The sequence below is a fragment of the Phyllopteryx taeniolatus genome, chromosome 14 (genome assembly GCF_024500385.1).
Source record: "Phyllopteryx taeniolatus isolate TA_2022b chromosome 14, UOR_Ptae_1.2, whole genome shotgun sequence".
In the NCBI taxonomy this organism is placed as follows: Eukaryota; Metazoa; Chordata; class Actinopteri; order Syngnathiformes; family Syngnathidae; genus Phyllopteryx; species Phyllopteryx taeniolatus.
This window is the reverse complement of record NC_084515.1, coordinates 19,290,064-19,558,785: the sequence shown is the minus strand read 5'-3', so window position 1 is coordinate 19,558,785 and position 268,722 is coordinate 19,290,064. Positions and strand designations below refer to the sequence as shown.

At 42.1% G+C, this 268,722-nt stretch overlaps 3 protein-coding genes, 3 long non-coding RNA genes and 1 pseudogene across 15 annotated transcripts; 4 read left to right on the top strand and 3 right to left on the bottom strand.

Moving 5' to 3' along the window:
• Positions 1-31,817: 31,817 nt before the first annotated feature.
• LOC133488967 (tripartite motif-containing protein 5-like) lies at positions 31,818-34,892 on the bottom strand (annotated as a pseudogene).
• A 33,553-nt stretch (positions 34,893-68,445) lies between these two features.
• LOC133489489 (uncharacterized) lies at positions 68,446-94,146 on the bottom strand. 2 transcript variants are annotated; one of them, XR_009791923.1, is made up of 3 exons: positions 94,040-94,146; positions 86,038-86,149; positions 68,446-70,019 (listed from the first exon to the last, which is right to left on the bottom strand). It is a non-coding gene; the product is annotated as an uncharacterized LOC133489489 (long non-coding RNA). The 2 variants fall into 2 exon arrangements; XR_009791924.1 differs by lacking the exon at positions 94,040-94,146 and adding an exon at positions 86,533-86,899.
• LOC133489490 (uncharacterized) lies at positions 86,057-88,252 on the top strand. Its single transcript, XR_009791925.1, has 3 exons — positions 86,057-86,165; positions 87,402-87,484; positions 87,606-88,252. It is a non-coding gene; the product is annotated as an uncharacterized LOC133489490 (long non-coding RNA).
• On the top strand, positions 93,426-155,972 carry cdh2 (cadherin 2, type 1, N-cadherin (neuronal)). Of its 2 annotated transcripts, XM_061798621.1 has the most exons (16): positions 93,434-93,775; positions 95,485-95,593; positions 133,176-133,387; positions 137,710-137,877; positions 138,913-139,068; positions 139,775-139,919; positions 140,010-140,182; positions 142,381-142,518; positions 142,869-143,054; positions 143,733-143,986; positions 144,343-144,485; positions 145,274-145,507; positions 147,363-147,596; positions 147,800-147,939; positions 150,445-150,609; positions 154,485-155,972. In XM_061798621.1, exons 1-16 carry the CDS (start codon positions 93,713-93,715, stop codon positions 154,689-154,691), a joined length of 2,727 nt encoding a protein of 908 aa, XP_061654605.1. In that variant the 5' UTR covers positions 93,434-93,712; the 3' UTR covers positions 154,692-155,972. The 2 variants fall into 2 exon arrangements, with proteins under 2 accessions (XP_061654606.1, XP_061654605.1); XM_061798622.1 differs by lacking the exons at positions 150,445-150,609; positions 154,485-155,972 and adding an exon at positions 149,825-150,009 and having other exon boundaries at positions 93,426-93,775.
• Positions 155,973-158,254: 2,282 nt separating this feature from the next.
• LOC133489289 (uncharacterized) lies at positions 158,255-236,337 on the bottom strand. Of its 3 annotated transcripts, none has more exons than XR_009791858.1 (6): positions 236,206-236,337; positions 235,831-235,897; positions 235,501-235,568; positions 214,256-214,394; positions 214,106-214,174; positions 158,255-159,189 (listed from the first exon to the last, which is right to left on the bottom strand). It is a non-coding gene; the product is annotated as an uncharacterized LOC133489289 (long non-coding RNA). The 3 variants fall into 3 exon arrangements; XR_009791859.1 differs by lacking the exon at positions 158,255-159,189 and adding an exon at positions 174,537-174,668; XR_009791857.1 differs by lacking the exon at positions 158,255-159,189 and adding an exon at positions 212,602-213,945.
• aqp4 (aquaporin 4) lies at positions 233,254-241,667 on the top strand. 5 transcript variants are annotated; one of them, XM_061798219.1, is made up of 6 exons: positions 236,339-236,477; positions 237,815-237,994; positions 238,061-238,481; positions 238,557-238,721; positions 240,018-240,098; positions 240,798-241,667. In XM_061798219.1, the coding sequence occupies exons 3-6, from the start codon at positions 238,068-238,070 to the stop codon at positions 241,029-241,031; spliced, it is 894 nt and encodes a 297-aa protein (XP_061654203.1). In that variant the 5' UTR covers positions 236,339-236,477; positions 237,815-237,994; positions 238,061-238,067; the 3' UTR covers positions 241,032-241,667. The 5 variants fall into 5 exon arrangements, with proteins under 5 accessions (XP_061654205.1, XP_061654202.1, XP_061654203.1 ...); XM_061798221.1 differs by lacking the exons at positions 236,339-236,477; positions 237,815-237,994 and adding an exon at positions 233,254-233,899; XM_061798218.1 differs by lacking the exon at positions 236,339-236,477 and adding an exon at positions 233,254-233,899 and having other exon boundaries at positions 237,815-238,481.
• Positions 241,668-249,501: 7,834 nt separating this feature from the next.
• Positions 249,502-268,463, top strand: kctd1 (potassium channel tetramerization domain containing 1). 2 transcript variants are annotated; one of them, XM_061797921.1, is made up of 5 exons: positions 249,502-249,863; positions 259,598-259,776; positions 261,423-261,567; positions 262,931-263,236; positions 267,141-268,463. In XM_061797921.1, exons 2-5 carry the CDS (start codon positions 259,613-259,615, stop codon positions 267,303-267,305), a joined length of 780 nt encoding a protein of 259 aa, XP_061653905.1. In that variant the 5' UTR covers positions 249,502-249,863; positions 259,598-259,612; the 3' UTR covers positions 267,306-268,463. The 2 variants fall into 2 exon arrangements, with proteins under 2 accessions (XP_061653905.1, XP_061653904.1); XM_061797920.1 differs by lacking the exon at positions 249,502-249,863 and adding an exon at positions 257,863-258,411.
• Positions 268,464-268,722: the final 259 nt, after the last annotated feature.

Below are 268,722 nucleotides of genomic sequence, written 5' to 3'. Positions count from 1 at the left end.
CACGAAGGAAATTACTTCAAAAAGAGCACTGTATGGATTATAAGACAAACTTCAAATCAAAAAGCGCAGCTGACGAAAAGATTAGAGGCAATAACCGACGTGTCAGAAGGGCAGCGAGAAGACTAAACGCCTTGTCAGAATAGGAAGAGCAGATCCAGTATTTTTCTCTCAATAAAAGGTGTCTTCGCAAGGGCGTGAAGAAAACGTGGCTTGGAGCCAGCGCGCGACCCCTGCCGCGAGGATCTATAGACCGCCTCCCGTGCCTTCTCTGGCGGCGCTTTGAGGCCGAGACACGACAAGCTGTCGTCTCTGGCGGGGATCGTGGCCGGAGGAGCGCGCCGAGCATTTGTAGAGTTTCATTGGCTGCTTGTTAACGTTAGATTTCGAGGGTTTTTTTTTTAAAATGACAAAACAGGCAAAACAGAGAGAAGAGCGCAAAGCCGTCCGCGCTGAAGTACGTTTGTCCAGTTCAGATAAAACTGCTGCTCTGGCAAAAGTTAGGCCACAGTAGATCCTTCATTTGCTTGTGCCATTCAGACAGAACTCACCATGGCAAGACATGACCACAAACAGCCAATTAGAGGCGTCTGGTGAGACTCTGCTGTGATCGGTGAATCCTAACAGCGAAAATGATTTTCAGTTTTTTTTCCGTTCATTTCCAGTAACATATAAAGTAACAGATTTGACTCTGTGTTGGCGGTCACTAAAATACTTCCTTTCATGGGCTAAGACCGAGCTTCGGATCGCCGGGGGGAATACGATTTATTGATTTTCTGCCAGTCTTGGCTCGGCGCTGTCCTATCAGGAGGTTGAGCGCCTCACAATGCGGCCAACGGAACACAAATAGAGCACACGTGACAATGTGTGCTGCAGAAAACAGAGGCTTTGACCCTCTGTATGACATGCAGCTGGCATCGCAAATATGCGGGCTTGCGCCAAGCCCGGTCCCGGCGAGCACACTTGGATCGTTTTCCCCAAATATTGGCAGCCCAGTAATAGATGCCAGTGAAAATTGGATTCAACTGAATGAGTGTATTGAATGATCAATAGGAAACAAAAAGACTCGCACCGGCACGCTACTGGTATGGCTCTAGCTTGCGTCGCCGGAGATGCACGATCCAGCTAATATCAATTCAAATGAAAACCACTCCTCGATCATTTTGACGGTGCTGAGTGAAGTGTTTTCTCTTTAAATCTTTCTTTCTGATTCATGCCGACTTATTTATTATTATTATTATTATTATTATGTATAACGACAGTGATGCTAATGTTTGTGTGAATGAAAGTTATAGTAGCTCGTCGATGGAAATATTTTGTATTTTTATTGTATTTCTTTCTGTGTTTTGGAAAACTATATTTTACTTGATTGTTCAAGTACTGTATTGTACAATTACGTCAGCTTTGATAGCTGAAGATCCCTCGCTCTGCAGTTAGCATTTATCCAGTTTTCATTTGAATGATAAATGTCTACGCTTCAAAATCTTTGCCTTTCGTCGGGCGTTCAGGGAGGGCAGAATAATACGATTTTTGCCCAGATGATGCCGCTGGGCCCTTAGGGCATTTAAGAATGAGCACAAAACACGTGAATAGGTGAGTTTTGCAGCAAATAGGTGCTCCAGAGACGTAAACCACACACGAATACATTTAAAACAATTGCTGTGTGTGTTGTTTCCCGTTTGACTCCCGTTTGTAGAGGAACGAGCATTGTCCAAAAATAGACAACCAATGTCACTATATTGAGGAAAAGATGTGTCAAAACACAAGACCGAGTCTATTGACGTCACTTTTTCAGGCTCCTGGTTCGCCAAAATGCGCTCGAGACATGATGATTATGTTTGTTTGTTTTTTGTCTTTTCCTGCTCTTCACGCCTCCAAATTCTTCTCTTGTGCTCTTTTCCCACTGACTGACACACTGCGTCGCAGTCACCGAACCCCCTCTCCATCCGTCTTGAGCGGCGGATAGAGGCGTGATGGACGATGGGGAAATCGATGCGAGAACATTCCACAGTCTTTCCTCTCCTCTGACCTTTAGTCCTCGCCTCAGCGAGGTCAAATCAAAGCGATGTCATTTGCAATTCGCACACCGGGGAATGAATCACTGCATGTTTTATCGTTGTTCTTTCCGCCATAGTTCATGTGTCTCCACAATTTGAGCGTACTAAATCAACTGCGGCGTGTTGGAAGTAGCGTCGGTGTTCCTGTAGAGTCATACACAGGAAAAATGACCTGTTTTATTTGAACATGTATTTGTACTTTTCTCAATTCCCCAAATGACACATGGCACACAGACAACAGCACTTCAATCCTACACGGTTAGCCGGCGGGAACGGCGAGCGAGCTAACGCTAGCGTCAACGCCAACTGTGCTTCAACCGAAGTGGAACAGCGACAACTGTTGTATAAGATCACACCTATGTCCCCTTCTTGACCAAATTGTATTGAAAAACATAGCTTCCTCGTGTCACATTCATTTCATTCGACTAAATGCGATTCATAAACAAAGGCTCTAATTAATTTTTAATTGAGTCCCACGGCTAGTTGAAAAATCTTTAAGCAAGTCGATGGTGGCAGAAAGTGGTTGAATATGTGCATAGTGATGAACTGCTATTGACATCCTACAGACACAGGTCTGCAAAGGTCAAAGCCGCTTTTGGAATTTGACCTTTGGAGGGTTCTGAGACGATGAATCCCTTTTAGATGGAATGAATGTATTAGCCGGTGCCGGTGATTAATTACGAACAGCAAATGGCTGCCATGGGTGACAGCTTGTGTGATAACATTTCTTATCAGTGACCTCCATCGCCGGACGCCGCCATAACTCATACAGTCCTGATTTAAAGCGTCTCTCATCAAGATTTTCAGCAGAGCCACCCTTAATTCATGATTGATTCCCTGATTAAAAAAAAAAAAAAAGAAATTAATACATGCAGTAATTTCACCTTCACATTATATCACATTACTTTCATATCATTAATTGGTGCCAGTCAGATACTGTAGATCACAATCTCGTCTAGCAGTAATTGTAAACCTAAAATGCGGTAGGTCACGCAACGCCGGTGTAGAGATATTCTACGCATGTGTGGAAACTCCGTTCTATTGATCCGAATCTATGATCACGTTCTCTCGGTTTGTAAACAACATTATTCATTTACAATAACACAGCCATTAGCAAGTCCAGACAGGAGTAGTGGGTGTGTGTGTGTGTGTGGGGGGGGGGGGGGGGGGGGGAACACTCATGGACCAATAAAAGTCAAAAGAAAATGCTGCCTGTTTGTACATGTCAGACCTCTTTGCAGCTAATTTATGTCATCAATGAGATTTTTAGTAGGATTGCTTCGTCCAAAGGTAACAAGTATGTTAATTGTATGAGGGGCTTGACTCACTAAGACAGTTACTGCTGACTATTCCCAGTGGTGGATGGTACTTCAATTGAAAATACATTTTCATTCATGACCAAGCTCAGAACAGCGTTTATTGCATTCATACCCATTTTCCCCATTGAAATGACTCGAAGCGCCATTTATTATAAAAGCATAATGAACGAGAATGTAAAGAAATGAATTGGTTTTGTGTAATTAGCATACGTTGGCTTCTGTAGTTTTCATGTCTTGGTTCTGTGCCTCAGTCACTGTAGTGGTCCACTCGCCTGACATCGGTGCGGGCAGCGTGGGTTCAGTTCCCGCTCAGTGACGGTGTGAATGTGAGTGCGAATGGTTGTCCGCGTCTATGCGTGCCCTGCGACTGACTGGCGACCAGTTCAGGGTGTAGTACGCCTTTTGCCCGAAGTCAGCTGGGATAGGCTCCGGCGCCCCCGCGACCCTAGCCAGGATAAGCGCTGTTGAAAATGGATGGTTGGATGTGTGCCTCGGGAGTGGCATCAGGAACTGGAGCGTCTGCTTGTTAGTTGTGGCCTCCAGCAGCTCCAATTATGAAGAGGTTGATACGACATGCACCTTTTGAGCGGCGTGCCTACGGCGAGGCTAAGCTAGGAGGGTCAAAGTCGTCGGCGCGTTCCATGTGCCTGGACGGCAAGAAAACCAAAAGACCAAGTCTTATAACGAAATTGGACAATATTTGGGAGGAACTGCTGTCAATTATGTCCATTCATTTTTAGTTTAGACAGCCCAAAGATATATAAAAGCGTATAACATCATTATTGGGGGGGGGGGGGGGGTGGAGTCTGTGCTGCAAGAACCATTTTTTAGTCATCAGGCAATTCCAGCTAATAACCTGAAACCTAAACAGCGAGGTTGTTGGAAAGTGTTGGTAAAGGCTTGAAGAGATCATCTGCTTTTAGCCTCTGAAAAACATACCAGAGTGCTCTCAATTGGTTGTTTTCACCTGAATCGCAGTCTTCGGGTTCATCGGCAGCAAACTGAATAGAAAACTGCACTTGAAATTGTTGCTCATCTAAAATACACAAGGAGACATTCATTATTCATGCGAATCATTATTTTATAACGTGCCATTATCAAACTAAGTGACGAGGGCCTAATGGTATCTACATACACATACGCACGGAAAGTTAAAAGAGGCTTTGGGCTGGAAAAAATACTGTATCTTGATCAATATATGTTTACTTCCCAGCTGCCATTGGCAGCAAGTGGCCGTAACAATAGAAAACAGGGCAGATGAAGGTTGCGTGTAATTACATCTACTCCTAGGCTTAATTAGATCACCTTCAAGTGAGTGTTGCGCATGAGCGAGAACATACATACAGTATGATGTTGAAAACAAAACAAAATTGAATGGAACATGCTTTCATAGCTGTATTTGTTTGCATCGTATGGGATGACAAGTTGTTATTGTTTTGACAGGCATATTGCAGACTGTTTACACTCACTGTCATGTCTGTCTTCTCAACAGCTGAGCACGGAGTCATTAGGGCTGCCAAAATACCGCAGAGCGGTGGATTGTTGGTAATAATGGCGCCTGAGCGCGCGCATCAAAATCATCATCATCAACGCAGCGTTTGTCTTTCTCCTGCATAACGCATGATTGTGTTGCGTTTGCTCAGAGAGCAGCTGACAAGCTCAAGTGTGCTGGTGTATTATTATTATTATTATTATTATTATTTAGCTGCTCACAAGAAATCCAGCGGGAACATCTAAATGGCCAACAAAATCCATTTTGGGACGCTGGTAGACCACTGATTTGTTTCCCATGGGAAATACTGGAAATAAGAACAATCCATTTTTGGGTCAAATTGTCACAATTCAGCTAATTTACATGCAAACCGCCTCCACGCCACCTTTCTCCGCCTGTGACTTGGGAGCCAGGCTGGGCAAAGATCCAGAGCCACTTTCAAGCAACGCTGGACGAGGGTGAGACGCCCCTGCTATGTCAAAGCCAAAAGGTAAGCAGAGCTGCATTATTTGTTGGGCGCACACGAGTGTGAGCTCACAACATTACCTTGTGATAAGTGGCACATACTTGATTGATCGACATGGTTGTGGGGGGGGGGAGGTATTTGTATTAGGTGATGTGTCTATGCGCCACATACACGCAGTGTAGTTATTGAAGTCCTGCCTCCACAACTAGAGGTAGAAGCCACGTCACCGCTCGCCATGTTAATGTAAGTCGGACTCGCCAGTATGCGGCGGGTTATAGAGTCGCTTACTTGCGTGAGACGGGGCTGCCTCAAACCGGCTAATTTCAGCAAGACAAGAAATGGGGTGTAAATTGTGCTATAATTCTTCATCCTTGGGAATGTGTGAGAGAAAACACTGTTTTAAATTGTGAACAAGTGCATATTTTCCTTGAGATACTGCACATGCACAAGGGCAATTGGTCACCTTGCAAGCCTTGTCGACTTGCTTTTGACAATTCCTCGCAGTTTTGCTTTGCGATAATGCGTAGCAGCTATGTGACGCATGCACAAGCGGGCACGTACTGCATGCACTTGAGATTCCATTTTATTGACTCTTTTTCAGATAGTGTCATCACAGAAAAACGGCTCGGCTGCTCATTGGAATCATTCTAAGGTGACATTATTGCCTGCATTCCGCGTTATTCTGCGCCCGACCATGGCCCAACCACACCCGCCTGGTCTTCCGCAGCTTCCATTTTTCATTGTCATTTTAAACTGTCAACCTTTACTCCTGCGCCTGTGTTTCTCTTGCGCCGTCCTTGGTCCCAAGTACCCGTGGCTTTAAACTGGGAGCACCGTTATTACCACGCATGGCTGTTTGCTGGAAAGTGTGTGTGTGTGTGTGTGTGTGTGTGTGTGTGTTGGGGGTCAAAATAAAAAAAAATGCTAATGATGTTGGCTTGCACTCGGAGCTAATTACAATTCTATAAATATGGTGAAGGCGGGTGGCGTGATGGATGTTGTGTGTCAGGAATCCGTTGAGCAAGGACGTCCGGGTGATCAATAGAGGAATATTGAATGCATAACAGCACATATGCACAACAGCTGAATGAACCAGGAGTTTTTATCTGTTAATTACATGTGAGAATGGACACGGACACACTCGCAGCTTAGCATTCCTCTCACAGTGCTAAACCACCCTGGCCCGGCTAGATAATGGACGGTTATTTCGCATAACAAATCGGCAAGCGGCAGGTGCATTCCTCTATTTTCGCCCACTCACACTTTATCTCCCGCAGCCCTCCCCGAGCTTTCATTTAACCGCAGGTAATTCTCAGTGCGACAAATTGGACGCTGTATCTGTGGAATGTAATGCACTCTTTGTTCCCAAAGCATCCGAATTTATTCTGCTCAACATTGGATCCCCGAGACCGTGGATGGCTTTTCAATATATTGAGGAGGTTAATTGGGCTAATAGTTATTGTTGGCAAAAAGCTACGAACATATCCCACGCAGTCCAGATATAAATAGAGCGGAACATCTAAATCTTAACTCCCAAACACTGTACAGTTTGAAAACCGACCAACATTTTCTGGAAAAATAATCCACTCACTGCAACGGAGAAACTGCAACCCCTGGTGTTCTTATCAGGATACACAGGCACAACATATACTGCACTGTATCTTTTTTTTTGAACCGCAAACAACATGGCGCGATTGTCAAGGAAGAAGTAGCTCGCCTTTTCCACTTTATTGCTATAATAATACAAAGAGAGGAAACGGGCAAGAAAAAAGGAGGGAGTGGATATTTGAGAGGCTGCTGGCAATGGTTGCCCTAGTCATTGACCGCAATTCGGTGACAGATACTCTCCACGCTTCGCTTTTTAGACACACATACACATTTATGAAATTACAAATGCAGTTAATTATTTTAGTAAAACACAATATACATTGTACGTGCGGTATTGGTACAGTTTGGCAGCTGCCGGCTCGGTCTAGTTTAGTACCTGGAAAGATAATTTTTGTTGTGAAAGCTCATGTGATACGACATGGCCGTTCACCTGCGACTTCACAGCCGACACTCAGTTCTTCTAACCGTCACCATCAAACTAGCCACCAGAGAGGTCATCACGCATCTCATTCTCAGAAAGGGGGATGCTGTGTTGCTGTGTAAAAGCGTACACAGTCGCTGCAATACGCCACCTTCGCTGGGTTCTGTGTTAAAAGCCCCGATGTGGTTATTTTGCAGGAGAATCACCTGCCAAACTCATGCATAATCGTAATGCTCACTCAGCACGTCCGCCGCATGTCATCTCAGTTCGAAGAAATAAATGTTTTTTTTTTAAGGGCAAGTGTTTTCCATTTCCATTATGAGCTATGTGGAAAACAAATGTCATGAAATAGGAAGTGCACAGGGATAACCTGTTCGACCTTGCGCTTTGCTCCTGAAAGACCGAAGTGACACTTTATGACAAGCGTACAAATTCATTCTGCTCGAAAGGTTTGTAGAGAATAAACTAGCACGGTCAATAGTACTTGTTTTCCCGTCGCTGCCATACTCTCACAATGAGCGATTATCTGCACCGCAGTAATTCCTCTATTCAGAAAACTCTGCCATTGCAGTTTACAATTTGAAGAAAAAAAAAAAAAAAAAGCTGTATTAATTCTGAGTCAGTGGTATTTTATTTTGGGGAAGGCTTTGATTTAGTATAATCTCACATGGTGTAAATTGTTGCTGGATGAACGGGTCATGTTGGGAATCAACGGTTATGATTTACTTCAAGACCTTAACAGTTTTGAAGTGCATTAACTGCACGGGATCGGACTGCAGCTCCAATTAGGGCATTTAGAAGTGTACTTATTATTATTATTATTATTATTATTATATAGTAATAAGTGCTGCATCTAAAACGCCCCGAGGATCTCAGTTGAGACACCAGATGCATGAAGCGCTACAGTAACTTCTAAATCCCTGAATGAAAGTTTTCATTTAAAAAAATATAACATTTTGAGTAGAGGTTTTACCAATAATAAAAACACACTCAACTCGCTGCTGTAAAAGTGAATCTTATGAGTGTAAATGGGGGGGGGGGACACCACTCAGCCTCGCAAAGTCTGTTAAAAAGTCTTAACTCACAGGAAAAGTGGAAACTGTGCACATCCACTCTAATGACCACTCAATAAAAATCAAAGTCCCTTTTTCCAACGTAATGCCTAAAGCAGAGAATTTGGGCTGTCTATTTCCGTGTACAGAACATTCCAAGTGACACATATCAAATATGACGGTACAATCACAGCACACATGAAAAGACCCAAGGAAAAAAGGAGGTGTTTATTTCTTTTCAAAGAATGCTGCACAAAGTGAATAAATGTCTATGTAGTGACTACCAACCAGTTTTCTGTGGGAAATTGTCCAATTTCCCTTGAACCGGTCCCAAAAATATTTACTCCAAATAATGTATCTTTGTTCGTGTACAGTACCATATATATATTTTTTAAATTTAAACTATTTTGTGAACCTTAGTGCAACAAAGGTTGGGAAACACTATACAGTGGAACCCCGCATAGTTACGGTTCAGCAGCAGCGGATTCACTTATCCGTGGACTGTTTTTTGTTTTAGAGGGAGGGCCATTATTTCAACAAATGAGGCATTACATCATTTATTATGATTACTGAAAGTGTCCAGGTATGTCCATTTTTGACATAACCTTGATATATTTGCATGCTTCGCATTGCTGCACAGGAAAAACCTTATATATAATAAATGCAGAGATGTCAAAAGTACTGCTATTCAGTACTTAAGTAAAACTACTGATACTTATGCAAAAAAAAAACTCTGGTAAAAGTACTGAAGCCTCTCCCTTACTGAAGTACAAAAGTACACACTTATTAATGTACTTAAGTAAATTGACATTTTTTCAACCCAATAAGAAAATACACATACACTGTTGCGAGATATTTGTATCTCTCCAGATAATTGCCGTGTTTGCTCTGGAAGCAACCCTAGACAAAACAAAAACAAAAATAAAAATAAAAACAGGTAGGCTATAATGAAAAGACGAGTATTTACTTGTACTATTGAAATAAAGTTCTATACAGCACAACATAAATAGTTAAAAATGTATTTATTTGCCCACTGTCAAACGGGAGGGGGCGGGGATTGACGGAAACTGGTCGAAAGGGAGCAAATTATGGGCATTTTTAATTTAACGGTTTTGTTTTGGCAGTGGGCAAATGAATGTGTCTGGAATATTATATGTTTATTCTCAAACGTGACATAATTTACTGCCAGCGGTCCAGACTTCAACAAGCTAGCTTTCTAAAACACTAACGTGCTTCATTCATTACATTGCAGGCACTTTTGAAAAAAAGAGCCCAAAAATATTCTTAGCTGAAAGGTTCGGATTTCCCTTGTTCTGATTGTACGACGTGTGTGCAACAGTACGCAGCACAATGCGCAGGCATTCTTGTTATTTTCGAGGACATCTTATACCTACACCGTCCACAAGCATGCGCCGACACTTTGCCCCCACTAGCTTATGTATACGGAATGCACTCATACTTTGCCCCCACTATCCTAGCGTCGCCGTCGGCACGTGGCAAAAATAAAGGAGTGTCGTATCTACGTTGTCTATGAAGCTACTGGCTTCATGGCTTCCTTCCGGTTTCCGGTTTTTCGACGTTGTACTTTTTACGTCGCGTCGTCGCTAACTTTTATGTTTTAAAAGTAACGAGCTCACTTTTAAGATGCCAGGAGTAGAAAGTACAGATATTTGTGTTGAAAAGTAAGGCGTAAAAGTAAAATGTCGCCAGAAAGGTAAATACTCAAGTAAAGAACAGATACCTGAAAAATCTACCTAAGTACAATAACTTTGTTACTTCCCACCTCTGAAAAAACTATACAGCTTTGTGTGCATTTATTTGGAGTAGCCCCATCCATCCATCCATCCATTTTCTGAGCCGCTTCTCCTCACTTGGGTCGCGGGCGTGCTGGAGGCTATCCCAGCTGTCATCGGGCAGGAGGCGGGGTACACCCTGAACCGGTTGCCAGCCAATCGCAGGGCACATAGAAACAAACAACCATTCGCACTCACAGTCATGCCTACGGGCAATTTAGAGTCTCCAATTAATGCATGATTTTGGGATGTGGGAGGAAACCGGAGTGCCCGGAGAAAACCCACGCAGGCTCGGGGAGAACATGCAAACTCCACAGAGCCGGGGCCGGGGATTGAACCCAGGGCCTCAGAACTGTGCGGCTGACGCTCTAACCAGTCGTCCACCGTGCCGCCTGGAGTAGCCCCCCCCCAAAAAAAAAATCATTTGTTTGACATTTTCAAGTTCCTCTGCAAACACAAACACGAGCGTGACCTGCGAGGCCATTAGTTTTGGCCTCTTGAAGTGCACTCTGAAGCTCTTGGCAACTCTTCTCCCATGGGCACTGCTTCTATTTATTTTTAACTCCAGTGGCTGCACCTTGTCCTTTCTTTCGCTTTCGTCTTTGGGCAAATCTGACAGATAAGCCGAGGGGGGAGGAGGCAAACATTCCACACAACAAGTTCTTCTGGCGCTCACAGTTATTTACAATGAAAGGATTTCAGTAAGCCCACTCAGGTGGAAAAGATTCTAAAAAGCGGGTATACCGTATGAACGGCGCTATTAAACGCTAAGCAAGGCCTGGCTGTTAGCAGTGTTGACAATATGTGGGAGACGTGTTGAAGATGGAGCCGTGTGTAAATGTAAATGCAAAGTGCAGTTGGACGGGCTTGACGAGCTTGCAGGCTCCTTAAAAGAACTCTTATGCAACTACTGATTGCTTCTTGCACAGCAGGAGGGTGAAGCCCGCTCAGTGCAGGCTGTCGCACGCTCCGAGCAAACAAGTCTGCATGACCACTTCTGAAGGTCAGGGCTTTTTTTTTTTTTTAAAAGCGGTTCCTCTTGAGCTTGAGCAAGTGTCTGTCACACGGAAAAGTCCAAGGCGATCATTTAAAGCGAGAGCGCACTCTGAGGCACTCACACAAAAAAAGTAACAAGTGATGCTTGACACCAAAGTTTGAGTAGAAGCTGGAAAGTTATTCCTTTGGGTTTTGGAAATACTGTCATATGCATGCCACAACATTAGATGGCGATGTCACTTTGTAAAGTGAGCGCAGCTTGTCCTTTCCAATCAGTGTATGTGTGTGTGTGTTTTTTTTGAATACTTTACCCTTTCCGGGAGTAGTCCATTCATCCATTTCGTATACCGCTTATCCTGTCCCAGGTGACTTCAGACTATTGTTCGACAGTCAATTAGGGAACTCAGCGGGGCAAACAGCCACCGTAAACACGCACATTTGCACTGTCGCAAAGTGGGAACTGAGGCCTCGCTGCCCGCACAGAAGTCGAACATAAAACATATCCACTAAATCAACAAAGCGGAGCTGTTAGTTATGAGTTTTTTGTTCCCCCCCCCCTCTCGGCTTGTATCAATGCTTGAATCTGCATAATTCCCACTTTAACGGGTAATGTGACCACCCAATTTTGATTTGCATGCATCAATCAGAATCCATCTTTGACAGTCATCGAGTTGCGTACAAATTTGGGTTACACTGTCACCGTCTGTTACCTTAAATAAATGGTTATAGTTTATATGTCAGAGTGCTAGTATACATTTAAACCTCAACAAAATATAAAAGTACCATTTTTGTTTTTGGTGCTTTTTGCCTGCTTTTTGCACATGGGTGCCTTGAACTGGTCAAAATAAAGGATGGGCAGAGAAGCTGTCACTACAGTAACTTGTACAAATGGCGTTCACCTCTGATACTGAAAAGGTCCCGGCAACAAAATGCCACAACGTGGAGCGAAATTTCACTCTCTTAATAATTGTATTTATTTAAGATAAACTGCACATTTCAGAGTGGCCTTTTATAGCGCTGAGACTTTAACCAGCACTTAATCGTGATAAATCACACCTGCCAAATGGGATGTACAATAGTGCTTACTAATACATATATATATATATATATATATATATTTTTTTTTTCATTTCAACCAAGTATGATAAAAACAAACCCCTGCATGCAGGTAATCTTGCACAAAATGTAAAATGTAAGCAAAACCAGAAGTGTTGACGACTGCATGAAGCATAGGGCACCTTTGACTCTGATGAACCATAAAACATGTTGACTGAACGTAATCCGTCATGCACTCTGTGACGTGAGGAGTCGTGATGCTAATAAAGGCATTCAATAAATACGATTACTGCCTGGTGGTGGTGGGTACATACAAATAAAAGTCAAAACAATAGCAGAAAATAATATGGCATAATATCATATTTACTGCTACCTCAGAAGGGAACCAGTGATGGCCAATGACTTTTTTTTTTTTAAACCGTTACTTTTTACTTATTTTAGTTTCATTGAGCTATATTTTTCCAGTATAACTTCTCCATATTTTTTTTTCTTACAAAGCACTTAACATCGACTTTGGCGGTTCCATCGTATCAAAGCGATTTCTATGATTAATTCTCTGATTTCTTTCTATTCTTAACTATGTTTTCTTGTAAGTCTCATGCATTTCCTGTCTTGCTCAATAATGACTGATTCAAGTGTCTTGGGGTCAGAGTTCAAAGTTCCTGTTTGATTGAATCGGAGGATGACAAAGTCAGACTGTCTGGAATTCGAGAAAACAATGAGAGTCAGATAGAGCACAGCCCACATTTGGTGAAGCTCAGAGAAAATGTCTTTCTCAGGGCATTGACTCGATCGCAACTGGACTGTTCCGGTTGTCTTTTAAATGTAGCCTATATTGTGGATCTATATAATCCATACATATGTATGTAATATTCAAAGACCACCAGAAAAGTCCAGTTGCGATCGATTCAATGCCCTGAGAATGAATTGACCCGGATGAAGGAGAATATTCACAGGCATGTCTTCGAACGAGCACTGTGTTGGCCGCCGTTCCTGTTGGTAAGAATATTCCATCTTCAAGCTTATCTGGCTCTCCTAGATATTATTTAAGTCATTTTAACTCTTTAACTATGACTTTTGGCATATAAAAGTGTCCTGTGAGAGATTTGCGGTACATTCATATTTCACCAGTAGGCTTATGTGTGTGTGTTTGTGAGGTCATAGTGACACGGAGACATCTCCTTGAGGGCATGAGGGGCGTTTGTGCCGAAATGGAGAAAATTCTGCAGATACAGAGGCGTAAAAAGGTGCCTGCGTGAACTTGTTTATTTCTGTGGCAGAATTGCACTGGCCTAAGGTGGAAGACATTTTTGACCACTTGCAATATAGATTTCCAAGAGTTTAAGAGATGTATCAGGTCAGGGAAGCGGCAAACGAGTGTTACTGCCTTAACAACGCCCTGTTCCATCCTCAGAGTTGGGTTGGAGTTTACCCACTTTCCTTGCCACGTGCCCGCTCCGCCCCAAAAGGACGGCCCAGTGAAGCTGATAATGGGTACAGCAGGCGCCCTGCAGGCATAAGAAAATCCACAGGCCATTAGGAAAGGTGCCAAAGACAGCTTAGCGCACTCCATTATGAGTACGTGTGGGCCAAATTAAAATCTAATTCTGGGGTGACGTCAAGATAAAAAAAAAAAAAAAAAAAAAAAAAAAAAAAAATCTTCAATTTATGCCGCTCTTCCATTCCATTAGAGATGCTCATCAGACACTGGATGAAATTTGTGCCCCACAGGATTTTTTGGTTTCATTTAAAGTAATTAGCTGCGAAGAAAAGGCTCATGAAGGCAAGCGTGCATGTGCACAAGTGGACTCAAATTGAGAAATGACTGTAGAAAAAAGGAGCACGGGAGGAGCTGCAGAAAGACTTGTTGTTTAGTTATGGAGATTGAAAGTAATGACTCATTTGAATTCACGGCCAAATCTCCAGAGAGAAAATGCTAATGTTCTTAAGATGACCAAGTCCATTTAAAACCCCAACAGTGCTTACTGATTTTGAAAGACTTGCTCACGCTAAAATGAACACTAAATGCTTAATCTCCTGGCACTTTTTTTTTTTTTTTACAGTCTGGCTCAACATAGTATTACCAACGTGGGGGTGCAGAAACTTGGATTTGACCGTCCCTTTTTTTTTTTTTAGGCCCTAATTAAGCCAGACAGAAGACAGCATTTGATTATATTGAAACATTATAGTCCAAGGTAAGTGATTGGACCTTGGACCTTGACCAAAAAGGGAGCGACACTGTTATTTTGTAAGTGGTCCCAAATGCCTTGTTTCAAACCCAGCGGTACGGTTCAGTTTGGTACACAATGGAATTTAGTCCATTTTAAACAGTCCCACAAGATTTGACCTCAACCGACCCACTTGTTCAAAATGATCTAGGTGCTGTACTAGAAACAGAAGAGAAGAATGACAGATTTTCTTTCCGTGTGTCAAACAGGTAAATAATCTTACTTTTCGAACCAAGCACACTCTGTTCTTGGCTTTTCAGAGATGTGTTGTAAATTAAGCGAGTATTTTTCAAGGCGAGGTGGCAACTTGAGTCATCAGTACAGGTGAAAGGCAAATCATTGCAGCCAGTCATCAAGTTAGAATTCATGTTACTGATGAGATGCGGTCATTTGTCAGGTCTGAGAGTAGTTACCCTTATGAAACGGAGTGGAGCAGCGAACAGGACATGGGGATTCAATTAGGAAGGAGTAACGTTGTATAATCGCAAAGCTGACGTTAATGGGAAAGTGTGCAGTTTAAAAAAACATTTTAAAAATCACCTTTTTCATAGTAGTCCGCTGCAATGACCATTGTGCAAAGGGCGCCGAGACTTCAAGGAGTGTATGCAGTTTAAAGTGACTTGTAGCGCGATCATCTGGGACAATGTCGATTGTGCAAATGTTGCAGATACTCCCCAGTCAGCGTGCAAGTGGGGCAGATGCTACTCTGGCATGAGTGGCCAGTATTGGTCAACAACAGATATGCAAATAGTGCCGCGTGGCGAGACTACTGCAGTGAGTGCACGAGTAATATATAATAATAATATAATAATATATAATGTGGAGGGTCCGAGAGGATTTTGCACGCTCTTGTCTTAGTTCTGGCAGCGTGCAAGTCCTCAAGGGTGGGTAGGGGGGGGTACCGACAAACCTTTCAGCAGTTTCGATTGTCCGTTGCAGTCGGAGTTTGTCCTTTTTTTGTAGCAAATCAAACAAAAGATTTGAAAGATTTGTAGCAGATTTGATGTCTTTGCATGTTTATGGGAGTCAAGTCCTTCTTTAATGCTTTTGTCCAACCTGCCGCCCGTTGGCTTGCAAAGCTTATTATAAAACAGACTCGCCCAGTGAACGACTGAGCTCTTTTATCCAGACGCTCGCCAGACAGGGCGACCGTCGTGAGCGAGGCCGAGGCCGAAGCCGAAGCCGATTCTGCTCTTTGTAGCGAAGCCGCCGGCCCTGCGCTGCCGATCGGATTTATTGTGCTTTAGTCTGTATGAGGTGTCGTTTTGATCATGCCCGGTGTGATTCAGTCCAAACGGCCAAGCAAGGGTGCTTATCAGAGAGCACGAAGCTGCTCGCCAAAAGGAGGTGATCAAAAATGAAAGCTAGGCACAAGGTTAAAAACAAACAAAGCAAAAAAAAAAAACTTCAATCGCTAACAGTGTGATGCCGTACATGAGGGCACGTCAGCAGGGCACCGCAGTTGGGTCTTGCGTGCAAAGCAGACGGTTGTCATGACAATTTAGTTGGACTTCACATGAAAGTAATGTACTCTAATGAGTAGGAAATATTCTTTTTAATCAGAGAATATTATGAAATTACCGCAATTCCTCAGATCTATTCGGCAACATGCTTCAATTATTCACCATGTGCACATTAGGAAATGATCAATAGTTGTACTCAGTTGCCTTTTTTTGGGTCACATTTCATGATAATTGTAATTAAAGCTGAAAGCAGCGATGGATGGGCCTGGGCACCTCGATTTCATGCTGAATCCTCATAACGATCATCAAAATTTGATGTCATGCTTCGGCCAGATGAGACGGCGTTGGCCAAAAAAATCTTTGTAATTTAGCATCGCCCATCTGTCAAGGATACTCGCTTCTGATTGGGGCTCTTCATTTTCCGAGTAGGAGTTCGTCAAAATATGAGCACTGGAATTTGCACAGAATGGCTCCTTCGAACCAAAATGGCCGACTTGTTGTTCAAACGCAAGCATGGCGTCTTCGAGACTTTTGAACGTTCTCGATCGCACGCAGTTGTCGTCTGTGTAGAACATTGGACAGAACATTTTGGTGACGAAGACCGAGCTTCTGCTGCCCTCTTTCCTCGCCGCCGCCACCGGTACAAATGTTTTAGCAAGGCTAACCGCTATGCTATTCTAAAACCATCTTATGTGAATATTTATAGATAACATCGGATTAGGGATAAGTCGACTGCAAGTGTTAAACGGCAACGGGGACTAATAAAGTCGACTATTCGACCCATCGGTTTAACCCCCGAGTGATAAGTCATCTTTTTGTCGCTCCATTGTGACACTTTAGTTTAAGATCTTAACAAAGTTTGTTATCTGTGAACAACAACCTTTGCCAAAGTAATATAGTGTGTTTGAAGCACATCTTTAGTGGGAACAAAACCAAAACAAAGTGACACAACGCAGCAGACTCCCGCAGGTACATTTACAGACCTTTGAAATGAAAGGAAACCAAAGCACAATACTTTTAACAATTGTTTATTGTTGCAGCTGAACAACATGGCGTCTTACTGTACGTTCCTGCTTTCAAAAGACGCCAAAATGAAAGCAGCACGACGAGTCACATACACATGATTCAAAAAGGCAACCAGCAACACAACCACTATATTTCCAGAAGTCTTTTTTTTCTTCCCTTTCTTTTATGTCTCCTGAGGTCAAACAAAATAACTTTGAAATTAGTAGGCAAAAAAAAAACATTAAATAAAAGCAGCATCCCGTGAAGTCTGAATGACTTTCTCCCAACGTGAAGTGATTCATCGATTCCCCGCTAACATGCACATGCACCGATCACTAACAAAAAAAGGAAGCTAGTTCACAAATGGAGTCAACGTTGCCGACTTGCTGATTTGGATACTATATTTAAAGACTTTTCCAACCCTTCCAGCGACAATCTTTCAAAAAAGGGACTAGCGAGTTTAGTGTATTTCCCGCTAAGAAAGAGACAACATGAGCGGAATCATTTCCGCATTGTTCTCCATCTGGCAAGAAATAAACACGGTTGGACAGCAATCACCGAGTGAGTCGTGCCGACTACGGCAAAAGACACGGTGCCTAATTGTACGCTGCAAAAGGAGCGATTTATCGACACGTTGGGAACTTTTTACTCGAGGTACCGGTATGCATGTCCAAGATGCAAATATTTTGCATATATAATAGATGTATAATCCGAGATGTAGACGCTTTCTCCCGAGCCTTCTCTGAGTCATTTAGATGTTAAGCGGCAAACTTGATGAGACACATTTCTGAGCGTGGTTGCCTCCTTTGTTGGAAGTGGGCGTGTGCAGCGCTTTCTAGACGTGACCAGTCGAGATCGGGAGTATCTGGTAATTGGTTGATTGTCCACAGCCGTGTGCCACACAGCCATTAGCCAGTCTGTGGCATCCACAATTCTGGCTGAATTCAATTGGAGGGGAAACCCTCACAGGTGTCAAACACAAGGCCTCGGGGCCAGATCCGGCCCGCTGCGTGACTCCTTGCGTAGCCCACTAAAGTGAAAAGTCTGTCTACTTGATGTTTCTTTCAAGACACACAGGCCTGATACAGACGGAATGACAACGTCGTTGCGTCTGTCGCTTTCCTTTCTAATCAAACAACCACTGAGGAGACGCCTGGCACAAAACGGACAGGCAAACTCCTCAGGTCAAGACTCAGCTGTCTACTACAGCACTCTTTTGAGGTCAAAAATGTGCATATTCTGGACACGGAAGACATGGTTTGAAAGAGTCGTGAGAGATGGCTGAACAGACAACATCGCCTAGCTCCCACTTACAATGATAATTCTGCCCCCGACAAACAGTACGGCCTCCTTGAGCGTCTCCACAACCACTTTACAGCTGAATGGAATATTAATGATGGAGTTTCCACACAGCCAGTCTTGTGGACTGACAATGGCCTCTCGGCCAGGCAGCCCGACCGCTCTCCTTTTTTTGCATTCCCAAAAAATGATATCATATGTGGTTTGGGGTGTGCTTGCTTGGAGCATAAATGTCTAACTACGAATCGTTAACCACTTCCAAAGACAACAAAACTCACATTCAAAGTAAAAAAAAAAAAAAGTACCATATCACCTATTACATTTTGGAAGTAGCTTCCCTAAAGTTGCCGATGGTGACAGGACAACCCCCCGGCACTCTTTTCTTTTTTTTTCTTCACCTGCCAGCGAGGGGAAGCTAGTGGGGCAGAAAACAGAAGAGCTTTACGCTATCTGCCCCGTTTCCACTCCCCGCTGTGCAGGCACATGGAGCGAGTGCACCGAGCGATAAGGACATCCATCATGTGCGTTCTCAGCTTTGGGAGCGCTTGCTGGGGTTGGCGCACCGTTCAAATTACCACCCCCACCGCCCAAACGAGACGGTCTGTGGCTGTAGCGCTGGTCTCCCGTGTTGCAGGATGGCCAGCCACGGAGGCAAGGCGCTCCAATAACACAGCCTGTCAGCTCGGCCCACCATGATTAAACTCTTAACAGGCCGGCGACGCGAGGGCTCGAGGTAGCAGAGGGGCTTAGCAAAGTGGAAGTTATCCACCGCTGCCTTTTGCCGTGAATTCTCATTGCAGGAGCGCGCACTGTCTGTGTGCAAAAGGCAACGCCGACACAGGCGCTAAGAGTTGGAGCATTGGCTCCTACTGTGCTGCTGATTGATCTCCGATTTATTTTCCATGTAGCGGCTTTAAGAACAAGATATTCCGGAAATTTGTCTCCGGTTGACGTCTTGTAGTTCTCCCCGCGGAATCTCACATGGGCCTGACCCAGATACCGCATCTCATATATAAATACATCATATCACTACACTTTTAACCCCCGCGTTATAAAAGCTATGTAAGAGTTTGCAAAGGGAGTGAGACATTTGCATCATGCCTGAAGAGTAATGTGCAGACACTTGTTTAGCAAATTTTCATTTGATTATTATGGTAATCGTTGCAACGTTCTGCAAAAGTTCTCAGGAGAGTAATTGATACATTTACATAAGCAGCGTTGCTGGAAAGAACTGAATCTCCATGGTCAAACAATTAGCATTCTCGTGTTGTTTTGGTGATACGTACACACAGTATAGTGCACGAACTGCTCCCGACATGAGTACAAAATGTTTTCTTTTATTTTGAAACTCGAAAAACTTAAATCGAGGTACCGCTGTATTTGTATCCAAGTCATTAAATGAATATTTCAGCAGCTGTCCTGCGAGTGTGAAAGGACCAAGTCGGCATGATTTATTCTGTTTGCGCTGGCCGCAACGCAGGGTCAAAAGATGAGCGCTCTATTTTCTCCCTGCTCTTATATGTTGTTGTAAAAGTGCTAAGTCAAACGCCGACGGGTTTTACTGCGCAATTATCATCCAACATCTATTACTGCAGAGGCTAAAAAGCAGTTGGCCTGACAAACATGATGCTTATTTACAAGCAAGGCCCTCTGCAGTCTTTGCAGTGGACATATAGTCTCGCAAAAAAAAAAAACCTCATTCATTACAAAGCGCTGAGGCTGCTTATAGAGAAGTTAACCAGTGCAAAATAAAACTATTCATCCATTTAGCATGCGGTCAATCCATTTATCATGAGGGATACATTCCAGACCCAACCGCAATAGGCGAAAAGCCACGATATAGAGAGACCATATACATTTTTTTTGGTTATAGTTTTACCCTGCACACGCTCTTTAAACATATTTAAGCTTATTTACAAAACCTAAACTTCCCCTAATCACACTTTTCAAACATGTTAATGTGTCACAATCCAAAAGAAAGTAAAAACAGCAAGCTTAAAATAGAAACTATTGCATCTATTCTAGTGTCTGTGTGCATGCATGTGCCTTAAAGAGGCGGGGCCTGGTAGGGTGGCAAATGTCGTCAGTGAGTCTGTGTGTGAGTGTCTGGGTGAGAGCTGTGGCCCACAGCAGCTTGTGCGTGAGTGCACGCTTTGTGGTTTTGTGTTTTACTGTTCCCACGGCCTGCGATTGGCTGGCGACCAGTTCAGGGTGCCTCTTGCCCGAGGATAGCTGGGATAGGCTCCAGCACGCCCCGCGACCCGAGCGAGGATAAGCGGAACTGAAGATGAATTCATGAACGTTCCCACGGTTTTGAATACACGGCTGTTAATTTTTCCTCATTAAATTAGCTGCAGGGACAGGCTTGTACGCATTTGCTTGCCCCCAAAAATTAAATAATCAAAAAAAAAATCATTAAATAGTTTTAGAGTACAAAATGAAACACAGCACCTTTTTTCCATCCTCCTCATAATGATAAAGCTTCACTGGACTAAATCATGTCCACCCAAGGCCACGCCCACTAACACATCTGTCATGATAGTGTTGTTTGCAATCTGTGCGTGCGTGTGCGCGCGCGCGTGTGTTGTGGTATTTATTAGTATGTACAAAAAGGAAGGCAGCATTAAATCTGTTAGAATAAACACGATGGATCAGCTCTGCTTTTCTGATTGTTTTAATTCCATCACATCTTCTAAATTAATTTTGTATAATTAAATGAAAGATGCTGTAAGGACAAATTGCTTGCGTTTTTTGTTTTGTTTGTTTGTTTTTTTTTTTTTTTGCTGCTCCCCCTCTATATAATTGAATTGTAAGTCACTCGTGTGAATGCAAATCGGTAAAGTGCTGTTTTGTTGACAACCTGCGCAAAATGAAGTCTGTGCGACAAAATCGAATGCTACACGCGCCGGACGAAGACCGGCACATCGGAGGATAGAATATAGAAGAGAATGCAGGAGGAAGTAGGTTACCACAAATTGTGTTGAGCACTTCAAACCAAAGTCTTTATCTATTGATGTCTGTTTCTAAGTGCATCTGTCCTTTGGATGCGCACACGAGCTAAACAACCCACGCACACTCAACCGCAGCCCTCCAGCACCTGCTTCTATCTCTTCTTTATTTGACTTAATGCTGATAAATGAGGCCGCGCGCAACCGCGGCGTTCGTCATTCCGATTGACCCGAGTGGATTTAGCGGCGCTCTGCAGCATTTTGTGTGTGTGAGACGTTGGCGGTGTTCACGATGATCATTCAGCACGGAACTTTACAGGAACTTGACAGCGACAGAGTCAGTCAAGCTATTTACGTATTGCGAATAAACCTCCACGGGGATGTTGTCTTATTTGATTAGAACGTAAAATGCATAGAGGCTTTCCAAGGGGAGACATATGAAAAAGTTACTTTTTACTTTACTGTATACTAATACTTCTGTCTCTGAAGTGTCTCTGAACTGTGAAAGTGTGTGAAATGAAATGTTTAGTTTTCTATTTCTGAAAATGTGTCCGTGGGCCAGCCCTGCTACACGTCTGCCTTACTGTTACGTGGCAGTATTAGTTATAAAATAAATAATTTTAGCTGGGCTGGGTGAAGATCCAGAGCCACTTTCAAGTGACTACTCTGTCTGACATACTGTCATACGCCTCGGCACTACCATGCAGAAACACCACAGCATCCATGGGTGTGACGCACCTGCCATCTTGACAAAGCCTAAAGGTAAGCAGAGCTGCATTGAGTTGTGTTGGATGCTGCACACACTGGTAGTTGATTACTAAGTGAAGTTGTTGACTCTGTATTTGTCTTTTCTGATGCTTCCGAGCACCACGTACGGTAGTTCACGCACTAAGTGAAGAAATAAGGAAGAACGTAAGCAGGTAAGTCCATTTGATTTGTATAGCATTTTTCACAGAAAAGTACTCCATATATACTTATATCACACATGAGAAAACAAAAATCAACAATGTAGTGTATGAAGTGAAGTGCTGCCTCTGTGAGTGAAAATGCTTTTATTGTCTTAACAGGAACTCCTACTCCCTTTGAACATATAAATTGACTCCCTCGATCTTTATTTTTTTTTAAACATTGATTTTCTTTCACTTTCCATTATTTCTTCTTTCATGTTTGTATGCTCAGTAAAGCAGTCAATCAGTCTGTGCAACTAAACTCCAAAGTGAGGAGATAAGGGGGAAAAAAACAGGAAAAGTTTGATATTAGCGTATACAAATTAATTTGACAAACTGGATGATATAGTATATACATAATACACATCCCCGAAATTCCTATGAAAACACCACTTGGTGTTAGTTTGATTATTGATTACTGCCTGTTGCACCATGCTGCCTCTCACAGGTCAGTCCTGGTACAACAACAGACATCGGATTTGGCAGAGGAGATTGGTGAAAATCGGTGGTGAAAACCTGGTTATGTGTGCGTGTGTGTGTGTGTGTGCTCTTCGATTAAAATAAAGGACATAGATCTTAAAGGAAACTGAACTGTGCACTCGTGATTCGTTATTCGTTTGTTTGGAGGCGACTGGTGGTTGCAGAGCAAAGAGAGGCTGTTTGTGGTTATGTTGTTAAAAAATGAAAATAAGACTTAATTCCACCTTTGGACAATAAAAGCTAATGCCGCATTCTCGCCGATATTCCAATTATAGCAATTACTGAGGCCCGCGCCTCCGATTGCTGTCTGAACAATTTCGTCCACTTTGCGTCCATAAAAAAAAACACTGGCCAGTTCTTCTTACGAAACTTTCTTAAAGTTATTGTAATTCAAGTTTACTAAAGTTTAAAGATATTTCAATAATTGGGCTCCAGGGAAAGCGTCTGAAAACTAAAACACTTCTCACTCTTTCAATAGAGACATGAATCTCCTCTTGATTCTAATACCAGGATTAACATTTTTCATATTTTCCCCCCTCTCTTATCAGCATGAGACACTAGCGGCTAATTACGCGCTTCTGCCTCCAAAACGTACTTCAATCAATATCAGTTATTTGCAGACGGATAAACAAATGGACCCTTGAGATAACAGAGGGAGGGTCACGACAGGTGCACGTAGTTCACTGGACTTAATGAAGCGCGGCGGTGCGCCTCTGTAGTCTGCGTGGACATGACCGCAAACCGCGGCATCACCGGGAACAATACGTGACTCAGAAATGTCAAAGAGTCATTCATTAGGCCGTTTGGATCTGCAGTGCTTCTGATAGTCTCTCCTCCAGTTTAGCACCCAAAAAAAAAAAAAAAGAAGTACTTTTTAATGAGCAGCAAGGTCACTGATTCGCAAGTCTGTGGACTGCTATGAGTCACCTTCTGAAGCCTGGCACACGTATACTAAGAGACCCGACACACCAGTGAGCTTACCGCTGTAGTTGTGCGGTGCACTGGCGATTCCCAACACAGCACACCACACTCAGAACCGCCCCAAAAACTGTTGTAGTACCAAGACTGACCTGTGAGATGCACCGTTGTGCCACAGGGTCTCCAGACTGGCCAGAAAATACAAAGAGGAAGAACATATATTATTTGATTATCTACAAGGGAAAGAGGGTACAATGATGTCAGTTTATCGCATTTTAATCGTGCAACGGAAAATGAAGTATGATATTTATTTTACCTCTTAAAGCCACATTTCTAACACAGAGACACTATAGTTCATAATGTATTTTTTTTTTTTTTTTTTTTACAAACATTTTATGCTTGCAATCTTTTTTTTCATTTCATTTGTTTACAATGTGTTTAAAAAGTGTTTTAAATAATTTTAAATGCCTTTGAACCAAGTCAAAGTATAGAAGCTATACTATATTTACTATTTAAAAAAAACCAAACATTTTTATATATATATATATTATATATCTGGGTGTATCCCTCCTGATACACGGGTTCACTGTAGTAGAAGCAGAAATAAAAGATGTGTCAGCTAATCTTGTCACCACATTGTGGTTGCAAACTCTTCTCATTGCCTTTTTTTATTTATTTTTTTTACAAATTTTTATTATTGTGGTGAATGACTTGCGAAAGTTGTTAAACAAACACTCAACACAACTAGTTGCTCCTCTAGTTTTCTCCGCCAACAGCACTTTCTAATTCCTAATAGCTATATGATGTTGACAGACCATTTGAGACTGTAAAAATTGCGCATTATTTAACATTTATGATTCTCTGGCCGACCGTTTTCCAAGCAGATCATGAAGGAAAAATAACTCTTAATTAACACACCCCACCCCACTGGATGTGATGCAGTTGTTAGATGCAAGAAGCTCACTCATGATAATACATTTAAAATAAATAAATGGCGAGATTTAAGGAGTTTATAGACTTTGAAAGGATCCGCAGACACCCTGCTCCCAAGTTTTGGGGACTTTTGAGGTCCAACTTTCCGTGACAATTTGGTTGCGCTTCCACTGTATGCAATTTGGGAGACGGTAGTTTCCAGGACCTCAAAACAGGCACCCAGCAATAAGCGGGGCCTCATCAGCAACTGCAGAACCAGCCTGGCCCTGCACCCACGACCCCCCTGGGCGTCAAAATGATGTGAGTCAGCCCCTCCACTCTCAGAAACACATGCGGCGAGCTACGGCACCGCTAATAACATAAACACCGATAACGACTTTGCGCACACAAACAGGCTGGCAGCATGTTTTGTGACAAAAGCAACGGCGTCCAATTACGTGCAGATGTGAACTTCACAGAGTGCCGGTTCACCACATCTGTTAGTTGGTGGGAGATCTCATTAAATGGAGCCCCCCCGATATCCAGCGCGTGTTGGCACATTGCACAACAAACACCTCTGTCAAAGTTTACTTGACAGACGTGAGGACTTCCAGCACTTTGTGCATTTATATGTCATTGCTCTGTTAATAATCATAACAGGATATGGAAGTGAATTGTATTTTTGATAATTTTGTTTTATTTCTGATCGACTTCATTAAAAAAGGCCCATTATTTATTGACATATACATTTCCATTCAGAGCGTTATTGCTTCGTCAGCAACCAGCAAACTAATCATTTGCACACCTGAAGCAGAAAAATAAATAGATAAAAACAAAATGACTTTTGTCTGTCATCAAAGCGCGTATTATGTCCTCGTATGATTAGCTGCATACAAATTCGGTTAAAACAAACACCGCAAAATCCCATTTTTCTGTGAAAGACGTAAGGGTATATAAGATTAAAACTATGCAAATCAGACCCAGCTTGTAATGCAAAAGTATAAGAAGTCACACGGCGTCCATCTTACACAATCAGGTGCATTTTGATTCACCAGTTGTAAAAATGTCTTTAAATAACAAAGCTTTCCCAAAGTCATCTGAGACTGTTACTAATCTAAAAGCCAATCATGATGGAACAATCACACAAATGTTGAGCATTTTATATTATGGGCGTTTGTAGGATAAATGTTTTGGGGCTTATAAGTTTCGTTTTTCGAGTTGGCTCAGATGATTCTCTCGTCGGGTTAGGGTTAGGACTTGGTTAGGGTTGGGTTAGTGGTGAGTGGAGAGTCATGGAAAGAGTTATGGTCAGGTTAGGGTCATAGTTAGGGTAGGGTTGTGGTGAGCCTAGAGTTATGGTCCGTGTTAAAAGTCGGGGGTTAGGGCACAGTTGTGGTCAGGGTTATGGTTTGGGTATGCCAGCATATCAACTGTGCGCCAGGTGTTCTATGGCCAGCTCCGGCCGGCCAGCAGAAAACCTGGAAGACGGCAGTGGAGCTATAAAGACCGTCTGAGAGGTGCAACATCAACCCCAATGACCAGGAATCAGCAGTAGTGAACTGGCCTCATTAGCATTCGGTATATGCCACAATGGAAGAAAGTGGCACCCAAAGAACAAACGGAGGGATCCACGTCAGCGTAGACAGCACCCAGGACCAACACAGCCACCTGAACCCAATCGCCTCCATTGCTGCAAGATACTCGGCTCTCGGATCAGGTTTCGTAGTCACGTACGGTGGCTAAAACTACCACCGAGTTCTACGCAGCAAAACAGAAGCTTGGTTATCTTCGACTACGATGGACCAGCGAAGAAGAAGGTTAGGTCGACTAAGGTTATGGTCTGGGTTAGGGTAGGTTTACAGAAAGAGCTGTGGTCAAGGGGTTAGTCAGGGTTAGGGCTTAGAGTAGGGTTATGGTCAGTCTAATGAGCTGGTGTTAGGGTACAGTTCTTATGGGTTGGGGTAAGTGTTTAGGGTTCGGACTGTAGCGTCTCTATTCAAGCTTTAAGTGATACACAAAAAAACTAAATTCACCAAAAAAAAAAAAGGATTTTCCCCATCGGAACAGTCTTCAAAATGGAGCACATAACCAAAGAATAGAAAAGCAAAAAGAAGACATTTGCAAATGTCAAGGGCACAGTTGGAGTAGGAACCTTACAGTATGTCATTAACCATCATCATCATCATCATCGAGTGAAGCTCTCCTGCTGAGAATATAATTGGCTCCTCGTACAGCTTGTATTCGAACAAAGTAAACCAAAAACAACAACAAATTGTGGGTGTCCATACATGCTTGTGTTTTGAGTGAGAAATGACACAAACCTCCAGGTTGTCCTCATTAGTAGAAAAGTCTTGTGAGGATGTGTTCCTGCTGGCGGCACAACTCTACGTTTAACAATCACTCTCCCTATCCGAGTTGCTCTACTTTGCTCGTGTACTTTGTGACAAATTTGCATATGGCGTGTTTGCAAGGGCCGCCCTCTACTACTGTACTGTATATGGATGGCCAAGGGAGGCACGCAGGCAGCAAAACGCTGACCTTTAAAGCTGCTTTGTTGGCCAATCCGTTCTTGCACACACTGCAGAAGCGGGCGCCCGCGTCCCCTCTAGAATTAGGTTGATTGAGCATGGCCGCAATTGGATCAACCGTATCTTGCGTGCTCGGAGCCCAGACGGGCCGCGTGACACCCAGATACCGGAATGTTCAGTTGGCAGGTTCCAAGCTGGAGCTTTACAGCCTGGTGAATGTCATATTGCTGTATGTTTTATTTGAGGTATAGTACAAACTTGAGGTTCGAGGGTAACGGACATCCAATTTGTGTTGATTAAATAATCTTTTTGGTGAAGTAATAACAGGAACAGAAATCATTCTCTGTAGTGGAAAAATGTTGCCAGCATAAAACTATTTTGACATTTATCAACTGTTATAGCGTAAATATTTATGTATATACTTTATGGCGGCACGGTGGACGACTGGTTAGCACATCTGCCTCACAGTTCTGAGGACCGGGGTACAAATCCCGGTCCCGCCTGTGTGGAGTTTGCATGTTTCCTCCAGGTACTCCGGTTTCCTCCCACATCCCCACAAACATGCACGGTAGGTTGATTGAGGACTCAAAATTGCTCGTGGGTGGGAAATTGTTTCCATGTGCCTTGCGATTGGCTGGCGGCCGGTTCAGGGTGTACCCCGCCTCTCGCTCGAAGATTGCTGGGATAGGCTCCGGCATGTCCGCGACCCTTGTGAGCATAAAGTAGTACAGAAAATGGATGGATGGATATATATATATTTTTTTTTTCCAATGCAATTTCATGGTTCAGTTATCCACGGATTTTCGCTATTCGTTGTCCGGTCCGGTCCACTGTATATAGTTTTTGTGGCTTACATACATATACATATTGTATATACCTTGATAAACAAAACCAGATATACTGCGTATACATATACTACACAGTCCCACATCTGGAAATGTTTGCAGTTGGATTTTATTCAAAGGTATCAAAATGATGTGCCACTGGTCTAGTACACGCAATTCCCATAAAATACATTTACGTTGGTGGTTGACACTTGACTAAATGTGGAAAAGTTAAAAGGGTATGAAACCTTTGCGAGCTACTGTTATATGTTTTGATAGACAAAACCAAATTTGGTAAAAGTATGGCCGTATCACACTTTGAATCCCGTGCATGCTTCAGGGTTGCACACACCACAGTTTGAGAGTCTCCAGACTCGGACCCTGGCACCAAACATGGTATGTTGTCGACAAATATCGCGGAAACAAAAGGGATATTAAAATCCAGCGGGCCATAACAAACATGTCGCCTACACATTAGCAGAATTTTGGTATCCGTCATTTGGATTCCTTCCATCCGAGAGGCGGAGGTTGAGATGGATCGTGATGGCTTATCAAAAGCTTTCAGCCTTAACTGCTCTCAAGAGTCACATTGCATGAAAGAGCCACATTTACAATCTCGTGGCACACGAACAAATGTTAGTGCTCGTCATAAAAAAACAACACACTCACCTTCCTTAAAAGCCAGCAAAGCTGTCGTGTCAACGGATCACAGCGGGCCTTTTGCTAGATCAGACGAGCTGTTGAAAAGTAAAAGTGAAGATTTCGTGCTTTCTTCTCAGGAGTGTGCCGCTCTGCTGCGGGGAGGCGCTGGCACAGCTCGGGGCCAACGCAGAGTAGGGCGGCTGCAGATGGAGACGTGCCACGGGAAGACCGATCCCCAGCTCGGTCGGCCACGAGAGCTCCTGAGATTTTAATTAAGCCCCTCCACAAAACACCACGCAAGCGAGCAACAAATTAATAATTCATACGCAACAGCAGATTTTTCTTTGGTTGAGCGGAGGTCTCCGTGGCTTTGGAGTCAAACACGCCCTCCTTGGCACTATTAAGAGGAATATGGTGGCATCCGGAAATGTGGAGGGGGAAACAAGGTTTTCTTCAAAGGCCTTAAGGCAATATCAGCTTTTATCATTCTGCATAATATTATGAATAGATACAGCTGTAGTAATACACCATTATTATGATGTGCTTGATCATTTGAATGAGCCCAAGTTTCCCCCCAAAATCCCTGCGACAGCATGGATAGCCATTCAAGAGTCTTTCGAGACCAGTCATTCAAACATGTAGAATGATTATTGTTCATTCATTTCTATTGTCTAATTATGCCATTGTATCCATCACAATGATAAAGTATAACCTTATAAGGTATTTTGCTGTATTTAATTATAAGATTTGGATTTTCAAAATGTTTCATTTCTCTTATTTTTTTTACCAGGATAAATAATTGAAATGTCGTTTTTATTTATTCGTATTACTCTTATGAGACTATTTTCCAAGCTGCCCCCAGCTTTAAATGGATTATTATTTCATAATTTTTTTGGGATAATTATAGCTTTTTTTCTAAAATGTTCTAGCCTGTCAATTCAATTAGTATAATTAACAATATAACTGCGATTATTATTATCACTATAAATGATCTAATAATATCACATCATAAATATAATTAAATTACTTAATTATAATTGTAAATAATAATATTATATTATTATTCTTATCATTATTATTATAAAATAAAACAAGTGTATTTCACGCCTGTAATATATAAAATTGAGAGGCTTTCAAGTAGTATTGAGCTTTTTTCCCCCTTTCCGATTGAACAGTCAGAAAAAAAAAAGCATCGCTAAGTAAACTTGTAACTGGCTCAATTACCGGTAACAGTTCTCTTAATTGTGTTCACATACCAACAAAGATCCAATCGATATATCGGTTATATGTCTCGTTGTATAACTAAAGCTCAGAATGTCTCTTGCATGATTTATTCCAAAGAGCAATCATGGGGAAAGATGCCGTAATGGACTGAGGACAAATAGATAAATAATAGGACAGGAAAATCAATAAAGAAGAAGAGGGCATGAAATTAGAACACAGACGATTATGGTGACGCACGATGGGAATGACAAAAAAGACGAGCTTCGACCTGGAGGTGCATCGCTGCTTTTGCCCTGCATTTGTGTTCGGTAAGGCCCACAAAGAGACGAAAGACTGAGTCAGGATGACTCATGCAGTTACATGTCTCTGCCTATTGGGGGCCACCATTATCCAAGATGAAAAGAAGCGCGAGACATTAAGACCTCCGATGGGATTCGAGATAGCGCGACAATGAGTCACTCCCGTTGGCATGCTAGAGACAAGGGATCCAATGTTAGTCAGTGCTTTGCTTCATCAGAAAACCTGACAAACTGTCTGGGTTGATCCAAATGTGATGACTTCACACTCCCTTTTTTGTCTATATTCAAATTGCTTTGAGAACAACCGAATGGTAATTTCCTTTTTTTTTTTTTTCATTTCACTGGTCTTATCTCACAAAGTATCTCTCTGTTTAATTACTTGACTTGGAAATTATCAAGTGGAACATCTTACAATGCCAAGAGGTGTAAAATCTAAGCCTCATTTTCATTTTCCTATCAGATGGAATGCTGCGTATTTGACTCGACTGGAGAGCGCTGCTGCTTATCAATTCTAATTAAGTTTTCATTTCAGCTCGTTAGCGTTGGCGAAAGGAGCTGCGCGTGTGTGAAAATGGAGGGGGACTTCCAATTAAACATTTAATAGACATAATGTGAAGCTCAGGACTGATGAGAAGATTTTTCACATGCGTGGGCCTGCAAAGGTGCTAGGGGTTAGAGGTCGGGGCTTAGGGCTAAATCAGATGCAAGGTTAGGGCTCGATTTAGCTGTTAAGAGTTTAAGTGTTAAAGAGTTGAGCAGGGGTTCACATTTTGGAAGATTTTGTTATAGTCCAATGAAACTTTTATGGTCATAATTCCAAAACGCTCATCGCCAGAAAGAACACTGTGAAGTCAGTGTGCGCACAAGACTATCTGGTTTCTGCTTATACAAATAAATACATAAATAACCAATCAGAGGCACTTTAAATGATGGCAGGTGTGTGCAGACTCCCATTTAACATGAGTTTGAAAGTGTGTGATTCATTCTGAACACAGCCACATCCCAGTTAAAGGCGGCGCGCACACTTGCGCAACCACATTATTACACACTATTTTTTGACTTCCCCGCTTGAAAAGAAACATTTTAATTCAATCGAATTGTATAGGTTACATGTCACATTAATGGTGGAAAATGTTTTGAAATATTGATATAGGACTTGTTCGGAAATGCTCAAAATGTCCTTTTTTTAAGACACTCCAGTTGGTCTTTTCGCCCAGGCATTTGACACAGCTGGATTCATTAATATGCGACATGTAAATGAGCTTTGCTCTGATTGGATCGCTCACCTTCCGCAATTTAAATATGGAAACAGCTTGGCCCTGATTGGTTCATGCGATGGCGTCTGCTAGCATAAGCTCTCATAGCGGCGTCGCGTCCTTCGCAAGTTTATAGAAATAATTAAATACTCAAATATATATTGAAATAACTGGTGAAATAGTGGAAAACGTAAATACCTAAATATATATTGAAATCATTCATAGCAGATAACACTTAATGATTCAATTATTCAAATATATACACATTTAAATAAGTAGTGAAATAAAAAGTTATCTAAACAAATTTTGAAACAACTTAAAATATTGAAATAATTCCATACTGAAATAAGTGTAGAAATAATGACTCAAATACGTATTGAAATAACCGGTGAAATAATTCAAAACCTAAATATTGCAATAATTCATAAAATATTAAAGTAATTTGATATGGAAATATTGAAGTAAGCCAATAAATATTGGAATAAATACATTTCTATAAGTAAATAAATACTGAAATAAAAAAATACTTCATGACACATTGAACTATTTATTGAATTACAGATTTATTGAATTGTGGCACTCTTGGTCCTCCATAAATCCCAAACATTGCGATGGTGAGTTTGCGATGCCTCGTGCTGACCGCTGCACTCAGAAGAAAACATTTAAGTGTGCAGATCCTTAAAAAAACAAAATGACATTTTGCTCAAGAGAATTATTGTTATTTTTTTATACACCGTCTAAAACATCCATCCATTTGAGCCGATCCTCACGAGGGTCGCGTGCGTGCCGGCGAAGCGGGGTACACCCTGAACTGGTCGCCAGCCAATCGCAGGGCACACATAAACAACGCAACCATTCACACCTGCGGGCAATTTACATTCTTCCATAAACTGTCTAAAACAATAATATCCAAGTTGAAATTTGGTTTGATTTAGTTTCTGAATTAATTCCTAATCTCCAAATTTGGATTGATGTGCAAAACAATTGTGGGAGCAAAAATATCTCCACCATCACCGACTTGGAGTGGTTACATGAGGCCTAAGTGAAATTATTTTCAGAGGCCTTTCATCCTCCGTGTCAAAGAAAGGATATATTTCTATATCTCCAGACAAACCTTGCCGACCACCAATCTCCCAATGTTTGGGTCCAGAATGACGGCACTGTAGGAGAACTTCTCCTTCATTTGTTCCCGCACGGTGACCTTGAGGTCGTCCACGTTTGGCTTCATCCAGCAGAGTTTATTGGGGCAGCTCGGGAAATGCGAGCATCTCTTGGATTTTGCTCATCGTAATTTTGAAAGTTGTTCATGAAGGAAAGCTGGCCAGATGTCAACCGCTCCTCTCCGGTTCCGATCATATCTGATTGAGCGGCCATATGGCTGTTGAGAGCCTCAATGGCCTCCTTAATGGTCTGACTCTTTCTTCTGCTCTTCCTCCGTCACACCAGACAGTCTGGCCTCTTTCTCAACCTGCAGGAAGCGCTGAAGCTTGCTTTCGACCTGCTCCCTCTGGACCTTGATGTACCCTGCTTGCTTAACGTAGTCGTCGCTATCGGTCTTCTTACATTCCAGTGCTTCCTTCACATCCTTCAGGCTTTCCTTAAGTTTCGCTCTCTGATCTGGTGCAATTTTAAAGGGAGAACTGAACTTATGGCCGGTGTGGATTTTTGTGTTTATGGTGGTCCAAACAATAGAGTTGAGTTTCACTTTCTCCTTGTGCAGACTGCAGATATCCTCTGGCTCCTCCCAGGTTTGTTGAACGGCCTCACACACATTCCTCAGTGCCAAGTGTTTGTGGAACTTTGTCGAGTGAAACCAAGTCCTACAGTATGGACACAATAAACATTTTGTCACATTCCGCCACTGCTGCATGCACATGGAACAGACGCTGCGACGACACGGCAGGATGATCGGATCTTCAAAGATCGCCATACACGTGGGACATTTGAGATTGTCCTCAATTGCGTCAGCCATTGCTATCGTGAAGACACCGCCTCGGTTTTGCTCTGTATGTCCCAAATTCACAAAAGTGGCTCCGGAACTGAGTGATGACACAACGGGGACAAACAGTTGTGTGAGATCTCATCTCGTGGGAAGGACGAAAGCACGGACTGCGCTTTGAAATGTTATAAAAATCCAAAACATACATATGAATGAATGACTGACTACTTGAAATCACATGGCATGAAATCATACCATTATATTACCTTAAAATCCAGATGACTCAGGAAAAATAAATCAATGGATAAACAAATGACATCCCATCACCACTTCAAACACTACATTGCATTTAAACCCTCCTTCAAATGAAATTTTTCATACATCTCATTGGAAAGATGAACGCAAACTGACTCGAGACGGGGGCAACCAACCACATTGTATCATTAAAAAAAACAAAAAACAACGACGCGTTTCACAATAAAGCCATTGTAATTGAAAAGGAAACCAAAACAAGTATTGTATCCAAATAAATTCATACAATTACAAAATCATTTTCTCCGCCCATTTGGGTCCATCAGACTATTTAAAGCAACTCAAAATCTGATTTTTCCCCAGTTTTGTTCAATCGCAAGTCGAGGCTGTGTTCTTGTTTTTACAACCACCTCAGCCAACAACATCTAACCAGACGATAGAAACAGAAGCGATTACTGAAAGCGTTCGGGATGACGAAAAGGCCGAAGGACTTCGGCTGGGAAGCGTGGGGCTCCGGGACCGAACCGGACCGAGGGCACGTGACGATAAGAGGACCGATTGGCGGCAGAAGATAAAGTGAAGGACCGGTGGACTTAGCAGAAGAACGTGGATTCTGCAGACAGAAATGATTGAGTGGCGCGCCGCCTACGATGGGGCCGGATATATCACCTGTCCTTCCTCTCCATGGGGGAAACCATTACCGTGATTGATTCCTTGGTGGTATTGCTGCTGTTGTTCTTCGGAATCCAAGGAGAGATGTCGATTATACTGCAAGGTGATAAACAAAATGTCCGCTTGCTGTTAAGAGGTATTATCGGTGGAGGACAGCTGCCGCTTGGCAAAGACGCTTTCCAGCGCACCGGCCAAACTTTTGTGTTGAGGGCCCCGAAATGCGGTAATCATTGTTGACGCACGAGGAGGTCAAATGTCCGTCGCCCTCAGTTCGGCAGTTGGCAAAGCACCTTTTGACAGCGACGAGCCATTCGATTGGTCCGCTGCGGTTTGGCATCATTTGAGCGGCCGCTCACGAAAAGGAAAGGCTCGATGCTCGGCGGCCCACAATTCCTGGGATGCGTTCGAGGGGTCAGGACACTTGGAAATCCATGTAAAAATATACGGAGGATTATGTTTATTTGTCAGGTGAGCGCGAGGATGATCCTCGATAATGGCTCGTCTGAAGACCTCGAGGCAGCTGTCAGAATGGGAGACGTATCCTATCAGTAACATACACGCTTAGCAACAGCTGCACACTCTAATGGCATCTCAATCGTCCATAAATGAAAATATGGAATACGCGTCAAAAGGAACTTGACTGATTATGGTGAAATTTTATGATGAATGAATGTTTCTTTTTGTTGAACCATCCCTCGAATGTTCTGAACGCTTGCTGCCATGCGTAGAAGGAATATCTTAGTCGAGACGAGCAGGATTATGCATGCGTGACAATTAAACCAGTGATAGAAATTTCACAAAATTGATTGCGAGGAGAATAAATGATCAATTCAATGATCTTAGTGATCAATATATATATATATATATATATATATATATATATAGCTATGTTGAACAGGAAAATGAGTGCATGCTTTTTAAACTAGAGATTGACATGCAACCAAATTACACCGGCAATCGGAATTATCGGACCACTTAACGATCATCGAGTGTCATTTTGTTTAATCTCGTTGTTGAGTGAATCACTCATTGAATTTTCCGAACTCTTGTTTCCACAAGTGTAGATGTGATCATGGCTTAAACCTGCGATTGGTTACTGACAAAATTTGACTGCTTGTTATTTTGTAATTCTGACTGCTGTTTGCGTGGCAACGTCGTAATGAGCACGATAATGCTGCCCGGATGTTGTCATGTTGTCAAAAAACAAAAACAAAACCAAAAAAAAAACAGCGCAACTGCTGGTCGCAACGCCATTTGGCTTCAATGACAATCAATCCATTCCAGACTAACGATCAACTAACTACTCAGAATTTCGTCTTACTATTAAGTATCTTGTTTTGAATGAGCGTTCGTTCCCAGCCCAGGGACTCTTCCTTGTCGAGTTCTCCCCAGCGTAGGTGCGCCACTGTTTTCCCCTTCTTTCATCACAGTGTGTGGATTCCAGCGGCCCGCCTCCTGCTTTATTTTTCTTGTATAAAAACACAAGCTTGGTGTTCATCTGCTCCATCAGCATCTGGCACCTATTACGGAGATGGGTTTGGGATTATTAGGATTACCAGTGGATTGAGAAGGACAGGATTCATAGGAAGGTTAATAACAGCAAACACGCCCTTTACCCACGCAGCAGCTGCGAGGCAAAAAGCTGCAGGCGTTCCCCTACTTTGCAAACATCTTGGCCTTAGCCCACTTTTGGAATGGAGTTCATGGGAAAAATACATCTAGAATTCTTCTACAGTCTTGGCTCAGCGCCTCGTCAATAAGAAAAACGTACAGCTCACCTTAAAAAGGCAAACTAGGTAATTGTAACTGTATCTGTCACAAAGAGCGTAGGTCTTTGTGCTTTGAGCATGTTTGTATTTGTTATTCCAAAAGACAGACATATTTTGAAGGAACACTAATCCAGAGCGACAGAGGAATGAACACAATCCCTAATCTGACTGATCCCTGGCAAAATCATTCAATTAGACTCCGTCTGGCACCGTGCACAGCGGGACAGGCGGCGAAGGTAAGAATTTCCTTCATGGAAACAAAAAGAGAGAGCGAGGCAAACCAAATGATTGGATGCCACACGCAGGCAGATCTTTCGACATTCACGAAGGTTCTTTGCGGTTACATGGCAGCGTGCGCTACAACCATTGCTTCATTGGCAATTCAAGCACTCGGCCTCATTGGGATCACGGATAAACTGAAGCCTACCCCAGATGGCTTTGGGCGCGTGGCGGTGTCCACCCTACAGAAGACATCCAACATACCATGTTGACCTGATGACAAATGTGCACAATCGCTTTCCATGACTACCCCGTTCAAAATTATGAAGATGAAGCTCTTCAAAAGTCAATGTTTCAATTTTATGTGGTCAAAAGTGTAACTATGAGTCTTACCTTTTCAAAATCTCAGATGAACTAATAAATTGTACCACAAGGTGGCGCCTTGAGGTCGTATTTGGAAAAATATGTCATGTTTGAGACTACAACAGAGTGGCACATGACCAGAGAAAGCCAATCACAATCGTCGCCTTTAGAAGGAGGAAGTGACACGAATAAAAAAATCTGAGCATTTGCAGCTATTTTTCAAATGGAACTAAAATTGTAATCATGGAATTTTCCAAAAGCAATTGTAATTAAATTACACATTTTCTCCCGGTAATGTCATGAACTGCAAAGACATACATTTTGTAATTGAATTACGTAATCCAGTGACAGTACATTTTCATTAGTTATACTCCCCAACACTGCATATACAAAAACAACCATTCACACCTATGAGCAATTTAGTCTTTAACTAACCTAACTTGACTTTTGGTGAATGATTTTGAAATTGCCAAGGCTTGCATAGGTTATAGGTTATATAAGTGGATAAAATGCAAAGTAGCCTGCCTCACTGACATTGTAATGGATTTAAATACTTGTCACAAACACTAGTTTGTGTGGTGGGATTGGCAAAAAAAAAAAAGTGGAGGACCAAAATAGAGGGAAGCAAAGGACGAGTGCAGGAGTCTCAAAAATGGTTTTCATTTCAAAAAGCAAAAAAAAAAAACAAAAAAAAAAAAAGCAAAAGCAAAACAGTAAATCAAAGGCCAGAAAAGCACTTAGGGAATAAACTTGCCACAAAAGGAAACTTAAGAGAGCCATATTAACACAGCTAACGACAACATCAATGAACAGACACAGACTGAAAGAAACCGGGGAAATAAATACGAGACAACGAGGCACACTTGGACAAGACACGAGTGGAGGGAGCTGATTGGTGGACACAAGGAACACGGCTAACGAGAACAGGTACAAAAAAAACTAACAAGCGTGAGATTCAGGAAAACAAGACAAACCATGAAACAACATTCTGAGGATTTGGACAACGAGGCACACCTGGACAAGACACAAGCGGAGGGAGCTGATTGGTAGACATAAGGAACACGGCTAACCAGAACAGGTGGATAAAAACAATGTAACGAGCATGAACACATGAAAACAAGACAAACCATGAAACAAAAGTAAATGGAATCTGAAGAAAATCCCAGAGCAAAAAGCAAATAGTGCCGTATCAAGCACGACTCCCAACACTGGTGACCTTCCGTGCAAAGTAGGTTAATTATTTCCCGGTCAGCCTCATGCCAGACTTTCATGCCAGCTTCGACAGCATCTGGCAGCGGGCATCTGGTGCCATACATCAAAACCACCTCCTCCGCTGAGCACAAGCCCACACGCTCAACCGTCAACCTGACCAAACTGATGTCTCAAACCTAACATTTGCTTTATGGCAATTTGCTCTGCGACACGTTTGAGCCTTTTCACCGGGAGTCCACTCCTGCTGTACTTGTTATTTGTGGCTTGAAAACGCAAGAAAAAGGCTTCAAATGCTCTTTAATGATGGCTCATCTACATTCCGCGCGCGACGTCACCACACCCCCAACCGCCTCCTCCGTGCCCGCCTCCCTGCAGTCGCCTTTGAAGCCACTTGCCGAAATGTCACAAAGCGTGAAGTGTTCCAAGCGCTCCCGAAGCTCTAATGAACTGGATGAAAAACACAACCATGTCGCTGTCACGCCGACATCACAGTCGGTCTGGGAAGAAAAACAGTCTTTCTCGCTTTAGGAATTTTGCCTGTCAGACTTCATCACTTTAACCTCGATTCCACCTCATTTCGTTGAGCTTTCGCTAAGACCTCCACCCGCCTTAGTTGCTGTTGCTGGGTCCGTCCAGCTTTTGGGAGACAACATCAATTATCTCGAACCTCAGGAGTTTGGGGCACGAACCAGTCGTAGCTCACCAACGACTATACCTGTATAAGTACAGTTCGAGGGGGGGGCAGGGGGAGAAAATAAACATTTATCTTTATTTATTTTTCTGATTTTGCTCTTTATAGGCATGTTTTACTCAAATGATTGTTTTCCCCTATTCTATAAAATAATAACTAAGTAATATAAGTAAGAGATAATCTATCATTATATAATATGAATTTAAAAAAATAATAACTTAAAAAAAATCAAAGACCGATAGTCATTTAGAGCATTTATTTGCAGAATATGAAAAAAAAATAAATAAAATAATTCTAATTAATTTAATAGATTAAATGTATTGCTTCAGTTAAAGTTATATTGTTGGGCAATACCCAAATTTGCACATTCCCATACTATATTATTCTCTAGTTGATGTTTATGGTTTGATTCCAAAAAGTTACTGACCAGTTAATTGTACTTAGGTTTTTTCACTGAATAGTTACTCTTAAATAAGTTTGTTTTTTTTTTTTTTTACTTTTACATGAGTCATATTACTCTAAAGTAGTAATACTCTTACTTGAGTACAATTTGTGGCTACTCTACCCACCTCGGTTGAAATGACCAAAACGATCGATTTTTTTTTTTTTTTTTATATACCGCTCATCCTCATTAGGGTGAGCTTGAGCCTATCCCAGCTGACTTTGGGCGAGAGGCGGGGTGCTCCCTGGAGTGGTTGCCAGCACACTCACATTCAATTAAAAGTCATCAATAAACCTAACATACATGGTTTTGGAATGTGGCAGGCCTGAGGTGAGATTTGAAAGCTGAACTTCTTGACTGTGAAGTTGTTGTGCTAACCACTACACCACAATGCTGCCAAACATAATCGAATTAAATGTTGTCTTTGGTCAAAGTAATTGATAAGTGATAACATAATTACTATATTACTTTCAAATGATTGAAAGTAGCACTATATCATACATTAAATTTGGAAAGTAACAACACTGATGGCCACAGTGAAAATTATGTGTTTGAATGTGTGCATGCGATAAAATATTTGTGTGTGTGTGTGTGTGTCTGGGAATGTATGGCGGACATGGCACGAACTCGGTGGGAGCATTCTGCGGCCGAAGTGCACGTCTGCCCGCGTCGAGATAAATTTAAACAAGATGTGGCGGCTTGGTGTTTCTTTGAAGGCGTTCCACATCATACCTCCACTCGGGCCGAGGGTAGGAGCACGGCCATAAAAGGACACTCTGTTTACCTTAACCTGCCAGCGTCTGCTCGCCAGATGTTCCCAAATCGCTCTTTCATCTCCTGGCTGAGGAAAAAAAAAACAACAACATATTTATAGACCGGCGGCACGGTGGACGACTGGTTACAGCGTCTGCCTCACAGTTCTGAGGACCGGGGTTCAATCCCCGGCCCCGCCTGTGTGGAGTTTGCATGTTCTCCCCGTACCGGCGTGGGTTTTCTCCAGGCACTCCGGTTTCTTCCCACATCCCAAAAACATGCATGCTAAGTCAATTGACACCTCGAAATTGCCCGTAGGTGTGAATGTGAGTGCGGATGGTTGTTTGTTGATATGTGCCCTGCGATTGGCTGGCAACCAGCTCAGGGTGTACCCAGCCTCCTGCCCGATGATAGCTGGGATAGGCTCCGGCACGCCCGCGACCCTTGTGAGGAGAAGCGGCTCAGAAATTGGATGGATGGATATTTATTGACCTTGCTGCAAATGTGTTGCTGTTTTGCACCGACGAGCACCGACAAAAGTCAACTTTCTTTTCCCGAAGGCTGAATTTGAACACGCTTTAATTTGCCTTGCTGATCTTTGCCAGGATTTGAATTCACATAAGGTCCACCACCGCTCTTGTCCTTCAGGCTCCTTTTTCGCGATGGAGAACGCGATACCGCCAGGCTGAGGCCCATAAACATGGCCTCCATGAAGTCACGGGCTTTAGCGAGCAAGCGCACATACACATGTCGGCATGTCTCCCAGAGTCGCTGTTATTCTTACCTGAGGGTTTCAATTGGCTGTGATTGATGGCAACCGCTAATAAGTTATTCAAAGTCATTTTCTTTTTGGTTAGCGCGGAAATACGAGGAATGTACAACACAACATTAGGTTCACCTGCACGATGTAATGACAAAGCTAATTGTCAGCATTTTTTTAATTAAATTGTAATATTTCTACACAATATTAAACATTGCCTGTACATTTAGTACGTTTTATGATGTTCTGTAACAAATTATTTCTCCTGCGGGAAAATGACGACAAAATATATTGTGTTGGCTAATGGAGGCTCACGTACGCATGTAAGCATATCAGTCAACTGATTCCATTTTTACGATTTTTATTGAGTCAAATGTCCAGTTGTAATTTACAATGGTTTCTAGCATTTCGATACAGGACGGAAAAAAGTACATTTCTGTATTCATGGTTTTTGAGGGAACTCGGTTTGCTTGGAATTACGCCTCGATATAAAATCTTCAATCCCTGCTTTTGAAGCGGAGGCATATGTGCTTTGAGGTAGTGCACCCTCAATATTTTCCATCCACTGAAAATGCAGGCACAACACTGCAGGAATAGTTTATAGGAACATATTCCCTCAAGCATGTTAAGTCTTAGGCAGTGCCCTAAAAGCTTATATTTGAACATGCGCTACAGTAAGGTGTCTTTTTAATGTAATGCAGCATGCAAAGCAAGTGCTTGAATGGTGAGCTTGTTTGAGTGTGCAGTTGTTTTATATACACATTGGGTACGGAAAGTTTTCAGACCCCCTTCAATTTTTGAAATGATTTTAACAAATGGCTGCAATATAAAAAAAGAGAAACATTTTAATTCCGTATATATATATATATATATATATATATAAAAATGTTAAAGCCACGCAAACAGGATTAGACAAATGCCTTTAAATGCCAGCTAACACCAGTTCCCATCACAGTTTTACTCTGTCTGACATTCCCGTACTGGATTGAAATGGATTTTGCACGCATGAGGGATCCACAGAAAAGGACGCATGTGATCATAAACTGGAATCAGCTGCTGCAGTGTGGGCTGTGTTTAAATTATAGCAGATGTTATTATTGGTGTACTGTGGGACGTCTGCTGCTTTGGAAAGTAAAGCTGCTCCAGTATGAGTCAGCGAGAACTTTTAATGTGGATCACTTTTTATTTTAGTGAACCGGAAGACTCCGTACGAGTGAAATGCAGACAAATAGGGTGCTTATTGTCAACACGTAATAATCACTAAATGGTGCATAAGGAGATATTTTAGGCACTTTTCCCCCCCCACAATTTAAAACAGTGCCAGGTGTCCCAATAACAAGAGTCTGGGTTCTGTTACTATGACGACCGGGATGGTGCCTGAGTTTTGCGATGAGAGAGATTTGCACTTGCAAAAGCAGAACCCAGAATTTTGGATTGAAAAAAAAAAAAAGACAATAAAAGCATTTTCACTTGTGGAGGCAGCACTTCATTCACTATACTGTGTGTATGTGGTGCACATCACCAACACAAATACCCCCATACCGTTGACAACTTCACCAAAGGAATTAAACGTACCGCTTGTCAGACCCGAACATTGTTAGCTTACACTCATTTGTACATCTGACAAAACTCAATGCAGCTCTGCTTACCTTTGACATGATAGCAGGGCAATCACTCCTGCGGGGAATATATTGCAGGAGTATTGTTTCAGACAGTGGCTTGAAAAGTGGCTCTCAAATTCGCCGTGCCTATCAGTTCATGTCATGTTCGGAGAAAATGTGTTGGTGGTTATTATGCCAATGAAACACATACTGTAGGTGGGATTGCAAAACTATTCAATGAATTTCAATACGTAAAGGTTCATAAATATGCTCCTTTTAACCCAAATGAATTTGCTTGGATGCATAATAAGTCTCAAGTTACTCTCTCTTTGTGACTCTTCTGCCAAAGCACATACGGCGATGGCTGTTGCCGTGGTAACCCCAGGTATCACCAAATCAAGCATCTCTAAAAACCATTTCAATGTGATCTTTGCTTATGCATTACTGACACAAGAGTGACCTTGGCGATGCGCGCTGTGTGATGCATAACTGACTTCGAGTGAGAGGTGGAGTAAACCCTAAACTGGTTTTTTTTTTAAAATATGAACCTATTAAAGCAATTTTCGTCTCTGTATAATCCCAAATAAATCCAAATGATGACCGTGAAGCTGTTTGGTGGGAACACAAACGGCACGTGACACACGGGCCAGCCAGGTTTGTTCCAAACATCCACCTGTTGACATTACACAAAGTGCTTTGAGGTGCACCAAGTCCATCGTGACTGTTGCTGTTTTTCCCTGGCGAGGGCACTTGAGATTGTCGACATATTCCAGCGTAAACCGTACACCAAAATAGAAATAAACGCCGTCCGCTTTGAAACACTTAGCGTTCGCTCAGATGCTCGGCAAAAAAAATGAACCAGGTACATTCAAGAGACAGCATGGACCCCTGCTTCTGATGTTGATCTGCTTTTTTTGTGTTTTTTATTTTTTGTTTTTCCTCTGTGACACGAAGAAAAAAGAAAATCAAGTGTTTCAAGTGCCACCTGAACCCTCTTCTTGCACCTTCGTCTGTGCCATAATAAGTGACAACGCTTTCAAAAGGCTGCCTGATTAGAGCGTGCGCAGTCGTCGCCGGGCCCCTGCGGCTGCATCGTCAGCCGCGTCTCGTTTTACACGACGTGTGCGCGCTTGTGTGTGAACAGATATGCAAGTTCCTTAGAAAGAAAATTGGAACGCACACACAAACATACACACACACAAAAAAAAAAAAACATCAACAGCTTCCCAGGAGGAAGAAAAGAGGCGCAGAAAGCAAAGGCTGACTCCTGGAAGCAGCCTTTACTTTTCATTATTGCTATATATGATGCTATACATTATTTCCAACTGATAGGGTGAACAATTCCAAAACTTAAATTGATGATGATTCAGTTACTAGTTTGTCAGAAAATGCTAACCTTATTTTCCAAAGTGAGAGCAGACGTTTACAAATGTCTTATTTGGATTAAACACAACGATAATCAGTCTGCTTTCGTGGGGGACTGCAGAAATCTGAGAATATTTACCACTGACAGGCCGAAGTTCAACCAGACCTCTAAGCCATTCATCGATTATCCAAAACGTAATTAAACATTAATCCGATAATCGATGAGTTGTGGCACTTCCAGTTAGCTTGTTTTTACACTTGTACGGCAGTTACTAATGTCGAAATCCTAGAGCGCTTCTCGTCACGAGGGTCGTGAGTGAGCTGGAGCCTATCCCAGCTGACTTTGGACCAGAGCAAATGTTACTTTAGAAAGTTGCCTGTACCTCCATGGAACGGACTGCGTATTATTTCCTTTGGTATTTGTGTGCGTGCGTTTGCGTTTGTGCATTTTGCTGGCCTGTTTTCCTGTTGATACTGTTCATTCATGGTCACGCTCTGCTATCGTATCGAGTGCAGACAGCGGAACTCGCAATCTCGTCGTCCACTGACCAAAAAAAAAAAAAAAAAAAAAAAAAGCAAATGAACATGTTGTTGGAATAATTACATAGTGGAGGTGAGGGAGATAAAATGAAGGATCTTTTGTGTGTGTGTGTTTTTTTAAGGGGCTTATTTTGATGCGGGGGTATAGAAACGGGCTGAACGGTGTCACTTCCACTGTTCCAGTTGTGTTGAACACACTTGTCAGCAGCAGCAGGAGAGACACGTGCAGCACCTGCACGTTGCTCAATTGGAACAAAAGCACCATTTTAAAACAGGCACTGACTGTACTAGATTCATTTTCTAGAGCGCTTGTCCTCAGCTGCAGGCTGAAATAATGAAAAAAATATAGATTGACTAGCAATTATTATTAATAAATCATTTATTCATATTTATCTTAAATACAAATATAAAAAGAGGGCCACACCTAGTGGTTAGCACGTCTGCCTCACAGTTCCATGGTTTGGGGTTTGAATCTCTGGTCCCATCTCTGGTTCTATGGTTATCATTACAAAAAATAAAATAAAATAAAATAATAAATAAAACATTCATTATGATGACAAAATTCAACTTTGGGGTTTCCACTGTAGAGTAAGCTAAAATCAAACATCCATGCATCCATTTTCCACACTGCTTATCCTCACAAGACGTAAAATGTAAACATAAAAATGGCTGCACAGTCGACTACTGAGTAGGCGATCATGAAACAAGTGAGTTTCGGGTTTGGATTTGCAAGCGGTGAAAGAGACTGGGGTGAGGAGGTCCGGTGGCAAAAAAAAAAGCCCCAGAGCGGCTGAAAGCTCTGCACCAAATAATGCTGAGACGGGCAGGCGGGACAGTCCGATGGATGGAGGAGGAGAAGGTGGAGGCGGACCCTCAGGTGCGCACTGCAGAGGCGAAGCGGACGACGTCGCACAAGTATGGAGGGCTAAGTTGTGAATGGCCTCAAAGGTGTGGAGGAGGAGCTGGAATTGAATTCTACCTCACCCAAAAAAAGTTAGCTGGGATCGGCTCGCGCTCACCTGTGACCCAAACGAGCTATAAAAAAGTGGATGGATGAACATCAAAACAATTGTAAATTTGTTGTGAAAAAAAAATGCTATTTCCTCATCCATTATTGTTGTTGTTTCATTTACAAAAGAGACAACAGAACTGAAGTAGAACCATGCCGTATCTACTGTATGAAGAACAATGGAGCGTGAAGCCACCCCATCCATCCATCCATTTTCTGAGCCGCTTCTCCTCACTAGGGTCGCGGGCATGCTGGAGCCTATCCCAGCTGTCATCGGGCAGGAGGCGGGGTACACCCTGAACTGGTTGCCAGCCAATCGCAGGGCACATAGAAACAAACAACCATACGCGCTCACAGTCATGCCTACGGGCAATTTAGAGTCTCCAATTAATGCATGTTTTTGGGATGTGGGAGGAAACCGGAGTGCCCGGAGAAAACCCACGCAGGCACGGGGAGAACATGCAAACTCCACACAGGCGGGGCCGGGGATTGAACCCGGGTCCTCAGAACTGTGAGGCTGACGCTCTAACCAGTCGGCCACCCCATTCTGCCAATATTCTGCACTGGGGAAAATTGAAGGTAAAGGACTCTTCTCTGACATCTGTGCAAGACCTTGTCGTCCTTTCATAATAATCCAGAAAAACGCCAAGCAAGCCGCGCAGCATGCAAAGACTCTGCAATTCCTGGCGCACGCAGCTAGCGTCTCTCATTAGCTACGCAACCGCGCCGTTGATGTTGCACCAGCCAAGGTTACCGATGGGGCGCTGCCAGCCTGTTTTCTGCGGGGGGTCGACGGGCATTTTGAAACTGAAGGGACCTTCACTACAGCGGTTACGCCCATTGTAGAGACAATCGTAATTCTTGCATGTTTGCTCGGTGTGTAGCCATGGTTACCACTGTCTCAGGCCAGCGGGAATATTTACTTTGACAGCTCATTGTGTCTGCAACGCCGCGTGCATACACCTGTACTCGCTGCTCACACACATACAAGAAATATATCACTCTGCAGTCATGTACTTTATAAAAACAACAAAATAGAGACAACATTTTTGCCTCATGATTTCATGCTTCAATGCCCATTAACATTGCGCTCCTCACCTTGGTCACCGATGGGTAGTATAATACAGACATACACAATGCACGTAGAAGCGTTTCGCAACTAAATGACTCAGCAAGATACAGTAGTATTAGTAATTTTTCATCAAGAATATACTGTATGCCTCTTGTTATTTTTATTTGGTCTGTCTACATGTGTTGCTGCGTCGTCCGTGTTCAAATATCCATTGCACAAACTACATCGACACTATTTCCGTTAGCCCGTCTATGGCATTTTGCATTGTGTCTTACCACACTTTCGTCGGTCACGTGGCTTGGTAGAAGATAAATTGTGTAATTTCCCTTGTTTCCCGTTTAACATCTTGAAGAAAGCACTTGGCTTCGTTTTTGAAGAACTGGCGACTTTTCGATGCTTGTTGCGAAGTTCACTGCCGCCATTTAGTGCTCGAAACAAAACATTTTTCACAACTCGTCCCAAAAAAAAAAAAAAAAAAAAAAAAAAAAAAAACCCTCCTAGGTCTTGTCACACGTAAAGTGAGGTAGCACTGTACTTCCTGTGTTCTGCCAACTACATTTCCTACTCGCGTATCACTGTACAGTACTTCCTGCTACATGCAACTTCTCGTTTCCACGCCACCGTATGTCCTAATTACATACCACTATACTTTCCTCTTATATTCCTACGATACTTCCCGCTTACATACCATCATATTTCCATTCATGTTGTTCTATCACATCTTTTTTTTTTTTTCCCAACAGAGACGCTTGTGTTTTTCTCTGAGCTGATGGAGTGAATGCGTTCCCATCATCCATGCAGTAACAATTATTACAAACCCACTATACGTGCTGCTTTTTCTTTGAATTCAACTACAAAGGCTGCAGTGAAGTCTATTTAAAAAAAAAAAAAAAAAAAAATACTTCACAAACTACTTTCATTGCTGTCACTAAACTGTTTGTGGAAACAAAGTGTGGCCTTTTAGTGCGTGCATGTGTGTGTTTGGGGCTGGGGGGGGGAGAGGGGGGTGTTAGCTGGTTTAAGAAAAAGAAAGAAAAGAAGAAGCAATCGTGCTTTTTTTTCGTCTGTGTTGCATTGACTGAGTCCATAGGAGGTTCTCCATTAGCTAGCCGCAGTGACCTCATGCAACAAGCATGCAAGTGCTGATTCCTCCCAGACCGGAGCTGCTTTATCACATATGATAAAGCCTCTCTTTTCTGGTAAGAGGGAATGTTTAAAAGGTGAGCAAAGCCATTGAAAAGGGCCGGCCGGAGACGGGGCCTGCCGCTCCCGCATGCATTCCGCTTCAATTGTCGGGAAAATTGGCAAAGCGGAGGGCACGAAAGAGGCTGATCGAGTTGAGCGCGCGTCAAAGTCTAAATCCAAGAAGAAAAGGAAAGGTCCCACTTGACAAAACAAGACGAGGATGAGGAGGAGAAACACAGGGGCTATTTTTAGCGCAGCTTTCACAGCTGCGAGCGTTTTGTGCAGCAACCAAACACAGGCGGGGATCGACGCGGGATCGCTCGCGACCATATATGGGCTTAAGCGAGAGGCGAGGTTGTACTTCAGTAGATTCCGTGTTTAACAGGCGTCGAGGAAGGGGAGTTGCTGTTGTGTCTGTGCAGAAGTGAAACAGGCTGCGACACATTTGACACACTGCTCGCGTCGTCGTCGTCGTCTTGAGAATTTGCACAATATGTCGGTCGCTTTTTGCGTGTCAAAGGGGTTCGCGCGTGTCATTTACACACGGCCTCGTGTTTCTAAGGACTGACTCCTATGAAAAAACACAAAACTGCTAGGTGGGCCGAGTACAAAAGCAAGAGAGGATTTGGTATCCCGCCACTCCAAAAGCTTAAGTGATTAATAAACCTCCCACAGTGTGTTTTCATATATCACGCAGCCAGAGAGAACCGTGGGAACGTGTGGTCAACTAATGAGTTCCTACTGTGAACAGGAATATAACTCCACAATGGACCGCGCCAAAGGCAAACAATGCAAAACGTCTTTTTGACTGGTTGGATTCCAAACGATGCGGTAAATGATACTGCACCGCTGCGGCCCTGTAGGTGGCGGTAATGTGTACTGCAGAAAATATGAAAAGTGTCGCCACATATCGTGTCATCATCTGGCGCGGTGTCGTATTGATATGCTAACATATTGATATTGTAATTTCACAGGATGCGTCGGCTGCATGCGCCACATGCAAGGATCTACTACACTAATTGACAAGTGTGAGCGCTGCCTCCACAAGTGACTATATGAGCGACGCTTGTTATGCTTTATAATAATAGTTATTATAATAATCCATCAACTTATAGGCCGAAAACCTTTTCCCAGAAACTAAAAGCGACCCTTTCCCGAGCGTCTTATTTGCATGCGATAGAACCGCCCCCTGAAAATCGTGAAAAGTGCACTATAATTCCTTGGGGTATTTTGCAGACATGTTATTACGACACCACAAGACTGCTTTTACTTGTGAAGAACAATAAATGCATGTCTCCTTGAAGATGACTTCAATTAGTTTTCACCTATACATAAGAAATGTTAAGAATGGAGGATGCTGTCGCTTGTTTCCAGCTTCCGATGAGCTGAAATGGGATTTGAGACGAAAAATAGGCTTAAAAGAGAGACTTGTTCCAAACACCATGGTAAGTGTGTTTTCTTAAAACATTCGAAACTGTGGAAAGTTTACAAGATAAACAATAAACAACAACTTTATATTGACAAGCAGCCAATGTTCCACCCTGGCTGATAAACATCCGTTATAAAACGACGACGAAAAGGACTAAAGCAAAAGCCCCCCCCCCTCAATAGCAATTAGCTCTCCAGAGGCTTGCAAGCTCTTCTCCAAAGAATCCATTTTAATGCAAGCCGACTCGGCCTTGACTCAGCTCGCGCGGCTTCATGAAAGCTTGGCATGGAAGAGCCCCGTGGCGAGCTTTTGAAAGCTCCACACGGAGATGTCTGCATTTGCGCAAAACATTTGGACAATCACCAAGGCGCCATCGACGACGTAAACATGAAATGATTTTCTCCGTCCATCCTTTGGGTTGGCTTTACTGCACACGACACGCTTCCAGTGACATACTGACGGGACTTCAGGCTTTTGCTTTCTTTACGCTCGGCTCCTCGATATTTGTGTTGCATCAATTAATTCTTGACCAAATTATGTGTCAAATGAATTACTAATTTGAAAAAAACAACAACAACAAATCGGGAGTCGGCCCAGTGTACGGTGTGCATTATTGTTCACATCCACGTTGTCACTGCTTGCGCAGTTATTGACATGCAATTTGTGCATTTGCACATTTGTGTTGTTTCGTGTGTTCTGTCAGTGTAAACAAAGATACTGTATGTGTCACTTTAATTGCACATGGAAATTGACAACAACAAAACAAGAACAACTGATATTGGCATTCAATTGAATTTGGGCACTTGGACTTTGGGCAGTATAAATCCAACCTTTCATACGTATGCAGGGCGCGCAGACAGTGAACGCGTCATGCCAGTTCTCGCGAGCGGTGAATCGGGCATTAAGATGGCAGCGCAAAGCCGCTCGTATGGCTCCGACATTGCTTTTGGCCAGACGACAACAACGAAGAAACGCCGCCGTCGGGTCGACCGGGCACCTCTCTTCAGAATCACAGCCAACGAGAATTTTCTCGGGCAATAAAGTTTGCAGACGTCGCTGCCAAGGAGTGTAGGTTAATAGCAGCCGTGAATAAAAATGAGAGTTCCATCTCGTGACGGCGGTGGCTTGTCATTTGGTTGATGAACTACAAATACAATCTTTTGTCCCTCAGGTGGACGGCGGATCGCTTATGTGGGAACATTTGGAAGGCGTTATTCAACTCAGCGGAGGAAATGTGAAACTTATTTCCAACACAAAGTGAGAGGTTGTAAATTGCCAGGATGGATTAAATGAGACAAATTTCAACGGCATAGTCTTCTCTTTATGTGCGCACAATAAGAAAAGATATGTTCTCCTCTTGATTATGGGGATGTTGGCCATTATCGCAGAGTACAAACTGCACAAATAGCACTCGTAATGCGTGCATTTTTTGGGGTAATTATAGTTATTATCCAGGCAGGCTGAATATGAAAACATATATCGTGGAAACAGGAGAAGGGTAAAAGGGAGATATTAAAGCCCGTTTGCTTGCCTGGAGGCTACGCATAATTTCCATCTCTCTCAAAATATTCCACTAATTGTGTTTCACAACGAATATTCCGCCCAGCAGCACACAAAAGAGGATGTAATATATTCCCCAATACCTATTCTCACCCATTACACATATATAAAGATGACCATGTGGGTGAAACTCTTAAGACGAATGAAAATATGACTTTAAAAAATGGTTCTAACACACAGTAGATGTTGCCCTTTTTTTTTTTTAATCGATTTTACATCTGCTTATATTGGGCTCATAATATTTGACTATTGCGGTTCTTCTATGTACTTTTGTCTGTGTTATCTGATGCTGTCAACAAACGCACTCTTTTGATCAATCTATATCAATCCGCGCGAAGGAATTGGGATTGCTTAAGTAGAGGCCAAAGCGTTTCGCCTCGAAGGGAGGCAGGACCTTTATCGGAAGTTCGTGTTCATCGGAGGCGGGCTTAATTGGAGAGACGTCTGCTCGTTTGAATCCTGTTTGATGAGAACATTTGCTCAGATCTGTGGATGAACACGGCCTGTTTGCCGACTGCCAAGTACAGTGAAGTTCAAAGACTGTTTGTTTGTTCATGTCAAAGAGTCCAAAAAAAAAAGAAATAAATCTAATCCTCGCTATTTACATCGGTTGACTTCCTATGTCCACTTTAAAACACATTCACAGCCTGTTTAGTACACAAAAAGGGCCACACAAGAAACAAAGTATTAAACTATGAGAAGATAAATATTTAGAAAGAAAATGCAGACTTTGACAGTAAAAGAAAGAAAAAGAATACAGACTCGTATAACAAATATGTTGTTGTTGATTTTTGCAGAGCAAAAATATTATTGAAAAATATTTTTTTTCAGCAAAAACGTCCAATTTTAATGAAGTGTTTTTTTTTGGGGAGATTTATTTTGAGGAAACGTAATTATTAGGTAAAAAAGATGTTCAGGAAATTATAATGCCTATTTTTTCAGGGGAAAAAAATATTCTTTTGTTTTTGGAAAATAAGGTATATTTCCAAGGTGAAGATTTCACATCATTTTAAGGAAACATACTACTTAAGGATATACAATATATTGTTAACAAGACATTTTTGTCCATGTCGCACACCTCTACCACTAATATATATACATTTTTTGGAACAAATTGCCCTCCAAACATGTGTACAAAGAAAAGCTTCCCACTTTTTCACCCTTCTGCAGTAAGTAAAAAAAAAAACTTTTTGAACTTGCGTTTTACTTTCCTGATATTGCTAATTGGAGCGCATTACATCCAAAACAACACCAACACACTTGTTGACTGCGATCAATCACCAAAGCGTGTAACCGTCACCAATATTATTTCCCTTTTTATTGCCAGCTTACAAGTGTGAAAACATGGCCTACCCCCGCCGGAGTGAAACAAATGCGATTTGCTGCTTTGACTCGACCGGACAGACAGGCCGCCGTGATTAATGTGCCACTTCTCTTCACACGCACACACACACACACACACACAGTCTGTGTAATCTGTGTTAAACGAGACATACAACATACAAATTATAACCTAACCCTCGGTTAATCTAGAATTAAAGAGGCTACTCTCTCTATTTCTGCATGTTAGGCTATATTTTGCTCGTCTATATAAAGAATGGTAAAATATCGCTTGAGTTGACCGGAAACACTCATTTGCATCATGCTGCGATTAACACATGAAAATTATGCAATTAAAGATGCATATTAATGAAGCCGTCGATCATCATTTAAAGTGACTCGGGCACACTTGAGGCAAGTCGGGGACTTGAATGAGTTCTTACAATTAAGACAATTAATGCAGTGAAATTGGGATTATGAAGTTGACAGCCTTTTTTAATGTGTCACTCAGGTTTTTAACTTAACATCAAGTCCAATTAGAAATGTTTATCAACGGCGTTAGCTTCCGCTAAGCGGCACTTAGTTGATTGCTCAGTGAAGTTGTTGACACGATGGAGGAGTTTTCATGGGACCACTTCGGTGTTTGATTTGCGGTGTATGCAGCTTTTCTTGCCATAAATCAGCTTGCGTTCAGTGAAAAGTAAAAAAAAAAAAAAATAAATTCTCAGGTGTGAATGTACGCATAAACTATAGTTTGGTTACATGTGCGCAACCATTAGCGGGCAACAGCCGCCGGGATAGGCTCCATCCAGCTCATCCAGGAGACTAATGAGGACAAGCGCTAGAGAAAACAGACAAATGAAAGCCTTCAAAGTTATACGTAAGAATTGCCATTGAATTAAAAAGTAATAAGCTATCATGAATATGCTACACGGTCTAAACTAAAAGATTCAAGGGTTCGCCACTGAGCAAGAATGAATCATTCAAATCGATTCCTCAGACCTCCATGCACATAACAAACAGAGCACTTAAGGCGCATTCTCTGGTGATTCATGGACACTTGCATCATGTATGGCTGACTTCTGCCTATCCGCACCTCGCCGTTTGATACTGAATCAATCTGAATTCATGATGAGGCCCTGTCGGCGCCATTAGAAATACCGGCTTGACCATTGCATTTTTAATTAACCCTGAGTACTAACATAGCAGGGAGCTGTCCCGCGTGTCACCGCGCATAACTCTCGGCCGGAGAGCGGAAATGACTTCACGTACTTCGGCGAGAATTTGAGATCGCGCCAAACGCGCCGCGCACGTTTCGGCTACTTTGTGCGACATGTTCTTTGTCTCTTTATGCAACTCTACGGCGGTTTTCATAAACGTCAGGCTGTTATTATTATTGACTGTATTTTCCCCAAATAGTCTCAGTAGTTCAATTCAAAATGTGAAACTCACATGACACAGATTCAAAATGCATGGCAAAATATACATTCATGCATAATTTATCAAATAAAAACACGTTTGGAATATTTCTCATTCATATTCATCCAAATGATTTCGGATATCAATCATTCAATATTTTGCTCTGTGTGGAGTCAATCTATATCATATATTGTATAAGTTACACATTTTAAAGTGAAAACTTGTAATTGGCAGCTTGGATTTGAAATACATCCTTTGTGACGCCAGTCCTGGAACCTTTCTGACACACACTTGCGTATTTGTCTCAAGTAGACGGAGGTTTTTATTTGTCTTCTGAGAGACAGTGTGTGTGTGCTTCGTTGCTGCTGTTCACAAGTTCATTGTTTAATGTCCATGTGCAAAAATATACTCGATGAACTGAGATAATCACAGTTACGACCCATGTTGATGTTTTTCAAACGTCTCAAGTGGGTGGAGGAATACATTTCTCTCAAGCGGATGATGCACTTACGAACAACAGCATCCATTTGGGGGAGGCAGTTATTTGTCTTTTAAGAAAGTATTTACATGCTTTGTTGTTGGTGTCTTGATTAGCAGCAGAGTTCAAATCGGGTTCAGCAGTTAACGTTTTAACGTCCGTGTGTGAACCGCGATACAGTTACTTACTGCCTTTCTAGCAGTCTATTTGAGGGAGGCGTTTATTTGTCCCAAGTAGACTCGGTGACTAATTGGGGCACGGTGATGTCTGCCGTAAGGACGAGCACTATTTGAGGGAAAAAAATGTATATGTTGGAACAAAAACAAGCGAAAATTAAAACATGACCTGAGTCTAAGACTGGAAGTTCCCATGGCGATGACGGCCGTGAGCATATAAGAAAAATCCTTTTGTGTGTTATGTTGACAGGATAAAAAGTGAAGATTGCTTTGTTGAAGTATTTTTTTTTTTTAGCAGAATGTTACCAGAGGCGAGACTTGTTTGTTGAATAATTCAGTTGTCGATGAATAATTTAGCCGTGGAGGATCAACAAAACTGCCAAATGTTTCACAACATATGCAACGCTTGCTGCTAACATTGGCGCTACGTATACAACATCGAGTGTTTATCCTGTACTCCCGCACAGGTATATTAAATCAACACCCCTGTAACCTCAGAAAATGAGAGGCCATGCAGTCCTTTGGCCACCTCAAAAGATATTCAAAGTAAAACCATATGATCAAGTCCAGCTAAGTCAAGTCCAGTCTTTTCCCAAGTACCAAATAAGCATTTGGGTCTAATTAAGTGGACTGGGAACTTTGAATCGTTCAAGCAGACGGGTGCAGTAACACGCAATAACCTGTTAAAAAGAGATAACAACTCTGTGGAAACATGGAAATTGATAAGACTTAAGAGGTGTGCTTAGCTGGGTAATTAGATGTTAGCTGCTTGCCATGCCATGAAAAGGTTTCCACAAGTCGTTGCGGGTCAGATGAAACCAGTCAATGCTCGTTGAAGGCCGCTTGGTCTCTGCAATGTAGAGGTCATTGCATTCCTCACGGCACTGCACTGAAGAGTGGCCATTAACGGGCAGGTAGGTGAATGACCAGTTGGTATACGGCACAGGCATTCAGCAGCCATGCCAGACAACAACAAAAACAGCAACGACCCTTTTGTGACCACCCTAAGGGGGACACACCCACGAGAGCCAAAAATAGGGAGACGGCACACCTAGAAATGTTGGAATTTATGAATCGTTTCCGATTAAACGTGAAACATCTTCAACAAACAAGAACAAGAAGAGTCCGCTTTCCTTGATTGAACCTTTGCGGAGTACCTTTACGATTCCCTGCCTGACCGCTTTCCAAACAAATCGGGGCGGTAAATCCACTCCTAAAATAGCTCATACCACAGGATAATCGCTCAGGATCATTTTTAAGAGACATCCGATAGTCGGGCCTTTGGTAACTTGATCACAAGGGAGGGAAATTGCTCATATTTGGCCCGATTGTTGGTATGCGTGTACCCCACGTAAAAGGTGCATGCATGGTCATGCACAGATTTGGCTGAATATACTTTGGAAAGAGCGTCTGGGGAACTCATGAAGGCATACAGAGTTTGCTCGCTCCTAATTGCGCAGTCCTGCTGGGTCGAAGAATGTTCATCATTAGAGCCATTACTCATAATCGGCAGCGTTTAGGGCTGGAGCTCACGCCAACGAGCGCAGACCTGATGGCTACAGTCCGGGGACTGCCCGTCTAACGATCATCACTCGTGACAGGCGGCAGCTCTTTGGAGCCTTTCGCGGGGCAAGCTGACGGTCTCGTTTCTTTCGGGGCTTTCATTATGGCGCATTGTTTCACTGAACAATGTGATTTATGAGCATGAATGATCGCTACACGCTCGCCACAGGTTGAAGCGCGCGTATGATGGATAGCAACATGTCCGGGTCATAATTCTAGTGCGGGCGGTGATTTTAAAGTGTTACACCCACAGCCTTTATTTTTGGTGAGGCGTTAATCAAATACAATTTTGGGGCGCTTCGGAAGCAGTCCGCACGCTTTGCTCAAGGCAGATAAGCAGTGGCGAAAGAGCAACGAGGTCATCTGCAGTGCAGCCTGCAATTAACTCCATGGAATTAATTGGCGACTTCTGACGTTTCGGAGGAATAAGGCACAATAAGGGATTCAGTGGAATATGCTGTGATTGGCTTTCACGCTAGCTTAGGCTGAAATTTGCGGATAATGGCCAACATTGTGAGTTAGTATTCCATTAGAGTATAGCCGTTGCCACATAAAAAGGAACAACCCACCAGAGAATTTTCGGTGCAGAGGTAATGTGTCTTTCTATTTGATGGCCATTCAGGTGAGAACGTGAACACTATTGTGAGAATAAAGTCGGTTTACGGGAAAGAAACTCTAGGAATTACTGTATGTATGGTATTAGAATAAAGCTACTACTTTATGAGAATAAAGTGTCATTTTACCAGAAAACATCAGGATTTTAAAATTGGGATTATGCACATAAAGTCAAATTTGATTTGAAGAGAATGTATAATTTTGCAAGAATGAAGTTGGAATATGAAGTCATAGAATTACAAAAATAACATTACATTGAAGTTGTAATTTTTTACAAGACTAATGTTGTACTCTATATGCCATAAAATGCCATACTTACAAGAACATAGTCATAATGTTATCAGCAATGTAGCAAATTAATGAGAATAAAGTTGGATTTATGAGATTATAAATGAAAACGGGTTTTACGAGTATTGATTATCATTAGCTTAAATCATTTGCCTCCCAGCCAGTCAGCTCAGGTGTGCCCCAGGGCTTTGTTCTGGGGCTCCTCCTCTTCATCACATATCCCATTCCTATCTGCAATAGCTTCTGCAAATACAACATTCACTTTGACTGCTATGCGGAGGACAACCAGCTCTACCATCTCCAGCAAAACCAAACTCCCTCCCACCCTGGCTTCAAAGACTGGCTCACTGAACTCCAATCCTAGTCTAGTGCTAACGTTTTCACATTTAACAGTGACAAAATGGAATGCCTGCTCATTGGGTCCAAATCTACAGCTGCCAGAAACACAGAAACAGTTTCTCCAATAACCTTCAATAAATGGACTGTTTTCCCCTCTGCCGAGGTTAAGTATCTGAGTGTCATCCTCAACAGAACCCAATCATTTCAAACTCACATACTGTAAGCTTCATCACACGGTCCCCATATGCTTCCATCTCCGCAATATAGTTCACCTTCGTCTGTCTCTCACTTCCCGTTCCGTTGCCATACTTGTTCACAGCCTGGTCACTTCCTGGATTGATTATACTATTGCAATTCCCTCGCAAATCCCCCCCATAAACTCCATAAATCATCAAGAATCCCGTTCTTCACGCCAATCTGACAACAGCTCCACTGGTTACATTTAGCAATCGTAAAAACAAAAGTGGTCAGAATTTAACAAAACATGTCAGAATTTTATAAGAAAGTCATACATTTGCAAATAAAGTAATTTCACGAGAAAAAAACGCTCCATTTCAGGGGGAGTCCTAATTTTGTAAGAATAAAGTTGTAATATGAAGTCATAGAATTACGAGAATAAAGTCATCGTTTTATGAGAAAAGAAACTTCACGAACGAGTTGAATAATAAAGAATAAAGTCTTGTTGTTTCCAGAAAAGGTGGCACGTTGTTGAGAATAAAGTCAGAATTATGCAAATATAGCCACCTGTCAAGAAAAACTCAAATGAGTCATGATTTGACAAGAAATTGTAATTTCATATGATTAAAGCCACTTTTCCAGAAATTAGATTGCAATTGCAGAAGTCCGAATTTTGACCAGAGTAAAAATAAATGAAAATAAACTAATAGCATTACTGTATAGAGTTGATCAATGAGTCATCATTTTAAGATCATAAAGTCAATTCTACCAGAAAAAGTAGGAACTTTACCAGAATTCAATCGAAATTACGACAGTCATAAAAAAGTCTTGATTTAGTGAGAATTAGATTGTAAATTAAAGGAAAAGGTGTCATTTGAGAATAAATTCATAGAATTATAAGAATGAAGCCAAAATTCCTAGAATGAAGTCGTAATAACAGAAAAATCTGGATTTTTATGAGACATTTTGTGACTAAAGTTCTAATTTGAGAATAACATTACAGAATTGTGAAAATAAAATCGGGATTAGGAGAATAATGTCAGATGTCTTTGTTGAATTAGATAAGATTGAAATTGTGTGTTTAGTTATAACGTGTGAAAGCCTTCTTAGAAATATGCAATTGGAATTATAGCTGGCAGAATTTTACCAGAAAAAAACTCATAGGAGAAAAAGGTTGCAATTTGTGGATGATGGCCGACATACAACATCAGTACCCTAATGGAATACTCAGTGGACTGTATTCCATTCGAGTGCAGTATTACCTTGCTACACGAAAAGAAACAACACACCAGATAATCTTCTGTCCAGAGGTAAAGTGTCACTCAATTTAAGGCCATTTAAGCAAAACATTGATAGAAGTAAGATGAAAGGATTTTTTTTTTATTTTAGCAAAGCCCATCTCTGGGTCAACCTTATTTGGATTGTTTATCCAGGCTGCTCCTTCATTGTCGTTGAATTTCAAATACATTTTGTTATCGGCGGTCCAAGGAGAACTATTCATGCTATTCATGTGTGCTCCTCAATGAATGTTTGCACAAGGTGAATGGGCAGCACTGATTGGTCCTTGGAGAGCCAATCTTGTACACAAGAGTTCCGAACTGTCTGTCAGAATCAGGGCTGAAAAGGAGAATAAGGCCGAGTCGTCCATTTGCACAATAATGATTTGCTTTTGATTGGTTTAGTCGAACGTTTGAGCCATATTACAGATGACACGGAAGAAACTAATCACCAGCAATCCGCCAACCTCAAAATTGTCACCATGACGATCAGGGGCGTAGCCTGAGCTTTGCTACCACGCAGGTTTTGCGGGCTGCTTTTCGTCATCTCGCCAGCAAGCGGGCTCGATCACGGCGGACAGCGAGCACGTTCTGCCTGGCGCTCGAACGGATGAATTGCATTTGCTGTCATTTAAATGGGGAAGGATGATTTGGCACTACTGTGTTTGAAACATGAGAGTATCTTTGCATCCCTGAGTCAAAAATGCCGAATAGGAAAGTAATTATTGCTATTTTTACATGTTACAAAGCGACACCATACACCTCGTTTGTATTTACACTTCCAATGCATTTTTTCCCCATCTAAATCAAATAATCTATTTAGATAGCATTGTGACTGTGAGGCTAGTGGTTAGCACGTCTGCCTCACAGGTCTGACGTTCCAGATTGGAATCTCGGCTTCGGCATGTTTTCTCATGGCTTGCACGGGTTTTCTTTGACTACTCTGGCTTCTTCCTGTATTCCAAAAGGTTGCGTGAAGACACTAAATTGTCCATAGATGTGAATCTGAGCATGAGTGCTTGTTTCTTTACAGTATTTGTGCCCTGTGATTGGCTGGCAACCAGTCCTGGATGAAGAAGCCAATTCTATTCAAGTGTTTTGAGATAATAGTTTTGGGCATATTTATATTTCGAGCAGGGGGGTCTTGGTCCTTAACCCCTGTGAGTAGCGAAGTATACGAAATTCAAAAGTTAGTTTTCCATAATAACTCCCCTTTAAATAACTTTATAAGTGCCCCACAATTTTAGTGTCCGAAATGTGAAGTAGTGGAGGCCCCAGCTGTTTTGTCATCACCGCCCCGCTGCTTATTGGGCAGGTGGTAGGTAACAAATGGGACAAACAGAAACACATATTGAGACGTCATTTCGATCCCCAAATGAAATAGTCGTGTTGACTCACATTATTGTCAGGAAACATCATTCACAGCAGCCTCGCCTATTCAAAAAAAAAAAAAAAAACGGGATTTGTGTCGGCTTATCAACAGAATTTCAGAGAAACGCGGATATATCTGTGTGAATTGAAAGAGGCACAAAAGCCTTGCACTCAGTATTTCTGAGACTGACAAAGACTTCTGCTTCCAAATCTATACAAAAATGCGTGGGCAGCGACTTCTGCTTCAAAGATTTTTACAATAGCTGGTATGACAAAGATCGACTTACATAAACATGAATTCAACATGTTCTAAAGATAATTATGACTCATGTATTTACAGTCAAACTTTCTCATGGAGGGTGAAAAAAATGCTTTTTACACGTAATATAACATTCATCTAATTTGAAATATAAGTACAGGTAAACTACAGTATAGTCATGACTTGGACTCATTGCTCTCAGCCGCCGTTGTGTCTGCCCGTCTTGGTTTTTGTGAGATCACGTGTGATCACGTGAGATTTCGAGCTCGGCGGTGGAACGGAATCTTTGTGCGTGTGTGGTATTCTGTATTTATCAGAGCACACCGCACACAATGTGACCAAAACTGTTAAATGCCTGATTTTATTGGTTTTTTTTTTTACATCTTTGATTGAAAGTGTTTTTGCTCCAAGGCCAAGGCGCACTGTTAAACGTGAGCTCCTTGCAGGTTGAGTGGAAGTGGATTTGAATACGACCGGCTCCAGACGCTGCTAACACAACACATTTGTCGAGGCCCAAGAAAAACACGCCTGACCACCTGTCAACCTAAAAGCCCTTTAAAATAAATCACGCTGACCTGTACCGTCTGCAGGGGACGAGCTAAGTAGTAAGAAATGGAGGTTGAGTAAAACAAAGAACCATTTTAGTGAGAGGGAGAAAACGTGAAGGATTCTCTGTTGAAAGAAAGATGCCAGCAACACAACAATGTAGCAGTTTTCATCTTTTTCCAATAGTGAGATGCTTTTACCATCCCAAGGTCAGTCCATTCATGGTGCCTTGTTTGCGTTGGCTATGCGGTATAAGTAGAATTTCCAAGGCTTAAGGAAAACAGCTGTAGTTGTTGTTCATTCTGCAAAATTTGAATTAGGGCAAGCAAGGCACGAAACAACAACATTGGAATACAAAATGGTAAAAAGAACAGTTATCAGGCTGCCATGAAACCTTACTGCTAATGATCAATATCTGGTTGATGCTTTCAAAACTGACATGAAAAGGCCGGAAAGGCGCAAGTACATGTGTTAAGTAAAAGGCTTCGTTGCAAACCGTCACATTTGGAGTTCATCCGAGTATGTGGACAATACGTAGCAGAATGCTAATTGCAGCTTGAAATTCAATTAGTGGGCAAGGCTGCAGACACAATATTTCATTTATCTCAACAGGAGAGGTGAAAGCAGATGCTAGCAAACAATAAAACGCGTCAAGATAGTCAGAAACATCAGAGTACCAAACTTGAATAAATTAGATATAATAGAGTGAAGAGGATTATTTCAAGAATCCATCCTTGAGAAAAATATTTCAACCCTCAGCGTGTTCCACACCTATTGTGAATTGGCAATAAAGGCTACCATAGCATACCGGACCGGACCGGAACATAACACAATGTGACAGATCAGACCAGACCAGACAATACCGTATCATACCGTGTCATACCATACGGAACCGGACCGTACCGGAACGCAACACAACGCAATGCAACAGACCAGACCAGACCGTACCATATGATACCATACCATTACAATTTCTTCCTAAAATAAATATAAATCATGTTTGTAAAATTAGGACTTTTTTTCTTTAAAAAAAAATCTGATTTTTGTAAGTTTTTTTATTTTTCTAAAATAATCGAATTTCTTTTCTTAGGATTGCAGATTTTTGTCTTTAACAATGTGCTACGTCATTTTAAAGGATTCCAACATTTCAAAAAAAAAAAAAACAACAACTTTATTTTGGTCAGATATTTTTTCTGCAATTTTTTTCCCAAAAACATTTGCACCTTTTTTCTTGTAGGATTACGACTTCATTAATTCTCCCAAATTTCTCCTTTAAAAAAAAAAAAAAAAAAAAAAAAAAAAACTTTCAATAAGATTCCCTATCCATTTTTTGCACTGAAAACGACATACATTTTGTCCTTTTATGGAGTTCAATTTTGTTGAGCTGTTGCTGTCGAGCAGCAGTAGTAGCAGTATTAACAAAAAGATGAATTATGCCTCTTTCCAACTGATGGGATCATGATCAGAAGTGGACAATTTTACATAAGTAAACAACATCCATCTCCTTGCGTGAAGTGGACTCTTTAATCACAGCTTCATGGTAATACGATGGCCTAAATGGCTGAAAGAAAAGAAAAAAAAAATCATCGGCGGTATTTATCCGCGAGCAGCAATGTTTGCCTTACATTGAACCAATGGCACTTTGGCAAGTTAGCAGCTTTTACCGCAGTTAATTAAATCGTGTTAAGACTGGCTATCACTCATCGGTCGTTGTTGCTTTCCAAGGCCACGTATGGTCTGTCTGCACGCTGTTATACGATGCTACTTATTGAGTTTCAGGAGCGATTCCTCAGACCGATTTAAAAGCTTCAACGTGGACGCCACTTTATACTCCTGAAAGCAACGTGGCTACTTTCCAAAAAGCTTTGGAATAAATGTAATTAACAATGACGCTCCATCCAGGCTTGACTTGTCATTATTATTGGAGCTATCCTGTCTCTCCTCCTCCTCCTCCTCCTCCTCCTCCCTGGGAATGTTTTATTCTATGTCAAAATACAATGATGACAATCAAAGGGTGTGTTTAAAGTGCTTCTTTGGCTTGGCCTTGAAAGAATTTCAAGCAAAACATGCGGATTAGGAAACTATTTGTGGGTCCTGACGCAGTGGTGCCTGCATACAGTATATTCGCTCATAAAAGCAGTAAGCAGCTACGTAGTACTGGACTATGCGCAAAACACACACGCATGCACGCACACGTCACACACCTCTGATAAATGCTATCTTGCTCATCGAGCTAAGAGTGAGGCGTGACGAGTTCTTAAGGACATGGTTATTGAATTTGAGGTCTAGGCCGCGAGCTAACCAATTGGGCCTCCGCAAGAACGTGGGTAAAATATACGAGAGTCAAATCTGAAGTCGGGAGGGAAGAGATTAGAAGCCGCAAACTGGATTTGAATTGCCGTCGGCTGGAAACTGGGGAAACGTCCATGATAATAAAGCGGGAAATCTGAGCTACTGCGCACACAGCTGCGATTTCGTATTTGACAATCAGCAAAACATACACAATATTATGACAGAGCCTCAGCGTACAGTATGTAAAAATGTCAAAACCAGCTAGCACATTTTGCTGTAACCCAGCAATGTAGCTAGTTTACTTACATCCCACTTTAGAGGTTCCACTGTATTTATTTTCTTTTACATGTCTTTTGATGTTTTTCGCTACTTATCATCAGCGGCTGGCAAAATGAACCGTGTATCATTTTCCCTAATATACTATTTCAATGTTTACAGCCCTCCTTTCTGTTCCGCTCCATTGCAGCGGACACCTTTCGTGGAAAAGAATAGGTCTTGCACTTCGGCGAGAGCAACGTCGAAGCCGACCAAAATAAAATGGCTGACACGGATGAACTTGCTGCAACATAAAACCAGTGGAGCGTGATCAGCGCACGACAACGGCGGCAGGGAGAACAAGGACAGACCTTCACAGCTCGTTTGTGGAGGACGGACACTAAACAAATAAACAATGATGTCGGGGGGCCACCAAAGTAGACTCAGCCCTAAATTGGTTGGTTGGAACGATGACACTGTAAATACTGTAGGTAGGTAGGTAGGTAGGTAGAATAGATAGATAGATAGAGAGAGAGAGAGAGAGAGAGAGAGAGAGAGAGAGAGAGAGAGAGAGAGAGAGAGAGAGAGAGAGAGATAGATAGATAGATAGATAGATGGATGGATGGATGGATGGATGGATGGATGGATGGATGGATGGATGGATGGAGATAGAGAGAGAGAGAGAGAGAGAGAGATAGATAGATAGATAGATAGATAGATAGATAGATAGATAGATAGATAGATAGATAGATAGATAGATAGATAGATAGATAGATAGATAGATAGATGGATGGATGGATGGATGGATGGATGGATGGATAGATAGATAGATAAGATAGAAAAATAGATAGAGAGAGAGAGAGAGAGAGAGAGAGAGAGAGAGAGAGAGATAGATAGATAGATAGATAGATAGATAGATAGATAGATAGATAGATGGATGGATGGATGGATGGATGGATGGATGGATGGATGGATGGATGGATGGATAGATAGATAGATAAGATAGAAAAATAGATAGATAGAGAGAGAGAGAGAGAGAGAGAGAGAGAGAGATAGATAGATAGATAGATAGATAGATAGATAGAGAGAGAGAGAGAGAGAGAGAGATAGATAGAGAGAGAGAGAGAGAGAGAGAGAGAGAGAGAGAGATAGATAGAGAGAGAGAGAGAGAGAGAGAGAGAGAGAGAGAGAGAGATAGATAGATAGATAGATAGATAGATAGATAGATAGATAGATAGATAGATAGATAGATAGATAGATAGATAGATAGATAGATAGATAGATAGATAGATAGATAGATAGATAGATAGATAGATAGATAGATAGATAGATAGATAGTTTTGATGGCAGCTGTTCATCCACTTTATCCAGAGTCCACACACAATATATATTGATCACACTGAAGATGTCCATCGGTGTACGTTGCAATAAGAGAGGACTCACTCAAGGGGGGAAAGCGCAACTCTAATTAAGAAAGCGGCCAAATCCATTAAAGCGGCGGCTAGTTTAAGCCTGTCCCGTTTCTGTAGTGCTCACACTCCAATAGTCCATTACTGTGATGTACAGGTCGCAGAGGAGCAAAAACTCAATACGCCGGCTCAGACGGCATTATGAGCAATATCAAGTTGGGTCCGGCGTGGACTCGACAGTGGAAGACTTTTTCTACACATCACATTCTATTTCTTCTATACATCACTTGTAATTTCTTAACGCGATGGAGAGGAGATAAAAATAGCTTAAGACTGTCACACTGCATCTAGTCTGACACGCAGGCGGACGGCGAGATGCTGACAGAATAAATGAAGAGAAAATCCCAAACTGCGCTCGGCTCCATTTATCCATTTATAAACGCCCATAAATAATAATAAAAAAAGATATTTGAATTCATCAGCGAGGTTTTGGCTGATCGCATCAGTCACATACTTCAAAACAATAAAGTTTACCTTTGGGACTGCGAGTGCACATCTTCAATATAAAACCTTCCGACCTCTCTTTATCATTTCTACATCCATCCATCTTCCAGTCAACCATCCATCAAACCTAAAATTCATCCAACCGACCAATCTATTATCCATCCATTCAATCAAACATCTATCCAACCAACCTACTATACAGTACACAGTACACATTATCAATCAGCCATCAAGCCAACCAACCATCCAGTGAACAATGGATCATCCAATTAACCATTCAAACAACTACCCAGTCAACGATCCAACTAATCAACCATCAGACCAACCATCCTTCCAATCAACCATCCACCAAACCAACCAACCGTCCGACCAACCGACCGACCGACCGACCGACCATCGAATCAACTATCCAATGAACTAACCAACCAGCATAAAACCAATCAAGTTAAGTATATTTGTATCGCCCTTAATCACTAAAGAGTCTCAAAGGTCTTCACAGGTCCACAGTTGACAAAAATCGACGACATCACCTGATCTAAACCCCCAGTTGGGCAAGGAAAAACTCCAAGCCCCATTTGGGGAGAAAATTAGAAAGCTTGAGAAGGCACCACAGATGGAGGGATCCCCTTTCTGGATCATCAGGCCGCAATGGATCAACCGTCCATTCAATTAAACAACATCTTCTGCTTTCATCTGTCTTATGTTTTTATTCTGCTTCAGGAGTTGAGTTTGATATAAACGGGAGATTTTTGACATTTTCTATGCAAAAAAAAACAACAACAGTGCTGGGAACTGTTTTATCATGTGAAGATATATTGGCAAACTGATTACAGATCTGGAAGGCACCCGTCAAGGGCTTTAATATGAGGTTCAAGTCAATATGGGTCGCTGCAAAATTAATTTAGCCCCTATTAGCGAACTTTAAAGTCAATGGTCATCAAAAACTAATCAGCTGGGCAGCTATCAAGTCATTACATGTCCACCAAGTTTTGAAATAAACAGATAAAAATCGAGCTCTAATCCTATGAACACATTTTTTTTTTCCAATAAAAGATGGAAATTATTTTTTTTTTCTAAACAAATAAATTTTCCCAAGCACTTTGTTGCCGATATGATTTGACAAAGGAGAACAATAAGCGCCCAGCGCTCTCGAAGACCACATACTTTCTCAAGACCACTTAATGCTCAGCAAATGTGTTTGAATTTGAATGGACATCACAAACAAACGGCCTTTGTTGACACGCTTTGGAGATTTGAAGCAAAACACAAAGCCGAACAAACGGAGCGGAAAATGTGTCTGTCCTTGGCGACGGGAACAATGGGAAGAAACAGGACAGGAAGTAGGATCTCACAAAAATGCAAACACGTGGTGGAAGCGATTGATGGTTTAGCATCTTCGTCAAGTGTGCTTCGTATTAATGATCTGCATGACTAATCCTTCATTGAAGTGCTTTTTTTAACGACTTGCGATCGCACATTTTGTGCTTAGCACATCTGTGTCACAGTCGGAAGATTTCAAGGGAAGTGGTTTTTTTTTTTTTTTTTTATAGGATTCTCCACTGAAACATCTCCCTGTACTTGCGTGACTTTTAGCCCCCATTTTGAAAACACGAATGTTAGGTTCATTGAAGACACTCAATTGCCCATAGGTGTGAATGTGAGTGTGAATAGTTCTTTGTCTATATGTGCCATGTGATTGGCTGGGGAACAGTCCAAGGTGTACCCTCTCTTACGCCCAACGTACTGATTTTTGGGCCAATTTTCAGCCCAATTCCAACCTTCTGATCAAAGTCAGCAAAGGTCCGATTAGGGTACGTCTCTAAAAGATTTTTCTGAGCGATTATCCTGTGGTGTGGGGTGTGTTAAGAATGATATTTCCTCAGGGGGCGACGATCCTGAATGTTACACCTGTCAAAACAACCATTCATACTCACACTCACACCTATGGACAATTTCTAGTTTTCAATTAAAGCACGGGGAGAACATGCAAACTCCACACAGCAATGTTGCAACGGAGATTCGAATCCTTTCGAGTTGCTTGATTGTGAGGGAGACGTGTTAACCACTATCACACCGTGCTGCTTGGAAATCCTCATATGTAACCAATTTTTTTTTTTTGCAGTGGGGGGGGGGGAAAAAAAGGAAGTTTGGAGGGACATCGCGCAAGACACAGTTTGGAATTCCTGATCTAACCCGAGGATGGGAAACGTACCAAAACACAAAATAAAACCCCGGAAGAGCTGTTAAAAAAAGGCCAGCAATCGTGCAAACCTCAAATGCTCATAATAACAAGAATAAAAACATTTGTCAGATCGTTGAAGAAAATCTTTCCAGAATGTAGTACGGCCCGCCGAGGGCTCAATGCCGCCACTTTAGTGTTAATTCATGACACATTCATGCATAAAAATAAATCGGCTCTGATAGATCCTTCCTCCCTCGCTGTCTGCTAAATGTTAAACACCTGCAAAGTCCAAGCGATCACTTTTTAATGAGACTCCTTTTATTCAAAAAGCCAGACGGGGACTTTTGCATCCTAGTAATGTATGTTTTATTCTTTGAAACGATTGAATGAATCTACTTTCTGTGCTTTTCCATAATAGTTCCCTCCAGATGACAGCCCGGCTCGCCACGTTTTAGCTCTTAAAAATGTATATTTGACAATGTCCTTCATCAGAGATGCCGGCTGACAGTTTGACACCGAGAGAGGCTTTGTTTTCCTATCAAAGTCTTCTTTCCCACCTCGTTTCTGTTCGTATCGGAATGGCTTTGATGATAATCACGTTTAACTCAATTTCGGCGCCAGTACTTTTTGCTGCAACTGCTGCTTTGGAATGAAAACGTGTCGCCATTAAAACTGCAATAAGGTCTCCAAGGGTGGCCAACTTGCATTGTATTTTTAATGACATCTTTTGTGAAAGCTGTATTTAATCATAAGATTTATCCTTAGAAAGCCCAAAGCACAATGCAGCAAAACAATTAAAACAAAGGATCACACTGCGGTTAATTAGCTTTGTCATTTGGTCGCCCAGAGGATTCCGTTCGCTGTGACAACACTTGAATGATGTCCTTAAACAGAAACGTCTTAGCATTGCAACAAAATTAAAACATACTTTAGTATGGCTATCACGAAACGTTAACACAGCCGTCTCGACATTTTCACTCCTTCGTGTCACTCAGCACAAAACGTTGGGAAGCCCTCCCTACCCACGATATAATGCCCGAGATCCTCAGTTAGCCATTTTGTAGTGCTGCTTGTATGTGTTGCGACTAGTGAATATACGTTATCCTCTATTTAGTGGCCCGCAATGCATCTTGGAATGCTGTGAAAAACTAACGCAATATGTCCAATGATGCATTGCATAGATAGATAGATAGATTTGTTTTACAAAGAACAAAGAGGGAAAAAACAAAAACGGCAGACAGACAAATGAGGCGAGCAACATCAGCTGTCATTAAATAATAGAAGTAGAGCAACACGGATCGACGTAAAGTGCTTTGTGTTAATTTTGTAAAACAACATAGTGTTATTGATTTACATATTTGTTCAATATTTATTACGGAAAGAGGTTGACCAGTTGACGATGATCGGTGTATTGTAATTATTTGACAGCAATGACAGAGTTTTTGTTTGTTGTTTACTTGTGTTCCTTTGTTACTTTGAATTTTTTACATACCCCTTGTGTTGCCCCTGATATGCATTATTTCAAAAATACACAGCGAGGCCTAATTCCTTGGTAAAAGTTTGATGAATAAATGTTATTGTAGTTTGAGCAAAATGTATATTAACAACAACACTTCGCCTATAAGAATAGAGCTATTCAATATCTTGGCCACAGAAGTGCTCGAAGGCGGTCGGAGGATGAGGCAGGCGTCTTTTCAGTCGAGGTCCGTCGGGACATCGGCGGGTGAAAGCGAGGCTATCGAGCTTCGGCGTTATTGAAGTCGTTTCAACTGAAATTCCGGTGAAATCTCGTCGGCACTGGACAAGTAAATTGTGTTGAGTGTTGACTCAAGACTGTTTCACTCCTGAGATGATGTTGGAGCTGTTTTATTTAACAAAGCCTCTGGCTGAACCAATCAGAGGAGCAGGGCAATACAGCTCTCATATCAACTATTGACATTTGGACTGCGCGTGATTCGATATACTTATGATATTTCCTCATATTTTGGTGTTTGTTTATTCAACTGCAGATTGGGGGAAGGCCTTTATTTGTACACTTTGTTTTAGAGTTACAATAATGATACAAGCATATTACAGTCAATGTCAAACTTTAAAACAAAATAAGAATGGTTTGCCCCTCGCACACAACTTTATTGACATGTCAGTCTACTGAAACGCCGATCTCCACGGAATTCTTTGTAATACTGTGCGAGGACATTTGCAGACATCTGTTTTTATTTTGGGGAACAATCTATTAACATTTTTGACTATTCTCTGACATGTTACGGACCCCTAATCAATTTTTTGAAAAAAAATAATAGTTTACGAAAATAATCGCCGACATGTACAGTATGTCAATAACCAGTTAATTGAAAAAAAATGATTTTACGTTAAACTTGAATGCAAAATAATTTTGGATCTGATTATTTGATTACTCGAAGGAATAATTCTCAGGGCATTGAATCAGTCTTAAGTGGACTGGTTGTCTTAGAAGATCTTTCGCCTCTCATCCGAGCAGGCTTCATCAGTTAATGCAACAAAGCTTAGTTAGGACACACAAGCCAGGCAGGCTAGTCGTGATCGATTCGATGTCCTGAGAATGAAACGATGAATGAGATGGATGAATGGGAATATTCACAGGCTTGATGGAAAAATCGATTCTAAATATATCCGATAGCTGCAGTCCTAATGTCTGCATCAAAGCACATTTTGCTTTTTCTTTGGCTTTTGTGGCCAAAGAACGACATGAAATGAGTGCACTTGCTTTGAAAGCAATCGTGTGTGTCCTATTGTAAAAGTGAAGGCAGAACATCTTTTGAGGTTGCGCTGTGGTCATTTCACTTTTCCATTTGAATAAACTTGAATGTTTGTGTGTGTGTGTGTGGGGCGGGGGGGCTGATAGTGTTTAGTTTCTAATTGACCTGTTAAATTGTGAGCCCATCTAATGGGCCCTCTAATGTTTCTCTTTGGGGAAACGGTTCGAATATCTCTCTCGAGTTCCAAGTCAATAATGCTTCAATCTCTCACCTCGCTGACTGTCACTTGCGTTAGTTATAATGCCTGCAGTGCTCAATCTCAAATGAGGACGTAAGATGCAATGAGAAAAAAAAAAAAAAAAAAAGCAAACATGCTTCATCAATGGATGCAATGTAAAAACAGTTTGTGGCATCATTAGCGGTATCCCATTTTGCGCATCCACGTGGGGTTGCTAAACAAAACACAAGCAAACTGGACTCCCACCGGACGAGATCATCAACTGATCAGCAGGACGTTAATAGCATCCCAACCGCGTTCCCCCTAACAAGGATATATTGTTTATGACAACATAGAAGAAACCTTAGTTGTCGCATGACTCTTCATAACGTAGACGGCGAATGTTCAGATGACGTGGTCGATGCCAGAGATGTTGACCAATCAATGATGTTGACAAGTAATTTGTCATTTTCTGTCACTCGCTGCTCTGATGTCACAGCGTGGATGGAAGATTTATCTTTAAATGAAATTCCGCTAAATGGAGAGAGGGGAAGAAGCCATTACACACAAAGTTAATGTATAACACTACACTGACGCTTAATAATCTAATAAACAATAAACCCACTAATTGCAGTTAACCTCCCGATCAGAAGCTACCAATCAAAGTTGGTAATTACGGAAATATGTTTTCCACTTGATGTTAACCAACGTATTCGGTATCGGCAAACATTTATTGACTCAAATGCAGATGGTGGGTGGCCAATTTTATCGATATATTACAGTTTATGTTGTGTAAAACTGGAGTTAAGGGAATAAAGGATCCCGAAACAAACCAGATCTTATTATCCAGTTATTATTATTATTATTTTTTTTTTTTTCACAACATGATCACCCCATTTAATTCATAAGGGAGGACATTCCTGTGTTGAAGTTTTGGTTATTTGCAAAGATATACTGAGACATTGAGACATGGTGAAAAGAATATTTCTGTTGTGAACAGCTGCGAGGTGGTTTGGAGATTTGTCAATGTTATTTTGAGAATGTAACGTCAGCTTCATGAAATGTGCCAAACCAATGAAGAAAAACATGATTCCGCTGGCCGCCATTTGCATTTATTTTGTCTTTTTTAATGACAAACACACCTCTAATTTAGCATATTTAGACTTCATCTAATAGCCCATGCTTTCGCTGCAATTTCAATTTCCAGCGAGTGTTTTTTGAATGCGTTTATTCGTGTTGTTTGGGTTGTGTAAACGTCACCCATCAGTGCATTTCGATGAGATCAACCTGGCATTGACGTGGACTATCCGAGCGATCTGTGCGTTTATGTTGCACTCGCGTCGGCAGATGTTCCATACACATCAAATTTGTATCCACATTTGGAAGATGCTTGATTCCAATCCAAAGGATCCCAATTCCATGCATGTTTCCATGACAATATCCCAATTGTGTCACTTGAACGATGCAGTGGAAATCAGCCTAATTGAGGCGCGAGATATATTAGCGTAAGGGGCCACAAATCAACAAAATGCAGAATGTGTGGAATAAATAGTGGTGTTAGCCAATGGGGGGAAAAAAAACTAAGTCTGCAGAGCTTTAGGACAAATGATCAACATCAATACTCGTGTCAAGACAAACAAATTGTTTTGGATTCGAGCAAAAACTTCAAGAGCCAAAAGCGAGATGTTTTCCACTTTGTGGACAAGATTAATGATCATCACAAATCCCTTGAAGGACACCGCGAGGAGAATTCTGGTTGGCATGTCCGTATGCACATATAGGAAATCTCATCAGCCGTTATAAGATATCACATTTTGCCCCTGCTTTGCATGCGGCGGGATGCTTCAATGTCCTTTGGAATCGCAGCGCGGTTAATATAAATTGAATTAACAGCATAATATCGTGGAGGAGGCGGGGATTTGTATTTATTTTATTTTTTTTTAGCGTTCCATTTGGAGCGTCTTTAAGCCTTAAGTTAATACTCAAGATTGAGCGCCTCTGTCACGTCCGATGTGTCTGAGAAGCAGAAGATATGAATCGATGTTAATGCAAAATGTACAACTAAGATTTTGCCAGCTGTCAGGCACACTTTTTGGCGTCCTCTTTTGGAAAATGCCAGTCAAGGTTGAGTAAGGACAAAGATGTTTTTGGCAGAAGATTTGTAAACGAAACATGGAAAATTGTTTTGACGGAATGAATATAACTCTTAAGTCAAGGTAGCACTGCACTAATCCACTTACATAGCCCACCTGTTACCAGTATTCAGTAAAGATTTTTTTTAATTAAGAATCAATTCAATTCAGCAGCAGATATACGGCTTCATTAGAAGTTGAAAGATGTTACTTCTTCTGTTTTGATTTGGCCATGCTCTTCCTCCTACAACAACCACAATGTAACAAACGACTTTTTGCCCATCAAGGCCAATGCCACTGTTGGAATATTCATCACAAATTCTTGTCACTGTCGCTACTATTATTTTTTATTTTTTTTATCTTGCTGACTTTAGGGCAGCAATCGTGGCGGCGCAATACAAAGCTCAATGCTAGCTGGCTGAGTGAAGGCAAATGTGTTGAAGAGACAAACTGGATGACAATCAGGGGATGTGTTGATAGAGGAAGGACGTTTAAAAAGTGGATTTGTGCATACTCAACCACACAGACTGATTGGCGGATGGATGGACGGATAGATGTGCTAGGTAGCTGTCATTATCTTTAGTATGGCAAAAGTGACACAGCTTGATGTAGCCACCGCCCTCGTACACAAGCATCTGTGTACGCTAATGCTAATGCAAAACGACACTTTCCCCGCGCAATCCTAAACTCTCACCACAATACGAGTTGTCATCACATTTGAGAGCTGGTGACATTCATAAGCGATGGAGTGTCACGATGGATTTCGGTGTGGCTTCACGACATCGGCGCCCTGATGCTCTCGCATGCTCAAACGAGGATTTCCTGGGGTAAATGAGTTGTACCCGAACATCTCTCATGCGTATAGTGGAGCCTCAGATCGTAAAAGAGAACATTTTAGGGAACGATACGCCACCAGAGTCACACAAAACGTGAGCTCAGTGAGCGTCTAAAGCAGGTGTCACAATGAACATTTTTCAAACTGAGAGCTATTTCTCGGCTACTGATGAATGCAAAGGGCCACTTGTTTCAGACACACTTCTTGAAAACAACAAAGGTTCTTTTAATAACAAATGATATTCCTCTATTTCAGGACACGGATTGTTATTGATTTCTCATAATTATCAATGAGGATTTAACAAGGTAGGAAACAAATATCAACAGTTTCATTTCTATAAATCTCCGCAGGAATTTACATTTTAAAAGGATCACTTCAATAACAGCACAGTGTCTCATCAATGGTGAGCTATTTTTTTTAGCTTTTTTTTCAGGGTCGAAAGGATTAACTCCACTAGTTGTTTGTCTTTTAATCTAATGTCATCACAGAAGAGTGCCAGTCGAGGAGAAGAAGAAGAAGAATCATGATAACTGCAGGACCACAAATGGAAATAGAACAGAAATCTCTGTGAGGGCTGCTCAGTAAAATATGGATAAAGAGTTAACTATGTTTCTTGTTTTACTAATAATGGCATTCATCCCAAATTCGTGAAATGCTTTTTTTTCGCTAGCTGTATTGCGTTTTTGTATATTATGTTGTAAAATTGCGACGTGATAGTGGTGGTATAAAGCGGTGGATTAGGTCAGTGAAGGTCCAGGTCTGAAATGCACCGCTCGCCACCGAGTTAGAAAGATTTTGACAATATGACCCAAGAACTGATGATTTATATTTCCTTTCTTTCCTATTGGGATGAATTTTAGCAGTCAAGGAGATCCACCTCCTATAGTGCGCGTGTGTGTGTGTGTGTGTGTGTGTGTTTTTGTTCTTCATCCATGGAGATTGGCACCATTGATACACACCGACTCGCATAACTAAAAAGCACTTTGGCGGCGAAAGCATTGATGACCTATGGAGCTGCAACAGCGAGCAGCAATCAAGGTGACGTCTGTCTAATTTGTCCCACAGGCAGCAGTGAAGTAAAGGCGTAATGATGCGTTTATGAGAAGCCATTTCTAACCCTTGGAGAAACAAAGTAAATTAGGCACCAGGGCATTAGTACTCTGCCTCTTGACCTGACTACCATTATTCTAACATTTGCATTAACATCTAGCAGGAGAAATTTAATTGAAGGTGGACGTAACCTTTTCATATGCGAGACCAATCAGTAGCAACGTCAAGGCGGGGCGCGGCGCTCACTTAACCTACTCCGGCTGCATCACGTCTAATATATGTGAATTTCGCATGAGAAAAGCAAAGCGGTAAAGCGAGCGGGGCAACCTAATTAAAAGTTGACCACGTCCAAAGGTCAGCAATCAGTCTTACTGTACGCCGAGCGGCACAAAATTAACCTTGTCGTGTTAGATTAGGTTAAATAAACTTGTGGCACACAACTATAATAAGAAAAGCGATGATGAAATCGATTTTCTTTCATATAGGACCGCGGTTATTCATTCTATTTTTAGATGACTTGCCTACTTGTTTATTAGTTCTTTTTAATGTGGAGAACAGACGCCAGCCCTGCCAACAGAAATACTCTGTCAGCAACTTGATTGCATTTACATGGTAGAGCGAAGCGCAGGCTGGAGCGCATTAGCGAGCTGAGCGGTGAGCGGCGGAGAAAGAGCAGGCCCTTCAGCCAGTGCCAAGTGGGAAGAAACGCTAAAATCAACAACTCGCTAATGTATGCTCCATGTATAATAGCATGCCGAGGAAAGACAAGCTCGACATGTTTGTTTGTCCGTCACAATCCAAACACATGATAAGCACAATACATTGTTTTCTAAATGATTATCCGTGCAGCATTTATGCTAATTAACCATTTGTGTTTTTGTTTTTCCGTATATTCTGTTTTGTGAACGCTTCGATCACTGGTAACAATCTCAAACAGGTTCGATAATTAGTTTCTCAGATGAGCCTAATTAAAGGAAAATCACTTAAGGAGGTTGTTGCACAAACAAGTCACAGTTTTTGGGGAGTTTTTTTTTTTTTTATAATCTTTCTGTTGGTGAAAAGCTTCAAAAAGTCCAATGCCTTGAGAAAGGAAAACAACAACTGTTCCTTCCTCAAATGAAATCATTCTCATGCAAGATAACACACCGACTCACACCGGGAGATACCAGTGATTTTTTTGCTGCTGTGAAAAAAATTCCCGTTGTAGCCCCCCTCCTCCCCTGACCTCAACCTTTTTGAGAACCTTTGGAACATCCTTAAAAATAATTTAATGGGGGTGGACAGCTATAAAGCAACCTGCCATGCAGATCCAAAACCAAATCCAACCAACAGAACTGTAATAAAACAGCCTGAACCTTTGGAAACCTTTCGCCCGAAGACAGCTGGGATAGGCTTCAGCTCCTCACGACCCTTGAACACAATGAGTGCTTTTGAAAATAGCTTTCAGCTACATTTTTAGTTTTTATAGCGAGAGGTGTGGACAAATGATGAATGCAATCATCCCAGACCAGCTATACACTATATAACATTTCATATTTGCATTATTAATGTACTATTACTTACTTTCCTGTGGTCACTGTGTGTAGTTATTTACGGGCAATTTTGGCACATGCGGGTCATATCACAGTATGTGTTCGGGCTGTCACCATTTTTACCTCAGTCATAAAAAAATAATAATTTCCTGCAAGGATGTACGTAATTACACGGTATGTGAGCTCTGTGGTGAGTAAATGATCATAAATAGTGCTTTGTCTCACATATTTTCCATAACCTATTAAGCACATCTAATTTCACTTCTGCTTTTTGAAGAGTTATTGTTTTCCACTTTTCCGCTTTCAACCGTCTTCCCCGCCCCCAAGAATGTGTCACTCGGCCAGCTACAGTCTTCACGTTGCCACTGAGGTTAGGAATAGGGGCTGGAAACACTTTTTTCTCCTCTTTAATCCAAACTAGGGCTACCAAGTATCTGTGGAGACATTGCAGGGTGACTTGAAGGTCATTTCATGAAAAACAGACAAAAGCCACCAAGCAAATCAAAATAACTTCAAAACAAGCTGTAAACAAATCCATTAATTCCATGTTATATGGCCGTGGCCACCATATGAGAAAACACAGCAATTATTATTTGTTCAAGAAAAATTGCCTATGCATTCTTAAGAAAACCATAAATCAAGAAATTCCTTTGGCCCTGTTTTCCATTGCACGCAAGAACATTGTTTCTGTCTTGATGTGAAAAGAAAGCAAGTTTATTTATCATTGGACCGGTACCAGATAGATCATGCTGGAGATTTTTTCTTTCTTGAAAACAGCCCACTGGTACAACGGAAAACTAAGAAAACCACGCTGCATTGAAGGCGACGCGCTAACAAACGACAACGATAGCGGAGAACGAGGCTCTCCTGTATTTGCTTCTCAGTGTGCGGCTGTCGGCAATGGAAATTGCATTCTTGTAAAAATAAAAATACAAAATAACAAAAAATAGGGGGCAGAGGGGTTTCTGTATTTTTGTTGTTAAAATATTACGTTCCAAGCAACTACTGTGGTTATACACTTTTCAAGGTTGTTTAAAAACAAAATACCGTTGCAAATTATTTTCTTTGATCTCTCAAATTTTAGCCCAAAAACGGGCTAGAAACGTCTATGCTATGAAAAACTGGAGAAGAAGAAAAAACATGGGGCATTGAATGCATTACATATAAATTGACACGCTGCCCGACAACAACAATGAAGAACAAAAATGTTCTTCTGTAGTTACTTGGCGTATGTCTGTTGACCACCGTGGTTTTATTGATGAGGAGGAGTGTTTTTTTTCTTTTGGCATGCGAGCACGGGAGAACGCGCAAACTAGACAGGAAGGCTGGAGCCGAGAGTCAAACCCCGAACCGCACAACCTGTTTTAGAAGATCTGGAATGAAAAACGTATACATTTTTTTTTTTTTTTTTTTTAAAGTTTCTTCTCGTGTCCTCCCTCTTGATGGAGAATGACATGGTTAAGTGTACCTTTGTTTTTCCCGCAAGAAAACGGACCGCTGCAGCCAAGTGGAGACTGTGGAATCTAATACGGTACAGCTACCATCACCACGTGTGTTTATTTTTCGTATCACTAAAATGCATAGATTTTTACTTTTAAAAATACTTGAGTGCACTAATTTTTGCACTAAAATTCTCATGGGAACAGACTCCTAACAGACACGCACCGTTGAATCGCTCGTTAATATAAGAACGGATCCTGCACATGGCACACAGAGCATGCCAAGTGCCATATTGTGAATTGTGTATAGGGGCCCACATTAAATAATTAGCATCGCGGTAGATAAAGCTTATTAATTAATATGGACATGAAAGCTACCCTTCAGTGAGTAAATCCTTTTGCCTTATTGCCTGCTCTGCTGTAAAAAGTTTATTGCTATCCACCCTTGTACCGTGATTGGCCTTAATGTGCACCAGATATGCATTATGTCCACTGAAATGCCCCAAAATATGAAATTCCATTCATGATTATGAAACACTGGTGTTCCGTGCACAACTAAAAAAAAAAAGTCAAAAAAGAAAAAGCGTGTGTGGCTGATTCATGTCAAGTAGCTACAGTCGCAGCAGCTGCGAGCGGTCGGTTTTGCTCACGGCTGTGTGTGTGTACAGTATGTAAGTTGGAGCCGCGTGTTTGTGTGTCCAGCCAGGTGGTACGAGGCGGCCGCGACTGTGAGCTGAATAGCAAATGTAGCATAGCGCACACCTGAGGAGCCGTCGCCGTCATCATCAGCCGTTTCTAATGTGCGGCAGAAGGGGGACGCGAGGCGACAGGAGGAAATGAGGACACCGTCGGTACCAAAGCCCTTATCTGATTTTTCATCCACCGTTTTTGTTATCCTCTTCATAGATGGAAACTAAAAGGGGACATCTTGAGGAGAATTTACTTTTTAATGACTTGTACACAAATAGTTGATTGCATGCCCACCAATCAAGTGTGAAATTAAACAACCAAGTATATCGTCTTCCTCCTCTCTGCCTATTTATGGAAATGTGTCTGTGAGCAAAACCGTTGCTAGATACAGGCCCACTTTCAAGCAACCACCGTACTATCACTCTATCACTCTATCTCTCTATCTATCTATATAAACAATCCTACAGTGGAAGGCAGGATCCTATCCTTAGGGCGGATGACCGTTCAATCACAAGACTGACACAGCATTCACACTCACACGCAATTTAGTCTTCGATTAAGCCAACATGCATGTTCGTGAGGAAACCACAGAGGGAAGCCACATTGTAACCACCGTGGGAAGCATTGCTAACCACTCAGCCAAGGCCAGATTTGGGAAACATGATACTCAAACCACAATTTTCCTACCGGGGGAGAGCAACTGTGCCCCATAAGCCATGGCCCTCCTAAACATTTGACTATTTAGCCATCCATTTCCGTAACGCTTATCCTATTTCAGCACAAGGGACCCCGAGTTAAGGTTATTAAGATGGAATATGCAATACATTGTGCGCATCTACAGTTGATTTGTGTTGTTGTAGTTCAAACAAATATACATTTGAAATGACGCATTGTGTGGCCTTTTCAAATATACCAAGCATAACAAGCAAAGGGTAGAAATGCATGGTCATACTGCAGATGAATGCAATATAGCCTAGTAAATATCGATGTCATGTGTATGTACTGTAATGTACTGTATATGGACGCTGTCCGAGAGGAATTGTGTATCTCCACTTGAAGTTGATTCTGATATTTCAAAATAGCTTTTAACATATTGCTGAATTAACTTGCATCGGAATCGGATGGTATCGTATCGGAATTGGAAGAAAACGTATTATATCTGATTTGGAGTGAATTGTATCATTTCATAGCAAAACGTATCATAGTGCATCACAATTGTAATGAATTGGTAATATCTGAATTGTAGTGAATCGTATTACATCATATTAGCGTGACTCGTATCAAACCATAATTGCATTGCATTGTAGTGGCTTGGAACTGAATTAACTCATATCACGTAATAATTGGAGAGAATCATATCACATCTTACTTGGAGCGAATCGTATCATAACGGGATTGGAGTAATTCACATCATATTGTATTTGGAGCGAAAAGCATTAAAATTGCTGTGAATTGTATCATATCTGAATTGTAAACAATCATGCGAGTGAATCATATTGCACCATAATTGGAGTCAATCAGATTTTGCATCATAATAAGAGTAAATGGTATCATTTCATAATTGGAGGGAATCATTTTATCCGTAATTGGAATGAAATATATCTCATAATTTGAGTGAATCTCATCACATCGCATTTTAATTGGAGTAGATCGTATCATATCATCATTGAAACGAATTGTAGCATATTGGAATTGGAGTGAATGGTATCGTAATTGGAATTAAACATATCATACCTGGAGTGAAACGTATCAAATTCGGATTGAAGTGAATCATATTCGAGTGAATCGTATCGCATTGCATCTTAAGTGGACCAAATCACATCTCATCATAATTGGAGTGAATTGTATCATAAATTAAATTAGTAGGAGTAGGAGTATATTGTATTGTAATTGGAATGAATCAGATTATAAACAGAATGAATCATGTCGGAATTGGGACGGATGGTATCGTGATTGGAATGAATCGTATCGTGTTTGAAGTGAATGGTATCGGGAGTGGCTTTCTACATATTGTGAACGTATCGTATCATTGGCAGTGTATCAAGATACGTCTAGCACCGGATACATCTAGCATGAGATGCATTTAGCTTTTTGTGATAATGAGATGCACAAAAAAAAAAAAAAAAAAAAAAAAACAATGACCAGACAATCCCTCAGTCCTCTTTGACAGTCACAGTTGTTTAGTCACATATGGACAAGTGGGCACCTGGCTCGACTTCCTCTGCCACTTCATCCTTCACACCCTTCACTCTCAGCAGGTTTTCTTCCGGAGACTTCCTCCAGAGAACTCAAGGTGACGCGTGGCTGACTGGCCGTGTCCCCCGCCCCTCTTGACGATCCGCCATTTGGCCGCCCCGTCACCCCGACATCATTCCACCCCCTTCCGCTGCAACAGCGGGCGACCCAAACGCACCGCGAGCCCTTTGTTGTTTTTTGCGCAACACTAACTATGAGGGGCAGGTTGACTCACTTCCAGCTCACTGACACAATCATTCACTGCTTATATTGGGAATTGTGTGTGTGTGTGTGTGTGTGTGTGCGCACCGCAGGGCCAAAGCCTGTTAGACAGCCTGGCTGATTTTTTTTTTCCTCGATTTTGCAGGGTCAGCAGAGAACGCGGCCAAGCCACCGTGGTGACCGAGTGAATCAATGGAAGCCAATTAGACGCCAACAAAAAAGGTGCTAGAGGAATTGAGCCTCTCACAATGAAAGAAAGAAGCTAAAAAACAACAACAGAAAAGATGATCTGAAAAATGAGCTTTTATGGACTGACACAAGAGAGGGAGAGAGAAATTCTAACCTTATTAAATGGCCCTCTTTTTGGTTTTAAATCACGCAAGCTGAAACAAATGTCGAATGATGCTGCACATGACAAGTTAGATAAAGTAGCTGTGACAAAACAGTGCTGGGAATAAGGCAGCATTTACACTGCAGGTCGAAATGCCCAATTCTGACTCTTTCCATGTAGGCAGCAGGGTGACGTGGTGGCTAACGTGTTTGCCTCACAGTCGAGAGGTCCAAATCTCAACTCGGGCCCTCCTGTGTGGAGTTCCATTCCCGCAGCAACATTTTGTCACTTGAACCACGCAGTGTCCAGCCTTATAAAAAGCGGGAAATTGCTCAAGATTTGCCTGCTTTCACTGAATTTTTTGACATTACAGTTATATGGTAGGATGGTGAAGAGTGCGAGCGCGTGCGCGTGCGTGTGCGTGTATGCAAGATGCTTCATGATCACCTCCCGAGTAAGCCAAATGAGCAACCTGCCACTAACATCTGCTGTATTGGCACAAAATGCTATTTGCACGTCATATAGATTATATACTATGCGCTGCAGCGGTCATCAAGTGCATAAATGAAATGAAAAAATAAATAGAACAATGAATATATAATAATACATTACACATATATAAATTACTACAATAAATTAATATAGTGGTGTAGTTGCCTTTCTATTGCAATAAATAAAGCGAGAGGAAAATTAGACACATTTTATATATATACCTTTACCGTTATGTGTTAATATTTGCATTTAAAGGCTGTTATGTGATTGTTTTAAATACACAATGTAAAATTCACCTAGCATGATGTTGAGTTTGAAAGTGCTGCTTATTGTGAAGTGCGTTGAGTTCACTGCCACCAATGGATGCTCAAGTGGATGTCAATGGAAGTCAAAGCAAAAAAAAAAAAAAAAAGTCATTCCATTTTTTTGTATTATTCATTCCATTGACCTTTTTTGTATTTTAATCATTTTCTCATGAGAAAAACTAAAGTTGGTATATTTATTTAAAAATTGTGTACAAACTTGCAGAGGAAGTTTACTGTGTTTGTGTACTTGGGAGGTGAGTCTCGTCACATTGAGACACCGCTGCTTTTGCAGCACACGTGTTATCGATATCAATCTACTCATATCCTGACGTCTCATGAGATGTGCATACCTTTTTCCCCTTAGAAGTGTGGTCAAATTCAAAATTGTACTACTTCAGTAGTTTGTGAATTCAGAGGGTAGACTGTATATTGGATGCCAGGAATCTACTTGAATGTAATACTTATTATAAAAATTGCTTTTTAATTTAGTCTGTCTTGTTCTGTATCAGAAATTACATACTCAAAGGAGGACAATGAAAGAGGAATGTGAATCACATGATAAGCTGCTGACTGCTAATGAACTGTGACGGCAGCATTATGCACCATATAATAATCCTGTTCCTGCTAACTCAAAAAAAGCAAAAAGAAAAATGATGCGAACACCAACAAGCACAGCAATTACAATATATTAGGACCATCTTGTCATCACGTTAAAACATAATATATATGTCGAATCACCACTTCTGTCTACTGCAATATGAGATTATGTGCATCGAGCCCTTTTTTTTTTTAACGCAATAAACTGTACTATTCAACCTATACCGCTGAATGCCACAATGATAAAACCAAACGTAGTTGATAGTGATGTTCCATACCACCAATTTCTTTTCCTATTCGATACTGAGTAAAATTCATCGGCAATACTTTACCGATCCGATATGGATAATTTGTGCTGAAATAGCTCCAGACATGACTCCTCCTTACGCGCTGTCATAATGCTGTCGTACAGAGTCAGACTGAGACTGACTAACCAGCATGCGCTTACGCATTATGTGCACTTACCCAAGCTGTAGGAAAAGTACTTCTCCCGACCTCAAATCATTTAGACAGGATCACAATCGACTTAATTTTCCACTATGTTCCTGGTATAGATTGATAGACTGTGCAAAACAGTTGGAATGATTGAAGTATCAAAAATAGAGATATTTTTGATTTGAGAATCCAATCTAGAACATAAAGATCTCATATCGGCGGTATCGATATTTCAGAGTCGATCTGTGCATCACTAGTATTTAAAGCTGCAAGTAGCGATGAACGGACCCTCCCTTTATCATGGCAAATCCTCCAAATAATCATCAAATTTGGGGACATTTTGGAGATTTGGCTCCGTCCATGTTCTCTGGCCCTGGGGAAAAAGTTGTGCAATTCAGCATTCAGCAGTGCTAGCTCTGGAATTTGCTCAAAATGGCTGAATCAAATAAAAAATGGTTGACTTCCTGTTTAATATTGGGCATGGGTCCTTGAGACATTTTCATACATCCTGTTATGGTCGACACGTTCATTGGTGAAACTAGGCAGTACTATTGATACTGATACGGGATGTATTCTAGGATTTTAGAATACGTTGTATATAGATTACGCCAGGATACACACACACACACACACACGCTGTCTATGGGTGGGAACAAACATTTGCTTTTGTGAAACTTTCCAGGGGGGCACTACTGGGTGAGTTTTGGGCCCTTGTGTACACAGTACACAGATTTCCATCAAATTGTGCGTTTTTGGGCATGTTGAGGACCCCAAAAGGAAGATTAATTTGTCGGAAGAGTAATAATTCACGTAGCAATTACAAGAGGGTCTTTGCATTAATTAAAATAACTTAATAATGTTATCTTGGTTTTATTAACTATGGATGTCACGATTTTAATCCTGTTAATGAGCACACTGCGCATCTTCACAATCTGGCAAACTTGGAGAGCAAACAAGCATAAGACGGGAGTCATTATTCACACATTGTTAACAAGCTCCTGCGCCGCTTGCATAGCAACTGCTCTTGCGATTGTAAATTATCGCTACCATTAAGATTATTCACGAAAATCCACAGTCTTTGATTTGAAAAACAGCATCAAGGCTGCGACCCACCCGCCTTTTGATTTTTAACACACAGGTCATGCTGAAGGTGGGAGTCAGAGGGAAGGACTGATAGTGGATTATCAGCAACAAAAGTCGCCAGGAAATTCATCAAGGACCCGACGCCCCGACCGGCTGTTAGTTGTGCACTCTTAAATCAGAAAAGGCAACACGCGCAGTCAAGCAGACACCTTGCCCTTCTTGCTGATCGATAACAAGATCCAACACATTTTGAGCTACAAATACCACAGGTGTACACAGATCTGCAGAAACCTTTGCTGTACAAATGGATAACGCGGGTGGTTCGACCTGCATTGAGATACACTACTATCATTTCAAACTTATCCAAGATTTTTGTTTTTTTGTATGGTCCTGCAAGCCAACAATCGAGTCATGCCTAGATCAGACTACAGGATTTTAGTCTCCATATTGGCTCATTTAGCTATTGGGAGCGATTTCCCAGATCGGGTCCAACACATTTTGTTGGGAACGACAAATCTTCCTGTAGTGTGACATAATGCACAACCAACGATTTGGCCCTACGATAGTCCTACGACGCCAACATGAAAAGTCTGGCATGTTTTTTTTGTTTTTTGGTTTTTATATCTTCCGTGTCGTGTGACATATCAATGACAACTCTCCAAAAGCACACCTTCACGTCGACCAATAGGATTGCGCATTGTGACCGGCGCATCGCCTCCCGTGCTTGCCGTTGTCAACATAATTGGTCGCCGTTGTTAACATTTATTCACGCGCACAAACCGATGTTTACCGGAGTTTTCGCGCATGATTTGACAGAAGGTTGGCATGTTTACGTACGAACGTTAGCGCTAACACTAGCTTGCTAGGCTACATAACATTTTGTTGCCTGCTTGTTCTTTTTTTTGCAACATTGCCGCAGTGATCAATTGTTTGACAACTTGTTGTCGCCATGGTAATGGTTGTATCCGGTGACTGTGAAAGGTGACACGTTTTCTGGGCACGCCTCCCCCGACAGTGTCAGATTTGACAAGATAAAGCCCAGTGATCGTAAAAGATACGGTAGAATTGGAATACTGTGACCCAGATACGGCAAGATTTTATGGCAGTAGTCTGACAATCGTGAAAGACCAAACTTGTCTGGTAGTCTGATCCAGGCATTAAAAGTACGAGTAAAAAATACGAGTGAGCTTCAGATGCGCCACCTGCTGCATTTTCAGTGGTTTATTGAACAGGATGGTCATACACACAAATCCAAAATAAAAACACTTGCAAGGAGCAAGAAGAGGCTAACACTGAACTAATCACGTGGTAAACGGCCAACGTGACTGACTACGGACTCCTGCGGCTCTATTTTCCTGACTAGTGTAAATCCATCGCTGCGCTTTGCGTAACTGCGAGGAGGCGGGCTAGACGCGGTTTTGGTAATTTCGTGGACCGGCGTATTTAAAATGGGACGCCTGCGCTGGTTTGGGCATCATCACAGCCGACTTCAGTCTGCCCAATCGACGCTAGTGGCAGTGCTGGCTTGAATGGCGCCCCCCCCCCCCCCCCCCCCCAAACCTCCAGAGGTCTCCCCCTGGTCCATCATTAACGGGGTGCAGAAAAAAGCAAAACACAATGACAAGTAAATGACAATACAAAACGAAGCCCACGACTTTGATGTGCCATTTCTAATCAATACACATTTTTCTTTCAAACACAAACCAATGACGCGTTCCCCTCTTATTGGCCTCCTCTGCAATTCAACACGATTTTGCCTTAATCAGGCAATCAATCATTATTAGATATGGGGGAGGCGTGTAACAGAGTGCAGCAGGCAGATGTATGCCGTGCCATTCCTGCTTGCAATGGATACAAAATCAAACAGTTAAATTGGTGCAGACAGCCCAAGAAGAGCACTTTGAACGTTGCAGCTAGATCTTACAAAGCAGCCTTAATTTTTTGTCAGGGGAGTGGCGCCGAGCTGATTTGATGGCACGTCTCTTCATTGGAACACAACACTTTTCATGTCCTGCACTAAAATGTTGCACATAAATCGCTCATATTTTCCTGTATGTTGTGAACGCTACTTGGCTCCATTGTGCCAACACCAGATGAGATCGAATGGGCTTATTTGGCACGAGAACAGAATAATCAGAGTATTACTTTGGTCCTCAGAGACGCCTTATTGAATGCATAACAATGACTCTTGATTGGAATTGGTAATGGCTCTGAAGAATAGGCTGCTCCTTTCCTCGCACTAATTTGTTCCAAAGCAACCTTTGACGTGTGTGGGATTGCCAATGGCAAGGTAATTAGTCTTGAGTGGGGTCAAAATATGTGTGTTTATACAAAAAGAAAACATTACCACCAAGGAGTAGGGTCACGCAGGAAGAGGGGGAAAAAATGACACGAGAAGTTTAGTTGTAATATTGCGAGAATAAAGTCGCATATGATTGAGGTCGGAAATCGTACTTTGTCAAGATTGAAGTCATAATATTATGAGAATAATGTTGTTTATTTTTGAGGAAAGTTGTATATTTTCGAGATCCAAGTCATAGAAAAAAAAAAAGAGTAAAACCTCATATTTTCACGAGTGAATTTCAAAATCGACACACAGGTAATGCATCCATCTGATCCAAGCAGCCGCTGGCTTTCTCTCGATACCTGGCATAAAATTACCAACGAACAGTCATTTAAATCAATGTCAACACTCAGTTCAACAGAGTAAGTAGAGTAAGTTACGGTTTTAATACTGCAGTGGTGTTGGTTAGTGATAAACCATGTTTGTATACATCAAATTTGGAACAGCAATCTGGCGTATGCCGTTGTAGCTGGTCATATTTTCTGTTCAAGTTTAACATGACGATTACGTGGATGCGACTGTCAGTTAGTGACGGGCACGGCGGTCAGTTAGTGATGGGCACGGCAGTTATGAATCATTCGAATCGGTACATTAAAACGATTCATTAAAAAGATTCAATCTAAAGATTCGTTCACCAAATCGTTCAGTTCTTTTTCACAAAATCGTTCAAGTGCTCCCTCATTCATTTAATGATCCATCCGTGAGGTTCACGTTCACTCAACAAATTCACCGAAGGACTATGCGTTGTTGTTGTCATGTATTGTAAACTAGGAAAGGTGGAGAGATTATTAAAAAAATAATAATAAAGTTTCGGCGAAATGATCACCTACCTCTCTCTCCGTCAGGTACCGACCATCCTTCCGCGTCCCCAGACGTCCAGCTTGGCTCTCGCCAGCATGTGTGACTTTTCAGCAACGAAGCCCCCTGCCAGCCGGCTTCCTGCTACAATAACAGTAAGGTGAGTTTACTGTTATTGTCATCTAATTAGTGGAAAGCGGCTTTGGGTGTCTTGAGAAGCGCTATAGAAGTTTAATGTGTTGTTATTATTAATATTATGAAATAAAAAGCTTTAATAATCGAATTACAGACACAGAGGGAATGATATGTATGTGTACGTAAAAACATGTATTATTAATTTACATTTATTTTAAATATGTGTGCTAGTTTTCATGTGCTTGACTGACTCAACATTAGCCGTTAGCTTGAAGAAGGCTGCTAGTGAAAGCTATCCCCGCGAGGACGTCAGGATTTGTGGTTAAAATCACTCATGAGTACGTTCACTGCATAGTACATCATTGCCTGCGCAAACGAATCACTCATCGTACTAGTACACTGCTCCTTAGCGGATCACAAACGAAGAAGTTCCACGAACGAATCACTCGTGTCTAACGGATCGCGAACGATAAATGAGTCTTCAGTTCCTCAGTACACCAGTTCACTGAACGAATCACTCAGTTCACTTAAGTCCCTCCCCTGAACGAATCGCTCTTCAGTTCCTCAGTACACCGGTTTACTGAACGAATCACTCTTCAGTTCCTTAGTACACCAGTATACCAGTTCACTGAACGAATCACTCAGTTCACTGAAGTCCCTCCCCCGCTTGCGCGTCGCTGCCTGACGCTGGCTGCTCATTGGTCATTCGTCGAAGTGAGAGACAACGCTGGCGAATCGCAAATCTCATGTCAGTACGTTCAATGAAGTCCCGCCCCCGACTTCACACTGGCTGCTCATTGGTCATTCGCCGAAGATTTATAAGTGAGTGACAGAACGCTTCAACAGTTCCCTTTCCGCTCCCAGTCGAAGCTAAAAGAACAAATTAATTCCTAAACTCATTCGGTTCCGTTCGTTCACTAAAAAGATTCGTTCATCTGAACGAAACGTTCCCGAATGTAACAACACTACTGTCAATAGGATAATAATAATTCCCCCCCCCCATAAATTTCATGTGCCCCCCTCTTAAGACTGAGGTCTGGTGATGGCTCAGAGTCCTGTCATGCTATTGGGAATTTGGAAAAAAACACGAGAAATAGAAACCTACCATAATAACCGCAACAACAGCGCTAAACATCTTGTAACAGAAGCCACAAAAAGCCAAAGAGTTCATCCTTTGATGCTGGCTGAAATGAGGTCTACCGAGGAGTGCTGACATCATGCATTGTGACAGTTCGAGGTCATGATTGCTTTGGCATTTCAGGCACTTTCCCCAGAAATTTCACGACTTTTAAGGCGTTCAACATTGGCGGTTCTGCTGTACCCCACCATGACAGAAGGCTACAGGTACCACACGCCCCTTTTTCATGAACTCAGCAAAAAAGGAAAAAAAAAGGGAGAGGAATGTGTACTGTACATACTTTGTTGGAGAAGTTCATCTATATTTGGCTTCTGCTTTTTTTCGCAGCATGCGCAAGAGAAGTGTGACCTGTGGGATATTCCTGTATCGACACAAAGTCAGCATGAAGAAGTGAATGTGAGAGCGTTGCTGACCATGTTGTGTTTTCTTCCGGTGTCATCGAGGCCACCGTGCTGCAGTACAAGGCGGGGGTGGGGGGGGGCTCGAGGGCTCAAGCGCAGGGCCCTCCGGGACCCTCGGACACCCTCGCTTGTGAGAGTCAAGCGCAGTGTCAGCACGGCGGCCGACATGAATCACACGGCTGCCTCCGACAGCGTTATCTTGTCTCGGTGCGGGCGCGAGAATATATAACCCATCAACTGCGCAACAACCTTTTGCGCCTCCACTGACTAGACATTTTACATCAAATTGTTTTGATGAAACATGGAACATGGCCGCGTACGACTCGAACTGGGTCGACACCAAATTGGATCGACGGACGCCTGCTCCCCTCGCGGTCGAGACAGGCGCTTGATGAAAGATAGCCTCCTCTGGCATTAATCAAAGAGATGAAGCCATTTGATCCCACTCTCAATTAGATTAGATTATATAAATTGAAGAATTTGTTCAAAATGTGATATCAATTCTCAACAGGTCATTCGTTTTGATCTCTTCCTCGCTGCTTGTCGGATTGAATATGAATGTCTATGACAGGAAACACCACTTTGTAATGTTCTGTAATTGCTTTAAATATAGACACTATGGCATCCGTGTCTTCTCGTAAAAGAATAAGGGTGATAGTCGCGTAGAAACTCGGTTGTCTCTTCACATATAGACGGCAAGATTGTTTTTTACTTTATTCAAATTTGTTTTTTGGTTTTGCCTGTTGATTTGCGTGGTTAGGCAGCATGGCGCCCTAGTGGTCGGCACATGTGCCTCACTGTTCTCAGATTCTGGGTTGAAAACTTGGTTCCAGCTTTACTGCGTGTGTGGGTACTCTGGCTTCCTCTCACGCTCCAAAAACATGCCTGTTAGGTTCATTGAAGACTAAGTCAGGGGTGGCCAAAGTATGGCCCGCGGACCACATATGGCCTGCTCCATTCTTTCGCGTGTATTTTCAAGTCACCCGTATTACGTCTGCATGAATACACGTGAACATCCATCCATCCATTTTCTATCACGCTTATGCCCATTAGGGCCACAGGTGAGCTGGAGCCAAGTTGGGGGTACACCATTGAGTGATCATCAGTGGATCGCAAGGCACCGATAGACCAATGACCGCTTATACTCACATTCACACTTTCACTTATCAGATGTATTTTATGGCAGTCATGTTGCTTGGTACTACGACAGACATCCGGTTTGGGAGGTGACTCGATTGTCGATAGATATGGTTATGCGTGTGGTGTGCTGTGTTGGTCATATTGAGTACACCACCCACTATAAGAGCAGCAATTCCAATTTTTTCCTCATCATGTGTGGAGTCCCTCACATTTTAAAGTTGCTAAAAATCAGCATGTGTCTATCCACTTCAACAGAGTTTCCATTTGCCTCTCATACCGGCTTCATTTGCATCGGAGAGTGCCTCTTAATTATTTCAAAACATGAACCATCAGGCGTAATAATCAATGACACGAGTGCAAGGAAGCACAAATCAGTTGTTACCAGTAATGAGCACTCTTCTTCCTGTTCGTGGAAAAAAAGCGTGGGCTGCCGTAGCACTGGCTGTTTGCTTACGATTACAATTCACCCTTGGGGGCGGATGGTTTGATTTGTAAGGAGGAGGAGGAGGAGAAGGAAAAGATCAGCATTGCACCTATCTCCTTCCTACATGAAACGCCAATAAGGGTGGAGAACAACACGTCACCCTTGGAGGAAGAGGAGAACCAAAAGTCAGCTCTTGTTGTTCCTTGGAAGGTGGTAAAAAAACAACAAACAAACAAAAAATACACATGATATCTTTTTTTTGGTCACAAAAAATCCATTCCGTCCCTTGGTAGTTAATTAGGTATCAGCAGCACAACTGAGGTAATTTAACCTTCATCAGCTGTGAGCCCATAATGTGAGGAGAATTATTCATTGCATATTATACTGTAGCAGCATATGAAAAAAGTACGCTTAAGTGAACGCAAAAACTGAAGAAGAAAAAAAATCCACAGTGGCCAAGACGTTTGTGAAAATGCTTATCGGGCAACATGAGAGAGACAGACATGATCACAAAAGCATTGACAGTTAATAATCCTTAAGATCAAATGTAGCTGTGAAGAACAATTAGCGGGGGAGTCGTGATCAAAATGGCCAACCTGATGATCAATAGAGCCTACTCTTCTTCATGCAGCCGCAGGAACAAATTGGACGATTACAATCACAGTTGCTCCCACTGATTTCAAGCTCATTAGCAAAGAATGCTAATACACAACCTACAAAATAACTGCAAGTTCCAGTAGCTTTTTCTCATTTTCATAAACTTTGGCATGTAAAACCACCATAACAAAATTGATGGTTTATTAACTGTATAGGCATTGTTTAAAATAGTATTTTAAGCAGGTTCCAAACCTTTTTTTTTTTAGATTTTTAAAATGTAAGTGATTCCACACATGATGAGGTGAAAATAAAATCACCGTGTGTTTTTAACCATATTGGGCCTTGTTCACTAACAGTGCATACGCACACATTGGTGCCTAAATGACGCACAAATCTGTGATTCATCAATATGTTCGCACATGAACGCTTAGCGAACAAATTTACAACCTCCTCGAACCATTCGTACGCACAAATAATGAAGGATAAGCTTAAAAAAAAAACATACCAAAGATGGATAACGTCTTGAAAACAGTCAATTATCAAAAGTTTTAATGATAATCCAACAAGGAATTTGCTCATGAGTTGACATAATGTCCTATATAACCATGGAAAGGACATTTCTCATCGCTTTTACCCTTATTCCGTTCAAGTGCTTGTATGTGCTGTATGTATGTATGTATACATAAATGTATGTACTGTATGTGCATATGCGCTGCTGGCTGTGCATGCAGTACGATCAAACTGCTCGCATTTCCTAGTACCTAGTTCATTCAAAGTTTTACATCAGCCAATCATTCAGTCTAGAAATCTCGAACATTTCCGGAAATGAACAGTTTGACAAATGACCGTCAATAAGATCACCAGAAAGTATGAATTATTCTTTCAAATCCCTACAATAGCAGCGCTTGAATGAATCCGCATTCTGTTACCGCTCATGGTAATAGAGCGACTGAAGTGCATCAACGATTGTGTCAACCTTGACCACATGTGAGGGCTTTACAGGACCATTAAAAAGCTGTAATATTTGTCTATACTGTTAAACTATTGAAGGAGCAGCGGCAGTTGCAGTAGACCCTCTCGCACATTCATTAACAGCAGTTTCCCTCGCCTGTCCTTTCTCCTCCGAGGGTAAAACATGCACGCATATGCCCAATGCAGGTTGTTTGTGGAACAGAAAAAGAGAAGAAAAAGCAAGAAATGGGCTCCTGTCGTCATTCTCTTCAAAGAAACTCTTTGAAGTGAACAACAGGCACATTCGTGACGAGATCGTCCGTGACCGATACGCCAATACACCGATGAGTTTCATGACAGCATCTCTCTTGAACTGTTTCACGGAATAATATTTTATTCTTACATTCAAGCACAATGGAAGCTATAGTAGCAGTGAGGTACCGAGAAATAATGGACACAGACATGTTTGAGGACGTACGTGATGAGTGATGATTTTGTCATGACGTGAATACATATATGGACTCGTGATTGGCTTCAATGGAGATGATGGTAACTGCAGTAAATGCATATAGTAGTAGTCGTGTGGTTTTGCATGGTTAGGACATGCAACATCGAACGATGCCACGGTAGGCAGTCTGCTATTAGACGTAGCTCTATTTTTGTTTAAATGGTGTTTGAACTCTTCAATTTCTCATGAAAATCTTTAAGAAACACATGATAATGAGGCCTTTGTGGACTTTGATTAATGAGGGTTAATACATTCAAATTTGGTGCGATTATTCGCGTGGGTGTTCCTCACTTTAACCTTATAAATTGTCATACTAAGTTTAGTAAGCGTAACAGATAACAGATATCATGCTCTACCTTTTGAGTGACAAGCATTAACTCGTTAACTAATTAGCGGTTAGCTTGAGACGCTAACATTTTAGTCTACGTCTTTACTCAGTGATGCTACTTTCAAGGCAATCTGGGAATGGGAGCAATACAGGAAGTACAAACCAGTAACAATGCTGAACATAGCTAAAAAGAAGCAACACTTTTTACTCACTCAACCACAGGACTGCTGATGATATTTCCAAATACCATGACATTGAAACACTTTTTTTTTGCTCCCAAGACTAACTAATAAGGACCTTTTTCAGTCACTTCCGATAACAGGAACGGAATGCTAAGAGACAAAAAGTCCCTTTTTTTTTTTAAACAAAGCTTGTCTTGAGAAAATCAAAAAAACAAAACAGCCACACGTCAAGATGAAAGAAGACAAAATGTCCTCCATTGTAATCTATTGTGCACTGGCTCACATTCCTCTTTTTTGTTGGACTCGTTTCACTGGTAACGCTGTGACGCATTGCTATGATGTCACACTATTTACGTAGCTGACCTATTGGTGTCCTGCCTGCACACCCCATCTATCTATCTATCTATCTATCTATCTATCTATCTAGCTATCTATCTATCTATCTATCTATCTATCTATCTATCTATCTATCTATCTATCTATCTATCTATCTATCTATCTATCTATCTATCTATCTATCTAAAAGACAAAAGGCCCCTCGCTTAATCTCATTTCATTCTTATCGAATGAGAACATAGATTCTTTAACTTTATCACAAAAATAAATATTATAATGCAAGTTAGGCCACCATCCACTCGACTGATTGACCTTTGTGGCTCAAATTGACCTGTTTGAAAAACTAGAAACACATATTTTGATACAAATTAGTATTGCATTCAGTTTGTTTGTCTTATCTGTCCTATTCTTTAAAAGTCAGAATTTGAAAAAAAAAATATATGTAGTTTTAATTGTGAAGCCAGATTAAATTAAAGATTTGAACCCTGAACTTCAGTATGACGCAGGCATCTAAACCACTAGTCGACCACCGTACTGAAAAGTAGCAATGTGGTTAAAATTATACATACAGCCCACTGTTTTGCAAAACAGTCCACTTTATGAAAACGAGGATAGAGATCTACATTTTTCAAAATGATGCCTTTTCGCAATACATTTCAATCAATTTTTTTAAATATTTTTTTTATATTGCTAACCTGTTTTTTAGTTTTGTTTCTAAACGAATTGTTTTTTTTAAATTATTAATTTTTGTTTGTATGGAATTTGACAAAAAAAAAAATCATGATATATATATTTAAATTGTTCTGCTTGAAAATAAAAAAAATTGTTTGATAATAAATTGTGTTTATTTTCAAACACAAATTAAAAATAAATGTAATCTTTCTTTCTAAAGGACCAAATTTGTGTTTTTGGAACTTGCGATTTTGTTCGTTTATCATTTTGGTTTGTTTTTAAACGCACCCCACTTATTTATTAAACAATTGGTTAGGATCATTTCAATGGAGCAATCTAATTGGCCGGTTGGGCGGGGCTTTGACGTCATCACTGAATTCCTCTTTGTTCACCTCTTTGATGCCTTCACCTTCTTTGACTTTTTAAACTTGTGACATCTGTACTAAGATTTTTTATTGCATTCCCCGCCCGTCCAGCATTTTAGTTGCGCGTTAGCTGTTGGAACTCACTCTTCGGCTAGCTTAGCGACGTGTGACCAGCAGGGAGAGACAGTGAGAGCTTTTAGTGGAGTGGACCAAGGCTCCTCTTTTGTTTTGCGTTGGAGTGGAAGGAAGGGAGGAAGGGAGAGGAGAGGAGCGGAGGGGAGAGGAGAGGAGGAGAGTCGCAGCAGCAGCAGCAGCAGCTTCAGTACCAGCCAGTGCTTCTCCCGGATTCACTCCTCGGAGGAGGCTGCTACAGCCGAAGACTCGACACAGCCTTGGGGGAACGAAAAAAGAAAAAAAAGGAGGAGGAATCGTGTTGGGTTTTTTTTTTTTAATTTGCTTCCCCATTTTGATTTTTGACCAGCGAAGTGGGATTGTGGTTGTTATTTGGGAGAGGATTTAACGCAACCAAAATGTACCCCCGACGGGAGGGCAGCGACGGGCTGCTTCTGCTGGCGCTCTTGGGACTACTGCAGGTAATTTCCGAGCAGCGAGCGGGACACTTTAGTCGTGTGTGTGCTCGTGGCTGTTTTAAACGGGATGTCGCTCGTTCATCTCACGCGAACTTAACTCTTTGTCTCTTTTTCTTTCTTTTTGTTTTCCCTTTTTTTTTTCCTCCAAAGAAACAATGCAATTTAACGAACACGAGAACGACTGTTAAAGTGGCGCGTGCCCGTTGGTGCTAGCTTAACGGTTCGTTCTACCATTTGTTTAAACTACGACATTTCCCAGATACTTACCGCGTTTAAACGTCTCCCGTAACATGATTTGCATTAAAAAAAATTGTTTAGGGTTTAATTCGCCTGCGTAAGTTTGAGGCGTTATTGACGTGTCACCTACTTTGAGAGCTCTCAAGTTTAATATGTGCGTCTATGCCTCAGGGACGATGGGAGAGTTGATTGCATCATTAAAACCTTCTCATCAGCGTTTTTGTTGAACAAGTAGCCTACAACACTAAATTTTTCTTTTTTTTAACGCAGAAACACAACAGCAACAGGGTTGAGGCTTATGAGGCTTAAGGGCAAAATGAGTGCACGCGCAGCAGGGGGGCAGTGTTAAGCACAAAGCAATAATATGACAGTGTTTCAAGATGGAACAGTTGTAAACTATTGGTGTTTTTTAAAATTGCATGATTATTATTACTGCTGCTCATCCTATAGTAGGGAAGGGCAAACTTTGGCTCGTGGACCATATGTGGCCCAATGAAAGCATTTCACATGGGCCGCAGTGCAATTCTAAATGCATTTAACCCACAAATAGGCTCATAAAATATAATACATGTGGCCACTGATAAGAGAGAGGTTGCCCACCCTTGTCCTATAGTATCCCAGCTCCGCTCCTCCCCCCACTTCCACAAGCATGTTCAATTTAAATTCCTCTGATTAAGCAGCGGCACAAATACCCACAATGCCTTTTTCAGGCAGGGGTCCTCGCTCTCGTTTTACATTCTTCCCAGAGTTCATGGTATGAGAAACGGGGTCAAATCTGACAGACGAGAAGCAGAATCAAGGCTGAGACAATGTTTAGGGAGTAGTAGACTCCTCTTGAGAATTGCTCCACACCCATTTATGATTCATTTCTTGCCAGCTCTGGGAAACAGTTGAGCCATTACTCCTTAAAATCCGAGAAGATACGTCCATGATATCTTCTGTTTTATCTCAAGGAGTCATTTCAAGTGTGGGGGGCATCCACATTCCAGTAAAATCCACAGTTTGTCACCGTTAAATCTTTAGGTTTTTTTTTTTTTTTTTTTTTTTTCTTTTCTTGGGTGTTCCGCCAGTTTGTATGGTAACAATAGCGGATTGTTGGCAATGACGTTCTGTGGCCGTGTTCCTATTCTTGAAAGGTACACAGTTAGTGTTGATCAGAAAGGCCGACACAGAGGCTTGGCAGTAACACCAGCTTGTACCGAGGCCCCTCCACTGGGACAAATGGAGCTTGTTCTTGCCCAGCCATGCTTTTTGGCTAATGCTTAACCCTTTTGGCCTCATTATCCTAATTGCAGTGCCTGGTATAAAAACAACAGATGCTTTTGTACAACCGAGAGAGGTGGTGTTGGGTGGGGGGTGGGTGGGGGGGTTTTCAGAACGTAAGCAAGAGGTTTTGGGAGGGCATGGGGTGCATTTTTGGGGATTGATTTATGACTCATTGTCGCACGCCCTCACCTTCTTCCTTTCCACTACAGATTGCAGCAGAATGCGGGGTCATCCCACCATGCAGGCCTGGCTTCTCTGAAGATGTATACAAGGTTGCCTTGCCAGATATCAGCGAGAAGGGACAGCCCCTCTTCACTGGTGAGTGTTGATTCCCCCCCACCTCCCCCGTGTATGTTCTGCTATGCTCTCCTGTTGTGTTTCATGGTATGCCTGCGCAGAACAAGCCCAACATTTTTTTAAAATTACCTCCCGTGTAGCTACAAGCCTTGTCGTTTGTTTCATAAAACGCCTCACATGTGGTTCACATTTATATCGCCCCATTTGCTTACACGCTCCCCTTTTTTCGTTGTGAGCAGATGCCTGTGTACAGAGTGCAGCTTGTAAGTCAAAAGTGAAAGCATACATTGTGGCTAACACCCTCTGCAATTTGCATCTTTCGCTAGGGGGGCCCTGGAGGGCAGATAATGAAAATCCATTGCCCACATTTCGATACCTATGCAACTTTAATCAAGCAATTAATGTTGCTAAACGGTGTCTGGCACTTGGACCTCAGTACAAAGAAATGAGTCATCATGTTAACAGGATGAAGTTGTAGTGTCATGAGAAAAAATATTTGCTGAAAGGTTGCAAGAATAAAGATTATAATTAAGAATTAAGTCGGAATGATTCAGGAATATAGACTTAAACGAAATGCACAATGACAAACAAGTTATTTTCCCTGCGTAGTCTTAACTTTACAGGACATTTGATGAGAACAACGTTGTATTATTATAACTTAATAGGTCGTAATGTTAAAAGAAGATGATGGCCTGAATCTTACAAAACGGAATAGCCTGAAACAAGTTGTATTTTTCAAGAGTAAATTCATCAGTTTATAACAACAAAGCCATCATTATACAAGAAAAAAAAAGTCAGAAAATTACCAGATTCAAGATTTGTTGTGATGGAAAAAAAAGGGGTTAATTTACATGAGTGGAGTCATGTGGTTACAAGGATAAAGCCATCTTTTTACCATAATAAAACCAGATTTGTATAGGAATAGTTGTAAAATTTGTAATGTTATGAGAGTAAATTCGTAATATTACTTGTGTAAAGCCACAATCTTACAGGAATACTCTGTTATGAAAGAGAATGTCGGAATGTTGTGGGATTTATGTTGTAAAAAAGCAGGAATAAAGCTGGAATCTAAAAAAAAAAAAAAGTCATTGATATTAGGGTGGCAAAAGTGATGTCGCTATTTTATGAGCCTAAAGGTGTTTTTTTAAGATGTTCTCGTCAAGTTACACTTTATTATAGGTTTAATCAATGCTGAAATACTCTGTTATCATCATCGATATGAGCAGCTTGTTTTTATGGGAATGTTGACATTCAGTCGTTAAAATGACAACTTCTGTGAATATTATGTTAAAAATATGACTATGTTCATGGAATATTATGGCTTTTATCCCATTTGGAAAGAAGAAATGCGTTATTCGCCCAGCAGTGTGACTTTCTAAAAAGTGTATTTTTCTCCTCGGTTCTTTTTTTGTGCGGCCTCAATACTCTTTTGTAGTACAGCAAAAGACTGGTGGTTTAAATTAGATCAGTTTCTGTAGACTTTCGCATCAGGATCTTCGAAAATGTTTCCATCTTTGTCTTCAGTTGCCTATTGAACTGCAAAAAAAGGCATGACCAGGACTGCTATAACAACGATGCAGCTACTGTGAAGCCATACATTGGCAGTAATAAAAGTGGACTATAACACCAGTGTGCCATTAGCGAGGTTACAGCCTTGAGGTCATTTGGGCCCGAAAACATTCTCGCTTGTGTTGGATTTCACAGTATGTGCCTAAAAGTTGCACGCCGCTGTTGGTGTGATTCAGAGGGTGGAGGAAGGGAGGCAGAAATGACGAGACTGGAGGAAAAGTGCTTGGAAGGGTGGCTGCTGCTTTCACTGAGCTTTACCTCGTGCACAAGTTTCCATTTGATCCTGCAGGTGATGGATTTCCATCTGCCGGCTTGCGGATGAGCCGTGACCGGGGGTAATCAGGTTCCCTTTATTTCATAACCCCGCCCCCCCCCCCCTCTTTTTTTTGTTTTTTGTTTTTTTTTTTTTGCCGCTCCCCATCCCCTCCCCCAGTGGCTTGTTGTACTGGAGATTTCCTTGACAGAGAGGGGCACTCCTGTGTCATTGTAATGCAGCCTAGCGGCTCAGCAGCGTGAGATGATGTTAATGAAAGTGCATTCTCCGGTGGAAGGCTCCTGCCGTGTGTTGGGAGTGACAAAAAGCCCCCGCGGTGTGCAGTTTGCCCAAGTTTTTCAATTTTGCCCTGGCCATGCTGTTTTGGGATATTGTTTTTGACCACAATGTAGCGGGCTAACGCTTGTCACGTGCCCTTGCATTTCATTAGCTTGGTCAGTTGTCACCTGGGAGGGCTTCATTAATGAATAGAAAGCATTTAGAGGCATTTGTATTTGCTTTACTGGGACTATTTGCCTCTCCAGTCAGGACACATTAAGACACATAGGCTTTACTGTTCATTTTTTTCCCACCAGTTCTCTTTGACTACTTTACTAATTTGAAATGGGATCATCTGTGTTAAGTTTCAGTAACATAACTCTTTTGCTCATATTGCATTGCCTAACACATGCAAACTACAAAGCAAAGGTAAGCCGTTAAACATCTTTGTCTCGTCTAATTGCAGCCTGTCCTTTTGTGGCTGATTCAGGGAATACACACCCCGAGGTGTGTAAAAAGGTGGAAATGGTGCTACTTCACTTGTAAACGGTGCACATTGTATGCACTAAATTGAAGACTTCCTGTGGATTTGATGTTGGCAAAGGGTGGCCGGCCAGCCAGCACAGTTGATTGTAAGATTTAATCGCATTCCTTGGGGCGCCCTCTAGACTTTAACCATCAGCCGGCCAAGTGAGGCTATATTGATTTTCAATAAAAATGCATTTTTTGAAAGTTAGTTGGCAGCGCGGCGCAAAGAAAAGCCAGGAAGGACAATTATTCTTTTTTTGAGAACTCCTATCCAGTCTGGTAAAAGGAGGTACTGTCATGCTCATTGTTAGCCGATGCAAAACCATGACAAGCTCTCTACCTATGACCTTTCTTTTTAAAGGATAGAATGTTTGCTCTGGCCTGATAAGTGAATAGAATGGAACCAAAACAAAGTTATTTATTAAAAGCCTTCGACAGACAAAGATAGCTTATCTTGTAGTTGCCTGATTAAGCAACATGTTTAACAAAACGGCATTCAATTTCAGGTAGGTCGTGGCAGCGGGTGGTTTGGCCCTCAGTGGAATTCTGGTGTCTGGTGAGAGCTGATGTGCACTGTGCTTTTTTTAACCAGATGGGGCCTTAAAACCAGAGAAAGTGTGTCAGCTGGAGCATTATTCAGCAGAGGTTTCCCTCCCTAAAAACTGGGTTAATGAAAAGGCCAAAAGGCTTAATTGCGCTGAAAGCACTTTGTTGCATCCGTTTCATACATTCTGCTTTCTTTCCTTACGCAAGCTTTTGTGTTGTAAAAGCAGTATGTTTATTGCCTGTTTTTGCATCACTGCAAAGGGGGTTTTACACTTGACCAGTTTGTTAAAACAATTGGAACCATTAGTGTCAGAACGAAAGGCGTGGTAGTACATGTGCTCGCGCCAAATACATTTCAAGAATTTTCTGTTCATCTGTCATCAGATAAAATTGCGTGTCAGTGTTGTTTACACAAGGCAAACCATTTCAATAAACTAAAATATCACCCCAGAAAATCCTCCATTTTGTACCAACTGTGCCAGATTTTGAGTTGTTTCGGTACGCTGCGCCCTGCTAATTTTGATGGCCGCGTGTACAGCTGTGGCCACTTAGATGTGTTTAAGGGGGCCCCTGTGTTTGGTGAGACATGACCCCGCTCGACCCTGTCCTGTAAACTGGGCCAAGTACTCATCGAGCTACTCAAGCCCTTTTCCTGCTCGCACACATTGCACGTGACATGAGTCGAGCAATTGCGGTCAGGTCCGGATGAACGGACGAGCGAGCAAACAAGGTCAGACACATGGACGGGTATGGCTTGACACTACTTGTCAGACCAATGCGACAAATATTTGTATCTCCACAACTGGTCTCCATGCTTTTAGGTGTGACACTTTTGAGAACTCATTTGAGGATGTATTACAGCAGCAGATTATCCAGAAATCTGACTTGCTTTTTGCAAAACAGGAAAATGGGTTTAGCACAATATACCAATCCGTCCATCCATCCTTTTTCTATACTACTTATCCTGATCAGCGTTGTTGTGAGCTGTAGACTATCCTAGCTGACTGGGCAAGAGGCGGGGTACACCGTAAACACCAGCAAATCACAGGGCACAGACTATATAGACAAACAGCCATTCACACTGACGTTCACACCTACAGAATTTAGAGTCTTCAGTGAACCCCTGCATAGTTTTTGGAATGTGGGAGGAAGCTGGGGTCCCCGTAGAAAATGCAACTCCACACAGGAGGGTCTGAACAGAGATTCAAGTCCAGAACCTCTCGGGTCTAAGGCAGATGTGCTAACGACTTGCTTGGTTCACCTTGCTCCACACAGTATACCAATGACAGGGAAGAAAGATAAACAGATGTCTGAAAGTACAGACCTGCGAGACTAAACTTCAAACCGCAGTGATTCAACCAGCTTTCTCAAGTCTCTTGCACATTTTGTCTCATAACACGTCTATCTATATCTGTAAGGGAATTGGGAATGTTGAACAAGGAACTACTACTGGGGAACCTGCGGTGAAAATGCTATGCGAGATATCAGTTGGAACAACTGGATTTTTTTATGGTTTTCACAGCCCATCATTGTTGAGGAATTATTTTAAGTATACGGATGAGTCAAAGGGATTGTTTACCCAAAGCGGTTTTCAACTGAAAACATAAAAACAGTGTCTTTTTCACTGCTAAGCACAATTTCGGGAGCTTAAAGACGCAACCATTTGGAAACAAATGCCAAAATGGAGTTGTAAAAGTAACACAAATTATAATGGAAGTGATTCTGAATAGGTTCTATATTTCCTGAGCAAAGCTAAATTGATTAAACAAACAAGAACAACAAAAACAAAGCTATATTAGATAGACTAAAAGTAATTTAGAATAATTTGGAGAGCATTTATTGTATTGCTCTAAAAACCTAAAATTAAAAGTCCGTACTCTATGGTGCAATATAGTGCAAACAAATACAAGTAACATTTCTGATAGTCGATGCAGCAACGTACTGATTCTTTTCCGGTTTTTGGATGTGTAAGCGTGCTGTCTAACTGTTTTATTATTTTTCTCTCTCGACACTTATTCATTTACCAGTTTAATTGCAGTTCCAGCCAGACTTATGTTAAAAGTGTACTGTACCACCTAAGCACTTATTCTGGTGTTTCGCTAATCTACATTTCATGTTAATTTAACCGTTAACATGGTTTGTCTTTTCCTGTTCTATCTTCTTGCTTGGTGTGTATATGATTAGCTACTCCTCATCCTCCGTTAGTGATAACAGTCCTTGTCAGAAATGTAGCTTGTTCGCTGCTATGGAGGCGATGTTTAGAGTGGCTCCGCATCGTGTTTAGCCATGGTAGCTAGCCAGCCTCAGCTCGTATCTTGTGCGAAGCTAGTTAGCTTAGGGCCTAGGATTCCCCCACGTGTTTCAGAGCAGACGAACGCAGGGAGGTGTGCGACTATTCGGCCTAGAGCTGGCAGCTTTTTCAGCTCCATCGTCAGACACGCATGAAGCCATTTTCACGATGATGTCATCAGCAAGCGTTTGGTTGGTATCTGTATCATAGGCCAAATTTCTACCGTATATTGTATATACTGCACGTACTGCGTACCTCTAGTTGTCTGAAGTGTTTTTTTTTTTTTTTTCAAAAATGTTGCTGTTTTTACAAGGTGATTTTCATGTAAACTGTGAACACTTAAATTAACATCCCTATTGTAATCTTTGCGTATGAGATTTGAGGGGGCGTTATCGATACATGAATTTTCATTATTTATAGATGGGAAATACAAAGTGCAACATGAACTGGGATGCTTCTTCCTTTTTAATAGTCTGGGGCCTGCTGTGTTTTACATATTCTCTGTCATTGTAGGACATGAAGAGCAACCAACCCCATGGCCATTCCTCCTCCCCCTCAAACGACATCTCGCATTAATTTATTTATTTATTTTTTTTAACTACATGCACTTTGTTCATAACATCACTACATCGCCTTCATGCCCCCTTTTTTCCCCCCTGGAAGTAAATCAATACATGCAGGTCTTTGTTTGCCGTGATCAATATGTATGTAATGAAGGCAAGTGCTCCAATTCCCAGCTAAAGCATCACTGGTGGTTTGGGGTTGAATAGGTTTGATATTGTTTTTACCCTGCATAAATTTATTTTCATCTTCCGTCAAAGAATATTTTCTCCTCTTCTTCCTGGGAGCACCATGGCCTAGATAACCAACACCAATTATGACAGTAGATTGAATCCTGGCAGAATATATCTGTGGAAACTAACCTTTGATGCAGTTTGCCTACAATGTAACAAGGAAGCAGAGTTAGATGCGTTAGTCGAGTATCGGGGCCACCTCACATTTTTATTTATTTTTAAATTTTACAAGTTCCATTGCAGTCCTCAGGCAAAAACGTTAAAGTGAAATAATAAAAATAATGTTAGCATATTAAAGCCGGCGCAACCATCTGTGGCTAATTGGTGGGTGCATTTCTGAGCCTGCTGGGTGGCATGGCGGGATAAGGCCTAATTTATTTATGTCTGACCTTTTTAGGCTGTAAGTTCTTAGCTAACTCGAGGCTGTCTGAAAATAATCCCTCGCTATGTGCAGGCACACTGTGCCTTAAGACCATTATGAGTACTATGTAGAGGGCTAGCATGGCGCCAATAACTTCTCATCACCTCTGTTCATATCGCAGTTATCAGCTAAAGGCCCTGCCCTCCAGTATTGGCACTTAGCAGTGTCTGACATTGGGCAGTCATCTCAGTCATGTGAGGGGTTGTCCTTCGCACATAATTAGCTTGTTCAACTCAAAGGCACAAACAGTGACACATCTGTAGCCAAGGGTTAGTAAAGGCTATTTGACCCATACAACCTCAATCAAAGAAAATCTTTAGTTTGACTCAAATAAATATGTTGTCGATACAAAGCCGTACTGGTTGAACTTTAGCCTCTTTCACACAGAGATCCTGCAAAATTGGGGTACCAGACTCTTAACGATAGCTCTGGCCTTTGCCCAACATATTTAGATGTCTGGTGTATAAAATACTTGAATGACAATTGCTTTTGACACAACAGGACAGGAGACATGAGTGTCTAGTATCAAACTTCCCAACCTCATTCCTGCTTTCCGTGATTCCTTTTCACCCAGGTGCCGGCCCACCTCTGATATTTAACACCAGAAATGCTGGCTTTTACGGGCCGTGGAGAAGGGGCTTTGGATTGTAATGTAGCTTGTGTGTGACAATGTTTTCCAAATTTCAATTCCAGTGGATCACAGGCAGACTTGAACGCCTTTCACTGAACTGGTCCTTCACGCAATCTTGTGGAAGTCAGGGGACGGTTATTGCCTATTTGGTTAGAGATCACACCTGGGTCCAGCCAATCTGAAAGTGTTTGTTCACTGTAGCCACAGCACTTTGGCGGACAAGTCGAGTCGTGCACGAAAGGATGGGAGGAGGGGTTTTTTTTTTGGGGGGGGGAAATTGTTTTTGTGACTGGTTAGCACATCTGCCTCACAGTTCTGGGGTCAGGGGTTCAAATCCCAGCCCCGCCTGTGTGGAGTTTTCATGTTCTCCCCGTGCCTGGGTGGGTTTTCTCCGGGTACTCCGGTTTCCTCCCACATCCCAAAAACATGCGTGGTAGGTTGATTGAAGACTCTAAATTGCCCGTAGGTGTGATTGTGAGTGCAAATGGTTGTTTGTTTCTATGTACCCTGCGATTGGCTGGCAACCGGTTCAAGGTTTAGCCCGCCTCCCACCCGAAGATAGCTGGGATAGGCTCTAGGAGCCTGTGACCCTAGTGAGGATAAGTGGTAAAGAAGATTGATGGATGGATGGCTGGATGGATGCGTTTTTGATTAAATGGGGAGAACATAGTGAAAGCACATTAAAATGGCCACATTATGCAACAAGGTCATGTATAAATAACTATTGACCTCACTTTCTTACACATATGCCTCCATATACCGAGGCTTGTTATTCTTCACCAGTGAAATCCGTTTTTATGCACGAAAATGCCAACTTGAACCCAGAAGAGAATGCATCAGTGTTGAGATAATACTTTATCCTTCTTGTGACTGATTTGTAGATTTCAAAGCCATTATTCTTCTGCAGGAAAGCTTTTTTTTGGCCGCTAAAGCAAACAACTCCATATCTCTTTCACGGATCCTGTCTACAACACAACCTCGTTTCTGCAAGTCACCCCAGCTGCTTATTCTGCAATACTGACATTCGATTTAGACCACACCACACAATCTCCCCGTTTTTTTTTCTCATTCCGTTAAACGGAATCAGAGCGTACAGGGCCTTAAAGGTCCTTACGTTTTCCATCAGCGGGCATGTGAAGGAGCCACTCCCCAAGCCATTATGTTCGCTGTCTCATTAAATCTTTGGTGCAGTAGGCAATGTATTCAGGCTCACTTGTGTTGTTTTTATACAAGAGTGCATTATATGGCTGCAGATCTCTCTACTCATAAGGCTGCCTTTACACTTGTCAGCTTTGGTTTAGTAAAAAAAAACCCGAAAAACAATTGTTCTGGTTCGATTGAATGCTATCATCTGATCCTTGGACCGTGGTGCTATTGCAAGTGAACTCTGGTGTGGTTCAGACTATAATCAGTAACTTTTTCCCCCCAACTGCAAACCTTGCGGCTTAAACAATGATGCATCTTATTTGCGGATTTTCACGATCTCAGGAATGTCAGGTTCTCCTCTATTCTTGGCTTCTCTTTAACTCACCAAAATAGTACAACCCCAATTCCAATGAAGTTGGGACCTTGTGTTAAACATAAATAAAAACAGAATACAATGATTTGCAAATAATGTTCGACCTATATGTAATTGAATACACTACAAAGACAAGATAGTGAATGTTCAAACTGATAAACGTTATTGTTTTTTGTAAATAATCATTACCTTAGAATGTTATGGCTGTAAATCATTGTATTCTGTTTTTATTTCTGTTTAACACAACGTCCCAACTTCACTGGAATTGGGGTTGTATTTACTGTTCATGAATTGTTAGTTGAGCTGTATGTGGACTGTTTAACCTTTCCTGTTTTTGGTAACACACTGAAGCATCGGTATTCAGATCTGCAGCTACTGTACGTGACGCACAGTAAAGCCTACCATGCAGAGTTCAAGTTGAAGGTGATCGACTTGGCCATTGAAAAAGGAAATTGAGCTCACAACCATGTGTTTATTTCCTGCGGTAGGGTTGGCAGTTTCTGTATGTGTAATATGTTTTATTTTATTTAGTGGGTGCAGCGTATATAACGGTAGTACTCTCACTGGTTACACCTGAAATAATTCTTGAATAATACAGTTGGCTGCATGTAGAAATTTAAGAGCACCCATGTTTAGCTTTTCCCATCGACGCCACTACAAAACCTCACACTGGCACATGACAAGACGACACAAATTGGATCACCATCACGTCTCTGACAATAAAATAGAAATTTGAAGCCGGGGCACATTGATTGACCCAGATACTGTAACCATGCTCACAAAGCGGCGGCGACCTCCCACGGGCCACGCCAACTTTTGTGTTCCCGGCAGGGGCTTCAATTTCAACGCACCAGCGCTTCATTAGACACTAACCTCTTGATGACTCACTAGGTTGTATCTCGTGACATTGTGCATGCATCATCCTTTCATCCTTCTTTCCTTGCCCTCCCTTCCACACATTCTCAAACGGAGGAGCTACCATTGCTCTTGTCCGTCCCATGATGGATGTGACTTAATTGAGTAGTGGAATGATGGAACTCCTTTATTCTACGTCCTCAGTACATGTCTCCAAATGACCTTTTGATGCCTCATTTCTTAAACCACGCGTAGTAGTCTATGTGGGATTTAAGTAGTGTTGTTATCTATTCTGATCCCTCTAGTTCGGCTTTAAGAATTTAAGTAAAAGAACAACATCAACTTTTATCTATTATAAATACATGTTTTTCTTTGAAGGAGATTGGATATGTGACCAGGAACATGATGTGCCTCCCAAAAACTGCAGTCTCATTCTCATTAAATGAGCATATGCAGCCATTCATATTACATGTCTCAAGTGATCTACTGTGACTAGACCTTGCTGACACCAGCGGCCTGCCTGCCTGCCATCACAGTATACCGATATTATGATTGACCAAAAACAATTTCTAGTCTCGGTATGAGTGCACACCATGGCACTAAGCAACATATCGCTCGGTGGCCCACGTTGTCTGAGTTTATACTCTCACTGCCTCTGTCGATATTTATTGAGGCATTAAAGACCGTGCGGCATGTTGCCACTTTATTTCCTGTAGCACTGTGCCGGCTCAGCAGGAATGAGGCTGGAAGGGGGTATATTCTTACTGAAGGGTATAATATAACCACAGGATGAACGTTTGAATATTTTGATACAGATGTCAAGTCTCACATAAGATAATGTTGTAGGATTGGAAAATATGCATGAGGTGCCAGAAAATGAATCACAGACATTTCAGTTTGTGTATGGTAGTTTTGCATCAAAAACAAATTTCTACTGTGCCAAATATATTCGACGTTAGGGTTGCACATTGACTATGGTGAAACAATTGATTACTTGTTTTTTTAACTCTTAATTTAAATGGCACAGTGGACGAGTGGTTAGCAGAGCTGCCATGCAGTTCCTGTGTGGAGTTTGCATATGTTCTCGCCATCCTTGTGGGTTTTCTCCAAATACTCCAGCTTCCTCCCATATTCCAAAAACATGTTGCTTAGGTTAGTAGAAGTCTCCAAATTGTCGACTTTTCACGTGAATGTGACTCGTTGTTTGTCTATGTGTGCTCTGCGATTGTCTATCGACCAGTTCAGGGTGTACCCCGCCTCTCGCCCAAAGTCAGCTGGGATAGGCTCCAGCTCACCTGTGACCCTAGTAAGCATAAGCAGTTCATGGGATGGGAGAACTTTATGAACAATTCATTGCCAATGTTATGTTGAGCAGCGGAGATTGTAGATGTCTGTTACAAGTAGCTCAACTTCCCATAGTTGATATTGTATTTAGTTAGGCTTGAAAAACTAGCAGAAAATCCCTGCCTCACAGAGGCAAACAAAAGTAATCTTTGCAAAACATTTATACTGTTTTACAGATTTGTTTTATGTTGCACCGTGAAGGGGGTATGGTTCTATTTCCTCTTTGCTTATTGTTTACAATTGTTGCACTGTAAAATCTCACCCCATCTATGACCTTTCCTCAACGAGAAACACCAACACCCCCGTCACCTTTAGACATGTTGCCCTACACTTCATCTTCTATAGGCCCAATATCAGCCTAAGCGTTCTAAGCATTGTGACCTTTGTAGAAGCTAAAGACTTTTGGAATAATGGACTAAGTCATTAATTTATGGCATTGCTAACCATATGAGGGCTGTGAGCCAAGGTTATTGACCTTTCACGTCTGTCACTAGTGATGGAGGGAGCTAGACATAGACGGAAAATGAATTGGGCTTATTATAAAGCCCAGGCTTGGTTGGCAGTTATTTTAAAACTTTCATTTAAATCACAGTTAAACCAATTCTTTCCGATTATATACAGTAGAAGTCAAACAGGGTGTGGTGACATGAGTAATGGGTAGTAAAAATGGGCATGTTAGTTTATTTGCGTATGGATGACATTGTCCAAATGATGTTCACGGGGAGATGCAAAAACAACTGAAAACAAATTTGAATGATTCTGACGTGCTAGTGTATGTGGACTAGCGTTTTGGCAGACGAGTGACAAGAAGGGACGATAATGTGCATTAAAAAAAAAAAACCCTTCCAGGTTGAGCTTTGATTGTTTAACTTTTCATGTAAACAGTTTTGTTTAAAAATGGTCCAGTGTAAATTGGCCGCATTAGAAGCCTCTTTCACACTGCGGCTCGAAATATTGCCACAGAACAGGCCTAGCATTTGTCTACCTTTGCCTTTTATACAGCATTCAGTACTCAGTAAGTTTCATTGCCGCAACGGTGTACATATTCACAACACGTAATTATCTATACGACAACATCGTTTGCAACGTCTGGTGTGAGTCCGTCTGTTTCAGCACACCAGGGCGGGAGAGGTAAGTCTTTGGCTGCATAACTGCCCTTCCACACTGTTGTCATCCCGCTTCTGTTTTGGTTCTGATACAACCTCAGAATGCGGAAAATTGAGGCATCAACTTCGCAACCCCGTTTTTACAGAACAGTGACATGGAAACGAGGCTTTATACGATCAGGATTGCCGATCAGCGATCAGCGAGTTTAAAAAACCGACCACCGATCCGATCACAAGATGGAGGAATGTGTCTATTTAAATGACCTGTTCATTTACTGTATATACTTGTGTACTTAATTGCTCAAAAAATATATATTTACAATAAATAATGTATCTTTGTTCCTCTTTATGCCAGTGAGGCATAGTGACAGATAGAACAAATGAAAGTAATTAATGTATCGACTTTTTGTGAAGTACATGTCTTTTGCGGATATCGGAATGGCAAATTATGACATTAAAGCCGCATAAAATGCTAAATATCGGCCGATACCGATCAGGCCGATAAAATCGGTGTAAAGTCTAATGGAAAGAGGCAGATAAATGCTGTCTTTTACAGATGATGTAAAAGGGGCTATTGTGATCGGTCTGTATGAGGCAAGGTATGAACTGCCATGGAAGATTAACTTCCCCAAAAATATTGCGCTGGAGTCATTATCCTTGTGTTTTTCCTGATTAATTCAGTCGCTTCAAGTTTCAACATTTTTGACTTCAGTCTTATTTTGCATGTGGTCTATTTGTAGTTGTAATGCAGGGGGAATCTGATCAGAGGGATAAGCATTTAAATAAAAAGGAAACATGAAAAGAATGTCATGTAGACAGCAGAGGAGCAGAGCCTTGGCTCGAGAAGATTGAGCTGGTGTTATTGCAGCCTTGTCCCCCCTTTGAGCTCCCCCGCCTGTAAAAAAACTGGCAGGGGGTTTGGAAGGCATGCATTTATATTGGATCAACATGCCATGATGTCTCAGTTCCAATACTTGTGTTTATAATCATAAGCAGTCCCTTATGGGGCTTGACTGAGCAGTTTTAATTGACTCTAGAAAAGCATATCTTTGCTTGATGCATTGTTTGTGAATAGCACCACTACCCCAGTGGAAATAAGCCACGGATAAAAAAATAATAAAATAAAAAACCGAGAAGTTGCTCGATAAATGTGTTTTGCCATTAGAGGACCGTTCCCAGTGAGGTCAAACTTAAAAGCACAGCATTTGCTTTGTTCATGCAGTGTTTTGGATGTTGCCATAACTTCAATTAGTGAGCAAGAACGCACGCGCGCGCACGCACACACACCATTTATGCTGCTTCAGCCATGTTAATTTAGAGGGAGTAGTGTTTGTTTATATGCAGCAAAAGGACTAATGCACAAGGAGATGGGGAGCGTGTGTGTGTGTGTGTGCGCGTGCATTTTCTTGCAGGACTTATCAGCACGTCTGGTACTCATCAAATTATACAGCACATAAAAAAGGGAGGAATGTGTCTGGGGGTAACTGGGCCATGAGGAGTGTGGGGGCTATTTTGGACCAGAAAACTTCATGTTGCATTGATGTGGAGACTGAGGACATGAAGTGGGTGGCAGCTGAGAGACAGCACATACACGTAACGCATGCTCTCACTCATGCCAAATATGGCTGTCATCCAACATCTGAAGTAGACAGTTAATTGATCAATAAATAAGTATTTAAGTGGCAGATAGTCCTAGCATTATTTTGAGGTTTTTTTCAATTTTTTTGTTTTTGTTTGTTTGTTTGTTTGTTTGTATAAAGAGGACCCCAGTCGCAACATATTCACAAACGCAAGCATTGTCTTTTAAATTAGATCTTATGAAATAAAAAACAACTGTGCCGAACCCGTTAGAATGCCCCCACCAAGAATGTGTGGGCCAATGGAGATGAGGTCAAAAGGCACAAACAAGGCTTTGTTCACCATTTGTCAGGGTTAGTCCGTGTTGAGCGATTCTAACAGGCAACACCAGCACATATTATACCATTATGTAGCTGTTGAATGATTTATAGTTTGGCTTCATACAATCCAAGATTTCCATTTGGGAGCTGAAATCTGGTATTGTAATTCAGCGTTGTATCGTATTCAAACGAATGCACTTTTGTGTAGTTTGTCGAAATACACATGCTGCCAAGTTTCATATTTACGTGCGTAAAAGATCTTTGGCATTTCAGCAATAGATATTTGATGATGCAAGTCGAAGTACAGCAAATTCCACCTCAGCTTTTGGCATTGAATGTGACAGATATACAGTACATGCATGCTTGAGCTGTTGCTTCATTTTAATGTCTTCAGTCTTTAATCGTGGAGCTATTTGTATTGTTGGGGACATATTCTGGTATGACATCAATAAATACTTCCTTTTGTCATGAATTCTACAATAATGAAAACATTAGCAAAACAGTGTGGAATTTTGTCACTCACAGAATACAATGTTAATTAAATGGCAGGGGCAGGAATAGACGAGTAATTTAAGATAATATCGGAGTATTTCACAATAACGATATTGTGATCAAGAAAATCAACGATACATCACTGTCTCTATTTAAGTGAAGAAGGGAAAACTAGAAACATCTGTAAACAAAGCAAACTCAATACAACTTTAACTGGTGAAACCGTATTATGTATTTGTTGTTTCATTCACCTTACATTAAAAGCTCAACTCCTGCGAGTGCACATCGTTGGGTAACAACAGTATTGATATCAGAATGCGGTGTATTGCTTATGTACCATGTGAGATAGCACACGGTGTGTGTGTGTGTGTGTGTGTATATATATATATATATATATATATATATATAAGACTTTACGCCGTTCTGATCGGTGTGATCGGTATCGGCCGATAATTAGCATTTTATGCTGATCGGCTCATGTCATTATTCGCCGATCCGATCAATGACGTCATCGATTGGCTCAGCACAAGACATTTAACTCCGTGTCGCCGTTGCGTATGAATCCAAAAGCTAGTTTATTTTCAGCCTTGTCACGTGTCTTGTGGCGCAGTACTTTAACTATCTGACGGCCAATAAAGTTTTTTTCAATCTTGTCGGTTAAAAACACGTCCTCGGTATGGGACTCTTTTGCGGTGCCTCAGATGAACAACGCGTAAGTTATTTGCAGTCTGTGCACAACTGAAGTACGTTGTGGGAAACGTCATCTAAATGCTTCAACACAAATTTGATCGGGCACCTGAAGAATGTACACGAGGAGGAGCTTATGGCGCGTTCAAGCAATGCAGCGTGGAACAAAAAAACAAAAAATATAGGAAAAGCCAAACGGACACAAACTCTGGACAACACCCATCCATATAGCCGGGACAGTGAGAAAGTTAGAGTAAGCATGTCATTAACACTATTTATTTAAGTAATGTAATTGCAATAAAGTAATTTAATTACAGTAAGTTTGCATCCATCATTTCTGTCATGTTGTAATGTTGATCTGACCTAAACCTATGTCAGTGGCCAATACTGGCCAATGTTTTAACTTAACTTGTCTAAAATGCTAGAGAAAATTTTGAGCTGGGATGGGCTCCAGCACACCCGCGACCCTAGTGAGGATAAGCGGTACAAAAAATGGATGGATGGATGGATACATTACTCAGTATACAGTACACAAGTATATACAATAAATGAACAAGTCCTGTAAATCGACACATTGCTCCATCTTGTGATCGGATCGGTTATCGTTTGTTTAAACTTGCTGATCGGTGATCGGCTCCAAAAATCCTGATCGTGTAAAGCCTAATATATATATTATCAGAATCAGCACCTCCAAATCTGAGACCATGGTCTTCAGTCGGAAAAGGGTGGCGTGCTCTCTCCAGGTCGGGGATGAGATCCTGCCCCAAGTGGAGGGTCTTGTTCACGAGTGAGGGAAGAATGGAATGGGAGATCGACAGGCGAATCGGTGGAGCGTCTGCAGTGATGCGGACTTCGTATCGGTCCGTTGTGGTAAAGAAGGAGCTAAGCTGAAAAGCGAAGCTCTCAATTTAACGGTCGATCTACGTTACTACCCTCAGCTATGGTCACAAGCTGTGGGTCGTGACCGAAAGAACAAGATCCTGGATACAAGCGGCCGAAATGAGTTTCCTCCGTCGGGTGTCCGGGCTCTCCCTTAGAGAGAGGGTGAGAAGTTCGGTCATCCGGGAGGATCTCAAGAGTTAGAGTCGCTGCTCCTCCAGATCGAGAGGAGCCAGATGAGGTGGCTGGGGCATCTGATTCGGACGCCTCCCTGGTGAGGTGTTCCGGGTATGTGTGTGTGTGTGTGTGTGTGTGTGTGTGTGTGTATATATATATTATAATTAGTTACAGTATATTGCTCAGGACCATAACATTGAAATCTGAAATCTGTCGTAGAACTCATTTGGCAAGTATTTGTATTTTCATGTTTCGTTCCGTGTCCCTTGCAATGAAAGACTTTTCAGCAGACGTGACTCAGTTGCATTTTTGAGCCGTGATAGTGTTGCCTTTAATAGTGCTAAATCATCAAGCAGATCATGCTGTCATGCTGCAGAGGTGTTGAACACATTACAGGATGTGGATGCATGTGCACATGTTCAAGGTCTTGGAAGAGTTTTCCAATGAAAACTTAGCCACGGCCAACACAGCCTCTCACCTACCCTCTGATCTGGCCAATCGTTTATTGGTCTGTCTGCAGCGTGCTTGGTGAGTGCAATTGCACCAACATTGATTTGTGTCTGTTTGAAATAAAGAAGGTCCAGGCAAGTGAGAGCTCTTTTTGTGGTTTTCCTCTCTTTTAGCACTTCGTTTAACCACTTTTTTGGTGAGCCGCACAGTTTAGAGGTCGATTCCTTAGCTGCTCATCATGCCTTTTCAAAGACCACCAAAAGGTCTGAGCATGTGAACACAGGCAGCTGTGTGGAACGACTCAGACAGGCGGGGGTGGGGTTTTGGTTGGCGTGTTCTCTGCTCATCAGAGTGGGTTTCATCTGTTAAAAATGGACAGCTGGGCGGACAATTTTCAATCAAATGAGACAGGGAAGTAGCACGCAAGGAGCAGGGTTGCCACAGCTTCCTGTCCCTGGCTTGGAGCGAAGCAAATGTGTAGCGCATGTGTTATGACTAAAGCAGGCCACACACATAATTTGTAACATCTTTCACATTTTTTTAAATATAAAACACAAAACAAGGAAAGAAATTGCCAGGTATGCTTACTGCTACTATTGTGTGTGGTGTACTCGGGATAAGCAACACAGCACACCACACACACACTACCAGATCTCCACCGACAAATGTGATTCTACTCCCCCAAATCAGATGTCCGTTGTAGTACCAAGACTGACCAGTGAGAGGCAGAATGGTGCCACAAAGAAGAAGAAAGTAGGCGTAGAACAAAGGCTATCTGTAATCTTATCTAAATACTACATTGCGATTGCAAACCCTTTACTCGGTCAATTTTATCGCCATGATTGACTTGGGAGACATGTTATACAAACACTCAACACAACCAGAAGCTCCTCCAATTGTGTCCCGTTACAGCGTTGTTTTCGAACTGGCTATCGTTCTGTCTCATGTCACAATCACGGAATCCATGGCTTGGTCCAACGCGTCGAAGTTTGATCCTTAACAGTTTTAACTTTTACGATTGTCTGCCCCAACCGTTTTCTGAGCATATCGGGGAGGAAAGATCACTCTTCACCACCCCACACCACAGAATAATCGCTCAGGATAATCTTTCAGAGGCATCCGAGACTCGAGCCGTATAGAACCGACCAAATGCATTCAAATAGCTCCTATACGTTGATGTTGTAAATAGTAATGGGAGCCTTTGTTAGTGAAGGGCTTGCTGCTAACAGAAAATAACTAGCCCCTCCTCCCTCAACTTCTAAATTCATTGCCTCCTCTCCTGCTCATCCGTCACCCCATTTTTTTCCCCTCCCGATAAGGCTATGTGTTTTCTGTCAAAGTCGCTCATTTAGGATTCCACGCTGCGCCTGCTGTATGGAGGAGGACCCGGGAGACACTCGGCTGCATTGTTAGTATTCACTGTCTCCACCAGACTTCCTGCCACTGGGTGGGCAGTAGGAGTGGGACATGTACAGTTAGTGATTCATGGTTTCCAACCTGTGATGTCCCTCACGTGTGTTTAAATTCCGGAGAGCCACTATCCTATACAAGAGAGGCAATATATATTTTGGTGTGGTTAATATGTGGCTAGTGAGCTGCGATGTTGGTAACGTTGTATTTTTAGCACTTGTGCCGGTGTGCGGCAGTCTTAACCTCCTTAGGCTATGCTAAATAAAGAATAGACTATCAGTGAGGGGAAATGACTGCTTGGCACTGCACTGGTGGTGTGTCTTTCATCAGGTCCCACATTGCTTTCCTCACACCTGCGGCCCATGACAGGATGTTGGCAGGTGTTAATTGCAATTGCAAAACAGGGCATGATGCTCTGTGTTTTTGTGGCATCTCCATCCCTCCAAAGGGTTCCACAATGTTGGAAGGCTGCTAAAATTCAGTTTGACTGTATTTTTGTATTTAGTATGCCGCGTTCACAAGTTAGAATGAATTTTAGTTCTCTGATAATATGGTTTCCTTGGTCAGGTTTTTTCCTGTTTTCATTCGGCTTAAAACAGTCAGGATTTTTGGGGCCCATCACCAATCAGAGAGTTTAAAAAACCGATCTGATCACAAGATGGAGCAATGTGTCTATTTAAATGACTTGTTCATTTACTGTATATACTTGTCTACTGTATACTGAGTATCTTAAAAGTATTATTATTATTATTATCTATTCAGGTCATGTATTCTATCTAATCAGTCAGGTCAAACCAACATTACAACATGACAGAAATAATGGGTGCTAACTTACTGTAATTAAATTACTTCACACACACCGAAACTTTAGAGGATGTTTCGACGTAACACCGGCATGTTTTACGTACAACCGTTAGTGCTAGCACTAGCTTGCTAGGCTACATAACGTTTTGTTGCCTGCTTGCAAGCGGTATCGTATTAAAAGTACGTGAACATACCTCAGGCAATGCTTGAATTAAAGTCCTCTCTCGAGCACCGATGACCACCAGCACACGTTTTACCACATTTTTATAATACACACGACGCAATCCATTGTTGTCGTCGTCACCATGATAACGAGTGTATCCGGTCGCATTTAAGTTGACCAGATAAAGCCCAGTGTTCGTATAAGACGGGATGTGGTGGTATCGGAATACAAGATTTTATTGCAGTAGTCAAAAGACCAAATTTGTCTTGTCGTCTGATCCAGGCATTACGTGTTGTCTGTCCCACAACGCCAACATGTTTAAAAAAAAAAAAAACTTTATTGGCGGTCAGATATTTACAATACAACGTCAAAAGCAACGCGACAAAGCAAAAAATAAACTAGCTTTTGGATTAAAATATACTGTACACGATGGCAATGCAGAGTAATTGTCTTTTGCGGAGCCGATCAATGATCGGCAAATTATGACATTAAAGCCGATCAGCATAAAAGGCTAATTATTGGCAGATGCCGATCAGTGTAAAGTCTAGTTTTCATGCTTTTATTATGATCAAAACGTATTCAATTTTATCAGCTCACGGCTCAATATGGAAATTTGGATACATAACATCAACATAATAGAATCTATACAGGGCGTCCTCTGTTTTCAGTTCCAGTCATACGGCGGCATTGTAACCCGAATGTGTACGCAAGTCGGGAAACGCTGTAGTATCACTGACAAAAGGTAGTAAGTAAGTAGTACAGTCATACTTGCGATATTTTTATGAAAAAACACTGCTTGCCTTCATGTGCGGCTTGATGACTTATTCTTACAGCAAGCACTCTGCAACTAGTTCATTGCGTGCCGTTTGTAAACTCGAGACAGTGTGTGTCGGGACCACCAAAAAAAAAAAAAAAAAGACTGTATGCTTCCTTATTTGGTATTTTTATTTAGGCTGTTATGAATCTCAGAATACCTTTGATCTTTGTCAAACTAGACAAAGGTAGCACTAATCATCCATCTTGGTTGCGACAAAACATTTTATTGCAAATCATTTTTCAGCAGTGTTCCACAGAGCAACTGCTGCTGTGCGTTTGTGTTACAGATGTTTTTGAGCCGTTTGTCATAGTTTTGGGTTTGCCTGCCTTGCCTCGGGAGTTCCACATACAGTAGTTCCAGCAGAGAATCTATTGGCTCCATATTGACGTCCTCCGGCTGTCTCCAATGGATTTGACATGGATAACGAGGTTGGGTTTTGAGGCGCGAGCGGGGAGGGGATGTAATAAAAGCGGGAGACCCACAAATGAAAGCAAGCGAGAGAACGAGTGAAATAAAGAAGACTTAAATGAAGAGGGCTCAAGTTGGCAAAAGCCAATGGGTTGTCAGGGGCAACTACCTCACCCTCCTCTAGAGGCCTCTGAAGGCAGATTGTAGATGAGTAGGCCTGAGTAAGAATTATTTGGCTCAAATAATATACTGTACATTTATACGCCAGTGATGTATAACTAATGAGGTTCATCGTTTCGTGTTATTCTACGGAATCTACGCTATAGCAAAGGTGTGGCGTTCATTTGTTTAATTCACTGCGCTGCACTGGTACTGTAGCGGAAAGCTTTAACAGCCATCCTCTGGAAATGATAAGGCTTACTCGGTCTGATGGGCCTCCTGTCTCATATAATCTAATGTGGCCATGATAGACAGGATTCTGGTTTGGGATTCATTCATACCATAAATTCAAGCACATTCCCAGGCCCTGTACTATGTAATGGGCCATTACAGGCCATGTTTGTAGATGAAGGGGCCAGATGTCCCTAGTGTGGTTGAGGGTCCAGCATTGGCTTTTTAAGCGAGCAGGAGCCGGACACTGTCCCTCATTAAAGTGACCTGCTCGCCGCTAGAGTAGACCGATAAAACAGTGCTTTAATGTTCATAGCAGAAGAGCTCTACAATTTGCCCACAGCTCCACAGCCGTAAAAACGGAATTGAATTCCATAAGAATGATCTGTTGTCATAGCTCATGGCACCAGCTGTCTGACCATGTTTAAATGCAACCCCTGGGTGTGACTCCCTCTCTACTGGCCACAATGATCCTAAAATCTCGTCTCCCCCTGGTCCACTTGAGCAGAAGAGCCTTGCTGGATTGAGTTGGATACATGCACGGAGTGCATCAAACATCTCAATATTAGATGCAAAATCATACGACCGGGTGGCTGGTATTGTCATTGATATACCATATGACTCTAAACGGGATTTCCTATGCTACTACTCTACTGCCCCATTTTTCTTCATCCTTAGTCCAAATGATTTACAGAATTTACTTAAGTCTCAACGCACACACTGTACTGTAACAGCGTGTCTCACTGTATCCATGCGTGGCAGCACCCATCTCTCTGGACACCCCATCTTGTCTTTGTGTTTGGGCAGTAAAACTTGATTCACAGCTGCTATGGGAGCACCTCACGGGGTTCCTACAATGCTGATGACCTCCTAATGTGGATTTCAGTGAGGCAGAAAGACAAATGTTTGTGCTTCCAGGTCTTCCCAGTATCCTGGGTTGCTGCAGCTGTCACGTTTTCCTTTCTGCACCCTGAACCTTTTGAGCTAACAATGTAACTTAATATCTGCTTGCTTACAGGCCTTAAGAAATGTGTTATTTTGACAGAAGCCTTCATACTTAATATGATCATTGAGCTTCCAGAAAATAAAAGACAAGTGTTACATGACAAAAACATAATACAAATGTGAACATTTCCTTTTTCTTTGTTTTTGAAAAGTTAAATATAGACGATACCTTTACGGTCCCTGTTCAGACATGCCAACAAAAATGCTTTCATAGGCATGTCAGGCTAGTAGTTGGCGAGAAAGAAAATCTTGTTAGCTGGTATCTGTTTTCCACAGATGATTGTTTTCAGCATGACGATAAGTGGAGAGAAAAATCAGTTTCATTTAAACTTCCCCACATTGTGATTGTAGACACCCTCATAAACCTGGGTAGCACCGTGTGCGTACATTGTCTTCTACTCCCACATTGTCTTTAATTGAATCCATGCTTCTCAGTGGAACGCTGAAACCTCGTTTATATGCTGGTCATACCGAGAGCCAATGCAAATCTTATTTACACTTGCTGGGTTCCGTAGTGTTGGCCAGCAAAGTGTTTTTGCCAATTTGCAGAGACTACACTGACCGCAAATTCTGATAGATGGTTCAACACCCCCCTCCCCCTTTCATGGACCAGGATACAATAAAGCAGATACTTGCAGAGCTCCTCGTCCGCCCCCCAGCCCCACTCTGTTCTCTTTGTTTCTTTTCTTTTTTTTCGCTTCTTTCTTTTGCAACTCCGCTCCCTGTCTGTGGTCTGAAAACTGATAGGCATTCAACTGCTTCAGGTTGCAGGACTCTTGCTTTCAAATTCGGTGCTGATAGTAGAGGTGTGGCTACAGGCATAGTGGGAAAACAAGCAGCAAGGGGAGACTCTCTCCCCTTTGCCGCGAGGCTAAAAGCAGCCAGCTCATGCCTGATGTGAGACCTCGCTCAAAGGGATTTGTGAAGGGGATGCACTTTGACCTCTCAACGCCTACATTATGTAAATGTGTGTTGAAAACAAGGAGGATGATAGTTATTTCCACAGAAATGCACTTAGTTTACTTTAAGTGTGTAGATATTTGCCATAAAAGCACTTGAACATGTTATACTGTATCTACGACTCGAGCTGTCGAAACAGTCGTAAACCATTTAGACAGCATAGGTAAAAACAACAAAGACAACCCTGTTGTCATGTAATGGAGCTTCCTTCCATATGTTGTTATGGCAGTGGTTGGTAAGGTAACCAGATCTCTCCCCTCCCCTCCTAAGCTATGTTATTGTCCCTGTGCACAAAGGATGGGGGATGTGTAATATAAGATGGAGCAGCGTGATGAGGTTCATGGACAACGCCCTTTCCCAGACTGTATCAGCACATATCAGTTGACCATTTCAAGAAGAAGTGTAACATCAGATTTCACTCCAAAGATCTGGGAATAGATGAGACGTGCTGCTTCTTGTTAATAATGTGTGGTTTGCTTTGGGTTTGAACCTGTGTCATTTTCTGCCAGAGGGCAAAGTCTCCCCTCAATTCATTTGTTCACTGCTTTTCCCTATTTGTTCCGACTAATGACTGATCACGCCATTGTGTTTTGAGCCCGTAAAAACACTTCCAGAGTCAAATCCCACAACAGGACCTACAACCCCAATTCCAATGAAGTTGGGACGTTGTGTTAAACATAAATAAAAACAGAATACAATGATTTGCAAATCGTGTTCAACCTATATTTAATTGAATACACTACAAAGACAAGATATTTATTGTTCAAACTGATCAACTTTATTGTTTTTAGCAAATAGTCATTAACTTAGAATTTATGGCTGGAACACGTTCCAAAAAAGCTGGAACAGGTGGCAAAAAAGACTGAGAAAGTTGAGGAATGCTGCTCAAACACCTGTTTGGAACATCCCACAGGTGAACAGGCTATTTGGGAACAGGTGGGTGCCATGATTGGGTAGAAAAGGAGCTTCCCTGAATTGCTCAGTCATTCACAAGCAAAGATGGGGCGAGGTTCACCTTTTTGTGAACAAGTGTGTGAGAAAATAGTCAAACAGTTTAAGGACAATGTTCCTCAACGTACAATTGCAAGGAATTTAGGGATTTCATCATCTACGGTCCAGAATATCATCAAAAGGTTCAGAGAATCTGGGGAAATCACTGCATGAAAGCGACAAGGCCGAAAACCTTCGATCCTTCAGGCGGCATCAATGTGTAAAGGATATCACCACATGGGCTCAGGAACACTTCAGAAAACCAATGTCAGTAAATACAGTTCGGCGCTACATCCGTAAGTGCAACTTGAAACTCTACTATGCAAAGCAAAAGCCATTTATCAACAACACCTAGAAACGCCGCCGGCTTCTCTGGTCCCGAGCTCATCTAAGATGGACTTACGCAAAGTGGAAAAGTGTTCTGCGGTCCGACGAGTCCATATTTCAAATTGTTTTTGGAAATTGTGGACATCATGTCCTCCGGGCCAAAGAGGAAAAGAACCATCCGGACTGTTATGGACGCAAAGTTCAAAAGCCAGCATCTGTGATTGTATGGGGCTGTGTTAATGCCAAAGGTATGGGTAACTTGCACATCTGTGAAGGCACCATTAATGCTGAAAGGTACATACAGATTTTGGAGAAACATGTGCTGCCATCCAAGCAACGTCTTTTTCATGGATGCCCCTGCTTATTTCAGCAAGACAATGCTAAACCAGATTCTGCACGTGTTACAACAGCATGGCTTCGTAGTAAAAGAGTGCAGGTACTAGACTGGTCTACCTACAGTCCAGACCTGTCTCCCATTGAAAATGTGTGGCGCATTATGAAGCGTAAAATAAAAAACGTAGACCCCGGACTGTTGAACAGTTGAAGCTGTACATCAAGCAAGAATGGGAAAGAATTCCACCTACAAAGCTTCAACAATTAGTGTCCTCAGTTCCCAAACGTTTATTGAATGTTGTTAAAAGAAAAGGTGATGTAAAACAGTGGCAAACATGACCCTGCCCCAGGTTTTTTTTTTTTTTTAACGTGTTGCAGCCATAAAATTCTAAGTTTATGATTATTTGCTAAAAACAATAAAAAAAATTCAGTTTGAACATTAAATATCTTGTCTTTGTAAGGTATTCAATTAAATATAGTTTGAGCATGATTTGCAAATCATTGTATTATGTTTAACACAACGTCCCAACTTAATTGGAATTGGTGTTGTAGTATTGGCACAATTTTGATGTTTGTAGGTGTCTTACTTGTGCAGCAGGTGGTGGGGGCTTGCTTTTCTTGCGTGAGCTGCTTATACTTAATACTGTGATGTCTTGTAAAGCACAGTGATTCCTTGTGTGGATTAAAATGGGCATTGATGGCTGAATACAATTCAAACTGCTTTGTCTGGACTAAAACAAACATTTTTATTGGCGTGGGACTTAAATTGTTGAGGTGAGTTATGTCCAACTATGAGTTGATTTACAATTTAATTTAAAACAACTGAATTATGTGTTAGTATCTCTACAAGGCAAAACACGTTTTATTGTGTTTTAATGATTTCAGGACCTTTCCTTTTTAAGGCTCACTACAAGTTAGATGTATGTGATTCAAACCATATGTTGCAGAGGCTTTTAAAGGGTTGTGTAGCATCAACAGACACAGCTGGCTGACAGTCTTGTGATCATAAAGGCTGTATGCTGTCTTTTTGCTGATCTTGTTGACCCCACCAAAGCATTACCCCCTCCAACTAATTATTTGCCCTCTGATGACGTACTGTTGAATGTTCCTTGAACGTGTCTGGCCAGAAAGCAGACTGAGCTGGTGGGTGGGTTCAGTGCTGACACTGTATGAATGTAATTTATGGCCGCATGCTCCCATATAGGGTTTGCAGAATTACACTCCACATTGGCAGTGAGGTGGCTATGGACAGTGAGTTACAGCCCACCCGCCTTCAGCACTGATCATTAGCACTTCAACACACTGGGATATTAAAGTTTGTTTTACAGCTCCCCATCAACAACCATGCAGGGCTCCAGATTATTGAATTCTTATGAGTTATTAATATTGAATTCTTATAATGAGTTATTAAGGCTGAACATCTTTAGTGTCCATGTCGTGGTATCTGGATGGTGTGGTCCTGGAGGATCATCACATTGGCTAATAAGCATGCATGCCCTGACCTCATGAAGATATTACAACAAGTAAAACCTTACGATTGCCGGAATTAGTGGTATCATCACAATCATGGCGTCCTGTATGAATCTCTCTCCATCTGAACATGCTCAGATACCTGGTGCACGTTCACTTTGTTCAGAAAGACATAAAATACAAGCAATATTAATGTTTATTTATTCTGTCTGTACATCCAAAGTTTTTTTACAGCAGGTTTTACACTAATGAATACATGAAGGTACAACCAATTACATTTCAACTAATATTCTATTTCAATCCGTTTGCGTGATTATCTAGATAACGGTGCACTGACTCACCATGTGAGTCAATATCCATTGGAGCCGTTCAACCCCAGAATCACATTGGCACCCCCTGTCTCTGTTTTTCAGCTTCCAGAAAGAAGGAATTAGCCTGCTAACTAAAATGTAGACGACCGACCAAAGCCAAATAGAAAGTGCTACAAATTGTTTGAACTTTTAAGTTCAGACTTGGTGGAGGTCTGTGCTCTACTTAGCGGCCTTTTAGTTATATGATGATAATGGCATCACTAAATTAACTAAAACTATCTGTACTTATGGCAAACCTCTACCAACTCCAGTGAATCAATCCTGTGGTCAAGTGAGGAGAACAGTCTGCAATTAGCATTAGATTTAGAAATAAAACTAGTCACAGAACCTTACATTGTGTTCTGCCGCTCAGAGGAAAAGGCTCAATTCCAGTAATAGAAAATTTGAAGCGCAAATGAGACCACCTGGAACAATTTAATACCCCCAACCATTTCCAACAAGGAAGAAGTGTCTGTTTAATGTGTCTGCCAACTATAAATGTGTCCAACTCTGGCCGGGTCTTTGTAATGAGAAAGAATCTCCATAATCATCAAAGCTAAAAGTCTGTTTTCTCTCCATCAAGTTCATTGGAGCATTTCCTGTTTTGTCAGCAGCATCTGCAACAAAGAAACATCTTCCCATCTGCCATCAAACGTCTTAGTCTGGGATTAATTCAGAATAGTCAGGAATGAGTCTGTCTCCATAGTGGAAGAAAGACAGTACGACTAACGGAGAGGCATAGCAAGAATTGGTGGCGGATTATGTGGAAACAGTTTGATGTTTAATCACTCCTTGTGCATAAAGCGTGTAAAAGCGAGATAGAATGGCTTTCCAGTAAGCTCTAATGGAAGCGCAATGTCCTTCTGGTGAGTCTAACACACCGTGAACTCACACAAATGTGTGTTTCCATGAGAGCCTCCACTGAAGCAGAATGATAAGACAGGACTGACCCAACACAGAACCCCATTTCTCCTCTGCTTCTCATCTCTTGCTCTGCACTCGGCAGCTTGATTAGGGTGACGCACGGCGAGGTATCATGCATTATTGCGTTTTTATGACACTGCGGCTGCCCTGCCTGAAAGTACAGCATAATCAGACAGTTATCGCACTTCAAGAAACAATGCATTCATTTTAGCAGCTTGACAATAATAATTGTATTTAATTATCTTAAAATAAGGATAATATGCTACTGCCAACGTTACTTACTTTAGCAGCAGTCAGTAATTTTGGTAGTTGCTCGCCAAGCTTCTTTGCCAGTGTTACCATTCAAAGTAACTCTTGTACAATTTAGCCAAATACCAGAGGAGTACGATCATGTTTATTGACAGACATGATGTTATAATGTACTTAGTTCTGTCGGTGTCTACCATTTTCAGTCATTGGCTTTGCATCTCTAGCTTCTGACCACATCTATCAGTTAACAAATGCATCTTTACCGCTGTTGATGACTATTAACCACAGCTGATTGTAATTCAATTCCACTTCACAACTGTAGGGGACTCCTGAAGCCAATAGCCTCATCTCACTTATGTAGATGAATCTGTAGTGTTTAAGCTGAACAACACGACCGATCCTTTGTCAATGTTTGTGCAGAGACTGTGCCACCCTATAGTTTGTGCTACTGCTGTAGATAGTTTTGTGACCCTGATGAACATAGCTGGCACTGCCAGGTGAGACAATGTTCCATCTATCCTCACATTAAAAACCAAGGTCTGGAAACATTTCCACAGGGGTTTTTTTCCAAGCGGAGACAGATTTGTACATGGTCATGCTTGTGGTTTGTTGTTATGTTTTAGCTCCAGACAAACTGAGGACAGATGTGTTTGGAATCATTTCCAACTCCCTACACTCATCCCCCCCCTCTTGATTCCCCTTTCTCTTCCGCCCTCCTTCCACTTCCCCTAATCTGGAACTCATTGTGTCTGTAATAAAGCACAGCTGCACACATCCCTCTCTGAACCCACTCAGTTGAGCTGATTACATGGAAGTAAGAGTCCAGTCACACAGGCATGCTCCCTTAACACAGATAATACATGTTAGAGTGGACGCTTCCTTGTGTCGGACTCATGCCAGTGCTAATCGCTGACATCTGACGTTGCGTTTACTTACAGTGCAGGCACAGTCCATGACGTTAAACACTAAGGGCCTGATTTATGCCTAGATCAGGCTACGAGACAAATTTGGTCACGATTGCACTATGTCAGACTACTGCCATCAAATCTTGCCGTATCTCGGGCAGACAGTGGCAACATTACACATGTATTTCGATACCACTGCATCCCGTCGTTGACGAACACTGGACTTTTATCTTGTCAAAACAAACACTGAGAGGTGGAACCAGAAAACGCGATCGGCTACACTCGTTACCATGGCGATGACAATGTGCCACGCCAATGTGTGTGTGTGGGGGGGACAAAATGAGGAAAAACGTGTTGTGGTCGTCTCCGGTGCTCGGAGAGGACATTAATTCACGGATTGCTTGAGGGTATGTTTACGTACTTTTAATACGATACGGCTCACAGGCAGGCAACAAAATGTTATGTAGCCTAGCAAGCTAGTGCTAGCACTAACGTTTGCACGTAAACATGCCGCCGTTCTGTCGAATCTTGCGCTAAAGCTTTGGTAAACATTGGTTTGTGCGCGTGAATGTTGACAATGGCAAGCACGGGAGGCGATGCACCGGTCACAATGCCATGTCATATTGGTTGACATTAAGGTGCGCTGTCAAGAGATTTGTCGTTATGTCACACTACACGGAAGATATCCCAAAAAATCAAACATGCTAGACTTTTGTTTATGGGTTCATAGGGCTATCGTTGGTTGTAGATTATGTCACACTACAAGAAGTTTTGTCGTTCCTGACAAAATATGTCGGCTACGATAGCTAATCGGGCCAATATCGGGGCTAAAATCCTAGAGTCTGATCTAGGCATTGCAAAGATCCAAAGTAGTTGGCGGTAAATTCCATGTTCGCTCTAACAGATTGACCGTGGTTGTTGGTGGACATGATCTATTATGATCGTGGTCTTTTGCTAAAATCATAAAAACTGGCCGCTAAATTGTGTGTTTACTCACTCTGATTGTGCGGGCTGTTGGCAACAGCTGTTAAAGTGGTAGAGAGTTATTTAAAAGAGCTTTGAATATCACTCACATCTATATAACCAACCACCTGTTTCTACTAACAGATATGTTATGTTTTTAGAAAACAACTAATTAGGGAGAAATGTTAGTGAGGATAAGCAGTACATAAAATGGATGGATGGATGGTTCATTATGATGTAGTGCGCCAATGTAATTTAATACAAATCACAGGGCGGAACAATTATGGAATTAATATCTCTTGGTTTTTTTTGGAGGGGGGGGGGGGGCAATGTTTGAACAGCGCTGTAGTTTGACTACCATGGCAACAGCCGGGGCGTCCAGGTCAGCTCAACTCACAGCATTCACACAAGCTTTTAAATGGATTTCTTTGTCTCTGGGTGGCAGACAACCTTGTCATCCCTTAAAATCATGCCTTCCTCCTTGAGACACAGACTTTCACCAGCAACCATTTTCTACTTAACTCTTGTCGATTTCTTCGGAGGCCAAATGGTTGGGAGGGAGGGTCAAGCAGGTTAAAGTACATAGATTAGTGGCCAGATCTCAACTGTGGCCCGATGCTTCCACAAAACCCGTCTGATGCTGTAAGACTCCATTTTCACATGCACAAGTGTATGCTTTCTGTCGCTTCTTTGTCTGTGCAAGTCAAGCGGCACACAACAAGCTGTCAGAGTAGAAAAAGCTTGAAAGCTTTTTAGAGCAACATTGCTCTTGTCTTTGTAATGTGTGTTTTCCTGCTATTCATTCTTTGTCAAGCACAGGCTAATTGCCTTTCAAGCGAAATTTGACACGTATTGATTCAAATGTGCTATGGCAAATGCACACACACATCGTATGTATTGGCAACTGCCCTAATCCTTCGCTTTGAAGAGGCTTCTTTTTCTTGCTCACATTGTTTTTCCCACCCCCATCCCTTTCCCCCCCACAGCCTTTCACTAGAGGCAGTGCCTATATAGCCTCGGGTTGGTTCATTTTGTTATCATGAAGGGCTTTTAGAGAGAGACTCCCTGGTATTTGGGGAAGTGTGGCACAGGGCACGTAAGTTTGGGGGGTAAAAAAAAAAAAAAAAGAATAATGGTTGATAGGTGCGACTGCCACCCACCACTGACTGATTGGCTTTGTTTAGCTTGAAAATAAGTATTTAGACATCTCAGCAGCTTTAGGTTTTACTCAGTCCCTTTTGGGAATTTTGAAATAGATTTTTGAATTTAGAGGATTGTGTGCGATAAGTATGTAACACAGCAACACTACATTTTGGGGTGTGCAAAATGCAAAATGTCTGGTGCCTGAGATTGAGTGTCTCAGATGCCATCACACAGTATAATAGTGGTTTCCAGCGGCCGTCAGCCTCATCTTCTTTTGTCTGCTGATTTGTTTCTCGGCCAAGAGGATGCACGTGCCTGCTGTTCGTGCGCTGGCTTATCCAAAATGGAAAAGGAAGAAAAGCCAGAATTCCATTGGCTTTGTTCTCCAAAATCCAGCACAACTTGTGACAAAGATACACGTGACAAAATGGCCTTCAAAGCCTCGACATTTGTTCTTTGCAAAATTGTCTTTCAACATACTGCCTTCTGTGTGTGTATGTGTGCATTTATAATTGGAACCAATGGAGCATTTTACCTGAGCTTTGCAGACTAGCATTGTCGTTATTACTACATACAAAACTTACTGTAAGCATTAGCAAAATGAGGAGCCAAGATGGTTATCATATGACATCCCTTGCAGACATGAGGATTAGCGTTATCCATGTGCTACTCTTTGTGAAGCACATCACATTTGAAGACTTCTTGTCATGCACGATAATGATAATGGTCAATGGTCTGCTTCTTGCACTACTAAGTGAACGGCATGCCGTATGATCATGCTGGCGGTTTGACAGTTTGTCAGAATTTAATCACATCCTAATATACTACGCGTCAAATTTCATGAAAATGTATAACATACGGTTTCCTCGGCGGTCACCCTGTGTGGATGGCAGCTTTGTCTTCCCGCACATTCATTTGCACAACCTTCGCCCTGTGGATATCAAAGCTGTAATGAACTGTGTGCTTTGTTGTCTCCCTCTAAAGGTCCCAGTTTAATCTGATTTATCACTGAATGAACACCAGTATCACGTTTATATTGAACACCAACTTTGCATCTGATTGAATCCTCAAACCAATCGTCCTCTTCTCCATGTCCATAGCCATTAAGAAAAGTAAACTATTTTGTGGTTTTTAATTATCAAAATTGTCAAATAAATTTCTCAAACCACTTCTTGAACTTTTTCTTGCCATCCATCTGTTTGCCAGAATGCGGCTCGGTTGTAACTCGCTCACTGCACAGATGACAAATATGCATTCTGTCAGGAATGTAATGGAAACAATATGTCTCCACTCCTTCGTGCAAACAAACTGGGCCGAATTCTTTGACCGCAGTGATTTACATCCTAACCCAAATAAGTGCTAAAGTAAGGATCCGGCAGCACACGACATTTATTTGATTTGTCAAGTTGTCAAATTTCTTATTTCAGACAACTAGGATTTCTATATTGAGAGCAGTACATGACAGACGATATTTATTGCGGGTACAGAGAACATGGTTACAGCAAGTTTCCCACGTGCTGAAAAGCAGAACTGAGGCATTGACATCACAGCACAAGTCACCTAATCTGTTTTTCCATAAAAAACCCTGCACGCTGATGGTCCCTGTGGGGAAACCATTGGCACACTTAGGCTTGTTTCTGCTTTTCCTCTCTCAGCGAATCTGTGACGGGAACTTGTCAATGACTGTAATCAAAAAGTCTTATAAGATCATCAAAAAAAGTTACTTCATTGATGGAAGTACCAGTACTGTCATTCCATCATGGTACTTCAAAATGTGTAGTACTGCAATGAATGGTTGTTGAAATAGTGGTCTGAATATTAAAGACAATGCTGTTTCTAAACAACCTCACATTGATTAGTTTGACCAAACCAGCTTTTTTTCTTCATCGTGCCTATCACTGCTTCCCTCCCGCTGGTGACACCACCAACACCAGTGGTTAAAAGGTAAATTTGTTTTTAGAGAATGGCCTTTATGATTGGAGAAGGTAGGGTGGAAGAACAGGTTCTATAATGTGAAAATGGTCATACAAATGCTACATCTCAAATATGAGATCCAAGGTTAGTATCAAACTACCCTGCTTTGGTGTATTCTGTGTAAATTAAAAGAACCAGGTGGATAAATTCCAGAGCTACTGTTCTGGTCATGATGCAGGGATCCTGTGTAAAAGAGGCTTCTGATTTTTTAAATCACATTTGCATCAGAGCTTGTACATTTTTATTTACCTATTTCCAGCTAGCTTTGGTAAAGGTCTGTCTGACATCCTAGTAACCACTTAATGCCTCACTAATGTATCAAGCCACTTGCCTCAATAATTTGCCTGACAAAATCAGCACAGCTGTGCCCTGATATCTGCTGAAAGGTGAAGCTTAACCTTATCAGCTTCTGGCTCCAGTGACACAATAATCCACACAATGCTTGCCGTTGATTGTACTGTATTATAAAATCATTTTATTTGACTAGCATACCTGTGTAAATAACTGCCCTCAGAGCTTGTCTTTTGCAGCTAACCCGCAAACATCCCTAGATTCAAAGCGTTTCAAAAAGACTGTCAACTTGAATTCTCTTTTTGTAGATAAACTGGATTTGCCCGGGGAATAAGGGGCTATCACTAAATGTCACTGTAAGAAGCTCACGGTGGATGGTTTCGTTAAGCTATCTTTTGCTTAGCTGGAGTACGTAGTACTTTATGTGGGATTAGACTACCAATGGAGAGTGGTACCAATGGTATTTTCCTCCTGGTCAAAGCACCCACCCTTTGTACCCTATGCAAATAAGGATATACAATAGCACTCTAAAAGAAGAACAACACAGTGTTTTGGGGTGTTTTCTTCATGTGAATATAGCTACCTATCAAGTAGTCTTACTTCCACTCACCAAGTAACAATGTGAAAATCCTTTAGGGGTCAGTTTCCTTAGAATCAGTGGAGCATCCAAATCTATGTTAGCCACTCACTGTCATGGTGCTTATCACTCACTGTGTATTGCAATGTGGATGAGTGTGATAAGCGAAAGTCATATCACAATGCTTTTTTTGGGGCGCTATATAATGCATTCTTAGCAGGAGTCCTCCAATTTAACTCTGACAAACAACTCTTAAGAATATGCCCCAACTACACAAACCTAGTTCTGGGATATTTGTTGAATTTTTCTCTGAACTGCTAAAAGGTTACACTTGAATTGAAAATAAACACTTAATGTAATGTTGTCATGAAAAACCATTGAATATTTGCAAACCAACAATAAATGTGTGGAATGCTTTGCGCGTTTGAAGTGCATTACTAGAAAGCCTCCAAGGACTTTAGTCTGGCTAAAGGCAAATGTCTTTATTTATAGATCCAAGCTTTGGCTCCAAGCAGTTGACTATCTGAAAAATACTGAATAAAATACTTGTTTGCAAATGATTTATATTCTGTAACGTGACAGAATTTAGTATCATCTTTTGAGTCGAATCGCCCTTACTAGGTCATCTAGTTCCAGTTCTCTTTTATCGTGTTATGTTCTAGAAAGAAAGGCATTTTGTTGAGTTGGCACTACAGCAGACAAGGTCGATTAGGGAGATTATCTCTGAAACAGCAAATTAGATAAAAGTGCAACTGGAAAGAATAACTAACATTTACATTTTCCGATAGTCGCAGCAATTTTGTTACACAGTGTTTAAATACAGTAAGAATAGCAGATTACACTGGTTTGAAGTATGACTTCAGTAAATAATTTGGAGGTTTTACACAGCACATTCAGTGCGATCATCTGCTTTAATTTGCATCATTTTAGTTCCTCTGAACTTGGTTAGAGTTTGTGTTTAGTCTGGGGTGCTCTGCTCTTTGTTAGGGTGGAGGATGGGTATGAATGCCTACTGGGTCTGTCTTGTTCCTGGATTTCTGGATCTACTGGTATATGTATCTCTATTGAGTAATTCTCAACTGTTGGTGACCTCACTTCCCGCAAGCGAATGATGGTGCACGTTGGGATGATCTCCCTTGAGATGGTTTCCAGCTTGTCACATTTACAGCACATTAGAGGGACTGCAAGTGTTTTCTTACTTGAAACCTAAGTAGAGCAGGCATAAACTGGGAGATTGCGAAATACTTTCATTTCCTAATGTGGCGTCACAGTACACATTCCGTCTTACAAATAAAATTAATCTCTCGCTATCGCTCTAACCATTTGTGTGCATGTGAGTACGAATTTTCACGTGATGGAGCAAACAATAGAGAGGCACTATGGCACTTGGGGTTAGCCAGGGTTTTTGTGTTGCTTGTCAGTGATGGGGGGGCATGCAAACTTTGAATAGAATCATTGAGTCGGAGGTAATTCCAGGCCCCGGTGCAGGGCATTAGTTGGACAGGCCATTCTGCTGACGGGCCCGTTTGTCCCACCCACTCCCTCCTTTTTAACCCACAGACCCCCTCCTGCTGCATCGGCATTTCTTTCCGTGCTGAAGCCTTTATCGTTGTACCCATGACGACATGTCTGATGGGGCGTGGCAGCCAAGATCTCATTTGGCCCACTAGTGTGGGGAGCAAATGCGTCCGGATATAGATTGCAATAGCTATGCCGACACACTGGATTTTTCAAATTTGATAAATGAAAACACACACAAGGGACATTCCCCCATCCGTTATCATTGGAGGTGGTTGTGCTTGCTAGGAATTTGTTGCATGACTGTGGATTGTGGAGCCACTCTGGGATATTGTGCTTTCCAAATTTCAGACAATGTTTAGGAGTTTGAGCTTAGCTAAGCAAAAGAAATCACGGGGGCACGTTGTTGTCAAGTCACTGCTGAACACTTTCACTGCATACATTTTACAAGAGCTAGGACAAAGAAACCATGGCCTTGAGTGCAAAAAGGTCCTTTTTCAGCTTTTCTTCTCATGCGACTGTTCTGTGCAAACAGCACTGACATAGAATTGGGGTACAAAGTCAACCTGGCATTTTGCGCCTTTGGAGGTTGCATCAGACCTTTAACAGAGGTGGAATGCCGATTGTGTAACAAGGTATTCTGCAATGCCAGGATGGGGGTGTGAAGTTTAATACCGGACAATCACTTCTCCTGCCCTGTTGTGTTGAAAGTAATTGTCGCTGTACAAGTGACAAGGCGTTTGCCACACCGTACACCAGTGTTGACGTCATCAAATTATCTGATGCTAACTGCTATGTCGCTGTGTGAATGCACACACAGTTGCGGTATTATCTACGGATCTACCATAGTGGCTCTGATATGCCGATTTTTGCCGAATCACTACAGTTAAAGATTCAGGAAAATGTATAGTTATATAGGGTTGTCTGCTGTCGCACACGGGCCAAGTAATAAAGTAAACATTCATCACGGTTTTATAACTCACAAGGTGTGAAACTGGCTATTCAATTAGGCCTAGAGGTTAAACTATGATGCCAAGTTGATCTATGGCATCCTCCGATCAAGCCCAGAGAAACTTCATCCAAGTGCAAATGATTCTCTGTTGACGTCGGGTTCTTGGCTCCCCAAGGTAGCGGCAGAAGGAAAGATGAGGTGCCCCCTTGCAGGCTTTTGTTAAGTAATACTCATATCTGCTTGAATAATTCAAAGCAGCAACACCAGAGCTTCTACAGAAACTATATACCTGGATAACATGTTTTTATCTTTGCCTTTGTGCCATTTTGTGCACTGTACGTAAAGATGAGCATTAAACCGGCCAAGACAAAAGGATTATATAGCAATAAACAGTAGGCTTTACACGATCAGCGAGTTTAAAAAACCGACCACCGATCCGATCACAAGATGGAGGAATGTGTCTTTATTTAAATGACCTGTTCATTTACTGTATATACTTGTGTACTTAATTGCTCAAGAATATATATTTACAATAAATAATGTATCTTTCTTCCATGCCAGTGAGGCATAGTGACAGAGAGAACACATTAATTGTCTTCTATTAGATGGCAGGAAGTAAATACAGTAATTAATGTATCCACTTTTTGTGACATTTTTGTTTGTTGGTGTGCCGTAAGATTTTTCAATTGTAAGATATGTTCCTTGGCTCCATCAAGGTTGGAAATCACTGCTCTAGTTAGATTGTGTATTCTAATCAGTCAGGTCAAACCAACGTTACATGACAGAAATAATGGGTGCTAACTTCCTGTAATTAAATTACTTTATTTTTAATTCAATTACTTCACCCACACCGAAACTTTAGAGCATGATTAGACAGAACGCCGGCATGTTTACGTCCAACCGTTCGTGCTAGCAGTAGCTTGCTAGGCTACATAACATTTTATTGCCTGCTTGTGAGCCGTATTAAATGTATGTGAACATACCTCAAGCAAGCCATAAACGAACGTCCTCTCCTGTCCTGAGCACCGGTGAACACAACACACGTTTTTTCCCCATTTTGTCCTTATAATACCGTCGGCGCTCTCCACTCTTGTTGTCGTCGCCACTGTAACGAATGTATCCGGTGTAACTTCATTGGCCGTCAGATATTTACAGTACTACGTCAAGACACGCGACAAGGCTAAAAAGAAACTAGCTTTTGGATTCAAATATACTGTGCATGCGGCGACGCGGAGTAAATGTCTTGATCGGTTCGGCGAATTATGACATTAAAGCCGATCAGCGTAAAATGCTAAATATCCGCCGATACCGATCAGCCCGATAAAATCGGTGTAAAGTCTAATAAACAGCATGTTTGTCTGTCCATCCATTTATGCTATGCTATACGGCCACTCACTTGTAACATAGTGTTGTGATGCTGCCACTAAGACCCCCGCTTGGAATTGGAGCCCCCATGAGACACCTGTCTTTGGTGGCTTAGTGCATGTTTGCATTGTGTGTTATGTTGTGATGAAATAAACATCACAAGCCCTCAGTTGTGCCTGTGGAGGATTCATCCAGCCAAGGCATCCCTGAATGCTGTGAGCAACAAAACTAGCATGTGAAGGTCCCTGCTCGATTATACAGTACATACGCTGGCCGCACGAATCTGCACATCAAATTCAAGATATACTATTGCACCTTTTGGACCCCCCCCCCCCGGAATAGCTCTTAAAGTTCAATTTCAGTTGCTTCCTCTTCAAACTCGATGTTCCTCTGCACCTGTTTTGAGCGATACCTTTGGGGCACAGCTTGAAGTGAATAATTTATGAACATGACGGAGGGAATCACAAAATCTTTGTGGACCTTCCGTTGCTCTGTGTGTTTTTCTAGCTGTCTGTCTTCCACCTCCTTCGTCTTCGTCCTTTTTGAGAATAGTTTTTCACCTATGCGCTCATTCTTAACTTTATCTCTCTTCTGCAGTGAGGTTTGTCGACTGCGGCCGAGGGGGTCTGGTGCGCTTCGAATGCAACAACCCGGAGGACTTCCGGATAGAAGCCGACGGGGTGGTCTATGCTGCCAGGAACCTGCAGCTCTCTGGACCCCAAACGTCCTCGCTGCTGATCAAGGCCATTGACGACACTATTCAGCAGCAATGGATAACCCTTGTCAAATTGACACCCTCCAACCAGCAGGTGAGGAAGCAGCACATTTACAGGATTCCAGGAAATTCAGAAACATTCACCCATCTCAGTAGAAAAATTTAATCTTCCCTATAAGTGTTCAGGTGTCCAAGGGAATCCCTAAAATAAACTGTTTATTTCTGTTGGTCCATTGTCGTATTTTACTGCAGTAGGAAGCCCAATTGTTAAATTATGCCCTTGTGTCAATCAACTGCCACTGATTAGCTGCAGTGCAACTTTATAGATGAAGAGATTCCGAGATTGTCGTGGAACAGTTGTTGAGAACATCCAGTAAAATTCGAATCAATGATTAATTTTTCCTACAGTCGATGAAGGCAATTCCTCGAAGCCACTGTTCATTTCTGTTGGTCCATTGTTGTGTTTTACTGCAGTAGAAAACCAGAATGATCAATTCTGCCCTTGCGTGAATCAACTTACACTGATTAGCTGCACTTCACATTCACAGATGACTAGTTCCCCAAATTGTAGCAGGTGTTCCATGAGACGAGATGGATGCCTTCTAATTAAAAGTTAATGTGTCAATTTAGTGGAGCACAAACATATACTTAACACGGTCAGTGTCTAGCAAGAGCAGATGCGCAACGACTGCTCATAAAATAGATTTCAGTGAGCGCGTCTTGTGATTGTAAGCTTATTGCTTCTGCACGATCTCTTCGAGACAGTAAGCATCTGTTCGAGCTCTCCTGGACAAGACGAGCAGTCGTCTGCAATTAATTACGACGTCCGAGTGCTCATATGTCAACGTTGTCTTTGGCCGAGGATGAGAGAAGATTCACATTAAAGATGTACACATCCCGCATCGTTCCTTCTTGTAGTCAGTCAGGAAATGAAAGAAACTTCTAAAGGCTTTCTAGGATTGTAGGTTTTAACTTCAGTGCCAGGGAATTATGTGATCCTGCTCAGCAAGACTCTACGCAGACAGACATGTTTTCTTACAGTGATGCATGCTAGGCCGTAGCCAAACCTCTTGTGTTAACAGTTGAACCACCAAAGTCAAAAACAGACAAGTCAGGGATTGCTGACTTGTTTGGATTTTAAAACAATATCAATTCTAATAAATGTCTATTGGTTCTTTTTGGAATAATGTGTTCCAGGGTCCAAATTGTAGTCATGTATAAGTAACATTTTAACGTTATCAAGTCAGCTGAAATCAACCACTATGACGTGTATGACATAAAACGCTCTACCTTTGGATCACATTTGACGGCTAGCTTGTTAGTGGATAATGTGAGAAGCTAACATAGCAGTCTACCTTCACTCAGTGTTGCTTCTCTTCAAATGGCACAAACAAACTGCCTCAAATGCATAATAACAGTCACAGAATACTTTGTCAATATCAACTCAGGCTGAGAAACGTATCAAGCAAACTATAAAGGGAACAAAACATGAGAAACCCAACTGAAACCAGTAACACACCCAACGCCTCTGCTCAGTCATCCACATAGTTCCATAGGTGAGCATCTTGCAATAATCCTTTGATGCTGGCTGAAATGAGGTCTAATGAGGAGCGCTGACAGTTGGAGATTTGTTACTCCACTTATTTTTTTTTCCAACTGTCAATTGAAGACTCTAAATTGCCCGTAGGTAGGCGGCACGGTAAACGACTGGTTAGAGCGTCTGACTCATCAATCCCTGGCCCCGCCTGTGTGGAGTTTGCATGTTCTCCCCGTTTTTCTCCGGGCACTCCGGTTTCCTCCCACATCCCAAAAACATGCATGGTAGGTTAATTGACAACTCTAAATTGCCCGTAGGTGTGAATGTGAGTGCGAATGGTTGTTTGTTTATGTGCCCTGCGATTGGCTGGCGACCAGTTCAGGGTGTACCCCTCCTCTCGCCCGAAGATAGCTGGGATAGGCTCAAGCACGCCCGCGCGACCCTAGTAAGGAGAAGCGGTACAGAAAATGGATGGATGTTCAAACTCCAAAGTTTGTGCAATTAGTGTTTGCTGTGTTCTTAATCCATCTAACTTTCATAAGCAAATTATGACTAAAAGTGAATATTTGTAAACGTGTGCAACGAGGGACAAATGACGGGAAATGGGAACGTAGTTTTCTGTGGTCACAGATTAAAAACAAATTGTTGTGGTATTCTTGGGGCCAGCAGGCACATTTCTTAGCCAGGAACTAAATTAAAGTTTTAGCCAGTAATGATTTCACAGCCATCATTAGCCACACACAAAGGCAACTACAGGTATAGGATTTTAATGACACTATTAGTCCTTGCTATTGGTAAGATAAATACTTTTCTCAAACAGATAAACTGTCAGCCATTTTTTTACATCATAAATCAGGTTACGCTTCTGCGTTGTTTGCATCTGGTGATGATCTCTTTATCAAATCTGTGATTACTTTTATTTTTTTATTATTCGCACCACGAGTATGGCTGCCTTGGGGAGAAATTTTAATCACTGACAACTAAACAATAACCTCATTAGGATGAGACTATGTCTACCTCCAATAGAACTCTGCAGAACAAAGCAATACTTAAGAAGTGGAAACGGGGGAGTTTTCTTAAAGGGTAAATCACACTCCAATGTTGAGGCCCTGAAGCTGTCAGAACAGTTTGTGTGTGTGTGGTTGGGGGCTTCACAGATAGATAGATAGATAGATAGCTACACGTCAGGCTGAATAAACACAACACGTAATTCATCATTCCAAACGCAGGTTGCAAATAATTGCTACTCTCACTCTTGCCCATTTTAATAAGGTAATAGATATTTGCAACGCATGCACACAACACAGCTTCCCTTTGTGTCTGCTTGCCTTGTTACTTGTGCAGTGTGTGAAAGCACTATAATCAAATTTCAAACATGATTAGTGGAAGCTGTTTGACAGTGGTCAGTGTGTGTGTGTGTGTGTGCGTGCGCACACGCAATGGGTACAGGTCGTTAATAGGGTGACAAAGTGGTAATTCACTTCTGTGGTTTCTGTTTGGACATTCATAGCAAGTAGCGTGTAGCACACAGGTGAGAAACATTTTTACTTTAGGATAAAACATGCTGAACAAATGTTTATTATTACATACTGTATTTGTGGGTAAAATGTTTTTTGCTTGCTTTTTATAACAGTTCCTCTTTGTTTTTTTCTTTTGTTTGTTTTTTCAATTGTACAGTGGGCTGATCAAGGTCCCCTCATAGCCATATATGGTCCATGATCTGTAGCTTTCCCACCCTTGGTTTAGTATTAAGACTTAAAGGGCTGAGCCCAGTAAACATTCCTCAACATTGACTGATTTAACATAGTTTTTTGTTGTTGTTGTTTTTTCCCGCCTTGTGTTCAAGGTTATTGTAACTTTCCATGGCATGACTTCAGTCCCTCCTTCGTGTCTCTGGAGCAGCATAGGCAATTTGAGCCATCTGTGTGTTTAGTGTCTGGCTTGCAGGTACCATCCTCCTTTGTTTCAAATCTCATTCATTACAGCTGAGGGAGGATGGCAGATCCATTATGGGAGCCGGTTGTGTCTGTGTGGGTGCATTTTATCATGACACGAGATGAGGTTTGCCATTTGAAGCCAAGCGGAGCTGCTGGTGTACTGCTGCTCTTGCACCAACCACATACACCAGAGAATTGTCGAAGAGAATCACACTGTAGCGTTGATTGTTGAGACCAGGGACGGCATCTGACTGCATTTTGAGAAAATTGAATACTCTATTTATCGCTCGCTCTCTGAATGTTCTGAACTTCTATTACAATGCCAGTATTGTATTGGATAAAATAATGTTAGCTATGTTAGCATAGCATGAATGTAGCTAAACATCCCGTACCTTGCATCATCCTGTTGTTTTGTAGATAGCAGACTAGTTGAGTGACTCAACAGCACCTCTACTGGTTGCAATTAGTGCCTGCCATTTTGCCGCCGTTGCTTCGAGACATGATTAATCAACTAATTCCACACAATAAGATTTTTGCCTAATTTATACTACGCTGCAATACGGTCACGCGATGCAATGCGGGCGTTGTCGCCCACGCGAGCGCAGGAGTATAGAGAGGCCTTTACTGTTTTTCATTCGGTTGTTTTATATTCATGGCCTTGAAGTGTTTGTCATACACATTTACTATAATTATGTTATTATTAAGTTATATTTACGTAACTACTATGTTAGCATGGATTAGTGATAGATTTCGATGCGTCCCGATTTACATTTAAATTTTGTTTACATCGCCACCGCAGGAACCTAACTCATTACCCGAGGACCGTCTGTAGTAATAGGAAATACTACCACCCTGTCATGTTTTGCCCTAAATAACATGGCCACGTTTTATATGTATGTACGACGTACCTTACGTACCAAATCATATAATTTTTTGTTCCAGGTCATGGAAGCCGCCTCTGATCCCACCATGTCCAAGGATTTGAAGGAAATAGCATTTCCATCACGAAACTTGGACAGCCAGCTGAAACGCATGAAGAGAGACTGGGTCATTCCCCCAATCAATGTCCCGGAGAACTCGCGAGGTCCTTTCCCACAGGAGCTTGTTCGGGTAACCCCCCCCCCACACACACACTCACACACACACACAATCGTAGTCCACTCACAACTTGAGTGAAAAGGCTTCTTTGCTTTATATGACAACCTTGTAGCTCCCCCGTAGCCCAGACCTTCCACTTTGAAGGTCAAAGCCATGAGACTCGAAGAAAATGTTTCTTATTTACAGCTCTTTGTTGAAGGTCAAACTCGTCCAACACTCCTACGCATTTTTTTGTTTTAAGGGCCATACTGTCGAATGTGTCATCATATGACGGTAGAGCAAAAGTTGAAGTGCTCACTAGCGGAGTAGTTCCTTGGATATTATACTGCTTTTATGATGGCTCAAGGACACATTCAACTGCCTTTTATTGACAACAGTCTTGTGGTCGAGGCTCAGTGTGGGTGGCTGACAAAGGACAAGCACTCCTCAGGACAGTTAAGAAGGAGATCCTTCTCGGTATATTAAGCTGAATCTCTTATCAGGTCCTCTGCACACAATTTGTACATATTATATTTAATGCAAGCCACATTAAATTGGATATTTCTGGGCTTAGCGGATCATATTGTCAGTAGGAAATGAGATGCTCAGCGTGGACCAGGAAGAAGGCGCAGAGGGTCTCAATTTACAACAACAGCAAAGTGAAAATATCCTCGTCCAGACAGAACTCCAATACCACACATAAACCAATATCATCACTGCTTTCGGAATGACCTGTCAATCAGACAAAGTAACGGACATCATTAGCGTATGTCGACCTGCTGCGTATAGTTTATGATGTGAGGGATTGGCTTACCAATTTTTAGAAATGTAATACATTTATATAGATTTTGAGGAAAAAAAAGATCATTACCCTTCAAATGTGATACAGATATAAGTAACCACCAAAAAATCAAGGACTGAGTATGTAATGTCATGTAACCCGGGGACTAGGTAATTGTCGAATGTTTTGTTCACATTTATTGACACGATAGATAATTATTTGTGTGGTATTATATTATTATTCATCAAGTTCTTAAGCTGTGTTGTAACAAATCATTCCAACCGCAGATCCGCTCGGACCATGACAAGAACCGATCTCTGAGATACAGCGTGACAGGCCCTGGTGCTGACCAACCTCCCACCGGCATCTTCCTCATCGACCCGATCTCTGGAGAACTCTCAGTTAACAAGCCGCTGGATCGAGAGCATATTTCCAACTTCCATGTAAGTCAAGCCCTAATGATTTCCTTATGATCTGCCTTTTTTGTTCTCACTCTGGCAACGTTGTACTTTCCCTCTGGTTGGTATGTGCTCCAGGGTCATGTGTAGCCTAAACAGTCTGCTCAGACTCAATGAAGACTTGTGGTGTGATGTGGCGCTCCCAGAGAACTGGACTTATCCGTCGGAGAATTTAAAGGACTTAGTGTGTGTGTGTGTGTGTGTGTGTTGGATATTTTAAGATAATCCTCAGCTCTCAAGTGCTCTCTACTGCAGTGGCTCTTCAATGACATTGCAATAAACTTTTAGCGGAGCCTTTTGCACGTGCATGAGAAGGAATCATGGCTGAATTAAAATTTGAATTTGAAGATCACTGGATAACCGACTTAGTGTATGCTCTTTGAAAGGCACTTAAACCTTGAAAGCTGATGAAACTAGTGAGCTAGAAATATTCAGACGGCCTATAAACCAGGTTTTCTTCATGCATTGCCATTCTATTGACACATGCTGTAAATAAACTATTGAAACAACAATCATGATACTCAGAAGCACTTTGCCAAGAAATCATGAATAGAAATAGCCTTTGGCGACCCAGTAAAAATGGAACCATGACCCAGTTATGGTCCCTTGGTTTGTGAACTCCTCTGTAGACATGAACTGCTGGTCAGATATTTTTTTTGCTCAAGAATCTTCCTTCCTTGTCGTCCTTCAGCTGAGAGCTCATGCGGTGGACCTGAACGGCAACCAAGTAGAAAACCCCATCGACATTGTGATCAATGTGATCGACATGAACGACAACAGGCCCGAATTCAACCACCCCATTTGGAACGGTACCGTTCCAGAGGGCTCCAAGCCAGGTAACGTTAACAGTATATATACAGTATAAAGAGCCGAGCGTATTGTTGCACTGTGTTTATTCTGTTTTTCTGTGTCATTCTCTCCAAAAGGCACATTTGTCATGACTGTAACAGCAGTCGACAAAGATGATCCCAGAACTGCTAATGGGATGATCCGCTACAAGATCTTGTCTCAGAACCCCGACAGTCCCACCTCCAACATGTTCACCATCAATAATAAAACTGGAGGCATCATTACTGTGGCAGCAGGCTTGGACAGAGAGGTGAGTAGCTTTTGTTTTTCTTCCCTTACATTTATTTTCATTTTTGTGTTTTGTGTTTTTTGCCTTCGACTGATGAAAGAACTTTTAATTTTAACGACCAAATTAGACAATACTGAGAGAGCACAAATCCCCTGCAAAATCAATAATTTCCTTTTAGTCTTTAAAATAAAGTAGCGCTGAACATTTGTGATGAAACACAGACATTACATTACATCAGCCGCTCTCACACCAACACAGAATACTGAGAAACAAAGTCCACGCTGCAATCTTCCAATTTAGGGGGTAATATCAGAGTATGGGAAAGTGTCTGTGTGTGATGGAATTCCGCCATGTCGGGAAAGGGGTGTGATTGTGCCATGCCGTGCCACCGTGTGGGCGCACATAGTTGTTGCAAGATCCTTCCTTTGCTGGGTTCTATGTAAAAGGACAAGGGTCGGATCATTTTGCATAAACTGGGGAATCTGCGCAAGAGAAGCTCTTGTATTACTCAACTGTCATGCTGTATCACTGTTGGCCAGTGAAATGAGACATTGACTCTGTAAGCACTCCACCAACATACTGTTGCCTCCACAGGATCCAAGTGGCATTACAAAACGAATGGATGGTGCATATAATGTGTTGTGGTTATTTCCAAAGCCTCTAGCCATTCTTTGTTTCATTATAATTTTACATTGTTTGTTGATATGGCAACACAACAGTTTTTATATAGTTGAGCCGTGTGTTTGTTAAATATGACGGCGATCACAACTTGGGCATGTTTGTTCAAAGAGCCAACGAGCCAAAGTACGTTTGCTGATTACCACTTAAATTACAAGTCGAGCTGGCCTTGGCTTTTTCCACACACATTTATTCCGACAAGAATGTTGCTCGCATCGCCGATCATTTTAATAATCTCCTCCCCTCACATTCTCTGTCCTCATTTCCAAAGCACATATCTTTTACTTATCCTTCCTTTGTGCTGTAAACAACCACCTTTTCCCCTAATTGGCTCACATAGCTGTGGGAGGGAATAAATAAAATGAAATACAAAGCACACGCCAGTTGATGTAATCCTAGTGAGGGCAATCTGGCTTGCTTGCTGCTCAATCACTTCCGCCTTGGGGCCGCAGTTTTATGTGCGACAGTCGCCACCGTGAAAGTAATTTGCCCTATTCTCATTACCGAGTGACTAGTCCATCACCTGAGTAACTGTTAATGTGGAAGTAGTCATTTGTCAGCTTTGTGCTGCTGTACAGTAAAGTGTGGCAGTGGTGCAACTTCCTCCTTCCCTCCCTCCCTGGGGAACAAATCAATATTAGGCATCGGAATAAGAAAGCCATTTAAACTTTGTTTCAATTTAGTTGTGCACATTTTTTTATTATTCTATGCTGCTTCATCAGCCTGCTAGGGGAACCAGTAAAAATCCTCCACAATCTATTTGATTGTGATTGACTGTTAATACGTTACAGTGGGACCGCCAAATTCAAACAGAATCTGTTCTGTGACACTGGTTGAATTCCAAGTTGTTGTAACGTTAATTTTTTCCCCCCCCCATTGAAAATAGAGTCAATTTATTGAATCTAAACTTTGGCCACCATCCATCCATTTTCTACACCACTTATCCTCACTCGGGTCGCAGGCGTGCTGGAGCCTATCCCAGCTACCTTCGGGCGAGAGGCGGGGTACACCCTGAACTGGTCGCCAGGCAGTCGCAGGGCACATTTCAACAAACAATCATTCACACCTACAGTCAATTTAGAGTCTTCAATTAACCTACCATGCATGTTTTTGGGATGTGGGAGGAAACCGGAGTAACTGGAGAAAATCCACGCAGACACGGGGAGAACATGCAAACTCCTCACAGACAAGGCCAGATTTGAACCCGGGTCCTCAGAACTGTGAGGCTGATGTGCTAACCAGTCGGCCACCGTGCCACCTTTTGCCAACATAAAATCTTTAATATGTTTTTAGTAAAGTGAATCACTGTAAAAATAAAACTTCTCAGGGAACCGGAATCTCTGTCGGAATAACTTTGAAAAGGGTATGAACACCAAATTTTGTTTGACTTCTGAGGCAGGACCCTATAGTTGAACTGCAAATTGTACTACTTTTGGTGCATTACAATTTTGGAGACTGTAGTTGTTTGGCGGCAACTGAAAATATCTATAGCCACACAATTGCAATATTATTCTCAAACCATTCACCTTTTCCCACCACAGAAAGTGCCTCAGTACACGCTGATCATCCAGGCCACTGACACCGAGGGCAACCCGATGTACGGCCTCTCCAACACGGCCACCGCCGTCATTAGAGTCACTGACATCAATGACAACCCGCCAGAGTTCACAGCTGAGACGGTAAGCAATCAACACCTAGCCGAGACCCAGACACGGTGACGGCCTTCCGGTTCAGCGTGAATATGTATGCGTGCCGGCAGCAGCGCCGCTCTCTTATTTAGTTCAAGTTCAGCTACACAAGCAGTCAGCCAAGCACACACACACACACACACACACAAGGGGGATGTCAGCCAGAGCGCAAAAAAGCACTTAGTGAGACGTAATGTTACTGTTGTGTTGTTGGATGAAGACAGGGGACGAGATGACCATGACGACGTGATAAGATACCTTCCGTGTCTGTTTACCCAATATTGGTCCCAGCATCACTAACAGTATGCTTGTTCCTCTACATCTCATGTTAATTCATGCAGTTTTTCGGCGAGGTGCACGAGAACCGTGTGAACGTGATCGTGGCCAACCTGACGGTGACTGACAAGGACCAACCCAACACTCAGGCCTGGAACGCAGTCTACAAAATCACTGGGGGTGACCCCACGGGCAGGTTCTCTGTGCCCACTGATCCCACCAATAACGAGGGGCTGGTAACGGTTGTCAAGGTAAGGTCACCTTTTCAAACCTCACCCATTATATTCCATAGAGACTCCCTTTATAACTTCAATGTTTCAAGGTGGCTGACACATTTTTACATTTTAGTCAAGTCAAGCACACAAGCACATTATTAGAAAATTGCACAGAAAGAATAGGAGTAAATCAAATGTTCAGAGCTAAGGGAGATTTACAAAACAGATGAAGTCTTTTTAATATACCGGTAGTTCTGTCCTGCTGTCCGTGGCCCAACAGTTGAGAATCCTTGCTGTAGATGGATCCAGGAATGTCTTATTATTATGTACTATAGCTCTCAAGGCATGAATGCAGCTATCAACAAAACAAGCATTCAGTGGCATTTAGGAGCAACTCTAACAGATAATAGTTGTTTATCAGCCAGATTAATTTGTGTCTTGTCTTCTCATTTGTATTTCAAACAGAAGAAGGTAATTAATAATCAGCTGGCGGGCTTGCTCTCTCCATTAATTCACCAAGGCACCGAATAGTTGTGTCTATTGTGGGCTTTCACAGGAGCAGTTTTAGGGAGGGGGAATGGAAACGCTTTAATTCGCTGCGTTGTTACTCTCATCCCATTTTCAGCTATTTAATGCGAGTTCCTCCTTCCTCCACAATGTATTTCACGTGATGATGTATATGCCTCACTATCTCTGTCCCCTGTGTTTTTCCAGCCCATTGACTATGAAATGAGCAGGGCGTACGTGCTGACAGTGGAAGCGAAGAACGAGGTGCCACTCGCCAGAGGCATCCACTCTCCCCGTCAGTCCACCGCGACCGTCTCCATACGAGTGATGGACGTCAACGAGAGCCCCTACTTCGATCCCAACCCCAAGCTCATTAAACTGGAAGAGGGAATGTTGCCCGAGTCCATGCTGACCACCTTCACGGCGCAGGACCCTGATCGTTACATGCAGCAAAGTATCCGGTAGGAGGCTTAAACTGGCAAACATGTATCCTCCTCATTATGTTTAAATCACACCCGAGTAATCAGCAACGGCAACAGTGATGACGTTAATGGCTCCCATCAGTGAATATTCATGACTCCGCATGCGAAATTCATAGTATATGATGAGTGAGCTTGAGTGCGTCTTCAATCATCAGTCCTAATTTCAGATCACTTGTTTAAGCACCTTTGTATCTGGAGCTGCTTGGTTGCCGCACACATTTGTAATGTTTCACAAAATAGAAGATTTTGCTGTTTGTGAAACAAGACTGTGCCTGTTAAACTTTGATCGAAGTTCAGTGAGGTGATTATGAATGTCTGTGTTTGTTTGTCATCAGCTACACTAAACTGTCGGATCCGGCCAAGTGGCTGAGAATTGATCCCAACAATGGTAGAATCACAACAATCGCCGTTTTGGACAGAGAATCACCATTTGTAAAGAACAGCTTGTACAATGCCACATTCCTGGCCACTGACAACGGTACGTAACCATGCAAATGTGTATTGTTAAGCGCCTTTAAATACACTGCTCTCATGGTTTAGCTGCTTCTGTCGGGAAGCTTGAAAATTACTATTGTCAAAAGGAGCTAATGCCCTTTAGAAGGATACATATCTAATTTGGCCACTTGTGTGACGACAACAGACATCCACCATGACTGAAGCCATGCCAGCCACTGACCACCATTCACCTTAATGCTGATGTGCTAACAATCTCAGAAGCATACAGCGGCATGGATAAATTCGCCTTTTCCCTGAAGAGCATTTACCTCTGTTCAGGTTTACCCTGTTCTGCAGAGCCTAGCGTAGTCCAATAGGCTTAAAACTTTGCCAGTAAAGAGGTTTTCGCAGTATTAATGGGTCAGGACTGGATGACTAGCTCCTTTGAGCGTGGCCTGAATGGTAAAGAAGCCTCTTAGCACAGTGAATACATAGAGGAGCCTGAGAGGAACGACAGTGGCCTCTGTTTGGCTGCTTTAGTATTCCCAGCCTATGTCCTTGGTCAGGAAGACGTTCCTCTCTCACACACATAGACACCAGAGTATCCAAATGTTCTAATACGGCACTTTCTGTCTACTCCCTCACTTGAGAATAGTTTCTTAGATCAGTATGCAGTTTGGATGGGCCCAATCCCACTGGAGTGCGTAGCTGGCTGGAAACACAACAATCACCACTTCTTCTCCTCTTCTTCCACCGCATGATGATTCCGCAATCAACTTTCAAGATTCCCTTAAATAATAAGTATGCATGTGTGTTTCATGGCGAATGCAGGCAACCCTTCAGCAAGTGGCACGGGCACTCTGCAGATCTATCTGCTGGACATCAACGACAACGCCCCGAGGGTGTTCCCCCAGGAAGTAGAAATATGTGAGAAACCCGAGCCCAACGCCATCAACATCACAGCGATCGATGGCGACTTGATGCCCAATGCTGGGCCCTTTGCCTTCGAGTTGCCTAACATGCCCGTCGATGTCGAGAGGAACTGGACCATCACCAGAATCAGTGGTAAGAATGACTATTGATGCTTTAAAATAATAATAATAATAATAATAAAAAAAATAAAATAACAATCAGATACACGGGGTCCTCAACTTCCAAGAGTTCAGTTCCTACAGTAGCGACATAACCCATATTTGTATGCAGTCTGTCGCTAACCTACAATAATGCAGTAGTACAGTCATGATTACAGTAGGCCACTGGTATCAAACTCAAGGCCCGGGGGCCAGATCCGGCCCGCCACATCATTTTATGCGGCCCGCGAAAGCAAATCATGTGTGTCGACTTCCATGATTCTGGCTAAAATCTGTTCCAAATTTTTGTATATTCATATGTAATAAATAGTAATGAACTATAGTAAGCATGTTTTGCATCCATACCCCTTTTACAGTTACTTGAACAAACCATTATCCTTGACTTCTGATTTCAAAACTAGTTATCCATCAATTTGTTGTCTGTGTAATAATATGATGAGGCGATTTAAACATTGATATGGTTTTACAATCATAATGGCCCTCTGAGGAAAACCCTATCTATAATGTGACAAAAATGAGTTTGACACCACTGCAGTAGGCCATAAATATCAAACAATATATGAAAAACAGTAAGTATGTCAGAAGCCGAGAATGTATTCTTACACTGCCGTGCAAAGTAGTTTATTGCAGACCCTTCGTAACCTCCCAAACCTCATATGTCGGAGGTTGGAACCGTCGTAAACCAAGTACCCCCTGTTTTATTTCTCGTACCAGGTCAACCAATGTTTTAATCATGCCGAGCTAACACTGTATAGTAATATAAACTATTGCTGGTTGCTCATTGGTCACCACACCGACATTATAACATTTGAAAATACCTGGACAAAAATGCCCCTCCCCCCCCCAAAAAAAAGAAACATGCTAAAGTTAGCTTACCATCTTTTTCTGGATATGAAAGTATTATTACTCCACATTATCCACTTTGTGTCTGCTTCCCATTTTCTTGCTGCCCTCAGTCTCTTCTTGAAAAAATGTCTCATGTCAGCATCATGTCTCGTATTGAATATTTAAAGTTGAAAACCTGACTGCGCCAGAGGCAATTAGTGCTGCTAATATTAGTAATATTAAGAATTTGGGATGGGAACATGGCCCTAATTAATTGAAGTGTTGTATAGATTCTGCTATAAAAAAAACACTCGAACTATGGTAGCTGTAGAGACCTCTGTGTTAAAATACAATACTGGTATATCTTTTTTGGATAATACTATTTGGATAATCGCAGTGAGTTTTAAGCTTAAGCAGCATTATCCAATGTCATTCAGTAGATTTGTGAGCCTCAAATCCCAAAACCTTGTTTTGGATTTTATATGGTAATGCAAGTTAGAATTTATGGTACATACCATATTCATATGTACAGCTGGATGGGTTGGCTAATATTTTAACATATCAGATTATGCCAATTCAAAGTGCCATTTAAAAAGGAATATTATAGATAAATTCTGTGACATGACAACAAACTAGGCGGATTAGGCTGAACATAAATATAGACACAGATAACTTAGTCGCTAATTGTGCACATGTAACATTAAGTCACCTTTCATACCGCACAAGGAACTAGTATACAGCATGCAGTAAGACTCTACCCTTTAATTCATCAGAGTGTTAACATGCTTCAGTTGGTGCTGCTGTTTTGTTTCAGCAACAGAGTTAAATTGTACAGTGATTACAGGTAGTACCTATTTTTTTTAGACGTCTATTTTAGGGAGGTGTTAATACTAACCAATGGATTGGGGCACGGCAGCTATTAGAGGGCGGCCACTATTTGAGGAAATACGGTATTTGTCGTCGCCACTTTTAAGTACTTCTGGCTTGTTTTTGTTTCTCTACAGGCGACTACGCTCAGTTGCGCCTCAAGATCGGTTTCCTCGAGAGCGGCATTTACGACTTGCCCATCATCATCACGGACTCTGGAAACCTGCCCCTGATCAACACCTCCCACCTGAGGGTCAAAGTGTGCCAGTGCGACATCAACGGCGACTGCACGGACCAGCAGCACATCATGGCCGCCGGCCTGGGCACGGGCGCCATCATCTCCATCCTGCTGTGCATCATCATCCTCCTCAGTGAGTGTCACCTAAACGCTGCCATCGCAGATTAGCAAAACAGCCTAACATGATCCCAATGATGATTAGATTAGCACAGCATTATCAAACAAATATATAGTCTACATCCGGCCTGAAAAGCTAAGACACAGGATCCGATTACACGTGAATGAAAATATCAGTCTGTTTTGTAATACGACACCACGTGTGTGTGCGCGTCGCAGTTCTGGTGCTACTTTTTGTGGTGTGGATGAAGCGCCGCGATAAAGAACGCCAGGCTAAGCAGCTCCTCATCGATCCCGAGGATGACGTGCGAGACAACATTCTCAAGTATGATGAGGAAGGCGGCGGAGAAGAGGATCAGGTAGGAATGATGTCTCATACACACACACACACACACACACGCGCAGAGTAAAATCTCTAACAACACTGTGGATTAGGTAAAATGCCCTGAAATTACTTGTTTTTGCCAAGCAATCAGTCATTGCAATGGAAAATTCTCATTCCAAAGGATGACTAAGGCTGTTTCGTGGTCCTTGAAAATGTCTCCATGCCAAGGTCTGGAACATAATGTATACAGTGATTATAATAAAGAAACAAAGAAAAATGTGAGCGTTGAGAGCCTTAATATTTGCACAATTATACATTTTTGATAGACACTGAACTAATATTAACAAGTGAACAGCATTAACTCATTTCCTTTGCTGTTTTCTAGTTGTAAAGTACATTTGTTTGTAGAACTTTCTTTACTGGACTTCTCACCGCTTTCCTGCCTCGCACACACCCACTCGCAAGGCTGCTCTGAATATATTTGATTTTTGTAGACATGCCACATGGAAGGTTTTTCATGTCTCTATTGTACAGACCAGAAAAGCAGCACAAGTTAAAAATAAAGATTATGGACTATGAATGCCCCCCAGAATTTGCACTGGTTAAGTCTGGGTCTGTGTAGAACCCACCTATTGAGGATCCTTGCCATAGGTTAAAGCATTTAGCAGCGAAACACCAGTGCATGTGCACTTACAACTCCTCTGTCTGTCACTAAATGGGGAGTTTGACCATTTAACTGTGAAGGTTCTGCATAAGGGCAGAACAGCGGAATCAATAATACAAACAGAGCTGTGGTCCAGTTGGTTCTGGAAATATTGGATGCATGTTCTCCAGTGCAACTTCTTTTCACTTTACAACCCAAACAATCGCAGCCCCTATGCTGAACAAACGCCAGAGGCAAAAATAAAGTCGCATCTCTGTATCTCGCTGTGCTGATCAGGCATGTAGCGACACAAATTCAATTGTCCTAATAACCCCTTGTTACCACGACGGAATCAGTTCATTGGGGTGGGGGGAGGGGGTGTTATGCCACATAGGCTATTCTCTCGCTGGCTCAAGTGCGGTAGTGGCTGCATATTACACAAATAAGCGGGAGACCCCGCTCTGACCCGACACAGCAGCAAATTAGCCTCGGAGACTTGTAATTGGTGCGCTGATGTCATTTAGAGACAGGAATCTGCTGTGCGCCAATAATGAAGCTCTGTGTAAGGTAACAATATGCCTGCAAGACCATCAAAACGTCTGCATGCAGAGAGAGAGCGAGGAAGAGGAGAGCTCCCTCCGGTGTATTTATGTCCACACATAAAGCACAAACTTTGTAGAGCAGGATGTGTTGAAAAGGAAAGTAACGCTGCTCAAAAGCAAATTCAGTACAAGCTGCCATTTACTGAAAGGGAAAAAGCTTCCATTCTAAATGGCACAAAGGACAGCAGGTTAAAACGGCCTTGGCTGCGGTGTCCAGGGAGTCAGTATTGGCAAAAAAAAAAAAAATGGACCTGACTTTCCCGGCGCTGTGGTCTGTATAATACCCACCTCTGTTCTCCCTATCTCCCACCAGGGAGGAAATTGAAGTGTCAGTCCATTTGGTGCTCTCACAGTGTATGATTTTAGCTGCTGCTGCCCTGTGAAGCAGTCACTATCACAGGCAGACAGATGATCAAGTTGAGCTCAGAGAAAACGTCTGATTATATACCTGCACCGGCATGCTGTGTGGTAAACAAACAGATGAGTCGCCTGCATATTAACTCAGAGACGGTCTGTCATAACCACGTAGGCATGAAAACATAAGGTAGACGTCGTAGCGTTCGACGTATTAGGATTTTCAAGGGATTTATGGGGTGTGCTAAAAGTGTAATTCGTCCAGTAATGTGGCAATGTTTCAATTCCTGTGACCCCTCTGGTGTGTGATGCTCAAGCAGGAGTCAGCCTGGAACGGACCAAAGACGATGGATGACATTCTTGTGTGATGGCCAGTGTTCTAATCCAACGCAGCCTCAGGGTTTACTGGCATGAGCGTACACATGAGTAATCCAGTCAGACAGGAGATGATACTGATGTGTGTGGAGTAGAGTCGGTGTACTTTTCATTTATACATCACACTGCAGGAAAGAAGCTGTAAGTACACGTGTCGTAACTGAGAAAAGACACCTGAATTGAAAGGGGATATTAGAGATGGCCGGATTAGGGACCATCCATCACGCATGCTTATTAGGCACGCCATATCTTCTGTTGCGATGATACCATCCGGCCATTCACTCCCTCTCTCGGCCAACGACTTAGTGTTGCCTTGGTAATGTTAATAGGATTAGCCCTGGCTTATGCATAGCCACCATGCCGCGTCTCGCCATTGATTAGCGGCTGCGCTTCCTGTGGCTGCGGCACATTCGTATGACGTGTCTCCTGTTTTCGCGGCTTTCCAATAACAGTGTCAGAACTCTCTATTACACTGACTGCGCACTCGGCACTCTCAGGTCGGTGGTCTTATCACACACCTCATTGACGTCTCCCTCCTCCCTCCCCATCTGTCTCTGTTGTGTAGGATTACGATCTGAGTCAGCTCCAGCAGCCGGACACGTTGGAACCGGAGGCCATCAAGCCCGTAGGGATTCGACGTCTCGATGAGAGACCCCTCCACCCCGAACCACAGTACCCCATGAGGTCTGCCGCCCCCCACCCTGGAGACATTGGTGACTTCATCAATGAGGTAAAAAATTCAAACACTGACTGTGAAATTTGCCGTTTTCGCTATAAACGGCAAACGCGTGGAATGGGGGGGGTCAACGTCGACCCAGAGGCCTACCAAGCATTTACCTTATCAAGAGTCCTGTTATATATCTGTTTTTAATTTAGGATTTCTTTTCTAAAATTGGTTATTAACAATGTATTTATTCTTTATTTTATATTCACTTAGCTCATTAAATAATTGGTTTATTTTATTTTAGTTTCAATATATTATACATTTCATCTTGCTTTTATTTTATTGTTTGATTAAAGTTTTATTAAAAAATGAGAGAATTATTTTTATCATTCCATATTTTACATTTGAACAAATGATCCGGTCCATCTATCTTTAAAAAAAAAAAAAAATCGAAATCAGGTTCTCCCACCCCGAAGCTCATGTTTCAAGTAAGGTATGTATTCTGCTTTGGCTGGGTTCTGCACAGGTGGATAAATGCTGCATCTACTTGTGTATAAAAAATAAATCAACAAACCACACAGAGTTATTGAAAAGTAGGGTTGTTTTGCCACAGCAGCAAATCCAATCCCAGAGTGCACAATGAAATGAATGAAAGGCTGATTTTTTTTTTTTTTTTTATGGAAGTTTCTGATAATAAACAATTTGGTTTAGAGAACTCTGGATGATGCCGACTCGAGAGAAAATTGACCTCAAACAGAATCAATTGATATTATTCCGATTGTTCTCCCAGAAGAAAGAAGAAGCAAGTTTAGGAGTCTTGCACACATCTACTCAGACATGTATAAAGGAAGAAGAGTACATGATGCTAACACAGTTAGATATGATTATTTTTTTTCCCCCTTACAGAAGTAGAGGTGTCAGAAGAGAAGGAGAATAAAATACAAGTTGGGAGTGCCTGAGGCCGTCATTGACTCCAGCTTGAAGGGAGAATGTCAAATGAAAAGAGCAGTCATGTATTTTTTACCACCGCCAAAAGACGTGACTTTCTCAGCATTATAATCAGAGTTCTCGCCTGCTTTTTGGATGGCAACCATGTTTTTAGATAAGCACTCTGCCGTCTGGCTATCTATCACTCGCATCCCCTCACCTCTCCTCCAGTCTTTTACACCTGTGCCGCGTTGCCAATACATCTCGTAACCGAGGAAAGCGATATATTGCGATAGACCACAATTGCCGCCATTGTTCATTTTGTCAGATCCTCAGAAGACCTCGCAGTCACAGCAAGTGGCGACCCAGAAAAGCTCTGTGCCAGAGAATGTTGGCTTTTTTTGTCCTAGATTCCACTGTCACTAAAACTCAAAAACAAAAACCTCACACAGTGCAGGCATTGAAAGCAGCTGACAACCACAACCAGGCCCCCAATAATTCATTAATCAGAATGAATGCCTAAGACGTGGGCATGACCGTGGACACCCTACAGATTAGTGGCTCTCGATAGACGACCCTTTTTCTTGACCCCTCTTATTTCGGAGGGAATGAGGCAGCAGACAAAAATCTCTAGGTCCCAATCACCATAAATTGGAATCACCCCCTACTCAAGCATGACTAGAACCTAGTAAGCACAGTGAAAACGGATTCTTAATTCTCCAGTAGGATAGATAAGTCTTCATCTTGAGCCCTCTAACAGTGGTTTATGACCTCTGTGGAGGAACTAAAGGCAGAAAACAGTGCAGAATCCCCAACTTAACTTCAATGACTTCTCGAGCATGACGAGAACTGAATCTCCCTCCTAATAAGAAGAGGGAGAACCGAACCGCTGATTCTCAGTTCCAGGATAGATGTGTCTTCATCTTGAACCCCCTTACTGTGGTTTGTTTGTTGTGTTTATATGTTTTATTAAAGTCATTAGCTGTCACTGTGGCAGGTTCAGAAAGTGGCCGTAAAGGAGGCAGAGCTGAAAGAGCTGGTCTATGAGTGAGGCCAACAAGTGGATGACTGTGCCAGAATGAAAGTGCATTGCGTGATTGTCTAACCTTATAAAGCTGCCCGTAGCGTTTTGGCTGCAGATGGGCTGGTGGGATATAACCAGCAGAGCAATTACGCTTGTAATTGTAATGAACGATCCATGTGTAATATTCCCCTCCAGATGATCAGGCCCGCAGCAAACACTTGACAATGGCTAACAAGTGGGAAGTAATTGCTTATTGTGTAGACACTTTCAATCAATCTGTCTCTTTTTGGAAAAAGCAGCGAGAATGCTTTCCCAGTCACGTGAGGGCTGCCTTGTCTGGAGCCATTTGCTGCAACTCTTTAATCCATTCATCATTTGGGAGGTGGCAACGACTGGGCTCATATCCGAAGTGGTCAGTGGCCAAAGCGCATGTCGGCGCCGACATTACCGATCCATCAAGTCTTTGGAGTACCCTCGGGGAGGAGAGTCTTGAAAATCAATCGGCAGGAGCTCTCAAGGCGCGATGAAGATTTCTGGGAATGTTGAGGACCGTCGTTCAAAGCGGACCGCAAGATAAAGGCACACGTGCGTGACAAACACATTCTCCCTTTTGCCCAAGCCACAGATGTGCTCAGTGCTCTCTGCAAGTATTTATTCATGAGCCCCAGATTGCTATCTAGATTAAAGATGACAAGGTATTGCTGCCACGCGCTCTCAAATCTCCGTAAGAGCAAGAAGGTGCAGCCAGGCTCTGCGCTCACTTTGGGATGAGGAGGACATTCCAGGTCTCGCAAGGCCGAAGAATTTACTTGAGCGTGACTAGAACTTCACCATAACCTGATCTCCCTCTTAACAAGTTGAAAGGAACCAACACGCAGTCATCCAAAATCCCAATTATAAATCTGAATAAACTCTTACAACTACTTAAGCGTGACTTGAACCCCAACTATTTCTTGCTTCTTGGAGTCTTCATCTCGACCCTTCTAACTGTGGTTTTTCTGTGCAGTGACTGAAGGCAGCAGACAAAAGCGACCACACAATGCTCCAAAATCACGTCCTATGACTACTTCAGCTGAACTAAAACCTTATGCCCCCCAACACAGTAAGGAGACGAAGAACCTCGAATTGTTGATTCTAGGCTCAACGAGCCTGAACCTTGACCCCTTAACAGTTGCTTATTTTGTACATGGAATGACGGCAGCAGACAATAACCCCAAGTGCCCAGTAATACAGAATCACAACAATAACGTAGAATAAACTAGTATGAATACTCAAGCGTGACTAGAACCTAACAAATAGATAGCTTTATTACTTCTGCGCAAGGACTCAAAGGCAGCAGACAACAACCCCAAACACCCAATCATCTAGAATGCCAACCATCAATTTTACTTAATTTATATGAATACCTGAGTGTGACTGGAACATGATCTCCTTCCTCACAGGTGGAAGATAAACTGCTAAATCTTGTCTCTTGGATAAATGAGTCTTTATGTTGACCCCCCCCCCCCCCCCCCAGCAGTGGTTGATTACCTCTGTGCAGGGACTGACGTCGGTAGACCCAATAATGCAGAATCACCACCATAACGCAGAATTACTTCGTATGACTACTCGACTGTGACCAGAACCGAACAGGCAAAAGGAGAACAGATGATTTGCAAATCATGTTCAACCTATATTTAATTGAAGACATTTAATGTTTAAACTGATAAACTTTGTTTTTACCAAATAATAATTAATTTGGAATTTTAATGCCTGCAACACGTTCCAAAAAAGCTGGGACAGGTAGCAAAAAAGAGTGAGAAAGTTGAGGAATGCTCATCAAACACCTGCTTGGAACATCCCACAGGTGAACAGGCTAATTGGGAACAGGTGGGGGCCATGATTGGGTAGAAAAGGAGCTTCCCTGAATTGTTCAGCCACTCACCAGCAAAGCTGTGGCGAGGTTTTTGCCGGACAGGTCTTAACCGCGCTTTGGTTTCCCTCCCTGTAGGGCCTGAAGGCCGCAGACAACGACCCCACCGCACCCCCCTACGACTCCCTGCTGGTGTTCGACTACGAGGGCAGCGGCTCCACCGCCGGCTCCCTGAGCTCGCTCAACTCGTCCAGCAGCGGGGGCGACCAGGACTACGATTACCTCAACGACTGGGGGCCACGCTTCAGAAAACTGGCGGACATGTACGGCGGAAGCGATGACTAAGACACGAGGATACAAGAAGAAGAAAACGACGAAATGAAGGAGATTCCTTGTGGATGGACATTAGACATGGAACTGTGAGAGCAGAGAGAAAAAAGGATGCAGAGATTTTTTTTTTCCACACACACAAAAAACAAAAACAACCCACCAACTTGGCTTATTGTTGTAGTCTCCGCGTACATAATGCTTGTCGACGGCACCGGTGGACGCTCACACCATTCAAGACCGTTGTGGGAATTGAATGCGCTCAGTTACACTTGAACTTCACAGTACAGAAGCACTGGGATATAATGTGCCTTTTTGTACATTTCTTTTGGATGGAAATGATTAGTTTTATGTTCAAGGCTTTAATGGTACTGACTATTTTTTTTTTTTTTTTTTTGGGGGGGTGGGTGGGTGATTTCAAAGCAAAGTATGTGACACTCTGGTACGCTTTGGTCACCCCGTTTCTTCTTTTCTCTTTCTTTCCATTTGTTTGTGAAAGCTTATTTAATGAAGGATCATTTGTCAGCCCGGATGGAAAAAATAAGGAAGAGCCAGCACTGTTTAGTGTGTTAGACTTGACTAAAACATGACAGTTATGCAGCTGGTCGCACCTAAAGGGAGTTATGAATCACACTTTTGTAGCAGATTATTTTCTTTTCTTTTTTTTCCTGGAGTGATGTAGTACAGTATTTGACAAAAAAAAAAAAAAAAAAAAAAAAAAAAAAAACTGGTCTGATCAATGTTCACTTCATTTGCCTTAGTCAACATTGGATATTTTGGACTTCACTGTAAAAAGATGTGTGTACATAATGTTTTGTTTTCTTTTTATCTTTTCTTTGGGTGTAGTATATGAACAAGTGCAAAAAGTTCCAAAACCTGTAAATGTTTCATTTGGACATCAAAAATGTTTTTGCATGTTTTTATCTTTTCATGACGACAAAACACGGGAGGAATAAAAGCTATTCCCCAAATTTATTTACAAGATGGAGAAAAAACATAAAATCTGGGTGACAGTCTGTGTAGAAGTTGAGAGATTTTGTATAACATAATTTGAAAGAAGAAAAGAAACAATTATAAAACTTGTCGTCTCGTCAGCACAACTGTTGAATTTGTACCAAAAAAAAAAAAAAGTGTGGGTGAGGGGGTGTGACATGCGAGGCACTGATTATTAAAGCTGAGCTTTAATAGTGGAAAACATTTTGGACTTGAGCTGTGTGAAAAAGCATTTTGTTCTGCTCAACTAATTATCTCTCTTACCCAAACTATCCAAATAAAAGTCCAGTTTTGGAGCTAACAAAATGGGCTGTTGATTCATTTTTATTATTATTATATTTATTTATTTATTTTGTTTTTTAATATACACACGTGTGTACTTGTACTTAGCTACAGAGTGTGCGCGCTTTATCTGCCTCTGCAGTTGGAGATGACCACCAGTAGCCATACTTTATCGCCATCACTGGTTTTATTTCGGTAGTTCTTCCTTCACCGTGTTGTTTTGATTTTGTCAAGAAAAAAATGTTCGAGACTTTTTTTTTTTTTTTTACATTTCCGACTGCAGTATTAAAACAAGCACGTTCTGGTGGCTGATGTAGAGTCAAGGTGAAAGCTGTGTGACTGTACACATCTCCCCGTAAAGAACAGTAGGTCACATTGTACTTGACTTCAAAACGAAGAAAAATAGAAGGCGGTGGAGTCGCCTGTAAGGCACGTGTGCATGGAGGACCCCGGGGAGGCGAGCGGGGACGTGGAGCGGAATGACAAGTGTGTGTCCGTGTGGGAATGGCTGCACGGAGAACTTGTTCGAAGCCCCGTGTGGAATGATCAACTTCACATGTTTGGGCCTTCACCTGTCTGTCCGTCTCCAAATGTGTGGAAAACGCAGAAGCCAAACTGTGTCGTCCAAGTAGCCTTGACAACAATGTGGACTCGAGTCACTTGCGACTTGACAAAAAACTGAGTCAGGACTTGACTTGGATTTGAAAGACTCTAGACTTGAGACATGATGACTAAAAAGACTTGCTTGCTGTTTATTTTATATGTTCATATTAAAGATACAATAAAAAAGAAAGAACTTACGGCATGGGTGTCAACATATAACCCGCGGGCCAAAACTGGCCCGCTAGGGTTACAATCCCAACCGATTGATCATGCCGATGCCCGATCAAGTTTGTACAAGCACTGCACGCATTCGAGCCCGTGCTAGCGCTAACACAATACGAGAGGTGTCCTGGCTGGTCCAGAAATATAGCCCGATTAAGTAGGAAATCAGGGCTTGCCAAAGCAATAACGGGTATATTTTCATCATCACAAGCTAGTGTACCATCAACATAATTATGAAGCTCTTCATTTAAGGTTAAACTATTACATAATCATGCTTTAATGTATAAATACACCAAGCGATGGAGTTGTGCGGCAAACTACACAATTCTGAACAGTAATGTAGCACCCATGCTAGTGCTAAAACAACATGTTATTTATTTATCTATTTATTTAATCTAGACCACTAAAGTAGGTAAGTAATTACCGTTTACCATGTCAATAACTATTTTCTTCACCAAAAGCTCCGTGTACCATCGACATTGCATTTGAAGCTGCCAATTAAATGTCAAACGATTACATCGTTAGCATAAAAGCTGAAGTCATTCTAAAATTACTGTAACAATGTGAACTAAAAAAAAAGTAATTTGTTTCAAAAAAAAAAAATGTTTTTTCTTTATGTCAGTTAAGATTCTGAGTCATCCAGGTCATGGTAATCCTCAAAGGTTGAATCGTGGCAACTGGACTCTTCTCGTTTGTTGAATTGTTGTTTTTTCTTGTCAACGGCATAATGCTTTAAATTATAAATGCACCACCTAACAAATGGTGTCTGGTCATTTTAACATCAGGCAAAGTTGTTACAAAACTCCGAAAGTTACAGTACAGTTGCTAACGCTATGGTGTCCTAGTTAATGATGGGTCGACACAGCAATGACAGTCTTCGTATTACGAGTCGGTGTCCCACCACCACCATTTAGCAGCAGATATTTCCAGATACAAATGCGCCACATGCGTCTCTCTCTCTCTCTCTTGCCTCATGTGGATGTGGAGATCGCTTGAAGGAGGTCAGCCACACCGAGCGCAACGCAGGTGAGGAAAATAACTTACATCCCGGGACCACACTTCAATTTCACAGCACAGATTATCCCCGCCGAGGATGAGGAAGAGGAAGGAGGAGGGAGGGAGCGAGAGAACATAAAGGCACACAACATCCACATCCTCCATCATACGCACTTGTTCACAGTGAGGAAGTGGAGAGGACGCCGCTGCAGGATTGGCTGGATTCTGTTCGAGATTAAAAGGACAATACGTGGCGAGGATAAAAAAAAAGAAATAGACAAATATTAGATGAAAGTCACACTAATCGGAGTTCCGACACATTTGAGATTTGAAAATTCCATTTTTCCAGACTTCTTGGTAAAACAAAAAAAAATCCAAATAATTTCTGACATTTGAGTAAATAGAAGTGTATCATTCTGATTCTTTATATTGCATTAAGTGACCAAATACATTTCCAGGAGATTCCCGCGAGCTAATGTAGCTCATGCAAATAAAGCGCAAACCCAGATAACAAGACTACTTTTGTACACTTTGCTGCATATGACTCACAAGTGCCGCCATGTTGGACGTCAAACATTTCACACAGTCTGCATTGAGTTTACTTAAGTCTGTTTTGAAACCCTAACCCTGTTTTAAAAACCTACTTTGAAACCCTAAAAAAAAAATTAGACAATACGCAAATATTAGACAAAACAATTTTAAAAAATTCATATTAGAAAATACAAAATAGAATTTGTAAAAAAAATAAAAAATACACAAATATGAGCAGAAACTGCAATGACAAGATTCGCCAGCACCTTTGTCGTAAAGTAACATTTCGATCTGACGTCGTCTTCGCTCCAACTTTGAACGGGCGGACGCCGCTGCGAAATATATTCTTCCGTTCCAGATTTTTTTTTAAAAAAGGACAATGCACAGGGAGACACCGCCGCCACAGTCATCGCAATGACTTATTTGGCGCGCACGGCAGAAATAATTGCTCATTTGCACATCGCCGTCTTTCCACTGACAAACGGATAAAAATAGTGATGCATAATAAATAATGTGCAAAGCTAATTAAGTGGGAAGGGAACCACATCGGTTTCATCTGCCAATTTATGCCCACGTCTTTGATTTACAAAATGCACATTTAGACAAAACAAAAAAACAAAAAAAAACTTGGCCATAGGGATAAATAAATTATGAATGTCCCATTTGTTGAGGAGAAATATGGCTTTGTTGTTTGGCACTCTCATCCTCTGAAAAAGCTGAGCTGTCGCAGGCAAAATATTCCATTAATGCACCAACTGATCATAAAGAATTGTCTTGATTGGGAATTATTGTTGACTCTTGAAGTGCACTACTTGACCACAACCAGTAGAGGCGCTGTTGATTCACTCCCCAATAGTTTGTCATCCAAAGAAAAAGAACGTGAAGTCAGCTACGCATGGGGAAAAAAATAAGATGTCGTCATATAATTATAGTGAGCGAAATGGTCATGGTTATCTGTATTATCAAAGCCCTGGGCACAATCTAACAAGAGCCTAAATACAGTATAAATAAAAAATATGCAAAGACAAAAATATAGAAGAAAAATACAATACGGTATTATAAAGAATGAAAAGGAGAAAAATGCAAAATTAGATCATACAAACTATTCAACAAAAATTACAAAAATAGTCGAAAATAAAATGTTTGACAAAAATACAAAATACGACATAAAAAGGACAAAAATACTTAGCAGAAATAGCAGAAAATGATGCACTAATAGTAATAAAAGATATAAATAGTAATACAAAAAAAAACATTTGACAATACTAAATACTAAAATATTAAATCATTAAACGAGAAACAAATATTAGGAAAAAATGAAATATTACTCCACTGGACTTTATTTCTATAGCACTTTCACAACAACCGCAGTTGTAACAAAGTGCCGTCCACAAGTCTTCGCAACTCCTGCTTCCTCTACCGTTTGCACCGCAAGGAATTCGAAAAAGAACTCGCAGAGACGTTAAATGTGGCAAAAAATTGGAACGATAACGCTAACCATCTGACATTGCATTCCAGTAAAAAGTGAACCATTTAAACTCTAACTGCACTTTTTCTGCTCAGTACAACACTGGCATGGGAACACAGCTTCAAAACTTCCCATGAATAATAAGATTCATAATTAATTAAAGAATCATTTTCCCTCCAGTCAATCCAGGAAATATTGTCAAATGCCCTGCCCGACTCGCACTTTTACTCGAACTAAAAAGTCCAACTAAAGAGAAGGATTTCACCTTGTAACCAGAGAGTACTCCCGAGCGACGTCGTCTGCGAAGACGCCTGCAGATTGGTGTTCCAACAAGCACCCGTGGGTCCCGTTTATCGACTGTGAACATGGCTTTCACCACATTGCAGTTACAAGTCAGCCTAGCTCAGCACTCCGCGCGTGTGTGTGTAAGCGAGTGTCACGGAGCCACTGGGGGACACCATGTTGGTAAACACACTAGAATGTGACGCTGAAAAAAAGAAAAACTGTCTGAAGTTATGCCGCCGCTGACCTTTGGTGGGCCTTAGGAAGACGGATGCTGGCCGGGCTATCGATGTTGGGGGAGAGGGGGTGGGGGGGGGGGGGGGGGGGGGGGGGGGGGCGTCTTTCTTGTGGGCTCCCTACAGGCTGGCACTGAATGAATAAGTAAGCAGGTCGGATGACAGAGCCTGGGCCTTCGTCTGGACTTACCCAAATTAATCCAGCTATTAATGGCAACACTATTTAAAGAAAGCATTTCTACTATGTAAAAATGCAACATAAAAGGACACAACTGTGCCACATACATCATCTGGAGCTTTTTAGAATCAATATTTTTGTCTAACAGCATGAAAAAAAAACAAAAAAACATTTGCTGAAAAAAATTCGTCAAAACTCATTAAAGAAGCCGATAATTAAATGTATTAATGAGTGGAGATTGCAACAGGTGTAATTTGCAAGTTTTCAATCAGAGGACGGAAAAATGCTGAGGTCATCTGTGTCGATGAATTTGCAACGTGATTGGTTAAAGAAACAGTCCAAGTTACATCGGTTACCGATTCTGAAGACCCTGGGTAGATTAGATTGGCATGGCAACACAAAGAGGCTGAAATCTCATTAGACAAAATAATAAAAATAAGAATCTCACAATCACATGTGATAAAACGCTATGCAATAAAGCCAATAGACTGTTGGGAATAAAGTAAGACAATTTCATAGAAGAAAAAAAATATTCAGAATAGAATTTCAGTTCTAAATTAGGTCAGTAGTTCTGGCCAGCAAAGTCGTCCTGGATTGGCCTGACAGCCAATTACTGCTGTGTGGTGTACTCAAAAGACAAAAAAAACAAACAAAAAAAAAACAAAGGACAGCCGGGCATCAAAACTGGCACCTCAACAACGTACACATCTTGGGATCCTTTAAATTGGAAGCCCAAAAAATGATCCCAGATAAAAACACGGCCTTTTTTGTTGTTGTTGTTTTTTTTAGACCCGTGTTAGTATTTATTTGTTAGATGAAAAACTTTTCAAACAATATTCTGTTTTCTGTTAGAAGAGTCTCTTATAAACAGCCCCCGAGTCCACACAGATGTGACACTGTGACTGCAGAAAACAGGAGGGAAAAGGAGAGGGTGTGGGATTTTGCACCCCAGGGGACAATGATGCTCCCTTTTTCATGATACACGTGGGGCTGGGTGGCAGATTTTCAGCTCGTCTATGAACATTCAATGTCACTTTGGGCATTTCTCATCCGACGGCCGCTCGTGCATGAATTGTTCAAGTGCCCCCACAAAGGACGTGTAATCATAAGCTACGCTTGCATACTGACAAAACAAAAAAAACATTTCTTTGCTTGTGTCTTAAACACAAAGAATCAGGCACACACACTATCTTGTTTTACAGGCCTCGTTACATGTACTATATCAATTAGAGGGCCAATGTAGTTGTTGTTGTCAACATTTGGGAATCAGATAAGAATTGCTGTCTTTAATATTGCAAAATGAATGGACAGTAATTGATGGGGACACACTTTTGTGTAATCTTAGTCCTTACTTAATAGTAGTTCAGTGGTATTTAAACACAAAGAACAACATGCAGCTCTTTTGAGACACTTTTCAGCTGACAGTTCCAAGACAAGTACTCATCGGTGCCAAAATGTGAGACCTTTTCTGGGAAGAGGGTGACATCATTACCAGAAAACAAGCAATGATGCCGCAATGATGTCATGGCATTGCATCAAAGAACACAATGATAGCGCTCTAGTGTCACCCCTGCATAATACCCATCCCCTGGGGAGCATATTTGCATGGTATATGGAGGTTATATATTGGCATACCTTTATATAAACCAGCATTGCAGTCCTCAAATCCCCCCCATCCCCCCAAATTACAGATTGACTGCATCTAACAGTGTTCCTACACCATTTCTGAAGCATTCTAGGTCTGCTTTCATCTTCGACGGGAGGCCGGAAGAACCGTGTAAGCAACCGTAATGTGGATGTCATAAGAGGAAGGATGTGCAGGAGTAACGTGGGTGGACAAGGACAGCTGGTTGTTGCCTGACTCAAGAGGCTGGAACTGAGGTGTCGTCCGTGGCAATAGCGAGGTCAGCAAGAGGGCGGTCTGTCCCCAGAGGGAAGGGAAATGCCATCGTCCCAAGATTGAGCTTGACAACGTGTAGCATGCAACATCCGAGCACTAATGCTCTGCATGTAGCGATGTGACATAACATAGTGACAAGAGAAGAAATTTGGTGTGGGCGAAAAAAGAAAAATCAACGGCTCCAGGAAAGAGCCCTGAGGGACACCAGACATCCCTTTGCGACACCTGGTAGCAGCAAGTAGATCCGGTATGAGGGGAATCAAGCTTTAGAATGGTAGACTCAATTGATTGTGCGTAGCTGTTGTATTGTTTTCTCTCTAGCCACTTATAAATCTAGCTGCTAATTTGCCGTTTGTAATTAATTACTCTCAGCTGCGGTACCGTTCCAGCCAGACTTCTGTTAAAAGTGCACTGTGCCACCTGAGCACTTATTTTTCTGGTGTTTCCATACGCTACATTTCACATTAGCACGTTAGCGGCTAGTATGGCTTCTCAGTCTTCTCCTATTATTTATGTCTTGTCCTCTTTTAGTGATACCAAGACTTGTCAGAAGTGTAGTTTATTAGGAATTAGTGACTCTGAGGAAGGGCTCCGCACCATTAAAGGACAGTGTTTAGCCGCGCTAGCTAGCCAGCCACAATTTGTAGCTGATGCGGACTTAGAGAAAGTTTGCTTAGCGCCTAGCAATCCCCCGTTAGTCCCAGAGCAGCAAGGAAAGTGTGTGGATGTTTCAGCTCGGAGCTGGTTAAAAAAAATAAAATACAAATAAAAACCAGTACATCCAGCACCGTGATCAGATGTACTTGAAGCTATTTTCACACAGAGGCAGAAAAGTCATGGACAAGCGTTAATTGCGGTTGGTTGTACGGAGTCCAAATCTCTGCCGTACAGGCCGAATTCATGCCATCAACCGAATACACCATATATAGCGCATAGCCTACATTTTTTGCCTTTATTGTATTTGGGCTTTACCCCTCGTACTGTTTTTATGGCATATTTTCACCTATCGCGGCTGGGTCTGGAGTGGAGGATCCCTTTCATGTTATTGTTGCCATATAGTGTTGTTTTGCGGTTACATACTTTCTTTGCATGTAGCGATGTGACCTTATTTGCAATTAAGCAATTAAGTCGAAAAATGGGAAAAAAAACAATGTCCTTTGGGAAAGAGCCCTGAAGGACACCAGTCCAGGACAATGAATTCCTTCAAGTGGTAGCAGCAAGAAGATATGGCATGAGGTGGAACAAGCGCGAGCAGATCTAAGTCAGAGCTGAAATAAAATGGAAATAAGACGGAGAAGATCATTTCTCTCCTGCCAAGCTAAATATGTGAACTGGCACTAAGGAGAAAGAAAGGCTATCAAATCCCCGGAGTGCTTTCAGATTTATTCATGTCTTTATACGCTTGACATCCCATCACCCTCTTGTCTTTAAGGGTTTAGATCCCTTGGTCACATTTTCAAGAATGACTGGATAATTTCTTCCAATGAGAACAAATAATGTCACTACGGTCTCAGGCGGTCTGCTGACCGACTTCACGATCAGTGGTTAATAAATGTGCTTAAGGCGAGTCGCGCCTCGATCAGTGTGCTGGCGTTACTACAATAAGATGGTTATTGTGTTGTCCACAAGGAGGAGAAACAAGGCCACTGGGGAGGCCAGTCTTTCCTGTCTACTGAGTCTATTGTCGCCAGGCAAGGCTATGCATAGCCCAGGGCAAAGAGTGACAAGCCATAGGTCGGCAAAGAACAAAATTGTGCAGTCGCCTTAAAGAACAGCAACTCCCAAAGACGGTGTGATTCTATTCACACCGTCCGTTTGTGTGCCACACCGGAAATCATTCGTCAGCCATCAACTGTTCAGTAGTGCTAAACACAGTGAATATAAACTGCTTCTAATCCCTTTTGCTCACAAGTGACGGAATTTGCGCATTATAATTAATTGCTTTTTCATGCTAATGGGAGCTGGGGCCCTGGCTAACTCTGGAGGTGTAAAACACATTTAGATTGCGAGTGAATGATGTTGAATGGGTTTCACCCCACGCCGACTCATCTTTCTTTCCCACGTATGGCTTCTCCCGATTTGACTGCTCGCCCTTAATTTAGAGTGAGGAGTCGCGATGATGTTCGCGCTGTGTGGCGGAAACATTTTCAAGCAGATTACAGTCGAGAGCACAGATTTTCACTCAGGGGAGAATTCAGAGGCGTCGCAGTGGGCATTACTGCTAACCTGCACTGCTCGGCTCATTTGCATTTCTCTTGTGGATGGAAAAAATACGAAACAAGACTTCCAGAGGATGAACTCTTTCGAGACGCCGCAATACGGTCGACCATTATAAAGCAAAATTACTTTTGAGGTCTCCTTACTATTTTATCGCATATAACAACACCCTGATACCTCCTACACTTTTGCGAAAATGCGAGGATACGGCGACTGTGTTCACTGTACTTCCAAACTGTTCTTGGAATGGTTCTTTTTTTTCTGTTTTCCCATTCACGTGCAGATTTTTAGAACAGAATGCACCTGACTATCAGCGCAAAGAGTTTCAATTTTACGCTCAACTTGAAAACATAGATGTATTGTAATATGCATGGCTAAGCAATGAGTTGAGATTATTAGTCTTACAGCAACGTGGGTACCACAAACATGGCCACAACAAAATGAGCCAATTCGATCAATGTATCTAAAAATAGATACATTGATCGAATTGGCTAGAATGACACATGACATGATGGACTGTATTGCTAAAATGATTGCATACTTGTGAGAATATGTTGCGATGTCCAGTATACATACCCTCTAGTTAGTATTTTTGAGTGGACATCATTTTTGGGTGATCTCCTCGATTTGAACAGACACAAAAAACAACAGTAACCAAGCGAGTTCATGGAGAATGAATCTTGCTAATGAATAGACAAACGCCGATCAATATAACACCCTTGACTCGCGCTTACCAGTATATGCTTAATGGCAGTAATTAAAACCATATTTTTATAATATTGTTTCAAATTTTTGGAACACGTTCGCTGATTTTTGGGGGCCGATCACCGATCAGCGAGTTTAAAAAAAAACCTAACCGAGTACCGATCCGATCACAAGATGGAGCAATGTGTCTATTTAAATGACCTGTTCATTTACTGTATATACTTGTGTACTTAATTGCTCCGAAAATTATATTTACTCTAAATAATGTATCTTTGTTCCTCTATTTATGCCATCGAGGCGTAGTGACAGACAGAACAAATGATTGGTCTTCTATTAGATGGCAGGAAGTAAATACAGTAATTAACGTTTCCACTTTTTGTGAGATGTTTGTTTGTTGGTGTGCCGTGAGATTTTTTAATTGTAAAATGTGTTCCTTGGCTCCATAAAGGTTGGAAATCACTGCTCTCGTCAGATTGTGGATTCTAATCAGTCAGGTCAAACCAACATTACCACATGACAGAAATAATGGGTGCTAACTTACTGTAATTAAATTACTTTATTGTAATTACTTCAGCCACACCGAAACTTTAGAGCACGACAACACAACATACCATTTTTGTTAAACGTACGCCGATCAGCGTAAAATGCTAATTATCAGCCGATGCAATCGGCGTAAAGTCTACTTGGCACCTGGCACACTGGCCCCAAAAACGGTTAAGATTTACTGCAGCTTCCTACAATGCAAGCCATTTAACACTCAGTTGTATTCCAAAGTTGTTTAAAAAAAAAAAAAAAAAAAAAACACACACACACACAAACACAAGGCTGTAAGGGACAAGATCTCCTTTGCAAAGTGCTAAAATGACAGATGAGGTTCCATCACAGAGAAGCACATAAACTCTTTGGTTTGTGAAGAAAATTGCATGCTTGCCAAAGAGGAGTAAATTATCCTTGCAGAAAAAAAAAAAAAAAAAAAAAAACTGCTTTTCGAGCAGTTGACCTGAAAGGATTCCGATTGGATGTGAAATACCAAGGAAAATGAAGGTGTTTATTGCAATTAAATGAACAAAATGGAAAAATTACATTTGAATATAATTATAGGTGTTTGTAGCTGTGCTTTTTTTTTTTTTTTTGGGGGGTGGGGGGGGGGGGGGGTGCTCTAGCACCCCTAAAATGGATCCCAGCTCCCCTAAAATTTAAGAGATGAAAAAAAAAAATTCAACCTGGAAACCCGTAAGACCATTCAGCACTTGGTTGGAACACAACCGCTCCCCGACGAGGCTCTGAGCGCTCTACCAGAGAACACAGAGAAAAATATGCTGCCTTCCAGTGAGCTAGTGTAAATACAGTACCTGGCTCCAAGCAAGATGTGGAGCACATTTCCCAACTTCAACTACCCAATACCAACACACTATGTTCATTGCCAGTCCTCATTTTTGCTGCACTTAATCATAGCTTACAGTTTATGTTGTTAAGTAGTAGTTAGCTGACGTTTTTCCAAGCTAGGAAACAATTAGGTAGATTCAGATAGTAACACTGTTCTCTGCTTGAATTGGAATGAGAGCAGTTAGTCGTAGTGAACACAGCATGGGTAAGAAAACGACAAATGATTCATAAAACTCAATTTCTCTCATTGCATTTTACAGATTTACATTTACAGGAAATAACCATAACCACATTTGACTTTGTTTTTTTTTTTTTAAATAGAAATGTGAGAGCTTAACAATGTCAACTCAGTGCCCCAATCTCCATCTTCAGTATTTGTAACACTGCAGACATGCCTTTTCAAAACTAAAGCAATAACAAGGTGTCCATGGGCTGAGACGTCAGTTGCATATGAGGCCAAGATCAATAGTTAATTTAATAAAACACACCACAGTTTGACATGCATTACAGCCAATTAGCGTCTTAAATGGGAACCATGGAGATGCCATTAAGGCACATTAGTCAAGAACCGACTATGCAAAGCCAATAATTCCTCGCTTATCGTTGGCTGGGAGTGAGTCATTAAGCGGTTATGTGCAAAATACGCTCGCAGAAGAATTCTCACAACGTCGAAATGTGGTTTAAGTATCCAAATTTGGGATTGCAGTCGGTCTGATTGAAAAGGTTGAAAAGTGTGTGGGGGATTTGCCTCCCGGTCGGAACAAAATAGGTGGGGGTGTGACCTTGTTATCCTGCAGTCTCAATGTGAGCTGCGACACCATTAATGGCGGAATACAGTGATCAATCACACTTTATAATGGAGGAAAGAGGGGAAGCAAGCTTGCCTTCGGCGGATTTTCTGCTCTCTTCTGCTTCGAGCTGCTTTCATTGTTGCATTGTTCAACGGCGTGCTACAAATGAGCTGATGGTTCTGACACAGCGCTTTAGAGAGAGCTACTGTACGCTACAGGATTTTTGATGCGGGACGTTTAGCAAAGCCTCACTTTAAGTGTCACTTAGCTAAGAATACGCGCTTAAAACAATCCTAGTGTTTTCGAGTGGCACAAGTGGGATTTGTGTTATGGCAGCGTAAAGAGAGAGAGAGAGAGAGAGAGAAAAAAGCATGGAATCGGATCTTCAGAATCAGGTCTCTTCCAAACCTGGCTAAAAATGTGTTAAGTATCAGATACCTGACAATTAGGGACATCTTCGATCGCGAGTCGAGTCACTTGATTTTGAGTATTGTCCGATACCGAATCCAGTCTTTGTGTGACATCATACCCGAGAGACGGCGTGTTATTCAGGGAAATATACAAAACGTCCCTCGGTTTACGACATCTCAAGGTTACGAAAGTGCGCAACCAACTATTTTGCGCTTTGGCAAAAGAATATGTGGTCATGCGGCACAAGAAAGCTTGCGTAATGCTTACCACTGTACTTTTCATGAGGTTGTGTCATATTGATGACCTTGAAGGGTTTTTGCATGCAACTATTTATTGTAGTTATGACTTCGCTACAGTGTTCGAGTCGGTTAGTGGTAAACTACGACGTGTTCCGCTTACGCACAAAGTCGAGCGTCCACTAACAAGCTCTGTCAAGCACAGTGTTGGAATCCCCTTGAACAAAGCACATTATACACGTGAGTGCCGAACAACGTCCCACAGCGAGTTGGATTGCATATCTAGTTAACATTTTACACCGCTTCTTAATTTTGTCAGATGAGAGCGATGTGATCCAAATGGTAATTTGTCGCTTTGGGCCGATGATCACGTTTGGAGAATTGTTGAGGTGCACTGGCGGCCATCTATCATCATTTCTGGACTAATGGGCACAACCTTATCGAGGATGACATATGTGTTTACGCACTGGAAATTACCTTGGCTGAATATCTGACACAACGCCTTCTGGTGTATTACAACATAAGCCGCGGGGGTAATAATGTGTGTCCACAAAAGATTGCATCAGAGAAAGCCTCTTATTTAAGGACAATAAAAAAAGAAAATTCTCATTGGGATTTGCATGTAAATAAAAACACGCGGCGTCGAGAGATGCATAACGAAATGTTATACTGTATGGAACCGTACGGAAACACCCACACACTGTGTCGACTCCGGCTTCAAAGCTGTCGTGATATGTCACTCAAACCCAAGCAAAGAAAGAAGCTCACTGCGAATTTGCCTAAACCCAGTAAGTGGGTCTCCGTGAGCAAATGACTGGGCATCGTGCACCGGGCACAGCCACGTTTCCAAATGGTGTAATTGATGTGAAATTATGGGCTGCATTCCATCAGCAACCATGCAGGCTTTGGCAGCCAAAGAAAAGAAAAAAATCCCATCAGGCTCTTGACTTAATTCTTCCTCTGAGGCTTGATCATCTAGCATGAGAGGAGGACGGTGAGGGGAAGTTCGAAGTGAGTTTTGTGTGCGTGTGCGTGGGGGGGTGGGAGCTCGAGCAGAGGCACTTTTTGTATTTGCCAAGCGCGCCACTTGCATCTCCCAAAGACGGTGGACTGCTTTCTTTTGTGTTTGGAACGCTGTGATTGCTGCCAAAGCTTGCTGGGGGACTGATTGGCTGAGACAAAAGCAGCTTTTGGAAAACGTGCGCGTAGGCTACAGGAGCGAAACCAATAAAAGCTCGCCTTGACTTGAGAGGACTCCCACCGACTCCTTAGCTTCCTCTCCAAAAAAAGAAAAGAGGATGCTACACAGCTCAACGGCAAATGTGAAAGACCTTAAGATTTTTAACTTGCCCCTTGCCGTTTGGTGTGCAAATGAATCATCAGCCTTAAAGAGAGAAAAAAAAAAGAAAAAACGTAACTAAACATGATAACCATTTGTGGCACAGCTCTTTTTTGTGTGTGTTTGCACATTTGTCTGAATAAAGCTGTGCTGTCATCTACATTAACAATTTAGAGCCTTTAATGAACTCAACGTGCCACCAAAATGGTAACGTTATGCTCGATACTAATTGAAGTTGTGCAGCCCGCCCTCCCCAGGACGATTTGTTTTCGTGTGGGCATCACCAAAACCTTGGCCACCCCACTGAATATTTTTCTCTTCTTAGTTGCAATGTTTTCGAAGGCCTAATGGCTATAAAATTTCCTTCAAACATCCAGTTTATGGATATTTATAAGACATTTATGATTGCCAGATTGCAGTGTTCAGTAGCGTAGTCAAACAACCTTTCCACATAGCTCACAATGTTATGAAAGTTGTTTGTAGTCACGTTCCGTGTTGAAATCAGCATAACGGATTTATTTTGGGGTTTGCTCAAAATATTCCGTTCATTATCCACTGTTAATTAACAGCGATTGGCTCTTGCCTGGTCAATGGAAGCGGAAGTACATGTTTTGCAGCTTATTCTGGGTGGTCAGAGCGTGGTGAAAATGAATTTATTGGTTAATTAGTACCTTTAACAATACACGTAGAGGAGCAGTGAGATAGTGGAGAGGTTTTCGTTTCAAGTAAAATTCTCAGTGAAACTGAGTGTGAATTTCTAAGCGCGTTTTCACAGCTCAAACAGACGACGCGGGGTCGCTATGGCAATGACAGACACGTTATAGCTGCTAATTTAAAGGCAAATGACTACATACTGTTCTCATTAAGCATTGATACACGCCGTAAAAAAATATGAATCACCATTAAGTTTCACGTCTTTTCATGTTGCAGATGCTGTAAACATTATAATGGCTGTTATCGCTCACATTCATAGAGTAATCATAATGTTACGGGCTGGTTACCAGAGCGAACCGGGACATAAGCAAGCACATCTAATTGGATATGGTTGTGAACAGCACTGTTGCACACCCCCATTTTTATTTTTTTCAAATTCTTACAGGTGAGCGGAGAGGTGAGACAGTGCTGACCCAGTTCAGTAACAAAAGGTACAACCAGATCCGTCGAAATGCGACCGGGGGCTTGACAATCCCTTATGGGAAGTTTATATTTTATTCATGGGGATATTAGCGTCGTGCCAGAGTGCGCCTTGAGACAATGATTCATTTGAGTATCTCCACAAAAGGAAGTGTTTCTGAGACTGCTAGCACATTTGGAAGAAAGACAAAAAGGCTGGCTGATCAGTTCAGGCTCATTTGAGCTCGGATAGAAATGCTCCATTTTACTCGAGCTCCGTAGAAAGCCACCAACCCCCACTCTCCTCACACACACACACACACCATCCAAGTGGTGGTACTGACGATTAGAGTGCCATTAGCTGAGCACAAAGGAGGTTCAGCTTTAGACTGTACCGGATTTACGACGGCGGGGGCCCACGCACCGGTGGCCCTCTTTGAGCGGACCTATTGTATGGCACCGCCATGGATACAAGGTAATGGGTGCCCGCAATGGTGGCGGCTCCGGAAATGTGGACTGGGCTGCAGAAATGTGAAAAAGGTATTTCAAATCACTCAAACCACTTCGTGGGTGGAGCCGTAGGAGCGTGCACACTGCAGAACTGTTGGCAGCACTCTATGGAAAAACATCTAATAAGGACACAGTGCAGTATTCCTGAGTGGGATTTTAATTGCATACAGAGGGAACAGCGATCTTGCCAAAGACGCAGACGGAGATTATAGGCGTGTGTGCATTTACAGCATGTAAAAATGCCTGAATTCCCTCATGTACATACTCATTTTATAACTTTGGGTGGAACTGCAGTGGGTATTTCTAGGTCGACTTGTTAAGTTAACAGCCAACATTAAAAGGTGCCAGGGCTGGATCACCGGTATTATAGACCACTAAAGTAAGAGTCAAAGTATTTGAGTTGATAATGAAACAGTTATTTTGAGGTGAATCACTACACACAGTTGTTTACAGTCTACTGTATAATGTGAGAAAGTGGGTCTTCTCTCCTGGCATAAACAGTTTGAGAAGCACATACGTTTACAAGCTAAATTCTAATATTGGTTCCATCAAATTGTATGGATTTATTGCCAACAGTTTATTTTCTTCATTCTGTCGTGTTTGCCTTTGCTGCTCTGCTTCAGAATCAGTAGCGCTGGCCAATGTAACAAACAAAATCAGCGATGGGACTGTTTCTTCAACCGATCCGATTTCAAATTCGTCTCAGCAACTGATCCACAGCATGTCAGCTTTTTTTTTTGCTATCCTCTTGATTGGTTGGTAAGAGCAAAACAATTTCGACTAGCACAACACGTCTGTAGCAATCTGCACAGACTAATACATTTAAAGATCTGCATTTTTTTATTGGCCACGTTATTCGCTAAATATTGATTCTCAACTGCTCCAAATACTGTTACTGTTCACGGCACAGTTGCATGCCGTTATTTTGCTTTTTTTTTTTTTTTTTTTGTATAGCATTGTTGTTTTCTACAACTGCAACATGATAGCGGTGGTTTTAAGAGGTGGATTAGGTCGGGTAAATCCCCGCCATAATGCTTAGCACTGCAGTGGTTAATCTATGAAAACATGACATGCTTGTTAAATGTTCTGAATCCCAAATACACCACACCGAAACAGCAATGGCAGACAACGTGACTCTGGCTGTTTATAATGCATTTTCCTTCTTTTGTTACAACAAAGGCTATTCAAAATATGGTTTCAGATCAGAGCGACACCTTGCACACATGGCACTGTATGTGTTCATGGTCACAGATACATTCGAAACTAAACAACAATGGCAACGGGGCTATTGATTCTTTTGTGCTTACAACTCTTGACATTTACTACAATATAAATGTGCGACTGGAGTTGCATTACTAAATTCTAAACCCAAATACTCCAAGCGAGGGTATTCGAAAGAGTTGTCCAAGACCAACACTGAGATCTGGTCCTCTGAAAAGTCTTGAGTGTCATAAGTACATTAGGTTGTACAATGGTGTACAATGGGGCTATTGTTGCTTTGGCGCTTATAACGTGCACATTTCCTATACCAGTGCTGCTAAACCGGGGTTCACGCATACCCACAATTGGGACCAATTTGAGCATTTTCCCTTGCGCAAAGTGAGCAAAGGCCTGATTGTCGGATGCCTCTGAAAGCTCATCCTGTGGTTGTGGGTTGTGTTAAGGGTGATTTTCTGCTCCCTAATCTGCTGAGAAAATGGCCCGTGAGTGTGTGGTCAACACGGAGTGCGGTTGAGCGAAGGACTTTGTGATTGTGACGGTGAAGTGACCTGAAGTTGCGCATTTGCCAGACACAAATAGAAGAGCAACTGGTTCTGTTGAGTGAGAATGAGAATATTTTGTCACTGTTGTGTAGCTACCGGATGAGTTACGACTACTCTGTTTTAGTATTTTCAGGCAGTCTGGATCTCATAGGTCAGTCTTGGTTCCAAGACAGACATTTTGTGACATACGTCGATAGTTTTCCTTATCATGTGTGGGGGGTCTCTCACATTTTTAAAACTTGGTTGACGTATTAAAAACCGATGGGTCTATGCCACTTAACGCCACCATGAGAGCGGCATTAGTTAAACACGCCAAACGCTAAACCCACAATCTTCCGACCAAGGGCGTGACTGATGCGACATCGAAGGATAATCGTTTTTTTTGTCGTCTGCATGCAAAACTGCGATTGACTGTACAGCGTGTACTTTGCCTGTCGCCGACAGTCAGTGGAGAAAGGTTCCACTACCCAATGACCCAGCACAGAATAAGCAGTGTAGAAAATTGCTGGAACGGAGAGCACTGCCATCTGGCAGCAAATAGAAGCAGCACTGCGTGCACAATTATTGTGTTTTTGATGATACATTTTGCCATCTCAATCCATTATTGAACCAGCCACAGGCTCATCCATCTGGTCTGTAAAGAGTAACTCTCTTTTCATCAGTCCATAACACCTTTGAAAAATCGAAAGTCTTCTGCTCAGTCGTGACTTTTTCAATGTTGGTCGGATTTTAGCCTTCCTTAACTTGGCCGTGTCTCTGAGCACTGAACACCTGGTACTTTTGGATACTCCGAGGAAGTTCCAGTTCGGAAATATCCGCGCACTGGAGGACAATGGGTTCATTTTAGCTTCACAATTTACTCTTAGTAAAACTTTGGTTATCTTCTCTTTTTTTTTCTCAACACGTTTCGTTCGACCCAGTTGACCTTTGGCAGCAAAACGTTAAATAGTTCTGTGATCACGACCCAATCCCTTTGCAATTTCAAGCGTGCTCATAGCTCTGAAAGATTTTTTTTTTCCTTTTTAACTTTTCAGAGTCAGTCAAATCTCATTTTTTTCACCTATTTTGCCTGATGTCAAGAATCTGCCTAATGTATGTGGATCTTCCTAGGCCACAAGCTCCCCTCTGTTTGTTTTCTGTGTTTCTGCCTGCCGGTGACGTCATTCTTTGTTTCCACAGTCCCTTTGCGTCATCGTCGTCCTCTATTATTATTACTATTACCAGAACCTAGTTATCCTACTATTGTGTACAGTGATGGAAAGTGGCTCCCGAGCAGTAACCGGCACCGCCTGCATTTAATTCAAACACTGCAATTATGCATGTTCCTGCGCGCCTCATCCCAACATGCAACCATTAGGCGGCGAAGACGGCGTTCGCTCAACTGTGCCCGCCTGCAGTCTTTAATGAGAGTGCTTAGTGGCGTCACATGTCTCTGTGCCTCCGCTGGGATGCGGCAAAGTTCGCTGCAGGGGAAAAACGTGCTAATCATGCACAAGGTGGCAGATTTGGAACGTGACAATGTACGGCAGGTTGTTACCCTGTCTCAGTCTGACAGTCGAGTGTTTGTCTCACTCCTCGGGTAACGTTACAGTCACCCCGTGAAAAGCACGGTTAAATTGAAGGCATTTACAGATGTCACGTTTCAGTGTTCTTTGACGTTAGACCACCGTAATACGCCGTGCTTCCATTTCATCTGGTGAACTGCAGTGTGGGAGAACTTCACCTCTCACCTGGCTCCACACTGTACACTGTGTTCTCATCCGCTCAGCAGCTTTGATCATGCTGAGGCTGTTTGCTCACACTTGGCTCAGTTCCCCTGCCAACACGGTCGTCCTGCACTCCGGCGAGGCGGAGAAAAGAAAAAAGGAAATGAACAATGGGCCTTGTTTGCCAGACAAGAAACACAGAGATGGAGAAGCACTGGGAGCGTTGTTGAATATAATTGCCCATCCAAAACGATCAAACTGCAAGTTTGACTGTTGCTGATCATTACAAGCATCCGCCCAACAAAATGTTTTGGAATGCTTTAACCTCATGCTGATATTTAAAAAAACAAGTGTGAGTTTTGAAAAATCTATAACGGGGTTAAAGCTAGGGGGGACAAAGTAGTGGCTTGTGGTGCGAACTTTCCAATAATTGTTGAATCCAAGTTTATACAGTTCAGTTACACAGTATAGTCGTGCAGTTCAGCTTTATTTGCTAATCAGTACACATTAAATGAATACTGTCGATTGTAATCGATAGTATTATTATTTTTTTTTTTTTAAAAGGAATAATCATTAGTTGCCTGGTATAATCATATAAAGAGATTGCCCTTTTGTATTTACTGTCTGTCAGCAACTAGTCAGGCCTGAATGCCGTATGCTGGCAAATTGTAAAATCCAAGATACCGCCACTGCCAATATATAGACGACTCGACACAAACCTGTTGATTCAAGCGCTGCGTTATTGAAATTCCTCATAATCGATGATCAATTTATCACGCCTGTCCTCGGGAATAGATTTCCCCTTCCCCATGAACAGGTTAAGTATACATCGGCAGTAATCTTTCAGAATCCTACTCCAAATGTTCCAGTTCAAGGCACTATAGCAAGAAGCGTCTTTCTTCGACATCTCTTTGTCTGCCAAGGACCTCTGCTTAATCCAGGTTCACGGTCACAGGCGTGTACGCGTTTCGAGAAAAACACCAAAGCCGGATGTATAAGGGAGAGAGGGATGGGTCACGACGCTAATCTCCATCTTTTCCAGCGAAGCCTGCGCAGTGACAGACAAATTAAGTTGTCTAGAACACATTAATAACATCAATAAAGCTGCCATTGTGCGTCTCAGTCGCCGTAAAGTCGCACGCAAATATTTCTCCTTTACGTCCCGCTGGGCCATCTCTCCGTTGCCGCCCTGATTTGTGAGTCTGATGACTCAATCACAGGTGATGGAGACGAGGGGAAATCCACATCCGGCTGATATTTGCACAACGCTGTGCCTCAAAAGAATTCCTCAACGTCCTTCTTGCTTCTTTTCGTCCGTTCGTTTACAAGACAGTAAACATAACATATGATGTTGGTCCGATTGAGCTCAAACACACCACGTGTTCCAAATTTCGTTTGCGGAAAGTTAAAACCGCAGAGTTGTTGTTTGATTCCCCGATAACTGACATGAGATATGGTCCCGATCGAAAGAGGCCAGTGAATGTGAAAGGGGTCCTTGGCTCACGACGGGTTCCTGTTTCTGTTGTGGTGACGTAGCCCCAATTTGGATAGGACATCACTAACCTACTCTAACGCAGTAAGTAGTAAAGTCATAATTATTGTAAATCTTTGTATGAAAAACACCTCTAGGCTATAAATTTAAAACAACCAAATGAAATATAAGACATATGGCAGAAACTTAAGTGTGCCTTCTTGTCGTGGGATCGCGTATACTTATGTCGTCGCATAAACTAGCTCTATATAAAATATAAAGATATTTTGTAGTCGACTTCAATGTGATGAAAGTCGATTAATCGATGATGTCATTTTTTCCTTTTCCAGCACAGTACAACCTTTTTTTTTTGCACCATAGACCTGTTTCGGTTGGTGTTTTGTTCATGGTCAACATTCGTTACTCTTTGGAAAACAATTTACATTTTCTCATGTAAAACGTATTACTTTATTTGTGTCATAACCACATTCCACTTGTGGACAACAACACTGGAGGCACTGAGTGAGACTGTGTGTGTTCAGACTTGAGTACAAATTTGGGTCGGAGGTGTCATTGGAACGGCAGTCCTTCATTAATCGAGTATTGGAGTTTGTCACCATGCAGAGTTTTGTGGAACTGGGCGTATAACAGGCTTTATTTGCACGTTATATGCCCAGTTCCAGATTCAAGGTTTGCTGACAAAGAGTCCAGTACCTTTCCAGGTTCACTTGAGCAAGGCACTGATCCCCCAACTGCTGTGAGAACATACTATGCCTCCATTTGTGCACCATTAGCAGCTCCGACAATGTAGAATACTATAGGTGAATGTGTCTGTCTGACAGGATGTTCTAGGGTTTATCCGTCTCCTCGCATCGCTCCACTTGGTTGATTTGAAGCTTCTTGCCACCACACGGAGACCTTGGGGCGATCAACAGTAATTCTCTTCTAGTTCACTGGAGCCTCACTTAAATCCAACAGCTAATCTTTGAAGGAAAACTCAATGACCTCAAGGACGCCAAGAAACTCACAGGTCTAACAGAACTTCTGACAAGTTTTGTTTTGTTTTGGGGTTGTGGATACACGTACAATTATATGAAACATTTACTGGGTACGGGAGTTTAATCTTCACCATCATGAAATCCTGATTTTAGGATAGGGGTGGCAAAACCTTGTGCTCGAGGGCCACCTCTAAATTTTAAAAGGGACAGATGAGCCAGGTCATTTATAAAGGAGGTTAAACAAAAGCAAACTATGTAAAATAGTTGAACAAAAGCAACATGCTGGTCTAGTGGTTAGCACATCTGCCCCGGAGTTCTGAGGTTCGGGGTTTTACGTAATCTCTGCTGCGGCCTCCCTGTGTAGAGATGCAATTTTCCCCCGGGTTGGCCTGGGGTTTCTGTGGGTACTAAGGCTTCCTCCCACATTCAAAAACATGTTTCTTGGGTTAATTGAGACTTTAAAATGCCCACAGATGTGATTGTGACTGTGAATGTTTGTTTGCTTCATATGTGCCCTGTGACTGGCTGGCAACCAATCCCAGGGTTTGCTGGGAGAGGCTCAACCAAGGTGCGCAGTATATGTAGTATACACGGTATAGATTTAGACCTTAACAACCCATCACGATAACATTTGTTGATGGCTTGGGAACTACTGGAGAATGCTAGGCACTAAGATAACTGGGGCTGGCTAGCGAGCGTGGCTCAACACCACCGTCCTACCACGGCTCCTCGAAGTCGCCTCCGTGATGCCAAATAAGCTACACTTCCGACAAATATTGTTCGCACTAAAGGAGCACGAGAAGAGTGCGAACGCACAGGGCCACACTCCGCTGACCAATGGATTTACAATGTAATAAAATGTAATGTAAATTTGCCGATCACGTATTCGAACCAGTGAATATTTTTCATACGCCCCCTCACCCCCATATTTTTCTTGATTTTGGAGCCTTATTTTATATACTTGTCAATTGTTTTATTCATTCAAATTTGGCAAGCTTGTTAAAAACACTTCTACAGCGAAGTGTTTTTAACAAGCTTGCCAAATTTGTTTCAAACCTTTTTGTCCCTTTACAAACTCTTTAATGGATGACCAATTAATAAAATGTTTTTTTTTTTACAATAATTGAGGAAAACGTTTTCTATATTAACACAACAAATACTACAAGACTAATTATGTTCATGCTCAGTGAGAGGACATACTTTGGCCACAACTGCCGTTAAAGTTTAGTACTCGATTTGACGGCAGGAAGTATAGTACTCTATTCGAAGTCATTCTCAGCCCTCAAGATTTATAAAAAGCAAATAACAAACATTTTTTATTATATTTGAGTTGTGAAAACTTTATATCACAGTGTATTACTTTGTAAATTTAAAGAGAGAAGAGGAATGACATTTGGCAGAAAATGAAAAGAGCAAAGTCTCGTCTGGTCTTATGTTGGGTCTTGGGTCTTGCAGCTCTGTGCTTTGGGGCAAATGTAAATAAGCTATACTTCTATATGGTGTGTATAAGTCTATGTGTGCATGACGATTATCTTGTCTCGCTCGCTCCGTCTCGCTCTCTCTGGCCACTCAGTGCCACTGGGGAAATAAACAGGAGCAGCGCAGCAGGGCTAATTAAACACTGCGCCTTAGTGCCGCAGCCAGCAAACCGCTGCAACTTGGATCCGTCACGACCTGACAGCACTCGCCGCCAAACCCTCACCGTCGCCGTGACCACCAAGGAAGGCGACGGAAGAGGTGGCACAGCCATGCGCACGGCAATCAACGAAGGTGGTGTAATAATTAAGCCTTTTCCAGTCTCACAAGACGAAAGCAAGCCACGTGGAACGACGGAAAAAGGGCTGGGTCATCGATTCACTTCACTGCCCAATGGAGCTTGCATTGAATCTTGGCTACGACCAAGTGAATATCAAGCTCGTGTCATTGCGTCATCCGTGCGCGTCGTGTGGTTGTCATGGCGCCGGTGAAATGAAATTTAGCACTTGGGGTGTTCATGTGCATTGAAAAGAAGAGAAAATGAAAGGAAGAAAAGGTACACACCAACAATCGGACCAAATTTGATCATTTTCCCTCCGTTCTGATTAAAGTAGCAAATGTCTGATTGTCGGATGTCTCGAAAAGATTATCCTGACCAGTTATCTTGTGGTGTGGAAGTGTTGTCATTTTCCCTCCGCGACACGTTTAGAAAAGGGTCAGGGACGACGCTTGTAAATGTCACACCTGTTCAATATTTATGTCGGCAAATCTTTGTGTGTGTGGTCAACCCCGAGTTCGGCCGAGCCACCGACTCTGTGATTGTGATATGAAACGGAACAATAGCCGATTACCAAGCGACCTGAAGCTCGCAATGTTGCCGAACACAAATAGAGGAGCAACCGCTTACATTGAGCATTCTTAAAACACGTTCACCAGTGTTCGGAATCACTCCCTGTAGTGCCCCAAAAGTTAAATATTAAACTATTAAGTTGCTTTTTTTATATACAATACAAAACTATTAAGAGTAAGTGTAACATGCAGGGCGGTGGATTATGTCAGGACACAGCAGAAGATGTTACGCAGGATACTTTCTCCCTCCGGTCGATGAGGAGAGAAACGTGGAGAATAAATGAAATATCAGAGCTGCACTTGTGTGATTCATAATACCTTCAAGGAGCGAGAGCTGTTCCTAACTGCGTTTTGGTGCAGTCTCGCAGGAAGTTCTTTTGTGAACGCTCGCGCGAGGGTGTGAATTGGATGATTGAGAGTGGTCCGATGTCAGTTCTAATGCAGCGTTCCTGCTGCAGAACTCTGTAAGCGCCTGGCTCTGGTTTCAGTCCCTGTGTTTCTCATAGATTTTTCACTTGCACATAATACAGAATGACAGCAGTGACGTTGGAAGAATAACACAAGGCATAGCGCTTGTGCAAACCGTACCACAGTCATCTGACCTACTCAGCACAGTGTTCGTCTCCTCTAACCTTGTATATTTCATTTGACCTCTGGACACTCCAGGTGTCACTTAAAATAAGCAGCTCCATCTCTGGCGCTATTCTTAACCCACTTAACTCTCAGACGGGAGAGGAAGCTCGTTCCCAGTGTGATGTTTATCTGACATTTTCCACAGGCCTGCATGTGACTCAGTGGGCTGTGATTGCTAGCAGAGCATATCTGATGGCAAGAGGCTCTTCCAGTGTCGCCTTACTGGATGCTCTGCAGGTTAGTGAGCTGTTTGGACAGTTTCACAATCCTTGTTCACATGAGCAACTTCTAAGGTCTGGGTTTCCTTGGGAATACTGCGTTGACAAATTCCAACCAAAAGGAAACTCCGCAAAAAACATCCAACTCTGAGTCCTCATTGATGAGAATCAAAGAACTGAGGATGTGAATCTGAATGCAGACATATTGCATATTTTGTGGTTCTGACTCAGCAAAACCCACACTGAGGGTGGTACAGTTCCAAAAAGTCGCTGGTAAAGAATAAAACTGTTGAGATGTAAACTAGCATGAAACTCAGAACAGCGTAGAGCTCCACCGAGGTCTGGCAACCGCGATCGATATCGATCACCAACATATGCCAAAATCTTTCAATCTTTAAAAATCATTCAATTTGATGCATTATTGACTTCAAGGACAATGTCGGATTGGCCCAGCCCTCTGTTACGTTACGTATTCCTACTCCATGCGAACAAAACAACCCATGCTGATGAAAACCTAAAAACCTTTAGGGATGTGACTAATAATCACTCAACTAATTGAGTCTTATGAATGTTGTTACTTGTGGGGAACTTACTGCTGTTTAACCCCATCTTGAAGCAATTGATCGACGTTATAGTTATTTGACTTTTCCCTTTTGGCTTTCAAAAAACTTTATTTTACCTTGCCAAAATGTCCAGCTACTTCTCTTTGTATTTAAAAGACCACTTCAGAGTTGCTGGAACGAATGAGACAAGGGTCTCAGAAATCTTAAATGTCAAATATAAATGTGCCATCTTAAATGATACATTTAGTACTCAAGCAACCTGGAGGAAACTTGCCACGTAGAAGTGTCCCTCAAAAAGGTAAGATTGGTGCTTCTGTTCCCCCCCTCCCCCCCTCCCCCATTCATTTATAAAGGGTTGATTACAATATAAACATATACTCATATCTTATATCTCCAAACAGAGACTCATTTAAACTCTGATTCCAATAAGGTTAGTAAAACAACACTATGAATATGCATCCCAACGGTTCAAGATGTTGTGCGCTAATGTATCCGGCAAAACAAGGTCTGGGTTTCACAGGAACCCACAGACCATATATTAAGACATTTAATAGCAGGCAACAGAGCAAAGGCAAACTAAATATTTTGGGAGAACATTTCCTTCTTCTTGATTCATCACAGCAGTTGGGGGTCACTGACTTACAAAACCGCAAGGCCTCTTATAATGGCAGCCACATGTGGGCCGCGGGTAGATGTTTGGTCACCGAGAACCCACAGTGTTAACGAGCCAAAGCATTAGCTTCGACACCTTTTCCATCAGCTTAATCTAATTTTGGTCGTCTGCTTTCAGAAGAATGTTCTCAGAGACTTTTTCTCAACAAGGCAAAGGCAGTTTTCCTCCTTCAGTTCACGAGAACGACTCTCTTGTGGACACAAATTACCTGACCACATCCTTGCTGGGCTTCCGCCATCTGCTCTGTTTGTGTCCCTTACGCAGATTACGTCAATCAAAGTCGAGATACACGCTGCTCTAAATGACTTGACTTTGGGGGTAATAAGGACATCATCTGATTGCTAAACTTGGAGTGAATTTTGAAAGATCATCTGTGTCCTTCACTTGGGAGGCCAGAGCTTTCTTTATCCCACCTGTGATTGACTGGCAATCTGTCCAGGGCGTAGCCTGTCTCTCACCCTTCGTCAGCTGGGATGGCCGCCATCTAGTCTGCACGGGGGAAGCGGTAACGAGATTGAATGTAGCTCATCTCCCATCTCTATTTTATGTTCCCGATACTTAAAAGAGGTTTTAATTTACTTCCAGAATATATGCATGGTGTGAAATTGATCTTTCTCGCTTCATGATAGTTTTGGTTCTTTAATTAGTTACAGAAATTATTTCTTTCTGTGCAAGGCAAGCTTACAGCGCCAGTTCTAACTGAAATTAAATTTCAGAGGCTTAAAGCAGAGCAACGTTACCACACAAAGCATGACCTTGGATGCAGAGACATACACGGGGAACTGGGGCTGGTTACTGAGGAAACTGGCAGCGTTACAAGCAAACACGGTCACACTAGTAAGCACTCGGCAGATACAGACAAAACCTGACAAGGGAATATCAAAAAGGTATAAATCCAGGGAAGGTCAGAAAAAGGGGAGTCAAATTGGCTGTGAAACATGAATGCTTGGATGGAAATTCTGGCAAGGGTCTGAGGGAAAACACCAGCTTCTAATAGGAATGGGGTGGATAACGATTTAAACACTGGGGAAAGACAACAGTGCAGGAAACTGAAAAAAACTAATACTAACAAAAGAGGACATATTGTTCCACTACATTTGCATGTCATCACATTGTCACGTGTCTTTATTTCATAAAAATGCACCACTATTAACTGGTGTTGCATTGACATGACCCCTCAACAAGAATTTCAGGCCGGGATCATCTGACAACATTCTTGGTTTTGCTTGAGAAACAGCATTTTTTGATGTCACCCCAGATGAAGGGATGGCCACTGTATAACTTGAATTTTGATGGCTGCTCGCTTCATGGTGTTTTTGGGTCCTTGTCTTGTTGAAACCCCAATTTCAAGGGCATGCCCTCTTCAGCATAAGGCACATGATGTCTTTAATTAACACATTCACTGCCATTGACAGCTTTAGAAGTCAAATATCCATGTTAGCTGGGAAGGCTGGCAGTGAATAGTATTTGGATATATGCAAACCGATCCCTGCTATGCGGTAAATAGACCTGGCACTAAGAGAAACGTTCCCATATCATAATGCTTGCGCCATCATGATTCAATGTCTTTGAGTGTTGCATGGCTTGAGTTCAGTGTTTGGAGGTCGTCTCGCAAACCGTCTTGTGGCCCTTGAACCCAAAAAGAACAATCTTCTTCTCATTAGCCCACAAACTGTTTCTGTTTCTCTTTAGGTCAGTCAATATGTTCTTTGGCAAACTGCACATCTTCACGTGTTTGTTTGTTTTACAGAGGAACTTTACAGGGGCTTTTTGCGATAGATTCAGTCACAGTCTGATCATCCTTGAGTTAATCATTAGCAGATGATTGATTGGTGAGTGATCCATTCGAATGGCAGTCTTCCGTTTTCTTCCACATCGCTCTGGTTTTGTCCTCCATTTTAAAGCATTGGAGATCATTTTAGTTAAGCATCTCATCATTTCCTGAACTTATTTATACGTTTTCACCTCTCCAATCATTGTTTTAATCAGCCTATGCTCTTTTTCTGAAAAATGTCTACAAGAACCTGTTTTCACAGGGTTTCAGAGAGAAATGCGCCCACAAGATGTGCTGGCTTCATTCTTAACTAAGGGCCACCTGATGGACACCTGTTTTTTTGACTGAATAAATTACCTCACTAATAGGACTACACCGCTATTATTTTGAACGCTGCCCTTTGAATGAATTATTCAATTACACAGACTCGGGGGCATGCATATTAGAAATGCTGGATCCGCTGGTTACTACGCCTACTGGTTATTTGCCACGTATCATACAATTCCAACCTAAAACAGTGATTCATCTGGTTTGTCAAGTTGGACTGCTATTATTTTGAATAGTTCTACGAGTTTAAAGAACATTTCTGGTGGACAATACAAATACACGTAAACAAAATGTGTTTTCATTGGTTGAAGAAGACAGACACTGTAACTTATGTTTTATAATTCAAATTGTGGATGCCATTATTGTGGCACATACATAGTATATATACATACATATTACCTGCTGCTAGTATGACAGTTTTCTATTCTCTCTATTCTTAAGTGACAGAATGCAGTTGCAGACTACTGTTGCATTGTGTTGCTGAATGGCAAACAGCGGTACAAACTACATGTATTTTGTGATCATAGCACTAGGTTGCTGTTCCTTACAAAACCACAACAGCGATCCTTTTTCTTCTATATGGTGTCCAATACGTCTCCCAGGTGTCTCTTTGTTAAGATGCTATAGATTATTGCGAACATCTCCAAGCTCGCTTCACTTCATGCGTCATTGTCCTTGGTGGCAACGGCCTCAGTGCACTGATGTGAGCGCTGGCGTCTGCTGGCTCATATCACATTCTTCGCTAGTGACTCCAAACACCAACTCAAGGTCTGTTGTCAGCCTTTAACCTAGCTATTTAACCTGCAGCGCAAACAAGCGGTATTTATGTGTGAACATGCTTTACAACGCACGTCTTCTCTACTGGGTGCTAGCTTTCCTGCAGTCTTACACGATATGACTACCAATGACATTGCCTATACAAAGACCAATATTAATGAGCTCATGCCATTACGTATAAACTGTTTCAGGCACCAAATCACCAAATATAAAATATCAGGGTTTTTGTTGGTGTTGCCAACACCTCCCCTCACCAAGCCACCCCACACGCCCCCTCCCACCGCCCCACCAGTAGTGCCACCCTGTGCGGGCTGCACATGCTGTAAACTTCAGGAACCCCCACTGCATAGGAGTAAAGTAAATGAACCATTCCATGCTCAAGTCTTGCCACCATGAAAGCCTTTATTATTGCCATCAATGGCTCCAATAATTTTGGAGAAAAGTCTATGTTTAAGTGTCTTTATCATGAATCATGTATTTGAGAATTGCAGTCTGCTTTTACAATCATTTCTACTCTAACCTTGAATTTTTCATCAGTCACCATACATAAGTATTAGGTGAAAACCCCACCCCAAGCGTGCATATCATGGTTGAAATGTATGTATTTTAGGGATCCCTAATCCGACCTGCCCAACTTCCTCAAGAAGGTTTCCCCCGTTGGTTCAACATGAAATTTGGTGGACATATCATCAGAGGATGCACCAAAAAAGTGTCAGGACGTACAGGGCAGGGACCCATGCACAAAGATGAAAAGGAAGCCAGCCATTTAAGTTTGAAGCAGCCCTTTTAGGGCAAATCCCAGGGCTCGTACATGGAAACTCTCTAAAATATGCCCCAATCAGAAGCCGTTATTCTCGATGTGACGTGGACTTTTGAAACTTTTTCACGTCCCAGGGACACCAAACAACCCAGAAAGGTAGACCATGTTGTTTCTTTTTGCTTTGTAAATACACCATAGCGTATGCTCACTGACTCCGGGGGCGATGAATTAAATGGATCTTGCTGATAATGTGTCTTGTGATGGAGGGCTTGTTTTATCCCATAAATAGTCACCTCTCGCCCTTTGTTGCTGTCCTTTCAGCATATGCACGGACACGGAAATGTGCGAGTAATGAAATGCATACATACAGTAAAGTGTGTGCAGGTGGTTGGTGGGTGGGTGTGTAATGATACCCAAGATGTTCCTCCAGTGGCCCGTCTTACTAATGCAGCCATTAAAGAGACTAATTGTGGCCTTTGCATGGAAGCAAACGGATAAAAACGTAATAGAATTTGAACTGCATTTAAATGAGATGAGAATTGGGAAGGTTTCTGTAAAAATAGTATCTAGAAACAATCACCAGGGTACTTAGGGAAAATTGCACCAGTTAATTTAAACAAACATAATTTACTACAGATTAAATGTAAAACCCCAATTCCAATGAAGTTGGGACCTTGTGTTAAGAATACAATGATTTGCAAATCATGTTCAACCTATATTTAATGGAATACACTACAAAGACAAGCTATTTAATGTTCAAACTGATAAACTTTATTGTTTTTAGCAAATAATCATTAACTTAGAATTTTATGGCTACAATACGTTCCAAAAAAAGCTGGGACAGGTGGCAAAAAAGACTGCGAAAGTTGAGGAATGCTCATCACACAGGTGAACAGGCTAATTGGGAACAGGTGGGTGCCATGATTGGGTATAAAAGGAGCTTCCCTGAATTGCTCAGTCATTCACAAACAAAGATGGGGCGAGGTTCACCTCTAGTGCGGGAGAAAATAGTCGAACAGTGACCTTCGATCCCTCAAGCGGCACTGCATCAAAAACCGACATTAATGTGTAAAGGATATCAATGTGTAAATTGCCATTTATCAACAACAGCCAGAAATGCCGCGGGCTTCTCTGGGTCCGAGCTCATCTAAGATGGACTGATGCAAAGTGGAAAAGTGTTCTGTGGTCCGACGAGTCCACATTTCAAATTGTTTTTGGAAATTGTGGACGTATTGTCCTCCTGGCCAAAGAGGAAAAGAACCATCCGGACTGTTATGGACGCAAAGTTCAAAAGCCAGCATCTGTGATGGTATGGGGCTGTGTTAGTGCCAATGGCATGGGTAACTTACACATCTGTGAAGGCACCATTAATGCTGAAAGGTACATACAGGTTCTGGAGAAACATATGCTGCCATCCAAGCAACGTCTTTTTCACGGACTCCCCTGCTTATTTCAGCCAGACAATGACAAAAAACATTCTGCACGTTACAACAGCATGGCTTTGTAGTAAAAGAGTGCGGGTACTTGACTGGCCTGCCTGCAGTCCAGACCTGTCTCCATTGAAAATGCGTGGTGCATTATGAAGCGTAAAATATGACAACGGAGACCCCGGACTGTGCAAGAATGGGAAAGAATTCCACCTACAAAGCTTCAACAATTAGTGTCCTCAGTTCCCAAACGTTTATTGAATGTTGTTAAATGAAAAGGTGATGCAACACAGTGGTAAACATGAGCCTGTCCCAGCTTTTTTTGCAGCCATAAAATTCCAAGTTAATGATTATTTGCTAAAAACAATCAAGTTTATCAGTTTGCACATTAAATATCTTGTCTTTGTAGTGTATTCAATTAAATATAGGTTGAACATGATTTGCAAATCATTGTATTCCGTTTTTATTTATGTTTAACACAACGTCCCAACTCCATTGGAATTGGGGTTGTAATTGCGACACCGCGTTTAAATCATGCTGTGTAAAATTCCTAAATGGTTCACTGGACAAAATTTTAAGGCAGAAAACCTGAATCGCAGGTATTTAGTTATGCACTTTTAAATTGAATAAACGTATTCCCTGGACTGGATGCCCGGAGCGAGCGTTTACAGCCGACTTCATTCGCCACCGATCAAAAATCGGCTCCTCTCACTCCCTTTAAATGTGGAGCAATGACAGCATCACACGGAGACGTGTCGGCGGAATCGCAGCGATTCGTGTGTGATTGGAGCATTGTCACTGCTCTTGACCGGTGTGAGTGGGTACACTTATTAAATACAGAATGAGCTGGTGATAACCGCTGGCGACTTTAATACGCCCGCAGACCTCATGTCTATCCACACCCCCGATCGTTTGTGTGCCCAACCCACCCATAGCTGTGCCAGCCAGTGGTGATTTTAAAAAAAGTAATAAAATGAATAATACATCCAATGCATTGATTTCTACAATAATTCAGAGGGTTTGATGGCTGCTGTCCACATATTTATCAATGGAATACATATTTATCAATGCAATACATTTAACATGCACCACACATGTCCGCAAACTTCAGAATATGACAGACGATATAATCAACTGACTTTCTGCCATCAAATTGTCACTCGGCCAGGCGCACCTCCAAGGGCATACCTTATATTTCATTTAAGATGCGATGTAATTTGGATGTTCTTGAGTGGTTGTTGAGTAAAGGAAAATGCCAAGGGGGCAGCTACGTTGCCATATGTCAGCTAGCTGTGTAAACGGTCCGTCTTCCTCTAATACTTTATAAGCCGCTGGCAGACGATCAGGCCGTCTTTGATTTGGAGTATTTATTCTTTGTAGAGTGAACCACTTACAGGTTGAAGAGACGTTCATTAGTGCATGACAGACTTTCCTGCGGGATAGCTTATACTCTTGCATTTCATGTTTAATTCATTATTAGACTGCAGGCATTTTAAATAAGAATACTGTCAAGAGAAAACAGTAACTATTTCAACCACCCAAATTGGAGGCAAACTTCGATCTTAGAATGTTCCCCGAGACATCAAAAGGCAGAGAGGTTGAGCATGCTGAATGTTAGCCTTTATAAAGTGCACAAAACTTCACGTCAGAATGCTGATGATTTATGAAGCCTTCGCTGGGCTGGTCCAGTACAGTTCATGACAGCTGGCAAAGCAATTAATCATGTGATGTGTATCACACACTTCCCATGGGGCTGATCTACTGTCATTGATCATTTTGATGTCAGCAGCGTTGGGACAGACACACGGCCTACAGACATTATTCTTTAAATAAAGATGGCATGCCTTAACCGCATTTATGATTTGTGGCTTGGGCAGCTCCGTCACTACTTTTGGACTTTTGGAAACAGATTCCCCTCACCTGTGAATGTTTTAGACAAATGGTGATAGTCCAGTTAGGATTAACCTGGATGCTCACTGTTGTTTTAAATATGGAAAATAATTCATTTTTGCTGATGGGGACACTGACAATGATTAGATGCAAGTGACTAAATGACACCCCGCCATTCTCTTTTGAGCCGATGGTTCTCAAAGCTATTAGTTTAGGTCACCTACTTCCGGCATAAACACTAAACACTGAAGTAACACAGCACAACATCATGTTTGTACAAAACCATTTCAGTAGCTCACTCACTTGTTTTAAGCAAAGCAAAGCAAATTTATTCATATAGCGCATTTCATACACAGGGTAACTCAATGTGCTTGACATGATTAAAATAATTTAAGAAAAAAACAGCTTATAAACATTTGAACAAATAAAAAAATACATGTACAATTAAAACAGCGTACAGTGAAAGAAATAGTATTTCAAATTGGAAATGCTCTAAAAAGAAAAAAAGAAGAGTTTTTAACCTGGACTTAAAAATATTTACAAATGGGGCCTGCGCCACTTCTGCTGGCAACTTGTTCCATTTGTGTGCAGCATAATAGCTAAATGGTGCTTCACCATGTTTGCTTTGGACTCTGTCCTCCACTATTTGACCTGAGTCTGTCAATCTCAGGGCCCTACAGGGTTTATATCCCATTAACATTTCTTTCATGTATTCAGGACCCAAACCATTTAGTGATTTATAGACCAGCAGCAAAACTTTTAAATCTTGTCTAAAGCTGACTGGGAGCCAGTGTAAAGGCTTTATAATTGGAGTAATATGCTCTGACCTCTTTATTCTGGTCAGAACCCGAGCTGCAGCATTCTGAATGAGCTGCAAAGACCATTACAATAGTCAGGTCTACTTGACATAGAAGCACAGATGACCTTTCCCTGGTCTGCTTGGCACATGCAAGCCTTCATTCTGGATATGTTCTTCAGATGGTAGAAGGCAGTTTTAGTAATTGATTTGATATGACTGTTGAAAGTCACGTCCGGATCTATCAGTACACCAAGATTTCGGACTTGGTCTTTGGTTTTTAAAGAGCGTGACTCCAGGTATTTACTAACAGCAATCCTCTTTTCTTTATTGCCAAAAACAATTATCTCAGTTTTGTTGTGGTTTAATTGAAGAAGATTTGGGCTCATCCAGTTATTGATCTGTTTTAGACAGACACAACACCTCAATTGAACTGTAGTCAATTCTCTTTTAAAGAGAATTGTCACTGTTATTGCCAAATTTTCACAGGGCTCTCACAGAAGAGTTGTTAAATAAAAGTTCCAGATCATTACAAAATCAGTTATCTAACAGGTGACTGTCACGTATGCTCCATGCTGGATCCAAGAGCAGGCGGAGGCAAATGTAAAATGATGAGCAGTTTATTGAGGAAAGGTAATGGCGGTGGCGTGGACAGGCGGCTGACTTGGCGGCACGAATGACGTGGATCAGGAACACGGGGGAAAACACTAACAAATAGACGCAGGAGTCAAAAAAGGGAACGATGAATAGAGTGACTTACGGGAGGTAAATGGGCCGTGGTACCGCTGGAAGTAACTGCAATACTTTGGCGACGATTTCCTGGAACAGGCAGGCTTATATACCGGTGATGGGGCTGATTGGAGACAGGTGCTGAAAACAGAGAGGGGAGGGGGGAGAGAGAGAGGACGCAAAGCGCCCTCCCGGCTCCAATAATGGAACTGCAGGGCAGTATATGATAGTACCCCCCTCTCAACGGACGCCTCCTGGCATCCTGCCAGGCTTCCCCGGGTGAGCTGCGTAGAAGTCGTCCAAAAGGGTATGATCGAGTATAAGCTTCCGGGAAATCCAAGACCGCTCCTCCGGCCCATACCCTTCCCAGTCGACCAGGTACTGGAACCCCCTCCTCCTAGGCGTCATGTCAAGGATGCGCGACACCGTGAAGGCGGGATGGTCGTCAATAATCCGGGGGGATGGACGGGGTTCGGCCAGAGGGTTGAGGGCGCAGGTGGAGACAGGCTTCAGCAAAGAGACGTGGAAGGTTGGGTGAATCTTTTTTCAACAAAAAAGAAGCCGGCCCCAACATGGGAAGAGGAAGGTCGAATGAGTCCGGAAGCCAGAGACTCATGGATATAGTCCTCCATTACCCTTTTCTCAGGTCGGGAAAGGTTGTAGAGACGGTAGAGAAAGCACAACATGAAGAATGATGATTTGCTCGGCACAAACAGTCCGCCATGATTGCGCAATGGAAACGGCTGATAAGTGGCATCTGGGAGCATGATTAATTGCTGAAAACATATTTCAATTTAACATCTCTTTTATTCAATTTTAATAAACCGACCCCACCCCGGCGGCACGGTGGCCGACTGGTTAGAGCGTCAGCCTCACAGTTCTGAGGTGCGGGGTTCAATCCCCGTCCCCGCCTGTGTGGAGTTTGCATGTTCTCCCCGTGCCTGCGTGGGTTTTCTCCGGGCACTCCGGTTTCCTCCCACATCCCAAAAACATGCATGAATTGGAGACTCTAAATTGCCCGTAGGCATGACTGTGAGTGCGAATGGTTGTTTGTTCCTATGTGCCCTGCGATTGGCTGGCAACCAGTTCAGGGTGTACCCCGCCTCCTGCCCGATGACAGCTGGGATAGGCTCCAGCACCCCCGCGACCCTAGTGAGGAGAAGCGGCTCAGAAAATGGATGGATGGATGGACCCCACCCCCAATGTGTGGAATAATCCACTCTAACATACATGAATTGTATTGAGAAGATGCAGTAAACTGTATTTGCTCAGGAAGTGCGTCTGTTTTTTTTTTGTTTGTTCTTTTTTATAGCCCTGTGATGATGATGCGGACCCTTTTTCCTTTCAAATTAAATAAATGTTACAAAGAACTCATTTTTAGGACAGGCAGGCTCCCACACATTCTTGGGGAAGCTGTAAATTGGAGCGCAGATTTCTCGGTGGACCCTCAAGGTGAGAGGGAGCTTGTGAATGCGCTGCTAGTAAGTTGGAAATTGTTCCCCCTCAAGGCATCGCCGCCTTCATTCTTGTAATCTTGCTTGTCTTGCAGTCTGGTAGCGGATGGGGAGGGAAAGAAAGTAAATCAAAAATACACCTTTTGAGGATTGAGAATTGTCCAAGGGCCTTACTGTTAAAATGCTTCCAGTACACTGAGGTTTTTATTGGCTTTTCTGATTGCCTGGCAGTCGTGGGTAATATATATATGGCACTCTTGTAAAATGGGAAGTATCTACAATGGCAATTTCATTAATATGTTTGCACTCTTCTAGCTATGGAGGTCAAACAGTAGCACAAAATGGAATATTTAGTTAGGAAGGAATTAATGCATTCAGTCCATGCAGCAGCCTCACTTATAGCAATAATTAAGTTTTCTTCGATTTACCCCAGAAAGACTCATATCCCAGAATACTAAATCGGGATACACACATACATGTGTAACATCTTAACAGATTTTTAAAAAGTAAGAGACCCCACAAGTGTGTTCTTATTGCACTTATAATGTGGGGTCTATTCAAGATAACCAAACCAGGACACTACAAATACAACAGTACGTCCACTGACAATTGCAAGTTTCCTACCCTCAAACTAGACGTCGAGTGGAAAATGCAAAGAAAAAGTATGAGTTCAAGAAGAAATAGAAGAAGCTATGCCAACAGTTATTTGATCTGCTAACTACTGTAGATTGCATGTGCAAACTCTTCCAATGTTTTTTTTTTATTGTGGTGAATGACTTTTGAGATACATTATGCAAACAGTCAACACAACCAGTTGCTGCTCTGTTTGTGTCCGGCAATAGCGCAAGCTACAGGTCGCTTCCTAATTGACCAAACCCGACTTGGTGTTAACCACACACATAGGGATTTGAAAGTTTCACATTTACGAATGTCGGCCCCGGCCATTTTTCGAGCAGATCGGAAAAGAAAAATGACTCTTATCACACCTCACACCACAGCATAATATCTCTGGAGACATCTCAAAGTCGATCGTCAAAGGAAAATGCTCAAATTTGGCCTGATTATCGGTATGTGTGTACACCGCTACTGCAATTGTTCTACAAAGGGTGATTGATATATTTTATGGGTGCCATCTCTTCCTTTATTGGTATGTTCACTTGTTGGCAAAAGCTGTGTAGCCCCTTGTTCAACCCTTATGAATAATTCATTAAGAAAGAGGGGATAAAAAAAAAAAGGCAAATATGTATTGCTGGCAATCTGGGAGCTAAGGCAATGGATGTGTCAGGCGCAATTATAGGACAGGGAGACGAATAAGCGCTCCCATGTACTGCGGTGGCCCCCGCTTGTCCCTTCAGCTGTGTTCTCATCTGGTGGAGCCAGTGTGGATGGCTGCATTAAGACACACAGGTAGACTGATAGGGATTGAAAGTGACCCTCTGCTCTCGACAGTGGTGCAGAGCGGCCCAGCATCGGGCTAAGCCACTTTGACTCTCTCGGCCGGCTTAATTGCTCTGTGAACCCGGTCGCATTGAGCGGCCTGACTTACTGCGCCCCTGGGAGTGTGTTACCACTACTCTGTCCAACTAATCGCCTCCTTTGTGCCCCATCATCCCCGCACAGTTTGTCTACATGTAATGACAGGTCAGCCATGATGGAGGTAGAGCCGTACCCTCTTTCTACTGCTCCCCAGACCCCCAATCACTCTCTTATTCGCTCAATTCGCAGATATTGATGAGTGCAAACTGAAGGAGTCAATGATTTTTCTCTCACGCACAGAAATGTTTCAGCACAGGCTATTTATGAAAAAAAAAAGCTAAGCTAGTGCAAGTTGTGTAATTGTTGCAATAAAAGCCTTGTGAGTAAAAAAAAGTTGATATTATTCCTTCTGACTTTGAATGCCAAGAAGATTAAATGCGAGATCATGGACATGGCATTTTAGATATTTAATCCACAGGCCTTTTTTCACTGTAAATACCAACCATCTGAGCACGACTACTTCCTTTCGGCACGTTTCCATCAATGTCATGGCTGAGTCAGTGTAAATTTTGAGGATCCAACTGGAAGACATATAGGGGTGATAGGACTGAGCCCGCTATGAGCGAAAAATCGCGAGTAATTGGCACCCCCCCAATAATGATTAGAATTGATCATATTAATTGTTGAAACAGTAAATATACCATCAATACTTGTATATAATTTCAAACCCACCTTACAACATTACCCTTAAAAATACATGCCTTGATGATGATTTGAAAAAATGCACCTGAAGTGCACCTGTCTATGCACATGGGTTCACTAGCAAACCAGGCTCCTCCCTGACATACGAAGCTGGTCTTTAAGTGGAAATGCAGTGGTGTCTTGAGATATGGGTTTAATTTGTCATGTGACCACGCTCGTAACTTAAAATACTTGTATCTCAAATCATCTCTCTACTGAAATGAATGCGAATTCCATGAATCTGTTCCAGCCTCCACCACACAAAAACATTGTTGTTGTTTTTTTAAAAGGAGGAGCACTTCACAATGTTGTACTTTATAAAAATAAAATACAGTAATGACTTGATCAAATAGAATGTAAAGAATTAAACAGTTTTTACATTTTTTTGCTTCACTTCAATTGACATTGTGCTGCTCCTTCTGGTGCCGCACTAAGACCTAAAAGGATAATTAAGGAAGTTAATTGAAACTTTTACTAATGCTGTTTCAGTACTATGATGCATTCTAAACCCTGACTGAAAATTCTCAAATAAATCATTGCATTCCACAAACTCATAACTATTTAGACATAAAAGGAAGCTTGCATATTGGTCTGTCATTAGCAAAGATGCCTGGATCAAGGTTATCTTTTTCAAGATATTTGACGACAGCCACTCTAAATGACTGTTTCTGTTAATAAAGACCTTTTGATCATGTTGACGACAGTAGTGTTAAGAGTGGTCGACAATCTTTAAGCAACTGAGTAGGGATGTGATTTCATAAACATGTTGACGAGTTTAAGGAAGAAACTGTAGAGGCCAAATCAGACAAACTGAGGGCACAGAAACTGCCCAAGTATGCATCAGTACCACTTAATCTAAGGGCAACGCAACCGTTAGCAAAACCTTTTTAGCCTTGTTGAGGAAGAGTGGGTAAAAGTGAGCTACATGACTCAGCAGAAATGACATCATCAATCTAATTGCTGTGACCATGGGTAGACCTAAGGTCAGTCATTGCTTCTCGGTTTTTTATTTTGCTATGTTTTCAGCCGTAATGATGTGAGTCACTCAAACAAACGCAACCTTGTTACTCATATTGTCTGAAAAAGACATACTAATATCAAAGATTGTCTTTTTAATTATACAGTTAAGTTTGTTCTTGACCAGTTAGCATTGCAGCTAACACAGCTGTCACAGATGTAATCTTGAGCAAAAACTCTAACATTAGCATTGTTTTGCCACCTTGTTACTGCAATTAAAGTAATCCTAAAATGAATGTAGTAGTCAAAGAAAATTTCACTTCCTTTATTCAATTCTAAATACATTATTCAGTCATATTTTTAAAATATATATTTTTTCAGGTGCTTGAATATCTTTAATAGGGTGCGCGCCAAACATCACATGACGAATTAAATACCTCATAAAAAGTGTACTGTTGATGGTTGACCTGGACCACTCACATTATGTGAAGGTTTAATATCTTTTTTCTTGAAAACATAATAATAATAACAACAACAATAATATAAAAAAATATATATTTTTGAAAAATGTTGATGCCTAAATTATAGTCCAAATCAGAAATGATATGCTGTTGTTTAATGATTCACAGCACATACAATTTTAAACATGATACATTTATATATGATGCTACATACATAAGCTATTCATCAGGGTTTTGAAATTGTCATATATAGACAACAAGTTAATGTCAGAACAGGGAAGAAAAACACTGGAGACCATAAAGACAATGTCAGCCAAAGTAGTCTCCAGAGTGGAGGCACACATATTCATCCAAGATGTTTTATCTTACTAATGGTGAGGCATATGGACAACATCAAAATGCTATTCTAAACATTAGGCTTTACACGATCAGGATTTTTGGGGCCGATCACCGATCAGCGGGTTTATAAAACCGATCACAGGATGGAGCAATGTGTCTACTTAAATGACCTGTTCATTTACTGTATATACTTGTGTACTTAATTGCTCAAAAAATATATTTACAATAAATGTATCTTTGTTCCTCTATTTATGCCGGTGAGGCGTAGTGACAAATGAATGGTTTTCTATTAGATGGCAGGAAGTACATACAGTAATTAATGTATCCACTTTTTATGACATTTTTGTTTGTTGGTGTACCGTGAGATTTTTCAATTGTAAAATGTGTTGGCTTGGCTCCATAAAGGTTGGAAATCACTGCTCTAGTCAGGTCATGTATTCTAATCAGTCAGGTCAAACCAACATTACAACATGACAGAAATTATGGGTGTTAACTTACTGTAATTAAATTACTTTATTGTAATTAAATTACTTCACCCACACTGGAACGTTTAGAGCATGATTCGACAGAACGGCGGCATGTTTACGTACAACCGTTAGTGCTAGCACTAGCTTGTTAGGCTACATAACCTTTTTGTTGCCTGCTTGCGAGCGATATCGTATTAAAAGTGCGTGAACATACCTCAAGCAAACCTTAAACGAACGTCCTCTCCTGAGCACCGGTGACCACCAACACACGTTTTTCCCCATTTTGACCTTCTAATACAGTCGGCGCGATCCACTCTTGTTGTCATCGCCACGGTAACGAGTGTATCCGGTCGCATTTGAGTTGACAAGATAAAGCCCAATGATAGTAAAAAAACGGGATCCGGTGGTATCGGAATACATGATTTTATTGCAGTTGTCTGACAAAGTGCAAACGTGAAAGAGCAAATTTGTCTTGTAGTCTGATCCGGGCATTACTTGGTGTCTGTCTCAGACGTGTTGTCTGTCCCACACCGCCGACATTTTTATTATTTTTTCATAACTTTATTGGCCATCAGATATTTTACAGTACTACATGAAAAGACACGCGACAAGGCTAAAAATAAACTAGCTTTTGGATTGAAATATACTGTGCACGATGCGATGCGGAAGCCTTTTGTGGAGCCGATCAAATCGGCGAATTATGACATTAAAGCCGTTCAGCCGATCAGCATAAAATGCTAAATATCGGCCGATACCGATCAAGCCGATAAAATCGGTGCAGTCTACTAAACATTGTAGCACAAAAAAAAAAGTTACAGAAACTTCCCACATTGTATTAGCAACATCAATCTATCTATGCATCCATCCATCTCATCTGAACTGCTGCAACCGCCTGGGAAATATTAAGGTGCAAAGGAGGTGATTGATGATGATGAAGGTATTGCCCTTGCTGTACAAATGTAGTCAAAAGGCAAACATCTGACACATTAATACATTATGTTTTATGCATAACTAAGTAACCATATATTATGGATGAGAAGAGCCTCTGACTTGGGAAGGACAAAGTCCTCTGATGGAACTCTGATGGAATGAGCACTACCAAAAGTAAAGTCGCCAAAGATAATGAATGATCTGACTATAAGTTTACATTTGAGCGACATATTATATGCGCAGATGGATTCTGCATTCTACAAATGACCTTCACCTTGCTTTCATTCAGGACTAGATGCCCTTTAGCATGGGCTTCTGAATCAGTATATGGGCAATGACCTTTAAAAAATAAATATTGAACCAAAGGACCGTATCGGCATATTATCATTGAAGGAGCAGCAAATTCCATGTGGTTAGGGGATTGCTAGAAACTGCTCAACTTCGCCTTTAAGTGATCAAACGAACGCTTTAAAGCATGTGAAATGTGTAGGTAAAATAATATTTTCCATTTAAATATGCCTTACATGTCGTACGAATTTGGATGTCAAACTGTCGTGATAAATGTCACATTCAGTGCACATTCGTCTCTTGTGCATTTGAGTCCGTTTGTGCGGTTTGAGTGAAGATGCTACGCTAGCTACCAGCACAAGACGCGACCTACAGTAGCTAGCCAACTGGTTAGCTGCCATAGGCTTGTCGCTTGTCAACAAATGGCAGTGTTATATTTTAACACGACATTAGTGTTTGATTTCATTATGCTGTATACCTGTATGACAATTCATATATTCATTACCACTTCTCATTTGTCATTACAGTTAAGACTTTCTAAAGTGTGTTTTATAGTTTCTAACATACTTGTATTAGACTGATTAACATTCTTCCGTCAAAAAACACAAAGTTTTTAAGATTTACAGAACACAAACTCTGCTTGTTGGGTTAAATCACTCGGTTTTGGAGGGCGTTTCTGTCCCAAGCAAATGCCAAGTATGGCTTTTTTATTCATTTTTGTTGACCAGGATGACCAGTGGCGGAGCAAGACCGATGTGACGAAGCAAGCAACTATGGAACCTCAAGTTTTGCAATCCAAGCAAATGAGTTACTATATTGAGCAACTTATCTTACCCTTGTAGTGACTATTTAAAAACAAAAAGCAATGAACAACCAATGTCTCAATTGTTTGTGGTGTTGTTGTAGACTCCTTCCAGAGCAGGAGACCCCGCCTTTTCATTAATGGCACTTACGCAAAGCCATATGCACCCATATTGTATGTTATGAAAATGGTAATGGTTTGTGGTCGACCTTTAAAGTACCGCTGTATGTTGTAAATACCTAGTGCGTTTCAATAAATCTGTACGTGGACTTTTGCAGAACAGAATGGGAATCAGAATCATCTTTCATCTGCCAAGTATATCCAAAAAACACACAAGGAATTTGTTTCCGGGAGTTGGAGCCGCTCTAGTACGACAACGGAGAGTCAATTGACAGAGAACACTTTGGAGACATAAAGACATTGAGAAAAACAGTCACTGAGCAATAAAGGGTTGCTAGTTATCTGGTAATGCCGGTACAATGTATTTATTTTTTTTGACAATTGTGCAAAAAGATGTTGATACATGAGAGATGTGAGCATAATTACGAGTTTGCGCAGCACAGTCACAGTCACAGCTGTGAAGTGCTTTTTGTTCTTTTGACTGAGGCTATTTTTTTCTCGTGCATTGCCACACATCACGGTAATGGTGTGTGGCAATGTACAATCCTCCTCCTCGTTCCCTCTTGTGGCGTTTCTCTCTCCACTAGCATCAAAGAGGTGCACAGCCTGAAACGAATGTATGTGTTAATCACCATCTCCAAAGAATTAAATGATCTCCAACCACTCTGACAATTCATGTGCAAAGGAGAGCTCTCAGTATTCATGAGAGCCATGCTGCGCATTTACATGGAGTACAGTGTTAAAACATTAAGTGGGAGGTTCAGAGAAAACGATTCTTGCAGGAGATCAGACCTTTTCAGTGAGAATTAACATCCCCATATGTCTCTGGCAGCAGCTAGCGAATACATCCTTTAACCTGGCCGTGCTCCTGAAATGTGCCGTTAATAACACATTTCATCAGATTTTCCATCCATTCTCAGCGTAATTGTTTTATGAGTCATTCAGCACGTTACACAAAGCAACGGCGGTGTTTAAGTTTGGCGGTGTGCTATGCTAACCATACAGCACAAGCCAGGTGAAGAAAATTACAATGCTGCAAATTGGATAAAACCTCATTTCTATTTTCTTGCAGCGACATTTTCCAAATCATTCCTGCGAGAACAGCATTAAAAATGCATTTTAAAGACAAGCGCACCACATTAACAAGCAATGCTGTCCCCACAGTTTTGGTCTTGACAATAGAGGCAGGGAGACCAAGACTTGTCAAAAGTGGTCCTTAGACCAGTGTGAAATTGTGAAAAGGATAAATCTACAGTAGTGCCTTGAGATACGAGCCATCGTTTGACCGATTTCTGGCTTTGCGAGCAAACATTTGAGATAAGAGCATTGCACGGTAGCAGTGGTCTCTCAGAGGACATGAGCATTCTTTGTACTTGAAGAACTAGTGCCTCAAGCTGAGTGCTGAGAAGACTGTTACACCTCAACATTAAGGATGCAACCTGCAAAATAAACATCATGGTTTACCATGCCCGGCTACAGTCCCGACTCCCAAGAAGAAGACCACCGCCTGTGCTGCACTGATACCTCGCCTAGCTGGTACCAACATGGGGAGCGACTACAAAGACACCGCACATCTCCACTCCAGCCCTGACCTTCACTGCCACCGAGAACTGTGCTCCAGTTTGGTGCCGCAGCCAACATGTGAACAAGCTGGACACTGCCCTCAACGACGCCCTACGGACTGTCTCCGGATGCGTACGAGGCACTCCAACTCACCAATTGCCTGTCCTCGTCGGTATTGCTCCAGCCTCGGTCAGTCGAGAAGGAGCCGTGCTTGCTCTTCATCGGAAGGCATAGACGAGGGAATCCCATTTCCTCCACAAGATCGTTACGGAAAGACCTCGGCGCAATCGCCTTAAGTCCCGACATCCCTTCGCCCTACAAGCCCAGGAACTGCTACGCACAACACCAGCGGAATTCAGCAAGGTTTCCTGGGTTAAGGCAAGATTGAGGGAAGAATGGAAGGCAGCAGAACAATCCAGGTTTCACCACTACAGCAAAGACCCCAGCGATGCCCCTGGCCAGCACCTGCCGCGAAAGCAGTGGACAACACTCAATCACCTGAGGACAAACGTGGGACGCTTTGGCGAGACGATGAAGAGCTGCGGCCTCACGGACAGTGTCCAATGTAAATTTTAGACGACACAATGTAAAAAAAGACGTAAATAGAGAGAGTCAAAGTCTTAATATCTTGATTGACTGGATTGTTTGAGATCATGGGGACTTAGTGTATAAGGCGTAAAAAAGGGACAGCAACGACATGGAGGAACATGAACCAGGGAGCATTAACAATGACGCCTTACTTAAGATTAAAATAAAAAAATAAAAAAATGATGTTGTCGGCTAGAAAAATGGTTTGTGGCGAATGTCTTGTCTCATGCCAGCCTTAAATACACAAGCTTCTGGCATTTAAAATGTGGAAAAATACAGGTTCAGTTGTTATCGTTACCTAATTTAGCATTTTTTGTTATGTTGTTTTGATCATGCAGGAAATGTTGTCAGTTCAGTCATGACTATCCTGTCAGAATTTACAGTAGCTTGGAGCAAAGCTGTCTCAAGTGATTTGATTTTTCTTTTCAGTATGAGCACTACGCAAGTTAACAAAAGAGAGAAACTGATTTGTGTGAAGAAAATGTTTTCTTTCCATTGTGTCATGTTATGAAAATGGGTAATACATATAACTGACAGAAAAAACGTTTTTTACTTGAGCACATTTCAGAGTTTTTATTTTTTAACTCTTGAGTTGAATCGGTACTTCTACTCTTATAGGAATGGTTTTTTTTACTCAGGTATCTGTACGTCTACTTAGGTACAGAATATAAGTACGTTTGCTATCTCGGTTTTGTTTTTAAAGCCAAATAGAAGTGCTTTGCCGCATGAAAGCATGCAGAATACTAACACCGGAAACAAAATAGCCGTTATTGAATGTTGCATGTGTACATGTGCCGTAATTAGTTCATCGTGTATACGAACAGCAGTCTGACATGCAAAAGAAAAAGCTTTTCATTATAGGGAAATGTGGTGCAGTTTATGAAAGGAAAAGAGCTTCATTCAATGTTTGAACATGTTTGCCAGCGAGCGTTAATACAATTGAATTTTGCTGGACACTTGTGGTGGCCAAAGGATAGAATTATTAGAAACTTTGCGTTATTGTTCGTCATTTGTTATTTAGAAATAGTTTTTACAGCACACACAGCACAACGCTGCTAAAACCATCATAATGTAGACTTATGAAGTTTCCATCGGACAGCCACAATATTTTACAGCATCTCGAGTTTCAGTACAAATCAAAGTTCTCAAATATTTATTTGAACAATGGTTCAGCAGGCTACCGCGTCTCTTTATTTCCCAGAGAGCAGTTTGTAAAGGAAATTGGTTTATACTTGATATGAGCCATTGATCCACGGAGAACAGAGTGCAGAACGCCATTCAGGAGGATTGGAGTGATACGGGGGAGTTGTGTGAGCGATGGAAGCAGATAAGGCGCTATCAGCACTGTCGAGAAGGGCATACTCCTGCAGAGGATATGAATGGGCGGCAGAAAAACAATGACTTGTTCCTTAGCAATGTTCTGGTTTGACTTTTTTTTTTTTTTTTTTTTTTCCCCTCTCGGGAGTCATGTAGGGGAACTGGCATAGGAAATTCGACTGAAGCTCTTTTTCTTTCATTAACTGCATCGCATTTCCATTTAATGAAAAGCTTTTTGTTTTGCATGTCAGACTGCTCTTTGTATACGTGCTGCACTAATGACGACATATCCAGCCGCAAATACCAAAAGGTGAAAAGTGGTAATTCATTTTACAGAGATACTTTTTGGGTTAAAAAACAAACAAATTGTGAGGCCATATTTAACACATTGAGCAATTTGAATGTTGTAAAACAACGTAGACAGCAGAGTTTATATTTGATCATGTAAAGAAAAAAAAAAAAAAAAAGATCTGTGCCAATGCCAAACGGGCTTAAACTGGATCTATACCTAACCTGTTGCATTTGCCTGAATTTTGTCATTGAAATACATTAATTATCCACTGAGAACTTCAGTAAAATATTAGAAAATCGGAGCAAAAATAAAATGACTTTGTCCTGCTCGCATGACCCTTCACACAAACTTTACCAGAAATTCTTAATGTCCTTTGCGTGTAATTCTTATCACTAACATATAGACATATATAATATATAGATTACAAAAACAAACCCACTTTGGTAGGGATAAGAAAACAAAAAAGACAAAAATCAAAAGGTACTCCTTAGTTTTTGACAACAACATGAACCACAAAAACCATCAAGCCAAGACACACTGAGGACTAAAGACCAAGTTAAGCCTGGCATTAAGAAATTGGGAGCAAGTCAAGACTAAGATCAAGACCAGGTCAAAGCATGTATGATAATATTTGTAAAACAATATTTGTGGAAAAGAACGAGTACATGAATAAGATTTTTCTGGGAGCCCAAAAAAATGGCTGAACGACTTCTATTGAACATTTTGCCAATTATTTCTCGGGGAACAAAATTCAAAATTCATTTAAAAAATAAACAGCAGAAGCAAATTCTCAGCATGAATCCAAATGCACCGTATGAAGAAATGCTGGCCACGCAGTTTTGATCTTAACAGACTAATCTGGGGAATTTACAACACTACGATTTACCTCAATTTGCTGAAAAGGATCAATGTATTTGTGGAAGCTAATGAATAAAGTCAATACCACTTCTTTTGTCTTTTGAAGAGAGGCAGAAAGAGGACAGAAGAGCTTGCAAAGGCCGTGCCCCACTATCTGTACTCACAATATGTCAAAACATACTCCAGCTTCACAAGAGCCACTCAAGCTAATGGAGGCAATTACACAGAAATTATAACCTGTCTGAGAGCGAAGCTACGAATGAGTGTGGCTGTGTGGGACATGAGCGCTCCTCATACAATCAACGCATCCATCTGTGTGCAGCACACTTAACCACTACTCTGTGTTTGACACCCTTCTCCACTGTAGAGCTGGGAGGAGGGTGAGGGCCTGACATTTCCACAATCTGACATGAACACCGACTTTGACCTTGCGTTACTTAACACCCAACACAGCTCAACACTTGAAAGAAGTCCTATCTCCATTGTGATGAAGTTCAGAGAGCGGGGAATGGATTCATCACTATCCCTTGTGGAGATATGGAAGGTTAAAATCTACTCACTCAATATTTTATGTATGTTTCTTCGTTTTGATCTCAACCACAGCGCTGCTTTTGAAGTGTTACTTGTGTAGGCTTTCCTTCACTGATGCTTTGGATACAACACATTCTTGGGCTGCTCTTAAAAGTTCAACACACGGCCAGTCCATTTAGTGACCACCACATCTTTGAAACTAAACACTGGCGGGAATGATGGTAAAGATAAGTACAGTATCTGAAACAACTTTGGCTATAACAGCAGTATGTCAAGAATATACATTAAACACGAATGACCCCCTGATGGTCTAACCTGAGAACGATCCTCAAGTTTTACAGCATTTAACGAATTCCAGCTCATCGTGTGGTTCATGCAAATAGCATCAGTTTCAAATGATTGACAAAACGTTATTGATGTAGGAAGAAATACGCACACCAAATAGAAACAGTATGCGGTAATCGGTTTGTCCTTGGAATACATAAATTACATCATGTATAGTTGTGTATGCTGTTGAGCACAAAAGATTCTTTCATGAGGGTTGAACTCAAGTATGGCTCTCATTATAACGGTGCAAAGGTATTTCAAATAGAGTGTATAGCCTCTACCATAATTGGAAGCTGAAAATCAAATGATGAAATTTAACAGGGTTGTTAACAAACCCTGTTAAATTCAGATGATTTAAAAAATTTAAAAAAACAAGTACAGCAAATGAGTCTTCAAAATTGAGGGGGGAAAAAAATTCAAGTTATCCTCTCTGCTACTGTATATGCTACCCTTGTGTCCAATTCTTCAGAACTTTAATTTTCACTATCATAGCTACGCAGATGACACACAGTTATATCTAGCAGTGTCTCCAGATGACTACAGTCCAATTGAGGTGTTGTGTCACTGTCTAAAACAGATAAATATCTGGATGAGCTCAAATTTTCTTCAAACCACAACAATACTGAGACAATTGTCCTTGGCAATAAAGAAAAGAGGATTGCTGTTAGTAAATACCTAGAGTCACTCTCTTTAAAAACCAAAGACCAAGCCCGAAACCTTGGTGTTCTGATTCCGACCTGACTTTCAACAGTCATATCAAATCAATTACTAAAACTGCCTTCTACCATCTGAAGAACATATCCAGTGTGAAGGCTTGCATGTGTCAAGCAGACCAGGAGAAGCTCATCCATGCTTTTATCTCAAGGAGATTTGACTATTGTAATGGTCTTCTGACTGGACTCCCTAAAAAGAGCATTCGACAGCTGCAGCCCATTCAGAATGCTGCAGCTCGGATTCTGACCACCACAAAGAGGTCAGCGCATATTACTCCAATTCTAAAGTCTTTACACTTGCTTTCAGTCAGCTTTAGAATAGATTTTAAAGTTCTGCTACTGGTCTACGAAACGGTTTAGGTCCTGAATACATGAATGAAATGCTAATGGGATATAAACCCAGTAGGGCTCTGAGATCGACAGACTCAGGTCAAATAGTGGAGCACAGAGTCCAAAGCAAACATGGTGAAGCAGCATTTAGCTAATATGATGCACACAAATGGAATACGTTGCCAACAGAAGTGAAGTCAGCCCCTAGTGTGCATGATTTTAAGACCAGGTTCATAACTCTTCTTTTTTCCCATGCTTTTTAGAGCATTTCCACGTTTAAATGATATTTCTTGCACTGTCCGCTGTTTTAATTGTATTTTTTTTGTTTTTGTTTTAAATGTTTATAAAGATGCTTTTTTTCTTTGTTTTTAAATGCTTTTAATCATGTATAGCACATTGAGTTACCTTGTGTGTGAATTGCGCCATATAAATAAATTTGCTTTGCTTTGCTATCAGACGCTGTGCGCTGAACCCACGGCCCGCTCAACTGTCAATCAAAAACCACACATCTTTCTTCTGCCTACACATCTCGACAAGTTTGAGTCACGAAAATGTCTCCGCTTAAAGCCTCTGGAGCATGGAATATATTCCACAGAGTCGTGCGGTGCTTTCCAGGCCCCAACAGGACAGATGGCGGGCTAGTCCGCTGCGACACCTCCTCGCTTGGTGTTGTGTTAGTGTTTAAGTCCACGTTACAGAGACACTTTGGGGAAAGTCAAGCAATAATTAAACACAGCGGAATTTTGGTAATTATTTTTCTTTTCTTTTTTGCCAACAGGAAGCCTGTTTAATTTTGTCTGCCGAGACGCAGCGGCTTCAATATTCATATTTCCAATGATGCCACTTTTTTTCTGCAACACCCTATACATTTACTGTCGATATTTTGATTTGTTAAGCTGGCATTCTGCGAGAGAAACATCACTGCAGCTGATCTATGACCTTGACGGTGGAGTGGTCGGATTTAGAAGCTACGGGACAAGGGTGCCACTAAACCCCTCCAACACTGACTGTTATAACTCACTTAAATTATTCATTTGAAGTAATAGTCTTGCTGATGAAATATTAATGACACCATAATAGAGGATGTATTGATTTAAATAGCAAATCAAAAGATCGGTATTCAGCAGATCATCTGTTTTGTTTTGTTTTTCAAGCTCTGGGTACTGATTACAAATTAAGACACTCTTGTGCAGAAACCATTTACAGAGCGGGCGGGGGGGGGGGGGGGGGGGAATCTAACATTCTGCATTCAGCACATCAGAAATCAGCAGTCACTGATAAGAACAGCATTGTTCCACATTATTGTATCACTTTATGGCGAACGTCATTAGTCTGAAGAACAACATCTTCACAAGGGCTTAATGACCACTTCAAAAATCAAGACTTTCTTTTCCTCCTCGATCTTAATTAATTTCTTCCAAGTTGTTAAAAGAATGTCAGAGGTCTGCCGCCTGAAAACTATAAACGTGTTTTAATGTTCATGAATGGTTACTGACTAACTAATGAATTTCGCTTCTGTGTAGGGGGCTGATGAACTGAAATATTCTTTTCATATCTCTGAGCTTTTATTCCTTTATCACCTTGTGAACTTCTTTTATGGTCAGTCAATGGATAAAATGATGAAAACATTATACTTACTACATTATGCCAACGCTAATATGCAATATAAAGAGGTGATCAGCAGGATCTTGAACCACAATGGAGGGGATGGAGCCTGCCCGTTAGGAAAGAACTCATCAAATTAGCCCGTAGATATTTTTATTTTCATGAATATTGCAGGAGTTAACGTAAGAACTAAGGCTGTTCAGTTGTATCCTTGCGGTCCTTATAGTCGCAGTTTTCTTGAATGAGCCAACTCAAGGATAGATTTACAGTACATGCAAAAGAGCTTGTAAAGACGGCAGTTGTGGGAATTTGTGTTACTTTTATTTTTGTTTTTGTGTTCCATGTACAGAAGAAAGCTTGTCAAGGGATGGAGCTGTAACCGAGTTGCAAAAATCGATATAACATTTTCGTGCTATGCCAGTAGCATATGCATGTGAGACAAATAATCCATCCGGTGGAGAATTTGGAACGACATCCCTGTTCCGTCAGGAATTAGTGTGACATACTCGTACGTTCACACATCCTGCATTTAATTATTTGTTCCCTTTTATTTAAATCAAACATCCTGCTTTCAAAGCTTTGTTTTACCACTGAGTAGAAACGACATTCCACATCCCCCCCATTACTTCCTGAAAACTTCATTGACAAAGAAATATTTTGAGGTGGTCGAACAGTGGTTAGCCCACAACAGTATTCCAAGCTGCCTAATCTCATTATATTGTATATTACTCACAATATCATACTTGGTTAAATTTACGGAAGGTTTTTGCTATTCCGATTGAAATCATTCCGATTGAAGATCTCTGGTCAACTGTTTACCTGCAACGTTATCTATTCCGATCTGGTGTTTACGTGGGCCACTACATTTAATCAGAACAGCCGTTCTGCAGACGTGCGCCATGCGCAGATCGATGTAAGCGTCGCGTGATTTATCAAGATGGAGATCAGTCATCTATTTAGCACAGTAGTTGCCAATTTTTTTTCGCTTTTATTAAAGCAACAGCTTGAATAAAAACAAGGTACAAGTAGTTAAAAACATCTCCATCGTGGACCAGCTCTGGTAGGAAGCCACCGTGTTTTTAAGTGCGTAAATGTTGACGTCGCCGCGTCAAGACAGAGTAGGAATATAGAAAAGAATGTTCCACCCCTCGATTGAGGTGTTTCTATGGTGCATTTTCATTCGGTTCGTGCTTCGAAATCGATTATATTATTATTATTCTAAATCGGAATGCAAGGCTCCATGTGAATCCAGCTGATGTTAAGAATTTAACACCATCCAGGCACCCGCCAACCAATTCCAGAATACGATTCATCATCTTGAAATTCCTGTTCTGCCAATTCAGTAGGAAGTATTTAGCTCCATCACACAATTTCTGATCAAACAAAAGAAATAAAATCCCATCATAAACTGGGCTTCTTTAACATTAAAAGAAACGGAGACAGTGTTGTCTTTTTCTCCTGCTAGAAGAGTAATGATGCACCCTGCGTGAAAAGCTATCACAAGGCTTAGAGCAGAGCAGCGTTTTGACTGAACTGAATTCCTGACAGCAGCTGTGATTTTTATGCAGAACAGCTGTTATGATTTGGAACTCCTGTGCCATAAACTGATGTTTGTCTGGAGCGTTCGACAGATTGAGCCACACTTTATAGCAGAGACCAACAAATTGCCCTAAGATAATTTGGTTTTATAGCAGGAGAAAAATCACAGCAGAGTGTGGAATGGCAGCTTCTAGCGCCATTGTTACTGTGTGTAAAGAGGCGCTATTTGTTTAAGGTAAGTATAGGACAGGACTACTCCTTTTTTATGACATAGCAACAATATAATATTGAACAATGTGAGCAAGGCCTTTGAGAATGTGACATATGGTATGCGTCCTTGATGGCTGAAATGAGTTAAAATGGAACAATGTACAAAACAGTACTTGAGTACAGGATGTCTTCAGTTTACAGTAAACCCCCACTTAGTCGCAAACTTTTCTGTAGAACGTAACTAAAACTATTTTTGCCGAAAACCCCACCAATTCTCTCAGCCAATTTTGGTGCTCTTTCTGTTACACCTTAAGATGCCGCCTAAACGGCCGGTTGTGTTTAACATTTAAGTTTTAGTTGGTATCGTTCAATATCAATGTGATTAAAATGCCCAGTAAATTCTCAAGGCTTGAATTAATTAATTGGCGCAATTAATTTTAGCTGCTTCTTCTCCTTCCAGCACGAAGGTGCTAACAACACTAGTCACGTGATGTCTGGAGCTTCATAGTCGTAGGCTACATTACGTACATCTTGAGGCCATGATAGGCTGCTGCAGTTTAGACCGTGGTACATTTGGGAGAACGCAACAGTTGAATTAATGTAATATGGCTACTGCAGATGTGAAGGCCTCTGTATGTGTTTTTCAGGGATGCTAACAGATATCCTGGCTGCTAATTTGGTTGACATTTCAGCACAGGTCTGCGGGGTGTGCAGGAGGATGAAGCGCAATCAGTTGATTGCCAGAGTGAGAGACGAGGTGAACAAAGACTGAGCCGTGCTGCGGTGTGATTGATTGATATTCTGCAGTCAGAATTCGTGGAGTGGCAACAGCAAAGATCAACGAGCCCGAAGAGAGGGATAGCAGAAAGACAGCCTGATATTTAGATAGCCGCAGAAGGACGACTGTAAGCTCAGACGGGATTTTCCCGTTTATGCTTCGCTATCTTAATGTTGGCATTTTTATTTGATTTAGATCTTACATCAAAATACAAAGGTTGGTCAACTGCAGAGTTTTTTTTTTCCTTCTGAAAATGGCCGGTATTCTGAAAATGAGAAAATCATACTCATTTCTGCAATTGCAATGGCTTTGGGACGTCTGATGGACAACAACACATTTTCAGTTGTTTCATATTATTAAGTGCCCATCAGGTCGTGAAGAGGAACCTGAGGCCTAAACTTTCCAAAGCAAGATCAGGTCACGTCCTTGTATAGTATATCGTGAGCTATAGTATGCAGTAACTGAATATCTGCTCTAAACCATTGCTGTTGTTAGAAATATGTGCCGTTTCTGCTCTGACTGAAACGTTGGTCTTTAACCACCTAAAACAATAAGGAGCAGATTGTAAAAGTTTGAATATTTAAAACTGAGTTTCTGTGGCAAAACAATACTATCTCCAGCAGAAGCTGTCAGAACAACTCAGCGCTTCCACAGACTGTCGCGCCTGCTTTTCTCTCTCTTCACTAATTTAACACATTTCCATCAGTGCTTATTGTCGACGCCATCCTCCCTGCCGAATGGAGAATTAGGTAACAAGGCACCTGGACAGTTTATCAGCCATCCGAAGATATGCCAAACGAATTAACCATGGTCTGGATCTCCTTTGTTGTTTCTTCCAGAAGGTAGGACAACCAGAATGATTCCTTCCCCTCTTAAATAATGTTTTCAGTCTCTTCAGGCAGTATGTGTATGTGTCATCAAAACTGACCTTTTAAAACAATCAGGGTTGACTATTAGAGAAAATAAATTAACCTTTGACAAAGCACTTCAGGAGAATGTGACACAAAATGGTATGAAGAAACTGTTGAGCCACCATTAAGGTAATTTTGACAGCAGTGACAATAGAGTGTTAGATGAAGAAAATATCACAATAATGCACCAGCTATCCTTTTTCATAAGCCAGTAATTTCATGAAAGACAGATCGTAATACCCTAGCATTAATCATATTAAGACAACAGCCCAAAAGACAAACCGTGATTTAAACAGCATCTGAAGTTTACCTAACTTTCAACGAGGTCACAGACGATGTCAGTCAAGTATTGCAGCAACAGGAATTCTTTGGTTTCACATTGTCTACTTTGTGAACAGAAGTTTACAAACTAGGGTTGGCTTTGCACTGGAGCGCCAAAAGTCTCATTCCTATTTAATGCCTGCAGTATATCCATTCTTTGCAAATTTTAATGAACACCATTACCATATGGTTGTTTACACAAGCATCATAGGGGTTCAGCGGTTCCTACTGTTGCAAAGTTTTTATTAGTTTTAATGTTTTTTTTAAATTAGGTTTTCAATTTTCCACTTTGTAAGTTGTAATAAGCTCTCCCTCTCTCTCTGTGTCAAGTCAAGCTGTTGAGGTGGTAGTTGAGGAGATACAAGACTACATAACATAAATACACCTCAGCACAATAATTAAGAGTTGGGTTTAGAATGATTGCGCAATACATTCTTTCGGGGAACACATACATCAATGGCTAGTTGGTTGTCTCAACTGCAGATAGATTGGCTGAGTGAAGGACAGATACTGTAGATCCATCTTTCGTATAGAGGGTAGGAAATATTGGTTCGCAGCTTTTCGCTAACCCAGTAAAAAGTGCAAAGAGGTAAGATTAAAAAGGAGCAAAGGAGGATTTGACTTTCTAACTGAGGGCTTAGAGCACATATAAGAAGGCGAAGGAAGCAGATAGGGAGTTTGCAACGTTATGGAAAATTGTACCTGCAGGGCATTACAGAATCCCACAAATCCCACCACCACAACTCGCATTTTGGAGTTTTTGGAAAGGGAACTTGATTGAGGACTCAGACCAGGAACTGGGGAGATTAGTTACTAAAACATTCCTATTAACTCTGATTAACACTACAAATTGTTAAGACACGTCAATGATTTGCTCAGTAATTAAGAAAATGGTTGGCTTTTGAAAATGTCATTCGCAAGCCTCCAGAGCACTCAACAGTATCACATCGGGGACTGTTTGCTAACAATTGCAGTCTGCATACGGCATTAAAATGGCTTTATCAAAATGTCACTGCCTCGGTGATTGTCAATCGTGCCGCCCATATTGACTCCAAACTCTTACTTCTTCTAAAAGGGCCACCGTTTTAACATCAGCAGCGAGAAAGGCTCCATATCGCCACCACCCACTTAGTCATATTCTCTCTCTCTCTCTCGTCCATTTCATTTTTTCTTGTGCAATGCAGGACTTTATTTCCACCATTTATGCTTTCTAAATGTGCCATTATCTCCAGGCAACTCAAATGCTGTTTTAGCTTGTTAGGTCCACATCCCCTGAAGACTTTTGTCCCCCCGCTACACTTCCTGAACCTCTGTGTTTCGGGTGAAGATCAAGTCATACTCAACCACGGAGCACTTTTGAGAATAATTATAGTAGTAATAGTGTGAGGCCGTCGGAGCCCTCTTCAAATTGCTGCTTTGTGGATATTCTGTGGCATATAACAAAAGCACGAGACCAACAATGGTTATCATTGTCAACTCATTGGTCCGTTATTTCCTCAATTATTTGCTTGGTCGAGAGGTGGAAATGGTTTGATTTAGTGATCGATCGCTACATTTGAACATATAACCAGAAAAGAAAGAAAGAAAGAAAACGCTAGCTGCAATAAATTCCATCCTTTGGCCCAGTTTATATGACCAAAAGAAAGCAGAAGGAAGTAAAAACATATCTCGTCCTACTCAGGGGTGTCATGTGTTTTTATGGAGAGGGAGGCTAGCACACACAAAGGATGTGAGAGAATATTGTGCATAAACACAAAATTTCATAAATAGATAACAGAACTGGCTAAGCTACAACAAAGCTATTCAGTTGGGAGGAGCCTCTTAACGACATTTAAAAAAAAAAAAAAAAAAAAAATATTCGGTACTATTGGGATGTAAAGGAACATTAAACTAAAATCTTTGGCTAGTCCTATTTCTTTCCAGCACTGCAATATCAAAATGACTTGCGTGACTTAACAAGTGTACTACAGTTGCAGATGTGGTCATCATTTTCCCCTTTTAAATATAGCTCGGTTAAATTAAATAAATACTGTAGACCACAACAATTGGGTTATGTAGCAAAAGTAACCTGCACAAATAACATTTCTGAGGAACATAACTTAAAGATATACTTTTCAACATCATCTTGTCTTCTCATTGTTTCCTCCTGCTATGTCCAATAATACGCATACAATGACTGCAGGCTACTGGGGCTATTCTGACTTCCTGCAAAGAAATTCACGCAGAAACTCTCCCAAAATTCACATTGTACATGTTGTATTTGACCGGAAACATGTCGGGGAGAGAGCTTGCCGGCTCCTTTAGGTTTCCTGAAGGTGTGAAAATCACCTCTGAAAAATATGTGGAGCTTCTGACTGACCACACTCTCTTCCATGGTGCCAAAAAAGAAAAGAAAAAAATGCTTTCATTTGCAAAGTCATCTTCAAGCATGACCATCACCCTCTCAAAGAAAGTCAAGCAGAAAGTCTCCAAAAACTCAAGTTTAATGGATGTAAGAATTGTGAAGCTGCTATCAAATAAGCAATATTATGTCAAAATGTGACTTGACTTAAGATGTTTTTGACTGAAATAGCTTTTGATTGCAGTAAATATGACCTCTGAATGCAGCAAATCCAATAAATGACTATTTTCAGTTCTTTCAAACCTGTCAAATGTCTTGAAACTGTTGTGCATAATAATGTGGAACAGTGCATTTTAAGTTTTTTCATTTTGCAAAAAATTACTATTATCATTGGGAGGTTTGTTCAAAAACATTTTAATGACAGTATATTCTGACGGTTGATGACCTGAACATTATGGCAGCTGTCATTTGTATCAACTATTTAAGAAAATCAAAGAAAAATATAAATTGCATAACAATTTAGATTCCAGTGGCTTTTTTGCCATGTTTACAGCCAGCAGTGACCATTCATCATCTCAACCAATGGGACGCTACAATGCAATTAAAGATCATACATACTGTAGACAGGATAGCGCAACTAAAAATGCTCAAAATTGTGAAAAAGCCAAGTTTTTCCTGCAAATAACAGAGGATAGGTCCCCCCCAAAAAAATCTGAGAATAGGTGAATTTACAAATGGCAAATTGCAAATGTGCAGGGGTCCACTGTATAACATAGGCTTTAGCTCCCCATGAACCTGAACAGGTTAAGTGGTATAGGAAACGCATGGATGGATGGAAAATAATAACAGATTCATTTTCATCTAGTTGACATTTTGTCGAAATGGACCTTCATTTTTCAGCAAAAGGCAGCTGAACGTGTGACTACCACCAGTCTATCAATAAACTGCACATCTCCATAGAATGAACATAATACTATGATATTATGCTCATGCTAAACAGTTACAAAAGATAAAGAGTGCGGTCATGCACTATGACCTTTTTTTTTTTTTTTTAAAGAATGAATGTCATGTCAAGAGAAAATAATGACATACTTCGTAATGTTACGATGACAATCAGCAGAGGAAATTATTCCGTTACCAAAAGTTGCTTGAAAAGTGCCTAATTTGTCGCATAAAGTGTCAACAGCCAAGATAAGAATGTTACAAAGCATCTTCTTGCGAATAACAAAAACTAGGAACCCGTCAAATGATTGTTTCCTTGCAGAAGGTTCTGTCATTGAGAAAACCATGGACTTTAATATGAGGCAAATTGAACTCAAGGGATCAAAGCCGTCAACTGTGCCTGCCAAACTTCCTTAAGCAAAAATATGTCTCACGCGTGTGGTCACTGACAAAGAAAGGAAGCATCAAAAGCGGGTCTGAGCGGCGCATTAATTTGTGCTGCTCAGCACCACAAGATAAATATGGGACTTTGATGAAGACAACGAATGACAGTGAAAACGAGTCCAATCCACAAGGTTCTAAACCATGATATAAAGCACAAACTCATTCGGAGTCCCAAATATTTTGTCATGGCGAGCGGTTCTAGCAACGTCTACGTGTTATCAACTGTCAAAAATAATAATAATAACAATAAAAGAGTATTCCAATAGAATATATTTGCTGATCTTTTCTCACTTTTCGTACAAGAGAGGGATATTAAAATGTGATCGCCCCGAGCACCTGTGTCCCATGACGTCATCTCTAGTCACGCCTGTGATAGATAACGGCACATCCGGTCACACCTGTGACAAAAGAAACGCCACTTCCGGTCAAGCCCCGCAACCTGTGACATATAACGACACTTCTGACAGTGTCCAGGGGGTCACGTCTGGGTCTTGCCCCCCGCACCTAGTCTACACATAGTTTCCAAGTCCCAGCCCTGATGGTGGAGCAATTACTCACATGGTATGGAGCAGGTGGTCTGTGATCTCATTTGTTCAAAATGCAGCAGCTATCTGGCGTACAATGAGTCTGAAAAAAATCCATAACAATGAGCATTTAGTTGCAGGTCAGGACCGCAGCCCCGCATTTGGTGATGGATCGACTTCTCACGTGGTACGGAGCAGGTGGTGCGTGACGTCGGTTGTCCAAAACGGAGGAGGTATGTGGTATGGAGAAGGTTGTCTGTCCACGTGATGTCTGGTATCTGCTGGTCGGTTGCCACTGATATTTCAAGAATCAGTTTACAATCCTGTGTGTTGAGCATACATTTGTTTCAGTTTACGCCTTGACAGATATGTCCATATATGCTCTTGACATGAAAATATAGATGAGTCAGATGGTTCTGCAGATGTCCTGAAGATGTTTGAGGTTTGTGAGTACGATATATATAGCAACCGTCAGAATGTGTGACCTCACTATTTTCCTTATGGTCAAACCATATAGCCAAAAAAAACTTTATCCGGATCGTCTGCCATCCCCTCACTTTCTAGACAAAAATATTCTCAAACGTGACACCCCCCAGAGCGTAAAATATGATGGTGACAACTTGAAACCGTCAGAATGTGTGACCTCACTATTTACCTGATGGTCAATCCCAACACCCAAATAACTTTAACTCGCCCTTCTGTCAGCCACAAAACTTTATCATAACCTTCTGACATCCCCTCACATATATCTGGAAACATATATTCTCAAACGTGATCCCACCCCCCGGAGCTCAGAATAAGTTGGTCACAATTTATGATAGTGGGAAGCAACTGTCAGAATGTGTGACTTCACTCTATTTTCCTTAAGGTCAATAGCAAAATCCCCCAAAACTTTTTCCTGACCTTCTGCCATCCCCTCACCTTCATCTGGATATAAACTACTGAATAAAAAGGTATGCTATACACCAGAGGTAGGTGCTAACACGCTACATCTACTCCATTACATTTACTTGGCTAACTTTTTGGAAAAATTGTACTTGTCAGTCTAGTGTTAATGCAACATAGTTTTTACGCATACTCAGTATATTAATTAGAACTGCAGTCAATGTATACTTTTAGTTTCAGTTTGTTCCAGACACGTATTGAAATAAATAAAGCACCACTTCGATGTCTGAACATAGCAATTTTTAACTCAATCTTGACATGTTATAGAATCATTCAAAAATGTCTTCATGCACATTTTCCCATACAGTGTGCGTTATCCACTTTTATAATTTCAACATTATTCGCCATAACCTTTTGTTCACCGTATAAAGATTGTACCGTACCCTTTTTTTCCCTCGTTTTGCAGATGTTTGCTACCTAACCGTGTGTCATGTCCTCCCCCGTGACACTCCACATCAACTACGTTACTTAAAACGCCTTTAAACCTGGAATCTTCTGCAAAGAAATCATAGAATGTTCCAGATAAAGATCAAAATCAGCGTTCACCTCAGAGCACAAATTCCAGAGACGCGTGAATGGCTGTGCAATCAAGAAGATGTATATATATTGTATTATGTTCCGTCATGTGGTTTCCGCGCTACCCTTCTGCTATTGGCTTTTTCAAACTATTAGAAAGGACAATTGAGTGGTGCCGTCCAATTCAAAAAGATCTACGCCCATGCAGAGTGACAACACGTATCGAGGTAATCTGCGTCCTTCCTTGCACCTCAAGCTCATTGTGACCATAATAGCCACATATTATATTAATAGCTTTGGTAAGTTGTCGGAGATCACCAATACTTGCTATTTGACTATCTTCCCCAGTAATCAATAATAAATGACAGCAGTCTTTTTTCTTAATCTTTTTTTTTTTTTTTTTTTTTAGCAAAACCTTGCAGGAGCAAGTATTTCAGCACACTATTGGACTCAGCAAATATGATGCATAATACACAAGGAAGATTGCATATACAGTGACATCATTACGGCGATAAGAAGCAATCACCGTGGCGACATTGTCAAGGGACAGCCGGTGTGCGTGCTTCGTGACAGCCTTACAAGTGCAATTTTGTGTGATTATCTTCTATTCATTGGGAAAACAGCCACCTTCTCTATTCTGCTGCTGCACGTGACCGTGCGGCTAAACCTGCCCGCTACGCTGTCTGCATTTGGCAAGCTTTACGTGGGGTACACACATACCGATATTAAGGCTGAACGTGATCATTTTCCCTCCTTCCGATCAAAGTCTGCAAAGGCCTGAGTCTTTCGCTGATAAACCGCAGTAGAGTGTCCATCGTAGAGTTCATGTGGGCCTTTGTACATTTCTAGAGAGCCCTCTTAACAGTTTTATAATAGTATCCAGAAATTGAAACATAAGTTTTCAAAACATAAAAGACTAAACACAATCATCCCATCCCATGGTCAAACATTGTTTTATTGTAAGACAAACTGATCTTACAAGACATTCACAATTTCATAAAAGTTGAAGCAGAATACCAAATTGTACAAGAGGGAATATTAGATTTTTGAGACTAAACAGAATCATCTCATCCCATGGTCATGCAGCTGTTTTATCGCAAGACAAGCTGGTCTTCTTTGGCAGCCGGCGTCTACAATGTCAAACATATTTCTTCAGAAGAGCCGTCTGTCCCACACCTTTCCCAGGGCTGTCACGCAAACACAGCCACGTCCTTTCCTATTTACGCCGAGCTCCTCGCGCCGCGGCACGGCCCATCACGCCACGCGGGGACGCTTGACAGCTGTTTATTGATGTGGTGCCACAGCTTATTTCCTCTGTCTTGTTTGTTTTGATGTCAGCGTTTCAGGCTGAGGGATGCTCGACGGGTGAGGGATTGTGGGGCGTTGGGGGCCTCTGGTTCCACAGCCCACTCTTGACAACAAGGAATTGACACCATGGAGGAGATGGTCTTTTTTTTCCCTCAATGTCAGATCTTTTTGAGTTGACCATTACATTTCTTTTCTAAATGTGACACGACTGCCTGCAGGCTCATATAAAATAGCTCCTTTCGAGGACAGTTAACTATAATAAGAGGTAAATGCAGTAAACCCCCGCTATAAGCAGGGGATAGGGACAAGTACAAACACTCACACCCATACAAACAAATGAATTGTACTTAAATTTACTGGACTGGAAAAAAAAAAAAAAAAAAAAAAAAGGTTGAATGCTGTGATTCTTTTGCATAACACAAGAGGGAGCCCACATACCACTAGTGGTATTTGTACCACACTTGGCGAAGCACTGCATCTATTGTATACTGAAAAAAATACACATTTGTTGGGAAGCCTCTTTGGTCATTTTTGTGCGAGTGATTAGCCATTATGCATTCGACTGAGAACATAATATTTACGTTAGCATCCGAAAATCTCACAGATACACGATATTGCCAAAAGTATTCACTCACCTGCCGTGACTCCGATATGAGTTTAAGTGACATCCCATTCTTAATCCATAGGGTTTACTATCACATTGGTCCCCCCTCCACAGTTGTAACATCTTAAACTATTCCGGGAAAGTTTTCCACAAGGTTTAAGAGTGTTTATGGGAATTTTTTATCATTCTTCCAGAAGTACATTTGTGATGTTTGACTAGAAGGCCTGGCTCTCAGTCTCCACTCTAATTCATCCAAAAATGTTCTGTCAGTGACAGTCTGTTGAGGTCAGGATTGTGCAGGCCAGTAAAGTTCGCTCACATCTAACTCTCTCATCCGTGTCTTTATGAACCTAGATTTGTGCACTGATGCACACTCATGTTGGGACAGGAAGGGGTCATCTCCAAACCGTTCACACAAAGTTGGAAATGCCCAAAATATTAGCCCCTGAGCTCCAGTGAAAGGAACTCAGAATGCTTCATCATACCAGGAGATTTTGGACAGTAAAACAGTTCAGGAATTACCCCTCCTGTTGAAACATGTCCCTGCACCAGTGCACAAAGCAAGGTCCATAACGGCATGGATGTGAGGATTTAATATGGATGAACTTGACTTGCCTGCACAGGGTCCTGCTCTCAAACCCGATAAAACACCTTTGGGTTGATTTAGAGTGGAGTGTGAGAGTCCAACCTCGGTGTGTGTGAACTCACAAATAAGCTCCTGGAAGAATGGGCAAAAATTCCTAAACCTTGTTGAAAGCCTTCCCACAAGAGTTGAAGCTGTTACAGCTGCAAAGGGAAGACCAACAGAATATTAAACTATCTGGATTTAGAATGGGATATCACTTAAAATCATATGCAAGCCAAGGCAGGTGAGCAACTACTTTTGGCAATTTAGTATATTTTACCAATTGTGTTTCCTTTCTAGTTCTACACTTGTAGAGAAGATCTGTCTGAAAAGACAAGTTCATGAAGCACGATGACTTGAACTCCTCATTTTATTTGACTTCTGAGGCATATTTTACTTTTCATTTTGGTTGAACTTTATTTCACACAGTAAATCCTGAAAACTGTCACTCACACGTTGCCTTCCCATCATTCCAATTTCATTTGAAGACTGCAAGCATATATTTGATCACCAGGTTTATCTTATTATAGAAAAAGAAAAAAAGCCTGGGGTATATTGAATCAACAATCTGTTTGTCACAGCTCACACATTGCTTTTTTTATGAATATAATAACAACCGGTGTGTGACGAGCAAGAGCTTATTGTCAGTTTTGTACACAATCCAGTCATCAATCTTTGTTATGACTAAATCTTGGGAGTCATATGTTGACAACCCGATTTCCTGAATAGGTCCAAATAAATTATTTTCCATATTGACGGGTGAAAACATGAAAAAGAGAAAATGAATCTGTTCAAAATTCCCACAACGGCTTGACAAAGCACTTGCTAGAATTAAAGGGAACGTCACCTGTCATCGGCAATAAGCACAGCCAGTCCGTCTTACACATTGACTCCCGCCCGCCCGCCACCTGACAAGCGTCACATCAATCACTTTGACTGACGTCCTCAGCATTTAGAACGTTCGACCTACCAAAACGTTGGGACTTTAAAAGCAGTATTTTGCATGTCACCATGCAGTGTCAATATCTAATAGAATTTACCTTACTGAAACACAGTGCGAGCGATACAACTTACCTAAATATAGAACAACGTACATTTCGACAAATACACATTGTATAATAATTTTTTAAAACTCCCTACCTTTTTACTGACATTTGGAATACTTTGTGTGTAATAGTCTTGTATGTGGAAAAAACATTCCAATAAAAACATTCCTTAAAAATAAAAAAATTAAAAAAAATATTCACATAAGACTAAAAAACACTTTATCCATTTGTTTATTTTCAATAGCGCTTGTTCTCATTCGTATCACAGATGAGCTGGAACCTATCTGGTCGCCAATGAATTGCTGGGCACATGGGGCCAAATTAACATAAGAGTGAACAAACTTTTCTGGCTGCACAGATTCTTTCGTCCACTTAAGTCTGTAATTTACGCATCTTGATGCCAAATACGCACTCTGGTGGAGCAACCCTAAAATGTGGCTGGTCCCTATAAAATCCGGCATTGCGCGTATTCTCTCGTCGATTTAAGCACTTTTCCTCGAACACGCTTCAGAACCTGCAGCAAGACAAGCACCCCGGACAGGTGAAACATGATTTTCTACCTGAAGCTTGGATGCAGTTACAATATACGCCACACATACTAATAATACTGTACAACCCCAATTCCAATGAAGTTGGGACGTTGTGTTAAACATAAATAAAAAAAGAATACGATGATTTGCAAATCATGTTCGACCTATATTTAATTGAATAAACTACAAAGACAAGATATTTAATGTTCAAACTGATCAACTTTATTGCTTTTAGCAAATAATCATTAACTTAGAATTGTATGTCTGCAACACGTTCCAAAAAAGCTGGGACAGGGTCATGTTTACCACTGTGTTACATCACCTTTTAACAATATTCAATAAACGTTTAGGAACTGAGGACACTAATTGTTGAAACTTTGTATGTGGAATTCTTTCCCATTCTTGCTTAAACAGTCCGGGGTCTCCGTTGTCGTATTTTACGCTTCAGAATGCGCCACACATTTTCAATGGGAGACAGGTCTGGACTGCAGGAAGTCCAGTCTAGTACCCTCACTCTTTTACTACGAAGCCACGCTATTGTAACACGTGCAGAATGTGGTTTGGCATTGTCTTGCTGAAAATCTTGCAGGGTCGTCCATGAAAAAGACGTTGCTTGGATGGCAGCATGTTTCTCCAAAACCTGTATGCACCATTCAGCATTAATGGTGCCTTCACAGATGTGTACGTTACCCATGCCATTAGCAGTAACAGCCCCATACCATTACAGATGCTGGGTTTTGATCTTTGCATCTATAACAATCCGGCTGGTTATTTTCCTCTTTGGCCCGGAGGACACGACGTCCACAATTTCCAAAAACAATTTGAAATGTGGACACGTCGGACCACAGAACACTTTTCCACTTTGTATCAGTCTATCTTAGATGAGCTCGGGCCCAGAGAAGCGAGCGGCATTTCTGGGTGTTGTTGATAAATGGCTTTTGCTTTGCATAGTAGAGTTTCAAGTTGCACTTAAGGATGTAGCGCCGAACTGTATTTACTGACATTGGTTTTCTGAAGTGTTCCTGAGCCAACGTGGTGATAATCCTTTACACATTGATGTTGGTTTTTGATGCAGAGCCGCCTGAGGGATCGACGGTCACGGGCATTCAATGTTGATTTTCGCCTTGCCGCTTAGATGCAGTGATTTTTCCAGATTCTCTGAACCTTTGGATGATATTATGGACCGTAGATGATGAAATCCCTCAATTCCTTGCAATTGTATGTTGATGAACATTGTCCTTAAACTGTTGGACTATTTTCTCACGCACTTTTTCACAAAGAGGTGAACCTCGCCCCATCTTTGCTTGTGAGTGACTGAGCAATTCAGGGAAGCTCCTTTTCTACCCAATCATGGCACCCACCTGTTCCCAATTAAAATTTAGGTTCCATCAGTAAAAGAAAAGTTTCTTGAAATCGGGTCCACCGAACGAAATCATAAATGTCGCTAAGCAGAGTAACAAAAAAGGGAAAATATGAGCAGAGAAGGCCAAGCACACAATTAGATTTTAATAGAATCTCTTTATGAACATTTTATTTTCAAATTACACAAATAACCTTTTATTTTCTCCCTAACCAGATCACAGATTGGACACATTTGGTACAGAGCACTGTCATGACCAAAGCTTTTTTCATGTTCAGTTGCTCTATGAGTTGCCCCCAGTGGGTTTGTAAAAGTGTGCTAACTCAAAAATAGATGAAACCAACGCTCAGTCTGTCAGGCATTTATTGTGCATATCGTGCAACACAAATACTTTGATCCGCAAATGAGTCACCAATGTTTCTCTGCGCCGACACACTTTTCATGTTCGCTTATGTTTAAGATGCCATGCGTGCAGGATGCAAAGTAACAGGAGGGAGGCATTTAGATGAGTGAACGTGTATTATCACCGGCTTGTTGCAAGATGCCGACGAGTGAATGGTATTCGTAAATGAGCAAAAGTTCAGTTACTGTTTCTGGTTAGGCATCAGGAGCAAAGAGCATCATGATGCAGATATTGATTTGTGTCTAAAGGACAAACTCAGAGGGAGTACTCGAACAAAAGGTCAAAATAAATGAGATTTTTTTTTTTTTTTTACTTTATTATTGCAACGCTGACATTCACCATTTATGTCTGGAGAAGTATTTGATGCTCAAGGACACACAAACCTGTTTACTCATGAATGGCTGAAGTTATTCATGTTGTGCAGTTACAACAGCATATACAATGCGGCTGACGGGGGAAACCCAACCTTAGCCAGGTTTACATACAGACTTTTTTCATCGTTCCGATTGAAATCAGTCTGACTGAAGATCTCTGGTCAACTGTTTACATGTGAAGTGATCTATTCCGTTCCGGTGTTTACATGGCCCACTGCATTCAGAACGGCCGATTTCACACGTGTGACATGTACAGATCAATGTAAATATCACGTGATTTATAAAGATTTATAAAGATGGAGGCACAGTAGGAAGTTGTAAAAACTAACAAAATACAGATAATTCTTCATGTTTTGGTCATATGGGTAGAAGCAAAATCATACATTGTAAAAATGCATTATACATAGGTAGAAGGGTTTTCCAGAATTTTGAGGTCAATATTGAGGGTGCGTATTATACATGGGTGCGCATTAGACACGATAAATTACGGTGGTCAAAAACGAGCTCTGCCGTCGAAGACAGCTGTCGGAAGCAGACATATTTTCAAGTGCGTAACGACGACGTCACTGCACATTTACATCAATCGTATACAAAATAAAGCGGAAACAACTGTGGACCTGTTTGGGAAAAGGAATATTCCACCCGTGTGAGACCAAATAAAATTCCATTCGGATTTGGCCTCATTACTCCCGCCACTAAATCCAAGCACTCTCTCTACCTTTGGGGAACATGGCCTTTGCCATTGCCGGCCCACCCCCTAACATGAAATAATACACATTTGTTCCATCACTGCATGATATTTTTTCATACACTGAGCATGGCTTCCTGGAAGGGCTTTTCAGGTTAAACCATCCGTTTTGGCCAGAAGGAAAGTGGCATTAGAGAATTGCAACCCTAGAGGAAGACACTGCACCAACGTCTTGTTAAAGTGACAGGATCATCTACTGTCCGTAATGTGCATAGACCACACATCTATTAGCTTTTTACATCTTTCCTCACCTTGGTTTTTGTCAGCGAGCTGTCAAAACCATCTCAGAAAAGAGTGAGTCGCAGTATTAGGTGGGAAATTGGTCATTTTTGTTATGCTGCAACTCTCCAGTGGGACATCAGAGATTGTACACAAATTGTTCCAGCTGTTCCACAGCTGCTCTAAATTAACAGCATTGATCACTACCAAAATTATTTTTTATGTTTCACAATGCGATAAATCCATTTGGATTATTCTGAGAAAATGGACATTTATTTTATCCTGTTATCCTGAACATGCTCAAGAAAGAACTCTGAAGACAATGAATGGCGTGAGACGATCAAACGTTTATAAATTTGCCCTTTATCTGGTTTTGGAAACTATTAACCACCACTCTAAAATGTAAAAACAACAAAACAATGCCATATGTTTAATAACATTAAGTTCAAATTGATGTTCTGCATGAGGGTGGTCCAGCTTTTGTACAAAGGTTTTGTGACTTTCAGCTTCTAATAAGCATAAAAAAGGCACACACAAAAAGCCACAGAAAAAGCTCAACAAATGCTCATGAGTTACTCCTTTGACGTGGAGGTCTCCAGTGAGCCCGTCTGCAAAGTACCATGTGCTGATTCTCTTCTTTGTTATATTCATGGGTGAGTTACACGCTGCCACCATCCAACCTACAATAGCACTACGGCGGAGCAAACTACCGCCTGGTGGAAATGTAGCATTCGAGTGCAAAATTGCCCTTCAGCTTTTTTCCACTCATCCTAAAAGTCCTTTGCCGTTTTCCCCTACCTTCTCTCCTAGCAAGAACGCAGGCCATGTTTTACTCTGCTGGAAAAAAAAACCCCATGAAATCAGGGGTGATCACAGTCTCTCAAATTATAGCCTTCCCCATTACCTCCCCGTCACACGACGCAGTCTCGCTGCTCCAACGGGAGAAACTCATCGGAACAGGTGGAGCTGTGGACCATATCCCATTAGCGCGCCTTCCAAAGGCCCGTTCCTGGAGGAGTAAATCCTGCTCTTCATGCACCGCAGGCACAGGCTACTGTATCGAGAGTCAAATATAGGCCGCAACCTGCCCTCTCTGGCTGAATCCGGCCAGTGAATGATGAACATACAGATCACCAATTCAATTACTTTTGATAAAACACACAACTTCCAATTTGCAGTTCGCTGCGAAACGTTCCGAGAAACAGTCCTTTGCAATACAAGTCAGCGGCAGAAAAAAAGCACCGCGGGCATGACGAGCCTGTCGTGGATGCATGTGAAGGGCGGACGAGCGTCGGACTCCGACTGGCTCGGCTCTTTGCCCCCGGCTTTATGACTCGTCCCACATGGCAACACATAATGGCAACACTCGTCCCAACATTTTGTTGGGACGAGGGTTGCAGAAAAATGAAAAAACTCAGTGGAGAAATGTTGACATAATGAATCGATGGAAACAGGAGGTCCTCGGTTTACAACAGACTTTCGTTCCTACGGTGACGACGTAGACAGACTCTTTCTTTTAAGCATTCAGATTTCAAATTCGTCCTCCAAAGGCCACTGCTAGCCCTCGATGTCCGCATTTTCTGTCCTCTGTTTGGTTGGTCAGAGCCAGCCAACTTGCAAAACTAGGAAAGCATGTCTGTAGTATTCTGCACACATTATTACGGTCAATAATCAGCATTGCTGGTGGAGAGTACGATGTACAGTGCCCTCCAAAGGTATTAAGCGTATATCACCATTTTATCAACAATGAACTTCAGCAAATTGATCCCATGATGTGGCCTATGGTCTTGAATGTTGTCATCAAACTGGATCTCCCAGTAATTAGCCATTAGGCTCCACTTTCTGTCACAATGTGTCTCATTTCAGTCTGACCTCATGCACGGGGTCAAAATCCACAATGAGCTGCTGCAATTACAAAAGTTCATTGCTTGAGAGAAAAACCTGGTGGGCAAACACGTTAGCCTACATACCATGAGCACGACAACACTCTTACCCTCAGTTGTGTATCATTAATTCCAATTTGTCTTTCGATTGGAATGTAATAAATAACTTGTTTTCATTATCTTGACAGTTTTGCTAATGGAAGAATGTATCGTACATATGCAAATCGTGTCCACATGATTATTTTTGCCATTGAATAACTGTTCTTTAGTAGGTATATTATACAAATTAGAATGTTGGAAAAACAACCTGATGGAGCGCTCCACATTACTCCCCTGGCTGCCGTCGGCAATTATTTTCCTCATTTAATGATGAACACACCTCTAATTTTGAATATTTAGACCACTTTTGCTGTTTGGAATTACAGCAGGCTTTTTTTATGTTTATTTGTGTTGACTGGAAATTGCAGATGTGTATACATCACCAATTATGTATTTTGATGTCGTCAAGCTGGCATTAATTAACGGGGTATAGCCAACCTGTGCTTTTTTTTTTTTTCCTCTTAAGTGTGTATCCCTTTTATGCCGGAACAGTTTTATACAACATATATTTTACAACATATGAATAAGTAAGTATGTTAAAATTGGGAGTTTCTTTTCAATCACCCTGTATATGCCTATTGTAAATAATCACAATTGTGAACTATGTAGTGAAAAGTGTATGACTTTCTTTCTTTTATGAACCTTTTCACAAGATTCTGTGTTCGCTTATGATTTACTGTTAAAAGTGGGCCTCTAAATAAGCAATGAAAACATTGTATTTATATTATAGATTTTTAACAAGTACCTCCAATGGCCGACAGAAATCCGCAAAATCTGCCTTCTTCAAATAAGAACGACACGAGTCTATTGTCTCAGCGCATTGAATCGATTGCAACTGGACTGGTTCTGGTTGTCTTAAGACTATTAATCCAAAGCATTACCCAAGAGAATACAAAAGAGCAAAAGTAGCACATGAGTACCCAGTACCCAATTCTAGTTCAAGCTGTCAGGTAGCCATTTGTGGTGTTTTATTTAAATAAAATACTTTGCTGTAAAACGGAAATGTCATGTCCAGGGTTCAATTGCTCCGTCGCTCTTTACCAAACACACGCTGGACTCCAAATAAATCCTGATGACTGTCATTTGCCCAGCATAGTGTGGGCAGACTGCAGCATAAAGTCATGCAACGTTCACCATGTAGCGCTGTTCACACCCACCTTGTGCAATAAATCGTGTACTTTAAAAAATATATATAATAATAATAACAACAGACCACAATGAGAAAGACGATGCTATCTGTAGAATGAGAAAAGCAAAACAGAAGTGAACAAGCCAGTCAGTCTCACTTTAGCCTCCATTTTAATTTCAAAAGCGGGTCAAACATTGATATTCAGGCCAAATTCCCTCTTCCAATCAAAGTCAGCAAAGGTTCTTTAATTGGATGTCATTAAGGCAGTGACTCCGGACCAGTGTACCGTGGCACATTAGTGTGCTGAGAGAAACCATCAGGTGTGCCTTGGGAAGTTCCTCAGTCTTACTACAGCCCCAATTCCAATGAAGTTGGGACGTTGTGCTAAACATAAATAAAAACTGAATAGAATGATTTTCAAATCATGTTCAACTTATATTTCATTGAATACACAACAAAGACGAGATATTTAATGTTCAAACTGATCAACTTTATTGTTTTTAGCAAATAATCATTAACTTGGAATTTTATGGCTGCAACGCGTTCCAAAAAAGCTGGGACAGGGTCATGTTTACCACTGTGCTGCATCACCTTTTCTTTTAACAACATTCAATAAACGTTTGACAGGCCTGGACTGCGTGCGGGCCAGTCTAGTACCCGCCCTCTTTCACTACAAAGCCACTGTTGTAACACGTGCAGAATGTGGTTTGGCATCGTCCTGCTGAAATAAGTAGGGGCGAAAAAGAAAAAGACGTTGCTTGGATGGCAGCATGTTTCTCCAAAACCTGTATGTATCTTTCAGCATTAATGGTGCCTTCACTGATGTGTTAGTTACCCATGCCATTGGCACTAACGCAGCCCCATACCATCACAGATGGTGGCTTTTGAACTTTGCATCCATAACAGTCCGGCTAAAAACAATAAAGTTAATCAGTTTGAACATTAAATATCTTCTCTTTATAGTGTATTCAATTAAATACCGGTTGAACATGATTGACAAATCATTACATTGTTTTATTTAGGTTTAACACAACGTCCCAACTTCACTGGAATTGGGGTTGTAAATTGGTCAGAAGATTATTTAATAACTACAACTGATTTTTTACTTTTGGTGACATTTTTGTTTGCTTTGAAATGGAATGCTAGCCAATCAGGACGCGACCAGAAACTGAGCATTTGTAAAACATGTCTGAAAAGTCACAATAGAAGATGATAAGGACTAGAGTTTGCCACTGGTAATTAGTTACCAGAAAGGCTAACAGGTTAGCCTAGCTTCTTCTATTTCTTCTTCTACTACTATTTCTTCTTTGTATTGTCCCGCAGTCATTATGCTGCATCCTACCGGTCAGTCCTGGTACTACAACAGACATCTTGTTTGCGGGAGGGAACTCAAGACTGTCAGTGGCTATGTGGTTAAGTGTGTGGACTGCTGTGTTGGTGAACTTAGATACAACAGACACTATAAGAACAGTAAGCACACATTACCATTTTTTCTTTGTCGTCTGTGGAGTCTCTCACGTCGAAAAAATAAAAATAGAATAAATACAAATAAAAAAATCAGTTAAAAATGGTAAATATCATGACGCATGTACACCAGTTTGCCGGCACTCTGCCTTTACTGTAGGACTTTTCGAGCATTGTGGCACGTATATGTAAACATTATATTTGCGTGTGTGTACATGTGTGCCCCCCCCCCCCGTCGCTAATAGACTTGTTTAGTCACAGATCTGTGAGACAGGTGGCCCTGCTGGCCTCCAGTGTGTGCTCAGTCCAAGTGCTCTCCTGGGCGAGGAGCTGTCGCTTCCACTTACACCAGGGAACCATTCCTCTGGCCCCTTTTTCTTCCACCGCAACTAACTTCGCCCTGCTTTTCCAGAGCGTGCCACTTTTTTGCGACGTTTCTCATATTCCCGAGTCAACCTCCTCTTTCTCGTCGAAAAAAAACAAAAACAAAAAAGCATGGTGTGCGTGAAAATACCCACAACAAACATCACGTGGGAGTGGACTGCAGCAACATTTATTTAAAAAAAATAATAATAATCAAAAGACAGTTTAGTCCGGTGCGAGGCGCGCACACACAAACGCACAAAGTGGTACAATACAGAATACGTCCATATTGGTGGACCTTTTTGTGTCATTGTCTGCACTGCAAGTGCTGTCTCAGCAGAGCGCGGGTTATGTGTGACAACTGAACCGTGCGCGGGTGGTGCAGGGGAAGAAAATGTCATTTTTGCTCCGCGTCAACATGTCACCAATAGGGAAAAATAGTCCACCGATGCACACGCTCAGAACACTTACTGTAGGCTATCAATTATGCAGTTTGAAAAGGGGAGGGGAGAGGCATCTGAGTGAGACAGCTTACTTGATTTAACGCCACAATATGTGCTAATTTGACCAAAGAAGCTACAAATTCACGTTGCTGGTACACTCGGCGCAAATAAGGAGAACAGAATCTCTGTCATTGCTATCGCAACCTCACATCGCCTTCTTTAGTACTCGATAATATTAGTTGCAAGCGTGATGTGTTAGCACTGCATGGAAATGTGTGATCGAACATTGTTGCAAGATGCGACGTTATAACGCGGCGGCATGGTGGAGCCAGTGGTTAGTTCTGGGTTTGAATCTGGGCTGAGGCCGTCCTGCTCGGAGTTTGCGTGTTTTCCCTCACGGTACGACTCCGTTATCCTCCCACATTGCAAAAACATGTACCCAATCCTCGAATTGGGATTTGAATGGCCGTAGAAAAGCGATCATCGATTGAGAATTTTCAGACTTGAATCAGCATCTTAGAATATTCTATTTCTTACTTTATTCTGACAAAAGCAGCAACTGCTGCCAAACCACATTTACCTCAAAAAAATACCAAATATTTCACGATGTTCAGCCTTTAAGGCAGACGTCATTTTGACTTACCACGCATGCACAGTGCATGCATGATTATGAATTATTATTTTATTAAAAAAGCAATTTGACAGCTTAACTTTTAACTACAATTTACCTGGCCCAGCCATCAGTTTTATGCTCTATATGCAGTGTGTATGTATATATAAACAATGCAAAAAACTACACATAAACATCAAACACGCATTCATACATGCTCGTTGTTGCAGGTAGCCTATGATCTTCAGTCCAATATTTTCTAAGAGTTAAGCTTGAGGAAAGTAATAGCACATCCACGTTGGATGCATTGCACATTTTGGTGTTCATTTGTTGTTGTTCCATGCATCAGTCGCATTAGAGAACGTCAGCTCCTTAGCATTCACACGATGAGACACAAAATAGTCTTCGGTAAAAGTGCAGCTTCATATTTTTCAAATACTATCAAAACAATGCTGATTACAGCATGCTGCTCTTCTATTCCAACCATCCCATTCATCAAAGCATTGTTTCGGTGCTTGTCTGAGGTTCTGGGCGCACCTGCGAGGCCTGTAAGTGCTTCTTCTCTAAGCCACTATGCTGTGAATGGAGAGATAAGGCTGATTGAAATATGCTCAGCTTTGGAAAGCTGGAAGGGAATTTCATGCGGTGGAATTACATTCAAGAAGCGTGACGTGACGTGCATACGGACCACGAGCGCCATCAGTGGGCTTGGACCGCTCTGGTCAAATGGTTGCAAAGCACACTGGCGCCACCTTGTGGTATACAGCAGCAATTGCAGTCATTTTAGGGCCTGTTGTTATTAATTAAAATGAAAAAAAGAATGTATTGTGGTAATACATCACTGCATAATATACACATGGATTAAAATTTATAAACGGTTTGTCCTGCAGCCTGTTCCCATTTTCATTCTGGCAATTTTCCACATGCTATCAAATCATGCCCCGTGTCTTTTTAAAGACTCCAATTATCATTTTATCTGCGGCCATTTGAGCTGCATCAAATATTGCTGACCTAGCATGTTTGCTCGAAATGGACACCTTACTATCAGGCACAATAGGACCATGCGGTTTCTCCCAACCAGTGACAAAAGATATTGATGATAAAAATACAATGAAAGTGTACATTTAATTGTGCATTCATCCATTTGAATGCACAATTAAATGTACATTTTCCAAGCGCTTTTAGTCACTGGGGTCACAGGTGAGCGAGAGCCTGTCCCAGCTGACACTGGAAGAGGCGGGTACATCCTGGAATTGTCACCAGCCAATCACAGCTGTACAAATCTCAATTACAATGAAGTTGGGACATTGTGTAACAAGTAAAAATACAACGATTTGCAAATCCTTTTCAACTATTATTCATTATTATTACACAGACAAGATATTTATTATGCAAAATGACACACTATTGTTTTTTTTTTCTCTAATATTCACTCATGCCTGCAACACAAGGAAAAACAAGCTGGGACAAGGAGATGTTTACCACTTTGTTAAATCACCTTTTGAACTTCATAATGCGCCTGCACACATTTTCAATGGGAGACAAGTCTGGACTGCTATCAGGCCAGTCTAGAAGTCGCACTCTTTTACTACGAAGCCACGCTGTTGTAACACGTGCAAATGTGCTTGGCATTGTCTTGCAGAAATAAACTGGGACGTCCCTGACGTTGCTTGGATGGCAGCATATGTTGCTCCAAAACCTGTATGTACCTTTCAGCATTAATGGGGCCTTCACAGATGAGCAAGTTATCCATGCCACGGGCACGAACACACCCCCATTCCATCACATATGCTGGCTTCTGAACTTTGCGCCGATAACGATCCGGCTGGTCCTTTTCCTGGTCCCCGGGGGACACGACATCCATGATTTCCAAAATCTATTTTCCACTTTGCGTTAGTCCATCTTAGAAGAGCTCAGGCCCAGAGAGGTTTCTGGGTGTTGTTGATATATGGCTTTCACTGTGTATGGTAGTTTTAACTTTTGTAATGTGAAAATGATGGCCAATCAGGAAGCGACCTGACGCCCGTGATGTTGACAAGACATTGGAGCATTAGTTGTGTTGAGTGTTTGTATAAGATGTCTCCCAAGTCATTCACCACAGCAAAATGACGAGGACAGTTTGCAAATGCTAGCTAATGATAAGCTAACAGCTAGCCTAGCTTCTATGGATGCCACCATGCTTCATGTGTGCGGTCGCTCACATTTAAAAACTAAAAAGTAAAGTTAAAAATCAGTATGTGTATCCCGCTTTCGTTCTTCCGTGGTGCTAACTTTGCTAATTAAGGTATTCCGATGAGCTGCCGGAACCCAGGGGACAAAGAAATGTGTTGTGATCAAAATCAGTTTTTCTTTTCCAAAAATATGTCCTAATGCTGATTGTCCCCGACATCCTCTTTTGCGTTCGCCCGGGGATCTGAGGCTGATGCTTCGCAGCATCTGCGCTGGGCTCCTGTGGGTTGCAGTCCGACAGCTTGTCTCCACCGCGGCTTGGTAATGAGAGAGCCTGTGTTCATTCTGTCTACAAGCGTCAGACGCTGTTGGCTTTTGGAGCTCGCACACGCTGCGGTTTTCTTTTAGCTCGGTTTGACGCAGATAGCGGCCAACAAAAGTAACAACATTCAGACACCTATTTGTGAAGTTGGACGTTATGCCGAGCTGATTTTGAGGGGTCTATTGTGTAAAAATAAGTTATATTTCTTGTTTCGGCATGGCATTAGGCGAGCAATAATGTTCCAGTGTTGACTGTTGTGTGTCCCACCCAAAAATAAATCATGTGTCAGCACTTGCGGATTAGGAGTGCTGCTTCAGCTTCGCATCACGCTTGCACATCCCAGCAGTGACCAGAACCATGCAGAGAAACTGTTCCACAGAACATCCGCCCAGCATATGCAGTGATGCAATCAAACACCTAAAATAGCTTACATTTCATAACTTTACTGGTTTTGTTACAAATATATAGGAAGTTGTTTTACAGTGGAAAACCACAGCACAAATGCAGAACGCAGGCCTACGTAATCAGGCGAAGGGGCAGCAGTGCATGTGGCAACTATACATGAACTAAATACTGCACTATATACTGTATAAGCAGGTGTAAATGCCAGTGTATATGAATCTGTAGATAATATAATATATATATATATATATGTGGAAGTGAATGCGGCAGCAATAGTCAGCAGCATTGTATTTGTCAAAAACAGATATTAATACACAGAAAACTATACTATACCGTGTACTATAGCTGCATATTGGAATGCAGAACAAAACAATTCTTTATCAATTTATGGACCAGTAGACCAATATATAGACTGCGATTTCCAACAGCTTCTCAGAATGTCACCATCGAGGGTTATTATTCCCCCACCATCTCATAAAACAAAACACATTGTTCTCCCCACTGGGTGGAATGTCGCTGACAAATCATTTAAAGTTGCTTGGCTGCGGTGAGAAAGACATTTATGATCTTTGCCTAATGGGCGGCAGATCGCAACCTGCTCCACATTTTGCATTTGGACAGAGAAAGTGAAGTGTTGACTTTCAGCCTTAAATCAAGGGGTTTCACAAAAATATGGCATTTACCATTTAGGATTTTTTTGTTTTGAAGGATACATCCATTTATCCATTTTCTAGAGCGCTTGCCTCGTTAGGTGACTGCGGGCGAAAGGCAGACAACACCCCGGACTGGCCGCCGGTCGATCGCAAAGCCAAACGATTCACAAAAAAAAAAAAAAAAAAAAATGGCGTCTCAGAATAAAATCCGCAGCAGGTGACGATACTGGCGAGCAGAAGGATGAGCAGGTGAATACTGTATTATAAGGTCAGCATTATGGCTGGATTTAAACTATATTCTTCAAGTGACCTAATTCCAATGTTTTGCGCTCAAGGGGCACAACTGCGTCATCGCAGCAAAACAGAGGGAAAATGGATTTGAATATCTTTAATTGAGACTCAAAGATATCTTATTCATATCGATTCATCGCAACATTTAGGCCGGACCAAAGGAAAAATTAACAGAGGTCAAGCCACAGGTCTCTCGTTTTTGCTTTACAATCTGATTCATTTTGGTTCGAATGAACATACATTACATCAAAGTAATAGTGAGTTTGTTCTCTTAGATACATGTTCATGGTAGTTCGTAGATCTACTGAAATTTTCACAAAAAGTATCCAAAGCATTTAAACGGGCCCTCTTTTTTTTTATTGTTTATTGAAACCACACCTGTATTGATAGTTTAATAATGGACACATTATCAACATGTTCATTTTGATGCACAGAAGGGGCATCTCGCGGTATTAATCGTGTTATTCTTGTAAACCTGACGGGGGTTTTTTGTTTTTTTTAATATGCAGAGTTACATGCTGATTCAAAGTAAGACGACTTGAAATTGGCCGTAGGTGTGAATGTGAGTGCAACTGGTTGTCTGTTTCTATGTGCCCTGCGATCGGCTGGCGGCCGGTTCGGGGTGTACCCCGCCTCTCGGCCGCAGTCAGCTGGGATAGGCTCCAGCACGCCCGCGACCTGCTTGAGGAGATGCGTGACGGAAAATGGATGAATGGAAGTACCTGATAGTTCAATCTGAGTTCACCAACAATAACCATTTTCTTTTTTGGAGCGATCCCTTTGCGTCATTGAGTCCTTCATGCATCAAAGCCTTTTTGCATTCCAAAGGGGGCGCTGACTTTGGCTCTGTGTCAAAGCCTTTAGCTTACGTAACAGCTAGAAAAGGCAGGTGAGGCTGGGGGAGACCACCTCATCCACACGCAGCATCAGCACCGGGGCACCCCAAGGTTGTGTCCTCTCTCCACTGCTCTTCTCTCTCTCTGGACCTGAAGTGGGCGATCAACAACCCCGTCCTCAAAAAGGCCCAGCAGAGGATGTACTTCCTGCGGCTTCTGAGAAAGCACGGCCTGCCACAGGAGCTGCTGAGGCAGTTCTACACAGCGGTCATCGAATCAGTCCTGTGTTCTTCCATCACAGTCTGGTTTGGTGCTGCTACAAAAAAAAGGACAAACTCCGACTGCAACGGACAAGTAAAACTGCTGAAAAGATTGTCTGTACCCCCCTACCCACCCTTGAGGACTTGCACGCTGCCAGAACTAAGACAAGAGGGTGCAAAATCCTCTCGGACCCTCCACGTCCCGGTCACCAGCTCTTTTCTTCAGGTAGGCGCTACCAATCAATGCAAACTAGAACTAGCAGACATTCCAACAGCTTCTTCCCTCTTGCAATCAACTTCTTAAACAATTAACCTTCAATTCCATTGCAACATGCTGCCAATTTTTTTATCTTGAGTTTGTTGTCACATTTCTGTCGGGCCAATTACTGTTACATTACTCGTGCACTCACTTTAGTAGTCAGTAGTAGTAGTAGTAGTATCTGCCCCAAATGCACACTGACTGAGGAGTATCTGCAACATTTGCACAATCGACATTGTCCCAGATTATCGCGCTACTCGTCACTTTAAACCGCATACACTCCTTGAAGTCTCGGCGCCCTTTGCACCGGACTATCGCTACATTAGTCATTCAAACTGCTCTAAGTGCTAGAGGACTCTGCATCTTTTTGCACAATTGTCACAAAAAAAAATAATTACAGAGAATTACATCCATATCTAATTGAATTGAAACCTAAATAATCAAAATCTGATCAAATCATTTGGCTCTTAATGCCCAGCATTAAAATTGCCATTGTCACAAAAACTGCATTTTATGTTGAAAAGATTAAAGTGGGGAACCATGCACAAAAAAAAAAAAAAAAAAAAAAAAAAAAAAAGAATTTGAGAAGGGGGCCAAAATACTTTTTCACGTCACTGTAGCTCCATCCAAATGCACTGTATCAACAAACATTAAGCGACTAAACTGCACTTGAAATGCATGCAAATCGGGAGAATTGCGGCAAAATATTAATAATTAGTAGAGAAGGGCCTCCCCTGATGTGCGTGATGCCTCGCAGCTTTCACAGCAAGACTGCCTTCATAATGATTTATGTGGTTTGTTAATGTTTACGTGCGCGGATTTACATATTTATTAAAAAAAAAAAAAAAAAAAAAAAAAAAAAAAAGGATATGCCTGGTGGCCATACTTGGATTTGTTAGTACGAATGCGTGCTTAATTGTTCATATGGAACAAGCTGTACAAGAATTAGGTCAAATGTAATGAGGTAAAAGTGCTTGTTATGACTTCTCTGCTGTTTACTGCAGTGACATTCTCAGTGTGTCTTCAAAACAAAGCGAAGATTTTCTATTGTCACAAACTATTTTGCACATTTCCTCACATAGTGGCTGTCCCTCAAATACAGTAGACCCCCCCGCCCACCATGAGGACTGCGGATCAAATGCTTTTTACCTCGCAGCCTGGATTTTAATATTGTCACAGTTGAGGCCTGTCCGACGTCATCTGGAAGACTGTTCCTAGATTTTAACTTATCATCAAGGAGTCCGATTTTCACTCTTCACAGCAGGACGCGGTCCCTAACCTCCACCAATAATAGTGAGAGAGTTTGGCTGTTTTACTCCACTAAGACTTTATTAGATCTTGCCAAATGGAACAGCAACAGGTCTGTTTTATATGACATAATGGAACCTTTTGTGAACCTTTTTTTTTTTTTAGTAGCTATAACGTAAGAGTGACAGTGTCTGCATCTGCACAGCACAGCGCTCAGCGGCTGGTGGCTTTCCCCCCCCCCCCAAAACTTGTTCAGAGAGAGAACAAAAAAATGGTTTTGCACTCCTTGAGAAAAACTGACGTGAAAATATTTGACTTACACAGTCGACAGTCAGGGCACGCGGAAAGATAGGGCGGGTCGCGTCATGGTGGGCATCCGGCGTCAAACCTGTGCCAAACAAATAATGCCATTGACTCGTTGTGGGGACCCGTGACACGCCAAGTATTCAAGTGAAACAAAAGTGTGTGCGTTTTCGGGGCCGACCCTGGGGAGACGCCACACTTAACACATTCTTAGAAATGATTTTTTTTTTTTTTCTAACAATTGATGGATCATATTCTTATTTATGATCCAAACATCTTCGACCTAATGGCTAATTTCACCCAATAGTGAGTGTGCACCTGTCAAGCTGCAGGGGCGTTCACAGTACCTCGGAAATTTGAGGAACTTGAGTTGCCTGACCAGAACAAACAAGGAGTCCCAATTTAGCCGAGTAGCTGTAAAGGAAAGACACACGACACTTGTTTTTAACATCCACGTCAACAGCATAAAACCAATATCCAACAAAGTTAAGCTCGATTTTCGAATACTTCTTTGCTGAAAGTGGGTGAAACGCATTTCGCAGCAAACATACCAATCCGAAGCCGTCCGAGTGCTATGATTGAAAACATTGATTTGGGCTTCTAAAACGACTCGGAGACGCATTAAAGCTCGTGTGGCGGAGCACTTCTGACGCGGGTCAACACGTACAAATCGAAAACGTTTCCGTGGCGTCACAGACCAGCGAGTGTTTGTCGGAGCTCACCTGACGACGAAATCAGAGTGCTTAGGAGGACACATTTATGCACGCAACGCTGGTCGTGATCTCCGACACAAAGATGATTTCAGAAGCTAACGTAACCCCTCGCACGGCCTTGAGCACTTCAGGCAAGCCGATTCAAATAGTTGCGTTGCCGTCAAAATTGCCTTGTAGCCTCGCTTTGGGTCGAACAAAGCAAACCGACATTAGTGGGATCAAGAAATTCCAGAACATCTATCGCGTCAACACACCTGCACGTGGCGCATTGGAGAAGTGCTGTAAGTATGGCCGATTCAATGACACTCCGGAATTTGAAACACGCCAAAGAAACGCAATATGCCCTCGATACACTGCGCCTAATTACTTGTATACGTTTAAGAGTCGCATTTTAAGTACGAGGCTGATGCTTGTAAAACTCCACCCACGTTTTATCACTCTATGAGTTGCTATTTTCAACGGTAGGTCTGGGAATTCCAATTGTCCAAAAAAATCACAAGAACGCAACACAAGGCCACCTTCACAAGTTTTCACGAAAAGCAATTGAGTGAAATGAGTCACACACTCAACCAAAAAAATACATGCAAGGCTAGTTTACATATTCATAAGTAACACGAGGAAATTATCATTATTATGAGTTCCCAAAATATATGCATCGTTTTCTTTTAGTCTAGGGTCTATTTGGGTACAATTTATTAAACTTTCAGATACAATACATTTTAGTTGTCATTATTAAGTACAGTTTTTTATTTTACAATATTTTACACAGTTAACGTTCAAACTGCATACGTAACAGTCACTTACAATATCAAGTACATGTGCGCTTTTTCTGAATAAAGTAGAAGTTTGGTAGTGGTGGCCGGTGGGGCTGCAGGCACAGAATGGCAGCCACGCTTGGCCCAGGCCAGCTGTGGCTTCCCACCGCCAGGCGAGCAATTGTAAAGCGGCTTTGAGTTCTTTGAAAAGCGTTATATAAGAGTACCTGTGATGCATTAATGTTAATGGAATGTGATATTTTTTTTTCAATATAAGTTAATAAAAGAGGAAGCTTTTGTGTGCAGAGCTTTTTTTTTTTTTTTTAAGTTGTCCCAAGTCAGTCTTGTTGCTTTTTTTCCCTCTCTTATCATTTGTATTTCTACTTGAGCACGGAGAGTGAGTGCATTTGTCACCTTTGAAAATAGTATATACATACAGTACAATAGACAAGACATTTTGTTTTAACAAATGATATAATCAATAGATATTTGTTCCATATCAGCATGTGTATTGATGGTGGCTGTGTGTATTTTCTCCATATTCAGACCTCTTGACATGTCGATGAGCCTCTTAACTCCGCTAACGGTCACGCAGTGTTACTGATTGCAAAGCGAGTAAATAAATAACGATTCGAGTACACCGTGACCACACTTTAGAGTAAAAGCCTGATTTAAAGTTTGGGCGTCAAAAAAAAACCCCCCAAAAAAACGTTGCTGACACGACATGACTCAATTCTTGTGAACGGGTTGCATGCGCAATCTACTGAGGAGTAGATCTCGCGCCCCACCAAGACATTGCGCAATCTGTTCACCCGCTTAGTAAACCGCTTAGTTCACCATTTTCTATGCCTTGCAAATTTCAGCTGGTTTTGAGGGGGCGATCCTGTCTCGTGAAAAGTGGCCACTGTTTCCCTCTCCCCTCTTTACTGCTCGGGCTATACGGACTTGAATTACGACAACAACTGGGGGCGGAACTAGGGAGTTAAGACGAGGCACGTGGGTTGTACTTAAGGAAGTGGGAGCTCCCCGACGAAATAAAAAAGGCAAGCACCGATTCACTCGTGTACATCTGTGTGGCGCATTCAACATCTTCATGCTATGTGTCACAGGAGCATAATGTCAGGAGTCGAAAGGATAGGGACCAAGGAATTCTGGAGGGCCGTGGCTGCAGAATTCCTGGCCACGCTCCTATTCGTGTTTCTCGGATTGGGCTCCACCCTCAATTGGTATGAGGCGAATCCAAATCCTGTGCCACCTCCAAGTCCGGGAGATCCTCCTCAGGCGGACCACAGGGTCCTCATTTCGCTTTGCTTCGGCTTAACCATTGCCACCATGGTGCAATGCTTTGGCCACATAAGCGGCGGGCACATCAACCCAGCTGTGACTCTGGCAATGCTCGTGACCAAGAAAGTGAGCATAGTAAAGGGGGCGTTCTATGTGGTGGCCCAGCTTGTGGGCGGCATCGCAGGTTCCGGACTCCTGTACCTCATCACACCTGACAAACGAAGGGGGACGTTGGGCGTCTGCACGGTGAGGACTCGTGCTTTAACATGCTGTATTTCTCTTTCCTTTGGAATAAAACCCCAAATCTTCGTGTTTGCTCAGGTGCATCCGGATATCAACCAGGGGCTCGGCCTACTGGTGGAGCTGCTCTTAACGTTCCAGCTGGTCTTCACCATTTTTGCCACGTGCGACTCCAAACGGACTGACCTCGGCGGATCTGCTTCCTTTGCCATCGGTGTGTCCATAACAATTGGTCACTTATTTGGGGTGAGTATTTCCCATCCAATAGTTATTCACTCGCCTGGCTTCCGTGAAGGCGGCGTGGGTTCAGTTCCCACGAAGGCGCAAGGAAGAAAGCAGCCCGGCTTAAGCTTGCCAAAACTGTTTGACAACGAAAACTGTGTAACCCGAGGTAATTTCTCTTTTCAAAAAACTTCTTAAACCAAACTGTTTGTAAACCGGGTCGTTCTTAAACCAAGGTTCCACTGTATATCATTGATTTATACAAATACGATACATGTCAACACGAACAAAGCCTAAACGTCCAATATTGTCATCTTTGGTGACATCTTGTGTTATAAAAGGACATTGTAGACATGTAAAGTTCCGAAAGGGCTTTTTAAGTCCATTCGCCGAAGTGCTACGACCCGTTTTGCCAAATGCGGAAGTAAGTTGCGTATATGCAAGATTTGCAAGACTTTAATATATAACACCGACACTGAATGGGAGGACCGAGTAGCTTCGGCGGGAGCTGGGATGATGTCTGAGTAAATGGTGAATAATGGAATTGTGGGACAGGAGTGTGAGTTTTATAGGTTGGGAATGAAAGGAGACTCAAGGAGTCCTAATACCATGTCTGTGACATGCTTTTGTTCAAATATCCCAGGGATAAAGAATTGTAGCACACTTGTCACACCACATCCCACTTCATATAATGCTGGGCCAACGATCTCAGATGGAGACTGGACTCCAAAAGGCTCATGAAGATCCTTGGGTACCAATGGGAAGAAAGAGGACATAACTCGGGAACACCTGTGATGGTACGCATTCCAAAGAACGAGCCGCCTCGTCTTCGGAACGCCTGATGGAGATTGCTGGAGGGCCCGGGCGCACTGCGTGTCCTGGGCACTGGTCATGGGTGGGATCTTCTGGCATTTAGCTGCATGGTCCACACAGCCAAAGGCCGCTCTTGGTGCACCTTCTGCCTGACCTTTTTGATGTCTGGTCATTTATGTGATATTGATCTGCCGTTCTATCCACCCCGTGTCTGGTAATGGATTCAAAATGAACTTTGAGCCAATCGCAGGATGAACTCCTCTCTCCGAGGTGTGACACCTTGCAGCCCTGTGTGCTGAATCACACCCACGTGCACATCTTCAGTGGTGGTTGTCAGCGCGTGGCAACGTACCTCTGGGAGTACCCTGTAGAAACCCTGTAGAGAAAACAAGAGCACAGGGGAATAGTAGATGTTCGCATCCACTGAATTGCTCCAGTGAATTTCCCCTTTGTGTGATGTGACTTCCAGCATTATTTGGACTATGTTTTGTACTGAATGTCTTGCAGATCCCTTACACTGGAGCCAACATGAATCCTGCTCGTTCCTTCGGTCCTGCACTCATCACACTGAGCTTTGATCAGCACTGGGTAAGAGAGCTTGACGATGTCCGAGAGTCTGCGACATTCCCTTCCTTCCATTCCTCCTCCAGCTCATGAACGAGATTACCCTTAACAAGGTTTACTAGACCATTACCTTTGTCTACATTGGTCGGTTGGCTGTGTGACATTTCCAGCGCATAGTCGGGAGCTTTTAAATTGGTCATAAATCCAAATGGTGGTTGGTGACAACTATCGACTGTTTTGTTTTTCCCTTTACCTAATTTGAGCTAAAAAAATTACTCCGAGCGCTCTCACCGATGTGTTCGGAAAACAGCCGTGGCTGAAAATCCTGAGTGTTAAACCTGTTCGCTATTTACGCTCGACTTCCTTACGCGCATGTAGTCAGCACATGAGTTCATCCGATCCACGCACTCCAGCCTATTGGGCAGCAACTTGTTGGAGTTACCAGAGAAGTTAGCCTAGCATTTTTTTCCATTTCTTCTTCCACTACTACTTCCCTTCTTTTTTTGTATTTTCTGGTTTGTGTTGTTATTGTGACAAATATCTTTGTGTGTGTGTGTGTGTGTGTGTGTGTGGTGTGTGCTGTTTTTGCCATCTCGAGTACATCCAAACATGGAAGAGCATTATGCATACGCAGTGATGCATTTCATCATGTGTGGGATCTCTCACATACTTTCGAAAAAATGGTTAAGATGTCAAAAATTAGGTATGTGCATCTCGCTGTAGGTGTACTGGATCGGGCCCATCCTGGGTGCCATCATGGCGGGACTCCTGTATGACTTCCTGTTCTGCCCGGACTGCTGCAAACCCAGTCCGGGGCAGGTGATTCCCAAGGCCCAAACGGGCACCTACAAGGAGGTGGACAAGGATGGCCCGGACTCCATGCAGCTGGTCAAGAAGAAGAAGAGGACCGAGAGAAAAGACCCGCCGCCGACGAGAGAAGTGCTGTCCACTGTCTGACGAGCACGTGCGCCGGAAATGGACAGCAACGTGTAAGAGAGAACGACAACAGATTTGCCTTTCGTCTTCAGTCCCCTACCCTGCACCTCCGATGCTTTCAGCTAATTCATCCTTGAATGCGTTTTGAGTCCAACAGGCTTTGTGCACTGAGCAATTTAGATTACGTGTTCCCACATAGCTTTGCTCGCTGCAGAAAAGACAGTCTGCAGTACAAGCGAGTGTGGAAGCTCCACCAATTACGTAGGGTCGTTGATCGAGCGAGGAAGAAAATGTGGCCTTGTTCCCAAATTTTGGGATTTGTGTCACATTAGTCCATGCAAAGTGCATGTCATGTATAAGCGTATTACTGCACAATTAATATAAGGTGACTGACTGCTCTCTATTTTCAGTGCATAGGTGTATGCACTCATGGAAAACGCACTCTTTGTAAAAATGTTCATTTTTATTTTTTTATTTTTTGTTGTGTATTCACTGAATAATTGCAGTGCATGCCCTGGAAGACTATATGGTTGTAATAAATTATCTGCACTGGTTTACTAGTTTTAGTACATCTAATATAAGATGAACGATCTGATCTGGAATTGGTGCTATGACAATTTTATGTAAGATATGATAATAAAGTTGATTTCCAAAATATGGACCCCACATGGATGATTGTGAAAACGAAATGATATTTATATGAATTAAAATGTCAAACAGTGAGGGATGGAGCGTTCCACAGGGTAGCACTGTATCCCAACCCTTTATTTGGTGGCGCACAAGACAAGTTGATGAGCTCAACCGTTTTAAAAGTCTTCAATGTGAACAACAGCATCGCTTAGTGGTCTCCTGTGTAAAGGAAAGGCTCCCGTCAAGTGTTTCTCTCCAGGGGAGGGCAGCCACGAGCCTTGAATGTGCACCTTCCTTCCGTTGCTCACGTGCGTATGCTGTTGTAGTGTACACATGCAAACCACGTGGCTGGTGCTACACTTGGACATTGGTCAATGTAAACTATAAGCTGCAGGCACGCTGCTTGCATCCCCCCCCCCCCCCCCCCCCCCCCCCCCCCCCCGCTTGAGGCCAAAACCTTTTAGTCATCATTCTTGCCCTTGCCTATGAGGATATATGCAACGTTTCATGCACCTTATGTGGCAAATTATGGGAAATAAGCCTTGTTATGTGCAGCTCTTAAAGTATACAGCGTAGTTTTAGGTGTGAGAGGGGGCACTATTGGATGAAAATCAGGTTTTGGTGGCGGTATAATATTGTAAATAAGCCAAGTGGTACATGTGGTGAACATATCCCATGCATGTATGCATATTGTAAAAAGTGGGACGACAGTGGCAATAGCGCCAATCAAGCAATATTGATTCGAAGGAATTAAAAAGGAAATTCAATCATTTGGATGATAATATTATACATGTAATGAAGTAAAAGTGAAAGAACATCCTGGAAGTATGGTAAATCAACCTGTGGTGGCTTCGTGCACGCACCATTCACCTGAAGTCTGGACGCAGAAGGGGGGGGGACATCTGCTCTGGGGGGACTTTCCAGCCGTCTCCAATAACGCCACAAAAAGTCAATAGCTATGTTGCTCATCCTTTTTTTTTCTTTGGAAAAACAATCAGAAAAACATGAGCAAGACTGAGTAGCCCCATATAAGTCATTGTGGTGACAAAATTATCATTTACGCGAAACAGAACTGCTCCCCCGAAATTGAGTAATTTCATCATGCAAGCATGGTGCTTCTTTAAACACTTCGAAAGGTCTTAACACAGGATGTATAGGGCCCACACTGTCGTATTGGTTTTAGCTACTTTAGAGTCAGAATCTTGATTGCCATTGCACCCTTATGCGTGTGTATTAATTGCTTTTTGAATTGCAATATTCTTCGAATTTGCATTAGCAACGTGCAAAAACTTTCTCAACGCATGCATCCTCTACAGTCGAGTACACACTGACTTCTTCGCACTTGAAACATTTGCATTGCAATTCCCAGTGCGGTGCAGAAAGGGCAAAAGATAAAACACACACCTTTAAGATCATTAGCAATTAATATTTGGCGATACATAGAGGAAAAACAGCGTTAAACACTCGCTCAATAATTCATACTATAAACAAGAAAGTCTCCCACTTCCTTAATAATTTAGACGTAAGCTAATGTTGATTTATTCAGGAAGGCCTCCGCCACAAGCGCTGCCTGGAGTGCCCACATTTGAATTAAAGTAGGACAGTAGCAGGCGAGTCTGTAATAACATTTGTATAATTTTATTATTGCTCGCGGCCCAGTTCATTTCCTCCTCCAGTAGCTGCGTGAAATTGTTTGATTCTGCAAAGTGCCTTGAGTGTGGCGCTCTGGGCTCGCAGGGAGGTGCAGGAACAGGAAGACGGGCGACCGTTCTGATGCCGTCACAGGCACACAGATAAATAACTTTGCCTTTGCCAGGCTTTGTTATACTGGCTCACTTAATAATTCACGCTGTCTTGAGAATATGATTGATTTTCTCACTCACCCTCTCACTCGTGATGAATATTGGAGGGACCGCCTTCGAGAGGACTTGGACGTGTAATGATAAGTCATTCATTACACCATCGCATCATATACATTCGAGCGTTTGTCAAAATGGCAGCGCAGTGCAGCGCATGATTGTTATTGGGGGGCGGGGGACGCAATGGTGCTCACGATATCGCGATACCGAGAGTCACGCCGTTACGATTACGAAGACGTTTTGGGACCACACTGAAAAGAAATAGTTACAGTCTGTATTTTCGAGATGCAAAATTTCGAGGAAAAAAATAAATAATCATCATATTAGAGATAAAAGTCATAGTATTGTAAGAAAAAAGAAAACCTTTATGAGAATAAAGTTGCATATTTTTCAGAAAAACGTTTTATAATTTTGGGATGAAAAGTTGTCTGTTTTTGTATTTAAGTCGGAATTGATCCGAATAAAGTTTTATTTTTTCAAGAAAAACATTTTATACTTTCAAGATAAAATGTCTATTTTCGAGCTTTAAGTTATCATTTTACGATCATGAAGTTGCATTTTTTTAAGAAAAACATTTTGCACTTTCAAGATAAAAAGTTCTTTTTGAGATTTAAATGGTCATTTTACAAGAACAAAGCTGCAAAATGTTGGAAAAAGTTCAACATTTTACACCTAAAAGTCACAGTATTACAAGAAAAAAAGTTGGATATTTTAAAGAAAAATGTTGAAAAGATTCGTCTTATTTTTTTAGATTTATGTGGTCATTTTACAAGAATCAAGTTGTATTTTTTTCAAGACAAATGTGGATGGATGGATGGATGGATGGACTGGAACAGGAAGGGGCCATATCCCCCCCAAAAAATAAAATTGGATACTGGGCACTTAGACCTGCAGTGTACGTTCAGCATATGTTTATATGCCAAAGAGTGATTGCTACGGCAACAATCAATTCTCGGCGCACACACCTGGGACCCTGGTGTTTTTGACACAGGAAGCCAGGTTTGCAAGTGCTGATTGGTTTCCTCGGGGCTTCCAACTTCCCGCCCTCGCACATTCCCACCCCGCTCCCCGTTCGCCCCTCCTGCAATTCCTTTATGCACAGCAACGCAAAGTGCAGTTTGATGAAACACATTTGTTTGACTTAACTCTCGCCTCGCCAGAGCGCCCGCATCTCCGAGGCGTCTCGCCGGCCCGACAGCAAACGGGGCTAATGAGAGGATGTATGTGCAAGTGTGCCACTTGACCGCGGGAGCTGTGTTCCATTTGGGTTTTTGGTCTGTGTCTGCGTTATTAGGGAAATCTTTATTATTGTTGTTGCCTTCAAGTGGGGAGCGTATAACAGGATTACATTTTATTGGAGCCTCCCAGCAAGCAGCCCCCTCCTCCTGTCTCGTTTCCCCTCACGACTCTGTCCACTGTTGGGGTTGAAAGGGCGGGATGCTCGTCAATCGCCGTCCATCCATTTTCTGTTGCGCTTATCCTCGTTAGGGTCACAGTTGAACTCAGTCCAGAATGAATATTTATCTCATAACACGACCCGAAACAGACATTATCAAACGTACTCATGTGCGCGCATTGCTCCAGACACGTTTCGCTCTGATCAACCAATCGGAGGATGGGAAAATGCTGATGTCGTCGGGGGGCTAGCTGGCCGGCCCTCTGAGGTGAATTTGAAGTCTGAGTCTTTGCTAATATAGTTGAAGTCAATATCGTTGAAATAAAAGTACAGCGGACTGTATGGCAAATATTCCTTTTAATACTAAGGTCTACTTTGGCCATCACATACTGCGCTGCCAGAACAGTCTCTACCACTTCTACCAGTTTTATATCCCGGTCTATGGTTATCATCACAACACTTTGGCATCAAACAGGTGCATTCAACCTTACTGCCGCCGCCATGTGCACGCATTTGCACGGATTTTGAGCCAGCTGCCGTGTGAACTGGGCCTGCTGCACGAGCTTTGACAACACACACGCGCTGGCACACACACCAGCGTTTGCGTGAGCAAAGACGCGACCAAAGGTGGCCCCAGGTTGTTTACCTGCCAAATGAATAATCGTACAAAAAGTGCACCATCTGCCGTGTACCTGTGTCACTTCCATTGTTTAGTTTAGGCTCGGCTAAAGCGGAGTACACACATACCGCTAATCAGGACGATTTTGATCGTTGTTCCCACTCTTGCCTTCAAAGGCCCCATTATAGGACGTCTCCAAAAGATTATCCTTAGCCCGCGCTTCCCAACCTCGATTGAGCCAAGGCAACATTGTATTCATTTATTGAGCCAGCTAGCTAGTTACTTCCTTTCATGAAAGTCGAGAGTACAATAGAAAAGGACGTTACGCAAGTTCGTGAAAACGTTTGGATCAGTGCTTTTTAGGATTGCAAATGAGCTGTGAGAATATAATAAGAATATAACAGTCTGATCCCAGCTTCAACTCAAAAGTATTGTAGGTTGTTCGTCACCATGTTCACCAGTGATTAAATCAACAACACAAAAAGGACCAAAAAAATACTTAATGCATTTAATTGTTCTGCCCATCAGGATATGTTGCTGACATAGATAGATAAACAACAATAGATTATTTGTAGTAAATAAATACAGTGTTGCCTTTCCAATCACAGGGCACATATGAACAAACACCCATTTGCGCACACATTCACACCTACGGGCAATTTAGAGTCTTCAATCAACCTTCAATGCATGTTTTTGGAATGCGGGTGGAAACCGGAGCGCCCGGAGACAAGCCACGCAGGCACGGGGAGAACATGCAAACTCCACACACACGCGCGGCCGGGATTGGAACCCCGGTCCTCAGAACTGCGAGGCAGATGTGCTAACCAGTCGGTCACCGTGCCGCCAACTAAACATTAAAAAAAAGATCATTTTATGTTTTGTATTTAAAACAACCATGTACCTTAGCCTTTAGTCTGCTAGCTTAAGGCTAATGCTAACATAGGCAATTATTAGCATCTATGCGGTTGTGTTATAACCCTTTTGAACACAAATGCTGCAGCAACGTGGACAAAGACGATATAACAGTACTCTCAGCCATACACTGTATTCTTTATCCTCTGCGAAGAATGACTATATGAATCCCACTTGAGTTCTAGGCAGGACACCCCCCGCTGAAATATGACGGGCTGCTGCATCCAGGCAGCGAGTATGAATTGGCTTTTGAGCAGCACAATGTGCATTGAATTGAATGAGAAAATGTGACAAAAGTAATAATTTACCAGGAACTGGTTGGGAATCACTGTCCTGAGCAATTACCCCGTGGTGCGGGTTGGGTTCAAAATGATTTATTTTCCCCACCGATCCGCTCGTAAAACGGTCGGGCCGACAACGTCGTCTTCTGCAAACGAGCTATTCCCTTTCAAAATGGTTGGGAATCCGCCAAAGCTAACATTTGATCAGCTTTTGTTTCTAAAAGTGTGCAGCCCTGCAGGGCGTGATCGCACACACACACACACACACACACACATACACGCACACACTCCCGTACATAAATTGGGGCTAGTGTTGCCGCAGTAACATACATCTAACTAACATCTCAGTTTTGGGACACAAAAGTTTTGGGGGTTCATTGTGTAGTCCTCACTATCCTGTATTCATTTTATATCATTGACACTTGACGCAAAAGTTCCTCCTCACTAAGTTGATAGCAGCACTTTTCGTGCAACACCTTGATCGTGCACATGTACCAACCAAACTAATCTCTCATGCGCTACACTGTCTTGCTAGTTAGCAAAGTCACAACGTCACAACCATCACCACTGCTACTATCATTATTTTAAAAAAAAAAAAGGCATACAATACCACCACTTTTACTGACATTATCATATTATTAAAACCATACTACTATTATGATTATTACTCAATAAAATGAAATACATTGCTACTTCCTCTGTGCAATGATTACCATAAAATTAAATGCAACTACAATTACTATTTAACATATTGATAAAATTGTCATTAGTGGTAGTATTTATATAACTACTACTATTGTGACTTATTAAAAAATAAAATACAATACAATAACAACTAAACTAAACTGTGACTACAACAATAATTTTTTTGCCATTGTTAAAAATAAAAAAAATAATAAAATGCTCAAACTACTAACATTATTATTGAAAGTAATAAAATACTATATGTTGTTAAAATAAAATGAAAGACTGTAAATGATAAATTTTAATTGTTGTCAAATACCATGATAACCACATTTTAACTCCAGCTCCTGCATGTTATTTAATGTTTTTTTTTTTTAATGGACATACGTTTCCATTCCCCCCCCCCCCCCCCCCCCCATTTGAATCATTTGGAAGCGTTGAGTCTTGTTCAAATGTAATGGAGGCCTATCTTTCCATCATCTTAAAGAAATCCAGTTTGTACAAGTAAAAAGTGTTGACACACAAACAGATGTGAGAAGCAAAGCGATGGCGGTCTGGTTGACGGCAAAAAAAAAAGTCCAAAAGAAAGAGAGACGTCGCTGTTTAGAATAATGTCGTTTGAGCGAGAACAGATGAAAGAGGAGAAGGCAGCCCAGTGCATGATGGGAAATGCCCAGCAGTTTGGGCCTGTAGCAGAAGATTCAGGACAAACCTGAGCATCGGAAAACCTTTGAGCATGCGTCGAGCAATCGAGAAAAGTTGTACTTTGAATATACTTTTTTGGGGCTGGAAAAAGCGTCAATTTTTCCAGGGCCAGCTCCTTTCTTGCGTGCGCGCGAGTGTATTTATAACGAGATGATATCATTGCGTCTGCTTGGAGCGAGCTCACATCTGCAACCAATCTGGAAAATGTGTTCACCAAAGCACTACACAGCCGGCGCTCTTCGAGAAGAAGCCTCTTCTTCCACAACAACATTACGGTGTTGACCTTTAGAGATTTTGGCCACGAAGCTGCCAGGAAATCCAAATCGGCGTCCGATGCGCATTTTCAACGCCCCCGTTACGACGGAGCTTCATTTGTTGGCAAAACGGCTAACGTATGGGACGTTGGGTCCTGCGGGCGCTCTCTGTTCTTTTTGTCAGAGTAAAAATGTGCGCATACATGTGCGTGCGGCCTCCACATTTGAGTCTCTGCTGAATCATGTGCCAGCAACGAAGCTCGGGGGCAAATAACTTTTGAACAACACTTTAAGCCTCTGTTTCGTTCCCCGATGTGGGACGTGAAGGTCTGGTGAATTTCCTGGGTGGGGCGGGCAAGGCTGGGCATAGATAAATAACATCATATGCATCATCAGCAATGCAAACACAGTTGTTTTTGTCAACCAAAGGAACTATATTTGATAACTTGATTAAGCAGAGGTGGCAAAAGTACTCACACTCTCTACTTACAGTATGTACAAGTACAGATAGCACAGGAAAAACAAAAAGTTGGGTTTTTTTGGAAGATGGGAGGAAGCCAGAGTACCTGCAGAAAATCCACGCAAGCACGGGAAGAATGTGCAAACTTCACGCACTGTGAGCCCGGATTCGACCTCTGAACTTTGAAGCAGACGTGCCAACCACTGAGCGCAACGTGCCGCCCTCGACGCGACATCACAGCATACAGATATTCACAGGAAGCTCTTGCTTGTTACGAAAAGAACAAAAAGACATTTAAACCAAAAAAAGTCATTTACTTTGCCTCCATCTCGACGCTGACAGCATGCATGGGTGAACATTTGAAAAGAGCTCACACGCACACACACACAAGCACCGGCCTCAGGCGCTGATTCAGACTTGATTGCACAGGAGAAAGTTGGGGGGGGGGGGAAACTCAATGGCGACCAAGTCATTCTCCTCATAGTAGAAGCCATTCAACAAGTGAGTGAGTGGAGCAGTTGTGTTTGATAGTGCTAAAAAAAAAGAAGAAGAAGAAGAAGAAAGAAAGAAAAATCAAAGCAGCAGCAATCTATATAATCATCATCAAGTGCAGTTTTGTGTTTTTTTTTTCCCCCCCTTCTGCCTGGCAGAAAAGAAACACTCCATCCACTGGCCCCAGGCAACGTTACATCAAAACTAATCATAACGATTAGCATCAGCTGCTGTGAGAAGCCAGGCTCTTTTCAATCCACGGAAAAGAAACTGATTTCTCCATTTGATTGTATAAAACATTTTTTTTTAAAAAGAGAGAAGGAGAGAAGCTAGTTTTTTTTTCCTTTTTTTTCTTTTTCTTTTTTTTTAACACTGTGAGGCAGAGAGAGACATGAGCTAATTGTATCCTGATCTTTGCCTCGAGGGCTTCGGGAGCCCCGGAGCAACGATTCTCTCCATTTTCGTCTGTACCTTAGCGACAGAGCAAGCTATTGCATTTCTCGCTGGCGGTGGCGAGAGAGGAGGCAGATCGCCCAAAAGAATTTGAATTGACTCCAGCAGGTAAGCGCAGATTTCTTCTGGCGTTGGATCGGGTGCAGTCGCGGTGGGGTGTGGGGTTTGGGGGGGTTGGGGGGGCGCAGCAGCCGCTTTTACGCGTGTGCCGGCGCACTTTGCGAGCCACGTTGAGGCACTAACTGGCTTTCCCGCACACTCTCCGGCTTTATTAACAAGGAATCTAAGAGAACTAAGCGAGCACGCTGCCGGCTTGTGTGAAATGATGGCGAAAAAACGGCCAACCCCAAAATAAAGCGCGTCAACGCGTTCTCGACGGCGCCAGTCAAACTTGCTCTTAACTCGCTCGAAAGAGCATTTCAAAGAGTTTTTTTTTAAATTATTATTATTATTTTGGTCAAGAAAGCAATCGTACTTCCTGGCTGGCCCAAAGACGCCATTGTGGAGTCGGTACGCCCCAGGCGCCCCCACTTCATTCTCTCCGGAGAAAAACAAAACATGATGTAACTTTTTGCAAAACGCAGAATGGAAAGAATTATTTGTGTTATTATTATTATTATTATTATTTTTTAAATCACATTCGTGTTTGCATCTTGTCTAGTGTTGTCGTGCGTAAAAGAGGTCCGGTGGTGATCCGTGTAAATGATCACCCAACGCCACGGCTGCTTACACCCTCAAAGCAATAAAACATAAATTCCAAAATATCTATATAAAACTTAAAAAAAATACAGCCCTGCTCGCGCGAGACGCCTGTAATATGCATTCTATTTGGAATTGGATGCTGTGTGACATCAGGAGTGGCCACTTGATGGCGCTGTTAGAAAACTACAAAGTAGTTTTGCAGGCGCTCTGCTAACACCCAACACAACTGGAAAATGCAGAAAGATGACTCTTAAAGGGCCAGCTTCCACATAACTTAACCTTCTGCAAATATCATGTAACATAGGCTCACATACCACACCATAGCGTCACTTCAAATATTATAACATGATGATTGCAGAACCAAACATACCACGCCATGAGATAGCATAACCTAAAATACCTTAAATGTAGTGTATCATAGCACACTATACCATATAAAACCATAATAGATCATAAAATACCATACAATAACATACCACAACTTCATATTTGATACCATGACATAACAGCATTGTGAAATAGCATAGCATAACATGTTTACTATATCACATAAACTAGCATAACATTTCTTGCCATATCATACCATGACATAGCCTAGCATAACAAACTGTACTATAACATAATACACACCATACGATTCATAATATACCATGGGATATTGGAACATGCCATAGCATATCGTACTACTGTATATAACATAGCGTACTGTATCATAAGATAACTTACAATTGAATAGCATAACATAACATGCATAACTTCATAACGTTTCATACCAAAACAACTACAATATCATAGCGTAACATACTGTATCATACCATACCATGAAAATAACAACATTAAATGGGCCTCTAGAGTTTTCAGTTGGTTAAGTCATTTTTTGCTAGCACTGACAAGAATAAATTTCACAAACATCATTTGTGTTCTGCTGTGTTTTATCTTGTGCCTTTTAACCGGACATTGCTTGTTTCTCTTAATGACGAGCAGCGTAAGATATAACACTCCTTGGTCACTTCATTGGGTACGCCTTTCATGAGATTCTGCCTTTCCAGTTTTGATTGACACTAACAGAGCGGTATTGATTCCACAATAGTTTTATTATTGTGATTTGCAGCGGTGTAGAACTGCACTCCATCAAATTGAGAGTTTCTGTTACTCATATTTTTGTTACCTTACACATGAGAACTATGACAAACATGCCTAAGTGTGATTCAGTGCAGATTCTGCGCCACATCATATGAAAAAGTTTGATAGCAACAGTTGAACAGCAGAACAGTAAACAACATGATACTGTATTTGGTTGGTTTTTTTTGGGGGGGGGGGGTGCTAAGCGAATCCAACGTGTGCACTTAGTCGTCTGTGCCGTGCGGACATTTGAGACAAAACGGCCACGGGGCAAGAAAACAGAGACAACCCATCCAGATTATGTAAATACCAGTGTGCCTCGGCTTCTTCTGAATCCTAATGCTCTGATCTGAAATGCTAATTGAACGATGGAAAAGCTGCATGATATTGAGTCCTCACTGTGTGATCGTTGCGGCGCACAGCAAGTTGATGCGGTGCGTTTTGCTCCTTTAAGGACAACGTGGTGCTACATAACAGGAATTAACAGGAGGCCTAGTGTGGCTTTTCCTGTTTTAATGCACTGGTTCTGGTTCTGATTTTCTTCCATTAGCTATGAGCAACGTGACGCCACCAGCGGGATAAACAAGCCAATTCCACCAAATATGTTTTGAAACAAGTTCTGGAAACTTTTAGTGTACAAACAGTAAGTCGAGTCCTTCCAATTCAGAAGACTTTAGTAGTAGGAGCAGAGTTGTTGTCTAACCGTCGGATTTAAGTCACGCTGCTCCTCTAGTTTCACACCCTTGTGATGATCAATACAGCACACCATACGAAAACCAAATGTCAACTGACCTAAATCACAGGTTTCATCCCCCAAAACAGTACCAACTAAAACTGAACTGTGAGAGGAGCACAGCGCCACAGCACAACCAATCTTCCTGAAAATACAAAAAAGTAAAAGTTGTCGTAGTAGACGAAACAGAAGAAGCCGACTGTTTTCTGAGCAGATCAGGGAGGAAAAATCACTCTTACAACAGGATAATCGTTTAGAGACGGGTTGAGAATCAGCTCTTTGCTGACTTTTAGGAAATGCTCCGATTCGGCCCCGTTATCGTTATGTGTGTACCCCGCTTCAACGGACCTTTGTGTGGACCACACACATAAGGATTTGCGATCTAAAATGTTGAACAGGTTTAACATTTACTATTGCCGGCCATGGCCGTATTCCAAGCAGATCGGAGAGAAAAACATTTTTACTCTCTTAACGCAGCCCACACCACAAGATAATCGCTAAGGAGGAAAAAAAAATGACTCTCTTAACACAGCGCACACCACAAGATAATCGCTAATGATTCATGATAATCTTTTTGAGATATCCGACAACTGGGCCTTTGCTAACTTTGACAGAAAAGGGGGAACACATTGTCAGTATGCGTGTACCCTGCTATGGGAATGTCCTTCCAAACCTATGGATGGATGTAACACGTCAATATGAGGCTGACATCAGCGCATGTAACACACGCGCATTCTTAAGTGCACCTCCACCGACTCAACAGCACATTGCGCTACGTTGCTACTTGCTTCCGCCCACCCGGCAACCACTTCCCTTTCAACCTGTCTTGCCTGCTATTTTCCAAAATGCCTCACGGATTATACACTCAATGCACCTTTGCGATGACAAGGCTTTGAGGAAATCCAATTCCACCGAGCTGTTTTCAGAACTGAACTCTCCACGGGCACGCTCCTTGCTCTCCAACTCACACGCACGCAGGAAGCATCATCCCCCGAAATTAGTCAGGGAACAAATTACCTGCATTCTGAGTGTGATCCCACGCACTTTGCCGGCTGCCTTACACAGGTCGCCTTTTGAAGAGCAGCCATGTGATTTCTCTTTCCCTCTCTCTCCCTCTCTCATTTGCCCCGCAGCTCCCCTCTGCCTTCTGCGAGGGATCCTGGAGTTGAATTTTAAAACTATGCATGGCTGCCGCCTGCCTGCTTATCAGCGCGTGCACAAATGGCATGCAAATCAGACCGGGATCACACAGCACATTGCGGGCCCGCACTCAAAGGCAAGCTTAATTGCTAATTGGGTAGTCTTAGGTGTGAAACTCACACTGCCAGCAAGAAGCGCCAGTGTGCATGTTTTAAGGCCACTGCTTGAACTAATTAAATTCAATCGGAGTCTTATTAAAATTGGTGTTTTGCCTCACCACGCCTTTGCTTTTTCAGTCCGACAGACCGGTAGACTTCGAAACATTAGCACATGTTGTGGTCTGCTGTTGTTCCTCATTAGTATTACGACGGCAATGATGCTTCTTTTAAGGCGACAGTGTGATCTAGATGTTGATATATGGGGTCTTTCTGTGTTCGGGTTCAGTAAGCACTTCAGATCGCAACGGAACAATTTTGATATATGGCGTGGGTGTTCTCCGCGTACTCCAGCTTCCATCGGCATTCCAGAAACATGCAAGGTTCATTGAAGTCTCTAACTTGTCCACTGGCGTGAATGTGAGCTCAATGGTTGTTGGTCAACAGTATATGTGCCCTGTGATTGGCTGGCCACGGGTCCACGGTGTACCCAGCCTCGCACCCAAAGTCAGCTGAGATAGGCTCCAGCTCACCTACGAACTTAATTAATGAGGATATATCCATAAAGAGTTGTTGTTGTTGTTTTTTTTACGAGCTCATACGACCGCAGTGTGGCTAGCTCCGCCCCTTTAGGTACAGAAACAGTTCCTAAAAGTGATCAATTATTCCAGACTGTTTTTGTGGCCATTGACATGCAGACATTGGGGGAGCAGTTGCCAAAGTTAAGTGCCTGGCTCAAGGGCACATAAGGGACGGACTGGGTGCTGCCCACTCGCTTCTCATGTTCAAATTCCTCGAGCAGTCTTGGAAATCCAACATGGGGTCCCTATGGTCACACAAAGTATTTTTATCCAAAGTAGCAGAGGATGCGTTTTGATACCTTTGTGATAATTTGGCTGTGTGAATAGCAAACTTAGGGCTGACTACGGATGACTACTCGCACGTTCATTTAACACTGGACTGTGCATTAAATATAAAATCCGTTTTTTGATATTAGCAAAGAACAGTGCCATCTGGTGTCGTCCTGGGGGAGTTGCCAATGGACGTCAAGCGAGCCACACAATGCTAACTCCTCTGGGCTGCATGATTGTACTCAGTTCCACACTGGCATGTAAACATGGGCTCAGAAAATTCAGCTACTGTGTGTCGAAGTCGAAGAAGAGGTGGAAAGCGGGTTCTTCGGCAGAAAGAGAAGAGGAAAGCACAGAGCCTAGAACTGAATGTGGGGACTTTGAATGTGTGGACTATGACAGGAAAATCTCGGGAGTTGGCTGACATGATGATTAGGGGAAAGGTTGATATATTGTGTGTCCAGGAGACCAGGTGGAAAGGAAGTAAGGCTAGAAGTTTAGGGGCAGGGTTCAAATGATTTTACCATGGGAAGAGAAATGGAGTCAGGGTTATTTTAAAAGAAGAGTTGGCTAAGAATGTCTTGGAGGTGAAAAAAGTATCGGATCGAGTGATGAGGCTGAAACTTGAAATTGAGGGTGTTATGTATAATGTGATTAGTGGCAATGCGCCACAGGTCGGATGTGACCTAGAGGTGAAAGAGAAATTCTGGAAGGAGCTCGACGAAGTAGTTCTGAGCATCACAGACACAGAGAGAGTCGTGATTGGTGCAGATTGTAATGGACATGTTCGTGAAGGAAATAGGGGTGATGAAGAAGTGATGGGCAAGTACGGCCATCCAGGAAAGGAACTTGGAGGGACAGATGGTGGTAGACTTTGCAAAAAGGATGCAAATGGCTGTAGTGAACGCTTTTTTCCAGAAGAGGCAGGAACATAGGGTGACCTACAAGAGCGGAGGTAGAAGCACGCAGGTGGATTGCATCTTGTGCAGGTGATGTAATATGAAGGAGGTTACCAACTGTAAGGTAGTGGTAGGGGAGAGTGCGGCTAGACAGCATAGGATGGTGGTGTGGAAGATGACTCTGGTGGTGGGGAGGAAGATTAGGAAGACAAAGGCAGAGCACAGAACCATGTGGTGGAAGCTGAGAGAGGACGAGTGTTGTGCAGCTTTTCGACTGGACCACTGCAGCAGTGATCAGAGAGGCAGGCAGGAGAGTACTTGGTGTATCTTCTGGCAGGAAAGGAGAGAAGGAGACTTGGTGGTGGAACCTCACAGTACAGGAAATCATACAAGGAAAAAGGTTAGCTCAGAAGAAGTGGGACACTGAGAGGACCGAGGAGAGGCGAAAGGAATACATTGAGGTGCGACATAGGGCAAAGGTAGAGGTGGCAAAGGCCAAACAAGAGGCATATGATGACATGTATGGCAGGTTGGACACTAAAGAAGGAGAAAAGGATCTATACAGGCTGACCAGACAGAGGGATAGAGATGGGAAGGATGTGCAGCAGGTTAGGGTGATTAAGGATAGAGATGGAAATATGTTGACTGGTGCCAGTAGTGTGCTAGATGGATGGAAAGAATACTTTGAAGAGTTTATGAATGAGGAAAATGAGAGAGAAGGGAGAGTAGAAGAGGCTAGTGTGGTGGACCAGGAAGTGGCAATGACTAGTAAGGGGGAAGTGAGAAAGGCATTAAAGAGTATGAAAAATGGAAAGGCAGTGGGTCCTGATGACATTCCTGTGGAGGTATGAAAGCATCCAGGAGAGGTGGCTGTGGAGTTTTTGACCAGCTTGTTCAATAGAATTCTAGCGTGTGAGAAGATGCCTGAGAAATGGAGGAAAAGTGTGCTGGTGCCCATTGTTAAGAACAAGGGTGATGTGCAGAGCTGTGGGAACTATAGAGGAATAAAGTTGATGAGCCACACAAAGTTATGGGAACGAGTAGAGGAGGCTAGACTCGGGACACAAGTGAGTATTTGCGAGCAACAGTATGGTTTCATGCCTAGAAAGAGTACCACAGATGCATTATTTGCCTTGAGGATGTTGATGGAAAAGTACAGAGAAGGTCAGAAGGAGCTACATTGTGTCTTTGTAGAGCTAGAGAAAGCCTATGACAGAGTACCCAGAGAGGAACTGTGGTACTGCATGCGGAAGTCTGGAGTGGCAGAGAAGTATGTTAGAATAATACAGGACATGTACGAGGGCAGCAGAACAGCGGTGAGGTGTGCAACAAGGTGTGTGAGGTGTAGGTGTGACAGACAAAGTTAAGGTGGAGGTGGGACTGCATCATGATGTACGGATTAGAGACCGTGGCACTGAAGAGACAACAGGAAGCAGAGCTGGAGGTGGCGGAAATGAAGATGTTGAGGTTCGCTCTCGGAGTGATCAGGTTGGATCAAATTAGAAATGAGCTCATCAGAGGGACAGCCAAGGTTGGATGTTTTGGAGACAAAGTTAGAGAGAGCAGACTTGGATGGTTTGGACATGTCCAGAGGAGAAATGGTGAGTATATTGGGAGAAGGATGATGAGGAGGGAGCTGCCAGGCAAGAGCGCTAGAGGAAGAGCAAAGAGAAGGTTGATGGATGTCGTGAGGGAAGACATGAGGAAAGTTGGTGGTCGAGAGGAGGATGCAGGAGATAGGCTCACATGGAAGAGGATGACGCGCTGTGGCGACCCCTAACGGGACAAGCCCAAAGGAAAAGAAGATGGAAATACGAAACATTTATTAAGTTGTTGATGATACATTAATGATAAAAAATTGAGCTGCATCACTGCTGTTAACTCCTAATGCAAACAAGAGCTCAAAACATTCAGAGAAATATTGTCCAATCCAATTACAAATCATAATAATACTAATAATAATCATTTTTAAAAATGACCAACTCTTATTTATTCATTCCTCTTCGTGATTGCAGATTTTAATGGTCGCACTCAATAATAGTCACAGGAAAGATTTATTCGAACGCTGCTGTGGTGACGATTCACCACGTCCACGCTCTGCAAAGTCAATGACACTGAAATGGAAACAGGGAGTTCAGAACATTCAGCGAAATATAATGGCGAGTCATATTCGGAAATAACATTCGAAACGGTACTGTCAATTGACCGTCCCGAACAGTTTATTTATCAGCATGCACACTTTCAGTGTGTTTCTGCATTTTGCGAACGAGCTGTTTCAAATGCAAGCTTATTTAAATTGTTGCATCCATTTATTTGAAAAAAAAAAAAAAAGGTTCCCCATTCCTATATTATGCGCGCGCATCATCATGAGGAGGGGCAGAAGAAAAACAAAAAAAAAAAAAGAAGAAGGGGGGAGGGCACAGGTCAGCCATACAAGAGGTAGGTGGGCGGTGTGGGGGTTCAGACCCGTTTTGGGGAAAAAAGAAAAAAGAAAAAAGAGAAGAAGAGGTAAAAAGCGAGTGTAGAGAGAGGATTGGTTTGCGGTGCCCGTGAAAATGCGACACTCGTACCTGCTGCCACTGAAAGAGCGACAGCCTGCAAGAGCCGCGGGCGCTGCGATGCTAATGTTGTCGGGGGCTTTGACTTCTCCCAGCCATTGCGAGCGAGCTGCTCCGCCTGACAGCCACGCTCTCCCCGCGCCGCTTCCTCCTCCTCCTCCTCCTCCTCCTCACAGTCTCCCCGAGAAAAAGGACGAGAAAGGAGGAAAAGAGACAGTAAACCAAATCTCGTGAGGGGAGAAAAAAAAAGAAAAAAATGGACGAGACGGATATCATGGACCTGACGCATCAGAAGGCGAGGAAGCGGCCGCGGCCAATCACCTCCGCGGACGAGGCGGCGGTGCACGCTCCCCTCAAACGAGCGCCCATGCGGGCGCCGGAGTGCCGCGAGACGTCGCTCATGTACGCGGTGCGCGGAGAGCCGGTGCCCGCCGCCTCGCTCAAGCAGAATGACCACTCGGTGACCTCGTCGCCCACCAGCGTCATGCCGGCGCAGGTAAATGCTGCTTTTCTGGGGCGGGGGGGGCATTTTACGCATGACGCGTTTGGTTCGCCTGTTTTGGGGGCACAAGCTTTATTACTGCGAGAGCGCGAGTTGTCAACTTTTTTTTTTTCTGCTCTTAATGGTGTTTTTAGGTTAAAAGCAGGCAGTCTAATTACGCCATTCGACTGTGCTTCCCCCCCCCCCCCCCCCCCCCCCCCCCAAAAAAAAAGCCATTAATTTGCTTTTAGGCCTGCAGGGGTTGAGTGCTTCTGGATATTGGCAAAATTCAGGTCAAGGTCGAACTGGGAACCAAACTCATTTTTTTTTTTTTTTTTTAATGAACGCCGGGCAGCATGGTGGGTGTAGTGGTTGGCATGCCTGCCTCACTTCGAGGGGTTCTGGGTTCGATTCTTGGCTCGGGAGTTGAAATGAATAAGATGTCTCACACTTTCTTTTCGCTGCCCACATTGGATGTTGGTCAGAAGACCGTTATGACTGTGAAACGATGAACGTTTCATCGCCTCATCATATTATTACATATACACAACAAATTGATGGATAACAACAGCAATTTTGAAATCAGAAATCAAGGACAGTAATTTGTTCAGCTATTGTTCAAGTTACTGGTAACAAAACAAAAAGAATGCTTGCAATATCTCAATGTTGTTATTTATAACATTTTACATAACAATTTGAAATTTTGGTACAGATTACAGAAGCTGACGTATGTGATTTGCTGTCGCCGGTCACATGAAATGATGTGGCGGGCTGGATGTGGCCCCCGGGCCTTGAGTTTGACACCGTTGGAATAAATCGATGCTAACGTACACAAGTGAATGTGAAGAGCAGCAAGCATAGTCAGCAGCATTATTCGTACAGTAACGGCACGGTAGCCTAGTGGCTGGCACGTCTGCCCCAAAGTTCTGAGGTTCTGGCTTTGAATCTCGGTTCTGGCCTCCTTGTGTCCAGTTTGCGCACTCTCCTGGTGCTTGCGTGGGTTTGTACTTCCGGCTTCCTCCGACATTCCTAAATCACGCACGTTAGGTTCATTGAAGACCCTTAAGCGTCCGTAGGGGTGAACGCGAACGGCTATTTGTGGCCGGCGACCCGTCCGCGTCTCGCCCTCGACCCGAACGAGGACGGGGAAAAAAAATGGAAGCGCAGACTACTGAAGGGCAACTGGAATGTGTGTCAACAGGATAATCGCTCCAGTATGTCCCGGCCCATGATCACACGCTCGCCAGTGTCTCCCTTGAGCAACCAGGGCATCCCCACGCCGGCGCAGCTCACCAAGTCCAACGCGCCGGTGCACATCGACGTGGGCGGACACATGTACACCAGCAGCCTGGCCACTCTCACCAAATTCCCCGAATCCCGGTGAGTTTTCCGTTCTTGCTGATTCGCAGGCAAAACGGGAGCATGCGATACTTTGCTGCAACCGGCCGAGGCGCTGTCGATTCACTCTCAACTAGTTTTCTGTCTCAAGAAGGGTAACGTGACTTGGGATGGAGACAGGAGCTCAGAACACTCCAGTCCCGTAATAATATTAATAGACTCGCTTTTAATTGGCAATGCTCCATGCGAATGTAGTATATACGAGTAGTACCAATTAATACAAGTAGTCATAGTATTCAGGTTAGCTATGGGAAGTTGAGCTACATTCACATGATAGCTTGGCACAAAAACAGGAGTTCAGAACATTCCTTTAAGCATAAAGAAAAGGATTGTTAATTTTCTCCCTTAGTCGATCAAGGACATTTGGTCAAACGACACATTTGAAGTGTGTCTCATGCGGTCTAAGGTCTTCATTAGATCTACTAAAACAGTGCTTTGAAAGTGATAGGAAGAGCCGTTAAATGTTCTGAACTCCTGCTTCCGTCCAAGTTTCCCTGCAGCTCAGTAGTGCCCTCCATATTGCTTTCGTTGCTTCAAGACACGATGAATCAACAACTAAATCCACACAACTGACAGAATTCCAATATTTGTATTATTTATGTGTTATTGTTCACTCCTGTGTTGTCACTGCCTGGGGTCGATACTAGTGGAGTTATTTATGTCTTTCATGTGTCCCATCAGTGTCAACACAACCATATGGCAAATACGATATTTCACTCGGGGAAAAAAACTGTTCTAGGCATTAAATGGGAATCGGCCACTTGGACGTGCGCTGTAAATCCAGTCCGAGATGTTGAATTCGGCGTGCGGAGCGCAGACAAAAGCGCCGTGCTTATTTGCACAGATGCCACAGCAGCAGTAAAAAAAGGCCAAAGGGCACGGGGCCATCTGGAGGCCAGGAGGTCGCTGCGGGCGACTCGCCCGAGGGCGAGCAGCACCCTGCCCCGGGCAGAGTGCGACCAGCTGGCCCTGACCGCTCCCAATTTCTTTCTTTTGCTTCATTATTCCACTGCACGACTCCTTGCCCCTGCACAATATAGTCAACGTTATGCATTGTCTCTTTTTCACAACATCTCTGTGACGTGCTTTTGACAAAATACCACAAGAATATCGTTCGGTATCATTCAAGTATGCCGACCATTTATCCAGTTAAAGTATTACTAAACAGAGGAGGGGTTGGGGGGGAATCATAGGATTCCTTCAGTCGCAGATTCCTTCAAGTTTCTGGTCTCACCGGCCTGGAAGGCGGGACTTGCATTGGACGTTTTACTAAACCAGAGTGTTACACTGTAACACAAAATATAGATACATAGGGAAATATGGGAATATGTCGCAGTCGCTTGGATCTTCATCCAGTCTAACTGATCAAGTCATGGAGGAGAAACTCTGGTTAAGACTGTTGTTATGAAAATAAAAGCTGCCAAAAAAAATAGATTTTTAGAAATACATAAATACCAAAAGATTTACTCGGTTGTTTAGAGGTGGGCAGGCACTCCAGTGACCCAAGTATTCAATTTTCCATACGTGCCCCTTTCCATGTTATTATAAGTAAATCAATTTCAAAAAAGCTTATGTTGAGATGCTGACCCTCCCTCTTCGCTGCCAACATGTCTCCTGTCGCTGCACAGAATCGGCCGCCTCTTCGATGGCACCGAGCCCATAGTGCTGGACAGCCTGAAGCAGCACTACTTCATTGACAGGGACGGACACATGTTCCGCTACATCCTCAACTTCCTCAGGACGTCCAAGTTGCTCATCCCGGACGACTTCAAAGTAAGCCCGCAGAAAATCTCATCGGACGCTCGGGCGCTTCTGCGATACGCGCGCCCGCCTTCGGGTTACCAGGCCTTGTTTGGATTGCCGCAAAAAAAAACATCGGGGGTCTTCCGAGCAAGGGTGGCCCAAAGATCAGAGATAGGAAAGGAGGAAAACAAACAATCTGTCATTGTGATACATGAATAAATAGTCTGTGTCCCAAGGATGAATTACACTACATGTGACGTATTCGTATTCCTAGCATTTAACTCTTGTCTACCATTTAGTCAGTAATTACTTGACTTGCCCCCCAGGAGCAAGCGAAGATGCACATCATCTGATAGATTATCCACGCTGAGGCTCCATCAGTGGAAAGTATGTCAGCTAAAATAAGCAAAGACAAAAGACAGGCCCAAGTCAAGCAGCAAGCAAAACTCGGATGTGGTGCCTTTGAGGCCCAGCAGTATTGTCGGTGAAAGCAGCACTGTAGCCTGTGAACATGTGTGTTGTAATACGTTGTATCTTATTAGTTAGCGTTAAGTTACAATATTATTCTCTTTGAAATGTAACATGTTTCTCCACTTATGCAACACTTTCCCCCAAAACAATGGAGAAATTCTAAAGTACAATTTTTGCATTTAATTGTTGTCCTTTAACGAGACAACAATGGCCCCCCAAAAACCCCAACAGATTTAAAAAAAAATGTCATCCTTGTTTTTTAAGGAATCGATCGGCTTACTTTTCATCGATCTTTCGTACTTTTTACACAAGATCAAAAATGGAAAATTTCACTAAATGTGAAGTATTTGACGTAATCAATTGTATTTGAACATAATAATTAGATTTGATTTGTAAAAATAAATGTATACAAAAATGTAGGTTAAGAACAATTGTTTGTTAAAAACAATGTCATATTTAAAAATAGAAAAAAAATTGTCCACAAAGTAAAGTAAAATAAAATAATTTAAAAAAAATCATTGCGGCTGTGATTAATGACTAACGTGAGCGAAGTGACAATCAATCCGTGGTGCTGCTATAACGATTGACACGTAAGACTCAATTATTGCATGAACCGCGACTGAAAAGCCGGACGATGACGGTAATGTCTGTGCAGCAGACCCAAGCCGCAGCAAAGTGGAAGACTGCATGCAGACTCCGTAACGGTATATTATACAACACTGTAATGACTTTTGTAACATATCGCTCCCAAGACTGCTCTTCTGTATTGTTTACACAAACGTTGCACAGTTAAGCTCGGTAAGTAAATACAGCCGAGCGATTCATGCTTGTGTTCATTTGTGCTGTTGACCCGAGTTGACATGGAATAACAATCGCTCGCTTGTCTCGGCGCGCTAACGTGCCTCGCGTGCTCGTCTCCCAGGACTACAGCCTGCTGTACGAGGAGGCCAGATACTTCCAGCTGCAGCCCATGCTGTCCGAGCTGGAGCACTGGCGCCAGGACCAGGAGCTGGGCCGGGTGTCGCGCCCCTGCGAGTGCGTGGTGGTGCGCGTCGCGCCCGACCTGGGCGAGAGGATCACGCTGAGCGGCGACAAGGCGCTGATCGAGGACGTCTTTCCCGAGATCGGCGATGTCATGTGCAACTCGGTCAACGCCGGTTGGAACCACGACTCCACGCACGTCATCCGCTTCCCGCTCAACGGATACTGCCACCTCAACTCCGTCCAGGTAAGCATGCTGTACATCATAATACTGAGACACCAATTTTTCCCAAACTGGGGTGGGCGTGACCACCCTTCAGTAGTTGAACAAGGTTGCGCAGCGGCGTAAGAATACACGGTCACGCGACGCAAGTGTAGCAGACTCAGTTACCATCATACTTATTTGATTGTTTTTATTTTGTTTATTTATTTTTGTCCTGTTCGGCTTTTTAGGTCAAACAGAACGGAAGATCTGTATCCCTTTTATGCCGGAACAGTTTTACTGTGTCACAGTGGAGTTTTTAAGCTTCCGCTGTGGTTTCTTAGTATTATAATTGAAGTTTATTGAGAATCAGAGTCGATCCGTCGAACAGAAAAAAGTTTCTAGAGGGGAGAGGGAAACGAAGACAAAAGACAAAGCACTAATTGTAAACAGGATGAGAGAAGTAAGTCATTACATTATCTACAACAATGAAACATTCAATATGAGCGTTGCATGGGGCTGTAGTGCTGCACCCTGTGAGGGAAGGACAGGACAAGATAGAACAGGACAAGGACAGGAGAAGAAGGATGCAGGACAAGGGTCGTGAAGCCGGCTGAACACCTGAAGTGCGGTGGGATTAACTATGTAAATTATAAAAGTCTACAGGACGAGAGTATTAGTGAGGGGATACACAAGCGATTTGCATATTCATGAGTTATTTGTCGCAATAAGTGAGTGGCCCCACACCCAGTGAAAGAGTCCCAGGGGTGTGTGCCTGCGGACACATGAAAGTGAATTGACACCGTTTTACATCAATCGAGGGGCGGGATCGGGCCCAGGGGTCCGCCCGAGAGCAGGGCCCCAGTGGAGGGACCCAGAGCGGTCCCGCCGGCCACACCGAGGCGCCCCGACAACTGGGCACCCGGTGGGGGCCGCAGGGATCCAATGCCACGCAACCCAGCCGACCCCACCGTCCCGCCGCCCAACCCCACCCCCAGGAGAGCCAGACGCCCCCCCCCACAACCTGCAGGTCCCGCGATGCAGCCAGTCCCCGCCGAGCCCGAGGGCAAGAGAGTATCCCTTGTTTGTTGGAGAGGAGGGCGGGTAGGGGCACCTGACAAGGGAACAATAAGGGGGGGGGGGGGGGGAGCCAGGGAGCAGCCGCAGGCCATGAGAGGGGAGCCCCAACACCAAGCAGTCATCAAGCCCGGGGGGGGGGCCTCAGGAGCAGCGCCATGCAACTAAGTGAGAACCCACCTCCCCCCCTGTTGCTATGACTGCTAGGTCCCCGACTGACTATTTATTTGATTCTTTTCTAGTCATACGAAGACAAACATCGCCACAGGAACTCGAAATGCAATTGGTGTAAGCAAAATAATAATCGGCCGCCGTCGTTTCTGTTCAGCTGCACCTTAAAAACAAAATGTCACAGAGAGCACTAGCTCCGCCCAGCAGCTGTCACCAAGGAAACTGTGGAAACACAAACAAAATGGCAGAAGAGGCAGGTAGAGAACAGGAACATGACATTTCTGCTAGAAAAAAAAAGCCCTGGAACCAGTGAGAGTTTGAGCCAATGTGAGCACATTGTTGAATAAATATTCAGTTCAGCAAAGCAGGCAATTGAAATGTTGTTGAGCCATCTTAATAACTGTTAGCATGTTGCTTTGAAGGCATCGAATAATGCACGTCTGCCTCAAAGCTAACAGGTTCGAATCGCGTGAGCAGCCTTCCTGTGCGGAGTTCGCATGTTCACCCCGATGCTCGTTTGGGTTTTCTCCAGGGACTTCGCCTTCCTCCCACATTCCAAAAACGTGCACGTTAGTTCATTGACGCAGTGGCGGTCAAACTGAGGTGCGGGGAGTCGGGGACACCCTGGGGTCCAAGAGCCGCAACTTGGGGCTCCGCAAATGGTACAGAACAATCAAAGTCAACCAACTACTCCTCCCAACCTTTGGACCAGTTAAAGGCGCTGATGTGATTGTGGCGCATAATCACGTACAGTAAACCGCACGTCCTTACGTGATTGAAGTTGTTTGTGTGTTTTTAGAACAAAAAGTGTATTACAGGAATAAAGTTCCATTTCTTTCGAGAACAAAAGTTATCATTTTTTTGCGACTCACCTTTTGAAATATGACTTTTTTGCCTTGTTAAACTTTTGATTTTAATATTGTAATATTTTGACTTAATGTGGAAAAATATCACTTTTTTTTCTCTCAGAAGATAACCTTTTTCTTGAAAAAAATATGACTAATGTCATAACATTCGAACTTTTTTTCTCTAATATAGGATTTTTTTGTATTTTTTTTAATTCTATGACATTTAGTGGTACACATTTGTAGTTATGGATAATTTGTGTTATCATTATGAGGGGGGGTCCCTTGACCCAAGAAGTGAACGTGAGTGTAACTTGCTTGTTTTCGGATCTGTGCCCAGCGATTGGCTGGCAACCTGCCCAGGGTGTGGCCCTGTCTCTCGCCCACAAAGTCAGCTGGGTTCGGCTCCAGCTCATCCGTGACCCGAATGAGGACCAGCGCTGTAGAAAATGGATGGATGGAAAGGCCTTGGCGGAGGTCGACATGACACTGAGCAGTCGGTCGAGTAGAAAAAAAAAAGCTTTTCAGATGCGTAAGCTCTCAGTTTTCGTGTGATACATTATTGAAGGAGAGGAGGCATATTTGAATAGATTTGGCATTGATCCGGACAGTCTGAAAAACACCCCAAAAAATCAAAACAACAAAACCGTCTCTGAAGTGAGTGCAAGAGAGAAACTCAGCGTGCTCCCTGGCAGCTTGTCCCCAGGCGGGGCCCATAATCCTGTTTGGTTATTAAAGCACACCGGCGGTGGATTCTGTATCTGCAGCTAATGGAGGCAGGGAGAGATGGGGAGGGGGGTTGAGAGAAGGAAAGGAGGGTGGGGGGAGGCTGCCAGCAGTACGGGGGGACCTTTGTAGTTTCGGTGGAGGCTTGGGCCTGGGGGCTTAGGGGGAGAAATTGGGAAAAGGGGAATATGGGGGGTGGGTGGGGTTTGGAGCAGCCCACACTGAGCCAAGTGCTGCAGAGAAAGCCACACAACTCCCTGGGGCCTCCTCGATGGAATGTGATCCTACAGGCCCCGGGACACGTCTGTGGATGTCTGCGAGGCGGCTAGCTCACAAACACATAGGCGGACACACGCAAACACACGAGCGACACACGCGTGACAACAATGGACGTGAATAACGAGGCAGTTTCTTTCGGATGAGAGTCTCGTTGAAATTCCAGTCAGTCGTCGTGTTGCTCAACAGCATATTGTTAAGAGACTTTCAAAGTACTCTCAAAAACAACACGAGGCGTCGATAGATACCACCGGGATGGACCGTGGCGTTATTGTGAAGTCACAGTCAGTTATTAATGGAAGTGGATTGCTTTTGTTGAACAACTTGGTACATATTCGCGAGGCGCATAACGGTCAAGTCACCAATGAATATTGCTGCTTAATGATTTCTGAAAGCGATTTTGGCAATTGAGCCTTTATTTTTCGACGGCTTTTACGAGGGAGTTTGGTTTTCCAGGGTTAGGAAAAGCACCATCGAACAATGCCGTGATCTTCTGCTCATAAGCGTGACTCTATGATTGTCGAAATGGGGCTTGCCAGCTTTTGCGTTTGAACTCTTCATGCTGTATATGAGTACTGGTCAAACATCTTAACACCAGAGTAACTGACCACTAAAGTGCCATTACAAGAACAGAAATTTGCAAAAGGCCCTTTTAAACTAATGAACCAATGGGAGGGGAGGATACTGGGTGGGCGTTATAGCGGTTAGCACGTCTGCCTCACAGTTCTGAGGCTCGCTGTTCGAATCTCAGGCTAGTCCGGCCTCGTCGAACACTCTAAATTGTCCGTGGCCGACCTCTCCTACGATGCAAATATAAACGCGACCTCGCTTTTTCCGTCTCTGCCTGCTTTCAGGTTCTGGAGCGCCTGCAGCAGCGAGGCTTCGAGATCGCCGGCTCCTGCGGGGGAGGCGTGGACTCGTCCCAATTCAGCGAGTACGTTCTGAGGCGGGAACTGAGGAGGACGGCTCAGCGAGGAGGACCCAATTCCAATAGGATAAAGCAAGAGCAGCTAGATTAGAGACTGCTGGACTTTTTCAGTGCTCTGGACTCGTCTTCACTTTTTCTTCATTGTTTTATTTTTTTCTTGTCAATGTTTTTGTTTTCTTATAAAATCATCTAGAGAATAAAAAAAAATAAATAAAGGTGCATATGTGAATTTGCGACATTTGAGTTAGAGATTGCGAGGACATTTGTGATTGTCTCCCCCTCCCCCCCGTAATTCAAAATTGAGAAAGATTTATATATGTTCTATCCCTAAATAAAGTTTGTTTTAAAACTTTGAACCTACATTAGGTTGAATATGTTTTGAAATCGGCATAGTGGGTAGCACGTCCGCCTCACAGACGAGAGGTTGTGGGTTCAAATCTCAGCCTCGGCCCCCCTGTGTGGAGTTTGCAAGGTCTCCCTGTGTTTCTATGCGCTAATTGGAGACTCGAAATTGTCTATAGGTGGCAATGGTTGAGTGTGTATGTGACCTGCGATTAACTGGCAACTCGTGTAGGGTGGACGCCAGCTGGGATAGGCTCCAGCTCACCCGCGACCAATTGAGGACAAGCGCTGTTAAAAGATTCAAAAAAAAAAAAAAAAATACAAAAAATGGATGGATGCATGATTGGAAATTGTGCTCCATGAATGAATTTAACGGCATTCCCAATTGCTCGTCACTGGCGACTCGACGTCGTCGCCTCACCGGTGGCGGTGTGCCGGTGCGGAATGTGCTCACAGACAGTTTGGCAAGCGCATCTTTTTCACACTGAATATTGTGATACCAATGAAGTGTTTTGTACTTTAATAGTTTTTTTTATTACATAAAGATAATACATTTCAATTGAAAGCTCATGCTGATTATTTACTGGAGCAATGACCGTTTCGTGACGTAGCGCCCCCTCCGTCCCTTAAGGCCATCACGGGAATGAAAATAATCAGATGGTGACAACATGACTGTCAATGTTTTCATTGTTTACGTGTTTTTTTTTTTTATTGACATTTTGATGCAAATTTGTTGCCTGAGACATGACTGAAATCCATTTTGCCCACTTCAAAATGATCTCCATTTGTAGCACATATCGACATGAAGTTGGATTCTTTCTGAGATAACTGACTGACCTACGCTCCCTAGTTTTGCGAAAAAGAGGAATGTAGCAAAATAATCCGAAATAAATTTGAACTAAAGTTGTCATGGTGTTTGGCTGCCTGCTTTTCATTGAACTTTTTCATTCAGACACATCAGTGGTGCTGCTTGAACGATTGACATGTTTACCGTCTTGGACAAAATAAACAATGACTGAAAAGCCATTTGACAGTCAGACTGTGCGAGTCTTAAGGCGTACACGAGCTCAATTTTCAATTTTCTTGACGTGGTGTATTACTTTTCGTCATTCTGTTTATTTCTAATGGGCAAGGGTGTATTGAGTAAGTGGCAATAGGAATCATGA

Coding starts and splice junctions, on each gene's coding strand:
- aqp4 (XM_061798218.1), top strand. CDS start 238,050: ATGTGTCACAGGAGCATAATGTCAGGAGTCGAAAGGATAGGGACCAAG. Junction 238,722..240,017: donor CAATTGGTCACTTATTTGGG/GTGAGTATTTCC, acceptor AATGTCTTGCAG/ATCCCTTACACTGGAGCCAA. Junction 240,099..240,797: donor TGAGCTTTGATCAGCACTGG/GTAAGAGAGCTT, acceptor ATCTCGCTGTAG/GTGTACTGGATCGGGCCCAT.
- cdh2 (XM_061798621.1), top strand. CDS start 93,713: ATGTACCCCCGACGGGAGGGCAGCGACGGGCTGCTTCTGCTGGCGCTC. Junction 133,388..137,709: donor TGACACCCTCCAACCAGCAG/GTGAGGAAGCAG, acceptor TTTTTGTTCCAG/GTCATGGAAGCCGCCTCTGA. Junction 143,987..144,342: donor TACATGCAGCAAAGTATCCG/GTAGGAGGCTTA, acceptor GTTTGTCATCAG/CTACACTAAACTGTCGGATC.
- kctd1 (XM_061797920.1), top strand. CDS start 258,172: ATGGACGAGACGGATATCATGGACCTGACGCATCAGAAGGCGAGGAAG. Junction 261,568..262,930: donor TCATCCCGGACGACTTCAAA/GTAAGCCCGCAG, acceptor CTCGTCTCCCAG/GACTACAGCCTGCTGTACGA. Junction 263,237..267,140: donor GCCACCTCAACTCCGTCCAG/GTAAGCATGCTG, acceptor GCCTGCTTTCAG/GTTCTGGAGCGCCTGCAGCA.